General features: G+C 39.0%; 1 protein-coding gene and 1 long non-coding RNA gene across 6 annotated transcripts; one reads left to right on the top strand and one right to left on the bottom strand.

The window, feature by feature from the left end:
- Nucleotides 1–25,660: 25,660 nt before the first annotated feature.
- Nucleotides 25,661–47,504, bottom strand: LOC116582999. Its single transcript, XR_004282580.1, has 3 exons — nt 47,441–47,504; nt 37,576–37,586; nt 25,661–25,671 (listed from the first exon to the last, which is right to left on the bottom strand). It is a non-coding gene; the product is annotated as an uncharacterized LOC116582999 (long non-coding RNA).
- Nucleotides 47,505–77,100: 29,596 nt separating this feature from the next.
- On the top strand, nt 77,101–199,619 carry PCDH19 (protocadherin 19). Of its 5 annotated transcripts, XM_032330896.1 has the most exons (6): nt 77,101–79,275; nt 82,035–82,175; nt 82,896–83,223; nt 137,795–137,853; nt 146,022–146,194; nt 197,330–199,619. In XM_032330896.1, exons 1-6 carry the CDS (start codon nt 77,129–77,131, stop codon nt 197,917–197,919), a joined length of 3,438 nt encoding a protein of 1,145 aa, XP_032186787.1. In that variant the 5' UTR covers nt 77,101–77,128; the 3' UTR covers nt 197,920–199,619. The 5 variants fall into 5 exon arrangements, with proteins under 5 accessions (XP_032186787.1, XP_032186783.1, XP_032186784.1 ...); XM_032330892.1 differs by lacking the exon at nt 82,035–82,175 and having other exon boundaries at nt 146,025–146,194; XM_032330893.1 differs by lacking the exon at nt 82,035–82,175.
- Nucleotides 199,620–288,358: the final 88,739 nt, after the last annotated feature.

Below are 288,358 nucleotides of genomic sequence, written 5' to 3'. Positions count from 1 at the left end.
CAACTCCAGCCATGAAGATGATAGCAACTGCCATTTATTGATCACTTACTATAGTGAGGCACAGGGCAAAATGTTCACCCATGTGTATTTTTACACATAGTATCTAATTGCACTCTCACAATAATCTCAGGAAATAGGTATGATTACTATCTCCATTTAATATATGGAGTAAGCTACCCGAAGTCATATAGCTAGGAAATGGTAGAGCCAAGATTCAAACATAGACTCCAAAAGCCATAACCTTAGACATAGCATTAGCATAATGAAATGTAGAGACTAGCATTGGGCTGCCACATTTTAAGTCAGTACCACTTCCTGGTTGTGTATCCTTGGGCAGATAACTTAACTGCTCATCGTTTTCCCATCAGTAAAGTGAAGATGTTCTTTCCCTTCTCTGGGACTCAGTGTCCTTACCTGTGACATGTATAGAGTAGATGAGCACCATAGTTCTCAGAGTTTGACTTCTGAACTAGGAGCATCAATATCATTAAGAAGCTTATTCAAAATGATGATTGTGCTGAATCTGAAACTTTAGTCTGGGGCCCAGAAATTTGTGTTTCGGTGAGTCTTCCAGGTGATTCTGATACATGCCAAGGTTTAAGATCTGCTGATCTAGATGATCTCAAAATTTTCTTCTAGTTCTGTCCTTCTGACTTCTAACATCAATGTTACTTGTTACTCTTTCTTCTTGTTAGGTGTCCACCCACTAGAGAAGACATTGCTTTACCCTGAAGAAGCTCTCACTGTCAGACTGGTGTTGGTGGTGTTGGGGAAGGGGCATAGAGATGCCTTGAGGAATGCTCTTATTGATGGGGGAAAACACACCATTTTAGTGTCTTGGGAAGCCCTGATGGTAGGGCTTCAGTTAGGTCTGCCTCTTTGCCTCAGACTGTGCTAGTGATAGGAGAGGGGATAGAGATTAAAGCCAAATCCTTCGCCTGAGGTGGGAGTTGGTATGAGCTACAGCAGCTGCCAGGGTGGCTGGGCTAGAGATATGGCACGAGGTTCAGGCCCTTACAGAATTAAACTGTGGGACATGGTTAGGAGACCGTGTTTTCAACATTTCTTCTGACTTTCCTGGGCTTCTTACTGCCTTTGCTCTCCTCCCCAACCCCCAAACTCTAGGTGGCCTGAGCATTCTGACTTCCAATGTCAGTGAGGCAGAATTTGTCAGAACAGGGCCAGGACCTCAGAAGAAACAACAGGTAATTTGGAATAGTTAAAGGGCAGCTTTTAACTAAAAACATGCCTTTGTATTATATGGCAGTGGATAAAGTCCTCATTATCACCTCAACACAGCTAAGGGATAATATTCGGTAATTATGTGAAAGGTCTTTGACAAGCTTTAGAAATAGAGGATATTATTATTATGAAGAACACTGAATTGGATTCTTGGGCAAACCATAGTTTTCCAATAAAGCCAATACAGGGGTTTAGAAATGTCTACATAGTGTGCTTCTAGGGGTGTCATTTAACATCTTAGCGCAAATTTATTTGTCAGATAAGTAGCTGTTACCTTGGCAATTCAAGCATGGAATTGGGATAGGAAAGTTTTGCCTGGATGCTGGGGGTGAGGGCAGGAATCCTAGAGGGAATTGCAGGGATTAAGTGATATACCATGTACAAAGTACCTGGCATGGAAAAAGTACTTAATAAAATAAATCAAAGTAGGAATGTTTGGAATAGTTGGGAGGATGGGATACTGTCTAGGGAGAGCAGTTTGGAGGAAGACAGGAGCACTGATCAAGTGGTGGCCTGGGGAATATTGGAAAGGAGGGGAAATAAGAATGGGGTACAAAGGGGAAAGGAGGGAACAAGTCAATTTGGCTGACTTGTTGAGGACTGTAAGGGCTATTCAAAAGTCCTTGGCGTCCTCAGGCTGAAAGGCCTAGGAAGGCAATTAAAAAAGGACAGGTTTGCTTTGCAGCTGAGAGGGTTATTTTAAATCTTTTGAATTTTACTCTAAGCCACCTTTAAAATGTCGATGCCACACAGGTCAGTAACCTGTTGGCATGAGAAATTACACTGTTTTCTCTGGAGCCTCCTGACAGAATAATAATATATTATAGCAAAATCAAGAGAATTAACATGAATCATGCAGCTTCCTTCTTAAAAGTTGTGCTTAGCTGTCTTAATGAAGCCAATTTTCAGGCCAATGCTTCCCTCAGATGGAACAAAACACTGGTTGAAATCGGATCAGGAGTCTGTCACTAACTGTGTAACTTTGGGAACTCACATGGCCATTCCAGGTGTATCTTCCTTCCTTAAATACCAAATGGCTTCTAAGATCCTGTTTTGGATTTTCAAATCTTTGGTTCTCAGTAAGCTTGCATGCTTCCTCCTTCCTCCACACCATGGCTCACAGCTCCTCTAGCTGCTTTCAGACGGTGAGGGAATGATATAAAGTTTGCATACAGACAGTAATCATGAATGCATAAAAAGCAAGACAGGCCCTAAACACCAGTTGTCATTATCATCAAACCCTGTCACATCCCAGGGAAATAGAGCGAAGACTCCAGGAAGAAATTATGTCCTGATTCTAGATACCAAAATGTCACATTGTGTTGGCCAATTCCTGCAGATGTTGTCAAGCAAGAGGCATCATGAGACATTAAAAATTCTCTTTGTGAGCTTAGACTGCCAAACATCAGACTTGCCTCTCTTCAGTTACAAACTGGGCTGCAGGCTGGTCCCTTCCTTTTTCCCTTCAACTCTCTGATGTAGGCTGAGGCCAAGGGCAGGGATCCTTGGCCCACTGGCAGTCCTTCATCTGGCTCATTCACAGGACTCTTCCAGAAATGTCTCTACAAAAGTTACAGCCACAACACAGTGGTTTGTTCTCTGTAGGCTGCCTGCATGGCAAATGCGATTTAAAGGAACCCTTCAAATGATTGCTAGGACTTTGTCTGGGAAACTGTACAAAGCTGGTTTAATTGGGAATGCATACTTTGAAGAGTTTTAAATTCACTTTATGTTTGTTCTGTTTCTACCTCTCTTCGTCTTTTCTCCATCAGCCCCAACTGTTTTAACTCAGTAGTAGTTCTCTCCCTCCTTTGTGACTCTGGTGTCCTCTCTGGCTCTCTCCTTGTCCTCCTGAGCCACCATCCCAGCCGCAAGGCACTTGGAAAGAGACCAATGTGTATAGGATATGCTTCTTTATGCCCTGCCTTTTTTCTATGCCCACCAGCCTATCCAGAGCTCCCACTTCTGCCTCTCCCTTCGGTTTCATTTTATATATCTTTGGGATTCTGGATCCACATGATTTATATGAAAGCCATTTTAGCTTAGAGGAAGAACAGAGTTCACAGTGTCACATTTCTGAATAAATTGTGATTGGGCTGATAAGCCTGAAATAGGCTGGCAGGAAAAGGGCCTTTGAATGTGTTTTCCTCTACCTGGAGTGTCTTTCCTAGCCTTCTAAACCTAGCTGACCACTATATCTAGTATTTCTGCAAAGCTCAGCTCAGATTTTACCTTTTCTGTGAAGGTTTCATTGAACCCTGCTTTACTGGTCTTGTCCCCCCTCTTATACACCTCTAACAACAGCTAACATTTATTAAGTAGCTCTTATGTGCCAGGCATTTACATGTTTTAACTCATGTAATCCTCATAATCATTTTTTAAGATAGGTATCATTTTGCTGATAAAGAAACTGAGGCATTGGCTTAAACAACTTGTCAAAAGCAACAAAGAAAGTGGCAGAACTAGAATTCAAACCCAGGCCTCTGGTCTCCAAAGCCTTTACTTTACTATCTCTCCCTTCCCTAGTATAGCTAATGTAGCATTTATTGCTACTAGTATAGCTATCTGGTTACTTGTCTATAACCACAACTAGACTGAAAATTCTGTGCAAGGCAGGGGCGGTGTTTCATTCATTTCCATGTCCCCAGAACCTGGCACAGTGTTTGATGCAAAATAGATGTTCAGTAACTGTTGAATGAATGAATAAACAAATTTTGCTCAAAGAGAAAGCACAAAACTTTTAGAATTAGAAAACTTGGATTTGTATCCTGGCCCTGCCTAGCTGTGTGATCCTGGGAGTTATACAATTTTCTTGAGTCTTAGTTTCTTCTTTTGTGCAGTAAAAATAAGAGATACTTCAAAGTCTTATCTTGATCATTGAATAAAATTATGTTTTGAAAGTACCTATAACAGTAAAAGCACTCAATACATGGTTTCATTCATTCATTCATTGATCCATCCATTCATTCACTCAGCAATTGTTGTTGTACAACTGATATGTGGCAAACACTACAATATTTGTTGGGTATACACAGTGAAGAAAACAAAGTTCTCACCTTGTGTAGTTATATTCTAGTGTTGAAGAGGAATGAAATAAAGGAATAAACAAGTTAAAAATATGTATATAACATTTATACAGTGAATAAATAGAGTAACTGGAAGGCTGTTTGATATAGAAGGGATAGTCCAGAGAGGCATCTGAAGACTGCTGCTGATGTTGAGGCTTGAAAGATGAGGAGGAGCTAGTCCTGTGAAGAGCCAAGGATGGCTATTCTAGGATGAAGGAGAATATAAGTGCCTTGAGTTTAGAGAAAGAGATGAAATTATTCAAAGAAGAGAAAGGTGGGTAAGATGGTTGGCATCTAGAGAGTGAGGAGCAGAGAGGTAGAAAATGAGGTTGGACAGACAGGCACAGACAGATCCTTAAAGGTCTTGCTGTCCCTGTTGAGGATTTTGGATTAATCCAAATGCAATGGGATGCTTATAACTAGGTTGTAAGTGAAGGAGTGGCTTAGTGTGATTTATATTTTTAACAGCCCACTTTGGCTGTTGTGTGGCATGTAGATTAGCATCCTATTGAAGTAGTTTAGGTCAAAAGTTCCAGTACTGGAACTAGCGTGGTAGCAGTGGAAATGGAGAGGAATGGTCATATTTGAGATATCTTCCAGAGGTAGGACCATTATAACTGGCTAACGGATTGGATATTAGGACAATGAAAATGGAGGAATTAAGGATGATTCCTATCTTTGGATTTGAACAACTGGGTAGATGGTGACATAGGAATGTCTGGGAAAGGAGCACATTTGGGGGGAAAAACAAGAGTTATACTTTAGCCATGTTATGAACTGAATGTTTGTATCCTTTCAAATTTATACATTGAAGCATTAGTTGCCAATATGATGGTATTTGGAGTTAGGGACTTTGGGAGGTGATTAACTTTAGCTGAAGTCATCAGGGTGGGGCCTAAGAAAAGGAAGAGAGGCCAGAGCTCTCTTTCATGCTCTTTTTCTCTGCCATGTGAGAACACAGTGAGGAGGCAGCCAACTGCAAGCTAGGAAGAAAATCTTTGCCAGGAGCAGAATCTGCTGGCATCTTAATCTTAAACTTCCCAGTATGCGGATTTCTCCAGAACTGTGAGATATAAGTGTTGTTTAAACCATCAGTCTATAGTATTTTGTTATAGCAGCCTGAGCTAAGACACATGTTAAATTTAAAATGCCTACTATATATCAGAAGAAATATCAAATACAAAGACTTATGAGTTCGGATGTCATAGGAGAGGTCAGAGTTGTGGGATATGAATTTAAGAGTCATTTGCCTTGTATAGTATTTAAGATAATGAGAATGGGTGAGATTACTGAAGGAAGAGTATAGATAAGGACAATAACAAATAATAGTAATGGTGATAATGATAATAACAAATATGTGTATAGGGTTTATTATGTTTTAGAAACTATTCTAAGTGTTTTATATACATATATATATGTGTATACACACACACACACACACACACACACACACACATATATATATATATATATATGATCATTTGATCTTTAAAACACCATGAAATAGGTGCTGTGATTATTTCTACTTTGCAGATGAAGATGGATTAGGCCAATTGCATAATTTCATACTAAGTAATAACAGATAGGATTCAAAACCAGGAAGTTTAGCTTCCAAGTCCATTGTCTTAACTACTATGCTATTATTTTCTCTCAAAAGAAGAGAACCAGAAGTCGCACCAGGGCTCAATCACATTTAGAGGGTAGGGAGAGGAGTACCCAGTGAAGGAGACTGATGAAGAATAACTAGAGAGTATGGTGTCAAAGAAGAGAAGAGAAAGAAGGTTATCAACAAGAAGGAAGTGTTAAACCATGTTAAATATTTTTGAGCAGTTCAGAAGAGAATAGAGAAGTTTCCACTGGATTTGTCAATATAGAAGTCACTGGTGCCCCGAAAAGAGCTATTCCTTCCTTATTTATTTTCCACTTTCTGAAAGATTCCCCTATTCAGTTACCACTCTCTTTGTCAACATTTATGATACCCTTTAATACTGTTACTGACCTCTAGCCATGAATTTCATCTGCCACTAGGTATGTGCAATCGGAACATTTCATTTCCTATGGGATGATTCTAAGTGATGTTTTATATTCAGACTTTTATCCCACTGTCTTATTTTGGGGTGAAATGGTCTATTTCCTTGATTTTTTTGTTTAATTTCTTCTGGAGATATTTTCCCATGTCATCAAAAGAATTACATAAAAGACTCTCTCCTTAGTCCTACTGTTCCCACTTGCTCAGCTAGTTCACTCAGAGTGAAAAAGGGGACAAGATTCCTGGCTGTTTCTGAATGGCAAACTGAGAGCTGTGTCACTAGGCAATTCTGTTGTATAGCACTCCCTCCCACTGTTCCTATGCTTGAGTAATCAAGGGACAGTATCTGAAGGCTAAATCTCCCTCCAGCAAGGATAATGATTCCTGCTAGGCAGTTCAGAGTAAGGACAGGTCACATGACCAGTGCCTCTAATTCGCCTCTTGGCGGGCTCTAGTCTAGATTTCTTATTTAGGGCACAATGGTACTTACATAGGGTGTGATTCATTTCTGCTGGTGTGTCTGAACACATCTGAATACATCAAAAGGAAACATTTCCAGATGGAGTCCTCTTGAACACTGCTGCCTGGGGAGGGTGAGCAATGCCACACCTCAGCCTCAACAGGACAAAGCACTTGGAGAGAGAGCTTCCCCTTGCTCTCTGATGAGAAAAAGCAGTGCCCTAAATAGGATGTCATAAACCTGTGATTTCTCCCTCAAGCTCGGGAGAGCAGATGGCAGAAGAACAGCAGGGGATTGACAAATGCTTATCACTACTTTGCATTAACTTTCTCAAAACATGTCAACACTGGCCTTCCCTGGAGCTCTCAGTCAAGGCATTGTTTTAAAAGGGAGCATTCATGAAGTTAAGTTCCTCAGTGAGTAAGTGCCCCATTGCCATTCCACACAGATTTGGAGCTCTTAGGGGTCAACAAGTCAAGGCACTTAGCTTTCCCTCACAAAAAATATCTTCTTCCTGTAGAAATGATTCATCCTAAGTAGTTACCCCAAAGCACTGAGATATTTAATTTTCTTTGTACTTTGTTTAATTTTCTTTGTACTTCTTTGATCCTTCAGAATCATGGAAAACCCAGAGCATAGATGGAGGAAGGATTATCATTGGTGTTAAATATGCCAGAGAAAAAGAACGGATTATAGGAGAACCTATGATCCTAGAATAGTAGAACTGACTTACCGCCTAGTGGGAGGGTCAAGAGGATGGGAAAGGAGAGATTGTAAAAGCAACTTGAAAAAGGGAAATTGAAATGGTGAGAGGAAATGTGGGACAAAAGTACCTTCTAGGATAAGAGATGAGGCAGAGGGAAGATGGCCTGTGAGATGATGTAGGCCCACATGATTAAGAACAAGTAAGACACTTTCTTCCACCATCCCTCCTATAGATCTAAAGATGGACAAGGAGAGATCTTCTGTAATTTTATTCCACCCACAACTTAAAGCAAAGGAGTGCATGAAGGGAACAGAAAGGAAGGAGAAGGAGCCTTGCCATTAGATCAGAAATAGAAACATCTGAAACTTTCCACTGGAAAAACTTGGCAAGATCAGACCCTCGTGGGACCTTAAAGGAATCTCAGTTTAACTCTTATTGGCCTACATAGTGCAAGGGTGTGGTGTGCTTGGAAGAGCTTGTAGTCCCGGGAGAGAAACGTGACCATGAAAAGTTTCCTATGTGGGAGTTTAAGATGAAATATTCCTTTTTGTAAACTACTTCAGACTGGCTGGAAACTTGTGATCACAGTGAAACCTGTCTCGAGGTCTGCTCTTCACCTCTACCAAGTCCCACCCTGTCAATGATGACTTTACCTTCTTTTGAGTTTCCAGGGAGAATATCTTTTTAAGGCCAAGCAATCAATTTTTATGGGCATCTGCCTGGAATTTAAGTTTAGAGTTAGATTCTTTACAATAAGGACAGTATATTGGCCGAAGTTAGACCCAAATCATCACCAATAGATTAGCCAATGTAACAGTTTCAGACGGATAAACACAAGGAGTAATCGACCATGATTTTCCAGAACTCCATCAGTGGGTCTGAGCCTCACCCAAAAGGAAGTAGGAGATGAAATACTGCTGGAAAATTTTGTCTGGGACCCGGCGGCTTTGTGCCTGCAAAATTAGTCAAGCCTCAAAATTTGCTCTAGACAGAAAAGTAGAAACCCAAGGAGTAGGATTTCAGGGGTCACATTCCTAAAAATATATCACTTCTCCCACCTACTGGCAGATGAGTAAAAATATTTTAGAAGGTGACAGAGCCTTTCGTTTCATAATCCAATCTTCTCAACAGAGGCCATGGCCACAGTTACACAGTTACACCTTTTTGAGAGCAGATTTTCTTAGTAGAAAGGACAGAGTCCAAGAGTTTTGCCTGCTTGAAAGTAAGAGTGGTGGGCACTGGCAGGGTGAGAAAGGGAAGTCTGGAAATGTGGAAGCCAAATTACTGACTTTACAGTTTTGCTAAGGATGACTAGCCCTTTTCAAGTGGGAATTTTAGGAGAATTCATCCCAAGGTGATGGCAAGATTCTTCTTCAAGTAGCTAATGCTTTCAGTTATTTGACATGTCATTACTGTGCCTTTGGAAAGTACTAAAAGGACCTCAGATATTTTACGTGCAAGTTATAATAACACTTCTGACTTAGCAGTTCTTTGAATTTCCCCGCAAGCTTCATGAACCCTAGAATATTTTTCTTCTTTCAAAAATGCCAATTTCTGATTAGTCTGTTTTGATCAGATGTTCTTTTTTCAAATTATTGTATTACTTCAAATAACCCATAGCTTATTCCCCCAAAATCAACCTATTTGGGGTAATTGCTAGTAGGGACATAGCTAGAGTTCTGCACAGAAACACTTTCTATTAAAGAGACATCTTTGCCTTTCCTTTGAGGGGGGTAAGAATTATAGAAAAGGATAGCTGATCTCCAGCTCCAGGATCTAGCGCACGCTGGATCTCTTGGGCTGCCATCCGAGCTCCTCCTCAGCCTCAACAGAGAAGATTTACTGTTGCAGCTGGCCAGTGCCCTTGCTTTGCAGCAGAACAGCAGTCACACAATGAATATGCAAACCAGAAAGATATCTGAAGTTCCTTTTCTTGTTCAAGTAGATATCACAGACACCTCTATTATTATCTTTCCAGCTTGTTTCATGCAAGAAGGTTTTGTCAATTTTCATTTCAGATGAGCTGGGATGTACCAATACCAGAGGTAGAGGAAGAACAGATGGTTGGTCAGAGTTCACATGGGTTCAGGGAAAATTAGGGTGTGTTTGCAGCATTTTACACTGTATGGAGTGCTTGTGTGGAGGAACATATGTTGCCAGGAGTGAGACTTATGTACTCTTTTCCAAGTAAAACACTCTTCGTCTATTGCGCATCCTGCTAATGGCCAGCGGTGCAAAAGAATATGCCAATGACAAAGTCCCATCACCAGCTCCCAGAGGACACTTAGCAATCCTGCATCATCTCTTTTATTAACTTTTAAACAGCCCTGAGCTGTTAGCTGAACTGTAGTAGTAAGAAGAAAAGGAGATAGATGAAAATGACTGGGTTACTCAAAAGACAGTTTGTACAGTATTTAATTCATCACCGGCAATGCTTCTCCCTGTCCTTTGAGTAATCCTTCCATTAACCTGATAGAGTGATTGGTTCAAGAATAAACTGAGTTGGAGAATGAACTCAAAACATTTTAGATTGTAGGCCATGACATAGCTGACCCAGAAAAATCTCATACACAGTTGAGGCATAAATTGTAGTGTAATAAACACTAGAAAGTGTAAATATTTGAAGATAAGGTATTAGATTATAAATTACATGTCATGGGGGTGCCTGGGTGGCTCAGTGGATTAAAGCCTCTGCCTTTGGCTCAGGTCGTGATCCCAGCGTCCTGGGATTGAGCCCCACATAGGGCTCTCTGCTCAGCAGGGAGCCTGATTCCCCCTCTCTCTGTGCCTGCCTCTCTGCCTACTTGTGATCTCTTGTCTGTCAAATAAATAAGTAAAAAATCTTTAAAAAAAAGATTTTTTTCCTGTGATGAGAAATTTTAAGATCTAATCTCTTAGCAACTTGCAAATATACAGCACAGTATTGTTAACTATAGTCACTGTAGTGTACATTACATCTCCATTACTTATTTATTTTATAACTGGAAGTTTATAATTTTTGACCACCTTTACCCATTTCTTCCACCACCGCCACCCTATTCGTGTCCCCCAACCCCTGCCTCTGGCAATAACAAATCTGGTCTCTATTTCTATGAATTTTTTTTATATTCCACATATGGTAGGAGATTGGAAGGAAGAATAGAAAAGCCAGGGCATTGAGGATCTGTTTCCTTCTTGCCTCTGTATCTTATCTTTGATAATAGCCGCATCCCTTTAAAAATTTAACCCCTTTCAGGTGGCCTTTCTTTCACACTTCCACTTTTCTCATTGAAATAATCTCGAGCTACTTCTGACCTTTTCCTAGATCCTGCCATGAATGTGATGATCAGAGTCACTGCAGGAAAGAGATAGAATTCTCAAATGGTTCAGCTAGGGAGATAGTTTAATGATGAGACTATTTACAGAATTATGGGTGGAGTTAAGGAACCTGCAAAGGGTAGTGAGACACCAAAGTGTAGCAACAGCAGGAAACTGTTACTATTGATAGGCCTGAAAGCACAGAGAAAGAATGGTAACTAGAACCAGGTGAGATCAGTAACTTTGAGAGGGGGCTTCCAGATAAGATCATCACAGGTAGAAAAACATAAACATTATTAATCCATATGTCTGGGTAGAGGAGAGAGTTGGAGAAGAATAAGTAGCTTGACCTTACTCTCATTCTACCCTCAGATGTCCTGCCATTTCCTCCCATTTTCAAAACCTAACTGAAAACTGGAAATCACAGAAGCACAGGTGATACAGTCTATGTAGGTCACCCTCCCACAATGCTGCTGGGAAGATAGGAGATAGATGTGGAGAGACAGATGGAGATTATCAAGCAAAATGGGTTACTATATACATTTAATGTTCTTGTTAAGTCTGAGGTTTGTTCCTTTGAAATTAACTCATTTTTCTGCTTTGATGCTTATGGGATTTCTTTTTCTTGAAAATTAAAAACTTTGCTAAGTCTTTGCTAAGTTTAGAAGTGAGGATCTCTCAAATACAGGAAACTTTCAATACTTGACTTGAATTATTTTTTTTTAGTTCAGCCTAATTGGCAGTTAGATAGACATATCAAGATGCATAGAGTTTTAGAGTACTTTTTAGAATTAGAACATAAACTGGAGGTGTGGCCAGAGATCCAGGAGCTGGATAGTCTGTGGTAGAAAAATGTCTCTCTACTGTCTGGTATAATGATAGCAATTGTAAACATGTTTGAACACTTAAGGGCCAAGAACTTGGGTAATTGTTTTTGTTTTGTTTTGTATTGGCTTATTTAATGCTCATAAAACCCTCAGGAAGTAGGCATTATTATTTTCTTATTTCACAGGTTGAGCAACTGTTTTTCAGGAATCTAATTTATTCAAGGTCCAACAGATGGGAAGTGATAAACAACATCAAGTTGCTGATCTTCTCAAAGTAGTATTTCTGCTACTTAAAGGTGGTCTCAATATATAGCAATTCCCATTCCTAAGCAAAATAGTTGAATTTGACTGGATCCATCTTTGAGAAGAAGTGTTAAGAGTGGAAGTAAACTATATTGTGGAACTCTCTGATTCAGGATAGCCCTCATTATGTTATTGGAGGGCAGTATAGTGGTTAATAGCATAGGCTTTTTAAATCAGACTGATCTAATTCAGAAATTTGGCTTTGCTACTTATTAGTTCTCTAAACTTGGGAAAGTTGCTTAATCTTTTTGCCCCTGAATTTTCTTGTATGTAAAATTGTGGTTTTACATAGTGTTGCTTTGCAGATTAAAGGAGTGCTCATATTTAATAAGCATTTAAGAATTATTGTTATTAATTCTGTATGGCTGTGATGATCCAGGATAAACCAGTGTGGGAATAGAATTGAAATCTTTAACATTTGAATGTCGCTGCAACAGCAGGGAACCAGATACATTTTTTTCCCCTAAGGAGGATGATTACTGGAATAATCTGGAAGGAAAAACTAGATATAATTTACTGGGATCCTTCTAGTTCAGAACAACTGTTAACTTTTTTGATGTCATGAGAATCCATTAGATGGGCAAAATATGACTCAGACATTTCAGCTCTGGGTTCAGAAAATCCATTTCTCAAGGTTAACCTAACGAACTACTTGAGACAGGGACATATTTAAAGAATTTTTGATATGGTATGATTTTTGAATTTGATATGAAGAACTTATCCAAGTGAAGAGTGATGACATAGAGGTCAATCTTATTTATTACTATAGATACAAAAAGCCCCAAGTAAAATATTAATAAACTAAATGTAGTAGTGTATTAAAAAAAAGAAAGCATTGTTATTAGTAGACTTAACTATGGGAAGGGAAGAATGGTTCAACATTGCAATATCTATAAATGTAATTCACAATATTAACATATTAAAGGAGAGAAAACATGATAATTGCAATAGGTGTTTTAAAAAAAGCCTTAGATCAAATTCAATACTCATTCTACATTTAAAAAAAATAACATGATGGAAAGAAATTTCCTTAACTTTCAAATAGGGTGTCTACTAAAAATATATAGCACATATGATACTTAATGATCAAATATTAGACACATTCTCATTAAAGTCAGGAAGAACCCAGAGATGCTTGCTTTCACCTCTACTAATCAATGTTACTCTGGAGAACTTAGCCAATACAATTTGGAGAAAAAAGAGAAGGAAGAGGTGGGGGAGAGGTGAAAATAAAGATAATTAGGAAGTATTAATATTAGAAAGAATGGAAAAGTCAGTCATTAATTGCTGATAATAAGATCACATATTTAGAAAAATCCATGAGAATCAACGGGCAAACTATAAGAGTTTAGCACAGTAGCTAGATATAATATCAATATACAAATGTCACTATCTTTCCAGTAAAAACCAATTAGAAAATGTCATAGATAAAGTGTCTAATGCACATTAGCAATAAGACTAAAATAACACAGATTAACCTAGTAAAATATGGAATAATTCTATACAGTAATATTTATTAAAGATTATTAAATTACATAGTAACATATAAATAAATGGGGAAGAATTGGAAGGTGCAGAATTTTAGATGTAAATATTCTCCAAATTAATGCAGAATTTCAAAAGGATATTAGAAAAAACTTGAATGAAATTCTTTTGGAAAAGAAAATGAGTGATGACTGTACCTCCCTACTTGATATTAAAATACTGTATAAATTTATAATAATCAAAACAATGTGGATGTAGTTTAAGAATGCAATAACAGGGGTGCCTGGGTGGCACAGTGGGTTAAGCCTCTGCCTTTGGCTCAGGTCGTGATCTCAGGGTCCCGGGATCGAGCCCCGAGTTGGGCTCTCTGCTTAGCGGGGAGCCTGCTTCCCCCTCTCTCTCTCTGCCTGCTTCTCTGCCTACTTGTGATCTCTCTCTCTCTGTCAAATAAATAAATAAAATCTTAAAAAAAAGAAAGCAATAACAGACTAATAGAATTCCAAAATATCCTGTATTTTAAAATTGGAATTTAGCATGTGATAAAATGTGACATTTAAAATAAGGGGAACATGATGGACTCTTTAGTAAAAGATTTTTTGGGACAAAAATAATAATCTTTTTTTAAAAAAAATATTTTATTTATTTATTTGACAGAGAGAGAAATCACAAGCAGACAGAGAGGCAGGCAGAGAGCGGGGAACCAGGCTCCCTGCTGAGCAGAGAGCCTGGTGCAGGGCTCCATACCAGGACCCTGAAGTCATGAACTGAGCCGAAGGCAGAGGCTTAATCCACTGAGCCACCCAGGTGTCCACAAAACAAAGCTTTTATGAGCAAAATACTAAAGTTAACCTAAAAACCACAGTGGAAAACGGACAAATTTAAAAACATAAAATAAATTAAAAATGAAAAAGTAAAAAGAAAACAAAACAAAAACCTCTGAACATCTCAACAACAACAAGACAATAATAATAAAATCTCACTGAAATCTAGGTCTCAAACCCATGGCTCATACATTAAAAGTACTTTCCTGCACAGAATTTCAAATAATTTTTTGGAATGTTACTTTAAATACTTTTTGTAGAATGTTAATACTTCTAGGTGGTCACTGTTGCTTTGTTCCTTAATGTCTTACACTTGGTAAGCATCATACAATTACACTACCTTCCTGGCTTTGTAATTGTTTCAGTTTGTGACCTGTGAAACAAAATGAAAAGAAAAAGAAAAAGAAAACACTGGAGAAAAAAAAAAAGACTGGAAAAAAATTTACAATATATGTAAAAGACAACTGATTAATACCCATAATATACCAACTGGTATACAAATCAGTAAGTAAACAAATCGTTAGGAAATGAACAAGGTTATGAATAGGCAGTTCAATGAAGAAATACTAATGGCCAAAAAGCATATGAAGAGATATTCTTTCTCACTGGTAATAAGGATAATGAAAAATGGAACAAAAATCAGATTTTCTTTGCTCATTATGTTGGCAAAAAATTAAAAAGATTGATAATGTGTAGTGTGATTAGGGTGTGGGAAACTGATACTCTCACACACTATTGGTGGGATCCATATGGCCATTCTGTTAGATAATTTAGCACTTACATATCAAACTTTAAAATGCAAATATACTTTGATGCAGCAAATTCACTTATAAAAATGCTTGCGGGGCACCTGGGTGGCTCAGTGGTTTAAGCCTCTGCCTTCAGCTCAGGTCATGATCTCAGGGTCCTGGGATCAAGTCCCACATCGGGCTCTCTGCTCGGCAAGGAGCCTGCTTCCTCCTCTCTGTCTCTCTGCCTGCCCCTCTGCCTACTTATGATCTCTCTCTGTCAAATAAATTAAAAAAAACATCTTAAAAAATAAAAAAAAATGCTTGCACATCTGTACAAGGAGACTTATACAAGGATGTTTATAGTTTTAAAGGACTGTAAACTATCTAATGGTCCATCTGTAGTGGAAAGATTAAATAAATTATGGTACCTCCTTGCTATGAACTACTATTGTGCAGCTGTAAACAAAATGGAACAGACCTATCTGTACTGACATAGAGGGATCACCAAAGCATATTTCAAGATGAAAGAAATAGGTAGCATAAAAATGTATATAGTATGATCCAATTTTGTGAAAAAAAAATCCAAAATTCTGTGCATGTGTTTGCACATGCATAGGAAAAATTCTGGGAGGATATACACAGTGCTGTTAGCACTGAGGTTATCTCTGGGGGAGTGATATAGAATGGAGAGTGCTGGTGAAAACAGGCTTTTATTTTTACTTTATATACTTCTGTATGGTTAACATTCTGAAAATTTTTATTGAGACATAGTTTGTGAACATTTTATGATGAGAATGCATTCTATTTTTGGGTTACCTGAGTAATTAAAAATATTTTCAAAAAGAGTAAAGGTAAAGGAATGTATTTGAAAGCTTTTCATATTCCTTTCCATTGGGACATGAGAAAGTACAGATGGAAGATTCGGGAAGTAGAGGAAGTGAAAGTAAGACAAAGTGAGATCACTCTAATTCTACTTTGGCACCATATATTTTTAAAACACCAATGGTACTTCAATTCAGTAGTTTGTTTAGGATCATTTATCAGCCAGAGTTCAATCAGGAGTGCAGTTCTATAGTATAAGAAACTAATGGTAATAATTAGAACTAAAAAAAAAAAAATTAAAAGGAATTAAACTGCTTACAATTGTGGGAGGAACATATTGCCAGAGAGAAATAAAGGTTCAAAAAGAATAGTTCAAAGATCACTCTAAAGGCCACTAATCAGTTCCAGTGCAGGTGCAAGAGTTGGAACTTGGAGGGAAATCTGAAAGGTAGACATGTCAGGCTGTGAGAGTTGGGCTGTGAAGGGGGATGATGCAGAAGACTGTGGAAGGTTGTTGGTTTTGTTTGGTTATACTGTCTAGGTGAGGTTGCAGTGAAGCATCTGGTGGTGAGCCTTGTATAGGGAAGAAAAACTGGAGATGGAGCAGGAAAACATGAGGACAAATTGGAACCTACTTATACCTCTGTTTCTTACTGCTTCTAAACAAAGATGACATTTGTAGTGTAATGGCTATTGCTTTACTTCTGTCTCTGAAATCTCTCACAATCTCACTTTTTGCCCACTCTAAGCAAACACTATCCAAGGAAAAGGATTCTAGGAAATATATCCAAGTTGACAAGAGAACAAACTACCATAGACTTTATTCAATAATCACTAAAAGATAATAGGGGCATTACATCAACTGAAAGAAGGACTGTGTATTCATACTTGTGTTGGATCAGAAAGATGTCTCTATTTTGTAGCCCTCTTTGAATTGGTCCATGCTGTAAAGCCCTTTTGGTTTTGCTTTGTGAATATATGGGCTGCAGGGTTGTTTCCAGAGGTCCAAGTTTAGCAGGAAGTGATCCATATTAATAATTCACTCATGTCATTCAGTCAGTGAATATTTATCAGATACCTAATATGCAGTTGGTGCTGTGCTGGTATTGGGGATATAGAGTGAGCAAAACTAGATATGGTCTGCTTCTGTATAGTTCCCATCCATGTGGCTGAATCACAAACATGTGGGTGTACAGGTGCAAGATATAAAAATTATAAGTTTGGTAAATGTTATTATGAATGAGTGTATTTTGGTGGGATAAAGAGGAGATTTAACTGGTCAAGGAAGATTTGAGCTACAATTGAATAGCAAGTAAGAGTTAAATAGGTGATAGACAATGCTGGTGGTCACAGTGGGGAATAAAGTTCAGAGTGTATGTAATTTTCTATGCAAGAGAAGGCATGGATATTCACTGAACAGAAGCTGAGAATGAAGAGAAACTGGGAGATTTTTTCTTTTTTTTTTCTTTTTTTTTTTTTTTAAAGTAGGCTCCATGCCCAGCATGGAACCCAATGTGGGGCTTGAACTCATGACCCTGAGATCAAAAACTGAGCTGAAATCAAGAATAGAGACACTTAACTGACTGAGCCACCCAGGTACCCGCTGAGGAGAAAGTGGAAGATTTTGATGGCCAATGACTGCAGTTCTGTGGGAAGTGGTACTCAATGGGTTTCTAGGCTTCCCATTCACTTGGCAGATAGTTTGGTTGGATTTGCAGCAGCTTTTTAGAACAGGAATAAACTGGAGGTTAGAGACTCCTATCTACAGTTCCATGGGAACTTAGAATGTCTCCCTCTCCTGTAATTGGGGTTGAAATGTAGGTCAAACCCCAATCATTTCTACAATTTCAAGCAGACCAAGCAGTTTCAGTGGGTGTCATGTAGCTGCCTCCTTGGTGGAACACATTCAAAGTGTATGTTAGCAAAGCTTCTTTTTAAATATTAACTTGAGGAGGTGTTAGGTTGCAGGTAGAGCAGGGTCCCCAGCTGCATCCTTAACTTGACACACAAATCTGCAGGTCCTTGACTCTGTGTGGGTGAGAGGGGGTCAGAGAAATCATGGGCTCTACGTAAGATCCTTTAAACCCTCAGTCTCTGATGGGGAGTCTGGATGAGGTATAGATTGGGATCCATGGTGCAAGGACAGGAGTGGAGTTGCCAAAACCAAAAATATGAACAGAGCTAAAAATTGTGCACAAAAGTCAAGTTTCCAGAGCTAGGAGGGGAGTAGTCTGGAGGGTCACCAAATGCTCATAGCCAGGTATGCAGTTCTGTGCACAGATACAGGGACCAGGGGCCTATGTGGTGATAGTATCAGAAATAGAGGCTAAGGATAGTAGTAGTGATGGTGGTGGGCGTGTCTGTGACACTTGTCTAGAAATACAGATGTTGTCTGCTAGGTGTTTTTTCTTCACTGATGGGAATATCAGGTGTTTATGGAATATCCTCTTAGAAATATCTTTGCAACTCCATGTGTGTCTGCAAACCCTTTGTTGGTTGTTGGTGTATGAAGAGATAAGGAACTTGAACTAGACTGCAATCAACTATTTTACTGTGCATACTTTTATTTAGTTCAACTGATTTTTTTTAATAGAAAGACTTTCTCAAGGAAGGAAGTGGTATGTTTATATGTGTGCTTCTGGACAAGCTCCTTATCTTATAGCTGACTAGCATTTTGAATCACTCCAGCAATAACTCTGGGCTAGAGCAAAATCTAGGAGTCATCAATATATTTAGTATTTGAAAGTATGAAGTAGATAAGACTTCCCAGGGAGCATACAAAAAATGTGAATACAGCCAAGAACAAGACCCAGAAGGATATTAATATTTTTTATTGTTCATTTATTGAACATATACTGTGCTAAGCACTCTACATGCATTACTTCATTCAATCTTTATGAGAACCCCAGAAAGTAAGGTAAGTATGATAATTCCTATTAAATATAGGAGTAAACTAAGGTTTATGGTTACTAATATTCTGTACCCAATGTCAATGTATGTGGGTTTCTCCACACCACCAAGCAATTCTGTGACACCAGCTGGGTGTCCTACAAATCAGCTCAGTTCTGACCCTATCTACCTGGAGATAGCATCAGATCAGGTTAAGAGCCCAGTCCCACAAGACTTCCCCCTTACCACATTCAGATGCCAATTGAAAGTGCCAATTGTCACCTGTGCTTCTAAACCACTGACTATAGATTGGAGACTCCAATGGCCAAGGGCTCTCCTTGGGCTTGATTAATTTGCTAGGGCTTCTCATAGAACACAGAGGAACATTTTACTTACTAGATTATTGCCAATTTATTATAAAAGTCTATAACTCAGGAATAGCCAGATAGAAGGTATGGGGAGGGGGCATGGAGCTTCCATACCTTCTCCCAGCCCACCACTCTTTTAGTACTTTCATATGTCCATCAACCCAGAACTTTTAACCTGTCCTTTTGGTTTTTTATGGAGGTTTGATTACATAGGCATGATTGATGAAATCACTGGCCATTGGTGATTGATTCAACCTCATCCCCACCCCTCCCCAAAGGTCAGAGGAGTGGAACTGAAATTTACACCTCTAATCACATGGTTGGTTCTCCTGGCAACCAGCCCCCTTCCTTAGGTATGGTCCAAAAGTCACCTTGTTAATGTAGCAAATGACACCTTTATTGGTCTTATCACTTAGGAAATTCCAAGGATTTTAGGAGCTCTGTGTCAGAAACAGAACAAATACCAATTCTGTATTTCTTTTTTTTTAAGATTTTTAAAATTTATTTCTTTGACAGATAGAGATCACAGGTAGGCAGAGAGAGAGAGAGAGAGAGAGAGAGGAAGCAGGTTCCCTGCTGAGCAGAGAGCCCAATGTGGGGCTCGATCCCAGGACCCTGGGACCATGACCTGAGCCGAAGGCAGAGGCTTTAAACCACTGAGCCACCCAGGTGCCCCCAATTCTGTATTTCTTATTTTAAATCACAGTTTCACAATTACAGAGTCAGGAAGTGGCAGGACTGGGAGTCTAACCCACGCTCTCTGATTCTAGAACCTACACTCCTAATTGCTAGAACCTACCAGGAAGCTGGCTGGAATGAGAGACCTCCCCAGAGCCTTTTATTAGCAGCAGTTTATGAGAGGGAAGGTGTTTGGGGGTAGAATCAGATGGAGGTCCAAAATGGTTCCCCGGATCAAGGTCTGAAAACAACAAAAAGGGAGTTGAAATGAGCTCATGGGAGTTAGTGTCTGGGCAGCCACCAGTTCCTAATACTTGAAGTGGGCTATTTAGTTTGTTTGATGAGGTGGGTTTGTTGCACAAATTCTCTTGATTTGTTATTATGTATTATGTGACTGAATAAGGATACCTCATTTAGAATGGAGCTGGTAGGCCAGAAGGGAAAACTCTCATGCTTCACTGAGACAGGGAAACTAAAGGGACACCATGAAATACTCCTTTCTTTGCTCCTTTTCCTGTTTCTGCTGCTAGTACCTACATGCATGCCTCAAGCACACATTATAGGACAGATGATGTATGTCCTCCTTACAGAAGTGAAGGACTTAATGATCTCTATGGAGTCTCCCAGCACAATAGATAATATCTAAAGGAGTCACCAGGTGGTGTCATCATTTTCCAAGATCACTGACTCAGCAAGACCCCTGGCCCAAGGACATAAGTGACTTATGGAGAAACTCATCTTTGTTTCTAGGTTACTGAGAAGAAGTGTGCACTGACCATCATCTTTAATAAAAACCCCAGGGCCCAAGCAAAGAAGCAAACTCCCTCTTCTTTCCTGAGCCTCCTAGATGCTCTGTCCACATCTACACTCTCTATGTCTTCAATTGTAATTCCTCTGTTATTCCTGAATAAACCCATTTTGCTGGTAAAATAGCCAGCTGATTTACTTTTAAGCTTAGCATTATGATGCATGGTGCCTGGCAGAGTGCCCTGCCTTAAAGGGCCAGAAGTGGAACAGATGGTTATTGGATGCTGGAAATATTTTGGTCATGTCAGACTGGCTTGGTTGGAATGTTGCAAGATCATCCACTTGTGATAGGACTGGGAAGAGAGTTTCTAAGACCTGGGAAGAGCTGAGAACCTGAGCTAGGGGAGACCTGAGCTTTCTCCAGCTTCAGAGTATCTTTGTTCTGTAAATGGACTGAGAAAGATTTGGGCCCTATGAAATAGGAATCAGTGGGCAGGCTCATTAGGTGTTTGGGCTTCTGAAAGAGAATAAACTGCACCTTTCTGCTATCTCAGCAAGCAAGAGGGAATGAGATGAGGAAAAAGCTGTCATAGAAGCCACATGCCTGGGGCGCCAGGGTGGTTCAGTGGGTTAAAGCCTCTGCCTTTGGCTCAGGTCATGATCTCAGGGTCCTGGGATCAAGCCCAGCATCAGGCTCTCTGCTCAGCGGGGAGCCTGCTTCCTCCTCTCTCTGCCTGCCTCTCTGCCTACTTGTGATCTCTGTCTGTCAAATAAATAAATAAAATATTTTAAAAAAAAGAAGCCACATGCCTTCCTGTGAGCCTAGAACAATAGGCAGCAAACCTGACTTTCTTCAAAGAGAAGAAACTGCCTTAATTTGCAACTAGTGACTGGTTCAAAGTGAATAAAACTCATCTCTATTTACTTCACACTTGTAAAACTACATGATGCTGTATTACAGAGTGATTTTCTCTCATTACTCTTCACATGCTGTACCCCACTAGATACTTTATTATTATAGCATTATGCCTAGAATAGTGCCTAGCACATTGTAGGTCTTCAATAAGTATCTGTTGAATGAATGAAGAAACAGAGAAATGGATCTTAGAGGAAGGAGGACATAGAGATACTTATGAGAAACAAAGAATAGTTAGAAACACAGAATTGCACTAAACTATTTTGTCTCAAATCCCATCTCTGCCATTTATTCACTATGTGATCTTGGGCAAGTTGTTTAACTTGTGCCTTAAATTCCTAATCTGGAAATTGGGGGAAAATTAGTATCTATTTCATAGGGTTTTTTGTAAGATTGAATCATCTTGTAGGTGTAAAACACTTAGAATAGTGTGCCCAACACATAATAAAAGCAATATAAATATTTGCTGTAATAACTATTATTATTTTGAAAAGGTTAGTACAGGAAATACTGAGTACATGGAAGGAGACAGGTTAACATTCTCCAAGTAGTTTCTATATTGCAGGAAATATGTTCCATGAATTACTTGTACTACTTTTTTGATTCTTCACTATAACTTTGTGAGCTCAGTAGCATTATTATCATGTTAAAGATGAGGACACTGCGGGGCACCTGGGTGGCTCAGTGGGTTAAAGCCTCTGCCTTCGGCTCAGGTCATGATCTCAGGGTCCTGGGATCAAGCCCCACATCGGGCTCTCTGCTCTGCGGGGAGCCTGCTTCCTCCTCTCTCTCTGCCTGCCTCTCTGCCTACTTGTGATCTCTCTCTGTCAAATAAATAAATAAAATCTTTAAAAAAAAAAAAAAAAGATGAGGACACTGCATCCCAAGTCAGGCAAAGCTGAAACTGAAACCTTGTACTGTGTCCAAACTCTTCCCACTTTAGAGTACTAACTACAAGCTCCAGATCATAACAAAGGGCTACATCTGTTTTTATTTATAATTTTATTGTCAGCTGCTAGCAAATAGTGGGTACTCAAAAATGGTTCATGGATTTGAATGAATGTTAGAGAAATAAATGCTTTGAAGAGCAGCAGAAAGGGAAATTCTAACTAAAAACTGGGGAAGAAACTAGGAAAGCTGTGGAGGCTGCTGGTCAGAAGTAGGACCAGAGCAGACCAGAGTGGGCAATCAGAAACTTTCCACACTGTAATGAATACAGCTCTTGGCTGTTACAGTGCCCATAGGGAGCCACTTTGAGTTCTTGATCTGTGGCTAGAGATTACAATTATTTTTTTTAAAAAAAGAAAAATATAAATATGCAAAATACATTGTCATTGTAAAAATACGCACAAGAAGATTCAAGAGAAATGGCAGAGTAGGAGGATCCTATGCTCACCTCATCCCACAGACACAACTATATAACACATCAGTGTAAATAACCCAAGAAAACAACCCAAAGACTGGCAGAACAAACTCCATAACTAAAGGTAGATAAGAGGCCACATAGAAGAAGTTATGAAGGGTGGAGATACAGTTTGGGAGAAAAATGGACTGTACCCAACTGAGATCAGGAGGGAGCTGGGGGTGTGGTGAAGGTCAAGAAATAGACTATCACATAGGCAGCCTTCTCAGGGAAGACAAATCCCCATAATATTTGGCTTTGAAAGTTCTTACAAGCACCGCGATTTAAAGCCTGGAATTTAAAAAAATCAGCAGGCTCAGCTCCTAGAGAGCCAAGAGAGTGTTAGGAAGCTGAGTCTTCACCCTTAAAAAGAGATCATGACAAACAGTGCAGATGCAGCATAGACGCAGCAGATTGAAAATGCCTAGGGCACACTGGAGGGAGAGTTATTTGCTCACCTCAAAGCAGGGCCCAGAGAGGCAAGAATCACGGGGAGATGCCACCAGGAACAAAGGAGCTGGCAGGTGCCATTTCCCTCCCAGAATCCCCAGCATAAATACATGGTCACCTGTGGGAACCAACTGGGACAGTTCTGACACTTGCTACCTAACTTGTTTGCACCAAGTCCTGCCCCACATACTTCAGTGGATCCACACTTTTTAGTCATGCTTGCCTTAGTCTCAGCACTGCAGGTCCCCTCCTCCAGGAGACTGGCATGTACTCTGCCAACACCTTGTCTCCCAACCCAAGGCCTCAATTCTGGCAGTGGGGGTGGGGTGTCAGGTCTCATTTTGCAAGCAGAACAGGGCACATATTATTAAAATGAGCCCCACCTGGCCAGGGACCAAACACTGCCCACAAGAGACAAAGAGCCTTTCCAGGTATCTGGATTGAAGGAAAAAGTGGCCAGGACACAACAGCAAAACACATATAACCCATATAGGAGACACTCCCTGAAGCACCAGGTCCTGGAGAATAGGAGACACTGCACTGCTGGGCACTACACGACCTTTCCTTCGTAAGGCCATTACCTTCAAGAGCCAGAGAGGTAGCTGACTTTCCTAATACACAGAAACAGACACAGAGAGTTAAGCAAAATGAGAAGACTAAGAAATATATCCCAAATAAAAAAAAAAAGAGGATAAAATCACAGCAAGAGAACTAAGTAAATCAGAGAGATAAGTAATATGTCTGATAGAAAATTTAAAATAATGATCACAAAGATGCTTACTGGACTGGATAAAAAAGTGGAAGACAGTAGTGAGACCCTAACCACAGAGAATAAAAGAACCAATTAGATATGAAGAACATAATATTAAAATTAAAAATTCACTAGATGGAATAAATAGTAGGCTAGAAGGATCAGAAGATCAACTCAATGACCTGAAGGACAGAATAATGGAAAGTAATCAAACTTAGTAGGTGAGAGGGAAAAAAATTATGCAAAATGAGAATAAACCTTGGGAACTCAGGGACTCCATCAAGTGTAATAACATTCACATTATAGGGATCCCAGAAGAAGAAGAAGAGAGAAAAGGGGGCAGGAAATTTATTAAATAAATAATAACTGACAACATTCCTAATCTTGGGAAGGAAACAGATATCCATATCCAGTAGGCACAGATATCCCCCAACAAAATCAACCCAAGGAGGTCCACACCAAGACACACACTAATTAAAATCTCAAAAAGTGGAGATAAAGAAAAAAAATTTAAAAGCATCAAGAGAAAAGAAGACAGTTACATACAAGGGAAATCCCATAAGGTCATCAGGGGATATTTTAGCAGAAACTTTGCAGGCCAAAAGGTAGTGGCATGATATATTCAAAGTGCTGAAAGGTAAAAATCTGCAGCCAAAAGTACTCTATCCAGCAAGGTTATCATTCAGAATAGAAGGAGAGATAAAAAGTTTCTCAGATTAAAAAAAAATCAACAAAAACTAAAGGAGTTTATGACCAGTAACCCTACAAACAATACTACAGAGGACTCTGAGTGGAAAGGAAAGAACACAAGTGAGAGTATGAAAAGTAAGAAACACAAAAGCAATAAAAATAAGTATTTCTGTAAAAATCAGTCAAGGGATTCACAAAATAAAATGATGTAAAATATGGCATCATTTACCTAAAACTTCTGTGGGAGGGAGAGGAACAAAGAATAGGTTCAAACTTATTTGACCATCAGGTTAATATAAACGGCTATATGCAGAAATGTTAGGTACAAAACTAATGGTAACCACAAATCAAAAACCAGTAATAGATGCAAAGAATAAAGAGAGTGGAATCCAGGTATATCACTGAAGAAAGCCAACAAACAATAAAAGAGAGCAAGAGAAGAAAGGATTAGAGAAACACTACAAAAGCAACCACAAAACAAGTAACAAAATGTCAATAAATTCATATCAGTCAATAATTGCTTTGACTGTAAATGGACTAAAAATGAAAGAGTGGATGAAAAAATAAGAAAAAATAAGACTCATCTATATGCTGACTGCAAGAGATTCATTTTAAACCGAAAAACATATGCAGATTCAAAGTGGGGAGATAGAGACAATTATCATGCAAATAGATATCAAAGAATGCTGGGGTAGCAATACTTATGTTGGTCAAAATAGTCTTTAAAGCAAAGACTGTAATAAGAGATAAGAAGGACACTATATATAATTATAAAGGGGACAATCAAATAAGAATTATAACAATTGTAAATATTTATGCACCCAAAAAAGGGAGCACCCAAATAGATGAAAAATTTAATAACAAACATAAAGGTACTAATCAATAATAATACAATAATACTAGGGGACTTTATCACACCATTAGGTCAATGGGCAGATCATCCAAACAGAAAATCAATAAGAAACAGAGGCTTTGAATGTCACACTGGACTAGTTCGATTTAATAGATATATACAGAGAGCATTCCATCCTAAAACAATAGAATACACATTGTCTTCAAATGCACATGGAACATTCTCCAGAAGAGATGACATATTAGGCCACAAAATAAGTCTCAACTAATTGAAAGAGAACAAAGTCATAGAGTGCATCTTTTCTGACTACAATGTTATTAAACTAGAAATCAATCACAAGAAAACATCTGGAAAGACCAAAAATACATGGAGGCTAAATAAAATGCTATTAAACAATGAATGAGTCAACTAAGAAATTTTTTAAAATTACATGTAAACAAACGAAAATGAAAACACAACAGTCCAAAACTTTTGGGATACAGCAAAAGTGGTTCTGAGAGGGAAGTTTATGGCAATACAGACTTACCTCAAAGGGGAAGAAAAATCTCAAATGGACAATTTAACCTTACACCTAAAGGAACTAGAAAAAGTAGGACAAAAAAACCCAAAACCAGCAGAAGGAAGGCAATAATATAGAATAGAGCAAAAATACATGATATAATAGAAACTAAAAAAAAATTTTAAAAAATTAAAAAAAAATAAAAGAACAGATCAATGAAACCAAGAGCTGGTTCTTTGAAGAGATACAAAAAAATTGATAAACCTCTAACCAGATTCACTTAGAAAAAAAAAGAGTAGTTAAAGAAACAAAATCACTAATGCAAGAGGAGAAATAACAAATAACAACCAATACTGAAGAAATAAAAAGGATTCTAAGAGAATATTATGCAAAATTATATGCCAACAAATTGAACAACCTAGAAGAAATGGATAAATTCCTAGAAAAATACAAATTTCTGAAACCGAAGCAGGAAGAAATAGAAAATTTGAACAGACTGGTTACCAGTAATGAAACGAAATCAGTAATTAAAACACTCTCAACAAAGAAAAGTCAAAAACCATAGGCTTCACAGGTGAATTTTACCAAACATTTAAAGAAGAGTTAATACTCTTCTCAAACTATTGCAAAAAATAGAAAAGGAAAGAAAACTTCCAAATTCTTTCTAGGAGACCAGTATCACCCTGATACCAAAACCAAATAAAGACACCACAAAAAAGAGAACTACACACCAATATCACCGATGAACATAAATGCAAAAATCTGCAACAAAATACTAGCAAACTGAATTCAATAATACATTAAAAATCATTCTCCACAATCAAGTTGGATTTATTTCTGGGTTGCCACGGTGGTATTATATTTACAAGTCAATCAACGTGATATAGCATGGAGCCTGCTTCTCCCTCTCGCTCTGCCAATGGAAGCAAGAATATGAAATGGGAAAAAGATACTCTCTCTAACAAATGATTTTGGGAAAACTGGACAGCTGTGTGAAAAGAATGAAACTGGACCACCTTCTTATACCATACACAAAAATAAACTCAAAATGGATCGAAGACCTTAATGTGAGACCTGGAACTATAAAAATCCTAGAAGAGAGCACAAGCAGTAATTTTTCTGATATTGGCCGTAACTATATTTTTTCTAGATATATCTCCTGAGACAAGGGAAATAAAGGCAAAAATAAACTACGGGGACTACATCAAGATAAAAACCTCTTCACAGTAAAGGAAACAAGAAAACCAGAAGGCAACCAGTGGAATGGGAGAAGATATTTGCAAATGACATAACCGATAAAGTGTTAGTATCCACAGTGTATTAAGAACTGATATAACTCAACCCCCAAAGAAGAGCTAATCCAAGTAAAAAATGGGCAGAAGATATGAACAGATTTTTTTCTCTAAGGAAGACATACAGATGGCCAACAGACACATGAAAAGATGCTCAACATCACTCATCATCAGGGAAGTGCAAATCAAAACTACAATGAGGTATCACCTCATACCTGTCAGAATGGCTAAAATCAAAAACACAAGAAATGACAATTATTAGCAAGGACGTGGAGAAAAAAGAATGCTTGTGTACTGGTGGTGGGAATGCAAACTGATGCAGCCATTGTGGAAAACAGTATGAAGTTTCCTCAAAAAGTTAAAGAACTACCCTAGGATCCAGGAATTGCACCACTAGGTATTTACTCCCATAATACAAAAACACTAATTCATAGGGATATATGTAGCCATATGTTTATTGCACTATTATTCACAATATCCAAATTATGAAAACAGCCCAAGTGTCTACCAATTGATGAATGGATAAAGAAGTGATGTATATATACAATGGAATATTTTTTAGCTCTAAAAAATGATATCTTGTCATTTGCAACCATATGGATGGAGCTAGAGAGTTTAATGCTAACTGAAATAAGTCAGAGAAAGAAATATACCCTATGATTTCACTCATATGTGGAATTTAAGAAACAAAGCAAATGAACAAGGGGAAAAAAAAGAGAGAGACAAACCAAGAAACAGACTCTTAATTATGGAAAACAAACTGATGGTTACCTGAGGGGAGGTGGGTGAAATAGGTGATAGGGATTAAGGAGTATATGTACCATGATGAACATCCAGTAATGTACAGAACTGTTGAATCACTGTATTGTATACCTGAAACTACTATAACACTGTATGTTAAGTATACTAGAAGTAAAATAAGAAAAAAACTCACACAGTAAAGACAAAGTGAAAATTCTTTGACCATCCATTAACCATTAGTTTGATGTGCATCCTCTTAGAAATTTTTCTATGACTTTCATTACATATGCAGAAACATAAATAAGTTTGGTTTTGTGGGGTTTTTCCACATAAATAATATCCTACTGTATGCATTGCTGGAGAACTGGCTTCTTTTTCATTCAACAATTTGTTAACATTGTTTTTCTGTGTTAGTCTAGAGAGATCTATCTCATTTTAAAGGGTTGCTCAGTATTCTATGTTGTTTGGATAAACCATAGTTGATATAAATGCTTCTCTTTTTCTTTCCTTATTTTCCTTTCTTTTTTCTTTTTCTTTCTTTGCCTGTCTTCTTCTCTCTTTGTCTCTCTTTTACTCCTTCCTTCCTACCTACCTTCCTTCCCTTTTCTCTTTCTCTTTCTTCTTCCTTCCCTCCCTCCCTTCTTTCTTTCTTTCCTTCCTTCCTTCCTTCCTTCCTTCCTTCCTTCCTTCCTTTCTTTCTTTCTTTCTTTCTTTCTTTCTTTCTTTCTTTCTTTCTCTCCCTATCTCTCTCTTTCTCTCTCCCTTTATTCTCTCCTTCCTTTCTCTCCCCCACCCCTCTTTTCTTTCTTCATTATAAGCAGTTCTAAACTGAACAAACTTGCAAATTCCTGTTTCTGCTCATGTGCAAGATTTTTCTCTGAATAGAGATTTGAAAATGGAATTTTTTAGCTGAAGAATATTTTCATTTCAGATTTAGTAGATAACTGCCAAGTTACGTAATTAGAGTTAATACAAAGAGATACAAAAAATTGGTGCTCTCTGAACTCTTTGGTCTCTCTACTATTGAATTTTTTTTTTGCCTTTTTCTGTATTGTTTTTCCTTAGCTTCTCTCTGAAGTCACTTTTCAAAATTAAACCCTATCTCAGCAAAGGTAGGAAGAAAAATTGCTCAGCTTACACCAATCTCCGGGAAACTGAAGGCACAGGAGGTGGCCCTAGGGACTGTATGATAACTGCGCAGTCCTGACTGCCTGGGCTCTGCTTGGGAGAGGGTTTGTGAGACCTAACAATGGGATTTGTTTGGGGAGAGTCAAATGTCTGCAGTATTTGTCTCTTCCAGCTTAGAATGTATCTACATACACCTTTTTTTGGAGGTCTTGGAGAACCCTTCACTATGGGTAATCCTTTATCATCCAACCCCCAAATCAAGAAAAAGGGAACCTATACATTTTACAGAGAATCGAGACATTGTGAAGAACTTGTACCATCTTCAACCCTAAAACCTGCCCACAGGGTTTCTTCAAGACTTCTCCACAGATCTCTATTTATTCCTTTTTTTTGCTGCAAATTATACTTGTATTTTCTAGAACTTTGGCAGTCAAAATTATAATAATAATAAGTAATACATAATTTATAATTCATTGGTGGTATTTTTCTGTTAGAATTTTAAACAGCTTTATAGCAATTTTTATTTCTAGTATTTTTATTTGCATATACCTGACTACATTACCATACTTACCATTCATATATCTCTTAGTGTTTGCAAAGCACTTTCACACCCAACATTTCATTTACTATTTGCAGCAACCACTACTGTCATTCATTTTATAGAAAATGAGGCTCAGGGAAGGTAAGTTAACTTGCAGAAGGTCCCATAACGTGTGAGTGACAGAGCCATACTTAAACTCAGATCTACCTAGATCTATTTTCCTTGGCCATTATATTACAATATATGGTCCTCCTTTATGAGTTAATTTGATTTTTTTGGCCTGGGAGTATAAATGTAATTTTAGTTATCTCCTTTTGATCCTCTAAAGATGAAGCAACTGAGGCTTGCATCTTGAATTTCCTAAGCATGATAAACAAATTTTTGGTGAATAAGAGAAACAAATGGAAGGCAAAGAGTTTCTGGTAGCTTGGTACCTGGATTTTGAAGGGAAGACTCCTCAGGTGTGACTGAGAAGACTGAGCTACTGTCTAGTAGCACAGTCTGCCACTCACATTGCTGTCAGCATACAAACAGTGCTGCTGGGCAATGCTGCACTGTCATTTGTTGAGGCCGGCTCTGGAGGTGGGTGCTGCCTGACTTTCTTGCTCAGAAGGCCTCCCTTTTGAACGGTGGTGGCACACTTGGTGGGGCTGCTGCCTGTGTCTTTGCCACTCAGAATAATGTCAAACTGAGGCTAAACCCTAGAGTGTCCCTAAAGTCTTCTTCTCTACATTTATAATACGTGTAAGTAATATTTACCAAGTTCTTGCTACATTCTAGGTACTGTAGTAAAATTATTACACTTATTAATTCATGTAATCTTCACAATAGCCCTACAAGGTAAGGATTATTACTATCAAATCCATTTTATAGATAAAGATGAGGATTCTCAGAAATGTGAAGTAATGCTGAAATTCACAGAGCTAGTGTGTGGCAGAGTTGGGACAAAATTCCAAGTCCATCTGATTTTAAGGCTTACACTCCTAACAACCTTTGTAAGCTTCTTTAAAAGCTCCCCCCTCATTTAAACAACTCCTGAAAGGACAATCAAACTATGACACAAAAGCTAAAATGGAATAGTAACAGTGACTCTTTGGCATGAATGTTATCTTTTTGGCCATGTACAAATAGCTTCCCAGTATGGATTATAATATTAATTTTGGATTAACCTCAATTTGTGTCCAAATCTCAGTTCTGTATCTTCTCTCTCCCTTGCTTCCTTTAGCTGTAAAATTAGGATAAAAATAATAGCTACCTTTTTAGTGTGGTTGTGAAATATAAATGAGTTAATACATGGAAAGCATTTAGAATTCTCCCTGGCCCATAGCCAGAGCTCTGTGAGAAAGCTTTGTTAAGAAGATACGAGAGAAATCTAGATATTTTGTTTCCTTAGGTGAAGACGAGTCTTATCTAGGTCAAAGGGAGCAGTGGAAATGGCAAAACTTTTTGTCTCCTAGAAAAAGAACTGTTACTCACTTGTGTCTATTGAAGCAACATGGGGTGTATCTGCAGCTATGGCTTGTCAGTTATGGCCTGGAGCAGATTTATGGACCAATTATGTTTGTCCTCAGGCACTCTGTACTTCAAACTCTCTTCTCCCCATGCCTCATCTACACCTGTGCCTGTGAGGGAACCAAATATCCCTTACTTTCACTGAGGAATCTGACTAGAAAATTTCCTCCATGCAGTTGCTTCCATTTGAACTGAGCCCTAGATGTTCAGTCTAAACTCCTGGTGGTATTTCAGGCATTAATCCCTGGGTGCAAAAGGATTATTTGAACCTCAGGGCTTCCAGGTACCTCTAAAACCATAGCAAATGTTCAGTAAGTTGATTCTTTCTTTACTCCAGGCCTGTACACGGTGCAGAGTGGACACACGTATGAGATCCCCAAGGGCCCCTTCTTCTTGAATAATAAAAAGAGATTTTTCCCTCTTGCTCGTAGCTGTGCTTCAGGGAGGTCAGGGTTTGGAAACCCAGCCTAATCCATATTATCAGACTGTCAAGAGAATGGGATTACACTTGGCTTTGTAATTGTTTTCTTTTATTAACTTTTTAGTGAAAATTTTCCCTTCATTGTAATTAGACCTAGTGATTAGAATCTCTAGAGTTTGCTGTTTAAGTACCAGCAAGTGTTAAAGTGTTTAGGATTGTGAAGAAAGCTGCAGTTTGAGTTGTTTGTGGAAAGGGAAGGTTTAGGCAGGCCCTCAGCCTCTAGGGCTGTTGATTTAGAACAGGCATTAGGTTCCCAGAGAGACTTGGGAGAAAAGGTGTTTATAGGGGCCATTAATGAATCCATAGGGGAGACTGAATTATTTCTCCAATAATGTGGTCCATTTATTTTCAAGATCATTTGTGAGTTCCTTATATCTTCTACTTTGTGGTGGAAAGAAAAGAAAAGGTATATTTCTGCTCTTTGGATTTTGGAAAATTTTGCCCTGAGGAAGACAGAAAGGCTCCAAAATACAGTAGGACTCTAGATATGGAAATGCCTTTAAAGACAAGTACTAATTAATATATAAGGAGCTCTTAGAGATTCATAAGAAAAATATGAACATCACAATAGACAAAAGACAAAGGGAATGGACAGTTTACACACACATGCACATACACACACGCAAAGAGAGAAAATAATAAAGAAATAAACATGGCCAATAGTCATAATTTGAAGAACAATGAACTCAAATACTCTAATGATACCTAACACATTGACAACAATTAAAAAATTAAAAACAAATTGTCATAGCCAGCATTGGACAGTTTAATGGAGAAAAAGTTCTAGAGGAGTTATAAATTGATCTGACCTTTCTGAAGGGCAATTTGAGAATACATAACAAAAACTTTAATATATGCATATCTTTCACTGTTAGGTATTTATCTTAAGGAAATAATTAAGAATCTGCAAAAAGATTAAGCTACAAAAACAGTTGCAGAAGCAAAAATTGGAAGCAACTAAATATCTAAAAATTGGAAACTGGTTAAATGAATTATGGTGTAGGCATAGAATAGAAAATTACGTAGCTCTCTCAAATCAAGTTTTTGAAATGAGAAAATGCTCATGATATCATATTAAAAAAAGAAAGGAAGATACAAAGCTGTAGATATAGAATGTGATCCCAATTTCATGAACGTATATTAAAAGACAAGAGTAAAATATACTTAAATGTGAACAATGATTATCTCCGGGTGGTGGGATGACAGATAATCTTTACTTTCTTCTTTTTAAGCTTTTATGTCTTTTCCAAATTTCATACAGTGAGTATGTGCTACTTTTATAATTAGAAAAAATGAGAACAACACAGAAACAGTATTTAAAAAAAGACATTTAAGCTTGTCTCTGAAAGCTAATCTTTGATTTAATTTTTTCTCTTCAAATTTAAAGAGAGTCATTTCCTTTTGGAAATGAGGAAAAACATTTTAACTGGTAGGAAAAATTATATAAAGGCAATTTTTTTTCTGAGGTATGTGGGAAATATCCCAAGATAAAAGTATTCCAGTGGAGTGTATGTATTCCAGACTGACCCTTCTTTGAAAGGCTTTACGTTACTTTTAAAAACTGCTTTATTGAGATGTAATTCACATGCCATAAAATTTACCCATTTAAAGGGTACAATTCAGTGTTTTCTTAGGATATTGGCAGGATTATATAGCCATGACCATCTAATTCCCAAACATTTGTATCACCCTAAGAAGAAAACTTAACACCTATTAGCAGTCACTCTCCTTCCTTCTTCCCCCCAACTGGCAACCACCAATCTACTTTCAGTCTTTACAAATTTGCCTAATGTGCATATTTTGTATAAGTGGAATCACACAATATGTAGGTTTTCATGAGATCTCATTTAGCATAATGTTTTCAAGTTTCATCCATGTTTTAGCATGCATCAGTACGTTGTTCCTTTTATAGCTGAATACTATGTAATTTTATGGCAATACCTGCCAGCTTTTGTTTATCCACTCATCAATTAATAAACATTTGAGTTCGTTTTCAGTTTTTGGCTCTTATGAGTAATGCTGCTGTGTACATTTGTATATAAGGTTTTGCATAAAAATATGTTTCCATTTCTCTTGGGTAGATAACTAGGTGTGAAATTGCTGCATCTTATGGTAACTCTATGTTTAAACTTTTGAGGAACTATCAAACTATTTTCCAAAGCAGCTGCACCATTTAGTATTCCAATGTGTTACCTCCCATCCAACAATTCTTACACATGCCCTAAGAAATACATTCAAAGATGATCGTATGTGATAGCATGCACTAAGCAACCAAATATCCATAAATGAGGGATCAGTTAAATCAATAATGGTACATTTAGATTATGAAATACTATGTAGCCACTAAAAAGGATAAGGTTAGATAGATAGATAGATATTCTTACTAGAAAAGATACCCAATATGTATTAAGTTGAAAAAACAAGTTGTAATATGGTATTATTGACTTGTGTAAAATTCAATTATTACACATGTACTTATATGTGTATAGAAACTTTCTGGAAGTATACTGAGAAATTTGTTAACAGTAGTTATTGCTGGAGAGTGGGACTGGGTATGTTGGTAGTGATGTGAAGTGTGGTGTGGAAAAGAACTTACTTTTCAACTTAAGGCCAACTTAAGGCCACTTCTGTACATTAAAATTTCAAATAGTGTGTATTATTTTATAAAAAGAAGAAAGTCTGCAATAGTAAAATTTAGTGTTTTCATTGGAAGAGATGGTTCCTGCAAGTGCACTGGGGAGGAAGTGTATACTTAGTAGTCCCAATAGCAGTTGATTATAAGGCAAAACCTCCCCATATCAGTAGCCCAGAGTTATTTAATCTCTTATAGGATATTAGGCCAATGTTTAGGAACTAATCCTTTTTGTTTTTCCTGTTACATCCAGATGCATAAATTTATGTTATTATGAGACGTATTTCCAGGCAAAATTTATGCCATAAACATTTCAGTAAAAGCAGAGCCCTCAAAATTAAAGTAGGAAAGATTGAGGAGACAACATTGGGATACATTGGTTGGTGACCATTTTTTTTTTTTTTTTGTAAATTGCATTTTATAAAAAGAGGCAGAACAATTTGTTGTATGACAAAAACTTAGAAATTTCTAAAGCCATTTCTGGGTTAGAAAATAATCACTTGAACAATGCTAGACCATGGGACAATACACAGAATTTGATCATTTAAAATGAGCCAGCTGTTGACAGAAAACACAGATTTCTGTTTTTTAGAAGTCGTTGCATTAAAATCCCCTTGGTGTGAACCCCTGTGATGGGAGAGGGTAGGCACTAGTGCTTGGAGTAGTTGCCCATTCTTTTAATTGGAAAAAGTGGGTGGCCTTGGCTCTCAAATTAAGAGAGCCACATGAGATCTACAGCTTGGTGTCACAGGTACAGTAAGGATGAAACTTGCTCTGTTAAATATCCTTTACAATGGATTGCCTTCATTAATTCCTTTCATTTTTGTTTACACTTCCTTTTCAATTCAATTATGAGAAAATCGAGTACTGATGGGTGTGTCAGGTATTATGTTAATCTTTGTGGTGGATACAGTTATGAAGGAAACCAGGTTCCCATCCCAAAGGAACTCATTTTGGGGGTATTTACAGCTAATTTATTAAAGTTTGCCTTTTTAAAAAATTTGCCTTTTTTATTTTAATTCATATTTTATATGCACAAAAGTTGTTATGTATTTGTTGAGCTTCTAAAGGCTTAAGATACAAATGGAACACTAATTAAGTGGTCTAATTCGTGCCACGTATAAACTGTTGAATTCACCTGGGAAGTGGTCCAATGCAGAGCTGAAGCATGTATTGTTACATTGTAGGCAAGAAATTTAAATCTGTGTTCCTCTGTCTCTGGCTTTCCTATGGTAAGACCTGGAATCCTTCGTACCTTAGAAGAGCTGTGTTTCAATAAGGTCTAAACATGAAGTTTTATTATGGAGATCCTATAATCCATTGGCTTCTTTTTTTTTAATATAAATTATTTTTTAATTTATTTATTTTCAGCATAACAGTATCATTATTTTTTCACCACACCCAGTGCTCCATGCAATCCATGCTCTCTATAATACCCACCACCTGGTACCCCGACTTCCCACCCCCCCACCACTTCAAACCCCTCAAATTGTTTTTCAGAGTCCTTAGTCTCTCATGATTCACCTCCCCTTCCAATTTATCCCAATCCCCCCCTTCTCTCTAACTCCCCATGTCCTCCATGCTTTATGTTATGCTCCACAAATAAGTGAAACCATATGATAATTGACTCTCTCTGCTTGACTTATTTCACTCAGCATAATCTCTTCCAGTCCTGTGCATGTTGCTACAAAAGTTAGGTATTCGTCCTTTCTGATGGAGGCATAATACTCCATAGTGTATATGGACTACATCTTCCTTATCCATTCATCCGCTGAAGGGCATCTTGGTTCTTTCCACAGTTTAGCGACCGTGGCCATTGCTGCTATAAACATTGGGGTACAGATGGCCCTTCTTTTCACTACATCTGTATCTTTGGGGTAAATACCCAGGAGTGCAATGGCAGGGTCATAGGGAAGTTCTATTTTTAATTTCTTGAGGAATCTCCACACTCTTCTCCAAAGAGGCTGCACCAACTTGCATTCCCACCAACAGTGTAAGAGGGTTCCCCTTTCTCCACATCCCCTCCAACACATGTTGTTTCCTGTAATCCATTGACTTCTTATAGAAAAGAAGAAGAAGAAGAAGAAGAAGAAGAAGAAGAAGAAGAAGAAGAAGAAGAAGAAGAAGAAGAAAGAAAGAAAGAAAGAAAGAAAGAAAGAAAGAAAGAAAAGAAATATGTGCATTTTGACTGAAAAAAAATGGCCTTCATCTCTAATATTACAAAAATTAAATAAACCTATACCAAGGATTACTATTCCTCCCACACCATGTTGGTGCTTCTACTAGCTCTGCCTAAAATCAATTTTGTTTTATAAACAGCAACAATAGCAACAGTGACAAGCCCACTGGTAAAAGTTACTTACAGCCAAGAAGAGCACTAGTGCTTTTCTACCCTCCTTTACTTCATACACTATTCCTGCTGTAGGAGTACCAATTCCTAAAACTTTAACACATATGCTGTTTTTCACCAGCTTTGAACATCTTCAGCATTTCTAAATATATATCCAAGATGATTCTATTATTATTTCTGGCACCTTTCACATCACTTGAATTTACAGGCCTCTTTTCAGTTGTTTTCTGGTGACACCTGTACAGTTAATTACAGTATTCTTGAGCGAGAGAAACTAACAGCATCCATGGGGTGGGACTGCAGTGTCCCTTCCTTATTTGGCAGTGGTTTCTCAGTTGCAGTTTCTGCTGGGAGAGGGTTCCACATTCTATAGCTAATACTGTTAACAAGCTGCTTTATGAGGAGCTGCAAATGTAGCACCTCCAGGCCATGATTTTTAAATTGCATAGTTCAAGAGACTTAAAGATGGATTTGGCCATTATACAAGGTGTTTGGTTTGCTGGGGGACATAGCCAGTTTAAATCAAAATGGAAGAATTACTCTAGGTGAGCACATTTGACTTGTAACTCTTAGAAAGTAACAATGGCAGCAAGTCTCTGGATCTTGTGTATCTTACAGAAGTAATTTTGGGTTAAGAGTCTTGGCCAATAGCAACATGATTTCTGGTAATCAAATCTGTATGAAATTTGGTGGGGGAAGGGAATGTTGAAAAGGGAAACAATTTTCCTGCCAAGAATTGCTGTGACACTTCTTAGGTATATAAACTTGAGTAAATTACCTGTCCCCTCTAAGCTCCAGTTTCCTTTTTGTACAGGGAAGATAATAATCCCTATCTTGTAGATAAGACTGGGAAACTGAAAGGACCCCATGAAAAACTTTTTTGTTGTTGTTACCTCTATTCTTGCTAGCCTTATGCATATCTTATAGAACAGATAATGTACTTCTCCTTGTCAAGGAGTTAATGACTTCTTTGGACTCTTCCAGCACAATAGATAACATTTAAAGAGTAACCAGGTAAGATTGCTGTGAATGTTTTCCTAACCCACTGACTCCAGACACCTTGACGCCAAGATCCCTGCCTTAAGTGACTTTGGAATACACCCAAATACTTACTTGCCTGTGCTTTAACCAGTTCCTGGATGCCCAAGAAGACATGCACACCAGGTCACTGTCTTCCAAATAAAAACTCCAAACCCCAAAGACAAGTCTCACTCTTTGTTCTTTTTTGAGTCTCCCAGATGTTCTGTCTGTATCTGCATTAATTCTATGCCTTCAATAAACTCTTTCACTTTCTCTTGGCTCATGTTAGATTTCTATACTGCACAAAGCCAAGGATCCTCCTGTCAGGTCCTGTGGAACCCACTCTGGGTCTTCAGACCCAGACAGCCTGCATTAGTATCACTTTCACTGATAGCTGTTCAACCATCTCTATGTGTTTTTCCTTATAAATTTTTTATAGTGGGACACCATATTCTAAGCAAGAAAAGGAGGTTTGAAGCCTTAATATTTGCTGTTCCCTTTGTCTAGAATGCAATCCTTTGATCCTCCCTCCTATGCCTGTGAAATAACCATGAAGAAAATGAAACTATAGTTTCTTTCCTAATCCTTATTTCACTTTCTTTAAAAAAAAATCATTTTCATTGCTTTTCTTAGGAAGATTTCCTTTAAATCCCAAGCTTCTTAACTTGTCACTCAATGGTCTCTATAATCTCCCCACAACAACTTACCTTTGTACATTTCCAGCTTCTGTTTCCCACTAACTTCCTGCAGACTGAACTCACCTCTGTTTCTGGGACAAGGCATGTTCACTCCTCCATTCACCCTTTCCTGATGCCATCCATCCTGCCCTCTTGGCTGCCCTTTCCTTATTCAAATGCTCCCAATTCCTCAAGGAGGAGCTCAAGTGCATGCCCATCTGATGTTTTACTGATCTATCCTAGCTCAGAGTAATTGCTCTATATTTTGAATTTCTGGTTTTTGTGTTCAGACCTATTCATGTTATAAATCCTTGTAAAGCTTATTGTTTCACTGCCATGCATTGTTATTACATTTACTATGCAGATATGTTTTGAGCATATTCTATGTTCCTGACCTTGTTCAAGGAACTGAGGATACATGAGTGAGCAAAGAGAGGCAAATTGCTGTGCTTAAGGGGAAATATTCTAGTAGGTGGAGATTAACAGATAATTATAAAAGAATAAATGAAATAATTTTAGGTAGTGTCGAGTACCATGAAAAAAATAAAACAGTGAAATAAGGGATCTCCATAGTTATTACTGTAGGCATGGGGGTATCTAGGGAAAGAGCATTTCAGGCAGAGGAAATAGCCAGTGTTAAGGCTCCAAGCCTCCTGTTTTTGATTAGAGTATGGGGTCTTACTAGTAAAGGGGTTAAAAGGAAAAATACACAGAGAAGGCCACCTAGGTATCTGGCTGTTGGAATAGCTGAACTTTATTTGCAGTGATTACTGCACACATTCCTTCTTTTATTTGCTTTATAAATTGCAAAATGCTAGGCAACAGGTTTCCAAAACATTCCACTTGATTATCATAATAACCCTTCAATTTCGGTAAGTTAGGTCTTATTATCCACCCCCCTTTTTTTTTAAATGAGAAAACTGAGAGGTTAGATGACTTACTGACAATTGTATATTTAACATGTTTGTTGGGTGTGTTTCATTTTCCCCACCATAACAGAAACACCTGAAGTCAGGGATCTTAAAGGGAAGGTAATGAAAAGATCTCTGGAGGCAACCAGATGAGAGTTCCAGTCCTGGCTCTGCCTTTTACTAGCTATGGAGTCTTGGGCAAGTTATTTTACCCTGTGTGCCTCAGTTTCCTTCTTTGTAAATTAGGGATAAGAATACCTCATGGGGTTGTGCAGAATGGAAAAGGTAATGCAGGGAAAGCCACTAGCATAGCATTTGGCACATTAATAAATGATCCCACCTGTTATTATCATTACAATGAATGTAATAGACAATGGTAAAATAGTAGTGTTTCCTAAGATCATAGTTCTCAGGAAGCTCTCTGTTCCATTTACATTACATGTATGGTACCATTAACTATTGACTGACATTTTCCTCTGAACCTAATACAACTTTTATACATCAGTACATACCAGATCAATTAAGTTGTAGTGATTTGGCGTGAGTGATGAAAAAGAATCTGTAAAAGCATTTATCACAGAGCTTGGTATATAGTTGTTCTTTTATTAGTGGTTGCTATTATTACATAAGCCATCATTTTTATATTCCTAGGTTGCCTAGCACTGTGATGAGTGCACAGGTGTTCAAATAATATCAAGTGAGTGAATTAATAAATTAATTTAAAGTACAAAATGGCTTTGTTTAGTTGCAGCTAAAACAGAGACAAATAAGTTAAAACTAGACTTTGTCTATTGTTTCCTTGTGTTCTCACTGTGGTTTTGACTAACCCAAGAGGATAAAGCATGCCTCCCTTTCCTTTTTGTCCCACTCCCACTCTCAATTCCATTGGTCACTGTGGTTAGTTCAGTTTTTTTTTTTTTTGTACAAAGTGAGCAATTGATAACTACATGTTGAATGTATTACCAGTTAACATTGTCTAGAAGCTCATTTATTTTTAAAAAGATTTTATTTATTTATTTATTTGCAAGAGAAAGAGTATAAGTGACAGGGTATGGGGAGGAGTAGAGGGAGAGGGACAGGCAGACTCTGTGCTGAGGGAGAAGCTTATTTCTAATTGATCAAATTCCACAGCATCTCAATGACTCACACCTGCATTACTGTCATTGTTTGAAGGGAAAACGGAGTCTGAGGGTTCTGGAAATCTGATGATGGGTCTTCATGATTTGGGTGTAAATTCAATACCTGACATATAGCAGGTACTCAACACAAAGTTATTGAAAAAAATGAGTGACTATTAAATTAATACATCTTTCTCTCTTGTCACTAGATGCTAAGTCCAAGATTTTCATTTCTTTGTATTTCCAGTGCTTAGAGCCAAGGCATTGCTTAGGGGCTCCCTTGGGCAATGGCATCCTAGTTGAATGCCATTAGGCAAGTCTCGCAACAGAAGCAATTTGGCCTTTAGGTCATCTGATGCCTTATTTTCCAATGACTGTTCTGCCCAAGGCAGTAAGAAACAATCTGCTCAGCCTTGGTTGAGTGGGTTTTTATGCCTGTGATGCAGCCTACTAGACATCCAGCTGGGTGGGGCCACACTTCCATCTCCAGAGACAGTAGGCTCTGAAAGTGTGCTGTCATTGAAATGGAGATCTTTCTTGAACCAGCAGTGGAACCTGGTCAACCCCATTAGGTCTGCAGTTTGAGAACTATAAATAGAACTTGGGTCCCTCCATCTAAAAGAAAAGTAGCCATTTGTTGTCAGAATAACCATGTGCTAGTGGCCTGAGTAAGGAGGAGGCAATTCTGTTTAAGGATGTTATGCATGATTTAAAGGGTTTTCTATTGCTTATAATAGGTTTTCATTTTTTGCTGATTAAATTTATTTACTTACAAAGCTGGTGTGCAAGTTCCTGGTTGGGAGGGTGTGTGTGTGTGTGTGTGTGTGACCTTTTTAACTTTATAGCACTTTAATGCAAATGAAAATTTGAGTGTGGGGGAGAAAGCAAAACCAACCTAACAACAATGAAATCATTTTCTAAATATGTTTACAATCAAATATCTCTCTCAATAATTTGATTTGTAGGAAATAGCAGAGTGCAGCCATTTATACAGAAGCTTTTCAATAATTCATCCTCATCTCATTGATGTTCAGGACTTTGACTATGTTGGTAAGTGAAATAGGTGCTCTGGCATGGTGGAGAGATTCATTTGAGCCCTGAAATGTACCCACTGTTTGACCTGCCCATCTAATGTTGCATTGTCCCTGGGACTAAAGGCTTTTCAACCTTATGAGATACCTGCAATTCCTCTTTCCAAGGTACTGAGGATATGTGGAAATTGTGGTTTTTCCTCATTTAATTTTTTGGGGGAATTTATATTTGTTTAATAGTTATTAAGCTACCCAAATAATTAAACCTCTTCAGGAACTTTTGGAAAATTAATACTCTCAAGTATTAGCTTTTGGGAATCTGGGAATATAGGAAAGAGTGGGAAGTAGCAATTCAGGGTCTTCTACTGGTGAAAAGATAAGCCTCTCACAGATCCACTGCACTTGAATACATAGGGAGTAAAGAGCCCAGGAGGCATTTGAACTCTCCAAGCTTGAGCTAGCTTCAAAAATAGTCTTTGCCCTGGGAACTTAAATTCTTGTGGTGAGGCCGCATAGAGTGTCTATAATATGGACTCTCTCTGGTTTTTGCGGGGGGAGGGGAAATCCTTATCAAGCTAGTTCCTGTTTTTCTCCTGGAGAATGGAGAAGGAGGTGGTAGGATAGAGCGAGGGAGTAGGTGAGGAGAAAATGACATGGCACACCCAGTCATCTCAGTTAGCATCCCTGAGTCTATAGGCAATAGTGTGCTGAGGCTTTGGCACTGAAAGAAGCCAGACAGTGATTACCTCCTTTGTAATAATAGACAGGAAACATGGAGTTTGCTATTGTGCTGCTGCTGCTGCCTGCTCTGAAACTTTGTGAAACCATTGATCTGACTTCAATGAACCATAATATTATTGATTTGGTGTCAGATCACTGGTAGGCACTTGAGTGACAGCTTGAGTGGATGTGATGTTACTTTTAAATTGTCCTTTTGTTTGCTTTCTAGTTGTCAAAATCTCTTGATAGAATGTGTGCTGCCAAATGCCTGTACAGTCCTTATTAAAGTTCAAGTACCAAGAGCATGTGCTGCATCATTAAACAAAATGGATGGCTCTTGGCCAAATTCTCTTCATAAAAAATGTATAATATTTGGTTATCCTGGTTTTCTCTGACTAGCTCAGAAAGGTACAGGATTGTACCCTCTTAAGTCAGAGAGGGTCAAAGCAAGTCATCCTTCACACCTGCCTACCTCCAATCTTATTCATAGCTGGAATTCATGCCATCTCAGCCACATTCTTGGCTGTGCCAGTACTGAGAAAAGGTTTTACTAGGCATGAAAACCCAGCAGGTTCAAAGTATCTTAGGCAATCACAAAGGAAGTGGGGAAAGAATCAGTGGAATTTCTTTGACACATTTTCTCCAGGTTATAGTTCCAAACCAGGACTCATATAGGCACAATATGTGAAGTAGTGCCCCAGTAAGAATATGAGGTGGGAAAAATAGAGACGTGTGAATTTGTGGAGAACATTCCTTGGTCAATTTCAACATGTCATTATTTGTATTTAATGGTTACATATTGAGCACCTGCTAGATGCCAGGCATGTTGCTTAGTGCTAGAGATACATTAGTGAACCAGAATGACAAAACATAGGTTAAGAAGGAGAGAGAAACAGAATAGGTATAATGAAGAATCCTAGATGCAATTATAGAAAAATGGAGGCAGTGTGGTGGAAAGGACATGGGCTTTGAGTCTAGTAGCTCCACCACTGAATTTAAATGAGCTGTTTGCTATTGAACGAATTACTTCTTTCCTTTGAGCCTTAGTTTCCTCCTCTGTAAAATGGTGAAAATAATAGTTGGAACTGTTGCCAGAATTAAATAGGAATAAATATGCATGTAGAGTTCTGGCCCTGGGTTTGACATTACTAGGTACTTAATTGCAGTGAGAAGGAGGAATGGAATAGTGGTGGTGGAGGAAAACACAGTGACAAGTATACGAAGGCTCATGGGAAAAGGTGGGAGGTTCATGGCTGGTTTAGAAACTGTTGCAATGGGGTGTGTAGATGGCTCAGTCAGTTAAGTGTCTGACTCTTGATTTTGGCAGGGGTCATGATCTGAAGGTCCTTTTATCGAGCCCCTGTCAGGCTCTGTGCTCAGTAGGGAGTCTGCTTATCCTTCTCCCTCCTCTTCTCCCCTCACTCTCTCTCTCTCCCTGAAGTGAATGAATAAAATCTTTAAAAGAGAGAGAGAGAGAGAGAGAGACACTGTTGCAGTAACACAAGTGAGAAATTATGATGTCCGAGACTAGAATGGTGGCAATGGGAATGGAGAGGAAGGGACAAATGCTTACAGTATAAAGGTTGACTGGATGGAGATAAATGTAAGGAAGATGCTAATCTCCGTGTTTTTAGCAATGATAATTGGATAGAAAATGATTCTCTTTATGGAATAGAGAATAAAAGAAGAGGGGATTTGAGATAAATGAAATATGAAATGTCTGTGGGACATCCACGTGTGTATGAAATGTCCTGTAAATATGTCATTAAGTACATAAGTGGAGAGGTCAGGTCCGGAGATCCAGATTTGGAAATTTTACATAGATTGAAACTTCAGCTATGAGATATTCATGAAGAGAGTATGAAGTGATAAGGGAAGAGAATCAGGGACAGATTCATGGGGAACAATTTGGTAGCCTCCTTCTCCTATGTGGAATACCCTTCCTACTTTTCCAGAGAGGGTTTTATGGGGGTCTTTATGCCTTTTGAGATTTTTTCTTTTGTGTATCTGATTTATCAATCTCCCACAAAAGGAACAGGGAGCTCGCACTTAATTACATCTGTTTTGTTGTTGTTTTAGCAGATGGGAATAGAGAAGTGTAGGGAACTATCATGAAATTGTCACAGTCACCCACCTAGCACCAAACTCAGGACACTTCTTGTCCACCTGCCCATGTCATTTCCTTCTTTCCAATCCTTTTTGAAATGTTGTCCAGTCCTTTAAGTCTAGAGATAGCATCCTGAATTACTCATGCCTTGATCTCCTCATCTATAATGACATGGGTTATTATTTAGGGCTGTTTGTGTTGGAAGGAAGGCAAAAGTTGGGGAATTGGAAGTTCTATTTTGAACATGAATTACCACTATAGACAGAAAAAATAAAAAGAAGTCTGTGGGAGATGATAACACTCTGCAGTTGGGAAACAAAGAAAGAGGACTTGAAGATAGTAGAGTTAAGAGAAGCGGACATGTTGTAAAAGACACAGGAAAATACTGTTCATAGAACTCAGCATGAAGTAAGAATGCCAGAAGTCAAGAGTTGAAAGTGGAGGAGGCTGTGAGTACATGTGTGCATGGCAAGAAGCTTGTTTATTTCCCCTTCAGTTTATTCAGTTTGTTAATGAAGGCCCAGCAGCAGGAGATATGCAGTCCATTTAGGACTGATGAGGACTCTTAATCTAGGATTTACCTATACTTGCTGGAGGTGAAAGCCCCTGGTACTAAATTATTTCAAGTGAATGCAGGGATCTAGTCCTCTGGCTGGGCCAAGTCTTTGAATTAATGCTTCAGCGCCTGACAGTGGAAGTAAAATCCTGAACTGGATTTCCATATTTGTCTAATATAGACTCAGAGAAGAGCCCAGGATGAAGATAGAAGCTTCTGTTTGTTTAAGGAGGCATGCAGAATTTCAAGGAGCTTCGTTTCCATGAATCAGTGGCTGAAATGTGACCCTTAATCACACTGTGAGCTTGAGTATGCTTTGCACTGGCTAGTGTCGGAGGGGAACTTTAACCTCTTTGCCATTAACCTATAGAGAAATCATGCCTTACTGCTCTGGTACTTTTTTCCATCGTCCCCAGTGAATCAAGAACAGCAACAGGAGGTTAAATACTGGTTGATGAGATTGTTTGCTTGGTTTCTCTCCTAATCTCAATGCGGGAGCAGGTGCCTGTTTGGCAGCTCTGGAGTCCCCAACCCACAGCCTCTCCATAGGGTCTTTCTGCTTGGCAGACCTGATATGGCCTGATAAACAAGGTTCACCAGCTAGCATCTGCTCTTTGGAAACTAGTCTGAGAGTCTCCCCTCAGTATCCCAACTAACTTGCTGCAGACAGATAGGAAGCTTCTGGTAGGATCTATGGGTAAGGGTTTATGTATATAGAAAGAATCATTTAGCCCCAGACCCCCAGATTCTGAAGCTCATACCTTCCTCCTTAAATCTTTTTAACAATACTCTCATTGTTCACATGGTAAACAATTTCTTTACCAAGTGCTTCAGTCCTGACCAGATTAACACCTAGTAGCTCTAAGTGCTGAAATGCTCTTGATTTTCCCCATATGTAATTCAAATGTGAAAAATACCGAACTATAAAATAAGTGTAGAAAGTCTAAAAGTCTTCTGATTTTGGCATAATGACTATTTTGTCATTATATAAATAGCCAACATAATAATCTTTTTGAAATTTGGGGTAAATTCAGATAATCTGGTAGTGGCTCCAGGCTGACTCTATCAGAATCAGGGTGGATAGGCTACTCCTGCAAGAGAACACTTGAAGTCTATATGTAGATGATGTGGAAATGTTGGGGTTCGGAGCTGATGGCCAAGAAAGAATTCTTGAGACATCTTTGGTGTAAGAAAGGTGGCTTTATTAAAGCATGGAGATAGGTCCCGTGGGCAGAAAGGACTGCAATGGGGTTGTAAGAAATGGCTGATTATACACTTTGGAGGTGGGGGATGTAAATACAAAGAGAAATTTCCAAAATGACTTTCATATACTAAGGAAGACTCACAGGATCCTGGAGGCCTAGCTATTGTCAAGCTAAGGATGTTTTTCCCTCTAGCAAAGCATTAACATTAAGACAGTTGGGAGTTTCCTGGAGGAATGTTATATTCTGCCTGCCTCAGGTATTTGTCAATGGGCTGCAGGTTATAAGGAAATTTAATTTTATCTACATTTCCTTCTGCCTTTGTTTCCCACAGAATTCCTGCTGAACAATGTTGACCCTTTAATCTTTAAGGCTGCTAAGGGTGGAAGGTTTCCTCTCTTGTGACTTTTTCCTGCTGAATAGGGGTAAAAAGATGTCCCTATTGTTGGGTCGCGGGGGCTCTGGGAGTGCAGGAGGAACAATATAAATGACCTCCGGGGGGGCCCCCATCTTCCAGCCTCCTCCCACCCCCTTTCCTTAAGCCTTGACTCTCCTGCCCAAAGGATGTATGCCCAGGTCACATCTCCACAGGTAACCTGATACCTATGCAGGAAACAGAAGTATCATGACCCCCTACCCCATACCTTCCGATCACCAAATACACTACCATATATGGATGTGAGCCCATGCTCTGCCTTGGCCGGATAAAAGACCCCCACCAACTCCCTCCCAGTGCGACTTCCCCGACTCAGATTTCCAGAGTCGCGGAACCTCGCTCAAGGGTGCCCACCCTCCTCCCGGCACAACTTTCCTGGCTTCCCTTCTCCTGAGCCCTGAAACTTCACCAGAGAGTGTCTTTAATAAATCTTGCCTGGTGCCTACCTCACCTGGTGTCATGTTTATCTAGCCTATAAAACCTTACGCCTATGATGTAGGAAATGAAAGCAGAAGAAAAATTTTTAAATTTCCTCACTACTTACAGCCCATTGACAAGTCCTTGAAACAGGCAGAGTGACATTCCCCTGGGGACTCAACTGCCTGGATACTGACACTTTGCTAAGGGCAAAGGCAATCTTAGCTTGATCCCCAGGATCCCATAAGTCTACTTTAACGTATGAAAATTCCTTCAGAAACTCCTTTTATCTCTACCTTCCCAAGATACATGTTGGCAATCATCCCCCAAGTATATGACCCACCAACATACGTCCAAAAGGCTCATTGAGTACAGGGACAGGTGGGGCTAGGTAGGGAAAGATAGGTAGAGGACTATGTGATCAGGCTCACAGAAATCTCAGAAATGCCGAGGCGTAACAAAACCAGAGATAAGAGGAAAAACCAGACCACCCTGCGCTGAGTGTCAGAGGTGGGGTCTATTTATGGCAGTCACACTGTGACCAATAAAGAATAACCAGACCCCAAAGAAGAAGTAAGACATTAAAGATGTTATCACCTTGCTCAAACCAAGATGTCACAAGAATGTTAAGGCCACGAGATCCCTGGTCAGTTCTGAATAAAAGACTATTGGTGGAAGCCCACATTGGCAACCCTTTGGGGACCATGTCCGTGAGAGTCATTCTTCCACTCTGTAAGTCAAGAACCTTGCTCTTCTGCTTCATCTACCTATGGGTCAACACTGGTCAGTTGGGTAACTTATATATAGTATATAGGAGTTACCAAAGGCATAGGCAGCCAATCCCACATATATGAACCTCCTTGAGCATAAGGGATCGTCTGTCAGCTGGAAGTTATGGCAGTGAAGGAGTCTTGGCACCAGGCAGGGAGACAGTAGAAAAGACAACAAAATAAGGTTAATATTAAAATGAGAAAGTGAAACCCAATAAAGACAGCCTTTGATAGTTGCCTAAAATCTTTTTCCAGTCTAAGAGTTTAACCAACCCCTAAAGGAAAGAGAGTTCATTTAAAGCATCAATTTAAGTATATATATATACATATATATATATATGCAATCTTGTTACATTTTTGTGATATCTGTAATATATACACAACATTCTGTGTTTATGCTTGCACATTTCTACCTTGTACAGTTAAAATATCTAATGCCATTTTGAGAGTTATTTAAAGCCTTAATGGTATAGTGAGTGGTGGTAGCCATCACAGACTCTATTTTGATTAGTAAGCAATCAAGTGTAATAAGAGGCATCTGTATGGAAACAAAAGAAAAAATGTAAGTTAATGATTAGAGCAAATTATAAACCCAGTGTCTGAGTCTCAGGTGCTTGCCAGTGAGATTTTTAGATGTCAGGCTTGAAGCATCCTCAGATGGAGTGGGAACATGCAGCGGGAATCAGATGGGTTTTTCTGGTTTGTAATTCAAATGTCTCTGGTGATCTTTGTGAATGGCCTATTTTAAGAAGGAATTATCAGCTAAGATAGGTGAACAGAAAACAAAGAGAGAATATATAAACTTCATTGTTGTTTGAAGAGGAATTTGAGATCTTCTACAGATTCACAGGATTAAGAAGGCATGTTATTTGCTCATTGGTTTCCTGTGAAGGAGGTACAGGTTTTATTCTAGATATATGAGCCCATGAAGAGTACCCCTCTAATTTTATTGTAATGGGAGTATATAATATGACCTGATATGGACCTTACCATTTTGGACTTAAGTCCCCTGCTGTCTTTGATTTCCAGTCTTTTAAATAAACTCTGTCTCCAGGATTTACATGGGGTGAACTTTCAGTTATAGTTAAATCAGTTTTTGGAGTATGTGATCATTATACTCATTAAGTAACTTGTGAATTAAACCAGCCTTGAGTGAATAATTTATTAGAGTACTATAGTTTATCTATTGATAGGTCTATAGTGAAAAAAGGCTTTTCATATGCAATTGTTGGAGGAATCCTTCCCATTTTCCAGTTGTTCAAATAATCATATGCCTATAAGTTCCTTTTATTATCACCAAGAATAATAAGCAAAAAGATAATCTATACATGAGCTATTTCTCTGAAGTTTACCTCAAGTTTTCCAGCATCACTTTTTAGGGCTTTTAGGAAAAAGGCAGTTTAATTTTTTAATGACTGAGTCAAGAGAGTGGAAGATGACTGGAAACCTTGGTTGGAGAGCCACAGCCAAATATTTGAGGAAACCAGAAAAATTCAGGATCTAGTCTAATTTATAATAAATAGGACTAAAATTTAACATCTACAAAGATGTGTTATTGAAACATTTTATCTCTGTAATAATCCTAATTTTTAATCAGAGATAGCCAAATAAAGACTAATTCATTTGAAAAACAAGTCCAGTTTTAACAAACTTGGCCTAATTGTTTATGTAAGCTCAGCAAGAATAGTCATTGATTACATAGATCTTTTAAAATCTGCCTTGCAGGAAATTCTTATAAAGAATCTCAACTGAAATTTTATTAGCCTCTTTAGGCCAGAAACCAAGCTAAGTACTTCCCATCATACATGCCTGCAAAACCTGTAAATTTTGGTGAATTCCACTTCTTGAGGTCCCCCCAAATATCCTGAGGTTCCTTTACCTGCCAGGCTGTGACATTCTTTAGTCACCTGATAAGGCTGCTGGGAACTCTATAAGCAAGGTACCATGCCAACATTTCCAAGGGCTTTAAGACTCCATGTTTTGTAAAGCAGCCTCTGTTCCTTAAAGCTGTTTGGTCATATCTGAGTCTATGCATGTCTTTCTCAAATATGACATTCCAGTCAAAGCCTTGGTAAAACAACAAATGTTTCCAATGGTGTCATGTTACAAGGAGAACAGATTCTTATTGAACTTATACAAAGAACTGTGATCACCACGAAAGAACACTCACTGATAGTTTTTTGAATTTCAGAGAATTCAGGTAGAAAGAAAATTTAAACACTTCAGTTTTTTCACAGAAAAATATTTTATCCTACTTCTGCATATCATGGATATCTCAAAAGAAAATTTCCTTAATCTGGAAGAACAAACATTAGGGAACCAGCAATGTTTCAAACAAGAGTCACAAAAAATAATTTTCCTCAGTTTGTCTGGAAATTTTTACCAAATTTAAAAATATCAAAAACCCAGGTCACCTGGGTGACTCAATCAGTTAAGCATCTGCCTTTGGCTCAGGTCATGATCCCAGGGTTCTGGGATCAAGCCCTGCATCAGGCTCAGGCTCTCTGCTCAGCAGGTGAGCCTGTTTCTCTCTCTCCCTCTGCCTGCTACGCTTCCCGCTTGTACTCTCTTACGCTGTCAGATAAATAAAATCGTTAAAAAACCCCCAAACCTCAGAAAGTCTTAAAGCACATGCCTAAATAGGATTACAGATCATTTCATAACTTAATTATTTACTTAACCAAAGTGGCAATAGGAGATTCCAAAGGCAAATATGCAGAGTTATATAGTTGTTGGAAATCTTAGCTCCTTTAACATTGAGATTTACATAATCAAAGACCTGATAAAGGCAAAACATAAGTTTTGGTTTTCTAGGCAGACAAGAGAGAAAATAGATTGTTTATATTTTCTTCTCAAGAGCAGATCAATAATCCAAGAAAACATTGTCTTTTGAATAGGAGGAGAAAAGCAGAATTTCAGTCTTATGCCAGTGTACTTTTAAAATCCATTCACTTCAACTTAGTCCTGACCACATATAAAATTCCTTTCCAAAGATTTTCCTTGATAAACCTTCTACAACTTTCTTTTGCATTCAGATTTTCCCCCAAGACTTTTATTTTCAAACAACCAATTTCATTAGGACAAAATTACTTTTGACAAAAATGTATTCCCATTCCTTATACCTTTCTTACATATCTCCTACTTTTCCACATATAGAGTTGCTTCCCCTATTTCCATCAGTCTTAATTACATTTAGCAGAATTTTAACTCTTGAAACGATAGTCTCCAGTGAAAACTAAGTAGTTAGTGAACTGTTATAACAGATTTCTTTAGATGGCTAATTTATTAATACATTTCATAGTTTTAAACTCATGTTTTTTCATAGTACAATCTTTTAGTAAAGCACAAAATGTGGGTACCAGCAGACTGATGTATCCTTAGTTTTTTGTGATAAGAAGCCCAAAACAAAAATCTATGTTCAGTAATCAGTGCTTTAGTATTTTATCTCATTTGAAAAAGGCCTAGATGTACAATGAATTCAATCTCATTTATCATTCCAAGCAAACCTTTAAAGTTTTAGGTTACCAAATATTTTGAAAGCTATCTTAATAATTACCCATGACAACTTTGAGACCAACAAAATTAACCACAATTTTAAATCTTCTCTTTGCTGACAAATTGCAACAGAGAAAACACGAGCTTTTTTGACCTTCAGCAAACCTAGATAGAATAAAAGTTTTATATTTAATTCTAATAACTCTAAATACATGTCTTTCTTAATTAAACCAACCAACTTAAATTAGTTTAAATACTAAGCTATGTTGCACTTGGGTCCACTTAAAGTGGGTCCCAGAAGATGAGAAATGAGTGGAAGTGAGGGACAGAAGGTTTATTTGAACAAATTATAGCTGAGAACTTCCTGAATCTAGGAAAGGCAACAGGCATTCAAGTCCAGGAGGCACAAAGACCCCCCTCAAAATCAATAAAAATAGGTCAACACCTCGACATATAAAAGAGAAGCTTGCAAATTTCAAAGATAAAGACAAAATCCTGAAAGCATCTCAGAACAAGAGGTCGTGGCAGCAGATTTGTCCACAGAGACCTGGTAGGCCAGAAAGGACTGGTGTGATATATTCAATGTACTAAATGGGAAAAACATGCAGCCAAGAATACTTTATGGAGCAAAGATGTCATTCAGAATAGAAGGAGAGAGAGTTTCAATGACAAACAAAAACTAAAGGAGTCTATGAACTAAACAAGTCTTGTGAGAAATATTAAAGGGAATACTTTGTGTGAAGAGAGAGCCCCAAAATAAAAAAGACTAGAGAGGAATAGAGATAATGTACAGGAACAGCAACTTTACAGGTTAAACAGCGACTTTACAGGTTGAAATATCTTCCAATAATTACTCTAATTGTAAATGAACTAAATGCTCCAATCAAAAGACATGGGGTATCAGAATAGATAAAAAAAAAGACCCTTGATATACTGCTTAAAAGAGACTCATTTTAGACACAAAGACACCTCTAGATTGAAAGTGAGTGTGTGAAGAACAATTTTTCATGCCAATGGACATCAAAAGAAAGCTGGAATAGCCATCCTTATATCAGACAACCTGGATTTTAAACCAAAGATTGTAATAAGAGATGATGAAGGACACTATATCATAATAAAAGAGTCTATCCGACAAGAAGATCTAACAATTGTAAATATTTATGTCCCTAACTTGGAAGCAGCTAATTATATAAACCAATTAATAAAAAAATTAAAGAAACAAGTTGATAATAAAATAATTGTAGGGGACTTTAACACCCCACTCACAGCAATAAGAAGACCACCTAAGCAGAAGATCAACAAGGACAAAGGGCTTTGAATGACACACTGGATCAGAGGGACTTCACAGATATATTCAGAGCATTTCATCCTAAAGCAGCAGCATACACATTCTTCTCAAGTGTCCATGGAACATTCTCCAGAACAGATCACATACTGGGTCGCAAATCAGGTCTCAGCTGGTACAAAAAGATTGAGACAATAGCATGCATATTTTCAGATCACAATGTTTTAAAACGTAACATCAACTACATTAAAAAATGTGGAAGGACCACAAATATATGGAGGTTAAAGAGCATCCTACTAAAGAATAAACCAGCCAATCAGGAAATTAAAGAAGAATGAAAAAAATACATGAAAGCAAGTGAAAATGAAAACACGACAATTCAGAACATTTGAGATGCAACAAAGGCAGTCCTAAGAGGGAAGTATATAGTAATACAGGCCTTTCCCAAGAAACAAGAAAGGTCTCAAGTACACAACCTAACCTTATACTTAAAAGAACTAAAAAAAGAACAGCAAATAAAGTCTAAATCCAGCATAATAAGAGAAATAATAAAGATTAGAGTAGAAATCAATGATACAGAAATTTTTAAAAAAGTAGAACAGATCAGCAAAACCAGGATCTGGTTCTTTGAAAGAGTTAATAAGATCGATAAGCCCCTAACCAGACTTATTACAAAAAAAAAAGAGAGAGAGAGAGAGAGAGAGAAAGGACCCAAATGAATAAAATCATGAATGAAACAGAAAAGATCACAACCAACACTGAGGAAATACAAACAATTACGAGAAAATTATGAGCAATTATATTGCCAAAAAATTGGCAATCTGGAAGAAATGAATGCATTCCTAGAATTATATAAACTACTAAAACTGAAACAGGAAAAAAGTAGAAAACCTGAACAGATCCATAACCAGTAATAACAGTAATTAAAAATTTCCCAACAAACTGGAGTCCAGGGCTGGATGCCCTCCCAACAGAATTCTACCAAACATTTAAAGAAGAATTAATACCTCTTCTTCTGAAGCTGTTTAAAAAAAAATAGAAATGTAAGGAAAACTTCCCAATTAATTCTGAGGCCAGCATTACCTTGATCCCCAAACCAGACAAGGACCCCACTAAAAAAGGAGAATTACAGACCAATATCCCTGATGAACATGGATGCAAAAATTCTCACCAAGATACTAGCTTATAAGATACCACAGTACAGGTGTGCCTGGGTGGCTCAGTGGGTTAAGCCTCTGCCTTCAGCTCAGGTCATGATCCCAGGGTCCTGGGATCGAGCCCCACATCGGGCTCTTTGCTCAGCAGGGAGCCTGCTTCCTCCTCTCTCTCTCTCTGCCTGCCTCTCTGCCTACTTGTGATCTCTGCCTGTCAAATAAATAAATGAATAAAATCTTAAAAAAAAAGATACCACAGTATAGTGAAAGAATTATTCACTATGACCAAGTGGGGTTTATTCCTGGGCTGTAAGTGTGGTTCAACCTCTGCAAATCAATGTGATACACCACATTAATAAAAGAGAGGAGGAGAACCATATGATCCTCTCAATTCATGCAGAAAAAACATTTGATAATATACAAGCTGCTTTGTTGATAAAAACTCTGCCACATAGGTATAGAAGGAACATAACTCAATATCATAAAAACCATTTACAAGAAACCCACAGCAAATATCATTCTCAATGGGGAAAAACTGAGAACATTTCCCCTAAGGTCAGGAGCACAACATGGATGACCACTCTCACCGCTGTTGTTCAACATAGTAGGAGTCCCAGCCTCAGCAACAGACAACAAAAAGAAATGAAATGCATCCAAATCAGCAAAGAAGTCAAGCTTTCACTCTTTGCAGATGACATGATTATCTACGTAGAAAACCTGAAAGACTCCAGCAAAAAATAGCTAGAACTGATACAGGAATTCAGCACAGTGGCTGTATATAAAATCAATGTGCAGAAGTCAATTGTATTTCTTTACATTAACAATGAAGCAGAAGAAAGAGAAATCAAGGAATCGATTCCATTGATAATTGCACTGAAAACCATAAAATACCTAGGAATAAACCTAACCGAAGAGGTAAAGGATCTGTACTCTGAAAACTATAGAACACTTATGAAAGTAACTGAGGAAGATAAAAAGAAATGGGAAAACATTCCATGCTCATGGATTGGAAGAACAAATATTATTTAACTGTCTATGCTACCTAGAGCAATCTACACATTCAATGTAATCCCTATCAAAATACCATCAACATTTTTCACAGAGCTGGAACAAATAATCCTAAAATTTGTATGGAACCAGAAAAGATCCAAATAGCCAAAAGAATGTTGAATAAGAAAACCCAAACTAGTGGCATCACAATTCCAGACTTTAAGTTATATTACAAAGCTTTAATCCCCAAGACAATATGGTACTGGCACAAGAAGAGAACCCAGAAATTGACCTTCAACTCTGTGGTCAAATAATCTTTGACAAAGCAGGAAAGAATACCCAATGTGTAAAAGACAATTTTTTTTTAAAAAAATGGTGTTGGGAAAATTAGACAGTCACATGCAGAAGAATGAAACTGGACCACTTTCTCACACCACACACAAAAATAACCTCAAAATGGATGAAAGACCTAAATGTGAGACAGGAATCCATAAGAATCCTGGAATAGAACACAAGCAGCAACGTCTTTGACCTCAGCTGCAGCAAGTTTATGCTAGACAAGTCTCCAAAGCAAGAGAAACAAAAGCAAAAATAAATTATTGAGCTTTCATCAAGATAAAAACTTTTGCACAACAAAGGAGATAATCAATAAAACCAAAAGGCAGCCTATGGAATGGGAGAAGATATTTTCAAATGTCTTATCAGATCTAAAGGGCAGTATCTAAAATCTATAAAGAACTTATCAAACTCAACAACCCCCCCCAAAAATAAATCCATCCAAGAAATTGGCAGAAGACATAAACAGACATTTCTCAAAAAAAGACATACAAATGGCCAACAGATAAAAGAAAAAGTGCTCAATACCACTCAGCATCAGAGAAATACAAATGAAAACCACAATGAGAATACCACTGCATACCAGTCAGAATGGCTAAAACTAACAACTCAGGAAACAACAGATGCTGGTAAAGATGCAGAGAAAGGGGAACTTTATTACACTTTCATCCTAAATTTGGTGTGACTGCAAACTGGTACACTCACTCTCGGAAACCATATGGAGGTTCCTCAAAAATTAAAAATAGAGCTATCCTGTGACCCAGCAATTGCACTAGTAGGTATTTATCCAAAGGATACAAACATAGTGATTCAAAGGGGCACAGTTGCACCCCAATGTTTTATATCAGCAGTGTCCTCAATAGCCAAAATATGGAAAGAGCCCAGATATCCATCAACAGATGAATGGATAAAGAAGATGGAGTGTGTATATGTGTGTGTATATGGAATATTACTCTGTCAAAAAGAATGAAATCTTGCCATTTGCAATGATGTGGATAGAATTAGAAGGTGTTATGCCAAGTGAGATAAGTCTGTCCAAGAAAGATAAATACCATATGATTTCACTCATATGTGGAATTTACAAAACAAAACAGATGATCATAGGGGAAGGGAAGGAAAAATAAAATAAGATGAAAAGAGAGAGGGAGGTAAATCATAAGAGACCCTGAACTATAGGTAACAAACTGAGGGCTGCTGGAGGGGAGGGGGGTGTGGGAATGGGGTTAATTGGGTGATGGACATTAAGGAGGGCAGTCAATGTAATAAGCTCTGGATGTTATATACAACTGATGAATCACTGAATTCTGAAACCTCTGAAACTAATAATACAGTATGTTAATTAAATTGATTTTAAATAAAAAGTTTAAAGGCAAAAATAAAATGTTTCATTAAAGAAAAAAGAAAACAATCATGGTCTAAGTGACAATTCAATATATGAAGTCTTTACAGCCATCTTCTCAAGGAAATGGTCCCTGTTTGGGTTTTAATTCAATTGGATACTGGTTTTGGCTGGCTCCAATGGAGGTCTTGCAGCCAGAAGTGACTAGACCAGGGGTATGAATGGGATCACATTAGACCAGTGAGGAGGAAACCTCACACAGGAGTCTTAAGATTGGTAGCCATGACAGTCACTTAGGTGGCTGTCCTGTGCTCAACACACTTTGTGTAAGGACAGGAATAAGGAGAGGGCATCAAGTTTCTGGGTCTTATTACCATTCCAGCCATGGTACTAACTTCTGGCCAAAATGCGGGCTTACTCCTCCCCATGGAGTAGCCACAGATTAAAGGATTGTGGCCTGCCATATAAAAAGTGTTGCAATAAGACTGTACTCCTTGAAAAGCCCCTGAAATGAAAGTAAAGGAAGAGAAGAGGAATTACTCATCAAGTTTGCACTGAGGCTCAGAGTCCAGATGAAAAGACACAAAGCCCCATGTAAGATGCTAAAATGATGTGGAAATGTTGAGATTCAGAGCTGATGGCCAAGAAGGAATTCTTGAGATGACTTTGGTTAAAAAAAAAAAAAAAGTGGTTCTATTAAAGCATGGGGACAGGACCTGTGGGCAAAAAGGACTATACTGGGGTTGTGAGAAATGGCTGATTATATACTTGAGTTGGGGGAGGCAAACACAAAAGGGAAGTTTCCCAAAAGACTTTCATATACTAAGGAAGGCTCACAGGATTCTGGAGGCCTAGATATTGTCAAGCTGATGAAGTCCCAGAACCTAAGTCAGGTTCGGTGGAGTGAGGAGGTTCGGAGCCGATGACTAAAGAAAGAATTCTTAAGACGTCGTTGGTGCAAAAGGTGATTTATTAAAGCACGGGGACAGGGCCCGTGGGCAGGCAGAGATGCGGCTGCCCCGGGTTGTGAAGGTGGGCATGGTATATACCCCACGGTTGGGTAGGTGAGGACAAAGGGGTGTTCAGAAGGGCTATTGGGGCAAAGAATACTATCAGGATATTGAAGGCTTAGTTGCTATCAAGTAAAGACAATTGGAAGTCTGGTGGAATGTTCCATTCCTGCTATCAAGCATCCTTGTTAATAAGATTTAGGTTTAGAAGAAATTTAACTTTATTTACTTTTCCTTCTACTTCCACCTCCTTCGGTTTTTATGGAGGGGAGGGTAACATTAGGCTTGAGGAACTGAGTTCTGTGTCTTTGGAAATTGGGCTATTGATAAGGTAACTTCTTTGTTGTAATCTCAAGGAAATTTGCAAACCAAGGGAGACTCCTGTCTTGCAGGACTGCGATCTCAGCAAGTTAACTCTTTATCATTTTATGGCAGTCAGGGGTGCCTGAGGAATGCTACACACATGGAGGGGAACAGATGAAGGGGGGGGTGCAAGGCGCCAGCTTTTGCTTTGTCCTCAGCCAGCCTCCTGCTCCCTCATCAAAGCTAAGGCTGTTTTTCCCTCTAGCAAAGGATTAGGATAGTTGGGAGTTTCCTGGAGGAATGTTATACTCTGCTTGCCTCATGTATTTGTCAATGGGCTGCAGGTTATAAGGAAATTTAATCTACATTTCCTTCTGCATTTGTTCCCCACATCACAGAGATTTCATATTCCAATGCTCACAACTTCCTTCCCCAACTCATTTTAGAGACTGTTCCCAAGAAATATGTCTTTGTAAGGTGCTTTGGACTGATCCTAGTGAGCCTATGTCATCACTCAAATAGGTTGTGCTTCTATTTAGGAAAGTATCAAAGAAATCTCAATTGCACAGACTAATCCAGATCTGAGCCACGTGATTCTTTCTTAATGCTCGATTAGAAAAAAATCAATCTGGTTAATCAAATATGAGGATCATTCTGGCAATCCCCCAAATCTTCAAATTCACATCTTTCCTTGAATGCATGGCTTGACACCAGCTGTTGTTTGCGGGAACTTCTACCAGAATTTTTGCTTGGCTGCCCAATTTTCATATGAAACAATTCTTCCTTTCCTTTGAGCAAAGCTATTACTGAGGTAGGTGTAGGTGGTGTGGGCTGAAAGAAAGGATGGATTTTCTCAGTTCTGCAGTGTGGCAGAACAATCCATCATTAAGCACACAGATGGCCCAAGGGAAACAACTCAAAAGATTAGCCCAAAGGGGTATTCCTTGATTTGTTCTCTGTGTTGTTTTTCTTTTCTTTCATTTTAGTTGTGACAAAAGTATTTCTAATGGGAGATACACCTTTTTCCACAGGAGCACATGGAACACTGACAACCAACTTTGATGAACCAAGTAGAGAGATATAAAAGCCTCTAGCAGAAGGAAATTATAATCAAGAACATTCTGTTTATTCAACTTAACCTTAAAGTTCATTGTTGATTAGCCCTAAATAATGATAAACCTATTGGTATACTTCCACTTATGTAGGATTTGAAGAAATTGAACAGGGCTCACTGTACTCTGTGTTCAGTTGCTAAACAAGTCTTGAATACATACAGAAGTACTTGAAGTAGCCCGAGACTGATCTCCTTTCTCTGGCCTTGGATTTATGCCTGTGCTAGGGAGAACAAGGGCTGGAGGTGTTTGGATGAATTCTTATTCTGGAAAACACTTCAAAGTCTTTGTTTCACTCACTGTGGCTCAATAAGCTTATTTCTATGTAAAGTACAGCACATTTTATTTTTCAAAAGTGATTACCTCTGAAGCATCTATTATTTATATTAAATAATGCAATGTATATGTTGGATAGGTTTATAGAAACCCAAACTATAGTTTTGTAACATGCAATATTTTGCTTCCTTACAACTTTTCTTCTTGCAGGGAGCAACCAATCAGAAATATTATTAGTGAATGTGACTTGCATTTTGGAATGGGGGGAAAAAAACCTACTTTTTTTCCAAAAAAAGTATTTTTTCCAGACTGGTTCTGGAATCATAAATGTGGATCTGTAATTCCACAATATTTCCCCAAAAGGATAGGGGGTATAGGGGATTTGGGGAATAGGGATAAAGGATAGGGATTATAGTTGTGTGATAGATATGGCCAGAGAATGATCACAGATTTACTGATAAGAAAACTGGGCTGGTTAAGTGACATTCCTAGGTGGGTGGGTTGAATATTGCTCCTGCAAATTAATTTCCACCTAAAACCTGTGAATATGGCCTTATTTGGAAACAGGTTCTTCTCAAATGTAATCAAGTTAAAATGAAGCCATACTGAATTAGGGTGTGCCCTAAATCCAATGATTGGTGTCCTTATAAGGAGAGGGAGTTTTGGTGACAGAGACATAGAGACCATAGGGAAGAAGACCATGTGATGGCAGGCAAAGTTTGGAGTCAGGCAGCTATAAGTCAAAAACTCAAAGAACCAGAAGGCAGAAGAGAAGCATGGAAGAGATTCTTCCATAGAGCCTTCAGAGAGAGCATGGTTTTGCCAGCACCTTGATTTTAGACTTCTAGCCTCCTGGACTATGAAAAAATAAATTTCCGTTGTTCACAGTCTCCAGTCTGTGGTAATTTGTTACAATAGCCCTACGAAACTAAACTATGAGTTGCATAGGTAGGAAGTAGTAGATCCATGGACAGGGTTTGGCTTTTTTGAACTCTGGTGAAGTTTTTGGTTTTTTCCAAGACATCTCAGTGCTTCCCTATGAGTACCTCTTCTCCATCCACTCTCACTGTCCTCAGTAAAAGTAAGTTAGGGAAATCATTATCTTTGGGATTTATGGCATTTTGTGTTTTAGGGTATTCTAATTATAAGGATGTAGGTGACACATTTGAGTTTTGAGGACAGCCGTGTAAAAATCCCATTGCTGTCCAGAGACAAAACTTGCTATACTGGGCAATTCATGTCATGTGGAGAATATATTTCTCCTTTCTGATTTCTCCCACTGAGACTATCTCAAAACAGAGCAGTAATGAGCACTCTCTATCCCTGCTGGTAACCTATGATACAATTATGATAATGATAATGATAAACATTTATTAAGCACCCACAGTGTAAGGTGCTACTTGTTCAAAATGCGTGAAAGACCTGGTCCCCACTATCACAGTGTTCGCCATAGTACCGTAGTATCGGCACAGTGTGGGAGTTGATATTTTGTGGTCAGTTAATGCTTTGAACTGATGAGCTTAGAAAACAGACCACAATCCCTCATGCTTCTGGATTTCTTTTATGGGTTCTCCTGCTGTCTCATGTTCTTATAAGTACACTGTGGTTGGAGACCATAAAAATGAGACTCTGGAAAATTTGTAATTTCCATAATCATCAAAATACTTTGAGTCCACTTTTCTCACGAATTTACTGATGAGGAAACAGGTGATGACAGATGAAGTGACATTCCCAGGAGTAGTGGGTTGAGTAGTATTTCCTTCCTCAAATTCATGTCTACCTGAAACCTGTGAATGTGACCTTATTTGGAGATAAGATCTTGGCAGATATAGTCAAGTTACGATGAGATTATTAGTTATGTTGCTTTGGTTTTTGATCTGAATAAAAGGAGCTTTCATAGGTCTTTCTGCTTCTAGATTTCCTTGCTATGGCTCCTTTAAGCTAGCAGTAGTTCTGTTCTAGGAAAGAGCTGATGATGGTCTCAGAACCATATATCTTAGAGATGGAAAAGACCCCAAGATATCATGGTGTGCCACCTGCTTTAGGGTGACTTAGCAGTCACAGTTCCATTTTATAGATGAAATAATCAATAATAATTTCAATGGGTTGATAAAAGTAATACTTTTGATTAGTAGGAGATAAAATCCAACATTTTTTAGTAATTCCTTTGTATCAGGCATTGTGCTAAGAATTTTATGTGCATAATCTCATTTAATTTATACAACTACCTTATAAGGTAGGTATCATTATTATCCTATTTTAAAGAAGAGAAAACTTAGACACAGAATGATTAAGTAAGCTTTTCAAGGCAGTAGTGTTAATATCAAAATCATGTATCAGCATCTATGTAGCATAGATACCATTGTGACCCAAGAAAGTCTGATTCCAGAGCCTAAGCATTTAAACACCACATTATACTGTTTAATGGTTAGAGTAAGAATCAAGTTCTCTTGCTTTAGAGATTTAGTGAAGTGACTCCCAATCATTGTGCAAGATATAGGAATCTATATATACTCCAGGCATTATCTGTAGACTAAAAAATAATGCAACCATCTAACATTTTAAAATGAATATTGGTTTTGTTTGGGTAAGTTGTGAATTCATTAAAAGCATTATTGAATTGAGTGGTTTCTTGTCACGATTCATGTGATTCAATCAGTGACTACTAAAAGAACAACCTTCTTTTGTGGAAGTCTAAAACATTTGATCTGGAAAAGAGTCCTTATATTTATGGAGAACATTATGAACCACAGGTAGAGTAAAAAGAGAGCTCAATTTGGAATCAGACAAATCTCGGTTTGAGTCTTGTTTTCTGCTTACTTCCTAGCTGAGTGAACTTGGGCAAGTCCCTTAATTATCTTGGCTTCAGTTTCCTCATTTGTAAAATGATATTCTATAACTTATCTCAAAATATTGTTGGTGATCTCAGATGCAACACTTTACATGAAAGTATTTTAAAAAATAATAGAGTTCTGTAGGAATATGGGAATACAGGGTAAACATTATTATTACTCTGTGATGCTCAAGGAATCAGGTTTAGTCCTGAATACTACCTTATTTCAATTTTACCCACAGTCATTCTGTATAGTCTTTTTTTTTTTTGAAATAGAATTGCTGATTGAAAGGACGTGTTTATTTTTATTTTTTCTTATTAAGACATTTTATTTTATTTTATTTTATTTTATTTTATTTTATGAAGGAAATTCTCTCTCTCTCTTGTCACTACCATGATGATAAGCTAGGGAACAAGTCAATTTCCAAGAAAATAATATTCATTCCTGATATGAGTTATCTTTACTTTCTAGTCATGCCTAGAATAGTACATCCTTTGTGAGATAAAGATTTAGGGTGGTGAAGAGGAAAAGAAGATGTTATGCCAGCTCTTCTGTGGGTCACTATGAGTAGGTCACAGTCATTCTGAGAGACCCTAAACCAATTTTTTTTTAGGCTAAGAACTAGGAATGGAGGAATGGAGTCCAGCCAAAGAGATGAAGAACTCTTTCTGTTTCTCCCATGTTTCTCCTTTCCCAGCTTTCTAATCAATACCAGAGGCATTATTTATTGAAGCAGACGTCCAGAAGAACAAAGTACATCCATCCGTAGCCTTTTTGAGTGACATGAAAACACTGTTGGGCCTACTTAGTAAATGCCATTATGAAGTGGCCAGCCAAGGTACTCCTGTCAACAAATCCAAGAACCTTGGAGTTGGGTCTGGTGATATCAGAGCTTGAAGGAACCTCACTGATAGACCTGCATATATTTTAGTATGACTTGGTCACTGCTATGACTTTCCATCTCCCCTTTGATCTTAGTCATTTGTAACTGCTGAGCTGCTCCAAGGTTTTGCATGAAAAGTTTAGCCTAAGCTTCTGGAGCTAGAGCTGTGCTGCCACCACATGGAATTGTGGGGGATTTCAATAGCACTTGTCAACCTTCCTTCTAACAGCCAGTCATCCACAGACAGGTGTTGAATTCTGTCTGAAAAAAGTCCTCTTCTCTGGAAGGTTTCTAATACTTTGGGAGGTACTTGATTATGGAAGGGAGTTTGGTTTCTGAACTGTCGAATGAAATTTACAAGACTGACAGTAATGAATTTTTAAACAAACATCTTATATGCTTTACCAACCACAACTATCCATTATGATTAATAAAATGGTACATTAGTAATCTAGGTCTGACCAGTGCTAGGGCATGATTAATCTTGTGGCCCAACTGTACTACAACTCTTTTTGCTAACCTCTTGCCTGAAAACATATAGGTCTCAAGAGAGACTTAGGGCTTCTTGTCAATTACACTAGGAGCACACAGTTAGTGCTTTATAAGACCTTGGAAGTATGGGGAAACTTGTTGGCTGCTCTATTCTTCTATTAACCTAAACGGAGAGTCTTGACACTCATGTCCTTGGTTCCAGACATTGCTGTCTGAGTACCACCATAGTCCATCCTTAGCAGACTTCAGCTGTGAGTCTTGGCAGACGATAAAGATAAGCTTAAGTGCTTGGTGTGCTGCATTCTTTATGGTAAAGGAAAGAGTAGGGGTTACCTTTTTACAGACCTAAAGCAATCATGTGGTAGCATCAACAGAGCTGTCATTTGCTGGGTCCACTCTCAATGAGGCTTGCTTTATGTTCACATAGAAGAGGTTGGTTATTTGCATTGATCATCTGATTGCTCTTAGACACATTTAATTTCCATCATGCCAAGGCAAGTCCCAAAGAGAAATGTCATAGGCTTGGAACACACCACACTTCTGGTGCAGTCATGAGATCTGACAGAGGTAGAAATTGTGGAAGTACACAGGAGAGTTCCAGGACCTTCTGTCCTAAAGAGCATGCAAACCATAGCAATACATGGTTTTACAGATACACTGACAGTGTCGCAGAATTAATCATTTCTTTTTCTACTACTAGATCTTATACTAACCTCTACCTCCTGATCTTTTCCTTATACTGTGTAATCTTTTGACAAAGCTCTTACTGCTTTTACTGAAACTTTTCTGGTCTAATTGCTAGCAAATATCTTGAAGAAAATCAGGTTTGCTCAACAGACCATCTCTTGGTGTTTAGTGAATTCTTACCAATGTAGACTGCCTTAGATGGTCTTTAGATCTCAAATTAAATGTTACTTTCTCAGAGAGGCCTTTTCTGATTATCTGTTCTAAAGTCAGTTTCTCCAACCTCTTTGGTACAATAGTTAAGAAGATATGCTCTAGAGGTAGACAAAGCCATTCCTGGTTCCTTTGTTACCCAAGTTACTTAGCCTCTCTGTGTCTCAGTTCCCTCATAAAATAGGCATAATAATAGTACATACTTCAGAGGGTTGTTATGATTAGTTATGGTGCATAAAGCATTTAGAACAGTGCCTGACTATCATCATCATTATTTTAGCCCATGTTTGTGTCTTTCGTGCCACTTATTTTGTTTTTTTTAAAGATTTTATTTATTTGCCAGGGAGAGAGAGAGAATACACACAAGCAGGCAGAGAGGCAGGCAGAGGCAGTGAGAAAAGCAGGCTCCTTGCCGAGCAAGGAGCCCGATGCAGGACTCCATCCCAGGACTCTGGGATCATGACCTGAGCCGAAGGTAGCCACCCAACCAACTGAGCCTCCCAGGCGTCCCCATGCCACTTATTTTTACTTGAAATTGTCGTAGATGTCCGTTTGTCTTTTTTTTTTTCAGTCTCTCCCTCACTGTTACAAAATTTTCATGAAGGCAGAAACCGTGTTTGTGTATGTCTTGCTCATTCTCCTTTCCCCAGCACTTAGCACACAGTAGGAACTCAATAAACACTTACCAAGTAAATGAATGATAATTTAAGAAAAATTTCCTAACCTCAAATATCTCTTTCCTCCAAGTTCCTATAACAATAAAATCTCCTTCAACAAAAAAGATTCTCAGATCTTCATCAATGGAATATTTTATTTCAGGGAACATTTGTTACAAACAAAATGTCAGGGCAACACATTCTGAATAGTCTTTTGTGTCAGTCTTTTCCTTTTCACTGTTGCCTTTGCTTTCTCCAGGTACTTGCAACTAGATCTACTAATAGGACCCACCTCTAGGTCCAGGCCCAGAGCCTACGGAAATCATCCCAAACATAACTAAGGTAAAGTGATTGAGGGTTTAGTGTAGGGTATGATAATTATGAGGGTACAAACACATTAAATTACTTAACTGTGTTGTGTGAACTGTAAAAACCTTTACCCTGGCATGAAAATGAAATGTGTTAGAGATGTATCCTGGGTGACTGTGTCCAGCTCTTATTCACTCTACCCTCTGTCACAAACAGATAAACCTCTATCTAACAAACTCCACTTATGCTTGTTATCTGGAATCTTCTTCAGGTATATCCTGCCTTATTCTTTCCTGAAACATTTTGGAACTCCATGAATTCCCTGGACACAATCCAAGGAAAACACTCAATCACATCCAACATTCCATTATTGATACCAGCCTCCTCTGATTTCCATTACCTCGGGTCTCAGTGTTGCTGCCCATTCTCAGCAACTCTAAGTCCTGAACTCACTCTGTTTATATAATTCTGGTATATGTTGTACTGGAATTGGATTTGTGTAAAAATTAGAGGAAGGTAGAGGAAGCTATCCTAATATGTCATTTCCAAGTAAACCACAAATTATAAAAATGTGATTTAGTTATTAATCTGTTCAAAAAACTTTGATGACACCACTGAACTCCAGCATAAAATTCTAAATATTTGTTCTAGTAACCAAGGCTTTGCACCATAGTATCTACCTACATTTCAACATTGACTGCCATTACTCCACTATACAAAGCTTTTGTGAGATCTAAGGGTAGAGGCTTTCTCTTTGTTACTAGCAGCCTGGCACTTTGAATTGTTATCTGGCACATTGCGGTGTTCAGTAAATGTAAGAGGTAAAAATCACTGAGTTCTTTGTATTAAACATGTACAACATAAAGTGCTTTAAGATATCAACTCACTTTATAGGTATCATCTTAGGTAATTCTCCAACTTTATGAAATAGATATTATATTAATTTGTCCAAGTTCAATCAACAAGGATAATGGTAAAACCAGGTCTTGAACCCAGATCCATTTAGCGTCAGAGCTTATGCCATTAAAAACTACACCACATGGGGGCGCCTGGGTGGCTCAGGTCATGGTCCCAGGGTCCTGGGATTGAGCCCCGCATCGGGCTCTCTGCCTGCCTCTCTGCCTACTTGTGATCTCTCTCTCTGTCAAATAGGTAAATAAAATCTTACAAAAAAAAAAAAAAGAAAGAAAACTTCACCACATCATTTCAATGTTGTTTGTAGAATAAATACTCAAGCCAAACTACAAGAGTAGTATTGTTTCCCTAAAGCAATGAAGTCAATGCAGTTTATGTGCCTCTACAAACACCCTTTCTCTCACCTGAAAGACTTGCCCACAGCTTTTAGGTGCTCAGTCATCCTTTGGACTTAGTTTATACTAGTGACGAGCACTGCTTCTCTCATACCTGATAAGTGCTTCCTTGTATTTGTAGTTCTCCGTTTATATCCGCAACTAGACTCTAAGCCTGGGAGGGCAAAATTCACATCTTAACACTGCTATTGAGTCTCAGTCTCAAGTATCAAGTGTAGGCCTTTAGATCCATTAAGTAATATTTCCTGAGGGTGATGGCTTAAATGGGGACAAAAAATAAACCAAAGTTAGGTTCATTTCTAATTACAATTGGTAAGAAACCTACATTACATAAGTGTGTATTAAAACATAAAACCCTTTCATGTGCAAATATTAGTTACTGGGATGAGAAATCGAAGGAGCAAGGAAGAAATAGTCATCATCATAACCGTCATCCTTACAAGTAAATTTGCTTCCGAGGTTGAATTATCTTGTTATGTCTGCCATCTATTTCAGACTGATCTATTGGAAGTTCCAGAAATCAGAAATTAGTTGCCTAGACTGGATATAGTTATCTTGCATCTATGGAGTAATTTACATTTATAAAACTGTTTTATGATAATTATAATGTTCACTGGAGATCAAACAAGACTGAACAGGAAACCTGGGAGGAACTTCAGAGACATCCTCATGACCAGGAACTGCCTCTGGTAGGAAATCTTTGGTTAAATTCTATGTAGATTTCTTTTTCTCAAGAGAGGATCAGATTTCATTGAGCTCCATGTTCCAAAGCTGTTCATAAACACTGCTGTTCTGGATCTGTGACAGCTATTTATTTCTCATGGAAAAGGGAACTAAATTAAGCATCTTTATTTTACTCTCCTTGGCTAGAAAAGTATAATTCTATATTGGAATGGATTAATGGTCCACTAAGTAATATTTAGAGCCCTGAGTTATAAAGGAAGGGAGGCCCATGTGTGAATCTTCTGTAATGTACAAGATGTAAAATTCAGAGTTGTGAATTCTCTTCTGACTCTTGTAGGTGATTACCTTTGCTAGGATTTTGATCTGGTGGTTTCATAGACCATGAGATCAAGTATGGTGCTCTATTAAATATATATATATATATATATATATATATATATATATATATATGAAATGACATAATTATCTATTCTCTTCACATTGGGAAGAGGGGTCTATAGAAGATGTCTTCATATACACTGACATTAAAGAAAGACTATCTAATTCCCCCGCCCTCCCAATAGCCCTGATCTCTGCTCTGGAGCATGCAATTTGATTACCTTGCTAGTGTTCATTTATATTGCTGGACTAACAAAATTATTAATAGCTATAAAATTATTCAGGTCCTTAAAGATGTGCAGTCACTATGCTTCTTTCAATGGTCTCTCATAGCAGCAAATTCTAGGCTGATTAAAATTGGTCATCAATTTTCATTTTAAATATGTTTCCGTTGATTTACTTAAGCTCACTCTTGCTCTCCTGAAATGGCATCAAGCATCAGAAGGGCTTTACTGTCTCTCCCACCACATCCTCCATGGCTGGAAGAAAGAAGGCCCAGCTTTTCTTATTTCTCATCTTTGGGCTGAGTCTGTCTTTTTCACTTTACCTTTTCTTTCTGAATGACCCTGCTCTTGACCCGAAGCATGCAATCTGAGAGCTGGATGGGAGTGGAGTGTGGGGAGGATGTTCTGGAGCTCAGCAGATCCCAAGAGCACAATGGCTTACCACCCCTCCTGTGATTGTTGCCAAAATGCCTTCCTGTTTTCAAAAGTGTCTTGTCCCCTGCTCCTTTGTTTTGCTTTGCTAGGAGACTGCAGTTCTGATTTTGCTAGGAACCAAATCTGCTGTTTCAAGGAAATGCAGCTGTTTGCTTTGGTGGGTGGCTTGAAAGAGAGAATTTTTCTACCCTCTCTCCCCAACCTCCTTCCCACCCCACCCTCATGTGAACTCTGCTGGCTGGCTCATCATCTCACAAAGCATTGATTTCAGAAGCTGACTATTTGCTTTTGATTGTTTGGCTGGGGCTGCAATGAAATCATTGATGGATCTCATTTTGAGCTATCATCCTCTCTACTCTTTTTGGTCAGCCTTCCAGAACTGATTGCCTGCTCCCCCAAATGAAACTGCACAGTCAGACAGCGAGGCTTTCTTAAGTTCCACCTTTTCCCAGGTCAGAGAACACACAGAGCTACATGGGCCTCAAGCTGGGCCTGCTCCTCTCTAAGACTGTTAGTTCTCTTACGGACCCATCATTAGCCACCAGACTTAATTTGATCACTGCTGCCTAGGCTGTTACCCCCGAGCAGATATTTCTTGGTACCGATGTCGCTGCACTTTGTGATCTTTTCTAACAGAGACCAATGAGACTCAGCCCAGCTGGTGTCTTCTGTGATACAGGACACTCTCTTTTCCTACTCTTCCTAATTCCCAGCTTTTGGGAGAAAGGTCATTGGTTCTCTATGGCTATTCTGGCTCCAGCTGCAGGCAACAAGACACAAATTAATATGCTTTTAACTCCCCATGTCCACTGATAGACACTGATAGGCAAACTGTTGGACCCCAAATCCGGATGCTTTCCCAGGTGGCAAGCCATTGTTTCCTTCTCATTCAAAAAAGGTGCATAACTTCTCTGCTGCTAAAATGATTTTTCTGTCACTTCTGCTTTATCTGTCCCCTTTGTGATGCTCTCTCTGCCTGCTTTTGGGATTTCCCTCTTTCGGTTTACTCTCCACTGCCCCAGGGCCTGTCAACCTGAACAAATAGTATGCATTATGCTGTTAGTGGCATACGTGACATGCCTTTGATTCTTACACTGCTAGCCCAGGTAATGTAACTGTGTCTGTCAAACTGGCAGTTCTTCATGTTTATTAGTTTTGTCTCTTTTTAAAGTTGACATTAACCAACTAGTAAGTTTCCTAGTTCAGTGAAAGATCAGAGCAGCTGGAACTCCCAGGGAGCTACACATGGCCTCTCCTGAGTTATGGGAGAAGTTTTAGAGGAACCAAGAATAAGCTTAGGGCTAGCTTGGTTACCTAGAACTAAAGAGTATACAATAGGTATGGTGTCCTCACTGAGATCATCTTTGGCCTAAGATAGCTAGAGAAGCCCAGGAAATTGGGTCCTCAGATTGACTTTGTGTTCCTCCTCTTACTGGTTCTTTGGCTATTATTGTCTATTCGAATTTAAAGGCAACAAGGTGTTAGAGCACAGAGTTCATACACTCCCTCCAGCTCCATCACCATATATCTCTAAGTCTTGAGAAATCTGGTTTGTTTTTACAGTCCTGTGGACATCTCCAAAAAGAACTCAGCTTCCAGTAAGACAGATAACAACATAGATTTTTTTTTCCAATTTGGAAAGCTGATCTTCAAGACCTATACAGTAGGGCTGATATTTGGGTCAGAGGTCTGTCAGCACCTGCAGAAATCCCTTCCTTCCAGTGATACTTATGCCTCTTTTTCTGCCTGTTTTGCTTCAACCATTCCAGAAATAGCAGAAGAGACTGTGAGAGAAGTCTAGTCTGAGAGTCAAAAGCCAAGCCCCTGTCTGGAGCTCTAAACTTAGGGAGTTACACATGGTACAGGGTTCCTAGGACCTACCTACTAGGTTGCAGCTAGAGTTTGGGGGTAACAGTGCAAAAAATTTGGCTTGCCCGGGCGCCTGGGTGGCTCAGTGGGTTAAGCCTCTGTTTCGGCTCAGGTCATTATCTCAGGGTCCTGGGATCGAGTCCCGCGTCGGGCTCTCTGCTTGGCAGGGAGCCTGCTTTCTCCTCTCTCTCTCTGCCTGCCTATCTACCTACTTGTGATCTCTATCTGTCAAATAAATAAATAAAATCTTTAAAAAAAATTTGGCTTGCCCTAAACGAGGGCATCCCTAGTCTGTATATTTCTAATTCTCTTTCTCTCTCTTTTTTAGCAATCAGTTCATATTTCAATTGTTTTTTGAGGTCCCTTATTTGGTGAGAGGTTTTCTTCCCCAAGTTGTCAAGAAGTCTTTTTACTCTAGGGGTATGTGTGGAATGTCATTCTTACCCAACTCCTTGGGATGAGAGAGGCAGCAGTGGGAAGGCTGGGCACAATCTAATCAGAGTGCTTTGAAGGGAGAACTTTCTGTCTTCAAAGGTGGTGGTGGGGAACAATAACAGTTGGTATGAGTTTGCACCTAGGAAGATAGTGTTTGGGATCCACTTGGAGAGAATTCACATGAAAAGGTTGAGGCAATAATGCTGTGAGTCCAAATGGTGCTGTCAAAACATCACAAGTAATCACTGCAGGGTAGTACAGAAGGTGTTAGAGAGTGGTGTCATTTATTGAAATGTCTGCTGATTGAGCTTTTGCTAATTAAATAGTCCCCATGATGTGTGTTTATTTAGGGACAGTTACAAGTTTTGCAGCAGTGGGGGTTTAGCCCTGTGGGAAGTGCCTTTTCGAGACAGGAGGTAAGCATGGAGGGGGCTTGGACATAATTGTTCAGGGATGCTAGCCTTGTCAACATGGGAAGACTGGGAGTGATTAATAGCTTTCTGTCCCCTTTTCACCACTGTTCCTCATGTCTCTTGTGTTTCTTGGAAAAGGCAGGCGAATGGGCTGTGGTGGCAAACAATTTTAGCACTTAAGGAGTACTTTCTCTTTGTTTTTCTGCCACAGCTCTCAGGATGTTACTGTTATCCTCTGTGCAGGGTGGGAGTGGGCTTGGGAGGAAGAGGGAAGAAAAAGTGTAAGAGACCTCAAAGACTTTCTTGGCCCCCTTCCCTAGTTTTCATGGTATTTCGGAAGGGTCAGAAATAGCATCCAGGATGGTGGGAATTGCACCCCACTCTTGCCCTGCATGTCTACATCCCTGACTGATGCTTTTAATACCTTTCTTTGTGACACCTGGGACAGTGTGTGTATGTGTGTGGTGTAGTAGGGTGGGGGGACTAACTAGAAATTGGGCAATCATTTTGGGTAGAAGGGAACAGAATTTTAAGAAGCCACCAACATGATATACCTCATTCTATTTCCTCTTCTAGAAAAATCCATAGTACATGGAATTATATGCTGCTATTAAATTAATCAACTGAAATTTAAAACTTTACAAGGGCAAGGACCACTTAAAAAAATTCTCAGACCCTAACACAATGCTGGGCACACAGCCAGCATTTGTTGATTTCACAAGGGAAGTGGTTAAGTTTTGTGTAGTGAGGTCATCTTGGCAAATCATTGAACTAATCTGAAGCTCTGCTTCCACATCTGCAAAGTCTCTTTACCTCCCAGAGATATTGTAAAGATTAAATAAGATGATCACTTTAATAAGGACACTTTCCAGTTTTGTGCTGTTTCATCCACTGTCATTCTTGATTTTCTCTACTCTAGGCATTATAACCCAAGTAAGGAGACCAGATATGCAGGCTGGAAAAAGCTTGACTTTGGTTATTATTTTTTTAATAAAGCTTTTCTTCCTAAGAGAACTTCATCAGGCATCTGGTCAAATTGGTTGGGTAGACAATGGGATGCCCATGAGATGCAATGAAAGCCAAGCTAGGAGATAATCCACATTTTTGCAGCAAAGGCAAAGGGATGGGATGAGGGGTTGGGGGAGACAGAGAAAATGTAGTAATTTGAAGGTTAATCTCTTTGTAGCTTGAAGCAAACATTTAAAAAACACATCTCAGAAAGCTCCCTTAAACTTGTCAGTGCTACAGTCTTCATATCTTGGTACCTTAATACTTACCATAATTTTTACCTTTTTGAACAAAACCTTTTACCCTATCCTTACCAATATCAGAACAATAAGAATTATCTTCACATACTGGCTCAATTTAAATGTAAGGATATACCCATTTTGGTCTTCTTCCATTGCCCTTAAGCACTGTTTCAGTGGTGTGGCTGAAATTTTAAAGATAAAAAAAGTCTTACTAGTTTTGACTCTGGCCTCAGTGATACAGAGAGCTGGCCCAGGCTGCACAGCCCTGTAGTTTGTATCTAGCACCCCAGTATATCTCAGCAAAAGTTGGAGCAAAAATACTGAGGACGGTCACTAGATGTCCCTCTTGTGTCTCTAAAGAGGCTGAGGAGGCGGGGCTCCCTTAAGGATTGAAGTAAAGCTAGGACTGAGAGAACTTTCTTTTTGTTTTTACTATCCTCATCCAGAACAGCTCCCCCCGCAATGGTTTTATTAAGTTAATTAATAAATTCCTGATCGTGAAGGTGTTTTCTGCCACTCGTTTAGTTAATAGCATTGTTGGAGTATAATGATCAAGTGTGCCAAGTAGGGGGAAAAAAAAACAACCCACAATCTGGGAGCAAAGGGTGTTAGGATTATCTGTAGCAATAGACTGGGAGGATGGAAGAGCTAATTTTTGGAGGGGAGGTATAACTATCACTTTGAGCTTGGGGGTGATGTGAAAGAAGGAAAGCAAAGACACACTCTTCTGCCTTCCTCAGAGCCTGGCTTCCATAAAAGTGGTTTAGTATAGCTAGAAGTACTTGGGGTGCTCTGCTTGGAAAGGAGGAGCACCTCCGGTGTGAACAGTGAGCTGGAAGCAGGGAAACTGATGTCATATCCTTAGAGAAGAGCTCTTTGTCTTTGCAAATGCAGAACATGTCTTTACAATGTGATTGCAATTACAAAGGTAATGACATTGTACGTGAATTGAATTCTCCTATTTATCTTTAAAAGACAGCAGAATATAGACATTCTATTAGCACTCCCCAAGGTAAGAGGTCCGCAGCCTTCTTATCTTATTGTGTGCATCTTTACAGATGCCACGGCAATGTTAATCATTTCACCTGAGTAATTCTTCCATTTCTCGTTACCTAGGGGATTGTTAATGGCTGAGACTACCTCTCAGACTCTTTGCTCCCGCTCAATCAAGCCGTGGAGGCGCCAGTTTACTTTTATTGATCAGCGGGTTCCTGACAGCCTTCACCACAAGGAAGCAGCATCATCCTTTTTTAACTTAAAGGGGAACAGATCGCCTTAGAGTTTACAGCTAAAAGCTTCTAAGCATAGCATGCAAACATTTTAGCATGCTGCTAATTGTTCTGTTTAAATAGTCCAAGCAATATTTTAGAAAGCTGCCAAATGCGGAACTCACATCCCTTGATCAGATAGCAAACCCATTTCAAATGCCTTTCTAGGCCTTTTTAATTAGACTAAGATGCACTTCATTCCCACTCTACTTGCTGACATCAAAGGTAAATAACTGTGATAAATCAAATGCAGCCCATCTCTTTGCAGAGCTCTGAGAGGCGCCCACGCTGCCTGCCATGTTTTCATTCTCCTCCACTACTTGCCCATTTTTGCAGAAAACCGGAGGGCTGCTGGGTTCCCTTGAGCCATAACTATGCTGTCCACATCTAAATGACCAAAATCAAATGATACTTATTGAAGATGCCCCAATTTTCTCCTTTGCTGTTTTGGCTTGAATTGCATCATAATTCGAAAGAGTGAAGGGATCCCAGCGCCCTCCCCTTGGTTTCAGATGCACGTTCATGGGGTTGTAATATCACTCCTGAAATAATTCCTTTTCTAAGGACGAAGCTGTCTTCTCCTTCACCCCCACCAAAGTAAAGGCTGCTAAACTAGCTCCTCTTGGAAGGAGAAATAATGTATTTTTTAAACGAAGCTCTGTTGCTTTCTGCAAGAAGGTGGCATTTTTTGAGAAAACCTATTGTGTTTCCAAATGCCATTTCCCCTTTCCTTGTTTAATGTTTTTAAAAAGCAAAAGTGAGTCTCATTTTAGGCCCACAAGCTTGGACCAATGTCGCTGTGGCTAATTATGAGTTTGCTCACCCAAGACTCCCAAATATCCGAGACGACTCACTCAGAAGGTAGGTTTACTCTTCCAAGTATTGTGAATTCAGGAGCCGGTCCCCGCCACCCCCAATCTACGATGGAAAAAAAAAAAAACCACACAAAAACACCCACAAAAAACAAACAAAAAAACCAACTTGTTCAGCGGGGTGTTTTTGATTCTTCCTGCTGCTGACCTTAATTAAGAGCCACAGAACATAGCAGGGAAGACTCCCCCTCTGTCCTCAGGGCGCCTTAGTCCGGAGGCAAGCTGAATTTGATGTCAGCCCCAGCCACGCCAGCCTCCCGCTTCCCAGCACTGGCACAGGCCGCAGCTGTCACCACCACCGCCTGAGAGGAGCTGGCAGTCCCCTGAGACTGAGACCCCGCGGGAAGGCTAGGGTGCCCCCACACAAGGGCGCCAGCTCCAGCTGCCGGCCACCTACGGGGACTGCGCGCCTGCCTCGAAGCTCCCGCAGGGCTGGGGGCTCTCCCGGCATGGCGCGGCACCGCGGCGTCCGCTCCACCCGCTCTTCTCCAGCGAACAGTTTATTTATAGGAAGCTAAATTCTCCAACAGGGTGGGGTGAGGGGCTACGCAATTTGTCCAGCCCTCTCCGCGATTCAATCCCTGCGACACGGACCCCATCTGACCAAGAAGGAACAGATAAGAGCGAACCGAACCGGGCCAAAGGCCCTTCTCTGAGAGAATAAGTGCAGCGTTCGCCGGAGAAGGAGGGATGGAGGTGACTGTCCGGGAGGATGGCTGCCGCGGTTCTCAGCTGAGGTGAAGACTCACCGGCCAAGAGCCGGACGAATGACCACCTCGGGGGCGCTTTCTCCTTTCCTTTTTCCTTCCAGTACCCGAGAAGGAGAGGAGAGGAAGGTAGAGAAGCTGACAGACAAAACCCAGGGTGAAGAGACAAAGAGGGAGGGGGAGGAGGGGTGAAGAGAAAGAATATGAATATGAATATGTGATGAACACATCGAGAGAATCACATCCCCATCTTTTCTGCAGTCTACAAACATGAGAGGCGCGCGATTCCCGTGGATGCTCAGCCTCATCGCCAGCACACTCCCTCTCCACTCCACCGAGTCCTCTTGCCCCCGCCTGTCCTGCCCGCCAGGCCTCCTCACGCTCCCGCCCCGGCTCCACTGACCGGGGTACCACTCGCTCTCAGCAGTGTGTAAGTTTCCGGCTGGCCCCGCCCCGCCCCGCCCCCGCGCCTTGGCCCCGCCCCAAGCCCGGAGCCCGCTCGCGGCGCGCTGATTGGCCAGCGCCTGGCGTAGCCCGGCTCGGCGGCTCCGGCTCTCTCCAGACTCCACCGCCAGTAGTTTGCGGCATCGGGAGGAGCAGCAGCAGCAATAGCGGCGGTGGAGGGCTCAGGGGGAGACCGACCAGCGGGCGCGGACGGCAGCAAAGCTCCAGCACACCATGCCGGAGTTGCCCAGAGGGCAGTGGCACTCGCGTCCCTAGCCTGGCGCAGGCCCTTGGCGCGTTGCGCTCGGCGGCATTCCAGCTGAGCGCATTCATCGGCGATTCGAAACCTCCCACCCCTGCACACTCACACTCCACACTCACACTCCCCGCACCACACACTCATTCTTCCTCTCTCACACATTCACACACAGCCTGACAGCAAGCGAGCAAGACAGACCTCCCGAGTGCATGAGCATCCGGGAGGGAGGGAGCCCAAACGCAGCGCGGCCAGCGCCTTGCTGGGAGGATGGAATCAAGACGCTCCGGCAAGTAAACTTTGGCGGCGACATAACTGTCGACCGTGGCAGCTGCTGAGGAGGACCTTAGCGACATTCGACTGAGCTAGGAGGATTTCTACCCACGGCGGCGGCGGCGGCGGCGGCGGCGGCACGGCAGCGGCGGCCCTCAGAGCGACATCCCAGCCTAGACCAAGGGAGGAGGTGAAGCCCCGGGTACCCGCGGCAGCGGCCCCACCTTTCCTGGCCGGTACTGTTGTCGCTTTCCCTCCCCTCTTCCCCATTCCCCGCCCCCCACCCCGGGCCATTGGAAAGAACTGGACTTTGATAAATCGCCATCGCCCCGTTTTCGCAAACTTGACGTGGAGGCTTGGGCTGCGTTGGTAACTTTGATTTCCAAGACACAAACACCCGCAGTCCAGCTGCTCTGAGGAGGGGACTCCGCGCCCACCTCCAATCCTGGGCAGACGCACCCCCCAAGCCTTCGGAAGCCAACCTTGGCGCGAGGGAGCGTGCTCTTGTCTCAGCAGCCTCCCTGTCTCCCCTCCCCCTTCCTCCGCGGCCACCGGCAGCCATCCGGCTCAGCTGGATACCCGGGAGCCTGCGGCGTTTGACAGCAACTCAGAGTCCCACCTTTGATCATCATTTCTCCCCAACAGACCTTGAAAAGGCCAGCGTGGCCCCCCCCGGACCTCGGAGGGCGCGTTCCAGGCGGGTTCTCTCTCTGCAGTGAGCCAGGAGAGCTGGGGGGAGGTCCTTGCGCATGCCAGGTGCACAGACAAGGCGTTCGCCAGCCCCAGTACCGGCGCGCTGCGGCGGGCCGGGCAGTGCCTGAGAGGCTGCATCCCCACGGCCCTCTGGGTCTTCGCCCCAAGTGCGGTCCAGACTCAGCCTTCCGTCAACCAGGCAGCTCAGACGGCGTCCAACCCGCAGCCCTGCGCTGCTGCGGCCAGTCGTGCCTGGCTAACTTTGAAGGGGGAAAACTGAGTAGCCGGGCTGGAGGGAGGGGGCTCGGGGCCACGCGGCTCTCCCTTGGCCCCCTGGAACCCCCGGGCCCCCCGCCAACCTCCTCCGAGTCTGCTGCAACCTCAGCATTGGAGCCGGCGCGGGTCCCTTCCCCGCGCCGCCGGGCCGCCCTGGGCGGGACTCCTCCCGCGGCCTCCGGGGCCCCGGGGCGCGCGCAACAGGCGGCCCGAGTCAGCGGGAAGCTGGAGCGCCGGCGGCGTCGGCCTCGGAGGGGTGTGGAGAGGCGAGGCCAGGCAGAGCCCCGCGCAGCCATGGAGTCGCTCCTGCTGCCGGTGCTGCTGCTGTTGGCAGTACTGTGGACGCAGGCAGCTGCCCTCATTAACCTCAAATACTCGGTAGAAGAGGAGCAGCGCGCCGGGACGGTGATCGCCAATGTGGCCAAGGACGCGCGCGAGGCGGGCTTTGCTCTGGATCCACGGCAGGCCTCTGCCTTCCGTGTGGTGTCCAACTCAGCTCCGCACCTGGTAGACATTAATCCCAGTTCGGGCCTGCTTGTCACCAAGCAGAAGATTGACCGCGACCTGCTGTGCCGCCAGAGCCCCAAGTGCATCATCTCGCTGGAGGTCATGTCCAGCTCAATGGAGATATGCGTGATTAAGGTGGAGATCAAGGACCTGAACGACAATGCGCCCAGCTTCCCAGCGGCACAGATCGAGCTGGAGATCTCCGAGGCAGCTAGTCCCGGCACGCGCATCCCGCTGGACAGCGCCTATGACCCGGACTCAGGCAGCTTCGGCGTGCAGACATACGAGCTCACGCCTAATGAGCTGTTTGGCCTGGAGATCAAGACGCGCGGCGATGGCTCACGGTTTGCGGAACTTGTGGTGGAGAAAAGTCTGGATCGCGAGACACAGTCGCATTACAGCTTTCGTATCACCGCACTCGACGGCGGCGACCCACCGCATCTGGGCACTGTTGGCCTCAGCATCAAGGTGACCGATTCCAATGACAACAACCCAGTGTTTGGCGAGTCCACCTATGCAGTGAGCGTGCCAGAAAATTCACCTCCCAATACACCTGTCATCCGCCTCAATGCCAGCGACCCAGACGAAGGCACCAATGGCCAGGTGGTCTACTCCTTCTATGGCTATGTCAATGACCGCACACGTGAGCTCTTCCAGATTGACCCACACAGTGGCCTGGTCACAGTCACCGGTGCCCTAGACTACGAAGAGGGTCACGTGTACGAACTGGACGTGCAGGCCAAGGACCTGGGGCCCAACTCCATCCCAGCACACTGCAAGGTGACCGTCAGCGTTCTCGATACCAATGACAACCCGCCGGTCATCAACTTGCTGTCAGTGAACAGTGAGCTGGTGGAGGTAAGCGAGAGCGCCCCCCCGGGCTACGTGATTGCACTGGTGCGGGTGTCTGATCGGGACTCTGGCCTTAATGGGCGTGTGCAATGCCGTTTGCTGGGCAACGTGCCCTTTCGGCTGCAGGAGTATGAGAGCTTCTCCACTATCCTAGTGGACGGACGGTTGGACCGCGAGCAGCATGACCAGTACAACCTCACGATCCAGGCGCGCGACGGCGGTGTGCCCATGCTGCAGAGTGCCAAATCCTTTACAGTTCGCATAACAGACGAGAATGACAACCACCCGCACTTTTCCAAGCCTTACTACCAGGTCATTGTGCAGGAGAACAACACACCTGGCGCCTACCTGCTTTCCGTGTCCGCCCGAGACCCCGACCTGGGTCTCAATGGCAGTGTCTCCTACCAGATTGTGCCGTCGCAGGTGCGGGACATGCCAGTCTTCACCTATGTCTCCATCAACCCCAACTCGGGCGACATCTACGCGCTTCGATCCTTCAACCACGAGCAGACCAAGGCATTCGAATTCAAGGTCCTGGCCAAGGATGGCGGCCTGCCTTCGCTGCAGAGCAACGCCACGGTTCGGGTCATCATCCTCGACGTCAATGATAATACCCCGGTCATTACTGCCCCACCCTTAATCAATGGCACTGCGGAAGTCTACATCCCCCGCAACTCTGGCATAGGGTATCTGGTGACCGTGGTCAAAGCGGACGACTACGACGAGGGTGAGAATGGCCGTGTCACCTATGACATGACCGAGGGTGACCGGGGCTTCTTTGAAATAGATCAGGTCAATGGCGAAGTCAGAACCACTCGCACCTTTGGCGAGAGCTCAAAGGCTTCTTATGAGCTTATTGTGGTGGCCCACGACCACGGCAAGACGTCTCTCTCCGCCTCTGCACTAGTCCTAATCTACCTGTCCCCTGCTCTTGACGCCCAAGAGTCAATGGGCTCGGTGAACTTGTCCCTGATTTTCATTATCGCCCTGGGCTCCATTGCCGGCATCCTCTTTGTCACTATGATCTTTGTAGCAATCAAGTGCAAGCGAGACAACAAAGAGATCCGGACCTACAACTGCAGGTAGAGCCAACTTTTTATCTTTCCTTTGTCTTGGGTGAATAAGTTGTATCTGTGTCTCTGTGTGAAAATCCCATTGCTTTTGTTTCCTATTTAAATGCATGCTGTGTACACACTGCGCTTGTTTTTGAAGGGGGGAAAGTTTGTGGCAGTCCAAGTTGATCAATTCTTTTGATCTGACAATTTGCTGGAAGACAATCATTCACTGTTTGAGTGGTGGATTCTGTCACATAATGATGATGAGCAGGAAAGCAATTATCATTTTAAAATTTGTGCAGCTGTCTCCATGAAGTTATGGCAGGAAAAAAATGAGAGAGAGAGAGAGAGAGAGAGAGAGAGAGAGAAAATCAATTTTCAGCAGAACCACCAACACCCAAGACCCACAACTTGATTTCAGGGACACAGTGCTTTGGGGACAGATACTGAAAGGAGAGGGAGTGCTGGTACTCGCCCAGTCTTGTAGGTAAACTGAAGAGAGCCTGTGAGTGGGTGTCTAAGGTAGGAAACAGTTGAGGGAAGAGAAAACGGGAATGTGTGGGAACGCAGGTGATTAGTATTTTTTTTTTTTTAAGTGCGTTCTTGGCTTGTTTTCATCCATTACCCAAACATCTGGTTATATAAGGTGAAATTCTACCGGTCATTCATATTTTCACATATCTAGTTGATTGATGAGGTAGAGACCAAACATCTCAATGAGGGATAGGACTTCACCTCCCAGATGTTGCAGTAAAAATAGCAATCTTCTGGAGCTGATGGTATTTTTCTGTAATGTGGGATTCAGCTGTGGCATTAAGATCTGGTCCCTACCAGTGGATGTCACTAGGGGCTATTGTGTTACAGTTTCTCCTGGAGTATATGCAGGGTGCATGTGTATGTGGGGAGGGGTGGCGGGATGAGAATAGAAACGCAGAAACTGGAAATGACAAGAAGTATTCTTTTTAAAAAAATTCCTGATAAACACACTCTTGTTGAAGCCCTTCCTTACAATCAGCCAGAACAAATAAGACTAAGTATTTCTGGAGTCCAAGTTAGGATAAATACATGTAATTATTTCCAGCAGTGTCTCATTGAAACAGTTGGAAAAAAAAAAAAAAAGAAGTTGTTTCTTTAGTTTGCTGAAATTGAATGATGCTGCGGTTTCCAACCAAGGTGTGTGTGGTGTGTGCTTTCAACACACCTACACATCCAGCGTGTCTTTTGTGCCATCTGTGCTTGCATGTTAATCAGTCAAAATATGTTCCTGTAGGTCCAGTTTGTATTTGACACCATCTGAAATGCACACTTCTGTGAATCAGAGCCCCCTGAATATGTAACAGCCATGCAATTATTGTTTCCCTTTTACTATTCTCTGCGTTACACAAGTTAGTAGACAAATGCTAACCACACATGAATATCAATCAGGTGCCATAAAAGAGCAGCTGCAATGCCTCATAAATGCTTTAATCCTGTTACTAGTGAAATGGCCATGACTTTTCTTTCCTTCAGCTCTGAGTCAATTCAGATGGGAGAAATGGAAATTAATATTGCCCTTACCTTTGAAACCTGTGACTGCCAGTGGCGATTTTTATAGGAGAAAAATGGGGGGGTCTGTAAAATTTTATTTATATAGAGATAATGATAGGGTGGACTCTTTTTAAGCCATTTCCGTAGTGTAAAGTAAATGTGTAAGACCCTTTTCTTGATGAAAAAGAAATCATCTTGAAATAAAGATAGTGAAGGCTTTGCCACTTCTTGGTGATACATGACTAGAAGTGAGAGCTCTTTCTGAGAGCTTGCCAGGGAGATCATTAAACAGGGAAGAGAGCATTTGAAATTAAAAAAAAAATAGAAAAGAAAAAAAAAGAAAATCTTAGTGCTCTCCAACTTCACTCACATGTGTATTTTGTAAAGAGCTCTGTTCCCCATGATGGTTTGGGATTAATAAAGTACAGTTTAATGAAATAATTGGTCAATACAGAAAGGGCTGCTCAGTGAATGCCTCAGCCAAGTAATTGGACGGGGCATTGCCAAACTTATCCATCATGGGTAAACAAAATCATTAAAACTTCCCATTGATTCTATAAACAGATTAGAGAAGAAAATAAGCCCTAGTCCTGGGGTCTTTGGGATTTTATCTGCTCTTAAGCTCCAGTAGCATCAGCTGCATGTATGCCTGAACACAGCGAAAGGGCGAGGGGAATGTAACTGCTCAGCCCTAGGAACATCCCTGGGATAGAGTAAGAATTTGCCTCGGGAAATATGCAATCTCCCTGTACGCTTAGACCTTTTAGAAAGCCTATCTTTTCATGTATTAGACAAGAGGTTTTCTTTTCTCAGCCCCTCCTGAGCCTCTTCCTCAAATGCATTCATTTATGAGACTTGTGAGGTGATCTGCAATTGCTGCTGAATTCAGCTCTCTTTTTGTATTCAGACAATTAGCTTTGTTGATCAGGAAGACAGTCACAGTCTTTCCCTTGTAAAGATCAACCTGTATTATTTATTAACCCTATTGTTTTGCTGATTATTGCCCAGAAATTGAATTTTCCAACAATAAGGTGAATCATTATGTACAAAGGAATAAATGACTTTTAGAATCTAGCTACAATTCAATGTATTTCTTTTGACAAGTCTCTTAATGCTTGGTGTCTTTGGTGCACGTTGCTGGGTCTGTGTCAGTGTTAATTAAATTGAGCTCTTTATGTTCCAGTTGCAGCACAGCTGCTTGTAGGTGCACCTGAATGGAGAAGGATGCTGAATGCACTAACCTTTAAATTCCTTTGCAGTAATTGTTTAACCATCACTTGTCTCCTGGGCTATTTTATAAAAGGACAAAACAGCAAGTGTCCGCATTGCATCTCGGTTTCTCCCAATAGCAAGGAGCAAGACAAAAAGGCAGAGGAGAAAGTGAGCCTAAGGGGAAAGAGGTAAAAAGCACTTCCCCTCATTCAAATGGGTTTGGCTCTCCACTTTCTCCAGGAGAGGAGGGGGTAGGGTAGGGAGTGGAAGGGGGAGAGGGGTAGGGCAGGGGGAAGGAGGGTGTGGAGTAGAGAAGCTGAGGTTACATCAAAGGGTGGGGTTTGATCTAACCCACCGCAAAACTGATCAGGTCAAAGAGATATCTGACTGAGGGTGTTTGCTACATGGCAAATGCCTGGAGGAACTGGAAAGGAGATTATTTTTTAATTCCTTCTGTCGCCTCTTCTTTTAAATTAATACTTGCTTCTTATTTCACCCAGAGGTTCCTTTGGGTTCCAGGGAAGCTCCAGACTTGACCATTTTCATGCTTTCTTTCCCATAGGCTCAATTTTCCCTGTCCTCCCCACTCTTGCTAAGTAGCCACTGGCAATGAGAAATTGCACATCCAGAGTATAGAAACATTTTGGGGGGGGGTGGAGGAATGGGAGGTTTGTATGTTTTATATGAAAACTCTATGGCCCTTAGCTTGTTTTCACATGTACAAAGCACAGGAGAAACCTGATGATGTAATGCACCAGAATAAGAAGCTGGAGCAGAGAAGGGGTGCAATCCTCTGGGGTGCTTAATATTTATTAACCAACGCATGGTTTGGGAGAGCATTAGCAATACACGTTTCCTTTTTCTTCCTTTTTTTTTTTTTTTTTTTTTTTTTTTTTTTGGTCACGTAGAATCGCCGAGTACTCCTATGGGCATCAAAAGAAATCAAGCAAGAAGAAAAAAATCAGTAAGAATGACATCCGTCTGGTACCCCGGGATGTGGAGGAGACAGACAAGATGAACGTTGTCAGTTGCTCCTCCCTGACTTCCTCCCTCAACTATTTCGACTACCACCAGCAGACACTGCCCCTGGGCTGCCGTCGCTCAGAGAGCACTTTCCTGAATGTGGAAAACCAGAATACCCGCAATACCAGTGCCAACCACATCTACCATCACTCTTTCAACAGCCAGGGCCCCCAGCAGCCAGACTTGATCATCAACGGTGTGCCTCTGCCTGAGGTGAGTGCAGCTAAGGGGTTCTAAGAGGTCCTCCTGGCTGGCTCTCTTTCCCATGTTGCTCCCCCAGACCCGCTTAGGCCTCTAGGCTGCAGAATTCCCCTGCAGGGGTGGGGAGGACTTCTTTGCATAAGCCCATTTCTGTAGTCAATGTTTGCCAGCAGGGTCTCTTGGGGCAAAGGATAGCCCAACATATTGGGTCTTTGTAGGGGTGGATTTAAGGGTGGGAGCTCAAGGGCTTTGTACCTTGGAAGTCTCTGTATGGCGTTCTGGCATAATATGAATTTGCTCCACCTGTTGCAAATGCGGTATGCTTGCCAGCCAGCTGTACCAGTGTTCCAGTTAAAGTGGCTGAGAAAGAGTGGATCGACAAGCAGTGTTAAAGATGGGTGAACCCTAGAATGCTCAGGGGCCAATTCTCCAGTGCAAGAGTGATTCAGCTTCCTGAAGCCCCCTTTTTCTTTTTCTTTGGCCATATATGTGCTTTCCCAAGAATATGGGTGGGCTGGTTAAAGGGATGCAAACAAAAAAATTTAAAAAACCACGTTGCCATTTCTTGGTAGTTCTTTTGGTTTGGTGATATTTGACAAACAAGGAGGTGGAAACTGTCACTAATAACAAACTTTTCAGAAATTAACTATGATCTGAGTTGGCTCTGTTTCCCTTTACCAGGTATGAAGGTTTTCAAATGGAAGCTTTTTTTTTTTTTTTTTTTTTAACACTGTGTGGTCTGATGTTTGCTGGCTCTTGAACAATTTCAGGGTAGTAGGGTGATAACATGGATGATGGTGGGTGGGTGGGTGGAAAGCTGAAGGTAACAGTTCTTAAGTTAGTTTCGAGTTTCCATGAATTGCTTAAGTTCCTCTTTGGTTGGAAATTTGATGCACTGGGAGGCATATGCCCTCTTCCAGGCCACTAATGAAAGGAATACTGTAGATTTGAAAGGCATTTCCACAGGTTTTGAAGCACGTGCCCAATCATTGTCTCCTTTGAGCCTTGCAATAGTTATCTTGATAGATTACCCTTCAGTAGATGAAACAGAGTCCAGAGATGGTAAGGGAGTTGTTCAGACTCACAGAGTAGGACATGGGAGACACATAGAGAGAGGAGTGGGGTGGGGGGGGGAGAGGAAGAGGGAAGTGCAGAGGCAGAGAAAGAAAGGGAGGAGAGACTAGATCACAGGGCTCTATAACTTTCTGCCAAGTGCTGTTTCAGTGCCACCTTCCTGCCTTGGAAATAATTCAGACTGACCTACCTAGGCTATGATGCATATAAAATGGTCTCATAGTATTTGTATCAATTTCAGAGGGCAATTGAATCAATTGCTTTCCCTAGTTTCCTGAAAAATCATTCTCACCATAAGTAATTGGACCAAACAACAGTGCTTTTAATGAGAAATTGATGATCTTCAGCTAGCAACAAAAGCACCAGTATTTTCAATCTATTAATCTATATATAAGGATTTATTGAAAATCGAATATCATGCCACAGAAGCACTGTTACAATTATGGATATCAGTATATACTACTAGGAACTAGATCATAGACTTTTTGGAGGACTACTTGTGGACTACTAAGAGTTTAGCCACGGAAAGGAAGAGGTAGTGCTATGTGGTGGAATCAAGTAGACCATGATTTTGAATCTGTGGGACACCTCTTGGTATGGAATCCTTCTGAGTCTCTGTTTCCTCATCTACAAAATGGGCACATCTACCATGCAAGGTCAGTCCAAGAAATAGTATGGCATTGTGTAATGTAAAGGGTATGACACATACGTGTTCCCTGAATCATAGATCTCCTCACTAGACAATAATTGGAGAATCATTTATAATGACCTGCACACCTGAGTGTGACCCCATAGACACTGTAACTAAAGAGGAATTTAAGTTGGTTTTGTATAGGTAACACCTACAAAGTGGTGTGCTTGGAGTATTCATATTGGATGTTAAACAATGGAGGTAGAAGATGGCAACGTTGTGGGTTCAAGTGCTGACTGCTCTTGTTTTTGGAGATAGACAAAATAATCATCATCTGAGGATGTGGTGATTATTTCTGTGATCAATTCAAGGCACTAGAGAAATGTGAGCCCCAGTGCTTATGAGATACTTACAGTGGGCAAGAGACATATGACTGTGTGTGTCTTCATGGTTTATCAAAGATCTTGGTGTTCTTTTTGATTCTCTTATAGGCAGAATGAAATAAAATATTGCTTCAATTATTTAGAAAATCCATTGAAAGTCTGAATTCTGATCTTCTCCCCAACTCACAAAGCCACATGCTCTCCTTATTTAACTAAATCACAGAGCTATGTAGTGTCTAGGGCTAGTCAAGGGCCAAGGCAGTGTGTCCTAGACATAGTGAGACCAAGTGTGTATTTCTAATATGCAGTCCTGTAGAGTTCAACTGAGAAACCCATTCAGAAATAGGAGGCCATTTTAACTTGCAAATGTCACAAAGTTATGCATGGGGAAAATGATACTTCTCCTTTTCTTTCCATATCAGAAGTCCCTGAATGAGGACTAGGTAGAATACTTAGGTACAGTGAAATCTATAGAAGAACAAGAATGGTTGATTCATACCTTCAGCTATATTCATTGAAGGTCTACTTTTTTTCTGCTCTAGGCTTTGGTGTTACAGAAATTAAAAAGATCTTCTGTCGTCTCAAGGAATGTACATTCTAACAGGGGAGACAAGCAAACAAATAGGTGATTTGCAGGAATGATTTATGCTGCTGTTGCATTCAATAGGATATTCTCCTTTCCTAGGATAGTAATATCCTGATATATTTCCTACCTTCTCTTTATATTTTCCTATTAATTAATTAATCCATCCAAGAAACCACCATTTATTAAGAAGTTATAACAGAGTGGTAAGTGCTATGATGTGATAAAAATGAGATTCTATGGAGACTCCTGTATTAAATCTTATGTTACTTACATTTTTCTTTACATTATTTCATCAAATCATTCTTTTATCTGTTCATTAACCCCAATAGCATTTGTCACACATTTAGAATGTGCTAGATACTGCACTACTTGACCAAGATCCAAAAATAAAACACTTGATCCTTGACCCTAGGGAGTTTACAAGGAGGCAGACAAGTAAACAGGTCAATTCAATTCAGGATAACTTTTCTTTTCTGAGCATATGTTACATTATTACTCTCCAGATTGAGACCAAAGCACTGCACATTATGTTTCTCTGCTGGGTTACCTTGTGACAAACCCACTCCCTCCCTTATCTGCAGAGTCAGTTACAGGGCTTTACAGTGGCTCCATAAAGGAGTGGGGAACTTCTTCCCTTGGAACACTCCATTATACCTTATCACCATGGCATTAGATATCAGTAAGCATTATTAGAGAATCCAATGTGCTCAGCTGTGTGGCAGGTACCATGGGGATCCCAAATAAATATGAGATGCAGCAGCAGCCCACGGAGAGTTCAGTCTGGTTGGGGAGCTAAGATCACCCAGTGATTTCCCTGCAAGTAATATAAGAGAGTTTCTAACCACATGTTACTTTGTAGACTTCGTAGTGCTCCCCTTCTGCTTCTTTCTTGGCAACCCTGCTATCATTTATATGTAGCCTTAACTGTTGAGCTCCTAAGGTTTGGTGCTGCTTGCAAAAGTGTAGGTCTCTTCTGCATCAGTGTGCAAACCTAGCCACATCTGAATATTGTTGGCCCTAGAAACCAAAGGGAGTGTGATGTTCAATGCAGTTAAGTAGGTAAGGTAAAGGGAAAGGAGTCTAGGGAATTGGAACTCAGCCTTTAGTATCACAGAGACTGTCATGCCTAGAATAACATATCATTATTTGCAGATCTGATGTTGGTCCGGAAATTGGCTATGTGGATTTTGTGGTTTTGTACACAGATTTGGCGAGGAAAAGTGGAGGATGTCTTTGCTGTTTACAGAAGATTTCTGTAGAATTAATGAAGTCAGGTATCCCTTAAATATTTTAAATTGAAGGGTGAGAGTTGCATTTCTTGGCATCCTGGTATATTTAGTCTGTAGATTTAGTATATGCATGAGTGAATGTATGTGTGGTGGGAGGAGAGTGAAAGGAGGGAAAAGAGATTGAAAAGGAAGGGGAATTGAGAAGAGAGCATAATAATAGGTTTTCCAGTTTGCTAAGATTTTTCTAAAAATATTTCAACATTTTTAGAGTCTCCTTATTATGGCAAATACTTTTTCTTCCAATCTTATGAAATGGAGGCATGCCTACTGGGCCCCCCTGGATGCTGGAAAGTGTTATTCATTTGTACATCAGCATCTCTGCTTTACCCTTTTTGTCACCCAAGCTGTGGTCATTGCTGTAGGAAGATGAAATTCATTTCTTCTACTGCTATTGGAGACGTGGGTGGGACCTCTTCCAGCTTTTACGAGAGGTCAAATGGCTTAGACACCCAGTCTCTTTGGTGAGGCATTTTAAAGTTTTAGTTTTCTAATGTTGAATGATTCTGAGCTGATACTCCGAGGGAATCATAGTGGTCAAAACTTCCCGAATTTTATATTTAGATTTAGATATTAGATTTAGGATTTAGATTTTGGTTTCAAACTCAATCTTGAGTTCTCTCTATTTTTCTACCTTTTGTTAGCAAACTGTGGCATCTTCAGTATGAGACATTCTAAGGCTGTGTGTGCTCTGCTATGGGGCTGAGTGGCAGAAGAGTTTGCAGACTAGGAATGTACGTGGCAAACCAAACTGAATGCTTCCAGTTATCTTACAGGAAGTCCCTATGCATGTTATCTTAGTGCAAATAATGAAACTGAAACATCAGTTAGGATTTGAAGAAAGATAGGAAGAAAGAAACAGCTCAACACGCTTTGGTCCCTAAAACAGAATTTTAAAGCTAGGGATTTGCAGGGATTTGAGTGAAACCGTGGGTTAAGGAAATAGAAAAGCAGCCCCAAACCTATCAGATGTCAGTTTCAGAAATCACTAGGAAATTGATATGTATGATGAGGCTGGTTTGAATAGCAAGGAAATGACACTGCCTCCAATGAAAACAAACCAACAAACAGTTAAGTGAGCGTTTTTGATTTTATTTTTCTTTTACTTTTCTTGTTATGACAGCATTTTGGAACTACCTAAGTCTTATCCCTAAGAGTCAAAAGTAACCCTCAGGCATCAGAAGGAGGCAATGGGAACAGTGCAACCCGCCTCTTTTCAGGTGCATGCCCTCCACTTTTCTCTAAAAATCAAAGGCTCCACTTCTACTAGGAGACATTCTAGGGCCACCCATTGCCTACATTGTATCTTATTGGGCCATTCACATCTAGGGGAGGCAGTGTGTTTCCCAGTAGGGATTGGGTTGCAAGATGTGTTCCAGAATAAACTGTTCCTCTGTCGTCTCCATGCAACTGCCGCAGAACTGAGTTAGTTTACATTAGTATTTGCTAATTTATTATTATCATTCCTTATTGGCAATTAACTGGTTACCTTAGAGATCACCTCTCTCCCCATACACCTTCACTAAAGTTGATCTCAGCCAGAGCGCTTGCTAATGATCCTGAGATTTCTCTCCCTGGGGGATTGGAGGCAGGACATTTTCCACAGAGTGCTCTGAGGCTTTGGAATTCTTCTTATTAGAGGACCACTTATTTGGGGGTCCTGGTGGCCCTACCTGGTTTTTCTTTGATTGTCCATCAGACTTACAAGGTGGGAGGAGCTGCAGACCTCACCTTCCCTATCCTTGCCCTAGTCTTGGTTGTGGTTTTGGTATTTTGCACCCAGAGGCTGAAGCTAGGGGTGTGGGGAATTGCTTGTTAGGAATTAGAGAGCTAAGAAAAGGATGAATCCACCTCGTGGCAAAGCTGGAGTCTTTGAATTATGGCGCTGCAGAGGATCTGAGGCAGCTGCTTGGAGTTTCAGATATTGACCCCTCTGCTTGTGTATCTCAGCTTTCAGGACTTAGGGGAGACCAAGCTTGGCTGGATCGAGTGTCTCAGATGTGGGTAAATGAAGCCATTTGTACAAGAGGCCTGTGTGTGAGAGGCAGGAGGCTGGCTCAGGAGCGGCCATTTTCTCCTACTGAGAGGAGGCTTAATTTCTTGATGTGTGACTGGCTGGCCTTTAATGTGAGCCTCATTTACTTCGAACAATTGAGCGGCTTGAAGTGAAAGTCCCAGAGGATCAGTTGTTTGTAGAGGGAAATGCTCTTCAAGTTACATTTCCTTCTTGGCTGTTGTGTAGTTACGAGTGGTTTTTGTGTGGGTTGCGTGCTGAGGGTAACTCTGCTTCCAGTGGGTGTACCCAGGCTGCGAGCGCCTCCCTGTGTCACCCCAGGGAACGGTATGGAAAGTACTGCAGCTTCCTGGAGCACCGCTCTGCCAGTCAGGAACTGGGGCTCCTATGCAGATATCTCATTTGTTATATCATTCAGCATTTTGCTTAAAAAATATTGGCTGGGACCACACAGCTCCACAGCATCCCTGGAAAATATGTGAGAAGGAACCAGTATTTACACTCAATAATCATGAAAATGGAGTTACAGAGCGGACAGATGGCTCAACGAGGCAACTAACATTTGGGGCCAAACCAGACTCCATTTTGCTTGATAGCAGTTCCTCTGGTACAGCTTCAAAGTGCTTTCTGTTCCAGAACTGAAAATATGATTGGGTGACACAAGAGGACCTGTGGATATACCTTTAAACCGTCATTGTGTTCCTGAAAAGCCTTGCTGTAAGTGAGTGTTTTGTAAATTCGACCCTGTATTAACCGCAGTGATGGCATTCCATATTTACCAAAAACCTGTGGTGGATTTGTTCGTAAAAGAAAGAGCCCCACATAATGTGAATAAACAACTCCTGACCAATGTCCTTTGTTAAGTCTGGATTTTTCACATGTCTTGTTTTTCTTAAAGTGAGATTCCTCACATGGGCGAGATTTACAAAACCTTTGAAAGGTGGGCCAATTCATTATTCTCTTGAATTCTCATTGGTTGGCTTTCCTGGTTGAAGTTCACTTACTTAAAAAAGATGTAATTATGTAATATTTAAAATACACGGAGTCCAGAGAAGGCAGGTACATGTCACCTGGATTTAACAAATGCCACATTTCATATTTGTTCTAAAAAAAAAAAATTAATGGTTACAGCTGCCCCCTTCCCATCCTCTTCATCTTCCCCCACTCTTTGAAAGTCTGTGGCTGGAAGCACTGAAGCCTATTGGGAATGTGTTTGGTGCTTTTTGTTTTAGCCTCCTGAGCTTACTTCTGAAAGACATGGCTCTCACTTTGCTGCTCCAGGTTCTAAATGCTCCCCAAGTCAATAAGCAGTTCTCGGATTCAGTAGAGCCTGGGAATTACTTTGCAAAATGAAAGGGCTCTCTTCTACTTCCTTTGAAGTCAGCTTTTAGGGAGTTAGAGTGTTACTTTTCAGAAAGAAAAAAAGAGAGTGAGAGTTAGACGGATGGACAGACAGACAGGTGTTGGCATAGCTATCTTGAGTTTCCAGCAGACCGTTGCTGATCGAAGGAGGCGAGAAGCTTGATGGGAATTCTGCATTCTCCTTGAGCTCCGTGTTCATGGACGAGCACCAGGCCTTCTTCATGTCAGATGTTTAAGCACGGCCTTGATGTGTGTAGGTTTGGATGCTCCATTAAATCTCTGAGTGCCAGGGTGACCAGTTTTCAGCTTTTCCCAGTGGGCCCCATCTGGCTGCTGTTCCGTGGCAAGCTGCTCTCCCTCACTGCCACAAGCACTGGCCTTGGTGGTCTCTGCTTTCTGGATTATTTTCATTTCTAAATCTGATTTCCAGAGCATGAAGGGCACCTCTTCTCAGATTGTGTAGTTTGCTCTTCTCAACAAAATGGATTCTCTGTGTAAGCTGGCAGGAAGATAAATTCAATCCAAAGGCCAGATTCCTCTCCCTTTAGAGGAGTGTGTATGTGCGTGTGTGTGTGATAGAGAGAGAGAGAGAGAGAGAGAGAGAGAGAGAATGATATGCTTCTCTCACCTGCTTATTCTGCCTCTGTGGTGATGGGGCCTTTATGGGCTGGGCTGGCCTGATTATACACATGTCTATGAGCTTAGCGCTCAGAGTCCTGCTCTCCACCCTTTGACACTCTGCTGGTTAACTTCCTGAGGAAAAGCTTCTAAGTCTAGTCACAATAGGATGTTCTTCTCCCACATGTGAGGCCGGGGCACCCCAATTTGATATAGCCCAGGAACAGAGTTCCTGGGAAATATTTTTAATGGAGAGTTCTGAGTAGGAAGCAGCCAAATAATCATTGCTATGTGTGCAACCCAACTTAAGAAAACTTTATAGGGAATTTCAGCTCCTTGGAAATTGTTTTCTGAGGCTCAGTTCCTCTTTTTGTGCCTTTTGGACATAATTCTGTTTCAAATTCTCCTCTAACCCTTTAATTCACTTGGCTTGAGGAAATCCTATTTGGGCTGCTGATGCATCCAGGTATTTAGCTATAAAACTATATCTTTTCTAGGTGAGATGTATGAGCAAGGATCAGTCTGCATTCAGGGGGATTGATTTAACCTTTAAGCAACTTTTTTTTTTTTTACAACTAAAGATGTCTATGATCTAGCATTCATATTTGAAACTTGACATGTTTGAGGGATGCAGGACTCTGAAAGTGCAGGTCTGAGCAGAGGCATCTGGCTATAGGTAATGGTGAATGGCTTATTGGAAGACTGTTTTCTTCCTCTTTGCTGCCAGGCACCGTGGCCTATGGTGAGGACACAGGCACACAGCACTCCGAAGGTTGGCATTGACTCTGATCTTGCCATACTGGTCATTTCTTTTACTAGTGCATTTCTGTTTGCTCAAGTATAGACTCTCAAGTGATGGGGTATGCTAATGGTAATGTTTGTTCCTTAATGCTTAGGGGAGAAAACATGATGGCATTAGCGTTAAATCAAAGTTTTTTCCAGGGGACTTTGCCTGATTAAAATTGCAAGACAATTTATGATAGTTATGGCTCTTTAGTAACAATCTCAAATACCACATAAGAAACACCAATTTTCTGTATGGTTTCTGAGCTTGCTACTGGGGTATATGTCCTTATGTCTCCAGGTCACTCTTTGAATTTTGCCTCTACTGAGGAATTTTATTTTCAAGTTGGAAAAATACATGTGTCTTGTTGCAGTAAAAAAATACAATAAGGAAAATGTCTGAAATGGAAAAATGTTAAACTGTCTTTGCACAAAGTATACTTAAATTTTAACTGTCTTTGCACAAGATATACTTTGTAGAGTGATCTGGCAGGTCAAAACTTTATAAAACTAGTAAGCCATAATACCATGGCACTGGGCATTGTTGGAATGGCATCAGGGGACTTAGTCTTTGCACTTCTGATCATCTGGAAGAGATCATGGGAGGTGGAGAAAAACCCGCACCTGCCAAGGTTTGTGGCTGTGCACAGTGCCATATTTGGAGGTATTGGGAATCCAAGAATGTGTGACATTTACATTACCTTGCTCTCCTCACCCTCTGAGTCTAGCAAACTCCATCAGGACAGTTATCTCTAATGTGTGAGCCACCCCAAGTCACTGTATTCCCAAAGATAACAATTGAGAACTGTAATTCTGGGATCAGGGAGGAGGTCACTAGCAAAACCAATGACACAGAATTAAAGACCTCGTAAAAGAAGAGCTTTAGTTCATTGAAATCTATTGTCACTAAGGAAACCACTCCAAGACATTGAGAGTTCTGAAAAATACAAACAAATGCCAAACTATATCAACCCTGGAACAATTACATGAGGCGATTGGGTCAGGGTATCTTCAAGTTCTTTTGCAGCTCTGACTGTAATTTTGTGAATTTTATAGGATTGGTTTGAAAGGCTTCCTGTAGCTGAGTGCATTCAGGTTTGAGCCCATGTGACCACAACAGCTGCTCCGTAGGTGGTATTGAGGTAAGGGACTGATCTATGACAGGTGATGAAATAGGTACCAGCCTTTAGCTTTTACAGGAGGGCAACATATTCTGTGTCTAATGTAGGTTGTATGTCAAAACTCAGTAGCCTCAACAACAACAACAACTCAGTAGCCTCCCCATTCAAATAGGTTTTCTTTTAAATGAGGGCAACATATTCTGGGTCTAATGTAGTTTGTAGTCAAAACTCAGTAGCCTCCCCATTCAAACAGGTTTTCTTGTCCAATGTTAAGTTCTGTCATAAAGGTAACAGTGAGTATACTAACCTTGCTTCAGTTGGTTGGTGTTTGCTGTAGGTACGTGTAGCAGATACACCCTTCTTGCCTGGTAAGCTAGACCCCTCAGAAGAACACAAATTCACTTAAATATAAATTGTGTTGATTATCTTGCTACCTAAAATTTCATAGAGCTGGAAGTCACCGAGATCTCCTTTTTAAGTTAGGCATTCTTGAGGACTGTTTCGTATATCATGATAAATTATCTAACCTTTCATACTGTAGAAGGCCAGCATTATGGAAATAAGCAGCTTTTTATTCCATTCTAAGGTTAATCTAACCGAATTATGCAACTTTTAATGCAATTGCTTGAAGCTTCCACTTTGAAAGTTTTCTCATTTTAATACCTCACACGCAATAAATATTTTAGCTACTATTCATGCTTAACAATAAATTTCACTGATCATCATTCTCTGGCATGAGGGGCAGTTAGTTCACCACGGCTTTGCTCGTTTGCTGTTTGCTAAAGATAATCACCAATGAGCCAGAATTCAGTAAAAACATGTATTTTTGTTGTCATTATTTTTAATTTCAGGCCATGGGAGGTTCACTAAGCCCTACAGAATCTATAGATGTAGGGCACATGAGGGTTTTGCTTCTGAGCCAAAAGCGAGGTAGATTTTCTTTTAAAGTAGATTTGATTCCAGAATTATTAAACCATTAAACTCAATGCATGTTGGAACCTGGCGGATGGCATTGAGCAGGATTTGGGGCACTATCTGTAACAAAGCAATCTATTTTTTGCAGGGAGTAAACTGCTATTTCAGGGGCAGGGGAGGTCAGCTGGGGAGTCCTTGGGAAGGTGTTTTACTTTTGGGCCCCCTAAAGAATATTTTTCAGGGGCTCCTTGAAGGCAGGGACCAATGCTATACAATTCCTTTTGGATAGTATCAGGCATTATTAAGTTTTGTTACTTAGTAGTTTCTATAGTGCTTGTTATGCCCTGACCTTGCAGGGTATTCATTTATTCTAGGTGAATCCTGCCCCTCTGGTTATGATGATTTGCCCTCAGACTTTAGTGAATGGACTTTCTGTTTAGTAGTTAGGCTCTTCTAAAAAATATATATTTTGGCTTGAAAACATTCACCCATTCATCCATCTACCAATTATTTGTAGATCATCCTTTACTGACCAGCTCCATGCTCAGCTCTGAGGGATAGAGAAAGTATAAGGTACCAACCCTCATAGCTTGTGTTATTACTGAGAAGACAAGATGAGAGGTTAAATAGATTTAAAAAAATGGAGAAAGTAAGGATTATTTACTAAATGGTGCTCTGGGATTATATTATTGGAAAAAATAGGTTTTTATTTCTCACTGTATGACAACATAAATTCCACATATTAAAGAGTTAAAATTTTAAGATGAAAAAGCAAATAATAAAACCAGTTGTAAAGGACTTCAGACACATAGAAGCAATGAAATGAACACAAAGAAAAAGACCAGCAGCTCTCTATGGTGAGTGCTCTGAAATGTGTGAGCCTGACGATTCACAGACTTATACCTCTGGGGCAAATAATACATTATAGGTTAATAAAAATAATTAATAAAAAATTTAGAAACGTCTGATAAGCTAAACTAAAAATAAACTCTAAGCTGGGGAAATATTTTAAATGTATATAGCAAAGAACATGTATTTATTAATTCTATAAATATTTATATAGTACTTAACTATGTGCTAGTCAGTATTCAAGGTGCTGGGGATATGAGAGTGAACAAAACAAAGTCCCCGACTTTGTTATGCACACAGACAAACAAGAAACAAATAAATATATAATATGTTAGGTGATGATATGGAGAAAAATAAAGAAGGGTAAAGTTATATGTTCTGCCAGGAATGAGAGCTCTCTAGAAAGGTCAGGGAAGACATCTTGGATAAGGGGACATTTAAGCAATGGCTTTAATATATAAAGAGTCTTACAAATCAATAAATAAGACAAATACCACAATATAAAAATTATGCAAAAGACACAAATAAATAATTCATAAAGAGGCTCTACAAATTACCAGTAGATACAAAAATATTTCAATCTTAGTAATTTAACAGTAACAATGGAATGCCATTATTAATTTTGAACTACAAACATTATATGTACCTATTAAAAAGTCTAACAATATAGGAACATATAAAATAGAAGCTAAAGTCTCCACAACTCTCTCCTTACTAATATGTTACCTTAGGGGAACCACCGACAGCAATTTGATATGCAAGGTGTCTTATTTGTACTTACAGAATTAGGAAAAATTTAAAAATATGCTAAGCATTGGCAAGGGTATGGTTCTCATATATCGCTCCATGTAGTATAATTGATAGAACTGAAATCCGACATAATCTTTCTTGGGGACTGTTTGTCAATACATGTTAAAATCCCTGAGATATCTAATTTCTTCTTCTGGATGTTATCATAAGGAAATTATTTTAAATTTGCCTAGAAATTCATGTTCAGGGGTGTTAAATTCAGTATAATTTATAGAACTGAAATACTAAAAATATGCTTAATATCATCAGTAGGTGAATGTCTAAATACATTATGATATGTACATTGCTAGAATACTATGAAGACATTAAAATAACACTTTGAGAAATATTTAATGATGCAAGAAAACACTCTTTATATAACATACATTAATTGAAAGAAATCAACAAATGAAAGTGTGTATAGAATGATTCCAATCATTTAAAAATACATATGCATAGAAAAAAATACTGGAAGGAAAATTACCAAAGCATTAATAGTTATCACAGGTTGCAGGAAATCAGGCAATTTTTACTTTTGAAATATACTTTTCTAATTTCCCAAATTTTCTATATTGAACTTGCAGTATTTTTGAGATCAGAAAAGCAATTACTTAAAAGAGATAACTACTATACTGTACAATAAATATTAAGGACCAAAAAGGTCACACAAAATTATGAATTATTCTGAGGCAGGACATATCATTTATGTTCTTTATTTTCATTTTCAATCAGATAACACCTTTAAAATTTTTCTTATTTTTCCTTTTTTGGAGGTCTCTGTCAGATGAAGTTTCACATTAAAAAATAATCCTTTTCTTTACAATTCATGTTTTAAATACGAGAAATAATATTATGAAAAATGTTTTTTCCTTCTTCACTTTTCTTGCCCATATGTATACTCTTGTGAAAGTAGATTTATCTCACCAGTGTTAGACATCTGGTTCACAAATTTCATTTTTAGAATGTGAGATTTTATAATAGTAACATTAAACAGTAATCTGTACAGAGTTTTAATACTATGAAAATGATACAGGCTTTGTCTAAGAGTCACTTTTAGCAAAATATATTTTTTCAGTGTCCTTTTTAGGACTAAGTAGCCAGTTTGAGGGAGAACATTTTTAATACTTCTCAATATTTGATTTCATATTTGGGCTTTTAGAATCTGAGGCATACAATAGCCCCCAACAATTTGGAACAAAAAAAGGAGGGAGTTAATGAGTTGGCTGTCGCTGAGATGCTCAAAATTTCAAATCCAGCCTTGCCTAAATGCGCTGTTTTTTTTTACGCAAAATAGAATGAATTTTATCTTTTTAAAAATTCATTCATTCATTCATTCATTTTCTTTTTTTTTGCCTTTTAATGCTTTTTTTTAATGAATTCGACCTTTTAAGAAAGTCACATTAATTTGATTGACTCCCATTAGTAGTCTAACTTTGTACAGCATAAATACATTTTAAAAAGGCATCCTTTGAGACACCTCTTTAATTGATGGCTGCATAAACTTCTCATATAGTAAGTACTGCACTTAAATGCAAAATGTTTATTCAGTGGCCCATGTAGATAACAGAAATATTTAGATATTGTAAAGAAAATTCTTATTAAAAAACAAACAAACAGATGCTTCACCCCCCTGCATACCTAATAGAAGAGAATGTCATCTGTACAATGTCATCTTGATTGTAGGTGAAGTGTTTGCCTGCTATAGGAAAACATCTGCGGCCTAATTCTGTAGTCTGTCTCTTGGATAAATAAAGGGAGACCATGGCCTTTGGTAGAGTTTTATTTCTTATAGGTGTAATCATTTAACTAAATGAGTTTCAGTTCAAATTACATGTTTTTTGTTTTGTTTTGTTTTTTTAAATTAATTTATTTATTTTCAGAAAAAACAGTATTCATTATTTTTTCACCACACCCAGTGCTCCATGCAATCCGTGCCCTCTATAATACGCACCACCTGGTACCCCGACCTCTCACCCCCCCGCCACACAGATTGTTTTTCAGAGTCCATAGTCTCTCATGATTCACCTCCCCTTCCAATTTACCCCAACTCCCTTCTCCTCTGTAACACCCCTTGTCCTCCATGCTATTTGTTATGCTCCACAAATAAGTGAAACCATATGATAATTGACTGTCTGCTTGACTTATTTCACTCAGCATAATCTCTTCCAGTCCCATCCATGTTGCTACAAAAGTTGGGTATTCGTCCTTCTGATGGAGGCATAATACTCCATAGTGTATATGGACCACATCTTCCTTATCCATTCGTCTGTTGAAGGGCAATTGCACTCCTGGGTATTTACCCCAAAGATACAGATGTCGTGAAAAGAAGGGCCATCTGTTCCCTCAATGTTTATAGCAGCAATGGCCACGGTCGCCAAACTATGGAAAGAACCAAGATGCCCAAATTACATGTTTTTTGTGTTATAACATGGACTATTTGATAAAAATAAATATCTGCTGCTTTTGTGTGTTTGTGGGAGCACAGGAAGAAGGGGCTAAAAAGTAAGGGAAATGAAGGAAAACACTGCTACCTTCTTTCCAACTTTCCTCCTTTCTATCTTAGTTTTTTAATGTAAAAGTCCTCATATAAAGAAATATTGAGGATGCTTAAAACTTGGTTATGAAGCAAGAATCTTAAGAAAAGATTCACATTGTCCCTTTGTATATAGCTTACAGATGACATTGTTTGTATTAGGAAAGAATTTTCAGGAAATTAAAATATTTAATTGATTTTAAGCCAGAATTTGAAAGAAGTTAGTGTGATGAAGCAGAGTGTTCTGGCTGAAGAAAAGTAAAATGTAATTCTATGCAAATTCATATCACCGCTTAAGTGAGTATAAAACTCCAGAAGGTGGTAAGGAGATTGAAAACAAGGAATTTTGCTTATTGAAAATCAATATTGGCAGCTGACAGTCAGTGGGGTTTGGTACTGGCTCTGAGGAAGGCCCCACTAAACACATGCTGCTGCATGGGATGTATGTGAAGGTCTGATTCTGAACTTGCTTATGGGCCCTGCACAGGCCTAAAGACCTTGGAGTTCTCCCCACCCTCCACTCTCCATGGCTGCTGTTGCTTAGGACCAGAGAACAGAATTGATGTTGTGGCTGAGATGTTCTTGTTTACTAGTGCCATTATGAGGGAGACTGAGCCACCTAGGGAGAGGCAGATACCCAAAAGCCCCCTGCAACAAATGATAATCTCAATGGGTTGGCATGTTTGAAGACACATTTGTAAATGTCCTGACTGTGGGAATGTGGTATTCTATCTGACTTTTACTTTACAGTTATTAAGAAACCTGTTGCTCTATGGGTCAAAAGTAAGTTGGGTCCTATTATCTTTTATTATTGCTTTTATTGGTTACTTATTATAAAATAAATTTGTTTCCATTGTGAAAAAATGGAAAAGTACAGAAATATTTGAAGAAGTTGGAAAATAATCCATAATTCTACTGCTCAGGGGCAACTACCATTAGCTTTCTTGTATGTAACTGGCATGAAATAAATGCCCAATAAAAGTTATTGTATTAATTAAAAAAATCATATTTTTACTCTTTTAAGGGTATTTTAGTTGGGATGATTCTGTTTTTTTCCCCATCTTAACAGCTGTATCATAAGAAAATATTTCTAAGCAAGCTGTTTTTTTGGTGGTTAAATTGTATTCTGTTTCATGGATAAAATTTATTTTATTCAATCTCTAGTGTTTACCTTTTAAATTCTAATTCTTTAGATTTTGTTCTATTGTAATATCCTGTGATATCCTTATAAATAAATCTTATTGTGATCTCTGATTGTTTCCTTAGAATAAATTCCCTAGGGGTGATATTATTTTATCTGAAGGCTTACATGTTTTAAGACTTCTGATATATATGTCCTCAAAAAAGTACCAATGTGCAATTCTACCAACAGTATGTAAGAGCCCATTTCACTGTACTCAGAAAGCATTATTATAATGCAGATATAGTCTGGTGAAGTCATAAGGAAGCAGGCACTCTCATATATTGTTCATGGATGTATAAATTGGTACCCAGTCCCATAGAGGGAAATTAAATTATGTCCTTAAAAACTGCAAAAGCATATACCCTTTGACCCAGGAATTCCATTTTTAGGGTATTCATCCTATAGATATGCTTGACCATGTACAGAATGATGTAAATACAATGTTATTCATTGATGTATTATTTGAAATGGCAAAAATAGAAACAATATATATGTTATTTTTAAAAATGAATATAATGTTTTGGAGTGCCTGGGTGGCTCAATCGGTTAAGTGTCTGCCTTGGGTTAGGTCATGATCCTGGGATCCTGGGATCAAGCCTGGTGTCAGACTCCCTGCTCAGTGGGAGCCTGCTTCTACCTCTTCCTCACTCCTGCTCTCTCTCACTATCTCTGTCTCTGTCTCTCAAATAAATAAAATCTTAAATAAATAAATAAAATGACTATAATATTTTTAAAAATGAATGTTTTACCTATTGGTATGGAAGACTCTCTATATTTTTAACTAAACAAAAGGAAGATTCAGAAAAATATGTAGGCATAGTGTTGCCTGGGTGAGAAAGGGGATAAAAGAGAATATATGTTTTATTGGTTTATATATGCATGAAATTGTATGAAAAGATAAGCAGGAATGCATACCTGTTGGGAAAGTAGCAAATGAGAGGATAGGGAACAGGAGTGAGAGAGAGAATTGTTAGTTCCATAGATGAAAATGGATTATCTAATTTTAGTTTAAACTTGTGTTCAAAGACATTTTTTTCAGGGTGTTGTATGAGTTTTAATTCAGTTTATGCTTATTTTTTTACTTAGAGTGTTTTGCAAGAAATCATTATACACAAAAATTTAAGAATTGTATGTATGTATATATACATATATTTTTTTAAATAATACATGAATTTTATTTTTTTTTTCATTTTTTTTTAATATTTACCAATCTCACATTTTTTCCACTCTTTATGAACTTTTTTATTATGTTTTTAATTCCTTAGGAATTTATTTTGGTATATGATTAGAAATGACAATGTAAAAAATATTTTTCTACATGGTTAATTGGCTGACTTTGTACCATTTATTGTTTATTTCTCTTCTTCACTGCTTTCTGATGCTGCTTTTTATTTATTTATTTATTTATTTATTTATTTATTTAGAAGGAGGCAGAGAGAGAGAGCCCGCACACACATGCACGCACACATGTACATGAGTTGGGGGAGGTGCACAGGGAGAGGGGAGAGGAATCTCAAGCAGACTCCAAGCTGAGCCTGGAGCCGGACATAGGGTTTGGTCCCAAACCCGGGGATCATGACCTGAGCCGGAGGCAGATGACTGAGCCGCTCAGGCACCCCACACCCCATTTTTTTGTTTTTGTTTTGTTTTAAAGATTTTATTTATTTATTTGACAGAAAGAAAGTACAAGCAGGGGGAGTGGCAGGGAAAGGGAGAAGCAGTCTCCCGCTGAGCAGAGAGAGGAATGTGGGGCTTGATCCCAGGACCCTGGGATAATAACCTGAGCTGAAGGCAGATACTTAACTGACTGAGCCCCCAGGTGCCCCCTACTCCCAGTTTTTTGTTTTTGTTTTTGTTTTTGTTTGTTTGTTTTAAAGGTTTTATTTATTTATTTGACAGAGAGAGGAAGTTACAAGTAGGCAGAGAGCCAGGCAGAGGGGGTGGGGGGAAGGAGGCTCCCCGCCAAACAGAGAGCCTGATGTGGGCCTCCATCCCAGCACCCTGGGATCATGACCTGAGCTGAAAGCAGAGGCTTAACCCACTGAGCCACCCAGGCGCCCTGTTTGTTTGTTTTTTAAGTAGGCTCCATTCCAAGCATGGAGTCCAATGTGGGGCTCAAACTCAGGACCTTGAGATCAAGACCTTAGCTGAGATCAAGAATCAGATGCTTAACAGACTGAGCCACCCAGGCTACCCCTCTGGTGCTTCTTAAAAACATAATATGTAAGTTTTTATATACACTAGGATATACTCTTTTTCTTAGCGACTCTTTAATTTTATATTTAAATTCAATTTAATTCACATATAGTGTATTATTAGTGTTAGGGGTAGACTGTCGTGATTTATCAGTTGCATTTAATACTCAGTGCTCATTTCATTGAGGGTCCTTCTTAATGCCCATGACCCAGTTACCCCATCCCTACAGCCACTTTCCCTCCAGCAACCCTCAGTTTGTTCCCTAGAGTTAAGAGTCTCTATGGTTTGCTTCCCTCTCTTTTTATCTTATTTTATTTTTCCTTCCCTTCCCCTTGCTCATCTGTTTTGCTTCTTAAATTCCACATAGGAGTAAAATCACATGGTATTTGTCTTTCTCTGACTGACTTCTTTCTCTTAGCACAATACCCTCTAGTTCCACCCACATCGTTGCAAATGACAAGATGTCATTCTTTTTGATGGCTGAGCTGTTTATTTTTTCCTACTGATCTGTTTGCCTACTTTTGTACCAATATCACACTGATTAATCATTGATGATATAATGGATTTTAAAGGTGGTAGGGTTAGTTTCTCCTCATTCTTTGTCTTTTCACAACAAGTTTTTCTGTATTCTTTTAGATAAATTTTGGAATCATGTTAAGTTTTAAACACATTGGGTATTTTTTTTTTTTTAAGTAGGCTCCACACCCAGCACGGAGCCCAATGCAGGGCTTGAATTCACAACCCCGAGATCATGACCTGAGTTGTGATCAAGAGTCAGATGCTTCACTGACTGAGCAACCCAAGCCCCCCACCCCCCACAAATGTTGGGATTTTGACTGGAGATATGTCAAACTGATACATAAATTTAGGAAGGATTGACATGCATATAATATTTAGTCTTTTCATCTAGGAGCATGACATCTTTCCATTTAGTCCCATTTCATTCTAATGTCTTCAGTAAATTTCTATAGTTCTCCTTACAGTTCTTGTTAACCTTATTTCCAGCCATTTTATGGTTTTGCTGTTATTTTGATTGGGCTCTTTTTTTCCACTACATTTTCTAACTGGATAATGCTGGTAGAATATGTAGGAGAGCTCTTAGCATTTGCAACTATATTTTGAAAGTAGCTCTTCTTGTTTTTTTAGACATGGTTTTCACTTGTGTGGCTAGGCAAAAAAAAAAAAAAAAGGCAAGATGTGGACTTACACAACTGGGCTTAGAAAGGACATCCTGGTAAGAACTTAGATTCTGGATGCAGACTGTCTTTTAGAAATCTAAGTATACTGTCTTTAGCCGAGTGCATTTAGGGCAGTTATTCTCTGTGCCCTAGCTTCCTCATTTAAAAATGAGAATAACAGTACCTACCTCATAGATGTTTGTGAAGATTCGATGTGAGTATTAAAGTGCCTAACACAAAATAAGCCATAAGTAGATATTAAGTAGCTGTTATTATTATCATCCCTTTATGCCAAGGAAGACATAGAATTTGTACTCTTAATCCAAATGGAGGCAATCAGATTCTTGTCTCCCTTAATGTGCTATAGAGGGCAACTCAATCCAACTTTGAAATTAAGGAAAATTTCCATTTGCTTCTATTTAATTATTACACATAAATTCCATGCCAGCACACTTTTTTGCTTTTAGTTATCTAAAGTCCCTTTACATGACAGTGTCTGTTCTTTTTCTTAGTGGTTCCTTCAAGGTTTCTCATTGTTCTTTACTATGATACTTATCAGTAGTTCGGTTATGAAGTTGGAGGAGGTCCTACATGAATCAGAGTTAGTTAGATGTGCTGGCAGGGGAGCAAAAAGCCCTTCTCTGATGTTATCCCTTTGTGTTTTCTTTCTAGAGTCAGTGGATATCAATTTAGGCCTTAATCTGGCATTTTTCAACCTTTCTCCTTCGTGACTCTGTGCTGGGCATCTCCATTAGCTGGGAAGCTCTGGAGATGGCAATTTCATGGACCACTAGCTTAGGGTTGTGACCTGCACTTTAATAAATATTGCCCCAAGCCTTTCTTCTCCTGTGACCTGCTGCTTCTGCAGACCTGGGCTTTGTTTCAGGGCCACTGCTTTTTCTCCTTTCTTTCGTGCAAGTGACTTACAGATGCATTTTAAATAGCCGATTCATGGCGAGGAACTTTGGAGCTCAGGTTCCCAGGACTGTGCTCTGTCTCAGACACGCCTGCCTCCCACCCAGGAAACCAGTTCTTGGTGTCTCTTACCTAGAGATATTTTACCCTCTTTTTTTTTTTTTCTTTTCAATTTTGGGATGACATATAGTGGCCTAGGGCAAAGGCTTCAATTTCACTTTTTGCTCTTGGGGACCAATTTATACTGTTGGGGGTTTTAGGGCACTGCCAGGAGGCTGGTGAGAGGCGGTAAGAGAAAACAAAAACTTGGTTCTCTGTTATAATATTTAACTTGAATAAAATGTGTGAACCCTGGCAAATTGGTCTCACTGTAAGCGAATCGTTACTGCCAACAAAATAATAGGTAACTGGGTGCCACTATTTCCTAATCAGGTTTGTTTTTTTAAGTGACTAGATATTGTTCCCTGTAGAGTTAGCAGTTGAGTAGCAATCACTCTGTGTTCATTTAAGTACAAGCTGATCCCCCCTCCTGCTTTTAGCTTATAAAGTTGTAATCCATGTGCGTACAATTAAAAATGATACCCAAATGCAGCCCAGGGTTTCCTTTGAATTTGTAGCAGCTTTTGTGCTTTTGTGTGGAGGGAAAGTTGTTGCTCTGCTAGAAACCACAGACCCAGAGTAAACCTCAGCTGAGCTGTAGCTATTTTGGAAGACAAGTTTCTGGTTGCTTGTGTGTAATTGCCCATATTACATCATCCTAACCATTGTGAAATGTGCAAAATACGAAGCTTATTTAATGATTCATTTCAGGTGGACAGCTCCTTTGAAAGTAATTTTAGAAGGGTTCCCTGCATGAAACAGATTCCCTGCTTTGTTCTTGCTTTCTTGTTCAGGTTGAGGGTAATTCAGTGATTGATAACAATGTAGCAGAGAGAAGTATGTCATAATACATTGAGCCTCATAAGCTTGACAGTCTGCCTAAAACCTTCCATGGATTGTAGTTTCTCTTGGTGCAAGTGAGGAACAAGGGGAGAAAATTTCTCTCCACGTGAAATCAAATCAGCATTAACCGCCAATGAAATTTAATTTCTCTGTCACTGAGCAGAAAAAAAAAAAAAAAAAAAGAAAAAAAAAAAATAAAAATCTATTTTCAATGACCACAAGAAGCTTGGCTGCATATCACTCACTGGTCTTAGCCAGTCCCAGTTTGCCAGATTTTGCTGTCTTTTGTGAAGGTAGCTGTATGCCATACAGAAGACTTTAAAAAAAGTCTCTGTTGTTAGATTGCATTAATCCATCTTTAATTCAGATACGTGAAATTCCACTAAGCTAAGACCCCTTTTGGCATTTGCAGACTAGGTAGTAGGTCATGTTTACTCACATATTAGTAGAAAGAGGAATTTTAAAATAACATTTATCTTTGGCCATGGACCTTATATATTGCACACAGACTGAAGTTTGGTAAAAAGGCCTTATAGATAATATTTCAAAGTAAAAAAAAGAGATTGTTTAGAATCTGAAAGGTCAGACATGGATCAAATAATTCTGGGCCCTTTTATTGCTGAATAATGGACTTTGTAAATGCCATATGTGACTATTAGATCAAATGAAAATACATAGAGTTCAATATTAATTGGTTCAGTATCAGCTGATGGCCTGCTTGCAGAATATAATGAAATTATGTTATCAATATAATGTTTTATCAACTCCTTAGTTTGCAAAATTAAATAAACATAGCATAAGCACTTGCTGTGTAAGTTGTAGGAGAGAACAGGGCTTTGATTTGGAATTTGAAAAGAGAATTAGAGGTGATTGAAGCAGAAAGCAGGCTCTGACATAAGATTTTTGCCAGCATTTCTTTTTTTCCTTTTTTTTTTTTTTTAGATTTTATTTATTTGACAGACAGAGATCACAAGTAGGCAGAGAGGCAGGCAGAGAGAGAGAGAGGAGGAAGCAGGCTCCCCGCTGAGCAGAGAGCCCGATGCGGGACTCGATCCCAGGACCCTGAGATCATGACCTGAGCCGAATGCAGCGGCTTAACCCACCGAGCCACCCAGGTGCCCCCCAAAATGCTTTCTTAAAGCTTCTGCCAATATTAGGAAATCCTTTTGTTGAATAGTTTAACTTGTTTTGGTATGGATATTCACTTATTTCATTATATACTTTTTCTTTTCCGTGTCTTCTTGGTGTATTACTCTAGATACAGGTTAAATAGTGGTAAGCAGAACTGACATAGTCCCTGACTTCATGGAGTGGGGAGACAAAACCCTAATATAAAATTATAGTCTTGTGAAAGAAATGGTCATCTTATCATGCAAGGGACAAATGGGGAACTTGATCTAGTCTAGGGGATTATGGAAGTCATATCTGAGTGCACACTTGGAGGGTGAGCATGAGTTAGTGATGCAAAAAGCTGTGGGGTAGGTACTGGGTCAGAGCTGAGGAGTACCACATGTGAAACCCTGCAGTGGGGAAGAACTTTAGTGGAGCCACAGAGAGAGGACCAGTGGAATCAGAGCAGATGGGCAAGTGGAAAAATCTTCCATGGTGGGGATGGTGAGGCATGGATCTGAAATTAAACCATTGATCTAATCTCAGGGAGATTTTCCTCCGTCCCCCAGGGGGTTTGAATCTGAGGGCTGAAGTCCTGAACCTAGCCATTGGTTAGAAAAGTGGAAGGGGCTGGGACAGGTAGGGGTAATAGTTCACAGAGTCTGCTGTGAATCCCATGGGAAGCAAATTCGTTTCAGAAAAGCAGCCACGGAAAGAACTGATTTCAAAGGAAAGAAAGAAGCAGCCTGCATCCAGCTTCAGACGGATGGTTTGTGGCTCAAGTCCATGCTTACATGCACACACAGGATAGTGGTGGTAAGCAGAGGAGCTCTCTCAGAGGGTGTTTGTGGTGCAGGCCCAGCGTAACTAGTCACATTCACAGTGTGGAGTCAGTAGTTTCAAGGCGGTATTTATGATATTATCGTCTTTCTTGGCTGCTTTTGATAGAGAGGAAGACAAGGAGTTTTTCCTCTTCCCGATGCCTCTGAAGAAACAGACAGCAGGCCCCACCGAAGAAAGGACTCATTCCTTCCCTATTTCCTGCTTCCAATCTCTGCTGCTTTTTCCCTCTTCCCTTTCTGCTCCATTTTCTTTTTCTGTGAAGTTCTGCCTGATCGTCACCAGAGGGAGCACAGATGCACCAAAATCCAGCCTTTATTCCTCTGGCCACAGAAATTTCATTGTCTTTCTTTTCATCCTCACATTCCTGAAAGACAGGGATGCATCTTGGCCTTTGTAATATTTCTATCAAGGGCAACCATTCCCCACCTATTTTTAAAAGGTGAGCAAAAGCTACTGTCCAGATGAAAAAGAGAAATAGATTGTGTTCCTGAGATCTGGGAGGAAAGTGTGTGTGTGTGTGTGTGTGTGTGTGTGTGTGTGTGTGTGTGTGTGAGAGAGAGAGAGAGAGAGAGAGATAGAGAGAGAGAGAACTATATATAGAGAGACTGTGATAGAGCAGAGTTGCTAGCACCCGCGTGACTTGTTCGGGAAGGACTCGTTTTGCCAATAGCAAGGTAGGCAGTCTGGGCTCCTCTTTTTTGCTTTCCCTGGGCTGTTGTTCTCATAGCAGCTGCCCTGCTTCTTGACATGTCCTAATAATGAGAATGATGTGGCCAGGGGGAGATTCATCTTCTTCCCCAATCTGACTTCTTTATTGAATTTGCTCCTTGCTGAAGTCCAAGGAGGATTGTTTCCTCTTAACTGTGCGCTCTCTTCACTCTGCCCAAGGTCAGAGAATCCAGCTGTGGCCTGTCTACCTCCCACATCACTGGCCATACAGAGCAATCCGCATGTCTGTGACAGTTCTATGCCTGATGTGTGAGGGGCAGATGAGCGCTAGTTTAGGCTCTTCCAAAGATGTCTTGGCATGGCAGTGCCGATGAAAGTGGAGACTTGTTTGTGTCAGTGACATAAGAAAAGACAACCAGGACCCAGCTGCAGGGAGTGAGGAGGTGTGCTGTTTGGTGTATGGTCTTCTGATGAAGGCCCACATACTTCACATTTGTCTGCCCCTAATGCCAATCTCCTTCTGATGTCTTAACCTGACTTTTGTTCTGGTTTGTGCAAAGAATTCTGGTGCCACAAAGAACTGCTTGGCTGGTGGTAGTTATCCTGCTAGCATGTTAATACAGATACAAGGCGCTTTCTAACTAACTGGCCTCATAATAACTACACAGGAAGACCAGGCCGGGTTTAGCATATTCTGCCTGTTGTAAAGCATCAGGCACTGTTAAAGCTCCTCATAAATACTAGTGATGGTTTTAAAAGGCCATTTTTCATGTAAAATTCCTTACTGTTAGCAGGTTTGGAAAAGAGCTGTATTGAAGAACAGGTTTTGTAGAAAGCAGAATGATTTCCCAGTAAAATGCTTTCTAGCTTTCCCCTGGGGCTCTGGGGAGCCCCAGAGCCCCAGAGATCCACATGGGTAGATTGCATGTTAACTGGCAAACCCAGTAGCCATGTTCTTACTTTCCATGCCAGCAAAGTGCTAATACTCAGCACAAAGGACATTTAACACAGTAATTGTTTCTGATGGAGCAAGTGGAGCTGCCAGCGTGCTGTCTCTTGGATGGCTTCTTTATGATGGGAACAAGCTTGGGAGTCAGGCCCAGGCCACTCCTTGGTCTGTGTGATACAAAGGAACAACTTAAAAAAAGTGTTTGTATAGCCGAGGTCACTCCTGCCCTTTCTCAATAGACTTGTAGTCCTGGGCTGAATGCTTATCTGGCTTGGTTTTGTGTCTTTAGAACAAAGGAAGCTTCCAGTGACCAGTCTGGTTAATCACCACTGCTTATTCCCTCTTCCCTACTATTTTGTATTAGGTTTCCCTCTACTCCAGTACATTGGATTTCCAATCACATCAAACCCTATTAGGCTGCTTTCCATTCATAGCAGATTGGAGTCCCTTACACCTCACTGCCTAGCAGGATTTTCTTCTCCACAATGTGTAGAGTATTAAGTTCCCTTACATGGGTTGCTGCTTGTTAAGTTGTGTTTGGTGCTGCGTAGTATTGAATTCTGTTTCTCGTCAGCAGTCACCAGCTTGTTAATTACACACTTGCAGATTCGCTTCTTCTGCACATTCTGTAATGTACAGCTCTCCACACTTCAGTGCTTTGGACAGCCATATCTGCTCACAGGTTTGGTTCCATTCTGCTGTGTGTTACTGAGCACCTGCCTGTACCCCAGAGTCTGTGCTAGATACTGCAGGGCTTACAGAAGTGAGTGGGGGATAATGCTTGCCCTCAAGGAGTTTATATCGACTGGGGTGGGGATAGGGAAGGCAGTGTCTATGAGGAACCATGTGCGTGAAGGCTAAGTGTTGGTTATACTGCCTTCCTAGTAATGGTTTATTTGGCATATTTAAAACACCTTTGTAGATAGATTTTATGAAGAAAAAAAAAATAAAACACCTTCGAAGGCATCTTGTTTATTATAACCACTTGTAACTTGGTTATAAGTGCTTGGTTAGAAGTATAAGTTGGTTATAAGTTGGTTACTTATAACCAGCCATTATTATCACCACTCTGTTCTGCAATGAAAAAAAGCATTAGGAAGCACAATCATGTGGAAAGTGGACATTTTACCGGTTCGACTAAAGGTATTGGAAGAATTCTGATAAAACTCTGGTGTCTTTTAATACATTCAGTCCTGCTTTCATATGTACCTAGCATAATATTAGAAATCATGTGATTCTAAGAGATACCCATCAAGCATGGATAAAGTAATAAAAATTCATATGTACCCTAGACTGTAACGTTCATGATACAAACAGACTAGGGCCTAGCTCTATTTTTTTTTCTTATGACACCAAAATATTGTGCAATTTTACTCCTCCTGGGAGAGAAGGGAGCCAAAAGTAATGCAAAGGAGTGTGAGTCATGGCTTCCCACAAGCGACAGAAGGGCATTACCAGTTGTGATCTTAATGCTCAAGAATCTCAACTTGGTGGTAGAATCACAGTCTTGTGTCTCACACTAGTGTAAATATTGCCTAACTTCTTCTTCGCAGAGCTTCTCATTCCTTGAACACTTACCATGCGACAGGCAGTGTTCCAGGTGATTTATTGTAGCATCTCAGTAATTGCTCACCATAAGCGAACCTTCTCTATTTGCTGTCATAAAAAAAAAGAATCCAAGTTTATTGGCAACAAAGGGATGTGTTTTGTATCTCTTCCTGCCAGCTCAACCAGAGTGCTTCGTTAATGCCAAATTTCTAATTGGCTGTGAACAGTACTTATAGCATAGTCTGAAGCTTGGAGTGACAAATAGTCATCTCAAAAGAAATGTAGTTTAGAAAAAGGACCTAGGTAATAAACGAAGTTATTTGATACAGGATTTAAATAAACACCAAGAATTTGGTTTAAGGCCTTTTTTTCTTCAACACCAAAATATTGTGCCATTTTCCTTAAATTCCTGGAAGGGGAGAGAACCAAAATTAAGCCCAAAAAGAAAGAAGGGACAGACTGGTGCTTTTGCAATTTACACAGTCTTTTCTAAGTAGTCAAATATACAATATTTCTAGAACCCAGAGTAACAATGCCTGTATTTCCTATTCTCATTGTGTAAGGAGATTTTACTGGTATAGAACTGTGGAGCAACATTCAGAACTCATTTTTCAAAAGTGTGTTACTATTCTGACATGTGGACCATAACACTGCTGCATTAGAATAATGAAACATCGGTCTTTCACTGAGATGCCCTGCCTACTTACTTGCCCAAGGTCATCACCAGTTGCCAGGGGGCTGTTTCTCTTCTGAAGTTTGTTCTTATTGCATAGGGCTTAACATGCACGTCTGGATACAGACTTATTACTCCTTAGCATTGTCCCCTACTATGTGTAATGCAGCATCCTCCTATCCTCACAAAGATTCTTGCCAGAGTATAGTATTTTCATAACTCAGCTATTCCATATTTCATCTTCTTTCGAATCCAAGACTTGTCATAGCTTATGGATTATAGTTTTAGAGAAATAGTCAATTACAATGAACCCTGTTATTCCTTACATGTCTTATTTCATAGTACAGTTTCCACTTTTCCCCTGTTGCTCATTTGTAGCTGTAAAGACTACAGATCAGTCACTTCCTCAAATCTAGCTACCCTCTTTCACATTAATAGCATAATGGTGAACATTCGGTACATTGTCTGTGACTCACATAATCACTATGCAAAATGCATCATTCATAAATTGTTTAGTGCGACCTTTTGCACAGTAGCACTGATTATTATTATCACAGAAGCCCAGTAAACTAGACTGGTAATTATCAGGGATTTATTTGAATGGACAGCTAAGCTATTCTTGGCAAGTTAGTCAAAGCAGTTGTCATGACAGCTATACAAATATGTCTTATGAATTGGGTTAATTAGGGTAATTAATAACTGTTATTTGGGCCCCTTTCCCCAAGGTATTGCCTAAGCAGTATCAAAAGGGGAGAGGTGAAGTTTAAAAAAAAAAGTTTGCTTCCCTCTTCTAAAAAGGCTACTTTTTAAACCAGTGCAAGCTACCCAACCTCCAAAGGTGGCTTTTATGGGGTCTTTGCCTACTTGTGAGGGTTTCAGAGTCAGTGAGCACAAGCCACACTGAAAAAAATATAGTTAAAAAGAAGAGCTAAGTAATTTCCTAAAGCTGCTGATTTCTTTTTAGTCACCTGCCAGTGCTCCTGAGGGACCATCCCCCGGCTTTGTCTTTTGGCAGAGTCTTGCTTTGTTTTTGCTCATCTACAACTTTCTTGCCTTGCACTCTAGCCTGCTCATTGTATTGGTTTTCTTTTCTTATTTTTCTCTCACAAGGAATTTCTGAGTTTTCCTCACCCAGGGTTTCTGCTCCTCTGAGGTTTTCTGAGCTTTAATTCTGTTTGAGGACCTTTTTTCTTTTTTTTTTAAAATGCCTTGGGGACCATCTAACATTGCCTGGTGGGGTAGTATTGCTCTCTTTTTTTTTTTAAGAAAGAAAAAAGGGGCTAGCTTTGAAGAGCTCTTTTGCTTTCTCTTTCTTAAAAAAAAAAAAAAAGTAAAGGTTAAAAGTCCAAGTTACTTCACTGTGCATTGCAGTGTACTAAGATGTTTTCTTTCTTTTTTTTTTTTTTCTTTCTGCTGGGATAAAATTCTTTTTTTAAATTAACACATAATGTATTATTTGAAGGTGTTTTCTTTATTATAGTGCAGAGAAAGGGAGAGGCTAAAATGAAACTGGTTTTCTTTAATGAGATCATCTTTTAAGAGAATACCATCATTCATACAAAGAATTCCAATATTTTCATAATGGCTTTGAGTACCAAATCAATTTTTCCCTGTTTCTTCCATAAAACAGGGGAGGTGATAGAAAGAGGGTAGGGGACTGAGGATGTTAGTTGGACTCTGAATTTATGTCAGTTCTTGGGCTCAGTGCTTTTCATGTATTAGCTAACTTAATCCTCACAACAGCCCTATGAGAATGGAAACAGTATTATCCCAGTTCTATAGATGAGGAAAGTAAAGTATGTAAATGTTAAGTAATTTCCCCAAGGTCACACAGAATCAGGATGTGAACCTAAGTCTCTCTGAGCCAGAGTCTTTCTTCTGTACCATCTAGCACAGAATTTCCCAGAAGAGTGCTAGGCTTCTAGTACTTTACAAATTCCAGATACCTTGTTCACACCCCAAAGGCCCATTGACTAGAAATACCCATTCTTTCTTGTTTCTCTGCCTCTTTGGCAACTGAGAATTCTGTCAGGGGCTAGCATTCTGGCTGACCCATAATATTTAAGTTTGGGGACAATTCTGGTAAAAAGCATTCAGTAGAGGACTGTAGGCTAATACCTTAGAAATGTCCATAGAACTTTCTTCCCTTGTCACAGTGAAGTGTCATGATCAGGAAAAAGCAGCTTTCTTCTCTGTTTTACATGAAGTTGCTTGTTAGGAAAGAAAGGCTTTGTGCTGTCTGAAGTGGCTTGGTTATATTTTGAGGCTACACAGGACACATGGGAGATGGAGGTGGTTGGGGTCTTCTGGGTATCCCTGTCCTAGTATAACAGGACCAAGTCCTGATATCTACTTAGGCTACTTTAGGCCCATTTTTTTTCTAGTATGCCCTTGTACAGTTTAGGATGAGTATTATACTTGTGGTATTTAGTTTTTGTGTGTGTGTAGTTTACCTAGTCCATAACAAAAAAAAAATTCATTCAGTCAACAAATAGGTACTGAATACCCACTTCATTTCAGGGATTGTTTTCATGGTTCCAGGAAGAGTAGTGAACAAGACAGACAGAAATTTCTAATGTCATGGAATTAACGTTCTAGTAGGGGGAGAGAAATAATGAAAAAAATTAGTGAAACATATGGTATTTTGGAAGATAAGTGTTGTAGAGAAAAATAAGGCAGCAAAGGAGGGTTGTGAGTACTGGAAAAATTTTGCAAGTTTAAGTAGGATGGTTAGGTAAGGCTTCAGTGAGATCTAATTACATTCCTTATCATTTCACACACAGACTCTTCTCCAGCCAGGCTGATAGTTCATTCATTCATTAGTGCCTACCCTACCTACCTTTGTATCATACTAGGCACAGAATATGCATTTAAGAACAAAACAGCCGGGGCGCCTGGGTGGCTCAGTGGGTTAAGCCGCTGCCTTCAGCTCAGGTCATGATCTCAGGGTCCTGGGATCGAGCCCCGCATCGGGCTCTCTGCTCAGCAGGGAGCCTGCTTCCTCCTCTCTCTGTGCCTGCCTCTCTGCCTGCTTGTCATCTCTCTCTGTCAAATAAATAAATAAATAAAATCTTTAAAAAAAAAAAAAAAAAAAAAAGAACAAAACAGCCATTGCTCAAATCCTTATGGAGCCCAGAGTATAGTGAAGGGACAGAAAAAAAATATTAACACAGATAATAAAAATATTAACACAGAAAAAAATATTAACACAGATAATGACTTGCAATCATGATAAGTGTGGTGAAAAGCAGTACAAGGTATAATATGTACCATGCATAGAGGACAATGCACACATACTAATCCTAGCAGAAGAAAAGCCACAGAGGAAAGCCCTGAACAAAATTTATTTTACTTTTTAAATTTTTAAAAAGATTTAATTTATTTCTTTGGCAGAGAGAGATAGAGAGAGAGAGAGAAAGCAAGCAGCAGGAGCAGCAGGCAGAGGGAGAGAGAGAAGCAGACTCCCTTGAGAGCAGGGAGCCTGATGGGGGGCTTGATGCCAGGACCCGGGGATCATGACCTGAGCCAAAGTCAGATGCTTTACTGACTGAGCCACCCAGGTGTCCTGACCCCTGAACAAAATTGTCTCATTGGTTTATACTGGGAAGAACCATGACAACATGATTACAAAACAAGTCTCGTTTGGTTGGGGTTGTGCCTAGGGATCCATGAATTTGTGATTTCAAATATTTGATTGCCATAATTGCATATAGATACCTTTAGCTCCAGCCCAGCTAATTACTGGCAGTTGATTTTTAAACACACAGACATATATAGCTCTATTTTCTGGGAAAACAAATAAATGACTGTTTGATGTAGTAAATTGTAGGCCTGCTAGAAAACTGACTTAAAAGGAGGGAAAGCATTAATGAAGATAATGGCTGATTTTTAGAGCAGAGTGCCTATTTGTTTGTTCTCCTTTCATTGTGCCTCCAAAGCTTCAAAACCCCCTAAAATGAGAGATTGCAGGATAAAAGGCATCCTTTTTATTTTTAAACCATGGAGAGCAAAGTATTTTAATGAGGAAATATATTATATTACTCTCCTATAAACCCAGGGCTAATAGCCTGGAACTGGTACTTTGGGTCCCTAAAATGTCCAACAAGACAAGCCAATTACAGATTCTGAAACATTTTTATTTTTAGTTTCTTGGAATAGTGATTCATTCTCTGCTATGGTACATTAACTGGGAAACAAGTTGAAATGAGAGTTTCCGCATCTTTAGAATAATTGACTATATTTACCAAACTCTTAATAGAGGCAGAGAGGTTGGTGAGGGGAGGGATAGAAGAGCAAAAGATTAGGTAAGGGGAAAGTGCCTCCAAGAAGGCATGACTTCCAATAAAATCATGACTTTCAAATTGACATCTGTGGAATACAGTTTAGCGTCACCTTATTTTTCCCTTTCAGTTTATTCTTCAAGTAGACAATAGTTTGGCTATTTATGCTGATTTCTGCCTTTATGTATGCTATGGTGTTACTTTGGAGGGCAGGAATAATTGTTTACAAACAAAGAGTGCCATAGGTCCTGCTGTGGTATTCTCCATATCAGGATCTCTAACAGTTCCCAGTTGTCCTCTGTATCTGGGTACACTGGTAATGCTGTTGGCAGGCCTGTTTGCTTTCCTTTTAGGTGGAGTTTCTTTTGTTTTGGGCTCTACTTGCCTATCTGATGGTCTTTTTGGAACTTCCAACCCAGTGCCAATCTGAAGCGGAGCTGGTAATGCCAAAAGGAAGGAAACTTTGGGAAGGATAGAAATGTAATGAGGGAAGAAAGTTGAAGTTAAATGAACTGCTAAAGCAAATATAGTCTTAAGCCTCCTTAATGAAGTATAGTTCCCTGATTACAGGATGCATTAACCCCTCTGAACTCTCTGCTGCTTGGATACATCTGGAGTATTAAATTCATTTCTGCCTTATTTCAAGTAGGACACTGACAGACTAGAGTAAGCTTCAAAGAAGGTTAAGAAATGGGTAAAGGACCAGGAGACTACATCACTTTTGGAACAACGTTTGTATTGCTTAATTCTGATGGAGCCAAAAAGTCACTTGCAGGAAGCCAGCATTATCACTGGGCTGCGCTGGGCAAATGTGTTGAAATGAAGAGACTAAAATGAAAACATCACAAAAGCTGAAAACATTCTTCTTCTTTTTCATGTTTGGATTGTGAGTTAGTTTGAGTAAAACTATGCAGGCATACCCTGGAGGTATGGCACCTTACGTTGCCGACCATCCCAGTAAAGCAAATAGCACAAGAAAGTGAATCAAATGAATTTTTCTGTTTTCCTAGTGCATATAAAAGTTATGTTTTCCATTATACTGTAATCTGTGAAGTGTGTAATCATATTAGGTATAAAAATGTATATACCTCAATTAAAAATACTTCATTGCTAAAAAATGCTAATCATCATCTGACCTTTCAGTGAGTCATACATTTTTTTGCTGGTCAAAGGTCTTGCCTCCATATTGATGGCTGTGGACTGATCAGGGTGGTGATTCCTCAAGGTTAGGGTGGCTGTGGCAATTTCTTAAAACATTACAACAAGGGAGTTTGCCACATTAATTGACTTGTCCTTTCACAAATGATTTCTCTGTAGCATGTGATGCTGTTTGATGCATTTTACCCACAGTAGAACCTCTTTCAAAATTGCATCACTTCTCTCAAACTCTGCTGCTGCTTTACCTACTAAGTTTATGTTGTATTTTAAGTCTTCTGTTGTCCTTTCAACAATCTTTATAGCGTCTTTACCAGGAGTAGATTCCATCTCAAGAAACCACTTTCTTTGCTTATTCATAAGCGGCAACTCTCCTAATCCATAAAAAAGCAAGTTTTGTCATGAGATTGCAGCAGTTCAGTCCCATCTTCAGGTACTACCTCTAATTCTCATTCTCTTGCTATTTCTACTGCATCTGTAGTTACTTTCTTCACTGAAGTCTTGAACCTCCCCAAAGCCATCCATGAGGGCTGGAATGAACTTCTTCAAATCGTCTGTTAATGTTGATATTTTGATCTATTCCCATGAATCATGAATGTTCTTAATGACATTAAGAATGGTGAATCCTTTCCAGAACATTTTCAGTTTACATCGCCTGGATCCATCAGAGGAATCGCTCACTGTCTGTGGCAGCTATAACCTTACAAAATATATTTCTTAAATAATAGGATTTGAAAGTTGAAATGAATCCTTGATCCATGCGCTGCAGAATGGATGTTGTGTTAGCAGGCATGAAAACCTCATGAATCTCATTATACATCTCCATTAGAGCTCTTGGGTGACTAGATGCATTGTCAATGAGCAGTAATATTTTGGAAGGAATCTCTTTTTCTGAGCAGTAGGTCTCAACAATAGGCTTCAGATATTCAGTAAACCATATTGTAATCAGGTGTGCTGCCATCCAGGCTTTGTTGTCCCATTGACAGAGCACAGACAGAGTAGATCTGGCATATTTCATAAGGACCTTAGGATTTTCAGAATGGTAAATGAGCACTGGCTTAACCTTAAAGTCATCAGCTGTATTGGGCGCCAACAAGTGGGTCACCTAAGCTTGAAGCTTTGAAGCCAGGCACTGACTTGTCTCTAGCTATGAAAGTCTTGGGTGGCATCTTCTTCTAATAGAAGGCTATTTTGTCTACATTGAAAATCTATTGTTTAGTGGAGCCATCTTCATGAATTATCTTAGCTAGATCTTTTGGAGAATTTACTGCAGCATCTACATCAACACTCACTGCTTCACTTTGCATTTTTATGTTATGGAAAAAACTTCTTCCCTTCAACCTCAAGAACCAACCTCTGCTAGCTTAAAACTCTCTTCTGTAGCTTCCTCACCTCTCCTAGCCTTCATAGAAGTGAAGAGACTTAGGGCCTTGCACTGGTTTAGGCTTTGGCTTAAGAGAATGTTGTGGCTGGGTTGAGCTATCCAGACCACTAAAATTTTCTCTGTTTCAGTGATAAGGGTCTTCTACTTTCTTATTATTTGTGTGTTCACTAGAATAGCACTTTCAGTTTCCTTGGCTAAATGACATAAGAGGCTAAGCTTTCAGCCTATCTCAGATTTTTATGTGTCTTCCTTACTAAACCTAATCATTTCTTGGTTTTGATTTGAAGCGAGAGACATGTGACTCTTCCTTTCACTTGAACACTTGAAGACCATTGCAGGGTTATTAATTGGTCTAATTTCAGTTTTGTTGTGTCTCAGGAAATAGGGAGGCCTGAGGAGAGGGAGAGAGATGGGGAAACATCAGGTTGGTGGAGCAGTCAGAACACACACATGTATCAGTTAAGTTTGCTATCTTATATGGGTGCAGTTCATGGTGTCCTAGAACAATTACAATAGTAATATCCGAGATCACTGAACAACCATAACAAATACAATAATAATAAAAAAGTTTGAAGTACTGTGAGAATTTATCAAAATGTAACACAGAGACATTCAGTTACCGAATGCTGTTGTAAAAATGGCACTGATAGACTAGCTTGATACAGGTTTGCCACAAACTTTCAATTCATAGAAACCGTAGTGTCTGCGAAGGGTAATAAAGTGAAGAATAATGAAAAGAGGTATGCCTGTATACTGTTTGAACCCAGGACCAGCTAATTATTTGACCAGTACAAGAGCTTTCATATACACAGCATGGAAATTCAATTCTCAGGTGTAAGGCCAAAACCTGATAGATCATTAGGTGGTCAGGGACATTTCCTTTCCCCTTCTAGAATGCTCTGTATTTAATCTTCTCATCATTAATGAACAGATAATCACCACTGCCGAAGGCAGGGTTGTAGAAAGGATGGATGGATAACTACTGTGCTGTCTTCCATCTCCTTGACTCCCTTTGCAGCTTTGCAGTGGTGTGCTTTTAGTGGAGTTGGAAGGAGTTGATATCTTCAAAAAACCTTGGATATGGCTTGTTTTCCTCCTAGGAATATTGAAAAGGTGAACATGTGGTAGGAAATTTTGAGATTTTCCTGGCATATAGACTCCTTTTCCAAAAAAAGCACTTCTAGTAACAATAAGCCCGAATGACAGAAGAAATATTAACTTAGGAAAATAAAATTTCAGTAGGCAAATTTTATGACATGATTGACTGCCATTGTACCCTCATTAATTTTAGAACGCAGGGAGAGGTCATTCATACCTTTATTTATTCTCTATCTTCTCTTGCCTTATTCATTTATAATTTCAAGCATAGTGAAGAAAACTTTGTGAGGCAAGAGATAAAAGTCGTCTTTGTTTACACAGAAACACGATGTGTACATTGTTGGCTCAGGTCTTGCAGTAGACAGTAAGCGTCTGGCTTCAGAGTCATCCATGCCCTGTTATGCAGGAAGAGAAGACACAGAAACATTGTTCTCAGAGCAGAGATGATGTTTCTGAGCAAGTCAAGATTTCACTTGTTTCTTCTCGTGACCTTCCCTCACCTTGGGCTCTGGATGGGATCAAGCTTCCAGGGATGGCTTGGAGTTAGTTGGAAAGTGATGGGGAGGGACTAGGCAGCTCCTGGAAGGCAGGATGACTGCCCAAGAACTTTCAGCTGCTGGAGAAAAAGCAAGGTGTCAGGTAATCAGAAGAAGAATGGAACAAGCCTAAAATCCACATCTTCAGACTCCATAAAAAGAGAGTGCTTGCTTTGCTCCCTACCAAGCACATACATTTTATGGTGATCTCTTTTTGTAGGGCTGAGAGTAAGTAGGTCTGATGTGCTGAGGAAAATGAAGGTCTCCACCTACAGGCTGCTGCCGGAAAGAGCTGTATCTTCCTTTTCTGCTTCTGACAAGTGGACTAGGGGAAGTTCTAAGAGGCTATACAAGCTAGGGTCGGACTTGCTCAGGATTCATCTTTATGCAAAGGCTGCAAAAGGAATTTGGAAATCATGAACATCTGACCACTGGAGAAAACCTTTACCGGCTCAAAAATCAGTCTCTGTGGTTTAATTAGCTACCCATCCGGACATTGATTTTTCTAGCACTTGTGCTGAATGTAACTTGTCTTCCAAACTTTACAGAAGAACCAACCCAAATCCAGCTGGATTTGTGGCTGTAGGGAAGTTGCTTGATTTTATTAAGCATGGCTTATGCTCTCTCTCTCTCCCTTGACACTCATACATAACTTGCAAAATCAAGAATTAGAGCTAGAGAGAACCAAACTCTTCCCGGCAAACAAATGTTATCTTCCATTTCTTCCAGTTCCATCTCTCGCTTAGATCTTATGTGTCTGAAGGCAGTTCTGACTGTGTTACCCCAAGAGACCTTCTAGGTTGCTCTCTCACCTATGCTCCACATGTATATACATTATACACATTATGTGAATACATTATCCACATTATAATTGTGCCTTCACTTACTCGTCCCCAACACTAGAAATGTGAGCTCCTTGAGGGCAGGACTAGAAATCTAATTCATCTCCATATCCCTATCATCTGTCTACCCTAGGGCCTGGCATATAGTCGTAACGGTATTTGTTGAATTGAATTGAATTAGATTATTTTGGCCCTGAGCTGTGCTAGCTTCCATTTGTTCAGCAATAGTCAGCCATGGACAGCCAGGGAGCATGAGGCGAATCTTATCAATTGTGGGGAAGGTTCTGAATGATCTCTTTTTGCTTTATATTCTAACCCTTCTATTGCTCCCATTTACCAGCTTCCACTACTGGTTGCCTACAGTTTGTGCAAGGAAAGGTCTTAAACATAGTGCAGGGTTTTCCGTGACTTTTATGCCTTTTGACCTGGGACTGATGACTTTGTCATTTTACTCAGCCTTTATTTTACTTTATTTTTTTAAATTTATTTTTTATTTTCAGCATAACAGTATTCATTATTTTTGCACCACACCCAGTGCTCCATGCAATCCGTGCCCTCTATAATACCCACCACCTGGTACCCTGACCTCCCACCCCCTGCCCCTTCAAAACCCTCAGATTGTTTTTCAGAGTCCATAGTCTCTCATGGTTCACCTCCCCTTCCAATTTCCCCCAACTCCCTTCTCCTCTCTAACACCCCATGTCCTCCATGCTATTTGTTATGCTCCACAAATAAGTGAAACCATATGATAATTGACTCTCTCTGCTTGACTTATTTCACTCAGCATAATCTCTTCCAGTCCCATCCATGTTGCTACAGAAGTTGGGTATTCGTCCTTTCTGATGGAGGCATAATACTCCATAGTGTATATGGACCACATCTTCCTTATCCATTCGTCCATCGAAGGGCATCTTGGTTCTTTCCACAGTTTGGCGACCGTGACCATTGCTGCTATAAACATTGGGGTACAGATGGCCCCTCTTTTCACTACATCGGTATCTTTGGGGTAAATACCCAGGAGTGCAATGGCAGGGTCATAGGGAAGTTCTATTTTTAATTTCTTGAGGAATCTGCACACTGTTCTCTAAAGTGACTGCACCAACTTGCATTCCCACCAACAGTGGAAGAGGGTTCTTCTTTCTCCACATCCTCTCCAACACATGTTGTTTCCTGTCTTGCTAATTTTGGCCATTCTAACTGGTGTAAGGTGATATCTCAGTGTAGTTTTAATTTGAATCTCCCTAATGGCTAGTGATGATGAACATTTTTTCATGTGTTGATAGCCATTTATTGGAGAAGTGTCTGTCCATATCTTCTGCCCATTTTTTGATATGATTATCTATTTTGTGTGTGTTGAGTTTGAGGAGTTCATTATAGATCCTGGATATCAACCTTTTGTCTGTACTGTCATTTGCATATATCTTCTCCCATTCCGTGGGTTGCCTCTTTGTTTTCTTGACTGTTTCCTTGGCTGTGCAGAAGCTTTTGATCTTGATGAAGTCCCAAAAGTTCATCTTGGCTTTTGTTTCCTTTGTCTTTGGAGACATATCTTGAAAGAAGTTGCTGTGGCTGATATCGAAGAGATTACAGCCTATGTTCTCCTCTAGGATTCTGATGGATTCCTGTCTCACATTGAGGTCTTTTATCCATTTTGAGTTTATCTTTGTGTACGGTGTAAGAGAATGGTCGAGTTTCATTCTTCTACATATAGCTGTCCAGTTTTCCCAGCACCATTTATTGAAGAGACTGTCTTTTTTCTACTGTATATTTTTTACTGTTTTGTCGAAGATTATTTGACCATAGAATTGAGGGTCCATATCTGGGCTCTCTACTCTGTTCCACTGGTCTATGTGTTTGTTTTTATGCCAGTACCATGCTGTCTTGGTGATCACAGCTTTGTAGTAAAGCTTGAAATCAGGTAACGTGATGCCCCCAGCTTTATTTTTGTTTTTCAACATTTCCTTAGTGATTCGGGGTCTCTTCTAATTCCATACAAATTTTAGGATTAATTGCTCCAGCTCTTTGAAGAATACCGGTGGAATTTTGATCGGAATAGCATTAAAAATGTAGATTGCTCTAGGCAATATAGACATTTTAACAATGTTTATTCTTCCAATCCAAGAGCATGGAATGGTCTTCCATCTTTTTGTGTCTTCTTCAATTTCTTTCATGAGTGTTCTGTAGTTCCTTGAGTACAGATCCTTTACCTCTTTGGTTAGGTTTATTCCCAGGTATCTTATGGTTCTTGGTGCTACAGTAAATGGAATCGATTCTCTAATTTGCCTTTCTGTATTTTCATTGTTAGTGTATAAGAAAGCCACTGATTTCTGTACATTGACTTTGTATCCTGTCACGTTACTGAATTGCTGTATGAGTTCTAGTAGTTTGGGGGTGGAGTCTTTTGGGTTTTCCATATAAAGAATCATGTCATCTGTGAAGAGAGAGAGTTTGACTTCTTCATTACCAATTTGGATACTTTTTATTTCTCTTTGTTGTCTGATTGCTGTTGCTAGGACTTCTAATATATGTTTAACGAGAGTGGTGAGAGTGGACATCCTTGTCGTGTTCCTGATCTCAACGGCAAGGCTGCAAGCTTTTTCCTATTGAGGATGATATTTGCTGTGGGTCTTTCATAGATAGATTTCATGAAGTTCAGGAATGTTCCCTCTATCCCTATACTTTGAAGCGTTTTAATCAGGAACGGATGCTGGATTTTGTCAAATGCTTTTTCTGCATCAATTGAGAGGACCATGTGGTTCTTCTCTCTTCTCTTATTAATTTGTTCTATCACATTGATTGATTTGCAAATGTTGAACCATCCTTGTTGCCCAGGGATGAATCCTACCTGGTCATGTTGGATAATCTTTTTAATGTGCTGTTGGATCCTGTTTGCTAGGATCTTGTTGAGAATCTTAGCATCCATATTCATCAGTGATATTGGTCTGAAATTCTCCTTTCTGGTAGGGTCTTTGCCTGGTTTGGGGATCAGGGTAATGCTGGCTTCATAGAAAGAGTCTGGAAGTTTTCCTTCTCTTCAATTTTTTGAAACAGCTTCAGGACAGTAGGTGTTATTTCTTCTTTGAAAGTTTGGTAGAATTCCCCAGGGAATCTGTCAGGTCCTGGGCTCTTGTTTTTTGATCACTGCTTCAATCTCATTACTAGATATCAGTCTATTCAGGTTGTCAATTTTGTCCTGGTTCAATTTTGGGACTTTATAGTTTTCCAGGAATGCATCCATTTCATCTAGGTTGCTTAGCTTATTGGCATTAACTGTTGATAATAACTTCTGATTATTGTTTCTACTTCCTTGGTGTTCGTTGTGATCTCTCCCTTTTCATTCATAATTTTATTAATTTGGGCTTTCTGTCTTTTCTTTTGCATTAGTGTGGCCAATGGTTTATCGATCTTATTGATTCTTTCAAAAAACCAGCTTCTAGTTTCATTGATACGTTCTGCTGTATCTCTGGTTTCTACCTCATTGATCTCTGCTCTAATCTTGATTAATTCCCTTCTTATGTGTGGAGTTGGTTTGATTTGTTGTTGATTCTCCAGTTCTTTAAGGTGTAGAGACAGCTGGTGTATTCTGGATTTTTCATTTTTTTTGAGGGAGGCTTGGATGGCTATGTATTTCCCCCTTAGGACTGCCTTAGCTGTATCTTATAGGTTTTGGACCGAAGTGTCTTCATTTTCGTTGGTTTCCATGAATTGTTTAAGTTCTTCTTTGACTCCTGTTGATCCAAGCATTCTTAAGCAAGGTGGTCTTTAGTTACCAGGTGTTTGAGTTCCTTCTGAACTTTTCCTTGTGATTGAGCTCCAGTTTCAAAGCATTGTGATCTGAGAATATGCAGGGAATAATCTCAGTCTTTTGGTATTGGTTGAGTCCTGATTTGTGACCCAGTATGTGGTCTATTCTTGTGAAGGTTCCATGTGCACTTGAAAAGAATGATTATTCTGTCCCACTGTTTAAATTCTTGAGAAATGTTGGAACAAATACAAGTCTAGGAAACACAGGAGACTTTTTAAAAAGAGCTTTGCCAATCTTGCATTTCTGATTCAGTCTATCAAAGGGACAAGTGAGCTCTTCCTAACTCGTAGGCATGTCTAACATCTGCTGTTATGCAATTAACAAACAGTGGGTGAGCACCTGCTGTGTGTCAGGAACAGCGACAGGAACTGAAGACTTGGAAACTAAAGATGTGGTCCTTACCCTGAAAGAGTTCCTACCTAGTTGTTGTGATAAATAGGCAATACGATATGTTAACATGATATGATAGAGATAAGTGTAGTCCTTATATTTCCTTTGGTCGCTGAGTGCCTCACATTTCAGAACTGCAGAGTCCTAAGTCACAGGCCAACAGTCTTGCTCTAAGGCAGCACTGCCCAATAGAACTTTATGTAATGATAGAAGTCTATATATCTGTGCTGTCTGATACAGTAGCCATTAGCCAGATTTGCCTATTGAGCACTTGAAATGTGGCTACTGTAATCAAGGAACTACATTTTTTAAATTTTGTTTTTGTAAACTGGAATTTAAATAGCTACATGTGTTGATCCTATTGGACAGCATGGCTGTAAGGAATGGTAGAATGGGCCCACAGTCAGGCTCCAAGGCAGTCCTGAGTTGAAATCTCTCTTGTTCTGGATCTTAGAAAGCCCTAGTCAAGCTGTCCCCATCCTTTAACTCTGTTTTTCTATCTATGTACTACACTAGGCTTTGGATGGCTCATTTCTACTGACAGCTCTGAATTATGCATGATAAAGTGCTTTACTTAACCCTGGGGTAAGTTTTTTTTTTTTTTTTCCTTCCTTTCTCTCTCTCTCTCTCTTTTAAAGAAAAGAGATTCTGTGACAGTTCAGTCATAACAGAGGAAGGAAATGGTGTGAAGGAAAACTAGTTTATAAAGGCTTTTAAAATGTCTACAATTTTGATTTTTACATAATTTCAGATCGTATGAGGTCAATTCAACTCTCTTTAAGCTGAGTTTTCTCTGTCTCTCTTACACACAGACAGACACACATACATGCAGACACACACACACATATTCCAGGTAAGGTGTCTGCTGCAGGACATTGGGCTCCTTCTATTCCTATTGAATCAGTAATTTAAAAAGTTGGGTCTATATTTTTTTTTCTCTTATGCCAAAACCAAGAATGTCCACTGCATTATTTATTTTTCTGGTATAACAGATAGGAGAATGAGCTAAAATGTCCTAGTAGGGAACTCCAGAAAGAAAACTCTTCATAATGTTGAATGGGAGCTTAGTTGGAAATAGAAATAAATATGCAAGGTAGATCCAGTTTATGACCTGATAATCAGAAGACCTGTCATTTGTCTAGTAATACAGTCTTAGAAAGTACCTGCACATATATTATTTTACTTGATCCTAAAAATAAGTCTGTAAGATAGTTAGGACAGATGTTATTTCCATTTTATAGATTAGGAAATTGAGGCAAGGTTCAGTGATTTCTGCAAGGTCGCAGAACTGGTAAGAACTTTTTTTTCTTTTTCTTTTAGTGTTCAATGATTCATTAGTTGCCTGTAACACCCAGTGCTCATCCCAACAAGGGCCCTCCTTAATACCCAACAACTGGTTATCCTCTTCACACTCCCCTTCTCCTCCGTAACTCTCAGTTTGGTTCCTGGAGTCCAGAATCTCTCATGGTTTGTCTCCCTCTCTGATTTCTTCCCATTCAGTTTTCCCTCCTTTCCCCTTGGTAAGGACTTTTTCTATTTTTACTTTGAGGGCTCTGTGTTTTGAGGCTTTCTACGGATTTTCTTTGAATATTCTGTGAACTTTTCTAACCTTATAACCATCTGCAGTGGTTTGATTACATATATTTTGAAATGATGACCAAAGTAGGTTCAGCTAGCAACCATCTTCTCATATAGATACAATAAAAAGAAAAGAAAGGAAAAAAGAAAAAAAATTTTTCTACTTGTGATGAAAACTCATAGGATTTACTCTCTGACTTTCCTGTATATCCTACAGCAGTGTTACCCATCTGTAGTTATCGTATTGCACATCACATTCCTCGTACTTACTTATCTTATACCTGGAAGTTTATACCTTTTGAATACTTTCCTCCAGTTTCCCCTTCCCCACCTTCTGCCTCTGGTAACCTCATGTCTTTATTTCTGTGTATTTGGTGTTGTGTTTTTTAATTCCATATATAAGGAGATAATACAGTATTTGTCCTTCCCTGACTTATTTCACTGAGCATAATGCCTTCCAGGTCCAGTCATGTTGTCACAGAGGATACGATTTCCTTGGTTTTTAATGGCTGAATAATATTCCAGTGTGTGTGTGTGTGTGTGTGTGTGTGTGTGTGTGTAAAACAACTTCTTTATCTGTTTATTCATTGGTGGGCACTTAGGTTGTTTCCATGTCTTGGCTTTTGTAAATAATGCTGCTGTGAACATGGGGGTGCAGGGATCTTTTCAAGCTAGTTTTCATTACCTTTGGATATATTCCCAGGAGTAGAATTGTTGTTGTTGTTTTTTTTTAGTTTTTTTTTTTTTTTTTTCAACTTTTTGTTTGTTTTTTTTTTTTTTTAATTAATTTTTTATTTTTTTATAAACATATATTATTATCCCCAGGGGTACAGGTCTGTGAATCACCAGGTTTACACACTTCACAGCACTCACCAAAGCACATACCCTCCCCAATGTCCATAACCCCACCCCCTTCTCCCAAACCCCCTCCCCCCAGCAACCCTCAGTTTGTTTTGTGAGATTAAGAGTCACTTATGGTTTGTCTCCCTCCCAATCCCATCTTGTTTCATTTATTCTTCTCCCACCCACTTAAGCCCCCATGTTGCATCACCACTTCCTCATATCAGGGAGATCATATGATAGTTGTCTTTCTCTGCTTGACTTATTTCACTAAGCATGATACGCTCTAGTTCCATCCATGTTGTCGCAAATGGCAAGATTTCATTTCTTTTGATGGCTGCATAGTATTCCATTGTGTATATATACCACATCTTCTTGATCCATTCATCTGTTGATGGACATCTAGGTTCTTTCCATAGTTTGGCTATGAATTGTTTGTTTTTATGGTAGTTCTATTTTTAATTTTTCTGAGGATCCTCCATATTGTTTTCCATAGTGGGTATGTATTAATTTACAATCCCATGAACAGTGCACAGGGATTCCCTTTTCTCTACATCCGTGCTGGCATTTGCTATCTCTTGACTTTTCCATGATGGACATTCTAACAGACATGAGGTGGTATCTTACTATGGTTTTAACTTGCATTTCCCTAAGGACTAGTGACGTTGAGTATCTTTTCATGTACCTGTTGGTCTTCCATATATTTTCTTTGGAGAAATGTCTATTCAAGTCTGTTGCCCATGTTTTATTTGTATTATTTGTAGTTTTGTTATTGAGTTGTATGAGTTCTGTATCTATTTGGGATATTAACCTCGTCAGATATATGGCTTGTAAACATTTCTCCTACTCCATGTTTCTTTTCACTTTTTTTTTTCTTTGCTGTGCAAAAGCTTTTTAGCTTGTTTTGGTCATACTTTTCTTTCTTTCTTCTTTTTTTTTTTTAAAGATTTACTTATTTATTTGAGTTGGGGGCAGAGACAGAGAGAATCTCAAGCAGACTCTCTGCTGAGCATGGGGCTGATGTAGGGCTTGATCTCACAACCCCCAAGATCATGACCTGAGCTGAAACGAAGATTCGGAGGCCCAACCCAGTGAGCCACCCAAGCGCCCCGAGTCCCACTTGTTTTTTATTTTGTTGCTTGTGCTTTAGATGTCATATCCAAAAAATCATTTCCAAGACACATATCAAGGAGATTTGTTTCTATGTTTTCTTCTAGGAGTTTCATAGTTTCAAGTCTCATATTTAAGCATGTTATTAATTTTAAGTTAATTTTTGTGAGTGGTATAAGATATAGGTCCAGTGTCATTTTTCTACATGTGAATATTTAATTATCCCAACACCATTTATTGAAAATAATGATGTTGACCTTATATACTTGTCTTTGATTCTGAGCTCTCAATCCTGTTCTATTGGTTATTTCTCTGTTTTCCTGCAAGTATCATACTGTTTTGATGACTATAGCTTCATAGCGTACATTGAAATCGGGACATATGATGCCTCCCGCTTTGTTCTTCTTTCTCAGGACTTCTTTGGCTCTTTGGGTCTTCTGTGGTTCCATAAAAATTTTAAGAGTTTTTTCCCTGCTTCTGTAAAAAATGTCATTGGATTCCTGATAGGGATTGCATTGAATCTCCCCTCATTATTTATTAGTCTTCCTGCAAGAGGTAATTGCTGTAGTTGTGTTCGCCACCCTGGAATCTGTCATGTTCAAACAGATGAGGTTATTTTTCTCCTTTCAGATAGTATACCCAGTTAGCCAGTCCTAATTACTCCCATTTCACTGCATTTTCTAGTGGCCCTAGTGCTGTGAGTGAAGGATATGGAGTGAAACGTCTTGAATTCTAGTTGTAAATGTGACACGGCTTCTTACTAGTAGAGGGCAAATATCTTCACTTGTTCTGTCCTGCTGTTAGTGGAGCTAATAATATTTATTTAACTCCTAATCGTAGCAGGAGGATTAACTAGTTAATGTTGGTTAAGGGGCAAAGAAGGAAGGAAGGAAGGAAAGAAGACAGGAAGGAAGAAAGGAGGGAAGGAAGGAAGGAAAACAAAAGAAATGACAAGTTTTGTGTATTGTGTCCTTTTCCAAACACTAATTCTTTTTTCAGGATGGTATTAATAGTGGCATTTGCTCTACTGTAGTCATTAAGCACCTCATGGATGTCTTGCTACTCAGATGAGAAGCAAAATTCTTCAGTTCTGTGTCATTAAGGTGTGCAGAAAATGTACCTACTTTCAGCCCCAGTTTTCAACTTGGGTGTCTATTTTCTGCCCATCTAAAAATATTGGTTTCCCTTATTCATTTCCCTTACGGCTTCTCTAAGGTTTAGTAATTTTTCTCTCTCCCGAAACCCTTTTTATTTACTGTTACCTGTGCAAAATGACTACTTTGATTCAGCTGTGGGAGAAACCTATCCCTTTTTTACAACAGCTTGTTAAACATTCTGGAATACTTTGTGATCTAAAGTTCCATATAAATGCAAGATGTTTCAGTAATTGTTCTGTTCGTGCATTGCATAACCACATTACAGATTTCTCATACTCTGACAATTTCAAGCTGCTGATAATATTAGCCACTTTGTGAGGTATAATTATGGCTTTACTGTGCATGGTTGCCAGCACTCTTCTGTCAGATAGTAGCCTTTTGATTAATCTCTGTTTTCAGATCAGGTCAAATTCTAACCTGCCCTTAGCTCACACCCTGCATAAAATGAGAAAGTATATTAAGATTTGGGAGGACAGGTAGGGGCTTATAGAGAATGAGTAAACACTTTCATTACTTTCTTGAATCCTCTTCCTATTGCTTCTCATTTATTGTTCATAAAGCGATGTTAAAGTTTGAGCATTCTTTCCTCCGACACTGATTTGCTGCAATGCCTGTTGAAGGTGCTAGAAAATGGAGACTACTGTGGCTTTCCTTCTGTGGTCAGGGCCCTTTATTTAAACTACAGACATAATTAGAGGGTTGCCAATGTTAGGCAACCATGGAGTCTGGTTCTGAGAAATATTTATTGTGCCTCATTAAATTCAAAATTAGTGCTTAAAAGATCAGAAATAAATAATCTGTTTACATTTTTTTGTGACAGTAAATATAAGCAGATGCTGTGTATGCACATATCTGACCCTACACATTCCACCAAACTGAGATATGCCCCTGTTTGCTGTGGCAGTAATTGAAATAGTGGCACCAAAAGAGAACTGTGGAGAATTTCATTGACCACAAACAAGAAAATTGTCTATTGTATTGTATCTAATTAGAAAACATCAAGCTAACACATTCACTATTTCTAAGACTGTATATTACTTGACTGTTTTTGGTCAGCATGATTACATGTTACAAGCTCGTGCATCAGGCTGGTACCAGGGAAATGAGTTTAGTATATGATATGCCAAAGGCTGTTACTCCTTCAATCTTAAATAAGCAACTGGGTTTTAAGTGATGTATAATATAAATAATGAGATTGGGGTTGGAGTTGGATTTGGGAGGTGTTGTTTTGGGCCACAGGCACAGGGCCACCCATTGTTTTCTCCCCAAACATTTTAAGTCTTTTCAGCCGACAAGGCTCCTCAATAGAAATTATACTCTGCGGGAAGTTAGGGCTCCATAGCGGCTAAATAACAGAGACTTGAAGCACTGATAAGCTAGAATCTAGCAGAAAGGAATAGACCAGTTCAGCTTCTGAGAGTGTGCTGGGTCTTCCCTAAGCCAGAAGGGGTCAAACATTGGCTGTATTCAGGAGAGGGCATATGTGAATCCCTGGGCCATTTCTTGTGGGAAGTCTTGTATTTGTTTCTTATTGTCAGTTGGGCCAGGTTTATCAAGTCATAGTTTCTGAAATTGGAGCTACCCCATAAAGTCATCACTAGTCATGTTAGGTTACCTTGTAAAGATGGTTGCCAGTGCCTCAAAAGGACAGTTGAAGTAGTCACCAAGGTCTAGGGATGAAAAGTGGCTTGTTCCTGGATCCCTTGGACTCTGTGACTAGGCTCTCCAGATGGGACTGGAGAACTGCCCTCAGTTAGCATGTGCCAAATTTATCTTTGTCTAACTGCTAGACTATACTCTCCTGATTCACTCATGGAAAGGAACTGAGAAAGTCATGCTGAGGAAGACAGATGTAAAGCAGACTAATCACTTCCTTGATGTTACCACCGTGTGTTTGTTCTCTGTCTCAGTAGTTGGTAATGCCAAGAACAGTGCTCCTGGGAATTTTTCTTGCTGTCCTTGTTTTTGTGGCTTGTTCTAGCTGACTCAGTATTTAACATGGCTGTAGCACTTAACCTGTAGTGTTTGTTTTCTTGGCTCTTTAAAAGGGGAATAACAGTTGGCACCTGCTTGTAAAGTACTTTGATATTTGGGGATGAAAGGCACTCTGTGCCTGCAAAATAGCTTTAATATGTTGTAGTTACATAGTTGGGGATGGTGATTGGACTCCAGGGTTCTGCTGGCAAATGTGATTGATAGCTCTTTGCTTCTCAGGGTGAATTTTGTTTATGTGGGATGAGATAGCATGGCTCACATGATTGGATTCTTCTTATTTACTCATAAGATATTTTTACTCATACTGAGGTCTTGTTGGTTTTGCATTTGTGCATAGACTAGGCATCAACTGGTTCCTGAAAGCTTTTTACAAGCAGATACTACTTTATAGTGCACTACACCGCACAGAACACTTAGAAAAAGATCCTAGAGCCTTATTTGGAAGGCTTTGCTCATCTATTTAATGGTATGGTGCTTAGCCTGGTCCTCCAGCAGGCTTTTGCCTCTGAATTGCATGGATGCCTGCAGAAAGCTGCTGTGTTTCTCAAGAAGGTCTTTGTAGTAAAACTGGCAACTGGGTTGCTCTTCTAAAGGCACAACTTTGGCCCAGTCAACAATGAAGGCGGAGAAAAGCACTTTCCCTAGGCTGTGTTTGTCATCTCTGGGTAGTGTGACCACATTGATGGGGCTAGTGAAATTTGGGAGTGAATGATGAAAGACTACTAAGAGGGGAACTCTTTCAGCTTGACTTGTTGGATGTTAGTTAACCACATGGCCTTTGTTTCCCTGTAGATAGCCCTGTTTTGAAAGCCACTGGAATCCTAGAATTCTCTTTCACATGTAGAAAAGTAGCTGCCACACTGTCAATCTGTGACTCAGAGGGCTGCAATCTGGCAGAGCCTTATCTCCTTACAGAAGTTTTATCTGCTTTGGTTTGGAAACACTATCTTGTGTCACTGTTGCTATTCCCAGAGATGTGGCAGGACTGATGGATTTAGATGGGTAGAAAGCACCAAAGTGTGTCAGCTTATCCCTGGCAGTTATATCCAGACTATTGTATATTTATAAGGTAATGGTTGGGAGTGAGGACAGAGAACAAATTGTAACTACAGAAGGCAGCGTGGAGAATGGATGCTTTCTGAAGAAACAGGACCACTTGGCCTAATAGAATTGGTCATCTGCTTTCATTGTGATAAGTAGCCTCATTATTAACCTCTTCAAGTTCTTCTTTATTCATTCACCAAGGCATTTTATGAATAGTGGCTAAGGGTCTAGCATTGTGGCAGTGAGGACTGAAAAGAGAGCGTCCAGCCCAGCTGGAGGATGAACTGACATACTACACGTGAAATAATCATAGAATGTATGGAAACACATTGCACAGTGCTGAGAAAATGCTAAGTAATGTGGCATGACCAGTGATGTAGATATATTAAAAGCGAGGTACATTAGATATGGGAGAATTAGAGGACTGATATTGGATGACCACTCAACTAAAGATTTAATTTAGATTTAAGGCTGAATCCATCAAGAAACCCCCCTGTAAAGAGTTCCTGAAACCTTTGGGAAGAGAAGTGCTGTAATGAAAACGGGGGGAGGAAGATTACCCACATAGCATTTTGCAGAATGGGCTGGAGTAAAAAGCAAACACAGATGAGGAAACAGTGGCACAAGGCGAGGAAGGCTGTGGAAATGGAGCTAAAGGAACAGATACATGCACTCCTTTGAAAAACCTTAAGAATTTTATAACCCATTTGATAGGAGAGAGAGGTTGCCTTTATTTATGATGCGAGTTTGTATGTGTAAGAAATATAAAGGCCAGATCGTCCTCTGTGAGTCACCTTCTCTCATCAAGCCATTATGGTGTTATTTAGCTCTATGAAGTAGCAATGTGATTCCCCAAATTGTACTCTAGCAGCCTGTGTATAAGTATATGTGTGTATCTGCAAAAGAGTATGTGCCACTCTTTCTTTGTGTGTGTAGGGTGTGTGTGTGTGTATGTATTTTTTATTTTTTAATTTTTGTTGTCCGAATGGCTGACATTTTAACCATCCCTGATAAGAAGTCCATTAGTTTGTGACCTCCTTGCAGGTGCAGCCTATGTCTTTTTTTTTGATTTCTTTCATCTGCAGGGGTTGGTGCATGTTTATTAAATGGGTGAATGAATGAATGAGAGCCTTTTGTTTTAGAGTCCTAGAATTTTTGCAGCTTAAAGGGAACACTGACATCATTTGGGTTATTCTCTTCATTTTATAGATAGCTAAATTAAGGCCTGAAGAGGGATAAGGTGATTTATTCAAGGCCATCAGTGAGTCAGTGACAAACATGGGGAGGGAATCCAGGTTATCCCACTATACTATATTGCTCACTGTAGTCAAAATGGATTTTTTTGACTATGCATGAGCGAGAGAGAGAGAGAGAGAGAGAGGAAGGGAGGGATGGAAGAGGGGAAGGAGGGAGGAGAGAGAGAGAGAGAATGAATGAATGAATGAGTGAATGGATGAATGAGAATTAGGCCTGAGATGTGTGTAGGCAAAATTCCTGGGAGCTTACTTGGTTTGTTTTCCATTTCAGGGTAAATATGGGCTATGGGCTTTCTAGTGATGGCAGCTTTAGGGATGGTGCCTTTTATTCCATCTTCACTAATTCCTGCTTCAGCTGCTGCTGTCTGAATGGATGAGTCTTTGAATATACATTCTAGCTGGAGGCATGCTGGCTTTATTTTTATATAGAATTTATGTTTTCATTTTTATGTGTTGGAGATAGGAAGTAGGAAAAAGCCATTTGTCAATTCATTTTCTAAAAATGCCTTTGTGAAGAGTTGTCATTTGAACATCTAAAACAGAAACTGGTTTTAGAAAAGATTATGGGTCTTTTCATCATTGATCCATAAGTACAATTATCATTAATAGACATCAGCAGTTAAAAAAAGGACAGGGGTTTTAAAATCACTTTACTGTGCATCTGATTTGTAATTCTAGTTTTCCTGTTTGTATTGCTAAAATGATTAAGAGTTAAAAATTAAAACAAAATAATTAGATAGCAGATTTCAATTTAGGTATTTTTCATTTTGATGGTACTTTTAAAGTATATTTTAAAAAGGCTGTTCATTTTCAAATGAAAACCTTAAGGTTTGACTATTCTCTGCTTTAATCTCAGTGTCTGCAACCTTTTGTAACTTTGTGTAGTGATTGGGGATTTGTGCTATGAGCAAATATTCTAGTCCTGGGTATCTGCATTTATTGGTTTTTTTCTCCTTAGGGTTGAAGTCTCTCCTGGTGATAAATGTGGTGCTGAGAGAGTCACAGTCACTCTTCCAGAGGCTAGGGTAAAATTCAGTGAACTGTAAAAGTAATGCAAAATGACAATTAAAGTAGGACATTCGGGTACCTTGGGGGCCTGACAAAATGGAAGAATTGGACTTGTGATGTGCCAGACTTATTAGCATAGAGACATAATAGCATACCACCTACCCAGAAGTCTTGTTGGAAACCTCACATATCCAGAAGGGAGCTCAGAATAGGAAGTAGTAGTCAAAGAAGGCTCCAAAGCAGGTAAAAAACCAAAAAACAAGAACCAAAACATTACACAAAAGTCTCTGTATTAAAGATCACTTAATTTCCCTCTTAGAACAACAACATTTCAGCTCTCTGCCCAGACCTTACCTCTTATTTTCCAGACAAACAAAGTTTCTAAGAACACAGTAGAGTAGAAGGATCAAACTTGAAATGGAAGAGGAGCTTTTTTTGATACATTGATAGCACTGGGAAATAATAATCCTGAGTGTTTCATAGCAAGGTGGTGAAGGACCATATGTTAAAAATTAAAGGCAAGAACTCAAAAACCAGAGCTCTTTGGGGTCAGTGAGTGTACCGGCAAAGCCGGCGTGGTACAGTGATTTATGTTTAGAAGGGCGCGCCTAAGTAACCAATAAACAAGGCAGAATGGGTAGGATTTTAAATCAAAGTTTTGGTCCTTGCAGAGGAAAGCCTTAAGCTATCTAAAAAAAAATTCCCAGCTATCCAGAAGTACTTATTCTTCAGGTTTTCAGAGAATCAAGGTGTTATTAAACCTAAGCCAAGTGAGAAAAGTCTGTTCTCAATGATTTCCTAGGATAAACACTTCTAATTAAAGAAAGGATTTGGGAGAAATATACTAAATGGTGGGAAAGTGACTCTTATTTTCCATTCCGTTGCGAATGGAAATAAAAGTTTGCTCTAGACCCATTTTTTAATGTCAAAATTTGTTTTTTTCAGAAGCAAATGTTGTTCTTGTCTCTTTACTGTGTTCCTGCGTTAACTTGGCTGTCTCTTTAGAGATGGGGACATTTCCTAATGAAATTAATGTGACATTTAAAGAAAATTTTCCCTCTCAAATGTTTCATGTTATTTGCCATTTAGAATACTTAGAGAGGGGATTGGAATAATGTCAAGCAAATTTTGATTAAATAAGGCTAACCAGGAGCCAATATTTTCATGCAAAAAAAGAAAAGCTCCTTTATTACTTCTTTAAAAAGTGTATTTCTGCCCTGGTGTTTTAGCCTGTATTGAGATGACCTTGACAAATAATCTGACAGAAGAGATGCTGTCCTCTAAAGAGCTGGGCTTGCATTAGAAAACAGCACACAGAAAACATGCAGTCAAAGCCTGCCTGTGGTTGGTCCTTTGCTCAGGACAGTTCTCTCCGGATGTAAGTGAGGAGTACCTGTGAAGCTTTAAGAAACACCAATGCCGGGGCTCTACACCAGGCCAATTACCTCAGTATCTCCTGAAGTGGGACCTCGGCAATAGTATTTTTAAAAACCCCCAAGTTCCCTAGTTGATCCTAATGTGCATTAGGGTTGAGAACCACTAGCTTAAGACATGCAAACTATTCATTAAGAAAAGATTATTTCTTTCTTCAGGGTGGTCTTAGTCTCATTCTTTGCTTCATTTGAAGTGTGGAAAAAATGTAACCTTTCAATGCACAAAAGTTGGGTTTGAGCACATACCTCGAATCAATATGAGCAAGAACAGTTGACATCAATACACACAGACCCATAATAGGCTCTCTATGGCCAATTAGCTCAGTTGTTTGGAATGTAGTATTAATGGGGTCAGAATAGTGTATGCTATCAATTAGAATAATTGTTTCATAGGTTGTTTCCATAACTACAATCAAGTGGCCTCACAAAGAGACCTGAGACCGATTACAAAAATAAAAAGACAATAGATGACTCAACAGAGCCCCATCCACTATGGGAAAATTGGTTCTAGAAATCTGCCTCACGACTAGTGCTTCATGTTCTGTAGAAAGCAGGGGATAAGGTTTCCCACCATTTCCACCAAGAGTCATGATAAATTCAGTTGAACTTCCCATTTGGATTCATGTTCTTTTTTCCCCTATTTTATATGGGAAGAAAGTGAGGCATGCGAAAATTAGGTAATTTACCCAAGGCTGTCTAGTGGAACTAGTCATTGAACTCCTGAGTACTTAATTTCCTGTTTTAATTGGACAGCCTGCTTTTTGGCAGGTGGAGACTTCCATTATTTAAGTATATTAAATATATATTTTATCAACTATCATAAAAGAGCATACTTACCCAGCACATTTTTTGCCTATTATGTTGGTATAATAAATTAATTCCAGAAATGTTTGTTGGTTGACTGACTGATGGATTACCTCTTCCAGCAATGCTTCCAGCATTGTATTCCCAATGCAGCTTCAAGTTGGCCTCTTCTTCCTGTAATTGTATTTGCAAAAATTTCAGCATGCATTTTCTTATGAATGAATTAGAAATGAACTGACCCTTCTGATTTTTTATTCTCCCAATCCATTCCTTCCAACAGAACCAAAAATCACTTGTGGTTTACATTAAAGGGGATTTTTGTCCTCTAGATAGAAGCAGTGTGAGTGGATATTACAGAGTCCATCTTCAAATGAGGAGCAAGTAGTGGGCATGAGCTTGCCTAAGTAAGTACGAGACAATGGTGGGATTTAGTTTTCTTCATAATACTCTCTCCTCTTTTCTCCCACCTACCCACCACTGCCATCCCCACCTCCTCTAGATACTCAGGGTCCCTACCCTGACTGTTAGCTGTTTGGTGCCCATCTGGTGGTTGGATTTGCTATCACCTATCCTGTTTTCTTTTCTACCAAACTCTTGAGTTCCTTGAAACCAATAGCCGCATCTAAGAGCCCCTCACAGTTAATGTCTGACAGGTAGTCACCTGAAAGCAACCTGTTCTTTTGTTAGCTAGATAGCTATTGTGTTTCCTTTTTTAGGCACTTTTAGTTGAAGTGACTTCAGGAGGGCCCCAGGGAATTGTGAGTACGGTGGGGATGTCTGGTAGGCTAGCAGGAGGATGGAGATGCATTTGGGCATTTTCCAGTATCTACAGTGGTTCAGTGAGAGTAGTACTTTAGTGTTGGGGATAAGATTAATTTTACCAGGACTTGCAATTACTTCAACATCTACGTTTACCTGCATTCCCCCCTTCTAAGGCTGCCCCCTTTGGGTGCTCCTAAACGTTTTCTCATTTCTTTCATCTGGCAGGTGTTCTGCATTTGCTTTTGTAAAGCTGTTTCTCTTGCAGTCCTGCTGTAATCAGATTAGGCAGTAGTGTTTTAATGTTAGGAGCTGAGACAGGGTTTGCTTGCAGACTTCATGTTTCACATGAAAGACTTTGGTACCCCCTGTGGACTGCCCTTCACCGGGTTTCAGGCATAATACTTGTTTGCCTTTATATCTGTGATAAAACTAAGGCCTTCCTGCATAACCAGTGCTGAGCAAAATGTCTTAAAACAAAGGGAAGTGCAGAGTTTAAATCCACAGGAGGGGATTACCTTGCCTGCATTTCCATAGCTATGGAATAAATATTTTAACATGTTAATTATCTGCTACTAATAAAAATACCTTTGAACTTCCAGTCAATTTGATGGGCACAGAATTATATCCACTGGGAATGGGAAACAATTAGTATCTGTAAAGATTGTGGGTCATGCTGTATCTTCCTCTAAGTGCTTGCATGGTCAGTAGCCATCCATATTCTAGGGGATGTTTATGTCAATTTCATATTGGTTTGCAGGTGAGGGCTGCCTCAGCAGAGCCCCCAGGGCTCTAAGGAGCTAGCAGGCATTCCTCAGGCTGTTACCCGACTATGGCCTTGGTTTCTGATTCATTCATTGCTTCTCACCAGGCAGAAAAATTCCCCCTAAGTAGGACAGTTTGGCTCTTTTCATGAACTGTCTATGTGACATTTTTAATCTTTTTTTTTCCTATTGCAGACTGAAAACTATTCCTTTGATTCCAACTACGTGAACAGCCGAGCCCATTTAATTAAAAGGTATGTTGGTTTGCTTGCCTATTTCTACAACCAAGCTTCATTTAATATAAAAAGCAGACCAGATTAAACCTTTTAAATGATGCCCTTTTTTAAAAGATTTTTAAAAATTTATTTGAGAGAGAGAAAGAGAGAGAGACAGAGAGAGACTCTCAGCAGACTTCCTGCTGAGCAGGGTGGCTGACTTTGGGGCTGGATCTTATGACCCCAAGACCATGAGTGGAGCCAAAACTAAGGAGTCGGGTGCTTAACTGGCTGAGCCACCCAGGTGCCCCATGATGCCTTTGTTTTGGGATTTTACAACGAATGCCCATCTGCTTATTGTAAGAGATTTGAAAAATTCAGAAAAACATTTAAAAAAATCACTGATAATTCCATTATGCCAAAATAATCACTGTTGGCATTTTACCATATTCCTTTACATCAAAAGGTATGCATAAACACAAATTAAAAAAAAACTGGGGTTGTAGTAAAATACGGTTTTATATGATGATTTTGAAATCTAATATTAGAAAACAGATACTTTCAAAATCATGTTCATATAAAAATTCTTGTTGCTCTGCACTTAAATTAAGAGAGGCCTTAAAGCAGTTTCTCATGTGGAACTTTCAATGAATTTCAAGATTGCGGTTGTTCCATCAACACTGGAATCATCTTAAAGCTATGTTAATGGCAGAGTAACTAATTTCTTATATTTAAGAATTTTGTAGATGAGGGAGGAAAAGAATCTTTGCATGAATTCCATATTTCTTAAAATATTTGGAAGTGTTTCAAATACAGCATTCAAAATTAGGGTATGTGTGATTGGTTCGTCATAACTCAGTTATCCATGGAGCTGCAGAGTATGGAGCTGAAGACTGCCAAGGAAGTTTCCATGTGTGGTGCACCAAGGTTCAGGGATCCCACTAAGGAGGGAGAACTAAACAAAATGGAGAATTTATTGTGCTGAAAAACCAGGACTGACTATTCAGTTGATGCCTTTATTATTGCTTCATGCAGATATGCTCTTGAATGGTCCAGGGGTTATTTGCGACTAAAATTAAACTCTGAGCGTGTTTGTTAAAATAATATAAATAAAATAGAGAGGCAAGCAGGGTACGTTAGAGCTACAGTAGAGAAGATGTGAAAATGCTATTATTTTGCCGGCTCTGATCCCATAAATTTATATCACCAGATGAATAGGATTTGAAGAATGAACTGGCTTGTTGAACAAGCCACTTTAATTAATATTTAATTTAATTCATGATGTGCAGTAACCCCTGAAAACATGCTAGGTTTATCTATATTGGTCTGGAATGCTTGTGACCTTAAGTGATGATCGTTAATTATGGTTAATTAAAATGAATAGCCCAGCATTACCTGTCATAGCACAGTTTGGAATTTTTTCTGAGGATTTGGGAGGACTCCATTTTGAATATTTCCTTAGCTCACAGAATAAACTCAAAGGTAAGGAATTCAAAATTGTCTGACTGATTTGTTTTCATAGGAAAACAGCCCCTCTTTATGTGCACTGATTAGAGTAACTTCACAGCCAGGTTCTGTTTTTGGAACCTTGAGGGCTTTGAAAAACCGCAAAGGCCTTGGAATTTATGGGATCCATTGAGTTTAGACAAAGCACAATACCTGGAAAGATACAGGAGGTCTTGTGTGCTATGCTTTTCTGGGGACTAAGGTTTTTAAAATGTAAAATGTGTGGAAAATGTTAAGAGAGAGTGGTAACACCAGGTGATAAAAACCCTGCAAACTGTGTTCAAATAGCTCCCAGTAATGTTTGAAAGGGCTTTCACTGTATGTAGTTTCTTGAGGATCCATTTACACACATGGAAAAATCTCGCAGCCAGGAAATTCTGAATCTTGTTATCAGTTTTAATTTTACTATCAAATCCTGTCACTTTTTTAAAAAAGATCTTATTTATTTATCTGAGAGAGAGAGAGAGAGAGAGAGAGTAGGAGCATAAGCAGGGGGAATGGCAGAGGGAGAAGTAGATTCCCTGCTAAGCAGGGAGCAGGAAGGGAAGAAATGGGGCTGGATCTCAGGACCCCAAGTTCATGACCTGAGCCAAAGGCAGATGCTTAACGGACTGAGTCACCAAGGTGCCCTTCAAGTCCTGTTTCTTTGAATCCAATTTCAGGAGAGTTTTGAGAACTTCTTTTCCTATCCATTTTTTCTTTTCCTCTCTTCACTTCCAACTTATCCACGGATGCTTCTTGGACCCTTCTTTTTGGCATTCTCCAGCAGTCATTACCTGTCTTGTCCAGACAGTTTACACCCAGGCTTCTTTTTCTCTCTAGCTCGGGTAAGCCAACAGAAAGACAGAGAGCAAGGGGGTTTCCCTAAGCACAAATCAAAGCTGAGAAGGATAAAGTGTGGATCTTGAAGGGAAAGGGAAGATAGATGGCACATCATCTTTGCACCATGGAATCTGGTGTTATATTTCCATGTTTTCGTTTGTTTTCAGAACATCACCTAAAACCTGCAGGTGTACCCAAGGTTTATGTCAGGATTCCAGATTAACAAACCGAGACAGTTCAGAATTTTTTTTCTGGATGTGCTTCCTTCCTGCTCTGTTTGTTTCCTTGGTATCTTCTCAGCGCAAGGAAAGCCGGCAGTTGCACTTTGCTCCGGCTGCAACACTCTCTTTCCTCATGCTTGGTTTCTGTGCTGCTGTTTGAGATCTACACCTGTAGTGCTTCTGGAGCAATGACAAGCAGGGCATGAGGCTGGAGCACAAAGAAAATAAAGCAGGAAATGAACAAGATAGCATAGCAGTGTGGTGAGGAAAATGAACCTCGACTCCTAAAGCATACAGATTGCTTTCCTTTTCCACCCAGATTGTTCTGGGGGTTTTGCCACACCTGGTATCATGCTTTGTCTATAACAAGGGCTGGTACGTGTTTCTTGAATGAATGGATGAACGAAGTTGAAGAAAATCTCAGCATTTTTTCCAACGAGAGCGAGCACTAAAGTTCCCTGTGAACAGCAATTTCTGGGGCTCCTGGGTGGCTCTGGCATTAAGCGTCTGCCTTTGGCTCAGGTCATGGCCCCAGGTTCTGGGATCCAGCCCCACACTGGGCTCCCCGCTCAGCCGAGAATCTGCTTCTCTCTCTCCCACTCCCCTTGCTTGTGTTCCCTCTCTCACTATCTCTCTCTGTCAAATAAATAAATAAAATCTTTAAAAAAAAACCCAGCAATTTCTGACCTTTGATGTGCATTAGAATCACGTGGGAAGCTTGTTAAATGCAGTCTTTAGCTCCATCCCTAGAGAATCTCCAGTTTTCATAGGTTCCCAAGGCGATTGTGATGAGGGAGGAGATCCGGGAACCACTGAAGAATCATCCTTATATTCTCTAAATATAGTTACAATACTCTTTACTTTTACTTCCTTCTCATTATTACTCTTAGATGGCATTCCTTGGGTATGTGGTGTCATCTACTAGGAAGATATGACCTGTTTCCTTTCAGATTATTCTAGCTTTTGGAAAGATTTCCAATATTTTAAAGGATAAATACAGGCCAGAATTAGAATAAGGATTATTCATGAAGCATTTTGTGTATAACTCTTATGTTCAGAGTCTTGCTCTGGGTGTTTTCAAACAAATCTATCGCTTTGTTGGCCACCAGCATGGTCATAGAAACATTTGCATTTACAATACCATTGCAAATGGGTACCCCTAATTTATTGTCCCACAAAAGTTGGTTTACAAGTTTTTCATTTCCCAAGAGGTACACAGGTAATAAAACAAGTGAAATCAGCATTTTTTTTATGCCTAAGATAAATGTTATTTGTTTTGGGTGAGTAGCCATTTACCAGGCTGTTTCACAATTTGCAACATCTTGCTCACTGGGTCTTAAACTTTCCCCAAATCCATTGATTAAGTCACTAAATGTCCTTACAAGACTAGAGTAAGTGGTACTTAGTTCATCACATAGACAAACTGATCTTTAAGTGGGTTAACTATTCCAGGGTTTGTAGGAGGAGAGTTAGATCTCTTACTTTCTTTTTTTTTTTTTTTTTTAAGAGAATACGTAGCTATCACTTTGGGAGTCTTTTAAAAAAATTTTACTAAGTTTTTAATTTCAATCCCAGTATAATTAACATACAGTGTTATATTAGTTTCAAGTGTACAATAAAGTGATTCAGCAATACTATACACTACTCAGTGCTCATCGTTAAGTGTACTCTTAATCCCCATCACCTATTTCACCCATCCCCCCCACCTCCTTTCTGGTAACTGTCAGATTGTTCTCTGTAGCTAAGAGTCTTTTTCTTGGCTCGCTTCTCTCTCCCTCTCTCTCTTTCTTTGTTTTGTTTTTTTAAATTCCACATGTGAGTGAAATCGTATGGTGTTCAACTTTCTCTGACTGACCAGTTTCGCTTAGCATTATACTCTCTAGCTCCATCCATGTTGTTGAAGGTGGCAGGATTTCATTCTTTTCGTGGCTGAATAATGTTCCCTCATATATATACCACCTCTTCTTCTTTTTTTCCATTTTATTTTATTTTATTTCTTTTTAGTGTTCCAAAATTCATTGTTTATGCACCACACTATACCACCTCTTTTTTATCCATTCAACTACTGATGGATTGTTAGGCTGCTTCCAGAACTTGGCTATAATAAATAATGCTGCAATAAACATAGGGGTACATATAGCCTTTCAAATTAGTGTTTTTGTATTTTGGGGGTAAATATGCAGGATTGGGATTACTGGATGGTAGGTTTGTTGTATTTTTAATTTTTTAAGGAAACGCCATATTATTTTCCACAGTGGCTGCACCAGTTTGCATTTCTACCAGCAGTGCATGAGGGTTCCTTTTTCTCCACATTCTAAGTAACACTTGTTATTTCTTGTGTTTCTGATTTTAGCCAAGAATACCTTTTACACTTATACTACCAGTTCCAAGTAGCCAATCCTTCACTATTTTATTATGTCTCTCATTTCTACCTAAAAAACAAAATCTCTGAGATAGTTTGTAATATTCGGATGTATAAAAATGGATGATCAAACTTTAAAAAAGCAGATCTAAACCAATTGGGTGAACATAAATAGTGATCCTTGACATTCAAATCACAGCAATTAATATTATATTTATTGTGAGGGTTTTGAGAAGCCAAGACAAAATGGTAAGTACACCATAGTTCTCATTTTTCAATAACAGAAGGACACACATTTGACAGAATTTCTTTTCCTGTTCCTGAAATCTAGAAGCAATTAACATAGTGAACAGTGTCTGACTATAGTTTATGGAAGATAGAGAAACATTATTTAACTACAGATTTCCTGTATCAATCCTAGAAAAACACCACAGACATAATATTTAATTATAACTCAATGAAGACATTACCATATGGCGTAATGATCATATTAAACAATAACCATTTTTTGAGCTTTTGTATTTACCCAGTACTTCATGTAGGGTATCTTGCTGAGTCCTCAAAATGGCCTTGCAAAGAAGGTTTTAGCAAATGCATTTTACAGACAAGGAAACTGAGGCTCAAAGACATTAGCTATCAGGCCCAAGGTCCAATCAATGAGGTGGCACAGTATGGATTGTCACTTGTTCTAATGACAGCACTCTTTCCACCATAGTCTGGAAATCCAGCATGCCGCAGGAATAGAGTTTTAAAGAACCTAAAGCAGTGGTTTTCAACCGAGGATGATTTGGCGATATATGGAGACCTTTTGGGTTATAATTTCTGGGAGAAGCACTACTAGCATCTAATGAATAGAGGCCGGGGATGCTGCTGTACATTCTACAATGTGCGGGATGGTCTCTGACAACAACAAATTATGTAGCCCAAAATGTCAATAGTGCCAAGGTTGAGAAGCCTTGGTCTAAGGGATGGCAAATTGCATTGTTCTCATATTCCTCTTTAACATATGTCTCAAGCCTATTTTGGCAACTGCTGAAATGCACTCAATTCAGGGTTGATGTCTCTGGCTTAGAGCAACAATTTTGTGTTGTAGATTGAAGAAATTTTCATGTGCTCCAGGTACCAGAAATGCAGGTCAAAAAATTAATTTTGTTTTCAAAGTATACAAACCAGGTATGTCATTTCCTTTCTTCTGAAATTCAGGAGTCCATGTGGGAAGGACCAAATACTATTTTTTCTAAAAGACAAACTTTGAATCTGTTCAAGCTCTGGCATTAGTTTTACAGGACACCACCACATCTGTGCTGTAAAGCTAGAAATGGCTACACACTCTAAAGCCTGCATTTCCAATTGGTCTTCTTGACCATAAAAGAATTTTAAGATGATTGGTTTTTTAATAGAACTACATGCTGGTGGGTCCACAGGGCTGAGGAGCTGCATGACATAATTTGGAGGAGCTGAGTGAGTTGGCTTATTGAACGATTTTAGTTTTAATACAGGTGATGCTCAGTGATCCTTTCTGAAAATAATTAGCAAACAGGTCAATGCTTTACTCTCTCCTGCTCTTCATTTTCTTATAATTATGGCTTTCCAGTTAGTGCCCTTTTGATCCTTTCTTTTTCATATTCAGAGCAGCAAGAATTCTACATCTAGGTTGGTCATATGTTAAAAATCTGCAGTGATTCTTATTGACCAATGTGGTGAGTGACAGTGTTTCTACTGTGTCCATGGCATAGCTCTTCATCATGTGTACTGAATGTTCTTACCGAGGACTCAAAGAGCCAGGCCTGTGGATGTGCAAGGTTGAGCACATCAAACAAGTTTGCACTATTCTCTCCACAGGCTCCCTTTTCACAGGTATTGTAGGTCCGTTGGGACGTGTCCTAATACACAAGCATGACTCTCCGTTGTTGAGACAACACATTTTCTTGAGTCTGTCTTTGCTGCTTCCTCACTGATTGGGGAATGGATTCATCATTCACTAGGTATTTCAGATTCATAATTTATGGATTATGTTGCACATCTGTTGCATACTGTTGCACATCTGTGGATTCTGTCAGGACATACAACGTATTAGAAATAGCAGGTGGGGCCTCTATGGATGTACCTTAGGTATTATCCTCTATTTTTTTTTCAAGGTTCTTGGATTGTATGTTTAGGGCATTGTATGGTGGATTGACTTAATAAATAAAAAAAAAAAAATTGGCCCATAAACTCCTCAGCTGCAAGTTTTCATATTCTTAGCATAACTGCACCCACAGTTTTATTAGAACTCACTCTCTTGTTCTCACTTTTGTCTTACTGTGCATGCATTGAGGCTTCTCTTCTCAGTTCCTTCCTCTCCTTGTTTTCTTTGAAACTGTCTCTCTGACTTTCTCAGTTAAAACTGACCTGAGTTCTCTGATCCCGATAATCCTTTCTATTTTAATTGCATTACCTCAATTTCTTCCACTTCAATTGCAGGGGATTAGTAGACATCTTTGGAAAAGCAGTATACATAGTGGTTAAGGGTCCAGGCTCTGGAGCCAGACTGCTTGGGTTTGGTCTTAGATCTGTTGCATTTTTATCAGCTGTATGACCTTGGGTGAGTTACGTAACTTCTGTGTGCTTCTGTTTTTCTCATCTGTAAGTGGGAATATTTGTGGTACCTTTCTATTACATAGTTGTGGTGATTAAAAAAAGTTAATTCATGTCAAGCACTTAGAATAGTGCCTTATGTATAGTAATTGCTCAGTAAACATTAGCTATTATTTTACTTTAATTATATAAGAAGAGGGAAAACCTTATGAAATGGTGATATTATTTGCAGGTTGTTGTTTCAGATTTTACCTTCTTCCACCGTGCCTGTAGTAATGTTGAAGATAATGGAATGAAAGTATTAGCTACATCAACATCCAATAGTGGGAACCTCTCTGCAGCATTAAGTTCCATTATCTTTATTTTTTTTTAGATTTATTTACTTATTTACTTACTTGAGAGAGAGGCAGAGGGATAGGGAGAGAGAGAATCCCAAGCAAATTCCCTACTGAGCACGGAGCCTGATGTGATGCGGGGCTCGATTTCACAACCCGTAAGATCATGACCTGAGCCGAAATCACAAGTTGGACAGTCAATCAACTGAACCACCCAGATGTCCCAAGTTCCATTATCTCTAAACAGAAATTCCTCTTCTTTCTACTCTTTTGGGCAATCTAGTCACTGTTGACCTCACCAGAGAGCTGACATCATCCTGGCTCTGAAAGATTTTAAAAATTAGATGATCACAGTTGTTAATTCTCATTCTTTCTTCAACCCAGCAGCTCTACCTTCAAGGACTTAGAAGGCAACAGCCTGAAGGATAGTGGTCATGAAGAGAGCGACCAGACTGACAGTGAGCATGATGTCCAGCGGAGCCTGTATTGTGATACTGCTGTCAACGACGTGCTGAACACCAGCGTGACCTCCATGGGATCTCAGATGCCTGACCATGGTAAGAGCTGGTTGGATGTAAGTCACAGCCATAGATCACAGAGAACCCAGAATGTTTGTAGGTACACTATACTGCTTTTCTGTAATGAGTGTGTGGTCAAGGCGGGCACTGTGCTCATGCTGAAGAGCATCTAGAGTTGTGAGATGTCCTGACACCAGACCAGATTCTTCTTTATCCTCCCTAGTGGATCTAGCCTAGTGGATCCCCTAGGTTTGTATAATGTTCAGGCATTTTAAAAGCTGACTACATGTACATATTGCATACATTCTCTCCAATAATAACTGCACTGAGCACATAGAAAATGAACAGATGCCTTCTCACCAGGAGTAAATGCCTCTTTCTGCTTTAGTACATGAAATTTAACTGATCAGTCGAGTTGTGCAGAACATAGCACTAATGAGACCAAAGGGGTGGGTTTTATTTCCGTATTAAACTAGTTAACTTTACTCAGAGAGAGACTCTGTTCTCTGACCACAGATTGTATGCCCTTTACTGAAGAGAGAAAGTACCAAACTTCCAATTTTGTCTGTGGGGCTGCTATGCCAAATCCCTCTAGCCTCCATACACATGCCTGCCATTGATCATAGGAGAGACCGGTGTAAGAAAACATGGCTGACTCCAAGCAACATTCTGGGCATATGAAAAACACCTCAAAACAAAGCTCAGGACTGGCTTTCTCATATATGAAGACGAGTCTGTTTTTGTGAATGCAGCCACACATGCTTTAGCAAGAGGAGCTATTTAAAACCATGCTGGGCATAAACCAGGGTATAAAAACATTAGCAGAGTTCTGCTAAGGCAGAGTGTTCAGATGGACTTGGGCACAAATGTCATTTTCAATGTTTTATTGATGCAAACATGCTGGGAAAACAGCCTGTCTTTTTCAATTAAGAACTATGAATTCAGCTCGGTGTTTAGGCTCAGTGAAGCTTCAGAATGCGTGGCTATGTCTTGAGAGAAGCTAGACGCAAGCTCAGCTGGAAGCCCCACTGCTAAAAGACTTAAAGAGGAGAAAACAAAATACGGTGATTATGTGCTGGTCTTCAGCTGTTTCATTTCACTGTAAACATCATTAAATGCTTTTGTTTTGGTCTTATAAATGAATCCAAAGGGGGAAAAATTGCACAATTCAAAAAAGGAAATGTTTTTCATGGAAAAAAGTTTGTCGTTGTAGATTCTGTTAAACGGCCCCAAATCCATCCCCTCCCCAGATGGCTCAAGTGTCAAAGTCTATAATATATAGAGGTCATTACTAATTGTGCATTGCTTTCTTCCCTAACTGGCAAGTGGTGACATCCATGGAGATAATATACTTTCTGGGCAACCTTACTAAGACTAAAGATGAGAAAACTGGACATTTATATAACTGAAACAGAGACTCTTTAATTCTCAGAGGATTAGTAGTGGGTCACAGGGTACAGACCGGTATGTATCACTTACTAGCCTTGTATCTCAAAAAAGTGCTTTTTCATTTATATCAGAAAGGGTTTTAATTAGATGTTTTTAAAAATGAAGTGAATCCAGGAAAGGAAATGGTCATAATTGATTCTCACTTTATGCCTGGCTAGAATAGCTCTGTTTTAATTTTTGTCGCATTTTTCTAGAAAACAGTATCAGTGGACTATGCTTAATTTTTCTGAGGGAGTGTTTCTTACAAATGGGATGTGTTGTGTGTGTGTGTGTGTGTGTGTGTGTATATATATATATATATATATATACACATATACATATATACATATATCATGTAGATTGTATAATAATGAGAGTTTTCTAAAGTAAACATGTGGCATTATTCCAAGACTCTCCTACATAGAAGGTGATGATTACACACATGCATGTACACACAGACACTTTTTGCTGTTCCATTTTTGCAACACTTTCATATTTTTTTCTCAGTATTCAGTTTGCACATATATATCTTAATTTTTTTTCCATCATTCCAGCAGTGGCTAAATCTTAAGCCAACCCTTGAGTTTGCTTTCTTTCACTTTCGTTTGGCTGAGTCATTAACCTTTGGGTACAGACGGAATTCAAGTCATGCTTACATCTCAGGCTCTACCTTATGAGTTCCCAGTACTTATGAGGTTTTGGTAATAGTATTTAACTGTTATATCCCAAATAAGCTCTAGGCTGGGCACGTAAATTGTGTCACCTCAGTTATTGCTACCTCAAACAACAGCAACAATTTCAATAATTAACATTTTATAGGATTTTACTATCTCAAACTAGGATTCACATAGTACTTCTCATTTTATCCTGAGGCAGAGTAGTTGAAAGACAATCACTGAGCCAATTAACCACATAGACCTGATCTCGTAACCATTCTAACAAGAATAGTTCTAGGTATATTAATTCCAGGGCAATATGGTACTGTTTCTTCTGGGGACTACCAATTTGGAAAGGTCACGAGGGAAAATGGAATCTTCTCTGGACTCAGACCTGCACTGAAAGTCTCAAAGAGTCTTTGAGGGGGAGAAAGATAGTCCCTGGTGTCTTTGGTTCATTGATGCTGTGATGGGCATCTCAAACCCAAGTGCCCTTCTTTTGGCTTACCTTGGATTTCATGTCTGTAGATTTCTGTGTTTTCTAACTTGGATATTAGCACAGCATTTTTCTTTGCATGTATAGAGACCCATGATTGATAAGGAATATTAGGATTTTCAAAATAGAGATAATTTTATGCATCTGTTAATTTTTTCCTTGAGCAGGAATGGGTTGTTCAGTGAGCTAATATTACTGTGTTGCCAGCATTGAGGAAAAGGTATAAATTATATTTGCTCCCCACTTTCCCAGACACCTGGGTCCTGTGCTTCTAAACACTGCCGAAGTTTCTTTGGGTTTTGTTCTCCTAACTGCTACAGCAGAAGAATGCTTAGTGTGAATGTTAAAGGTACTTCATGACTTTCAGAGTAAAGTCCCAAATCCCTTAATTTTCAGCAGCCCATCTTTGAGAACAGTCCTCTAGGGATGGAACCCAGAATCAGGTATATTCCACCAAAGAAGAACAATGTCTGGAAGGCTTTTGCACCCAAAGGGCAAAGCCAGGGGTTTAGCCACTTGTGTCTGGATTGTGTTTTGACTGCACCAACCTCACAGTAATGAGCTGGGTCAGGGTGGAGGTAAGAAGGAACGACAGGAATCTGCTTTCCAGATTATTATCAATCCTAGTATCACTCAACTTGCCTAAGTCTAGGTCACTTGGTTAATGAACTGGTTGAGCTGAATTTCCTTGTTGCCAGGTGATTGAATTACACATTCATTTATCATTTGAGTGCCCTTGAATTAATATGTCTCAGCTTGTCCCCAGTAATTCAGCTCTTATTGTCATGGCTTCCCAGAAAAGAAGGTGATGGAGAATTCTTTATCCTGCACTTTCTATTTACATATAGCACTTTTTGGAATGTTATCTCTCTGTAGCTCTCAGAGTGCCTTGAGAACAAGGAAGTGTTGTCATTCAGCATATTTTACTGCCTGATTTGTTCTTGAGGTGATTTGGTGCTGAGCTTAAATCCTTTAACCAATGCCTTTTCTTCCCGAATTTGCCTTATTTGGTAAAATTACCAACTTCTGGCAAGGCCAAGAATTTTGCCTAATGCGACTGCAGCAGACAGTCTCCAAGAAGAGTAACTGACCATTAGAGAGGTAGAGGTGCCTGAGATTCATGGTTTTTTTTGCATAGTTAGGGGTATCACTGGGTTTGAATCTCTTCCTCTCAGTTATTTCTGGGTTGAGTAGTGCTGGGGTTAATAGCTTCCTTCTCTTCCATGCGTCTTTGCATGACCATTTGTCATGACTTGGATATACCATTATGTTTACTTAAATATGTAGTCCTTTTGGGAATCATGTCCTAGAACTATACATTCTAGTCCCAAGCTCAACTAATTTGTTTCAAATCATACTCATTGTTTCTTACTTTATGATTTTAAATATTGATTATAAATTCATCAACTGAAAAGATGACTCTAATTGCACTAATGTGGATCTAGTTTGGAGTTCACGACAACACTGAATTGGTTTGCCTCCCATGCTAATTGATACTACATGGAAACAACATACAGAAACTCAAAATAACAGCTATTTGCTTTTGTATACAAATACATCCAAACACGATGTAATGATTGCTTTATTTCTGGAAATACAAATCCTTTTGGATTTTACTAAACTTGTTTATTTGGTAGTTTATGACCTGAATATCATTTAACACGTTTGTTGTGTAAAACATGGATCTAAAGAACTTGATCTGTGCCTAATACAACTGCTATTACAAATTAACCATGAAAATATTCTGTAGGTTTCACGCTATGCATATTCTGGTTTCAATCACAGGTATATTAAGATGTTTCCACTTCCAACAGTCTATCAGCAATGTGTAATTTTATTTCCTCTAGACTTTTAATGAAATTGTGATTTAGTGACTGAACATCCTTTGCTTATCCTCTTACCTATCCCCCTGACTCACCTATCATCTCACTAAATTTCCAAACACTCATTTCAATTAGTCTCTTGGCAAAACAGGGTGTTCTCAATGGAGAATATTTTGTGACATTGCAAAGCAGTGTGCTGCTGGTCTCCAGAAATGGTAGCATGGACCAGATGTTCATAGAGGAATCGAAAATTCCATTTTATCAGAATAGCATTTGCTGTCAAAAACTTTTATCTTTACTTCAACAAAGAGGTTGATTAGATCCCCCTGGACCTGAATTAGCATCTTTGAAGCTAGATATACTGTTTTGCAATTCATGTGGTTCGTTATCCCCTGGTTGCTCACATAGAATCTTTTAAAAATGTCTTCAGCCTCATGCATATATATACACGGTGAAATGTTTAATTACTTGAACAATGGAATGTATATGCATATAGCAAATCTATGTATGTGATGTTCAGCTGTTTTCATCTATCTCAGGTATACAGTATTCTAATGCCAGGTAGGAACAATCCATGAGTAGATATGTATCTTTCACCTGTTCATTCAAACAATAATTTTGAGTGCTCACTGTGTGCCTGTCTCTGGGAATTGAATGTGTCAGTTACTGTTATTATTGACTGTGAAAGTTCTCATCTCTTTAGCTTTGCTTATCATCTGGGGTTTACTGAATTGACCAAGGTCAGCTCAATGATGAAATGAATAACTCTTTATGATTTTAGAAATCATTATAAGAATAGAGCCTGGTACTATTAAAAACCTTATTAACGTTGTGTCAACAAGGTGAAAGAAACAATAAAAGAAGACTTATAATCAAGATCTTATTTTTAATAAGAATATCATGGAAGACTCTTCCTTGATGCCCTAATTTGAACAATGTCACAGAAGTAATCATTTTGTTTTTAAACCTATCAGCTCTGAGGCCGAACTTCTTGCTTACTTTTAGTTAATTTCATTATAATACGATAGGTTTAATCTCTGACATGTCCAGTTACCTTGTTGGTTTAGAGGCACTCAGTGGTACTCAATGCTCGGTCTTCCTTTTCCTCTGATGTCCAGGAACTTTTATCCAGTCTCAGTCTCAGCAGTGGCTGGGCAGGTGGGAATACAGGGACAGGTGGGTGATTTGTTTATTTCAACTACATTGCTGCACCAGATAATTGGACTCCTTTCAAAGCGTTATTTACATTTTACTGGCAAGACAGTTGCTGGAATAAAAAGTTGTCCTTAACTAATGGAAACATCCATGCTGTTAGCAGTTGTTTGCTACCATTATTTTGGCATGGGCCTTTTGGTCAGAGAATTCTTTTAGGACAGTTGTCTTCATCTGCTTTGAAATAGAAACACCATGCCCCCCACTTTTAAAAGAAAAATAAGATGTTTTCCTGATCCACTTGGAGCTTTTAGTTGTCTCATATTCGATGTCTATTTTAAAAATTGATTTTAATTACCTGTGGAAACGGATTCATTATTCATCAAGAAAATAGATGTCAGGGGCTTTCTTGACTAGTTGACACTAAGAATTTCTATATTTTTAAGCACTTAGAAAGCACTGGAGGATGGAAATTATATAAAGGGAGCACCCTGGATAATTAAGAATTTTATTCTCTAGGAGTTTATGAACCAGTAGCACAAATAGTCTGGTATGGAATAGACCGCATAGAATCAGTGAAGAAATTAATCAAGATTATTTGAACTGGAAAGCAAAATACATTTCAAAGGACGCTGATGTAATGGAATCCCCTTGGTAGAATAGTGGAAGGCAGGCCCTGATATAGTAAGCTAAATAAAATTAGACTGTATTTGGGTGATTTGCTAGGTGAAGGTTTGCCAATTGCTTTATGATAAAGCAAGTTCCATAGGCCATGATAATTAGGGACACTGTCAATAGGATAACAGATGAGAAGCAAATCAAGTTGTTTTATAGGGCTAGATCATATGGGTTGCTTTGCATACTCAAAAAAGTCCATTGAAATGTCAAGATCCTCATCTTTTTTGGGTCTTTCTATTTAACGACATTTCTGTCCTATTATAAGGTGGTTAAGAACCAAAAACTCCATCAGGATGGGAAAACATAAATCTAAATTTGTCATTTACATATTTATGAAGTTGTTTTTCTGTTTGTTTTCCCTGAACCCCTTTATTATAAAATAAATATAGGGAATTGAGTCTAGTCATAATTTAAAAAGCAATTTCAAGAATACCAAAATCATTTGTCATTCCTTTACTGTATGGGCAAAATACTCGTGAGATGGTTTTCCTCTTTTATGGATACTTTTTGTCATCCAGAGTCATGTCTTAGCCTCAGGTATTTTTGGTCTCTGTCTTTACCAGATGGGTGATTGCCTGTTTACTTTGGGCCAAGGAAAGGCAATTTCACACATCTACTTTAGAATTGTGGCTTTTTGACAAGCAAGTCTTTTCAATTTCTTTTCCTCCATGGCTTATCCCCAGAAAATCCCCAAACGTGGAAAAATCAATGAGATCCAGACTGGAAAATGTTTGAGCTGGCCCTTAGAGCCATCATTAAAGTTGTTTTTTTAGAGACTTACACACAGCTCAAGGTGGGCAGACAAAGCCGATTCTTTTGCAACTGGGCAGAATGCAGTCCCATGAACCAGTTATTCTGCCATGCAGGGAGAATGCAAACCAGTTATCTATCGCTGGGCCAAAGAGATGATCAGTGAGATAAGAGTCTCTAGAATTGTTTTGGAGCAAACCCTTTGGGGTTGGACACTTGTGTGCAAGTGACAAAGCTAGGAGGGTGTTGTGGGATTTTAGGTTTTGTGGTGAACCTTGAACTTCTTCACTCAAAAATATGCAGGTCTAAGAATTATCATTGGAGGAATTTGTGAGATGGTGTGTCACAGAAATAATTTGAAAGGCACGGACTCCAGAAGTGGCCAAAGGAGTTTATCAGAAAACAAGCTCTTTGTGGCTGAATTTATTAAAAGTTTTGTCTCATCGAGGTAGCCTCATGAGAGACATTTGTCTTGTGAGGAATCCTGGTAATCAGAAATAATAGTTCTACTTCATTATTCTTTGCAATAGTATAGACAACAAACTTGCAGGCTGTTAAATCTGAGATAATAGATACCATTTTATCATGTTAGTTCTTTTATTTATTTATTTTTATTTATTTGAGAGAGAGAGAGAGTGTGCATGTGTGTGGAGGGAGGGGCAGAGGAAAAGAGCAGAGAGAATTTCAAGCAGGCTTCCCACTGACCAGATAGCCAGATGCTGGCTTGATGCAGGGCTCCATGCAAGGCTAGATCTCACAACCCTGAGATCATAACCAGAACCAAAATCAAGAGTCAGTTGCTTAACTTACTAAGCAGGCTCAGGTGCCCCCTAAGTTAGTTCTTTTAAACCTTAGTAATAGCCACTTTAACGGCAAATGAGGCACTTCAGGTTCCTGTTTTAGTTTAACAAAAAGATTTTCAGTTTGGTGTAAGTTAGAACCTTAAACATACATTCATTCATCTTCTCCTATCCCAGTTAGCTAAGGCTTAGGTTCTTTCTAATTCATGGTCTAGTGCCTAGTGATGCAGGAGTGCCACTGTAACCTGCTTTAAATAAAAGCATAACTTGTTACCTTGCCCTTTTAAATAGATATCTGTAAACAAACACTGCTGTAATCACCTGGAGAAATTTGGTAGCCTTAGTTGATTCCAGCAAGGCAGCTTTCCAGCCATGAGTTTGCAACTTTAAAGCCAGTGCCAGAGATATGTTTTCCAATTTGTATGAGGCAGCTTTCTTCACTTCTAAGTTCATATAGACTCTCCTTTCTATCCTTAGCTTGGAGAATAATAGATTTTTGACTACTTGCTTTCTTTCCTCCTCTTGGAGTTTCCAACCTGTGTGAATAATAGGATATTCCCCCTTTTAATACATGGATAAGTGGGAAAAGAGGAATAGTATAGGTTCCAAGATATTTAGACTGGTCACACTGTTCCAAGGCATCAACATCTGCTGTTTTTAATCATTAAAGAGGCTGTCAGTTGTTCTGAGCATCCAAAAGAACGGTTTTGATTTTAATTTAATTTAAAAATCAGCTTATTGAAGAAGAAATGCCTTCAGCACGTAAGAGTCAGCTTGCCCACTGTTGATAAACCACAGCAAGTCAGATGCAGAAGTTGACCCACCATTCATATGCAAATATATACCATTTTAAAACTTGGGGAACTATTATTTTTATCACTAACTAGAAAATCTAGTCCTTTTATTATTTTTTTAGTTTTTAATTCCAGTTAGTTAACATATGGTACTATGCTAAGTTTCAGGTTCAGCAGTTCCATACATGACCCTGTACTCATCAGGATGGAGCACTCCTTAATTCCTATCTCCTATTTAACCCATTCCCCCACCCACCTCCCCTCTGCTAATGATTAGATTGTTCTCTGTAATTATAATTCTGGCTCTTTCTTTGACTCTCCCTCTCCCATTATTTTCCTTTGTTTATTTCTTCAATTCCACATATGAGTGAAATCATACAGTATTTGTCTTTCTCTGACTTACTTCGCCTAGCCGAATACTCTCCTGATCCATCCATATGGCAAGATTTCATTCTTTTTTATGGCTGAATAATAATCCCGTGTGTGTGTATACTACCTCTTCTTTATCTATTCACCAATCAGCGGACACTTGGGCTGCTTCTGTATCTTAGCTAATGCTACTATAAACATAGGGGTGCAGGTATCCCATTGAATTAGAATTTTTGTATTCTTTGGGTAAATAACCAATAGTGCAATTGCTGGAACATCAGGTGGTTTTGTTTTTGACTTTTTGAGGAACCTCAATACTGTTTTCCAGAGTGGCTGCACCAGTTTGCATTCCCACCAATAGTAGTGCAAGAGGGTCCCATTCTCTCCACCCTTGCCAACACTTGTTGTTTCTTGTGTTTTTTATTTGAGTCATTCTGACATGTGTGATGTGATATTGCATTTAGTTTTGATTTGCATTTCCCTGATGATAAGTGATGCTGAGCATCTTTTCATGTGTCTCTTGGCAATCTGGATGTCTTCTTCGGAGAACTGTCTGTACATATCTTCTGCCATTTTTAATTGGGTTGTTTTTGGGCTGTTGAGATTTTGTAAGTTTGAGAGACCGAGAGAGAGAGAGAGAGAGCAAGCACATGGGCAGGGGCAGAGGAAGAGGGAGGGAGAATCTTAAGCAGACTTTGGCTGAACATGGAACCCAACATGGGGCTTGATCTCACCTTGAGACCTGAGCAGAAACCAAGAGTCTGATGCAGAACAAACTGCACCACCCAGGTGCCCCTCATATTTAGGTCTTTAATCCATTTTGAATTTATTTCTGTGTATGGTATAAGACAATGGTCCAGTTTTCCTAACACCATTTGTTGAGGAGGCTGGCATTTTCCCACTGGATATTCTTTCCTTCCTTTTTGAAGATCAATTGACCATATAATTGTGGCATTATTTCTGGATTTTTTATTTTTTTAATTTAAATTCAATTAACCAACATACAGTATGTCCTTAGTTTCAGATGTAGAGTTCAGTAAATCATCATTTGCATATAATACCCAGTGCTTATCACATCATGTGTCCTCCTTAATGCCCATCACTCAGTTACCCCATCCCTTCACCTATCTCCCCTCCAGCACCCCTCAGTTTGTTTCCTATAGTTAAGACTCTTCTAGATTTTCTGTTCTCTTCTATTGATCTATGTGTCTGTTTTGTGCCAATACCATACTGTTTTGATTACTGCGGCTTAGTAATAAAACTTATGGTCTGAAATTATGATGTCTCCAGCCTTGTTCTTCATTTTGAAGATTGCTTTTACTATGCAGGGTCTTTTGTAGTTCCACACAAATTTTGGGATTGTTTGTTCCAGTTCTGTGAAAAATGCTCTTGGTGTTTTTGGCAGGGATTACAGTAACCATGTAGATTGCTTTAGGCAGTATAGACATTTTAACAATATTTATTCTTCCAGTCCATGAGCATGGAATGTCTTTCCATATCTTTGTGTCTCCTTCAGTTTCTTTCATTAGTGTCTAATTTTCAGAGTATAGGTCTTTCATCTCTTTGGTTAGGTTTATTCCTTAGGTGTCTTATTATTTTGGTGCAATTGTAAATGGGATTGTTTTAATTTCTCTTTCTACTGCTTCATTATTGGTATATAGAAATGCTATAGATTTCTGTACATTGATTTTGTATCCTATGACTTTGCTGAATTTGTTTATCAGTTCTAGCAGTTTTTGGTGGTCTTTGGGTTTTCTATATATAATAGCATGTCCTCTGAAAATAGTGAAAATTTTACTTCTTCATTGCTGATTCAGGTGCCTTTTATTATTATTATTATTATTATTAGTTGTTGTTGTTGTTGTCTGAGTGCTGTGGCATAGGACTTCCAGTACTTTGTTGAATAAAAGTAGTGAGAGTGGATACTTGTTGTTCTTATTCCTAGGAGAAAAACTCTTGTTTTTTTCCCCATTAAGGATGATGTTAGCTGTGACTTTTTAAGATAAGGCCTTTAATATGTTATGGTGTGTTCCTTCTAAACCTCTTTTGTTGAGGGTTTTTATCATGAATGGATGTTTTACTTTGTCAAATGCTTTTTCTGCATATATTGAAATGATCATATGGTTCTTATTCTTCCTCTTATTTATGTGATGTATGACTTTGATTTGTGAATATCGAACCACCCTTGCATCCCAGGAATAAATCCCATTTGATCATGGTGTATGATTTTTTTAATGTATTGTTGAATTCAGTTTGCTCATATTTTATTGAGGATTTTTGCATCTATGTTCATCAGTGATATTGATCTGTATTTCTCCTTTTTCAGTGGTATCTTAATCTGGTTTTGGTATCAGAGTAATGCTGGCTTCCTAGAATGAATTTGGAAGTTTTCCTGCCTTTTCTATTTTTTCAAATTTGGTTGAGAAGAATAGGTATTAACTCTTCTTTAAATGTTTGGTAGAATTCACCTGTGAAGCCATCTGGTCCTGGACTTTTGTTTGTTGGGAGATTTTTGATTACTGACTCAGTATCTTTGCTGGTTATCTGTCTTTTCAATTTTTAAAATTTCCTTCTGTTTCAGTTTTGGTAGTTTATATCTTTCTAGGAATTTGTCCATTTCTTCTTGTTTTCCAATCTGCTGACATATTGTTTATCATAATATTCTCTTATGATTGTATTTCTGTGGTGTTGGTTGTTAGTTCTCTCTTACTTGTGATTTTGTTTGGGTCCTTTTGCTTTTTTTCTGTATAGGTTTATCAATTTTATTTATGTTTTCAAAGATCCATCTCCTGGTTTCATTGATCCATTCTATTGTTTGTTTAGATTCTTTTTAAAATATTTATTTATTTATTTTTGAGAGAGAGAGAGAGAGAGAGAGAGAGTGGATGGAGGAGCAGAGGGAAAGGGAGAGGGGAGAGAATCTCAAGCAGACTTCCTGCTGACCACGGAGCCCAATGCTGGGCTCGAGCTTATGACCCTGAGATCATGACCTGAGCTGAAATCAAGAATTGGATGCTTAACCAACTGAGCCATACAGGCATCCCATGTTTTTATTTTTGTTTTGTTTTGTTTTTTAGATTCTATATCATTTATTTCTGCTCTAAACTTTATTATTTCTTTCCTTCTGCTTGTTTTAGGTTTTATTTGTTCTTCTTTTCCTAGATACTTTAAGTGCAAGGTTAGGTTGTTTATTTGAAATTTTTCTTGAGTTAGGCCTGTATTGCTATAAACTTCCCCCTTAGAACTGTTTTTCTTAGAACTGCATCCCAGAGGTTTTGGACTATTGTGTTTTCATTTTTGTTTCCATGAACTTTTTAATTTCTTCTTTGATTTCCTGTTTGACCCATTCATTTTTTAGTAGCATGTTGTTTGGTTAAACAACCATGTATTTGTGGTCTTTACAGATTTTTTTTCTTGTGTTGACTTGTAGTTTCATAGCATCGTGGTCAGAAAATATGTACTACCATGATTTCAATTTTCTTGAATTTGTTGAGGTTTGTTTTGTGGGCTAATATGTAATCTTTTTTAAAGACTATTGCATGTTCAGTGCACTTGAAAAGATTGTGTATTCTGCTGTTTTAAGATGCAGTGTTCTGAATATATAAGTTAAACGCATGCATTCCTGTGTGTCATTCAAAGCCATTGTTTCCTGTTGATATTCTGTTTAGATGATCTGTCCATTGATTTTGGTGGGGTGTTAAAGTCCCCTAGTATTATTGTGTTATTATCAGTTAGCTTTTTTTTATGTTTGTTATTAACTGTTTTATGTATTTAAATGTTCCTAAGTTGGGTGCATAAATATTTACAATTGTTATATCTCCCTGTTGGATTGTTCCCTTTGTTATTATGTTGTTTTCTTTGGGTCTTGTTACAGTCTTTGTTTAAAGTCTATTTTGTTAGTTAGAAGTTTTGCTACTCCAGCTTTCATTTCACCTGCATTTGCATGTTAAATGTTTCTCTATCCCATCACTGTTAATCTGCAGATGTCTTTAGATGTAAAATAGATCTCTTTCAAAGCATGAGAGACTGTGGACTCTGAGAAACATACTGAGGGTTTTAGAGGGGAGAGGCATAGGGGGATGGGTGAGCCTGGTGGTAGGTATTATGGAGGGCACTTATTGCATGGAGCAATGGGTGTGGTACATAAACAATGAATCTTGGAACACTGAAAAAAAAATAAAGTAGTATTTAATGGAGTAATACTTGGGTATAAAAAAATAAAAAATAAAATGGGTCTCTTGTAGGCAGCATATAGAGTCTTTTTTTTAATCCATTCTGATATCCTGTGTCTTTTTTTCTTTCTCCAGATTTTTATTTAAATTTGGTTAACATAGAATGTAGTATTAGTTGCAGATGTAGAATTTAGTGATTCATTAGTTACATACAATACCCTATGTGCATCACAACAAATGCCCTGCTTAATCGCCATCACCTATTTAACCCATCCCCATGCTCCCCTCCTCTCCAGTAACCCTCAGTTCATTCTCCGTAGTTAAGAGTCTATTTCTTGGTTTGCCTCTCTCCCCTGCCCCACATGTTCATTTGTTTTGTTTCTTAATTTCACATATGAGTGAATTGATATGGTGTCTGTCTTTCTCTGACTGGCTTGTTTTGCTAGTGTAATACTTTCTAGCTCCTTTTATGTTGTTGCAAATGGCAAGATTTCATTCTTTTTTATGGGTAATAGTCCACTGTCTTCTGCATGGAGCATTTAGTCCATTTACATTCAAAGTAGTCATTGATATGTATTTATTGCTATCTTATTATTTGTTTTGTCATTGTTTTTGAAGATTTTCTCTGATTCTTTCATGTTTTGCTGATTTTATTTAGTGATATATTTGGATTTTTTTCTCTTTATTCTTTGCATGTATATTACTGGTTTTGATATATGGCTACCATGAGGTATATAACCTCTTATATAGCAATCTTTATTAAGTTTATGGTCATTTAAGTTTGAACCCATTCTCGTCTCCCACATTTTCTCCCACATTTTAGGTGTATGTTATTATATTTTTTAACCTTTGTTGTGAGTTCCTTGACAGGTTTTTTGCAGGATTATTCATTTTCACTGTGTGTTGGTTACTTGTGTACTGTCACTTTTGGTCTCTTCTTTCCATTCAACATGGCCCTTTAAAAGGTTTCTTGCAGAGTTGGTTTAGTGGCCATGAACTCCTTTAGTTTTTGTGTCTGGGAAAGTGTTTAATTCTCCTTCTTTTCTGAATGATAGTCTTGTCAGATAGGATATTTTTGGCTGAAGATTTTTCCCATTCAGCTCTTTGAATAAATCATGACAGTCCCTTCTGGCTTATAAAATTTCTATTGAAAAATATCCTGCTAGCTTTATGGGTTATCCCTTTTAAGTTAGTGACTTTTTTTGTCTTGCTGCTTTTAGGATTTTTTCTTTATCACTCTATTTTGGAAATTTAATTACATTATGTCCTTGTGTCACTCTTATTGACTTTGATGTTTGTCCTCTGTGTCTCTTGAATCAGGATATCTGTTTCCTTCCCCAGATTAGGAAAGTTTTTGGTTATTTCTTCAAATAAATTTTCTGTCCCCCTTCCTCTCTCTTCTTCCTTTGGGACTTCTATAATATGAATGTTATTATATTTGATGGAGTCATAGATTTCTCTAAGTGTGTTCCTGTTTTGCATAATTCTTTTTCCTTTCTTTTGTTCAGCTTGATTACTTTCCATTACTCTGTCTTCTAGGTCACTAATTCATTCCTCTGCTTCTTCCATCCTGCTGGTCATTCCATCAAGTGTCTTTCTCCTTTCATTTATTATACCCTTTATCTCTACTATGTTATTTGTTATCTCTGTGTTAAGTGCCTTAATCATGTCTTCCAGTCTTCTGAAGTCCAGTGAGTATCCTTATTGTCACTGATTTAAATTCTCTATCAAAAATATTACTTATATCTGTTTCACATAGATCTCTGGCTGTGGCCTTGTCCTCTTCTTTCATTTGGGATAAATATCTCTGTCTCCTCATTTTCTCTGCCTCTCTCTATTTCTCTGTGTTAAGAAAGTCAGCTGGGTCTTCTCTTAAAAATAGTGATTTTATGAAGAAGAGGTCCTGGAATGCTTGCAGTGTGGTATCCGTTTTTCACCAGAACATGGTACTTCAGGAGAGTGTCTTATGTGTGTTGATTATGCCCTGCTGTTGTGTCTGAGTCACTTTTCATTTCTGTGCAGCTACCTGCACTGACTCTCTGTCTGCTGTGGTGTGGGCTTGCTCTCTGTGGTGTTAGTGGGACCCAAGCAGGCTAGCTCTGATGGGGCGTGCCTGCCAGGGAACTTGGGAGCAGGGTGGTGGTGTTAGAAAAATGTGCCCTGGGCCAGTAGTTCTATGCCAGATCCTCTGAAGTGTTCTGGTTGCTGGGGGCAACCAGCCAGGGGTATGAGGCTAGGTGCAGCGTGCAACACTGGCTGGGGGCATGCTGCTGGGTGCAGTGTGGTGGTTTGTCCTGGTGCAGTGGCTGGGGGTGGGTGTGTGGAGCATGGCTGCAGCTGTACACCTGGTGACTGTGCCCAAAGTGTGAAGCATGGGACGCTTGACTTGGAATGGTGCAAGATAGCACCTATGGACACCTCACTGGGAGTGGCATGAGGCAGCTGCTGGGGATATGTGACTGGGTGAGATACACAAGGGTGTCTTGGGTATAAGAGCTAAGTGTGGCACTGTGGATGTGTATGGTATTTGGTGGCAGCTGTGCACCAGGCAGCTGGTGGGGTGCCTGCTCAACTTTCACAAAATTTGCCCTGAGCCCAGGGCTGAGGCCAGAAGGATTGGAGTGGGCAAGTCCTCAGGAGAACTTGTGCATGTGGCACACTGCTAGATGGTTAGTTAGAAAGTGTCTGTGTAGTCCTGCCTCTGGCATGTGTCTCTATGCTTATGCTCTGGAGTGGGGAGGAAAATGACTCCTGCTAGCTCCCTTGTGTCCAAAGTCCCCCAAGATGTTAAGAAATCAGAATGAACAGATCTGTCTCTTGTTGCCCTGGTGTTGTGTAAACTGAAGTTTTTGTGTTGCCCCTCTATGCTGCTCAGGCTGCTCTTTCTTTAAGGGTGGTGACTGGCTATCACTGGTTCTCTGGGCTCCCCAGTGTTGAGTCGGCTGAGCTTTAAAGCTCCAGTTTAGAAGCCCCACTGGTTTTACAAGCTCATGTATTCCTATTCAGCCCCTCTGGTTTTTAAAGCTGTGTGTTATGGGGATTAGTCTTTGTGAACTCCCTGGTATAAGGGCGAGTTTCTAGGCTCTCTCTGAGCGTGCAGCTCTCCCCGTCCTGTGGGCAGCCTCTCTCTATCTGTCCTTACTAACCTTCCAGATGCAGCTTCTTCTCTATATTTAATTGTAGAGTTTGTTCTTCTGCCAGTGTTCAGATTGTGTCCAGTTTATTGACTTGGATGTGGATGATACTTGTTGAAAACATTGGATGGGGTGAGCTCAGTGTCCTCCTACTCCACCATCTTCCCAAACTCTCAAAATTTAGTCCTAATTCAAAGGGCCATTTTATTCCAGAGACATGCTACATATAAATATCTGTTCCTTTTTTTTTCTGGAAGAAAAACAGATGCACCAAAGGTTTAAAGATTTTATTAATGAAAAAATGCAAATCAATGACTAAGTCAAGAGTAAATACTAAAGTGCAAATTCTTTTGCTTGACTCACTGACTATCAAACTGCACATTTTAGAAGTTGAGTGATTATCTGTGAGTGACCCATGAAGTCTGGGTTTTCCTACACTGGAGAATTTTTGCTGAATGGCAAAATAAGCATTCAAAAGTACAGTGTCTATGCACAACATGGATTGTTAAGACCTGGAGCAAGAACTTTGTGCCAACGATCAATTTAGAAGATATCATTGTGCCTCTCAGAGCTTCACTAAACCCTTTAAGATTTATAATTGATGTGAACTGAAGTTGGAGGCAAAGACAAACTTCCTCCTTTGATTATAGAAAACATTATTTTACTGTTAGACCCAGTTAGCTGTAGGATAGGTGTATTGAATCACATTAGCCTTCTGCTAACATAGCAAGTGAGTGCTTCTTGAATTCAGATGATGATCAATCTATGCAACTAAAGAGTCTTCAAACACATTTTGCTGCTGGAGTTGGCACCAAGAAACCACCATTCCAAACTAACCATCTCTTAATAATCTTTTGGTGTTTCCTTTGTGATGCTAATTAGAGACCCATAAAAGTATCTGCTTTGGATCTTTGGTTTAAAATACAATTTTCAAAGAGATACAATCCACTTTAAGGCTTCCATTAGTATGGTGTTTCTCCTCATGAGGGAAAACGACTGATTTGGCATTGAAGTTTGTGTGATTAATCCATAGTGTTCCAGTAATTTAAATGCCAGAAAAAGTTGCTTCAGTAGTTGGTGTAATTTATTATGCTCTCCAGATTCCAGTGGTACTGAAGTGGGTGGCAGATGTTTCTATCAGCATTGTATGTCCACAGTCTGAAGGTACCCATTCCCAGCCTGTAGCCTTGCCTTCCAGACTGCTTATCTGCCTTTTGCTTTGGATTTAATTCCTCTTGATTGCCTGAGGGGGTTAGGCCTGTGTTTTGCTTCCTTTCTGCAAGATGATGAGCCAAGAAATGAGCGTTGTACTGTTGGATGAAGGAAAAGGAAGTCTTCTATATTGTATAAGAGCTGTTTAGCTCAAAATGATAGCTTATCAAATGGGCCCATTCAACATTCAAACTATTACATTTGCATGGTAAAGATGAAGGGCAAGCATTTCTTGCTGCTGTAGTACCACATTCCCATTCCATCTCTGATAGGTTTCATACCCAGAAATAAGTGCATCACTGAGCAAAGAACATTGTGACATAAGTGTTGAGTGTTGAATGCCTATCTTCATCCTGTGCTTTTGTTTCTCTATCTACACACCTTTAAGTGCCTCATTTCTCTTTCATTTGTCTTAAATAAAAATTACCTACAACAAATGACTTATACGATTCTTGTGGACAGAATCTCTGGATGAGGAATTGACTGTATATTAAATAAGTGAGATTTGCAACATTAGACATTGTTTTCTTTGATTCAGAATAGGATACTTCTTCCGGATGCTTAATATTAATTATCTAGGATCTTTTAGAGTTTAAGATACCAATACCAGAAATGTAGGCACAGAACCCAATATTCTACTTATAGCATTACTTAGAGCCCTTTTGGTATCTTAAGTTTTCACTGTCTTCAATATAAAAAGTTTAAAGTGCTGAAATGTCCCCCAAATTATTGTAGCAGGAGTTCTTGTTATAATGTTATAATATATTATTTATTCCTTATAGCAATTCTGAGAGGGAGACAAGCATAGAATTCCAAAAAGTTAACAGAGGAATGATAGCCATTTAAGTTGAGACTCAAAGTCAGAATCTTAACTGATTGACAAAGAAAGAGGAAATGGAAATGAGGAGTAATGAGAGAAGTAAGATACAAATATCTGGGGTTGCAACTAAGTTTGGCAGGGACATGAAGGGCATAATCTGGACTTCCCTTAATATGTACTAGCTAATCTTTTTATGTACTGAGTCTTCTAATTGTCACGAGAATCTTCCAGATAGATGATACACCATCAATTCAGGCTCTAAATAATGTGAGCAAGTCATATTGAGTCAGCACAACTGCTTCTACTCTATTCTCTTCTCAAGATTGACTTCATTAGTCTGCCTGTAAATCCAAAGGCAAGAACAGCATCATGGTGGCTAAGAGTTGAGATTCTGGAATAAGATAAATCCAAGTTCTATTCATATCTTTGCCACTTAATAACCATTGACCTTAGTCAAGTTACTTACTATTTTTCTTGAATCTTCAATATTCTTATCTGCAAAATGGGAATAAAAAAGAAATTGCTGGGGCACCTAGGTGGCTCAGTGGCTTAGGCCTCTGCCTTCAGCTCGGGTCATGATCTCAGGGTCCTGGGATTGAGCCCTTCATCGGGCTCTCTGCTCAGCCGGGAGCCTGCTTCCCCCTTTTTCTCTGCCTGCCACTCTGCCTGCTTGTTCTCTCTCTCTCTCTCTCTCTCTCTCTGTGTGTGTTTGTGTGTCAAATAAATAAATAAAATCTTTTTTAAAAAAGAAATTGCTTCTCAGGGTGGTTGTGAGATGATCCAAGTAAGCTACTTAGTATACTTCCTGGTCCATAGTAAGTGCTCAAAAAATAGAAAGGGCTGTTATTACAGAGATTCAGTTAATGAAATATCCTCCTCCTTGCATAATTTCAGGGACACCACCATCCAAAACCTCATCTCTTTGCTGCTGTCTGTGATCCCTTTAATATAGGGTTAGGCATTTCATTTTACAATAACAGTTCAAACTTCAAGCAACCCTTGGGAAGAGGGAATGAATTTGTTCAAATTTACACTAAGTTGTTAAATGACTATTGCTAGATTGTTTCTAAATTTGGAATTTGGCATACATGGGGGGATGGTTTCTAGAATATTGAACATTTAGAGTCTCGGGGTGGGGAGGAAGCACAGAAAAAGGGTGCTAAGAGTGACAACCTTCTGAGTTTGCCCAGAGCTATCAATGTCCAAAGTAACACTGAGTAATTGTTACTTGATTTACTCACTATCAAATGTCTAGATGCTGAAAAGCTGCCTTCACTATCAAATCATTTTTCTGAATTAGCCCAGATTCTGGTTTGAGGAATTATAGAATGTCTATCAAAGGTTTTTATGAAACTTGGAAAAGAGGTTTGTGTTAATCGACATTACAAAATGTACACTCTTAAGCACCTGTGGTGAGGCAAGCAAAGCTATAATCCTTTCTGGTGACATTGACTCTGCTTTGCTCTCCCTATGTAAAAATGTACATGCCCCAACCCCAGAGTCCTGATCCTTCTTCCCTGCTCTCCCTTTATTGCTTCACGGCTCTTAAATGGCTAATGGGTGCAGATAACATTTTGATTCTTTTTTTTTTTTTTTTTTGGCTCCTATCTCATGCCCAGACTTTCATTAAGAAATAAATGAGGACATACATTTTTCATTTCTAGTTTTCCTTTAAAAAAGTCACCCTTCAAAGGATCCTTCCTTTTCTTTTTTTTTTTTTTTCCAAATGGACTGAAAAACGCACAGCTCCTACCTGAAGTGTTATATCTCCTTGTCATATGAATGAGCTCACAGTAGATCCATGGAGACAGTGTCATCTGAGTAATGGTAGGAATTTATGTGTCTTTGGATTTCTGCCTCCTTTTGTAGTGGAAAAATGAATTTGTTAATGATAAAAAAAATCTCAACCGAGGTCTCTTATAAAATCCTTTCTATATAAATGCCAGGAGAAAGCTACTCAAATATATAGCTGATAAATGAATTTATTTTTTTTACTCTTGGCTTGCTTAGAGCTGGTTGTCTTATATTAATATGTCACATGACTCATCTTCACTGGTTATAGTATGATGAATTTAGGTGGCAGACTGTGGTTTTGTGGCATAAAATATTTTGGCTGGTAAAGGACCTTATGATGTGTTTGTGTTTGCCAATAAATGGAGACAGAGAAAGGGAAAGGGAGAAAGACAGTGGGAGGAAAAGAGTGGAAGGAGGACCAAAGGGAGAGGGAGAAGGGGGGTTCAAACACAGAGAGAACTGTGTGGAATTAGGAATAGTCAAAAAGAACTTATAACATAGGGACAGGCACTGTTGTTGAAAAAGATTCTGAAAAAGTTTCATAGCTTGAACATAACATTACACGATCAATGTAACTGGAAGTGCATAATTTTTGACTTCCTTAAAATCCAAATCTATGTGCTATATGCAAAATGCTAAAAAGATAATTATAGCCCTAATATAATGCCATGCTGCCCAGGGAAAACTAAGAATTATAGTTTTCACTCTATTATTTATTCATCACAGAGCCCCAGATAAGTCACTAAACTCTCAAAATCCCAATTCTTATATTCATAGATGGGCTGATGAGCAGTGTTGCAATAATGTTGCTGGGATTAAAAATCAAAGTGATATTTATATTTGCATAATACCTTTTGTTAGTACAATATTATCATAAATCAGATAGTTTTTTAAATTATTATTTCTGTGTCCTTCTGCTTGCTGGCCTGTTGATCTGAGCACTTTCACTTTCAGCACAATCTAGTTTAGCAGAAAGAGAGCACTGACCTGAGAGTCAGGGGCTTTCAGTTCTCATCATATTACACAAATTAATAGTTGTCTGGTTGTACACATATTTCTTGTCCTGTCTAATGTCTGGGTTTCTCATCTGTAGGATGGAGGATTCTGGTAGTACCTACATTACAGAGTGGTTGTAAGGATTAAATGAGATCACACATATAACGCATAGAAAAGTGCCTTTTCTATAGTAGACAGTCAAAGAATGATAGTGATAGGTGAGGCTGATGAAGTCATTCTTCTTCTTGATTTATTGTCCTTGTTCACTTGTCCATATCACTTTCTCCTTTAAAATCTTGCACAAAATTGAAGTTTTATAAGAAAAAAGTCTTTCTTGACTATCAGTTTGTCCTGATTTGTATTTTACTCGCCACCTCTTCAACACCTATATACACAGTTTATATCACATTAATTAGCTTTTTGCTTATTTTTAATGTAAAATGAGGTGGTTGATAATTGTTAAGATCCTTCAATTTCTAAGCTCTTTTTTTCCCTGCATTTTCGGTTCTGGGCCCAATTTTTTCAGATTCCTGAGCACATGGCCATTTGCCAGTGGATCCATAATGAGTGCCATACTCAAGTTAACAGATGGTGTGGTGTGCTTGCTTTGAGGGGTAATTGCTCTTTCATCTTAATTTCCTCCCTTTGGCATTCCTTTCTTGGAAGCTGCTCAATGGTAATGTCATGAAGCATGGGGTGAAAATCAAAGTGAAGTCTATTTCAGAAAAAAAAGTACAGTTAAAAACTAAAGACCAGTGGGGGCCCCTGGGTGGCTCAGTGGATTAAAGCCTCTGCCTTCGGCTCGGGTCATGATCCCAGGGTCCTGGGATCGAGCCCCATATTGGGTTCTCTGCTCAGCAGGGAGCCTGCTTCCTCCTCTCTCTCTCTCTGCCTGCCTCTCTGCCTACTTGTGATCTCTGTCAAATAAACAAATAAATAAAATCTTAAAAAAAAAACAAACTAAAGACCAGTGAAGTACTACCAAGGGAGGGACTTTTCACCCTAGTATTAGGGGCCAAATAAGTCAAAGGGTACAATGGACTTATATTATTTGTTCATTCCTCTTTTTCTAAGCAAGGTGGCTATTCCTAGTTGTTAACTGTCTCCATTTTCTGTAAACAAAATTTAAGACTCCTCCTTCTCCTAACATGTGATATCTTTAGATGTCTAAGTCTAACACTTTAAGCCAAATCTTGCATTCTTTCCTCTATGGGGTCAGTTGCAAACTGCTACCTTTAGTACAGACTTTTGTTTATCTTTTCTTCCCCATCCCTCTCCCTCCACACACTTTCTTCTTTGATGTTTCTTATGTAGCTCTTTCTCCAGCCCTCCTCCTTTTAAGTTCAGCCTTACTCTATCCTCTTTCCTTCTAGGGATAACTTCTCTTCCATCATTTTTATGAAAAATGGAGATTTTTCAATGGCATTAAATAAGAATTTTTTGGTTGTAGTAGCTCAGCATTCCCTTGTGGAAGATTTTTATGGCTTCTTTTTATTTGGCACCGTTTTCTTCTTTATCACTTTTTCCCCTCTTCCCTCACAGCTCATAACACACTACTATGAGTGGAGAAGACCTTCAGTGAACAAATCTTGATCAGTTCATTGCTGTGAACACTACCAAACAACAGATGCCATCTGCCAATGTTGGATCCTCAGGGCAGTACTCATCCACCCCATTTTACAAATTCCAAAGGTGAAATTATTTACTCTTAAGACACGGCAAGGATTAAAGAGAGTTTGTGTTTCCTGGCTTTGTTATATTAGTCCAGGGCATTGTTCTATTTTTCCATTTGAAATCTCAAAGCCTACTGGACTAGCAGGAAGTTCTGAAAGGACTACCTCCTCCAGTTCTAAAAGGACTACCTCCTCCAGTTTAGAAAGAATGTTGCTTAGGGAAACTGCAGCAGAGTATAGCAGTGAAGGCAGAAAGATCAGGGAGTCAGAAGCATTACTGTGAGATAGAAGGAAATAACTGGTGTGCCTAACTAGCCCAGGAGGCATGTTTGATAATACCCAGGAGGGTCTACAGTGGTGCTACCTGTATAGATACTGGCCTTTCACTTTGTTTCTTACATTTTACTCTTTGAGTTGGTCTGCTGTGTTTTCTGTGTCACTGGCAATTCTGTTGACCACAACACTTCAGTTGAATCACAGCTTGAGTGTTCTTGAAGTTTCATTCCCTCTAACTTTGCTGGATTCTTGCTTATGTGAGAGTTTAAAATTCTTTCTTTCAAAAAGTACCTGATGAAATTCAAGTCTTTCACTTCTGTTCCCCTTGTCATTTCCTCTAATCTGGACTTTTATGGATTGAATGTTTTTATTATAATAAACGCTAAAAGTTTTGTCAGATGACCCAGTCATTCTAGATTTCCTTGTTCTTTGTGGTACTGTATGAGCATTTTAGGGATGGTCATTTCTCAAAGATGATCTAAAAAATATCTCCATATTATTAAAACACCCTGTGATCACTCTTTACTTTCCAATAGGTATTGAAAAAATTCTTATTTTTTCCCCCTTTTAACTGGGGTTTTTGTTGCATAGGCAAGGAAAATCCTGATTCAGGTATCTGGATTCAGGTCCTGAATCTGTTACTAACTCCATTTGTGATCTTGAGCAACTAACTTTCTCTCCTTGGGCCCCAGGTTTCTTATTGTAAGTGAAGAATTTGGACCGGGTTGATTTTTTTTTTTAATTTTATTTATTTATTTCACAGAGAGAGATCACAAGTAGGCAGAGGCAGGCAGAGAGAGAGAGAGAAGGAAGCAAGCTCCCTGCTGAGCAGAGAGCCCGATGTGGGGCATGATTCCAGGACCCTGGGATCATGCCCTGAGGGGAAGGCAGAGGCTTAACCCATTGAGTCACGCAGGCGCCCCGGGGTTGATTTTTATATAGGGGCTAATTATTGCTGATAGTTTAGGACTCTTTATTTTTCATTTAGTATGAAAAGATTATTGGGGAAGTAGAAGGGATTTTGGCTGGATTTTCCTCTGTATTTCTAAAGACCAGAATGGGAAATCTTAGTCATGGGGTTGTAAAAATCATTCCATCATAGTTAGGGAAATTAACATGAAACAGTGGTGAAGGTAGCTTGTGTAAAACATTCTGAATTTCTTTTTCTTCTTTGACTTTTGTTTGCATGTGTTTAGCTTAACTCTGCTTTTAAGTGTGTGTATTTTTGTGGAAATGGTCCTCTTTTCCTTTTACGCCTGCTTCATGTTCTCATCTTCCCTCTCCCTTACTGAATCATTCATTTCTGAATAGTTTGCAATTTTCAACTTAATTAGGTCTTTCCCCTAAGTGAAGAACACAGCTGTTTCTTCTCTAATGCTTTGGCAGCTGCCTCTGCCTTTCCCAAAATGGAATCATTAGCTCTTTCCTTCAGTTTCTTAGTTGGTCATTAGTTCAGGACTACTAGCCCATCTCCTGGTGCTAGAACTCTCAAATCTCATGGCCAGAGTTACTCTCATTGCCTTTGGTGTCTTTCAATCTTTTGGGGGTTTAATTCTTATGAGAAGAGATCTAGCAGTCCTTCAGAGTTCTGCTTGCCTCATTATCTCTGGTGATTCCATTGTTCAGCTTTTTGAGGTGCTGAATCATCTACGGGAAGAACCTAGCCTGATGTTGCTGATGTGGTTTTTTTAGAGAAAGAGAGGATAAGAAGATCCCAAGTGTACTTTGTCCCTGAATTAGATGACCCCTATTTGTTCACTTCACAGATTTTGCACTACAATTTCTAAGAAGCATTCTTGCCCATTGGTCTTTTTGTCTTACTTTTATGTGCCCGTGTTTCAGAAAGTGATTGCTATTTTTCTCTAGATGCTCTGACTTTATCTGCCCCTCTGGCCTTTAATTTTATGATTACTCACATCAATGGTTAATTGTCAGGATTTGCACGTATCATACCTTGCCCTAACATCTAAGCTATCAAGTCAGCTTCTGTGCTCTACTCCAACTCCCTTCTCACATTATGCTCCCTGTTAATCAACCAAAAGCCTTCTGTATTGTCAGTTTAGCAGTGTTGTTACAAATGTGTTTGATGAAGCCTGGTTTTGCTTCCCCACCCCAAGTGCCTCATTCAATTTAATTCTTCATACTTAACCTATTAGGTATCTTGTCAGTATTTCCTTTCTGAGGTCTAGATTTTAAATTTGAGTGCGTTCTGTGTGTGTGGTTATTTTTCTTAAGTGGTGAGATCTGTTGCAGCAGAGTCAGAATTAGCTTTGTATCTAAGAGGAAAGCAAGCACAGAGAGAAAGAACATTGCTCACATTCTCAGAAGGAATATTCAAGGGTGAGCCCTTGGCAAAATTGTGTCAACCGTGTGACCATATCTATCTGCCTGCATCTTCCCCTCCATTTGAGAGCACAGGCACCCAGTGCTCCTCTTGGGTTTTCTTAGTTTCTGTCACCATTAGCCTTTCTACTCGGGGCCCTGCATTCTTAGGCTTTCTTTGCTTGTTTTTTGCTTCCAACATATAAACTTACCTGTTCCATGTTCCATTTCCCCAAGGTCCTAATTATTTCAAGGGACCTGTGAAACTCACTGGTCTTCCTTTGCAAATAGCATTTAATATCTTTTTTTTATTGAAGTATAGTTGACATTCACTATTACATTAGTTTCAGGTGTACAGAGTAGTGAATTGACAATTCTATACATTATGTTATGCTCACAATGGTAAGTGTAGTTACCATCCATACCATATGATGTTATTATAATATTATTATCTATATTCCTATGCTGTACTTTTCATCTCCATCATTTATTTTATAACTGAAAGTTTGTGCCTCTTAATCCTCTCCAGTTATTTAATGTAATGATAATACAAAGAAAAAAATCAGTGGTAGCATTTGGGTCACCAAGGCAGCCCTGATGAGGGTGATATCTTTAACATGGAGTCTCTCCTAGCATCCCTTCCTTGATATCCCACCATAGTTGGCTTACATGGTCTAAGAATAATGCCAGCTTGGACTCCCATCTATTCCCAAAAAGTCAGAGCTTCCTGATTAATAACAATATTTAATATGTAGTGAGTTCTTCCTTTGTGCCAGGAACTCTTTAGCTTGGTTTACATGCATCCCCACTTTATTTTTCTTATCATGTGATTGTTGGCTGAAATCTGGGTTCATTTCATGTCTTTTCCTCCTTCTGTAAATTAGAAATCATTGGAACATTACAAATAATCATTTTAAATTTTCAAAAAGGTACCCCCCCCCAAAATAAACCATCCTAACACCCCCAGGAGGTCAGTGTTATTATTCCTATCTTACAGATGGAAAAAATAAAAACAAACCAAGGCACAGAGAGTAACTTTAAGTAACTTCCATACAGTAGGGCTATAAAATGGTAGAACTGGGACTTAAACCAGACAATCCTGCTCCAGATCACATAGTCTTAGACCCTATGCTACACTGCCTCTGGAAGAGAGATGGTGCATTTTCCAAAAGTGCACTTCGCTGAGAAGAGCTGGATTCAGACTTGCTGCAGGGTATAAGTAAGCTCTTTTGACAAGGAGCAGATTATGTCTTGAGTTGCCCCAGTAGAGGTGACTTATGTATATGTCATTTTTTCTTAAGAGAAGCTTGCCTTCAGATATAGTGCTGCAACAGAAAGGTTTGCCTTAGCTTTTCTGCCCCCCATCCCGGCAATTAGCAGTGTTAAAAGATTTTCTTCACCAGTCCCTATGGTGTTAGGGCCTCATGGTTGTCAAATGCCTAGGACCAAGCTGACACTCTATTTTCCCCTACCTTTGGAGCTGGGGATGAGCTATGGGGAGGTCTCTTCTTCGTGTTGGTGAGCAGGAACACAGCAAACTCACAGTGGGGGCTCTATGAAGGGGAGAGAAGACTCACCCATACTCTCAAGGGTGAGAATGGTCAGAAACCCTGCCTCAGTGAGGTAGTGCCAACCTTTTCGTTATAAGCAGTTTTTCCATGTAGTTGTAGAATGAATTGTTTTCTGAGGTGGATGGTTGTATTCCCTGTTATTACTGCTTTTCCTACTGGACTTAGATTTTATTGGCTGCTGCTTACTTACTAGCAGACAGAAATCTTAACCCCGTGGGCTGCTGCAGCCATGGTAATGAATACTCTGCTCAGGAAGGGAGCTTTCTTTTTCTTTCCCAGTAGCTGTTATCCCAACACTGGGAATTTAGTACATTCACTTATTCATTTATAAACAGATTTAAATCCAGAATGAAACAGGGAGCAGTTATAACCAGTCTGTGCTTTGCATGGTTTTCAAGGTCTGCAAAGCTCCAGCTGTGTAAACATGATTGAAGAACTTAGGTATTGTGTAATGGAGGCTTGTAGTTTGGGATAGGCCCATCAAGGCTGGGCTGGAGCCAGACATTCTTCTACCTACTCCAGTCCACACCCTGTGTGTGGCTTGCTCAGCTCCTAGAGTCAAAAGTGAAAATGGGCAGCTGGTGTTAATTATACTGTCTCATAGCTTCTTAGCAGTAGGGGATGAGAAGTAGGTTAGGGTTAGGACACTCTAAAGCCTATCCTCCAATATGCTCCAGTTATGGTGCTAGGAAACAAACAAAGGGAAGGCATTGGACAAAATAAGAAAGCCCAAAATATTAAATATGACAATAAAAAATAAAATACCTATTAAAAATAGAGCTGCATTTATATTTAGTTTGATTCTTTCTGGAATCAAGAGCAGAAGCAAGAGCAGAGAAATACCATGTTCAGAAAGTACCAGTTTGTTCTGATATCTGGACTCAGCTTTGTCATTGAGATTCATTTACATCAGGACTAGCTCAAGAATGCTAAAGACTTTTACTATATAAGTGCAACTATTGTGGAAGAAAATGTGGTTTCTCCATCACAAATACAAATATTATGGATCATCCAATTCACAGAGTCTGGGTTCTGTCTAGTAATTGTTCTGTACCTCCAAAGAGGCATATGGGCATGCATATTCCTGAGCTCCAAGGTATAGACTTTCTGATGAAGTAGCAGATTTCTATGCCTTAGATTCTCTAGGTTATTCTTGGGGAAGGTCAGTTATAATTAAAACTAAGGCAGTTAGTTGGCTTTCCACTGGGTGTGAATGCCAGGACATGGTTCTGATCAAGGAAGAAAATAAAACATTATCTTTTAAATGCACTGGGATACTGTTGCATTTGGGGATAAGCCAGTAGGTTAGGTTCAGTCCTAATAGAATTGACTATTGGAAAACTATTTTCCTGAGCAACTCCTTCTTTTTTTTTTAATTTTTTATTTTTTATAAACATATATTTTTATCCCCAGGGGTACAGGTCTGTGAATCACCAGGTTTACACACGTCACAGCACTCAACAAACACATACCCTCCCCAATGTCCATAACCCCACCCCCTTCTCGCAACCCCCCTCCCCCCAGCAACCCTCAGTTTGTTTTGTGAGATTAAGAGTCACTTATGGTTTGTCTCCCTCCCAATCCCATCTTGTTTCATTGATTCTTCTCCTACCCACTTAAGCCCCCATGTTGTATCACCACTTCCTCATATCAGGGAGATCATATGATAGTTGTCTTTCTCTGCTTGACTTATTTCGCTAAGCATGATACGCTCTAGTTCCATCCATGTTGTCGCAAATGGCAAGATTTCATTTCTTTGATGGCTGCATAGTATTCCATTGTGTATATATACCACCTCTTCTTGATCCATTCATCTGTTGATGGACATCTAGGTTCTTTCCATAGTTTGGCTATTGTGGACATTGCTGCTATAAACATTCAGGTGCACGTGCCCCTTTGGATCACTACGTTTGTATCTTTAGGGTAAATACCCAATAGTGCAATTGCTGGGTCATAGGGTAGTTCTATTTTCAACATTCTGAGGAACCTCCATGCTGTTTTTCAGAGTGGTTGCACCAGCTTGCATTCCCACCAACAGTGTAGGAGGGTTCCCCTTTCTCCGAATCCTCGCCAGCATCTGTCATTTCCTGACTTGTTGATTTTAGCCATTCTGACTGGTGTGAGGTGATATCTCATTGTGGTTTTGATTTGTATTTCCCTGATGCCGAGTGATATGGAGCACTTTTTCATGTGTCTGTTGGCCATCTGGATGTCTTCTTTGCAGAAATGTCTGTTCATGTCCTCTGCCCATTTCCTGATTGGATTGCTTGTTCTTTGGGTGTTGAGCTTGCTACGTTCTTTATAGATTTTGGACACTAGTCCTTTATCTGATATGTCATTTGCAAATATCTTCTCCCATTCTGTCAGTTGTCTTTTGATTTTGTTAACTGTTTCCTTTGCTGTGCAAAAGCTTTTGATCTTGATGAAATCCCAATAGTTCATTTTTGCCCTTGCTTCCCTTGCCTTTGGCGATGTTCCTAGGAAGATGTTGCTGTGGCTGAGGTTGAAGAGGTTGCTGCCTGTGTTCTCCTCAAGGATTTTGATGGATTCCTTTCGCACATTGAGGTCCTTCATCCATTTTCAGTCTATTTTCGTGTGTGGTATAAGGAAATGGTCCAATTTCATTTTTCTGCATGGGGCTGTCCAATTTTCCCAACACCATATATTGAAGAGGCTGTCTTTTTTCCATTGGACATTCTTTCCTGCTTTATCGAAGATTAGTTGACCATAGAGTTGAGGGTCTATTTCTGGGCTCTCTATTCTGTTCCATTGATCTATGTGTCTGTTTTTGTGCCAGTACCATGATGTCTTGATGATGATAGCTTTGTAATAGAGCTTGAAGTCAGGAATTGTGATGCCACCAACTTTGGCTTTCTTTTTCAATATCCCTTTGGCTATTCGAGGTCTTTTCTGGTTCCATATAAATTTTAGAATTATTTGTTCCATTTCTTTGAAAAAGATGGATGGTACTTTGATAGGAATTGCATTAAATGTGTAGATTGCTGGAGGAGTCAAGATGGCGGAGAAGTAGCAGGCTGAGACTACTTCAGCTACCAGGAGATCAGCTAGATAGCTTATCTAAAGATTGCAAACACCAGCAAATCCATCGGCAGATTGAAGAGAAGAAGAACAGCAATTCTGGAAACAGAAAAACAACCACTTTCTGAAAGGTAGGACTGGCGGAGAAGTGAATCCAAAGCGACGGGAAGACAGACCCCGGGGGGAGGGGCCAGCTCCCGGCAAGCAGCGGAGCAACGGAGCACAAAAGCAGGACTTTTAAAAGTCTGTTCCACTGAGGGACATCGCTCCAGAGGCTAAACCGGGGCGAAGCCCACGCGGGGTCAGCGTGGCCTCAGGTCCCGCAGGGTCACAGAAGGATCGAGGGTGTCTGAGTGTCGCAGAGCTTGCGGTATTGGAACGGGAAAGCCGACTACAGAGACAGAGCCGACAGTGAGCTCGCAGCTCGGTGTTACCTTGAACTGGTCACAGGCTCTGTGAGCTCGGAGCGCGGCTGGAGGTCAGGCAGACGGGAGTAACTGGGCGCTGTTCTCTGAGGGCGCACTGAGGAGTGGGGCCCTGGGCTTTCGACTCCTCTGGGCCGGAGACCAGGAGGCCGCCATTTGTATTCCCGTCCTCTGGAACTCTACGGAAAGCGCTCAGGGAACAAAAGCTCCTGAAAGCAAACCCGAGCGGATTACTCAGCCCAGCCCCTGGTAAGGGCGGTGCAATTCCACCTGGGGCAAAGACACTTGAGAATCACTACACCAGGCCCCTCCCCCAGAAGATCAACAAGAAACCCAGCCAAGACCAAGTTCACCTACCAAGGAGTGCGGTTTCAATACCAAGGAGAGCAGCAGAATTGCCGAGGAGGAGAAAGCAAAGCACGGAACTCATGGCTTTCTCCCTGTGAATTTTTTTAGTCTTGCAGTTAATTTAATTTTTTTCTTTTTCGTTTTTGTTTTTTTTTTCTCGCCTTCTGGTAAAATTCTTTTTTAACTTTTACCCTTTTCTTTTTTAATGTTTTTTAACTAGTTTATCTAATATATATATTTTTTCTTTTTTATATTTTTATTTATTCGTTTTCTTTTTTTTTAAATTCTTTTCATTTCTTTTCTTTTTTTCTTTTTTTTTCTTTCTTCCTTTTTAAACCTCTTTTTATCCCCTTTCTCCACCCTTACGATTTGGGATCTCTTCTGATTTGGTTAAAGCATATTTTCCTGGGGTTGTTGCCACCCTTTTAGTATTTTACTAGCTCCTTCATATACTCTGATCTGGACAAAATGACAAGACGGAAAAATTCACCAACAAAAAATGAAAAAGAGGCAGTACCGAAGGCTAGGGACCTAATCAATACAGACATTGGTAATATGTCATATCTAGAGTTCAGAATGACAATTCTCAAGGTTCTAGCCGGGCTTGAAAAAGGCATGGAAGATATTAGAGAAACCATCTCGGGAGATATAAAAGCCCTTTCTGGAGAAATAAAAGAACTAAAATCTAACCAAGTTGAAATCAAAAAAGCTATTAATGAGGTGCAATCAAAAATGGAGGCTCTCACTGCTAGGATAAATGAGGCAGAAGAAAGATTTAGTGATATAGTAGACCAAATGACAGAGAATAAAGAAGCTGAGCAAAAGAGGGACAAACAGCTACTGGCCCACGAGGGGAGAATTCGAGAGATAAGTGACACCATAAGACGAAACAACATTAGAATAATTGGGATTCCAGAAGAAGAAGAAAGAGAGAGGGGAGCAGAAGGTATACTGGAGAGAATTATTGGAGAGAATTTCCCCAATATGGCAAAGGGAACGAGCATCAAAATTCAGGAGGTTCAGAGAATGCCCCTCAAAATCAATAAGAATAGGCCCACACTGCGTCACCTAATAGTAAAATTTACAAGTCGCAGTGGCAAAGAGAAAATCCTGAAAGCAGCCCGGGAAAAAAGTCTGTAACATACAATGGTAAAAATATTAGATTAGCAGCTGACTTATCCACAGAGACCTGGAAGGCCAGAAAGAGCTGGCATGATATTTTCAAAACACTAAATGAGAAAAACATGCATCCAAGAATACTATATCCAGTTAGGCTATCATTGAAAATAGAAGGAGAGATTAAAAGCTTCCAGGACAAACAAAAACTGAAAGAATTTGCCAACACCAAACCAGCTCTACAGGAAATATTGAAAGGGGTCCTCTAAGCAAAAAGAGAGCCTACAAGTGGTAGATCAGAAAGGAACAGAGACCATATACAGTAACAGTCACCTTACAGGCAATACAATGGCACTAAATTCATATCTCTCAATAGTTACCCTGAATGTTAATGGGCTAAATGCCCCTGTCAAAAGACACAGTGTATCAGAATGGATTAAAAAAACAAAACCCATCTATATGTTGCCTCCAAGAAACTCATTTTAAGCCCGAAGACACCTCCAGATTTAAAGTGAGGGGGTGGAAAACAATTTACCATGCTAATGGACATCAGAAGAAAGCAGGAGTGGCAATCCTTATATCAGATCAATTAGATTTTAAGCCAAAGACTATAATAAGAGATGAGGAAGGACACTATATCGTACTCAAAGGGTCTGTCCGACAAGAAGATCTAACAATCTTAAATATCTATGCCCCCAACGTGGGAGCATCCAACTACATAAACCAATTAATAACAAAATCAAAGAAACACATCAACAATAATACAATAATAGTAGGGGACTTTAACACTCCCCTCACTGAAATGGACAGATCATCCAAGCAAAAGATCAGCAAGGAAATAAAGGCCTTAAACGACACACTAGACCAGATGGACATCACAGATATATTCAGAACCTTTCATCCCAAAGCAACAGAATACACATTCTTTTCGAGTGCACACGGAACATTCTCCAGAATAGATCACATCCTCGGTCCTAAATCAGGACTCCATCGGTATCAAAAGATTGGGATCATTCCCTGCATATTTTCAGACCACAATGCTCTAAAGCTAGAACTCAACCACAAAAGGAAGTTTGGAAAGTACCCAAATACATGGAGACTAAACAGCATCCTTCTAAAGAATGAATGGGTCAACCGGGAAATTAAAGAATTGAAAAAAATCATGGAAACAAATGATAATGAAAATACAACGGTTCAAAATCTGTGGGACACAACAAAGGCAGTCCTGAGAGGAAAATATATAGCGGTACAAGCCTTTCTCAAGAAACATGAAAGGTCTCAGGTACACAACCTAACCCTACACCTAAAGGAGCTGGAGAAAGAAAAAGAAAGAAACCCTAAGCCCAGCAGGAGAAGAGAAATCATAAAGATCAGAGCAGAAATCAATGAAATAGAAACCAAAAAACAAAACAATAGAACAAATCAACGAAACTAGGAGCTGGTTCTTTGAAAGAATTAATAAAATTGATAAACCCCTGGCCCGACTTATCAAAAAGAAAAGAGAAAGGACCCAAATAAATAAAATCATGAATGAAAGAGGAGAGATCACAACTAACACCAAAGAAATACAAACTATTATAAGAACATACTATGAGCAACTCTACGCCAATAAATTTGACAATCTGGAAGAAATGGATGCATTCCTAGAAACATTTAAACTACCACAACTGAACCAGGAAGAAATAGAAAGCCGCAACAGACCCATAACCAGTAAGGAGATTGAAACAGTCATTAAAAATCTCCAAACAAACAAAAGCCCAGGGCCAGACGGCTTCCCGGGGGAATTCTACCAAACATTTAAAGAAGAACTAATTCCTATTCTCCTGAAACTGTTCCAAAAAATAGCAATGGAAGGAAAACTTCCAAACTCATTTTATGAGGTCAGCATCACCTTGATCCCAAAACCAGACAAGGATCCCATCAAAAAAGAGAGCTATAGACCAATATCCTTGATGAACACAGATGCGAAAATACTCAACAAAATACTAGCCAATAGGATTCAACAGTACATTAAAAGGATTATTCACCACGACCAAGTGGGATTTATTCCAGGGCTGCAAGGTTGGTTCAACATCCGCAAATCATCAATGTGATACAACACATCAATAAAAGAAAGAACAAGAACCATATGATACTCTCAATAGATGCTGAAAAAGCATTTGACAAAGTACAGCATCCCTTCCTGATCAAAACTTTTCAAAGTGTAGGGATAGAGGGCACATACCTCAATATCATCAAAGCCATCTATGAAAAACCCACTGCAAATATCATTCTCAATGGAGAAAAACTGAAAGCTTTTCCGCTCTGGTCAGGAACACATTTTCACATATTTATTCTTCCAATCCATGAGCATGGAACATTTTTTTATTTCTTTGTGTCTTCCTCAATTTCTTTCATGAGTTCTTTATAGTTTTCTGACTATAGATTCTGTGCCTCTTTGGTTAGGTTTATTCCTAGGTATCTTATGGTTTGGGGTGCAATTGTAAATGGGATGGACTCCTTAATTTCTCTTTCTTCTGTCTTGTTGTTGGTGTAGAGAAATGCAACTGATTTCTGTGCATTGATTGTATATCCTGACACTTTACTGGATTTTCTCTTTACAGGATTTTCTCTTTGTCACTGAGACTTGTAAATTTTACTATTAGGTGACGGGGTGTGGGCCTATTCTTACTGATTTTGTGGGGCATTCTCTGAACCTCCTGAATTTTGATGTTCGTTCCCTTTGCCATATTGGGGAAATTCTCTCCAATAATTCTCTCCAGTATACCTTCTGCTCCCCTCTCTCTTTCTTCTTCTTCTGGAATCCCAATTATTCTAATGTTGTTTCCTCTTATGGTGTCACTTATCTCTCGAATTCTCCCCTCGTGGGCCAGTAGATTTTTGTCCCTCTTTTGCTCAGCTTCTTTATTCTCTGTCACTTGGTCTTCTATATCACTAATTCTTTCTTCTTCCTCATTTATCCTAGCAGTGAGAGCCTCCATTTTTGATTGCACCTCATTAATAGCTTTTTGATTTCAAGTTGGTTATATTTTAGTTCTTTTATTTCTCCAGAAAGGGCTTTTATATCTCCCGAGATGGTTTCTCTAATATCTTCCATGCCTTTTTCGAGCCCAGCTAGAACCTTGAGAATTGTCATTCTGAACTCTAGATATGACATATTACCAATGTCTGTATTGATTAGGTCCCTAGCCTTCGGTACTGCCTCTTGTTCTTTTTTTTTGTGGTGTATTTTTCCGCCTTGTCATTTTGGCCAGATAAGAATATATAAAGGAGCTAGTAAAATACTAAAAGGGTGGCAACAACCCCAGGAAAATATGCTTTAACCAAATCAGAAGAGATCCCAAATCGTGAGGGGGGAGAAAGGGGATTAAAAGAGTTTCAAAAAGAAAGAAAGAAAAAAAAGAAAAAAAGAAAAGAAAAGAATTCAAAAAAAAGAAAGCGAATAAAGAAAAATATAAAAAAGAAAAATATATATATATTAGATAAACTAGTTAAAAAACATTAAAAAAGAAAAGGGTAAAAGTTAAAAAAAATTTTGGCAGAAGAAGAGAAAAAAAATGAAAATGAAAAAAAATCAAATTAACTGTAAGACTTAAAAAATCACAGGGAGAAAGACACGAGTTCCGTGCTTTGCTTTCTCCTCCTCAGGAATTCTGCTGCTCTCCTTGGTATTGAAACCGCACTCCTTGGTAGGTGAACTTGGTCTTGGCTGGGTTTCTTGTTGATCTTCTGGGGGAGGGGCCTGGTGTAGTGATTCTCAAGTGTCTTTGCCCCAGGCGGAATTGCACCGCCCTTACCAGGGGCTGGGCTGAGTAATCCGCTCGGGTTTGCTTTCAGGAGCTTTTGTTCCCTGAGCGCTTTCCGTAGAGTTCCAGAGGACGGGAATACAAATGGCGGTCTTCTGGTCTCTGGGTCCGGAGGAGCCGAGAGCCCGGGGCCCCACTCCTCAGTGTGCCCTCAGAGAACAGCGCCCAGTTACTCCCGTCTGCCTGACCTCCGGCCGTGCTCCGAACTCACCAAGCCTGCGACCGGTTCAAGGTAACACCGAGCTGTGAGCTTACTGTCCGCTCTGTCTCTGTAGCCGGCTTTCCCGTTCCTATACCCGCAAGCTCTGTGACACTCAGACACCCCCGATCCTTCTGTGACCCTGCGGGACCTGAGGCCTCGCTGACCCCACGTGGGCTTCGCCCCAGTTTAGCCTCTGGAGCGATGTCCCTCTGCGGAACAGACTTTTAAAAGTCCTGATTTTGTGCTCTGTTGCTCCGCCGCTTGCTGGGAGCCGGCCCCTCCCCCCAGGGTCTATCTTCCCGTCGCTTTGGATTCACTTCTCCGCCGGTCCTACCTTTCAGAAAGTGGTTGTTTTTCTGTTTCCAGAATTGCTGTTCTCTTCGATCTGCCGATGGACTTGCAGGTGTTTGCAATCTTTAGATAAGCTATCTAGCTGATCTCCTGGTAGCTGAAGTAGTCTCAGCCTGCTACTTCTCCGCCATCTTGACTCCTCCCTGAGCTACTCCTTTTTAAAGCAGTGTCTCTGAGACACAATATCCTTTTGCAGAATAGAAAGCCTCTGGTTTGGGAAGAAAAGCTGGTGTGGTAGAGTACTGAGTTTGGAGCATATGGGAAGTGTTCAAGAATAGGATGGGGAGGAAAATCAATAAATTACCTTTCAGTGCAATATTGGGATGTCAGGTAAGCAAGACACTTGCTATAGAGTTCTAGGCCGTGATATAAACACATACATTCCTTTGTTCTGGGAATCTGAAGTTGTGGGAATCTGAAGAGACATAAAGGGGCCTCTATACTAGCAGCGGGGCATATGGGAACCCCTATGTCTTCCATCACATCTAACCAGGGAGCAGGCAGGCCTTTCAGTACGGTCCATGTGGCATGCCTGGAACTCAAGACTAGGATGCCTATTAGTGCTATGCTGAATGCTGTAACTGTAACATGTGCAGAGCATCCTATAACACTAAGATTCTGGCTTCTTGTCCAATTCGTTAGGCATGAACCCTGTGGGTGCCATGATAGCACTGGAAACATGATAGCACTGGAATTCCTGCAATTGAAAAGGGAACACATTTGTCTTCGACTTCATCTACAATCACTTACACTTAAGCTATTGATAGTTGATTGGGATCTGTAGACTGCTGGGCTTGTGCCATGGGACTTCTAAGCATATTTGATGGATGGAACAGACAGGGAGGCTATAGATTTTGGCAAGCTCTAGTTCCCATTAGTCACTATGACTGTATCTGACACTAGAGATTCCAGTTCACCAAGATGAAGCTTACTTCTCTAGGCTTTGGCTGATGGCCCAATGATATTAACGTGAAGAACAGGAGAGGAACAGTGTTCCATTAGACTATGAATTTCCAGTGAGCAAATCCTTCAGTAGTTTACTGAATACCCCGTTGGTTTTTTGGGGGCAGACATAAAATTCATGGCAACTTCTTTAGAATTTGAGGGAATTGCAAGTTTTTAATTTTTATTTTCTAATAAAAATTAACCATTTACCCTCCTAATAGGGAAATGTGGTCTCTTTATTATAGGGTGTGCAGACCATGTTTGTAGTTGTACAGTTAATATTCCTCTCCAAGTTTTTCTTGTAAGGGGTGCTGGTAAAATACCTTGCTGAGGACATTCCAGAAGGAGACACAGCTGTTTCTCATATTTGGAGCCCCCCACCCCGAATTATTAGGCTTATTCTGAAGGTTCCTTGGTGGGAAGGAGGAAATGTCCCAGAGAACAGATTTTTTCCATATTGGTGGATTTTCTGTCAGACTCGGTGGCTGCTCTTGTTTCTGATTGCCTCCCTGTAGCTTCCCTGGAGTTGTGAGTTTCTAGGCAGAAAGATTTGATGTGACGAGGAAAGGCTACAAAGGTGGAGGAAGAGAGTCTGAACTGAATGGTTAAGACAAGGCTATTTTGGGCATGGCAGAAATAAGCTGAATCCTGTGGAATGGAGAAAAGGGAAAGGAGATGAGGAAAGAGGAATACGAATTAATTCATGAGAGCACTTCTTATTTATAGGTGGGAATAAAAGGTCCATTGAACTCCAGGGAAACCTTCCTTTATGCAGTGCCTGGGACTATGTTGAAATGTTGTAAAGGCAATTCCATCTTAAATGCACTGGGGGAGCTGACAACCTACAGTTTGTGGATTACACTTACACTATCTAGTGCATAATAATTTGCTTTTCCCCAACCCTGGACAGTATTCAGGGTGTGGTCAGGAGAAAGTAAATTGAACAGATGGAAGATTTCCTCTCAAGAGAGTTCAAGGGTGGTTGGGAGAAGGGGGGTGGGGTTATGGACATTGGGGAGGGTATGTGCTTTGGTGAGTGTTGTGAAGTGTGTAAACCTGGTGATTCACAGACCTGTATCCCTGGGGATAAAAATATATGTTTATAAAAAAGATTATTTAAAAAAAAAAAGAGTTCAAGGGCTTCCTTAAACAAAGGCAAGATGTAAGCGACCCCTTTCATACTCCAAACAACCTTTCAGAGAACTACCTAGGAAATTCTCTGGCTTCCTCACAATTCCCAAGTAATTTCTGAAACATTTAGATACTCTGATTAGTTTTGTTTTTTAAAATAAAAGTTGGTTTATGTATGCTAAAAAAAATCATCTGGACAATCTGTGTCTATTTGGGTGGTGCAGAAGAAAGGTGAACTTTTGTATCAATCTTTATTCCTTCTATAAACACAGATGACCAGAAGGGAAGGCTGTTATTTATGGTAATGCAGACCAGAAAAAAGGCTATTATTTTCAGTCTGTTGAACAATACAAAAATGCTTCTCAAGCACTGTGTTCAGATGTTTCTTTTTATTAGCCGTCACACAAGGAATTAGACTCATTTCAAACAGTTCATTTTCCCACTCTTGTTCCTGTAAAATCATTACTCATGAGTGGTTTCTTTGTTGAAATACTGCTGACGTCCCATATTGGAATGGATAACAGGGCGTTGAACATATAAACTTTTCAGTTTGCATGAACTCTGGAAGAAGGGGGACAGAGATTCCCCAGGAGAATAAAATCATTTGTCAGTGTCCTTGTTTGTTAGTTACTGTCCTTTATAAGCATCTTATCCAGAAAGCTGTCAGCATTGCAATTCTGTGTTTTGTGTGTGTGTGTGTGTGTGTGTGTGTGTGTGTGTGCGCACGCGCACACGCGCGCACGCGTGTGTGTGATTAATAACAGGAGAGAGCTCTTTGAATGTCAGCAGGAGATTTAAAATATAATTCTGCATCTGCCCTGCTCTTTTCTCCTTTCCAATTTTTTTCTACCCCTTGCCTCCAATCCAAGACCATTAGGATAAATAAAGGAGTTGTGCCATGTCTTAATACATGAGCAGATGATGATCCTTAGCTCTTCAGCTAGGCACCGTTTGCATTTTGCCAAAGCTGATTATTTTATCTGCAGTTTTAATAACAAGCCAAATCATTTTCTGTTCACTAACCGATAGAAGCAAATAAAAAGATTGCAGAGTGGAATTGAGAGGATAAGAAAGCTCTAGGGCCAAAGAAGTCTTTTTCTTTAATTAATAAGTTCAGTTTACTCTTAGAATATTTCTATGCTAGAATCCAACTTCTTATATTAAACGAGTCTGCACCCTTCCCCTCTGTAACTGCCAGATCGGAATCTCAGAAAACAGAAATCATGCAGGCTTGAATGAAGCTTTAAATTCTCTACTCTCAGTCCTTTCTTGTTTTCTGAACATAGAACTAGATTTCTCAGGGCTTCTCTAACCACAGCATGACATTCCTTCATTAGGTACATGTTTTGCAGACCCAGTCATGAAAGATTGGCGTTTTATCCAACAAAGGGCAAATGCAATATAATGGAGTTCAGGAGATGTAACGTTTTGGAAAAACAGATTATCCCAAGGCTGTAAAGATACATGATCTGTACTAAAAGGGCAGAGCATTTAAGTTTTACCAGACTAGTTTTAATAATCTTTTGATTTGTTCCATGGATTTTCTTGCAACTTTATTGAGAAATAATTGACATATAATCCTCCATTGTTTTAACCTGTGAATGGAAATGAGTATTCAGGATGATGAGGACTGGTGGTGGTATGTGCACATGCATGTGTATGAATGTGTGTGTGTGTGTGCAGCGTGCGCACATGTGTGTGTGATCTGTTTTTGTGCTTTAATCTAGGCTCACTATGCGTCAGTATGTGCACAGATTTTACTAGACCTGTATCAGAGTGTCTTAACCCCTGTCATCTCAACCAAAAAGCCTTCTGCTACTCTTATTATTCAGAGTTTGAGCCACCTCAGAAAAAGCCCTCACAGCTGTGGCCCAAAGAGATTCCCAGAGTTCTTTGATGTTTCAGATGGAGCAACCATTTTTTCTTTCAATGGAGAGTTGGACAAGCTAAGGGCCAGGGGGTCAAACATTAACTGTCATGGGCTAAAGGTGTAAAGGACTTTTTCTTCCTAATAAGAGCAGCAGAACAAGCATAGGATGCCTTCAAATGATCAAGCTTCCTCAAAGAATAGATTAACTGGTTTCACTTCTGAATTTGTCTAATTGCTTTTGCGGCAGCACCCTGAAAAATGGAACTTGCTTTCTAGTAGTATGATTAAATGGACACTTGGAAAAAGAATAATTATGAGTATTTCTAAGGAAAAGAGCAAAATAATAAAACTGAGCATTGTCCATGAAAGATGGATAATGACAAGTAAACATAGAAGGTGGTGTCTGATCCCATCAATTTTGGTATTCATTATTCATAGTTATTATTCATAAATTTGAGCACAAATGTTAGGCCTGCACCTCAATGACACATTTGCATTTTATTTTAAGTTGATTTCTACCTGGTTTTGCAAACAAGGATTTAATGGTTTTTCTTGTCTTTCAGTCTCCCTCTGTTGCTATAGCTTGTCTTTCTCATATACTGACTTCTTTCCATTTCACACTATCTCAATCATCTGTCTCATTCCCTTATCCAAGATTCATTCATTCCTTTCCTCCCCCACTTCCTCCCTCCCTCCCTCTAAAGTTCTAGAAGAAAAGATTTCTAACACATAAAAGTGATATTCAAATAGATTCCCCCTAGGCAATCAATTTACTTTTAATTTGTCTGAAACTAAGCTTTTCTTTGTTGCAATGAGGAAGGATTGAAACTGCTGTAAAATTTATTAGCTTCCAGGAAGATATTTGAAATGAAATTTTTTTTAATGATTGTGCTGTTTGCTGTACCCAGAAGCGGTGTCATAGCAATTACAGTATTCCAGATGGTTGCTGAAGTTACACTGAAACATCAAGATAATGTTAGACTTTTCTATGAGGCTTTTGTTGGTAACAAATAGTCCAACGTAGGTAGTTAATAGATATTAATCTTTCTGATACTTGTGTGTGCCTCCAGTGACTATTTCTGGTGACTTCTACCTAGCTGATGTCATAATGTACACTATCCTTTTTTTTTTTAAAGATTTTATTTATTTATTTGACAGACAGAGATCAGAAGTAGGCAGAGAGGCAGACAGAGAGAGAGGAGGAAGCAGGCTCCCTGATGAGCAGAGAGCCTGATGCAGGGCTTGATCCCAGGACCCTGAGAGCATGACCTGAGCCGAAGGCAGAGGCTTAACCCACTGAGCCACTGAGGCGCCCCGACTATCCTTTTGAATCATTGCAAGAGACAGTGATTGGTTTACTGAGAACTTTATTTTTCAAATGTGAAAGAAATGATTGGAGAATTACTAATGTTGCTTCTTAGCTTCCCCACCCAGTAATAAGAACATTTTGGCAGTCAAAAATCTTCAAAGAATTTAAAAATTTCTGCTGCAACATTTTTTTTGTCTTATGTATGGTATTGCCTGTTTTACAAAACTGAATGTCCTGGGACTTGACTGAAGGAAGCGTCAGTTCCTGTTAAGAGGAACACCAGCTTTTTTTTCCCCCTCCAACATTAAATTTTCATTAAAAAAGGAAAGTTTTTTTTTTCTCTCCTGGCTAACATACCCTGTTTCTCTCGCTTTCTATACTAGTCTTATTTGTGCCATCCTCACTACATATTCTGTCTAATCCCCTGAAGCTCATGACCAACATAAAAGTGACTTTTTTTCTCAAACTAAAGATGTATTAGCAATTTCCTTATTTTCCAGGAAAGAGTAAAACCAAGTTGGCAGTGACTTTAATTCAGCGCCACCTGTAAGGATCATCTGAAGGTTCTGTCTTGCCAGCAGCATAAACTACCTGTAGAATGTGTGAAATGGTCTGACTATTTTTAATCTACACAAAATCAAACAACTGGTTTGAACTCTTCACAGAAGTGACTAGGTGTTATAGGTGTCTGACAGATACAGGCTAAGGGATTTAATTCTGTGGACATTGTAGAATGAAACCTTAAAATATGGTTCCACTTTGCTCAGAGTTTCAGTATTTCTGTGTTCCTCCTTTGGGGGACAAGTTCATTGCCCTTCTGTGACACCTCATATTTGACTTGTAAACATGCCTTTTCATAGTTTCTAAGCACCCAGATGAAGTCCAGCACTTTGTAAGATAATTTTCTTTACCATAGAAGCCAAAATACAAACATTCCGGTTTAGTCAATTTCTGCTTGTCTCAGTCACTGTGAACACCTCTTCTTTCTTAGTCTCAGTTTTCCAGGCAGCCTTCTGCTTCATTTCCTTGCTCCCCATGCATCAGTACAAATGATTTATACTTATATACATCTTGAAATCTCTTATTTATGGGTTGAATTGAATTGAGTGCTAGTACAAAAATGAAAACTCCAGGGACTATTGTGATTGCCCAAACTGCAACTTAGATTATATGATTGACTGTACATGTCACACTATCGTCTATCATAAATACTCAATTCTCAAGCATTCAACTTCAATATGTTTTAACTTTGTCTCTTTGACACCAGCTCAGCACTGAAGATTCCATTGAAGATAATTTAGTTGCTTTGGGCTTTGAATTCTGAAAGGGGCATCTTTTCAATCTATTTTCATGTTGTACCGGGAGTGAGTGAATTTCAGGTGCACAGACTGTGAATGAGGAGAGAGGCTTATGTGCCATTTGGCATCACAGAGGTCAAGTGTTAGGTGGTACTTGCTAATTGATGCTGGTCTGTCAAATGGTCTAGAACAAGATTGGGGTCCATCAGTTTTTTTCAACCATCCTCTCCACCCTAAGCTAAAACTCAACTTTACAGATTCCTGCTGTTTAATGGGTTAGCTATCCTGAAAATGCCAAGCTATGCTAATCGGGGCTGCCCTTTTTCTTTGCCTATCTGCTGTTTTTTGACATCTCTTTGTCGGCCTCAGGAAACTTGTGCCTACACCCTATCCCCCTCCATGCCCTTCCTAGGTATCTCTACCTCTAGACATTTGTAGCCTTTATTATTCCACAAAACTCTCCTAACCTGGGTCCCCTTCACACATATTTTTGCTGTATCACCAAAGAAAGTCTAATGATCTCAGTTTTGTAATGGATTCTCTTATTTTAACAGAGACCTTTAATGCTTGTACCTGGCTGAATGAAAAATGTGGGAATTTCTCTCTCTGTTACAAGGGCTGGCTTTTGGATATCTCTCCTTTGGCATCCATCAAATAATACTACATAGGTGTTCTGAGTATCATCACGGTTCTGGCATCTTACTCCTTCTACCTGTTGTCTGTCAGACCATAGTGCTGTGAGAAGGGCTGCTAACAAGTCGGATGCTAGGGAACAGAAGAAGAAAAAGGAAGTATTAGGGAGGAACCAAAATGTCAGAAAATTCTGAAAGAAAGAGAAGAAGGGAGTGAAAAAGAGACAAGGCATTGTAGTGTAATTTGTGATTTACTTATTACACTAGAGCGACTGCTGGTTATCTTGGTGTCATTGGTTCATGAATCTCTAGGAATATCTCAGCCTTCACTGATGTGTCCTTGAATATTTTATAGATGGAACCCCAACTTTTCTTGCCAAAACTTTGGATCCTTTAGGAAGTGAGTGTAAACTCCTTTCAGAATTACAGCCTGGGAGTACTCTGGGAAGTTGTCATTTTGCAAAGTCCTAAGCTCTTATTGAACTTTTGTTAGTTTCTCTAAACACCCCAAAGAAGCCCAGTCCTTAATATGTCAATCAGATCAAAACCAAGACAGAATGTTTAAAGCCTGGATAATATTTCCAGCTCCTCTCTCTTCCTCCCTTCCTCTCTTCCCTTCCTTCTTCCTTCCTTTCTTCTTTCCTCCTTCCCTGTCTTCATTCCTTCATCCCTTCTTTCCTTCCCCTCCTTCCTCTTTCACTGAGCCCATTGCTACTCTCCTTGCCCTGTTAAGTTACAGATGTTCTTTCCCTTGACTTTGCAGGCCTTAAAATGCTTTTAAGAACTCTTTCCAGGATAATTATTTCTTTTGGTAATTCCTGGGATATTTGGGGCATTAATTTTGCCATCCATATTTTAATTAGTTTTGCCAGAAAGAGTCAGCATCTGCAGTTGGTCTCAAAGGCTCACTATAAGGTCCCATTTTTGGTTTCAATTTTATAGGAATTAGCAGCAGTTGTGTTTGATGCCAAGAAAACAATGCTTGATATTTGAATAACACATTCATTTAATAAAATAGTTGTTTCTGCTTATTGCATTGTTAACTTATTAGAGTACAGGCCTATTAACTGTTGTTAAAATTGAAAACTCCGAAGCACATGACAAATATAGTTTCAACTGCACATCAAAGCATGGTACATTTCTTTAAGACCTGCATATAGTATTTAGGAAACCACTGAAGTGGCTAAGATGACACTTGACTTTAATATTTCTTAAATGCTACATTTACTTTATTATTTGTGACACAACCATCCAGTTTTCTTTGTAGGTTTTCTTGGTGTTTCTACTAAATAGAATAGTAATTTCCACTTTTAGGAGTTGTATCAGTGGCACAGTATCTGGTGTGCTGACTAAAGTTTTTTTTTATTGCTATCACTCATATACCTTTTTTTATCCAATCGCATTAAACTGTTACTGAGTGCCTGCTCTATGCTGGACACATTGCTAGCTTCTTTGGGTATGGGAGGGAACAAAATAAATATAATCTTTGTTCATTTAGAGTTTATAAGCTAACATTGAATATAAATATTAGATAACTATAATGAGTGTTATAAAAGGAAGTGGTGGTCTCTCTAAGGGATCAGGGATTCCCTGAGAAAGTTAAATTTAAACGGAGACTTCAGGGATAATGTATCAGTTATAAATAGTGTTCAACTGCTAGTAATAAAGACTCTCCTCTCCCACTAAAGAAAATGAATTGATGGCCTAACCAAGAGAGAGGCTTATTTTTCCTCTTATATGAAAGAAGTTCAGGTCTAGTGAGGTGGGTCTATAATATATTTGGTATCCCAGAGCTCTTCCACCTTTCTATTCTGCTATCCATAGGTATGTGGCTTCCATCCTCAGGGTTGCTTCATGGTGGTAAGATGGATACTATAGATCCGGCCATCATGTCTCCATTCCAGGCAGGACAAAGCAGGAAGGAATAAGGACAAAAGGGCCTCTCCAGCTACATCACCCCCCTCCTCCTATTAAGAAGTTTTCTTGACATCCTGCCTTCAAAACATTGGTCCAATCTTAGTTAAATGGCCACGCCTTTTGACAAGGGAGGCCAGGAAATCCAGTGTTTTAGCTGGCACATTGCCAATCCCTACCAATAAGTGGTTCTATTTCTAAATATTAAATATAGATACAGATATTTGGGTGCAGTTCATTATGTGTGCTCCAGATGATTAAGAGGTAGGTATATTTAATATAAGAGTATTATATAATATAAATATAAAGGGGGATATTTCCTAGCAGTTATGTTTTCTTGATTAGGCACACATGAGAAATTTTGACAACACTTAACCTGTTCATAATTGGTGCTACCATCCCCTCCATTATATCTTACAAAAATTGCTTTTGTTGTAGATTATTTTGCTCAGGGGGTGATGTAGATTAAGCTAAGTGGATGCATGTGAGTATAATCCAGGAAGCTTTCCTGATTTACATATCACTTGCTTATAGGTTATGTTACTGCTGCTACTTAGAAGTAATTAACTACTTGAGTTCTTAGGAACTGGAACTCACTTTAACTTTCCCTTTCTGCCTCATTGACTGCAGATCACTTTTGAGGAGGTAGCCCATAGCTCTTGTTAACTGTTACCTTGAACTTTTCTATGCTAGTTTTTTGTCTCTGATCATTGATATCTTTGAGTTAAATACATCCAAACTCTGAATCACAATAAAGACCTGCAGCATTATTGAACACATCCATTGTGGCTGGACATCTATACAAACCCAACAGAGCTTCTTAGCTCTTCTATTCCACCAGGACTTAGAGAGTTTTAGCAAAGCCTAAGATGGCGTTTTCATCATTTTCTTCTTTTACTTTGGTTGGGACCATGCATAGGCTCCTTCTGGTGTGGAAGCACATTGTTTGCCTACATCTGAAGAGATCGTGGTTTTATGAGGAGGGTAGAAATTGCTGCAAAAAGATTTGCTAATATTTGCACAAAATAACATATTCTTTCCTTTTTCTATTTGAATTACTTCCCTATCCATCATGTCTTAATCATTGTTGTATCTTATGCCTTTTATTTGAGGCAAAATAAAAAAAAAATTTTAAGATTTTGTTTATATATTTGGGAGAGAACAAAAGCAAGAGAGATCACAGAGGGAGAGGCAGACTCCTGCTGAACAGAGAGCCTGATGCAGGGCTTGATCCCAGATCCCTGGGCCAAAGGCAAATGCCTAACCAACTGAGCCACACAGGCACCCTTAAGATATAATTTTTTTTTTTTTTTTGCCAGAGGTTCTAGGTTTCTGTCACCAAGGTCACTAAGGACAGATTGTGACCAACTACATATTACCACCTAGACTGAAGTGATAGTATGTATTTTTTTCTCTGTATTTTGAATTTTGGTCTAAACCTGATAAAAAAAATGGCTTTGAGATTTGTGTGTTCCTCTTCCGAACTTACATGTTTTACCTATTTATTTTTGTAAACCTTAGGGACAAGTTCAGAATCAGGGAAGACCAATTTGCAAACTCATTATTCACCCCTAATTATTTATACATTTGAATTAAAGACATCTGCCTTCATTTATCTGTACCTGACAATGTGTTTGAATTTCCACAACTATATGTGGATTTTAGAGGTTTACATTTTGCTTTTTGTAGGCTCTGATAAAGATGTAACAAGGTATAGAGTCATAAATAGACACATAAGAGGAATCTTAGCAGAGAATTAGTGAATTATTAGCTGACCTCTGTTTTAGCTGAAGCCTACATCTTGACAGTTAATTTTTTTGACAACTATTTTTCATGATACAAAATGGTTCCTCTCTACTCTCATACCTCCATCCCTAGCCCTAGCACTACATGATGGCAGGCACATAACCTCTACCAGTCCTATGCTATTCCAGAAGTAGTTTATTTGCTTTTTCACATCTGGTCTGACTTCATTGCTATTCTTAAGGGGCTTTGTATTGTGACTTTCTCACTTTTAATATGCAATTTCCTTACTAAACTGAAGTTTTGGCTTTTGAAAAAGTAATATACCTGCAATACATTTGTGAATGTAGTTTACCTTTGGCTGGAAAGACATTCTTCCTGCCTATCTATATTCAACATGTTCTCTTTCATATTTCACATTGCTATAAACACTAAAGCCAGGTTAGATTTTTGTTTTAAATTCAATTAGCAAACATAGAGTACATCATTAGTTTCAGATGTAGTGTTCAATAATTTATTAGTTGCATATAACACCCAATACTCATCACATTGAACTGACACCAATGTCTTCGAGTGTTGTTTGATACTAAAAATGATAAACAGCAAGTCACTGCTCTTAGTAAGGATTTAAAGAAATAAAAGATATCAGATCTAAGCCAGGCATGAAACACTGTGAGGAAATGAGTCTCTTAGATTCAAGTCTTTGGCTGCTTTGAGGTAAGAGCAGTGAACATATAAGTTCACATACTTAATCCAAAAAATACTTATTTTTTTAATCCTATATAGGGCTGGAATAGGCTTAGTGATATTGATGTGTAGGCTTATGATCACAGTCCTGGGGATGCTGAGTGAGTTTACCCTTTCCTCGTCCTGGGTTTGGGGGGTAATTTATCCATTTAGGCAGTGGGTAAGTTGAAAGTGAGTACTGTCTTTGCAGAGAAGTTTCTAAGACTGAGTTCTCTGCTCTGTTCTGCCTAGATTCATAAGATCTTATAGGTGTCTGTCTCTGGATTCTCTCCTCTCCTTCTGTGTGTGGTGGGGGTCCAGGTCTTCCCATGCTGTTCATTTGAAGCAGTCTAATATGGGAAAGAGCACTGTACTTGCATTCACTATAACACATGGATGGCATTCTCCTACTGAAATGTGTTAAAAAAAAAAAAACCCTGCATCTCCAAATTGGAAGGTCAGCTACTTGATACTAAAAACTCAAATGAGAGCTATATATTGAGCTCATTGGGATGATTCTGCTAGATTATAATTCCCCACAGTTCTACTTTAGGTGTGTGACTAAGTGTGTGACTCAGTCTGAAGGTCAGCTGGGATTTCCTCTTAATAGCTGGTCAAATGTCCAGGTTCCAAGGTTCAGAGACTAAGTCCTTCATGACTTGGTGCTATAAATTAGGAACAAAAGGAGAGGGATCTCATAGTCTTCTGGACATTTTTTTTTCTTTTTTTTTTTTAAAGATTTTATTTATTTTATTTGACAGAGAGAGAGATCACAAGTAGGCAGAGGGGCAGGCAGAGACAGAGGGGGAAGCAGGCTCCCTGCTGAGCAGAGGGCCCGATGCGGGGCTCAATCCCAGGACACTGAGATCATGACCTGAGCCGAAGGCAGCGGCTTTAATCCACTGAGCCACCCAGGTGCCCCCATTTTTTTTTCTTTTTGCTGGCTTCCAGGACCCTCTTAATCAGATTTGTAGAAATAGAAGTTAGTTATTAAACTATTTCCCAATTTACACCTCCTTAATCTTTACCTCAGAACAAATACACTAATTCTTTAGAGCTATTACTCGGAAAGTTATGATATGGACTTCAGAGGAGATGGAGAAGAAAGAACAAAACATCTTTTTTGGAAACCCTGAACATGTGAATTCTGTCCTACTGGAGGGATCTTGGGTGCTTCCTGGGAAAACAGTGGATTTGGATGAAACTGATTGTGGGTGGATCATCTGTACTCTCCCACTGATGTTGGACTCTATACAAAGCAAATGTTTCCTAAGTACGTTCCAGCATGTTTTCCTTACTTTCATATTTTCTGTCTCCTGGACATACACATTTGGAATGATGATAGGTATCAGAGGGCAGCTCTGAGAGAGTTTGCTGGGAAGAGGCAGAGAAAAGGCTTTGACAACTCTTTTTTTTGTAGAGGTGGTCATGCAACCCTAATGTGGAACTATGCTGAAATTCACAGAAGCATTGCCCTATCTATGTAGAAGGCACTTATCTTTCTGGTGAAAATGCTTATTTGTTATTTGGCTTCATATCTACAAAATTCTGGGTGTTTTATTCTCCACCACTAAAAAGGAGCATAATATGGCCATCTTAAAGATCAATTGGCAAGTTGTGTCCCAGTACACTGAAAGGGTCTTAACTTTGATTGGCTTTTCAGTAATTTAAACTATGTCAAAGGCTGTTCCCAGAGTTGTGTTGAAATCTGGACTCAGCCAGGATTAGGCCTTGACATCTAGTGGCTTCCAATGCCTTTTCTCCAACTGGTGAGGTATACATCCAATTCAACCATTGTTTCTTGAGCCTCCCCTCATATGTGCCCCTTTACCAAAATAACTTCTGATAGATGAGGCAGAACATTGCCTCTTTGCTATGTCATTTACTATTTAAAAATAAGAAGCAAACAAAGAAATACAAGTATATAAGGAAGGTATGTTATATATAGACTATTATCAGGCAAAACCCTGAATTTCAGACTTCTTCCCCCAGCAAAAAAGCAATCACAGAATATATTTTCAACGTGTTTTGGCATGCTTTTTTTTTTTTCCAGTCTTTTCTTGTCTCCCCACCTCCTTGGATCCTGCCCTAAGGTTTTCTGTAAATGTTAAACTGCTCATATTTTGATGCTCTATATAATGTGATGAAAATTTTGATTAGGTCATCCTCACACAAGAATGTAATATAAATAAAATTGGATCTGGAAGATGAACAATTTTCCAGTGGACAAGCAGAAATTAACCCTGGGCCCATGCCTTGATGAAAGCCATGTACAAAGCCTCTCCAAGAGTCAAATTAAAGCCTTAACTCTAAATGAACCTGATTTGAGAAGAGGAAAAAGTCTCAGCAATAATTATGAATTTCAACTGCTGAGATCTTCTATAATAGAATTAAAGTAATCCATGAAAGATTTCTTTAAGAAATATGATCCTAATGGGGCACCTGGGTGGCTCAGTGGGTTAAGCCTCTGTCTTCGGCTCAGGTCATGATCCCAGGGTCCCGGGATTGAGTCCCGCTTCAGGCTCTCTGCTCAGCGGGGAGCCTGCTTCCCCCTCTCTCTGCTTGCCTCTCTGCTTACTTGTGATCTCTCTCTGTCAAAATAAATAAACAAAATCTTTAAAAAAAAAAAAGAAATATGACCCTAACAAAACTACAGATAAGGAAAATAAGGAGGGATGGCTAGTTGAGTATAATTAAATGATGCTCAGCCTATGAGTGAGGTGTGCATAGGGTCAATCAAAGCTTATGGGTCAGATGGAAGGAAAAGATCTCAGTATATGCCTTCTAATGGGAAATCAAGTCATGTAAATAACTTAGTGAGAAGATTGGCTGGTGGAACTGATGGCCAAAAAGAAGTGAAGTGATTGGGTTTTCAAAGAAAGCGCAATACCAATCTAAAATTAAGCATGTCGTATCACTAACAAGTAGGGTGGAAACACGGTTGGCAGGGCTGTTGCTCAAAAGTATGGCCAAGTTCTCAGATACATTGACTGTTGAATTTCCGCTCTGCCTCTACTCCCTCTTCTGCTGGAACCAGTTTCAAATGCAGCTGACTTTTAGCAGGAGTTGTTGATAAAAATGCTGACTCTCAGCACCTTGACACTCAGGATTAATCTTTTTGAAAATACATTTTTTTCATCATAATGTGTTTCCTTTTAGGTTTTTAGTTTTGTCAGCAGTGAGAACAACAAAAATAATAATAAAAGAAAGGAGTATACAGGGCAAGATCTACGGCCTTTTAAAAATCCAATTCTTTACACCTGTCCCAAAAGGCAATAAAGGACTATCTAAAAGTGCCATTTCCCAAAAGGACCCATGGGTACCTAAGAAACCAGAACACTGGGGAGTAACAATGATTCCTGGGAAAAGCTGATGTAATCGACATTTTATTTTCTCCAAACAGATCAGAATGAAGGATTTCATTGCAGGGAAGAATGTCGGATTCTTGGCCACTCTGACAGGTGCTGGATGCCCCGGAATCCCATGCCCACCCGCTCCAAGTCCCCTGAGCACATGAGGAATGTCATCGCACTGTCCATTGAAGCTACTGCTGCTGATATTGAGGCTTATGACGACTGTGGCCCCACCAAGCGGACTTTTGCAACCTTCGGAAAAGATGTCAATGACCCCCCGGCTGAGGAGAGGCCTGCCTTGAAAGGCAGGAGAACTGTCGATGTGACCATCTGCAGCCCCAAGGTCAGCGGTGCTATCCGGGAGGCGGGCAATGGCTGTGAAGCTATTAGCCCTGTCACCTCCCCCCTGCACCTCAAGAGCCCTCTGCCCACCAAGCCCTCGGCGTCTTACACCGTTGCCCTGGCACCCCCGGCCCATGATCTGGAGCAGTATATCAACAATGGCCCATCTCGTCCCTCTGAAGCTGAACCCCGTGGAGCTGACAACGAGAAAGTCATGTATGAGGTCAACACCACTCTGAAGGAGGGTCCTGACAAAGGGTCTCCTGGTGTGAAGCGTCTGAAGGATATCGTTCTCTAAAGCAGTCTCGGGGAAGAAGAGGGAGAAACCATGCTGGTTATCGAGGAAGCAGGAGCTGATTGTTTTGATTGCTCACCAATGGTTGGTTCTTGAGTGGTTGTTATTTCAGAGCTTTCCCTAAATATATTGTTTATAAGTGACTGTTATTCTGTGACAATCCCTCTTGTTTCAACAAGCAGCAGGGGTGTTCAGTTGAAGCAAATTAGCTTTGGCTTGGGTTGTTCATGGGGCCTTGATGTTGGGGAAACAGAGACAAATTCAGTTGTGAAAAGTATTATGTATGAAGTGTTTGAATTTATATATTTTTCTATGTCAAAATTATAATATAAATTACCATTGTCTGTGGAGGATTACATTTAAAAACAACAACAAAAACAAAAAAAAGAGAAAGCTCTGGACATCTTTAATAAGCTTGCCACTGTTTTATAGTGTAGACAAGTTAATGGTCATTTATTGTGTACTATTCATTGATTCAGTGATGTGAAATTGAGCCCCCAAAAGGTTGTTTCTGAAGCTTGAGTACTTTCCAATGCCACTACTTTGCTGTGGACACCCCTGCTTTAAGAACCCTTTTGCTAGCTGTGCTATTGTTGTATTTGATATTGCAAATTGCTATGTGTGTGGTGATAGCAAAAGGCTTTTAGAAGTTGGTTTTTTTTTTCTTAAAAAAATAAACTATAGACAAAAACAAAGTGCAAAAAACTGAGATGGCCAGTGAATGAGCGACACCACACATATAGATTGAAAACTTGGAAGATACTCACTCATGGAGGATACCCATGTACTGGTTACTCACCACCTTGCAGAGTATTTCTCCTGCCTTTCAGTCTTCTGCCCTTATCAGTGATAGATCATTACAGAAAGTCATTTTTGGATATTCTGCTGTCTAATTTGCAGTTGTCAGAACTACTGTGCTGAAAGTTTTATGGCATCATTCTTTAAAATTTTCAGGCCCTGAATGGGAAAGTTGCTCCTGAAGTTATCAGTTTCCAGGCTTAGAAATTCCCTGTCTCCAATCATCTAAAACTCAAAAAGACTGAATCTATTTTGAGATCTAAATTAGCATCTTTTCCGACACACACTTCCTGATTCAATGTTTCCCAGCCACAATTTGAATTAGACTGCAAAGCATGTTGGGGGCTGGAATTGAGAACTCCATGTTGCTCTGTATTGTTGGATAATAAATAGGAATAGAGTAAGCAGTACAAAGTGTACATTTAGGAAAAGATAGGTGACCAGTAATAGCATCACTAATCCAATTATTGTGCCTTCTAAATGGAGACACTTGGACACTTGAACTCATCTTTTTATGACTAATACTTCTTTTTAAAATTAAAAATGTGAACAGGAAACTATTGAAAATCCTTTAGATTTAGCTTACTCTTTGCTGTAGGCTAAGAATACACCTTTTATTACTAACAAGTTTGTTACTCACATTCTTTTTTTGTTTAACATTTCTCCAACTCCCCCATTTAGTTTTTATTAATATTTAGTAGCCAACATAGTATTCTTGCAGCCTTAGAGTTCATTATTTAAAACTAAACAGATATGTCACATTTGCTCTGCCTTAGTCTTAAAGAAGTTGTTTCTAGAGCAACAAGTGTGGTTCTGTTCTCATTTGTTTCATTTTTTGAAATTCAAGAGTACCCAGAAAAAAGGCTTAGAGGTAAGAGCATGAAAATGCAAAAAAAAAAAAAAAAGGATTTATTTTCTTAAGTTTAGTTGAATAAGTGAGCTCTTTTAAATGTTTTCGTTACTTTTGTCTGAGTTCTTGGCTTTATACATTACTAGGAATATTTTCCTTTATGGGAGGGAGGGTTTTGAGGGAGGCTGGTAGGTAAGGCAGTAGGGATGGGGTTAGGTAGGAGAGAATATTTCTGAAAAAGTACCTATAATGAAGCTATAAATTCATCCTTCTTTCTTATTCTGTGCTGAATACTACCTCATGCAAAATACTGGTGTGGCTGAAAATACCCCTTGAGACTGATATAATTAGAGATTAATTACCATAACGCTCATTTCATTAGCTCTCATATACTTTTTTCCCTCTCTGATTCATTTCATTTTAGCAGATTTTGAATTAGGTATATATTTGTGTTTTCAAGTGACTATTTGATAAACACATTAAAATTATTTTTTTCCTATAAGTTATGATGGGTGCCTATAGAATTTAGACTGTTCTTCACCTGATCCATCCTGATACTGTGTTGTTAGCTACCATACCAAGGTCACTTTCGAGTTAGATTTGACAGTTTTTGTACAGGTGTATTTCCTACTATGCTCAGAGAGAATGAGGGAGCTGAGAAGATTGTGGCAAGTGGGAATGTTAAATATTATATAGCTGTTGAGCCAGAGAGGGCACTGGCTGCCATGTCTCTTACCAGCCAGGCTGAAAATGGTTAGAGTAGCAGTGGTATTGATTTTGATATTTTCCCCCATTTTTTTCAGAACTCAGTTTCAAGCTACAGACCAATCGCCCCCCCTTTTTCTTTTTATCAAAATACTTTTTTTCTCAGTGGGAAGTCAGAGATTTTTTGGGGGGGCTCCTAAACCCTTTATTGAGCATGTTCAGAGAATTCCCCTCTAAGGAAAGTATCTTTTTTTCCCTCTTTCTACAACTGTCTGATGTATACACACTCCCAGAAGCACAAGTGCATCCTAGGAGGGCCTTGTAAGCTAGTTTTATAGACAAGATATGCTGCAAGCAGGAATTCTGTGCAAGGATCCTAGATTTCCTTTTGGCTCATGTTTTTCCCTTCTTTTCAAGATGAAAAGCCACATAATGTCAGAGAACCAAATATTCTTCCTTTTCCCCCTCTCTAAACATGTTACACATTTCAATGTAAGGGGGCAGTTTCAGTTCCTAAATTCTAGGGAGTTCTATTCCATCTATTCTGATGTCCCTTTTGGGAAGGAGTTGGTGTTGAGGCATGACTTGCTTTTCTAAACAGCTGCATTGGGCACATCCTTGGACAGGTAAACTTCTTCATGCAATATAAAGGCTTTAGTTTGCATTGATTGCTTTTTTCCAAATACGGGAATATGCTATATACAAAGAATAGGAAGAAGAAGAGAGCCACGCTGTGTGGAATCTCTTTTTTTTCTGTTCTATTGACTGATCTTTGGCCCTGTTCAGAATGAAACTCTCTTTGATCCTCTTAAAGCCAGTAGAGTAAATTGTGGTCCACCTCATTGTCCAAATAGGTAATAGGCCAAGGGATCCTGCAGTTCTTAAAAGGCAGTTGTTCTTGAAGTATAGTCTTTGAATCAGCAGCAACCACATCACACGAGAACTTCTCAGAATTGATAATTCTCTGCTCTCACCCAGACCAACTGAAGCAAAAGTGCTGGCGTGAGGCCTAGTAATTCATATGGATCAGATGGCCTCTAAAGGTTGAGGGCTTGTTAAAACACAGGTTGATGGACCCCACAATTTGAGTTTCAGTGGGCCTGGGGTAGATCCTGGGTCTTTGCCTGGTTAAAAATTCCAAGGTGATTCTCCTACTGATGATCCAGGAACCCCACTTTGAGTATCACTGCTCCAGAGTAAACCTGCCTAATAGAGCTAATTGCATGTAAGCTGCCCATTTAAGCTCATTTGTTGACATGGTGATCCGCTGATCATGAATCAAAACTGTTAAGGGGTATACAATGTAGAACTATGAAAATTAGCAACACCCAGTGTATCATCCTGATAGTGTTCCTTCAGTATACAACTGACTGTATGATGGGAATTCAATTGAACTTTTCATATTGTTCTTTTGTATCATTAACAAGCAAGAGAAAAGTGGTCCACTTGAGGCAGCAAGGACAAAGGGCAGTTTGGGGAGAGGCAGGGGGTTTAGGGGATAGCTCAATTGGGCATCCATGGTGGGAAAAGGATTATTATTGTACATAATAGGAGTTCTAGTTGGAATTCCAAATTTAGTCTATGGGGATCATTTTGATGTTGAATGTTCCCCAAAGCATCCTGACAAGTCTGGTCCACTTGGCTCTTTACCCAGGGTAATAAGACCCTAATTGATTTTGGAAACCTGGCATACATGAGCTTAAGAAGTCCATTGTATACAGTCCTAGTGTTTGCCTTCTCAGTAAAATTACATTTAAGGATGTCATTTCATGAGTCAAATTGTATCTGCTGACGCTGAAGTGTATTGAGATGTTGTTCTTTAGTTTAAGTATGTAACCAAGTAATATTCAAAGGGGATGTGTTGGGGGTGGGGCTGGGACTGGGTGGCTTTATATTGATAATGAAATATTCCAGAGCAAAACACATTGTCTTAATGAAGTTGTTGCAGCTCTCTTTGTTTTCTTGTGAGGCTGGAATTGGCCTGTGGGTCACTTGTGCAAAAGTGAGTTAATTTCACATAGAACTCATATTGCTTTTGTAAAACAAAAAAAATCAACCACCTTGTCTGAAATGTATATTGCAAAGCGCTCTTGGTAAAGAACAACCCACGAAAACCTGATCTTGATTGGAAAGCACTGTAGGTCATTAGGGAAAACTGATGATGCTGATTGTTGCTCCAGCTGTGTTGGCAATTAAAGATGACCTTGTTACTAACTGAAAGTTGCTGTCAACCTTAGCAAACAAACCAGCTAACTCCATTACAACACTGGTTAAGTAGATTTTTACTGGCACTGGATGGCGTTCAGCTGAGAAAGGCTAGGATACAAACTTTAATGACCAAGATCCAGACTAGCTCAAGCTAGATGTTCAGCAACAAATACCTCCTTGTGCTATTTGAATGCTAAGGTATTGGTTGCAAAAGGCTTATGCCTTCGCTCCTCTAGTGAGGGGAATGAGCCTGATGACACTATTACTGTTTACCTGTCAAACCAGGGTGGAAATTTAGAGGGATGCAAGTGCAGTATGTTTCATTAAGCAGTCTCTGTTGCTGACTATATGAAGATGAAATCGTTGTATATGCTGATCTGTATGTTATGTACATTTTCACAGTGATTGAATCATTGTAAAAAGAAAAAAAGACAAAAAAGAATCACCACTGTCTATTTTATGAAAATGATAAAGCAGCTTTATTAAATTATTACAGTTATGTTTTAAATGGTGTTATCTGCCACATTGTTTCCTTTTATCTGGTGGTTCTCTGTTTCCCCCTTAAATGTGTTTTCTCTGCTTCAAAAATTTAATGCATTTTAGTATTAAAGGCTATTATGGAAAATGTTGAGTGTTGGGTGAAATGTGTCTTAGAGAGCATTGGCTGGCTCCAGGATGGATTAACTATTAGGCCAAGGAGGTAACCAGCCCATGGCGGGGTCACTGCTGTTCAGGCCCAGAGGGTTCCTCTTCCCTTTTCCACTTCACACTGTTGCCAACTCTCCAACTGAGGGGATTCTTCCTTTGACTAGTCTCCAGTCATTTCCTGAGTGCCTCCCCTCCTTCCCATCCCAGTTAATACCATTTTCTGAGGAGAGAGACCCATTCATATCTAGAATGGTAAAGAATTTTCTGGGTGGTACTTTAAACAAGAGCACTAAAACTATTCCTTAAGAATAACCATTTTAGGCCAATTTCACAGTGGGACTTCTTTGAAGAATTAATTTAAAAAAGGTGAGAAGTAGTAGAAACTGACAGCAGGAGAAAAGAGAGTTTGAAACAAAGATGACCTGGCTGCCCCTTTGATGCCTTCGGGTTTGAACATGAAGCAACAGGCTCTGACTTTGCACATAACGAGGCTGCAGTATAAATCCAGATAATCTTTCTTTATCCAAACTGTTGTTCTCTGGGACTTAGCACTTGGACTGTAAGTATTCATTCTGGCTGCAACTGGCAGGGGAAAAAATCCCAGTAGAGTAAAAAGGGGGCATGACAGAACAGTTCCAAAGAGTGCCTTTAGTGGTTAAAGACCAACTTGCTTCAGCATGACCTAGTCTCTCTAGACTATTAAAAAAATGATCTCAAGGAAATCCACTCTTGCCCTGGATCTCCAGCTTCCTGTTACCTCTACCCACCTGTATTAAATTGAATGTGCATCTCATCCCCCAGCATGAGCCCTAAAGCCATAGCAATAGCCAGATTCTTTTTTTTTTTAAGATTTTATTCATTTATTTGGCAGACAGAAATCACAAGTAGGCAGAGAGAGAGAGGAGGAAGTAGGCTCCCCGCCGAGCAGAGAGCCCGATGCGGGGCTCGATCCCAGAACCCTGGGATCATGACCCAAGCTGAAGGCAGGAGCCTTAACCCACTGAGCCACCCAGGCGCCCCACAATAGCCAGATTCTTGACGCTGCAGTTTAACAGGTTACATCAGAATGCGAGCACAGACCTGCTGGGACAAATGAAATCACATATGCAGATGTAAATACAGATGTTCACACAGACTCACAGATGTTCATAAAGGTGTATTGGAAGGAGGCTGATGGGTCACTAGCTTGGAGGCCATGAAGTCATAGGAAGCCATTATGAGTGCTTATTTGTTAGCCCACACCAAAAGTGCAAGGAAAAGAAGTATCTCTTACCCTCTTCTATTTACCTTTTCTTTCTTTTTTTTTTTTGCCTCAAAAAGGAATGGAAATTCCTCCTTAAAATAATATCCTTCAGGGAATGAGCAAGAAAAAGAAATCAGTTGTCACATGATGAAGGGCATTCATACATGGAACACAAGTACATTCAAGGTCATGGACAGCTACTGTACCTCTGCCAAAAGTGGGATAGTTACCAGATTAGAGTCATAACCTCAAAGCTATTCAAGTTTATAGAACAAAACAAGGCAAATGATTAAAATAATACACTTCTTCATTTTGGTAACAAAGTACTTGTGACTCATCTCAGATGTCATTGATTTTTGCTGTGTGTGGGGTCAAGAAACCATGGTGGGAAACTTCTAAGAGGGAAGCTTCTAATAAGAGGTGACAGCTGCTCTAAGGATAGATAGGACTACCTATTTTCATTATTTTGGTTTTGGGGTATAGATATGCCACCATTTGTAAGGGGATGGGACCCTTAACCTGTGAAACAAAATTGTCCTGAATGGGACTGGAGAGGTGTTCTCTTAGAGTTTTAAGTCCTAACCTTACTTTATGTAAGTAGGTCAGGGTTACTTGCATGTTTCGCACATTCGTCATGTGCTTCTTTTGATGTGGAGGAGGATGACTGAGAAGTGATGTAAGATTCTCTTAATGACATGCAATTATTGGCTTGCTGGCTCTAACCCTACCTCATTCTCTCAATGATCAGTGTGTTGGGGAGTCAGTCCACAGAGCCCTGTTGGAAACCTCTGCTGTTTCTGCCCAAAGGTGAGGGAGAAACTGTGGCAATGGCCCCAGCATTTCCCTACTTTCCTTCTCTCTGTGTGTCAGTGTCTTGACTTCCCCCCAGGTGCCCAAAGCCTTAAATTTTCCTTAGATGTCCAGGTTTTCCAATATGCTCCCTTTTCCCCAACCAGAGTTTTCTCTTTTCTTGTGATTTTCTCCCCCACTTCCTTTTCCACTCTAGATTACCTCTAAAATGTAGCCACATCCCATTTTTCTAGAGTTCTTTTCTCTGCTGGGTTCAAGGAAGCCAGAATTTTATGTGCCAGACACTTTAGAAATATCATCTCATTTTATCATCACCGTAACCTTACATAGTAGATGATGATTATCTCCATTTTATATACACATAAATTGAGCCTCAGAGAGTTTAGGGGACTTGCCCAAGGTTACATAGCTACTAAGCAGCAGAGTTAGGACTCAAAACCATGTCTGTCTACTTAGAAATTATTACTCTTTTCAACTACTCTTAAGAGATAAGTAACCAACCTGATATGTTCTTCCTTACTAGAATATTAATAATAGGATGCTAATGTCTTAAAACATACTGACATTTTAACTGAGATCTTTGAGAACCCAATGTCATGGTCCAAAGAAGTGATTGTAGCAGTGGGACTTTTAAGCCAGAGGGCTTTTGATCAGCCTCATAGGCACCTTGCTACTCTCCCTATACCCAGTGTCTGCCTTTCAAGTTGCATTAGTCATGCATGACAGGACTATGGCTCCTTTTAGAGTCTGTGCACTCTAGCTAGTCAACAGCCCTTGAAATGAAGGTCTGGTAACCCTATATTCATCAGTCCCTCTGGGTTTCAAGCAATCTGTCTAGGCTGGATTCATGTGTGTTACAGGTCAGCATAGCTGGAGTCAATCCCAATATATGTTCACAATAGGCTCTGGTGACTTTTTAGATCCAGGAAGTTGGTTGAGAACAAGGGAGGATGAGGGCTATAAAGCAGGGTGATAGTGGTCATGGGGAGGAGAGGCATATCTGAAAAAGAAATTGAAACCCCAGTCTTTCACAGGAGAGATATCAAGGAGTTAAAAAATTGCTGGGAAAATTGGCTGAATCAGTTGTGAGCACTTGGCTGCCAGAGGCCTAGGAATTGGTTCGTGTGCCTGCCTCATAGCTTAGGTATAATTGAAGAAGTGTTGATAGGCTCCCAAAGACCCTTTATCTGGTTCTTCCCAGTCAGCAAGGGCCCTGACAGAGAGCTAAGCCTGGAAGTGCGGTCAGACAAGGGAAAAAATGGGAAGGGAGGAATGATTTCAATTACACGCATAAAGTCTTTGGTAATGAATTCATCAACTTCCTCAAAGGAGGTCTTGAGATAAAGAATTTAAAGATAAACCCATTTTGATATTCCTGTTGAAGTGTTCTTGTCCAGTTTGTCTTGGTGGCATAGCACTTTCTCAGTCTGGGATGTAGTTTTCAGGATTTTGGATGTCAGAAGTGAGTAACATGCAATGCTAAGCACTGAGATGCTTTGCCAACACTCTTCTAGCCTTTTTTTTTTTTTTAGCAGAAAAAATATGGAGTTTCAGAGACTGAGACAGAAGTATTTTATATCCCCAAATTAACACACTGGAGCTTTTCAGAAAATGTCTAATAAACTCTCCTCATTCCCACTGCCACCACTGTTGTCTGGGCCATAGCATCCCTCATCTGGATGACTGAAATAGTCTCCTAATTTATCTCCTTTCATCTACCCTGCCTCTTTATTGCATTCTTCACACTGCAGCCAGAAGAATCTTACTAAAATATGATGCTGGTGAAATTACAACTCTGCTTTAAACCTCTCAGTGATTTCTCTCAAGATGAAGTCCAAACTCATTAACATGGACTAAGGTGTTTTTCAGTTTTTTGGATGGCTCCCTATAGTAAAGAATTCATTTTCAAAAGATTTTATTTATTTATTTGAGAGAGAGAGAACATGAGCAGGGGGAGAGGCAGAGGGAGAAGTAGACTCCTTGCTGAGCAGGGAGCCTGGTGTGGCATGACCTGAACTGAAAGCAGATGTTTCACCAACTGAGCCACCCAGGCACCCCTAAAGAATGCATTTTGCATTGAGGAAGTGGTGATGCAACATGGGGGCTTAAGTGGGTAGAAGAATAAATGAAACAAGATGGGAATGGGAGGGAGACAAACGGGGGTGTCTGAGACATAAGTGACTCTTAATCTCACAAAACAAACTGAGGGTTGCTGGGGGGAGGGGGTTTGGGAGAAGGGGGTGGGATTATTGACATTGGGGAGGGTAGGTGCTTTGGTGAGTGCTGTGAAGTGTGTAAACCTGGTGATTCACAGACCTGTACCCCTGGGGATAAAAATATATGTTTATAAAAAAAATAAAAAAATTAATTAAAAAAAATATATGTTTATTAAAAAAATGAAAAAAAAGAATGCATTTTGCATCATGACTTAGTATCACACATGTATAACTGAAACAAATATTTCACAAACAATACTCATCTTTGTAACCTGCAGTGAACTTTTGAGATTTTCTATTCACATCTGTATGCCAATGGTCAGCAAACTTTTCCTGTAAAGGGCCAGATGGTATATATTTTAGGTTTTGTAAACCACAGAGTCTCTGTCACAACTGTTAAACTTTACCAATTCAGTCGTGTACACAAATAGTTTCATTTATAATTCCTAGGACTTTGTGAATCCTCCAAAGATGCCCCTGGTTTTCAGATGCAAAGCACCCCACACTCTGTTCCAGGTAGAAAGCACTCTAACTAGAGACATTTTGTTATCACACAGTCTTACCTACAGGTCCAGATCCTGAGCAGCTCCACACCATTGTCCCCTTTATATGTCACACTTAATGTTTTTCTTATATTTCTTCTCCTTGAAGTATTTATGAATGAGGTATTTATCTAATCTTGATTAGCAGGCAATGAGAATAATTTTCATGATCATTGGAGAGAGGGAAAAAAATCCAATGAGTCACAAAACGAGTTCTATCCCTTTTCTCTCTTTCTTTCTCGATATATATATAATGTTCACATGTATGTATGTAAATAAGTAGGTACATACATATATATGAGAAGTAAGGCACAGTTTAACATAAATTCAATCTCTATCCCAACTTCACAAAATGAATCTTTACAAAGAATGCAGGTTCAAGGGAGAAAGAGGTACCCTTGTTTCAGAGCACAATAGTTTGAGTTTTTAGATTATACGGCCTACAGACCTTATGCATTTTGAAGGAGAATGCTGAGGTTCAAATCTTACAGCTAGCTGTGTAGTTGTTTCTTTATACAGTTTCTTTCCTGACTTCTCATTCTTGTGTTTACCATGGGTATTTAAGGGGCTTAAGTGGGTAGGAGAAGAATAAATGAAACAAGATGGGATTGGGAGGGAGACAAACCATAAGTGACTCTTAATCTCACAAAACAAACTGAGGGTTGCTGGGGGGAGGGGGTTTGGGAGAAGGGGGTGGGATTATGGACATTGAGGAGGGTATGTGCTTTGGTGAGTGCTGTGAAGTGTGTAAACCTGGTGATTCACAGACCTGTACCCCTGGGGATAAAAATATATGTTTATAAAAAATAAAAAATTAATTAAAAAGAAAAAAAAAAAGAAAGAAATTGGGCCAATTATTTTCCTCTTTAGCCTGCCTCTATCTTTCGCCTATCTTCAAGCATTAATCCATATCTGAGCTTCCTAAGAATTCTAGCTGTGTCCAACTGCCTTCTACACTGAGAAGTAGAAGGCAGTATCATTCATATATAATGTATCATAACTCTACCTCTACAACCCTGAGCCCATTGCACATGGCCTGAGCTTTGAGGGGTCTGGGAAAAGCATCACTTCTGAATGCTTGCTGAATATAAAACTTTTTGAAGAATGGATTGACAGTAGATTGGACACTGGGGAGATTAAGTAGAAAACTCTTGTCATAATCTAGGCACAAGGTATGAGGACCTTAATTAGGATAGTGTCAGTAGTAGTAGAAAGAAAACTTGACAGTTCTGATTATGTGATTAGAGGTAAAAGGGCAAGAATGAAAAGAGTTGGTAAATGGAAGAATTTATAATGTTCTGATTAGAAGAAGGTGGTCATATAATATAATTTTCTACCTAATTCCTCAACCTGCAGCCCTACCAACACACACACACACACACCCCTCTGTGGTTTCTAATGCATTTTTTCATTCAACAAGTATTAAATGAGCACTTACTACATGATAGGCAGTCTGCTCGGTACTAGGGATATAAGAGTGAAAAAAATAGACAAAATCTCTGCTCTCATAGAGTTTATACTCTGTGGGTACCATAGACAATAAATAAGATAAATGAGTACAATACATATTTTGTCAGCTTGTGATAAACATTAAGGAAAGGAAAACAATCAGGCAGAAAAGGGGGATTGTAAGTATCTAGGGGAGTTACTGAAACTTTAGTTAGCCATGGAAGTTCTCACTAAGAAAGTAATTTTTGAGTAAGACCTAAGGAAACTGAATTAGTAGTCATGTGGGTATCTAGTCCTGAGAGAGGAAGAAGGCATATCTAGGTTTTGAGCAGAGTAGTAATCTGACTAAAAATTTAACAGTATCACTCTGACCAATGCACTACAGAAGGTCAAAGGCAGAAGAAGCAGGAAGACTGGTTAAGAAGCTACTACAGTAATGCAGGCTAGAGAAAATGGTGGCTTGAACTGGGGTGATGGCCATGAAGAGGGTAAGACGTGATCCAAGCTGGATACATTCTTTACTGCCTCTTCATAGCCAAAAGTGGGAATATCATTATCAAAAGAAAAGAAACACTGGAGAGTGGCAAGAACAACTATAAAATGTTAGGGAGGCATGAGGTCCTGGTGAGTAAGACAGAATAGGACCACATGGGAGAGAGAAGGCAGGCAATTAGAATGTTTGAAATCAGTTTTCAGTATCAGGGTGGACGATACAGGCATGTTCCATGCCTTTAACAATGTTGATCTCTTGCAGCACTTTGAAATAATCAACTTGTTCTTTTTTATATGTATAAATTAGGGAGATAATTGTTCTTCTACAAGCTAAATGAGGCAAAAGGAAATTCTAATTGGTCCTGGGAAAAGTAATTAATGGGTCAGAACAGGTCTATCCATTTTTTTTTTTTTTTGAGGAGTACTCCCTGCATGAATGGACTATAGGCAAACGTCCTCTCTTTTCTGCTCCCTGATCAAGTGTGGTATGCTAATTCTGGGGTTCGGGACCATCTAAGCAACTTAGAATTCCTTCCTATTGGCAGAAGGCTGGAAACAGAGTAAGGAGTATCTGCAAATTGGGCCTTGAGGTTTTTTATTATGAAAATTTTCAAACATACATAGTAGTTGAGAGAATAGTGTAATAAATGTAATGTCCCCATCATCCAGCTTTAAAAATTATCAGTACACTTGGGCTTGGAATTTCATAGAAAATGAAGGGAAATGTGAAACCTGGGTTAAACTTTGTCTTTTGGAATTTTGACATTTTGATCTCTCTGCAATCAGAAGGCTCAGCATATGATTAGGTCCAGAAATCATATGCTATTGAAATCAAATCCTATTTCTGGTCCAGAAATAGGAAGCATCTCCAGGTTTTGCAGACTGAAGAACATCTGAAGGGAGAGAGGGGAAGGAAGATAACTTTGAAAATTGGAAAAATTCTACAGAGGAAAAGTAGAAGACTCCGAGATTTTGGTGGAACACAACCCTCCAGAGGTTATAGTGTTGGCATATTACAGTTAACTTCTTTCTCCCTGAAGTTTTCAGCTTTGTTTATTCATTCTACTTGGGGCTTTTCCTCTTTTCCTTCTGATAAAACACTAATTCACTTTTATATTTTAGCACTGAGATCTGTGGGAAAATTGTACATTTTGCCAATAGCTCCTTTTCAGTTACTGTTTTTTATACAGTGCATTTTGTAGTGCATTGACGTTTTGAAGTTCAAGCACTAGGTTTCTTGAAAGATGGACAGTCTTTACTGTAGTGTTTCCCCATAGAATAAATCTCAAACTTAACTTTGCACCACTTTCACTACTATTATCCATGATTGTGTTAGGGGAAAAAATTTGTGTATTTATGTGTGTGTGTGTGCGCACGTGCATGGGGAAGGGTGCTTAGGAGTTTCTGGGATGGGGTGAGAGAGAAGAGGATGTACTTAAAAATGTTTCCACTCTTTTGGTCAGCAGTTGTTGCCAAAAAAGGATCATACTTACAAAGACTGGTATAATTTTGTGTAGAAAATAGGTATTTTGGCACAAAGAACTCTCTGGTAAGGTTTTATCAGGGAAGGTCATGTTCATTTGCCATGGATTGTGGTAGTTGTGTGGAGGACTAGTCTGGACACTAGAACCTCCACCCAGGTGGAGCTTGAGTAGATCATATGGTAATTTTGTTTTTCGCTTGCTTAGTTTCAGATGGCAGGTCAAATATTTGGCCTGGATCAATCCCTCTTGAGGTCTGCAAAGGCAGCTGAAGATGTTTTAAATCTCTCCCAGCACTTTGTCAGGGAACTGCACCTGGCTTTGATAAACCATGGAGTAATGTGATCAAACAGCAACCTCAGTCAGAAGGCAGTGAGAACAAGAAGGCTTTTCTTCCCAGGACAGCATAAGAGAATTGTAGGTTTGGAAACTGCAGGTTCCTAATGACAGTAGCACTTCTGAGAGAGGCTTTCCCTGTCTGTCCTAACTGAAGTTTCAGTAACCCGCTAGATATTTACTATCCCCTTAGCATTTATTACAATCCGACACAATATACAGATGTTTCCCAGCAATGTGACACAAGTAAGAAAGCTTTGCTGAGACTGAGGCTTTCATTTTTTCATCTGACAGCTCAGGCCCAACCCAAAGGAGGTGAGATTCAAAGACATTTCCAAAAAATAGATCTGCTATGCAGATTGGCCCTATTTGACATTCCTAGGTACAGTTGGCCATATGGGGATCAACTTCTCACATAGGGCCTTATGAATGGCATATCATAGAGTGGCAGAGCTTAAATAGTATTAGCCACAGTTTGTTGAGCATTTAGTATGTGCCAGGCCCATCAAAGTGAAATATATATATATTGCTATTTAGTCCATCCCACATGACAACAAGATAGTTGCTATTATCAGTATTCACATTTTGTAGATGAGAAAATGGAGGCTTGTAAAGCCTTTACTTGATTCAGGTTCAAACATCCAAAAAAGTACCAGAAATGGGCTTTCAAAACCAGCAGCCTTATCTGAAAACCCATGGTTTTAGCCAGCATGTTATGTTTGATTTCTGAGGTGAAAGAGACTTTAGTGGTCATTGAACTCCCTAATTTGACAAATGAGGCGGGGGAAACACACACAGGGAAGGGAATTGACTGGGCTGTAAGATCCACAAATACACGAGGGCAGAGATCATAACTATTTTGCTTACCACTGTAGACCCCAGTGCCAATTTCAGGCCCCACTACCAATTTCAGGATCAAGCCTATAATGCTGAATGGATAGACAATAAATTAGCAAAATGGAAGGCTTGAATCATGGATCTATGAGATCTCTTACATGCCTGACATTCTGTTTCCTTTGAGCCTCAGATACTTAATTGCTAAAGGTATATACACAACATTCTATGTAGTGAGGGAGGCCATGGGCATGAAAAATCAAATTTCAGTAGCTTTACAGTTCCTCATGATGGAGGGCTGGTACAGACTAGAGGGACAACATTCATTTATTCATTCTACAAACAGTTTTTGAGATCCTAACCTGTGCTAAGCACTGCAGTAGGTTCCAATGGCACAGATGTAAATGAGAGCTAATTTTCATGTATCTGTACAGGGTATGTTCTAAGGCTTTATGTATAACCAGCATATTTGTAATGTGTATATATATATTTATATATATATAAAATTATATGTATGTGTAATTAGCATATTTGTATTGAACACTTCTTGCATGCCAGGTATGTTCTGGGATGCATAATTGAACATAATTAAACAAAACAGACAAAAATTCATGTCCTCATGGAATTTATACTCTAATCTTCATGACACATTTATGAGGTTGAGTCTATCTTTAGGCCCATTTTATAGATGAGGAAGCTGAGACAGAGAGAGATAATTAACCTGTTCAAGATCTCACTGGCACAGCCAGGCTTAGGCTAAGGGAGTATGGTTCTTTTTTTTTTTTTTCTTTTCTTTCTTTTTTTTTCCCAAAGAGTTTATTTATTTATTTGACAGACAGAGATCACAAGTAGGCAGAGAGGCAGGCAGAGGTGGGGGGGGTGGGAAGCAGGCTCCCTGCCAAGCAGAGAGCCTGATGCAGGGCTCCATCCCAGGACCCTGAGATCGTGACCAGAGCCCGAAGGCAGAGACTTAACCCACTGAGCCACTCAGGCACCCCGGGAGTATGGTTCTTAAGACTACTTCTAGCTATTTCTATTGTCTTTCAAAAAGGAAGAAGAGTCTTTGCACTCAAGTGGCTGATGGGCTATCTGGGGAGACTAGGCAAGAAAATTAACTGTATAACAAAAATAGCAGTAGCTAACCCTTATTGAGGGCTTACTCTGTTCCAGTCTTTGTGTTAAGAATTTGACATAGTTCCTTTCATTTCATTCTCCTAATGACCTAAAGGGTAAATAACATTATGATCCCCATTTTACAGATGAAACGGTTGTAGACTTTCCATATCCTTAACTGCTGTAATGTAGGGTTCTCCAAATAAGTGTTTAAAATACATTATCCAAATACAAGAGCACAGTCCAACTTACAGAGTAATAAAGTTGTAACCTCTCCACCCCAAGCCTTTGTTTTTACTTACTTTCAAACCACTAATGCTGTATTTTGGCCTTTGGTAACTTGTCCCTACTGTAGGAGCTACCTGCTTTGCCATGACAGTCTTCTCTGAAAGTCCACTTCAGTTAGCTGCTCAGTTTCTGAGATATTTCTGGCCTGATGTCTCTAGAAGTTCTGTCAGATTTTACTGGAGCTGGAGTCTGCTGTTGTAACAGTATTTTTAGGGAATTAAAAGAAATGGGACTGTGTCCCTCCAAGAATGTAGTGAATAAACTTGTTATCTTTAGAGTCTTATGGCCTAGAGTTCAAATCCAGTCTACTATCTCTTTCTAGCTTGGCAAGTTACTTAAACTTTCTGCTTAAAACCTTTGTATTCTAGCACTTAAAGAAAATTCTAGAAGCTTTAAGAGGAGGGCAAAGTCTATATTTAAAAAAGGACTAGGAGAGCTACTTATTTTTTTTCAGTGCTGTGTGTGAGTATGTGTGTGTGCATGCACGCACGCATGTAGCATGAACGTGAAAGTACAGACCCAATCTCATGGTCTCCAATTCCCCAGCCCAAGTGGCTACAAAATAAAGAAGTATTCTTCCCATTCATTCAGCCATCCTTTATGATTTTCCCTTTAGAAAGTGCCATATAATAGAATCACACATAAAACTATATTTCATATCTATCCTCATAATGAGTTCACTTTTGACCACATTTGTTAAAATGAATATCAAATAATGATTTTCCACTTATTATCAAATGTTAGCCAACTTTATATCCACCTCTAGTTATCATGTAACAGTTGAACATTAATATTTATTACTAGATGTTAGCAATTTTACAGAGCTTTGCTTCAAATGTTTGGTGCCTCACAATCTGTTGGCACAGAAAGTGTAACAAAGCAAATGACAGGAGAGCAGATGATAATGGAGTCTGATGGTTCATTTTTAAAAGGGAAACCTATTTCCAGAGAGAACATCTGTTCTTAATGTGGAGTGTAGAGCCATAGCTGGAGCTGCTATACTTTTAGCAGATGATAGTAGTGTGGACTGGAAATCCACAGAGCATGGGAGACTGAAGTTTGTCACCTCCCCAGTTTGCTTCCTAGATAGTTCCTTGTCTAGTAGTCTTGAACCTGAAAATGCCAAATGCACATTGTCTTCTGAGTAAAAAGACCTTCCCATGTCTCAATTTCAATATTACTCTTGTTGAGAGACTCATGGTTCAGATAGTTACATGTTTCCTTCTACTGTATACATGGGAAAATCGCAGTCCATTTGTCTGTAGATGCATTTGCGAGAATTGAATGATAAAGTCATGGCTATCACATATGGAAAGAATCTATCAAGACAATTAACTTTCCCCTAACCATAGCAGGATTGGTCCCTCGATAATCAATCTGGCCTTTGTCCAGTTTCACATTAAAGAAAAAGCATTTGCAATATTCCCTTTCACATTAGACTGTTAGCCTCCTGATTGTAATATGTTTTCTTTATTCCCTCTCCCCACCTTTTCTTGGTCAATAGTTCTCTTAAGATAATGAGATCTATTCTGTGTTGTTACTCAAAGATCTAAAAGTAAAACATAGGTAGTTGCATTCTGAAGGTTACATTTAATGGAATATATTTATATTTTGAAAATGACAGTTAAAATGTAATTTGGAAACTCTAAAACTCTGTGCCAAAGTGTCATTCCTATCTCTACCAGGAAAGGACAATATATTTAATATATTTGACTTAGTACCTATGGCTGATGGGCTATTGGACACTAGAAATATATAGAGGGATAGATTGAGATAAGAGAGGCTAGTAATTCACTCTCACTTATCAAATGATATTTCATTCAGAGTTATGAATATGCCATAATAAACACAGTGCTATGATTTGTAGCTGAGCATCAATAAAAGAAGATGAATATGAGTGGTGAAAAAATAAGCAATAACTAGAAGAGTTCCAAAAATTACTATAAGTAAAGACTTTTCATCACATAGCCTTCTGTGTCTCTGGGAAGAAGATATTTTTAACTCTTATTTTATTACTTTATTTTATTAAGATATAATGTATTATTTGCTTTAGGGGTTCAGGTCTGTGAATCATCAGTCTTACACAATTCACAGCACTCACCATAGCACATACTGTCTACTCCCCAAGGTTCATAACCCAGTCAACCTATCCCTCCCCAACCTCTCAGCAACCCTCAGTTTGTTTCCTGAGATTAAGAGTCTCTTATGGTTTGTCTCCCTTCCCGGTCACATCTTATTTCATTTTTTTCCCTCCCTTCCCCTCATGACCCCCCATCTGGCTTCTCAAATTTCTCATATCAGAGAGATCATATGATAACTTATGACATATGATAACTTATCAAATGATAACTGATTGACTTATTTCACTTAGCATAATATCCCCCAGTTCTATCCACATCATTGCAAATGGCAAGATTTCATTTTTGATGGCTGGATAGTATTCTCTTGTATATATATACCACATCTTCTTTATCCATTCATATGTTGATGGACATCTAGGTTCTTTCCATAGTTTGGTTATTGTCCATAACTATTTTCCATAGTTTGGTTATTTGGACATTGCTGCTATAAACATTTGGGTTTGTGTGCCCTTTCAGATCACTTTGTATCTTTATGGTAAATACAGAGTAGTGCGATTGCTGGGTCGTAGGGTAGCTCTATTTTCAACTTTTTGAGGAACCTCCATGCTGTTTTCCAGAGTGGCTGCACCAGCTTGCATTCCCACACTCCCACAGTGTAGGAGGGTTCCCCTTTCTCTGCATCCTTGCCAACATCTGTTGTTTACCAACTTGTTGATTTTAGCCATTCTGACTAGTGTGAGGTGGTATCTTACTGTGGTTTTGATTTGTATTTCCCTGATGCTGAGTGATTTTGAGCACTTTGTCATGTGTCTGTTGGCCATCTGGATGTCTTCTTTGCAGAAATGTCTGTTCATGTCTTCTGCCCATTTCTTGATTGGATTCTTTGTTCTTTGGGTGTTGAGTTTGACAAGTTCTTTCTAGATTTTGGATACTAACCCTTTATCTGATAATGTTATTTGCAATTATCTTATCCCATTCTGTCAGTTGTGTTTTGGTTTTGTTGACTGTTTTCTTTGCTGTGCAAAAGCTTTTGATCTTGATGAAGTCCCAATAGTTCATTTTTGCCCTTGATTTCTTGCTTTTGATGATATTTCTAGGAAGAAGTTGTGGCTGAGGTCAAAGAGGTTGCTGCCTGTGTTCTCCTCAAGGATTTTGATAGAGTCTTGTCTCACACTGAGGTCTTTCATCCATTTTGAGTCTATTTTTGTGTGTCGTATAAGGAAATGGTCCAGTTTCATTTTTCTGCATGTGGCTGTCCAATTTTCCCAAAACCATTTGTTGAAGAGACTGTCTTTTTTCCATTGGACATTTTTTCCTCCTTTGTCAAAGATTAGTTGACCATACAGTTGAGGGTCCATTTCTGGGCTCTCTATTCTGTACCACTGATCTATGGGTCTGTTTTTGTGCCAGTACCATACTGTCTTGATGAGGACAGCTTTGTAATAGAACTTGAAGTCTGGAATTGTGATGCCACCAACTTTAGTTTTCTTTTTCAACATTCCTCTGGCTATTTGGGGTCTTTTCTGGTTCCATATGAATTTTAGGATTATTTGTTCCATTTCTTTGGGAAAAAAATGATGGTATTTTGATAGGGATTGCATTATATGTGTAGATTGCTTTAGGTAGCATAGATATTTTCACAATATTTGTTCTTCCAATCCATGAGCATGGTATGTTTTTCCATTTCTTTGTGTCTTCCTCAATTTCTTCCATGACTACTCTATAGTTTTATGAGTACAGATTCTTTTCTTCTTTGGTTAAGTTTATTTCTAGGTATCTTATGGTTTTGGGTGCAATTGTAAATGGGATTGACTCCTTAATTTCTCTTTCTTCTGTCTTTCTGTTGGTGTATAAAAATGCAACTGATTTCTGTGCATTGATTTATATCCTGACACTTTACTGAATTCCTGTACAAATTCTAGCAATTTTGGAGAGGACTCTTTTGCGTTTTCCACATAAAGTATCATATCATCTGCAAAGAGTGAGAGTTCGACTTCTTTGCCAATTCAGATGCCTTTTATTTCTTTTTGTTGTCTGCTTGCTGAGGCTACGACTTCTAATATTATGTTGAATAGCAGTGGTGATAGTGGACAGTACTGCCATGTTCCTGACCTTAGGGGAAAAGCTCTCAGTTTTTTCCAATTGAGAATGATATTCCTAGTGGGTTTTTCATAGATGGCTTTGATGATATTGTGTTATGTACCCTCTATCCCTACACTGTGAAGAGTTTTGATCAAGAAAGGATGCCATACTTTGTCAAATGCTTTTTTAGCATCTATTGAGAGTATCAGATGGTTCTTGTTCTTTCTTTTATTAATGTATTGAATTGCATTGATTGAATTATGGATATTGTACCAATCTTGCAGACCAGGAGTAAATCCCACTTGGTGGTCCTGAATAATCCTTTTAATGAACTGTTGGATCCTATGGCTAGTACTTGGGTAAGAATTTTTGAATCCATGTTCATCAAGGGTATTGGTCTGTAATTCTCTTTTTTTGATGGGGTCTTTGTCTGGTTTTGGGATCAAGGTAATGCTGGTCTCACAAAGTGAGTTTGGAAATTTCCCTTCCATTTCTATGTTTTGGAGTAGTTTCAGGAGAATAGGTATTAATTCTTATTTAAATGTTTGGTAGAATTCCCCTGGGGAGCTGTCTGGCCCTGGGCCCTTGTTTCTTGGAGAATTTTGATAACTGCTTCAATCACCTTACTGGTTATGGGTCTGTTCAGATTTCCTATTTTTTCTGGTTCAGTTTTGATAGTTTATATGTCTCTAGGAATGCATCCATTTCTTCCATATTGTAAAATTTACTGGTGTATACTTGCTCATAATATGTTCTTCTAATTGTTTGTATTTCTTTGGTGTTGGTTGTGATCTCTCCTCTTTCATTCATGATTTTATTAATTTGGGTCATTTCTCTTCTTTTTGATAAGTCTTGCCAGGGATTTATCAATCTTATTAATTCTTTCAAAGAACCAGATCCTAGTTTTGTTGATTTGTTCTACTCTTTTTTTGGTTTCTATTTCATTGATTCTGCTCTGATCTTTATTATTTCTCTTCTATTGCTAGATTTAGACTTTCTTTTTTCTTTCTTTCTTCCTTCCTCTCTCTTTCTTTCTTTCTTTCTTTCTTTCTAGTCCCCTACAATTTTTGTGTTATTGTCTATGTGTTCCTTTGATTTCATTATTAATTGGTTTTTATAATTGGCTGATCCCATGTTAGGGGCATAGATATTTTAAATTTTTAGGTCTCCTTGTTGGACAGACCCTTTAAGTATTATATAATATCCTTCCTCATCTCTTATTATAGTTTGGTTTAAAATCTAATTTGTCTGATATAAAGATTGCCACCCCAGGTTTCTTTTGATGTCTATTAGCATGGTAAATGTTTTTCCACCCCCTCACGTTAAATCTGGAGGTATCTTTGGGTTTAAAATGAGTCTCTTGAAGACAGAATATTGTTGGGTCTTGGTTTTTTTTTTTTTTTTCCCATTCTGATACCCTGTGTCTTTTGATAGGGGCATTTAGTCCATTTACATTCAGGGTAACTATTGAAAGATATGAATTTAGTGGCATTGTATTATCTGTAAGGTGACTGTTGCTGTATATTGTCTCTCTTCCTTCCTGGTATGTCACTTTTAGGCTGTCTCTTTGCTTAGAGGACCCTTTTCAGTATTTCCTGTAGGGCTGGTTTGGTGTTTGCAAGTTCTTTTAGTTTTTGTTTGTCCTGGAAGCTTTTTATCTCTCTGTTTTCAATAACAGACTAGCTGAATATAGTATTCTTGGCTGTGTATTTTTCTCATTTAGTGCTCTGAATATATCATGCCAGTCATTTCTGGCCTGCCAGGTCTGTGTGGATAGGTCTGCTGCCAAACTAAGATTTCTACTATTGTATGTTGCAGTCCTCTTCTCCCAAGCTGCTTTCGGGTTTTTCTCTTTGTTACTGAGACTTGTAAGTTTTAGTATTAGATGACAGGGTGTTGACCCATTTTTATTGATTTTTGAGGGGAGTTCTCTGTGCCTTCTGGATTTTGATGCTTGTTCCCTTTGCCATATTAGGGAAATTCTGTGCTATAATTTTGTTCCAATATACCTTCTGCCCCTCTCTCTCTTTCTTTTTCTTCTGGGATCCCAATTATTCTAATATTGTTTCATCTTATGGTATCCCTTATCTATCTCTCAAATTCTTCCCTCATGGTCCAGTAGTTGTTTATCTCTCTTTTTCTCATCTTCTTTATTCTCCATCATTTGGTCTTTTATCACTAATTCTCTCTTCTGTCTCATTTATCCTAGAAGTAAGAGTCTCCATTTTTTATTATACCTCATTTATAGCTTTTTAAATTTCAACTGGATTAGATTTTAGATATTTTATTTCTCCAAAAAGGGATTTTATTTCTCCAGAAATGGATTATCTAGTATAATCCATGCTTTTCTGGAGCCCAGCTAACACCTTGATAATCTTCATTCCAAACTCTAGTTCTGACATCTTACTAATGGCTGTATTGATTTGGTCCCTAGCCATTGGTATGGCCTCTTTTTTTTTTTTTTTTTGAGGTGAGTTTTTCTGCTTTGTCCTTTATCCAGATAAGGATAGATGAATGAGAGAACAAATACTAAAAGGGTAGCAATGATCCCAGAAATATATACACTAACCAATCAGAAGAGACCTGAGACGAGGGGGAGAAGAAAGGAGAAAAAAGTTACATCTATCTATCTATCTAACTATATATATGTATGAATTTATTATTATTAGACTGGTGAATAGAACATAGCCACACAGTTGGTTTTGGATGTATTTTGGTCTGTTAGAAGAAACTGCCTCCCAAAATTTCAGAGAAAGAAAAGCTTATATATATACAAAAATAAGGGTAAACATGATAAAGTGTTGGAATATGTCTATAAATATAAAAACTACAAGAGATTCTAAAAAAGGAATTGATAAGAAGTTGGTTGAAAAAAGAATGAATGTGATCAGGCTGGAGACTAGAAAAAGCAATGTGATAGATTTAGGGTATATTTTGATCTGTTAGAAGAAATTGTATTTCAAAATTTTACAGAAAGAAAAACTTATATGTTACAAAAAATGATGTTAAATGCAATGAAGGGTTAGAATATGAATATAGCAATGAATATTTAAAAAGATTTTAAAAAACATATTGATAAGATAAAATTGTTTAAAAAGGTTAAAATAGGAAAGAGGAAACATTTAAAAAATAGAATAAGAAAAAAATATAATTAGAAAAAATTAACTTTGAAAGATTGAAGAATCATGGGAAAAGAGCCATGAATTCTAGGTGTTGCTTTCCCCTAGGCCAGGAGTTCCACAGTTCTCACTGATCGGTGAACTTGGTTTGGCTGGATATTCTTGCTGATCTTCAATAGGAGGGGCCTGTTGCAGAGATTCTCAAATGTCTTTGCCCAAGGCAGAATTTCCCCACCCTTACCAGGGGCCAGGCTAAGCAATCTGCTTCAGTTCACTCTCGGGAGCTTTTGTTCCCTGAACACTTTCTGTACAGCTTTGGAGGACAGGAATGAAAATGGCGGCCTCCCAATCTCTGGCCCCATAGGATCCAAGAGCTCAGGGCTCCACTCCTCAGTGCACCCTCTGAGAAAAGCAGTCAGTCCCTCCCATCTCCCTGGTCTTTCTATCTACACTCTGAGCTCACCTGGCCTGTGATGGAACTTTTCTATCTCTGTTTCACAGCCCCGTTTGAAGTCTCCAAACCCAGCAGATTCCTGCAGCATATTCCTGCATCACTCCTCCCGGAGGAGGAAGGAGGGGGTCTCTCCGGATCTGCCAACTGTGTCATCCCTGCTCGAGGATTAGTGGTCCAAATGTGCCTTGGATCGCTGTTTAAGGTAATCCTGAGTTGAGAGTCCCCTCCTTGACTCCATCTCTGTAGCTGGCTTCCCTGCTCTGATACCTGGGATCTCTGCCACACTCAGACACCCCTGGTCTTTTTGTGACCCCTTGGGTCCAGAGACCACACTGTCCCAGCGAGGGCTCTATCCACCACTACTCCCCCCCACTCCGCTTAGCCTCTTTTTTTTTTTTAAAGATTTTTTTATTTATTTGTTTGACAGAGATCACAGGTAGGCAGAGAGGGGGTGGGGAGAGGAGGAAGCAAGTTCCCTGCTGAGCAGAGAGCCCGATGTGGGGCTTGATCCCAGGACCCTGGGACCATGACCTGAGCAGAAGGCAGAGGCTTTAACCCACTTATCCTCTTGAGTGACATCTCTCAGTGGAGCAGAGTTCCAATTTTGTACTCCACTGCTCTACTAGGGAGGGGGACTCCCCTCCTCTCCCCCCACCATCTACTTTCCCGGATATATCGCCCCAGATTCACTTCTCTGCACCTTCCAGAAAGTGGTTGCTTTTCTGTTCCTAGAATTGCTGCTCTTCTTATCTTTGATCTCCTGTTGAGTTTATAGGTGTTCAGAGTGGTTTGATAACTATCTAGCTGAATTCCTGGGACCTGATAATATTTAGGTTTTCTACTCCTTCTCCTCCCCCTCTAACTCTTTAATTTTTAAACAATAAAAATCAAAACAAAAGCATTGACAATAATACTACATACACATTGCACCTTAAGTATTCGTAAACCCTCTTGGCCCCAAAAATCACTCCCTATTTAATAACACTTTATATTATTTAACAAAATCTTGATTGTCTACCTATTCTGTGGAAAGCACTGTGCTAGGTGCTATGAAAAGAACAAAAGGGTATATCATTATCTCTTTGACATGTAAAATAACAATGTTCAGAGCCCTGTCCAATATGCTTTCTTCCCCACAACCTCTTTATATTTTGTATTTTTAACAATCAATACACAAGTGACAGTCTGCAGTATCAAGGCAGACTAAAGAGGCTGCTTTTCAGCAAGCTGATTTCAAACTAAAGAGACAAGTAATGGTGCACAATTTATGGAGCCCTAAGGGCTCTGTGAATCTAACTCATCCTATAGGACTAAGGACTAGAAGATCTCAGAAGTGCAATGTGTGTGTGAGTTTACAGATGCATAATAACCAGGTATCAGATCTGGGTTTGAGGTAAGACAGAATACCATAGTGTTTGCTGTATTTGTCAGGTGTATATAGTTACATATCCTAGTGCTCTAATCATCTGGATGTTTGACTTTCTTTACTTCGACTTGGTATATGATCTTTTAGTAATGTGTGGTTGCTCAAAAATATTTAGATATAAATTTTGGAATATTGAAGCATTTTGGCAATTTGCCTGTGTGTGCCTTAACATTTTTTAAAATAGAAAGTATCAATTTCTTTGAAGGGTTCTTTTCACTCATTTTTGACATTTCTGATTCTAAACAAAACAAAAGATCCAACCTGCCTTGTACTGGACGTACTTTAAAACTGGCCCTGGGATTTTCCCTTTCTTCTGTAGAATTGTTTTTGGTGAAGCAATGAGAAATCAATCAACAATGGCTAGGGAAAAAGCCAGTGGTAAGAGTAGGAAGACAAATCCTAGCTTTCTTATTAGAAGTTAAGAATGGTGGTATTCATCAGTAAAAGAGCTAACATTTACAGGTATGTCCTGTGAGCCAGGTTTTGCTTTAATTATTTTACATGAATTTTCTCACCATAACTCTGTGGTTTAGGTTAGTTGAGGCAACTGAGGTAAAGTGATTAAATTAATTTGCCCACCATCTCACAGTCTTAAGTGGCAAAGCTCAGTGTTACACTCAAATAGTCTGGTTTCCGAATCCAAGAGAGTAACCACTAGTGTCCCACCACTGAGACAGATGTGAGAGTGGTGTGACCTGGTAACTGGCATTAAAAAAAATCTCCCTGGGGATTCTGATGAGCTTCCTGGGTTTAGAAATTCTGTTTGAAAGCAATCTGGCCTTACTTCTTTGAAAAAGAGCCAATACTCAGGTCTGAGAAAAAAAGAGAGGCAGACAGTAGAGATGCTCATGAGTCATAGGATGATAAATACCCTCCATAAGGTCAAAATGATTCCCATCGCCTCCCAGTGAGGGAAGCAGACACTTTGCATATGAAATGCACTGTTTATTTTCTTGCAGTGATTTCAGTTACAATTAAGTGTTTCACATCAGACAAGGAATTAATAACAAATGATCTCCTCCCTCAGTGGTGCAGTAACAAATATGTAGTAATTTGAAGGCTGGGAAGAAAATTATTACTCCCAAAGATGCAATAAATATGATATGTTTAGAGAGTCCTTTGATGAAATGAACACTGAAGGTGCTGCTAGCAGTACTTCTGCTTATGAAAAAAAGTACTGTAAAAAGAAAAAAAGCAGCATTTAAAAATGCTGTCTGATCTGTCAACATTCTGTTAACATGTAATACCTTAAGGACACAACTTAGAAGTAAAATCTTCAGTGAAGCAAAAACTCATTCTTCTTCACATCACAGGAGAGGAAACTAGAAAGCAGAACAACCAGGCATAAAATTTTGCCGTTTAAATCAACTTAGCAAGATAGGCTGCTTCTGCCTCTTCTCTTTCTTTGTTTGGTCTCTGAAAAGGGCAATGGCCAAATGTTGTGATTTTCTTCAGCAAGGTACCCTAATGCCTGCCCCTAAGACCCATTTCCAGTCTATTATCTTAGCACTTATTCTGGGAGATCTGATATTTTTCCTCTCTCTGCTAGGCTCCCTGTTTCAAGGACTCCAAGGAAAGCAGTCTCTATATTCAGTTGACTCTGGCCCTGATCTAAGGCATTAGCAGAAATGAGAAAGAAGTCCAAGGCCAGGACTAGCTCCTACTGCCAGTGTCCTGTCCCTGGGGACAGTCCAAGTTTAGGTCTCTTCAAAGAGCCTTGCTTGCTTAATGCTTGCCACAACCAGCCTTTCTCTTGTGGATCATAGTAGGTAGGGCACTGCAGTGGAAGGCAGCAACCCCCCCATGTTGGAATTGGGCTTTCACCTTGTATTTAAGAATTTTTTTGAAATACATATAAAGACACACAAGAAGTTGCAAAAATGAGCAAGGAGCTTCATGCATTATTCACTCCTTCTCTAAAGTTATCATCTTGCAAATCTATAGGTATAGTATTAAAACCATGAAATTGACATTGGTATGATCCACAGAGCTTATTCACTTGATCTTAGCCAAAAGGCCGAGAAGCGATCCACAGAGCTTATTCAGATTTCACAATTATAGTTATACCCATTTGTGTGTGCTGGTGTATGTATGTGTGTGTGTGTGTGTGCATGTGTATGTAGTTTTATATAATCTTATCATGTGTATCTGTCTTGATTGCTGTAGCTACATCATAGGCCTTAACAGCAGGAAGAGTGATTTCTTTCCCACTTTTTTTAAGAAAAAATTTTTTGCTTGTATTTTTTCCTCCTTTTTCTCATTCCATTCCAGAGTGACTCATCAGCAAATTTTCCTACCCCCAAATTGGCTATGGCTAAGAGTTCATGCTATCTAGTCTGAATAGAGCTAGTGCATTCTGGAAGTGGACAGAGGAACCAATTTCCTTGGGAGGATATCCAGGTACATGGTTTAGATTTTTCCTTGGGGAAGAGAATGAGGGAATTGGAAGATTTATTTGGTTTGCTTTACTACTAGAAATGCAATCCCAAACATCTCATCCCAGCTGTATCACCTAGAAAAGTTGTCTGATTTTTCTTTCCTCTGTGTTTCTTTCAGTTATGAGGAAACTGAAAAACACAGGAGTTAAACCATTGGCCTAATTGAAAAAACAAATCAGAGCAAAACAAAACACCTTTAACTTTCTAATATAGTCAAGTGAAAATTTGAGGAAAAATTATATCCTGATGATGTGGTATAATTTGGGGTATATACCAAGTTGTTCTTAATTTTTAATGTTTCTCCCCAACTGGTAGTATATCAATACTCATATACTACTTCATATCTTTAGCATAAGCTTTTAAGTCCCTATAACATGCAGGTATCCATGGGAGGGCTGATTCTTTTAGCACTTTTTGATAATTTACATCTTAGTATGAGTCTGAGTCTGTGTATTTCATCTTTTCTTGAGACTAGATTTTTGTGGGGTAAAACCTGTGACGATGCTGGGTACTAAAAGTTTGAGAATGCCAGAGAAGGGCCCAGAATGGAGGGGTTGATGGCTTGAGGACAAACTTTGTTCTGATTATAGTATTTTCTGAAGCAAATTTTGCCTCAGACTCTCAGATTTCTGACCCAACTATGTAAATCATCCTCCTCTTTTACTTAGATAGTTACCATTATAAAACCAAAACCAAAACCAAAACCCAGATCTATCTTTGTTCTTCGTATTTTCTATGTTCTATTAAGCATTTGGTTATTCTCAGATTGTTTGAGGAAGTTTGAAATGGGACACTTGGAAGACTGCCATATATGTGAAAGGAAAGACCCCACTTAATACATCTAAACCAGTTGAATTCTATTTTAATTCAATCTAATTATATGTGGTTCAATTCAGTTCAATTCAATTCAATTTGATTTAATTCAACATTTATTGCATGTTGAGCAAATGCCAGGCACTTAACTCTGGTGATGAATGTGTATGTTAAACCAATACAGAATCATTTCTGCCAAATGGTATTGATACCCAAGCCAGTCACTCACTTTTACCAGGACACGAAGTGGCATTAAAAAAAAAAAATAAAGACAAAAGGCAGTTAGGTTAAGAACTGATGAAAAAGGGATTTCTGAATGGAACTTACATCTCTGAATCAAACTGAGATGTGCTTCCTGGAGTATGAGTCCATGATTTCCTGGCTTTACCTTGTCTGACATGTCAGCAATAGATCAGAGGGCTGCTGAGAGGAAGAGTGGGCTGGGACATAATAGTCCAACCAAGATAGTATGATAGTGGTACATTCAGCCTCAGAGCAACCATCTATTACTGGGATTTATTCCTGAAAATTGTTGTGGGTTGATGCCTCCATTACAAGCCTTACACTCTTTATTTCAGTGAGCTGCATAACAGGATTCACATTATGTTTTAAAAGAGATACAAGCTTGTGCTGACTTTATGTCAAGCTGGGTAAGTGCAAATGGGTTTGAATCTTAAAACACCTTCAGTTGCTCCTTCTGTCATGTTGATCTATTGTGGTGCCTCGCTAACACAACAGTGGCCTTGCTTCAGAAAATGATGCTGGCTAGTTTTTGGATCCAATTAAACCTTTGAAGCTGAGAAGGGAATCTACATCAAGAAGAAGTGAATTTCTACATCATATACAAAACAGCTTCAAGTTGTTTCTCAGGCTGGCTCAGAAGTGAATATCTGCCCCATGTAGAGACTTTTCAGGCAAAGTAATCTCCTTAATGCAAGAAAGTCATGTAGCTGAGCCTGGATAAATGGCCACTGTGACAATCCTGGCTAGTAGGCATCTAAAACTTTTTACGGAACTGCAAGGTATTTCTCGTGCTGTGCAGGCAGAACCTGTGTGGTATGTGTGGGGTGTCCAGGTCCCTTTCCTGGCCCTCAAAGCACAGGTTATCACCTGAGAGAATCACTCATGGGGAAGCTGCACATCTTCCTCCCTCCCCCAACTCTCCTGACATACAGTGGTGAGCCAGTAAGGTCAGTGTATCAATTTTGGGACGTGCCATTAACAACTGCGTGAGTGTGAGGGAGGTGAGGTGAGAGGCAAGCGTGAGAAATATGTCAGATCTTGATGTACAAAGACTTATAGGTTGTCCTGCACTCCCTGTAAAATGAGAGGGCTTTTAGTGGTAAGGAAAGTTAAAAACAGGCATGATTACTGATTTAACTGCCTATTAAGCAAGATCTTTTAAGTTGAGGTTTCCAAATCAGGTCCTTCTTTCTTGTTTAATAAGCTGCTTATAGGTAATGTTTATGAATTGAAGAGGCAGTGGGAAAATACTTTACTTCTTGCCCACCTCAGATGTAGCTTAGTCAGTAACTGGAATGTTTGGGGGGAAGGGAGCAGACATGGAGGCAGGAAACACTGTGGGAAGGAGAACCTCAGGCCAACTATTTGTAAAATCAAATCACATTACTTAGGAGCCATCCTAAACTTCTGAGGCTTTTCTAGGTCATTGTTTTTGCCTCCTCCTCACTTCTGGGGATTGCTTCCAGGACAGGGATAAAGGAAGTGTGAATTAGTAAGATCTGTAACATGTCAGCATCACTGGTCAAAAGGGTCAGTGGGAACACACAAAAAAAATGTTTAGTTTTCTTGGTAATCAAAGAAGTGAAAGAACATTAAGAATCTCCCCCATTAAAATAGTAAAGGAGGGGAAGGGAAATAATAGAGCTAAAAAATATATGATGAAACAGAAACATTCAAATGGTGCTGGTGGTTGTAGAAGTTGGTACAACTCTTTTAGAAGATAATTTGCCAGAGTTTATATCTTTTGATGTGATAGTTTAACTTCTGGGAATCTATATAACTTAAGTGAATTATATTAATTAGGTGAAGCTTTAAGCACAGATATGCTCATTGTTACTTATTTCAGTCAAGTGGAAGACACAACCAAAGTGTATGACAGTGTGGGAATATATTTAAGTACATTGTGGCATATCCACAATGACTGCACTAGGTAGTTGTTTAAAAATGTGCTTACAAGGTGCCTGTGTGTCTCAGACAGTTAGGTGACCAACTCTTCATCTTGATTTCTGCTCAGGTCATGCATGATCTCAGGGTTGTGGGATGGATCCCCACAACGGGCTCCATGCTGGGCGTGGAGCCTGCTCAAGATTCTCCCTCTGCCTCTGCCCACCTCTCTCCCTCTGCCCTTCCCCCCTCATACTCTCTAAAAATGTGCTTACAAGGAGCTTTTAATAACATGGGAAAATACTTATAATATGGCCAGATAAAAGAGCATACAAACCTTTATATAGAGAGTGAACACAACCACATTTAAAAATATGTAATTAAATGCACAGTAGAGCGGCGCCTGGGTGGCTCAGTGGGTTAAAGCCTCTGCCTTCAGCTCAGGTCATGATCCCAGGGTCCTGGGATCGAGCCCCACATCGGGCTCTCTGCTCAGCAGGGAGCCTGCTTCCTCCTTCTCGCTCTCTGCCTGCCTCTCAGCCTACTTGTAATCTCTGCCTGTCAAAATAAATAAATAAAAATCTTTTAAATGCACAGTAGAAAGGATGGAAGGAAATGCAACTGAATCCTTAACAAGGGTTGAATTTGGGTGGTAGAGCTATGATTGGTTTTCCTGATTTTTATTTTTATTTTTGCATTTTTTCAAATTTTCTACACTGAACATGTACTATTGTTATAATCAGGAAAGAATTTTATTCAAAAAATATTCAGTGAGGGTCTGGGTGGGAATTGAAAATATTGACAAAGATGAATTTAGGAGATTATCCAAGAGTTCTATTTAGCTGTATTCTTTCTATTTTTGTTTACCTCAGAGAGTTGAAAAGTAGTTATATTTAAGTCTCAGGCTATGCAGCCCTGCACAGCTCATTTTACACATTCTTCTGACTCTGTAAATGACATTGTCTTAGGCCCTACTTGGGAAAAAAATACTGTTAGCTATCTTTTATTGAATGCTTACTATGTACTGGGTATTAAGCTAAACTCTCAGCATTTATTATTTCACTTAATCTTCACAAAAACCCTATGAGGTAGGTTATGTTATTTTTTAAAAAAATATTTATATATTTGAGAGAAAGAGAGAGAACGTGAGTGGGGACAGGAGGGGCAGAGGGAGAGGGAAAAGCAGGCTCCCCACTGAGCAGGGACCCCGATGCAGGACTCCAGCCCTGGACCCCATGATCATGACCTGAGAAGAAGGTAGATGCCTAACTGACTGAGCCACCCAGGTGCCCAGGTTATGCTAGTATTATGATACCAATTTTATAGAAATCAAAATTAAGGCTTAGAGAAATTAAGTAACAATCTAAAACACACTGCATTAAAAACCAATGATGTGGGGCACCTGGGTGGCTCAGTGGGTTAAAGCCTCTGCCTTCGGCTCAGGTCATGACCCGGGGTCCTGGGATCGAGCCCCACATTGGGCTCTCTGCTCAACAAGGAGCCTGCTTCCACCTAACTCTCTCCCTCTCTGCCCCCCTCTCTGCCTACTTGTGATCTCTGCCTTTCAAATAAATAAACAAAATCTTTTAAAAAAATGCTTCAGGGGTGCATGGGTGTCTCAGTTGGTTAAACATTCAACTCTTGATTTTGGCTCAGATTTGGGGCTGTAGGAACAAGTCCAGAGTGGGACTCCATGCTCAATACAGTGTCTCCTTGAGATTCTCTCTCTCCCTCCCTCTTTGCCCCTCCTCCTCCTCACTCTTTCAAAATAAATAAATAAAATCTTTTAAAAAATATTCCGGGTTGGACATTTTTGCCTGAAAGTACCAGAAAACTCTACTAACAGTTTAAGCTACAAGGCCAATATAGTTTTATTTATAGTAAAACCTGCAAAACTAGATTATTCCTGGGGTGTTTCAGCAGCTATACGATTCCTGGGGCCTGGGTAGCCATCTCTGGGATTTTTTTGGTCTCTCTTCAGAGTTTCAGGATGGCTGAAGAAGTATTAATGCATCATGTGAGCATTGTGTCTTCACATGTAAGTGCTTTAGGCAGGGAGAAACGGGAGGTGCTCTATTTTTGCAGGTTTTTCTTTTTACTATGGAGAAAAATCTTTCACAAAAACCTCTATATGAGGGGTGCCTGGGTGGTTCAATCACTAAATTTCTGCGTTTGGCTCAGGTCATGATCCCAGTGTCCTGGGATAGAGTCTGGCACCATGCTCCCTGCTTGGTGGGAAGCTTGCTTCTCCTTCTTCCACTCCCACTGCTTGTGTTCCCTCTCTTGCTGTCTCTGTCTCTGTCAATTAAATAAATAAAATCTTTTAAAAAAGTTCATTTTTGGAGGACAGTTCTCCAATAGTCACTTGCATTTCAGCATGTCTTATGAGTAGAGACCATGACTGCCTTTGTTTTGGACTATTTTTTCAAGAATGTTTGTGTAGTAGATAGGCTTGGAAGAAAGAGATGTCTTCTCACAGGGCAAAGAGCAGGACTGCTTACTGCCTATTATAAAAGATTTGTGCTTCCTAAACTCATGATTCCTTTCTTATAACCTAATGTACTAAGTACACAGTGGTCATGTATCTTTGTATCAACTGTGGGAACTGGGGATAGGAGGACAGGCTGAAGAAAATGCTGATACTCTGGTCAGTAATACTGCTGTGAGTGAAAAAGTCTTGTCTCTGACTCAAGATTTGTGCATCTTCTGCCAGCTTCAATAATACTGGCAGGTTAATCTGTTAGCTAGTAAGTAGAGTAAAATCTAGACCCTTCACAGTTCTTGACAGTCTCATTGGTTAGGATATTTTTCATATGGCTACCCAGCTGTGAGGAACCAAAGATAGAGGTTGTATGGCAAAGGAAAATGGAATTATCATATTTGGCTTAGATAAGTTAAAATTCATTCCCTGGTGCTTGGCACATTGCTCCTCCAACCAAGCTTTCTTTTGGCAAGAAGTGGGGGAAATGGTTATTGAGTAGGCAACCAACAGTGTTTGTCACAAAAATGACTGTCATAAAGGGATAATGTGACATGTACTTTAAGGCAATGAAACTAGAGACAGTAGCTACAAAAGAAAAAAGAAAAGATATTTTGTTTGAGAGCTTGGAATTAGAGAAAGCTTCATAAAGGAGGTAATGATTTGTATGTCCAATGAAAGATAGAATTTTTATAGATTTTGATGAGAATGGCCAGGCTGGTAAGAAAATATTCCAAGCATGGGAATAGCATCAGTCAAGGTATACTCTGAAGAAAACACATGGCATATTCAGGGAGAAGTAAAGATTAATTAATTTGTACTGTAAAGTCCATTCATCTAAGTATTCTACAGAGTAAAGATGGAATACTGTGGTTTAAACGAAATCTGTGAATTTGGAAAAATCATTTAGTCATTGTCTCTCAGCAGTGTCACATGCAAGATGAGACTGTTTTTTAATTTGTAGAATCATGGCAAATAATACAGATAGTGGCTCTGAAGTTACATGGAGGCAAATGGCCAAAAAAGTATCATTACTATGATTTATGCAATTAAAAGGACGAATAAGGGGCACCTGGGTGGCTAAGTCAGTTAGGTGCCTACCATCGGCTCAGGTCATGATCCTGGAGTCCCAAGACTGAGCCCTGAATCATCAGGGAATCTGCTTTCCCTCAGCCCCTCCCCCTGCTTATGCTCTCTCTCTCATGTTCCCTGTCTCAAATAAAATAAAATAAAATAAAATAAAATAAAAATAAAAGGGCAAATCAGTTGAGAAATATCATTAAATAGCTTATTTTATAGAAGTTCCCATCCTGTAGAAAGCAGCAAGATACATATGAGGAACCAGAAGCCTGGCTTTGAGGCCTAATTTATTCCCTCTTGATTTATTTTCTTCACTTACAGAACAATGGCTATGAATTAAGAGTTTTCAGTCTGATATTTTATATATTTCTAGATTAGGATAATTATCCCTAGTCACATACAAAGAATGTGTTTTTTATTACCTCTACTTCTTCCTACTTAGCACACATACATATCACATGCTAGCAGTATGATGCATAGACATACTAAGACATGCACTTTGATATTACTAAATAATTTTTTTAAGATATTATTTATTTATTTGGCAGACAGAGATCACAAATAGGCAGAGAGGCAGGTGTGGCAGGGCGGGGCAGGGGGAAGCAGGCTCCCTGCTGAGCAGAGAGCCCAATGTGGGGCTTGATCCCAGGATCCTGAGATCATGACCTGAGCCGAAGGCAGAGGCTTGACCCACTGAGCCACTCAGGTCCCCCTAAATAAATATTTTTGTGTCAAACTCATGTTGAAGCTCTGCATCCCTTATGGAGTTTATTTTTAGTTTACCCTTTGTATCTATCTAATCATTCTGTAGAAGGTGAGGTCAAGATGACTCTTAGTTTTAATTTACTCATTTATGTATTTATTTTTATTTGAATATAGTTTACACACAATGTTACATTAGTTTCAATTGTACAACATAGTGATTCAACAAGTTATACATAATATGCTATGCTGACCACAACTATAGCTACCTTCTAGCACCATACAACACTATTAAAATACCATTGACTATATTTCCTATACTGTAACTTTTATTCTCATGATTTATTTATTGCATAACTAAAAGTTTGTATCTCCCACTCCCTATCAAACATTTTGACCATCTCCTTACCCTCTTAGTTTTAGAACGGGCATTTTAATATACGTTGGGTTCGTTCCTTATCCTATGAATTCCATTAGAGTGGAAGCTTAGTTCTAGACTTCCCTATCTGCTATTTTTAATGCCCTATTAAATGCATTATCAATTTGTGTGACCTGTGACGGCTCCATAACTCAGCTCACAGAGGAATTAGGGTGAGACCAACCTCATGCAAAATCTCCAAGTCATCAGCTTTCAGGTTTCATTTTGGAGCTTCCTTTGTCATATCCCTCAAAAACCTGTCACTATGGAGTGTTCCTTTAGTGCAAAAGGGCAGGAAGGAGCTCAGCCTGTTTGGAGTCTGTCATTCTTTATGCATGCATTTGTGATAGATAGAAAATGGCAGTAGGCAAGGAATCTTGCTCTGAGAGCATAGAAATGAGGCCTGTGAGAAATTCATTCAGTACAGAAGTCAGATGCAGTGGGGATTCTTATGTCTTGGTGGTTACTGCACTCTGGTTCTCTTGAAAGCCTAACAACCTCAACAATTAGCATTGCCACTCATGGCACTGTCTGAGCTCCCACTGTGTGCACACCACTCTTATAGCCACAGGTGAGGGAGAAGAACAGGATGCATGATTACAAGGAGCTTGCTATGAACTTGGGGAATATTTTGCATAACAAATGACTTATAGTAACATCTGCAAAACAGTATACAAATTAATGTAAATTAATACAACACAACTAGAATAAGGATGAAACATGGAAACCCAGAATTAAGAGGTGATCGTGATCATAGTGAAGAAGGGGTATTATAGAGGGCACGGATTGCATGGAGCACGGGGTGTGGTGCAAAAATAATGAATACTGTTATGCTGGAAATTTAAAAAAAAAAATTCAAAAAAAAAAAAAAAGAAGGGTTAATAAGAAAAGGCTTCCCAGACGAGAGTTTTAAATAGAATTTTGAATGAAGGAGGCCCCTAACACATACACATAGTCTTCCTGGCACCATTCTTTCATGCAATAAGTATTTGGCATCTGTTGTAGCATGGCACTATGCAGGATTGGGGGGGATACATGCAAGTATAAAGCTCAACCTCTGCCTTTCCTCAGGAACTTCCAATCTGATAAGGAGGTTCACTTCTCCCCCACTACTGAAGTTTCCTTCTACGTGAAGTGACATCCCATTAACATCACACTCTGGCCTGTCTCTGCTCCCCCATTCCATCCTCTCTTGAGGAAAAGGTATAACTATTTGATTAGTGAGTTTGAGAGAAGGTGTTGGGCAGGTATAGCTCAGCAATACTTTACTTGAGATCCTTGTAGCTTATGTCTTTTGAGATACATTTCAGCCTACTCCTGCATGCCTTAAGTAATATATGTGGAGGTCCCCACATGGGAGGACTGCTGACTTCTAGTGCCATTTGTGACAGAGAGTTAAGTCTATCTAGTTCTGTTTTTCAGATTTAGGAAGGTCACATAAGCTATGTCCTTGACTCTAGATTTCAGCAGGAAAAAAAAAGTGATATTTTAGTTTCTATCATCTGAATTCTTTATCTAGAAGGCAGTTGACTCAGAAGTCAAAGGAGTACTATTTATTTGGCCTAGTTATTCCAATCCATCAAAGTATAATAAGAAGTATGAAACAAGTCTATATATAATAAGGAGAAAAGGTGAATGTGATAAGCACTGTCAATGTGGCTTGGACCCTTTAAGATTTCTCTCTTAACTCTGCAGAACCTGTCACCAATATATAGTCTCTACAGAATTGGTTGCAGGGTGGCCACTTTTCACTTGCTTTCAACTGTCTCTTCACTTTCTGATTGTTGACTTTCAACTTCTCCCATTTCTAGTTCTGACCTCTCTCCTGAGTCTGACTTGTATATTCTGTTGCCTACTTGACATCTCCATTTGGATGTTACACAACTTATTCCAACTTTAAGTGACCAAAATTGAAGCCATGAGTCTGCAGAACTCCACCTCAACCTGTACCTCTCCCAGTTTTCCTCATCTCAGTAAATGGCACCATTATCCATCCAGGTGCTCAAGTGAAAGATCTTTGTGTGGTCTATATTTGTTTGGTGGTTTGATCATGCCTGTATCTTTGGTATCATCTTTTTCCTTTTTTTCTGTACTATAATAACTACTATGCCTCTCTGGGTATCAGGCACATAGTGGGCACTCAATAGATATTTGTTAAGTAAGTATATTTTATTAATTATACCTGATTAAAGCCTTTTCAACTTAATGCAGCAGTTTGTTTGTCTTTGGACCTTTGTTTCTTTCTGCTTGAATTCTAGCATCATCTTGCCCTTCTCTAACCAAGACTAAAATGTGTTTTTGTCCTAGAACAGTGCATATAAATTACTTAGAAAATTCAGAGGAGGGGACTAGGATGGGAGAATTATGGAAAGTTCATGGAGGAAGAATAATTTGAACTGGGCCTTGAAAGCAGGATTTTGGTGTGTGGTGAAATAGAGGAAAGGTAATAAGACATTACTAGTGAAGAAATTCACTAAGGGAAAGATGTAGAGAGAGTTAGAGAAGCTCTAAGTATTTTGGGAACACAGCCAATAGACTGATCTGTGAACAGGTATATTGGAAGCTACAATTAGAAAGGTAAGCTACAGCCAGTTTGTGGAGAGAAAAAAGTACCTAAAATTCATCTAGGAAGCATGAATCTGCTTGGTAAAACTATACAATATGATCTCTTCACTAAAACTGTTAAACTATAGAGAGTATGAAATTAAAGTCTAGTCCATTAGGTTATGACCAATTTTCCTGTGAGATGAGCATGGCTGAATCTTGGAGAATTTCAGAGTAATATGCTACTTCTGGCAATATTAATATTTCTTGTAGAATTCTTGACATCCTGACCATTCTCTTGGATTTGCTGTGAAACTCTGCAAGTGCAATTATTCTCCTTGTCATCTCACAAAAACACGTTTCAGGTTCATCCATTCTGTGGACACTCCAATTTTCCCCTGGATTCTAAGGGCAAATTTTGGCCTAAGACATTAGAAATGCAGTGTTGGGGGGTGTACTTTTCAGTTAAAGAGACTCCACTGGCCTCAGCATCAGGGAATAACTAGTGTGTAATGTAGAGCAGTGTGAGAAATTGTTCAATTTCAGGGAGAACAAGCATTGAAGAGAAAATGGATCCATTTTCCCAGTTCCACACTTGAATACATTTGTGCTGGCTGCTTGCTTTTGCGAATTGGAGGCCACCCAGCAAGTTGCTGTTTTTAGCAGTGATTATTTCACCAGACTCATTTACATCTCTATTTTTGTGGAAATGCTTTCTCTTTGAGGTGGGCTTCCCTGGGACTGGGGATGTTCCTCAGACTACTGGATGTGGGCATGTATATGAGTGCAAGGAAGGAATGTCTTCCTCATTTCAGCCTGACTTGGAAGGACTAAAGAGCTGCCTTCTTTGATGGGAAGAGTTATCATATGAGCAAGTGAGTAGACAGTCTTTGGAGCTTCAGAAGATAGATCTCGGACTAACTGGCAGAAGTTCCGAAGAGGCAGACTTTGATTTAGCATAGGAGCTTTGTTGCAATCAGCTGCTCAGAAAGGATGAACTGCCTAGTCAGTTAATGACTTTTGTGTTGAAATGATGAGTAGAGAAAATTCCTGCCTTGGGTTGTGGGAAGTAGGATAACCTCAAAGAGGTCTTTCCAAGCTCTGTTCATCTGTGAATCCTACTGCCTGTATATAAAATTCTACCCATGTTCTAAGATCAAGCCCTAATCTCATCTTTTGCACAAGGCCTTCTGTAGCACTTGTCCATTCTCCGTACTTGACACCACTTATTTGTGGCCTTATGTTGTTAGCCCCAGGTGTCAAAAATAGCTGTCTCCAGATACATAGAACACAAACTCCTCTATATATAAGAGTCTTCTGTAACTTTAAACCCATTTCTGAATTTTACCCTAAGCTTGCTCCCTACCCCATCTGTTTGGCAGTCTAGGATGGGGTGAAAGCCAGAGAAGTGATGAGGATGTAGACATCACATATTATGTGTTTTGCATTTACCTTGTTCAAGAGCCTGTCCTAAGCCTCACTGAACAAAGTACATTAGTGAAGAAAATAGAAAAATATCCTTGCCCTTATGGAGCTTACATGTATATCAAATGCCAGCACATAGGAAGAACTCAATATATACTAACTTCCTTCTTAAGTCTCCTTTGCTAGTATGACATCAAAGAAGTAACATTTATTGAACATCTACTGTGTGCTGTGTGCTTACACATGTGATCTTATTCAATCCTTGAAACAACCCCCAGAAGTAGATTTTCTCTTCTATACTCTTACATCAGAAAAACTGAGATTAAATATTTTATCCATGACCAAATTATAAGTAGCACAAGCATAAGTCAAACAAAAGTTTGTCTAATTTCAGACTCATGCTTGTGCATTAGGTTGCTTCCAAGAAGCATGTTTCTTGTTTATTTTATGGGTGGTAACTTTCTACATAGCAGAAGATCATCTTTTGTAATACTAAATTATGGTCTCTAAACACATGATCCTCATATTTCAGTATGTGTAAGCATCACATTGGAAGCTTGATAAAAATGAAGATATCAGAATTCAAACTTTAACAAGGACCTACCTGCAAATAGCTTCGATATCCATAAGCCACGGAGCATACCTTTAAGGACATCAGGTCTTTTACAGTTGTAACACTTTGTGTTTCTATGAGATTTTGACTAGTTTCAATTTTGTTGTTTATAATGTGTGAGCGAACTTTTGAGATTCATTAGCAGTCAGCGTAGTCATTATAATCAACTCTGCCACCACCTTCAACGCCATCAGATATAGTTGTTACCCATTTGTAAACCACTTTATGGAAATTTTGTTCTTCTTGGGGAATACATGTGCAAGGGATAGCCTTTTGTCTTCTGCTGGTGCTTCCTAGCTGGTTGGCTAGCCCATACAAAATCAACAAAACCAAGCAGTTCAAGGGTGGGCTTTATAAAGCCATTAAAGTCAATTAGTGATTTGTTTTTAGATCATATACCTTGAAATAATCAGTATTATGGATTTGGACTACTCAGACCCACTGAAGGCCTGGTTTTTCCCACTCAATGAATTTACTTTTTATAACTGCGATGCCACCCCCAACTACCTTTTGAAAATGTTGCCTTTAATGGATCCACTGTTGACAAGAGAAAGGTTGTGCTTTGGGGCTTAACTGCTGAACATTTTGTTTTGAGAATAGGGTTGATTGGGTGCTGGCAATGGACAATATAGGATTTCAATAGCTGCGTCTTAGAATTTACATGCTTTTCCACTCAACAACATTATAAGAGGTTAGAGTGTCTCTCACGTTGTGTTAGCATGGTTCTGGGCCCTCAATATACATTTGGCTGATATTCGTAATAATTGCTAACATTTATGGGTTATTGACCATATGTCAGCCACTATAGTAAATGTTTCACATGCCAAACACCTTGTTCAATTCTCCTAACAATCCTTGTCTGTACTTTTGTGGTCTTCATTTTATAAATGAGGAAACCGGCTGGAACTTAGAGGGCTTAAGCAATTCAAGTGTACACAGCTAGGAAGTGGTAGAGCTGGAATTTAGATCCAGTCTAATGGCAAAGCTTTCGCTTCTGTTTTCAGTCTGTGTATTCGATACTTTATAAAAATGAAAAGGCAATATCTTAGAGGTGCTTGAACATTTGGATGAGATTAAGGGTTAACCTGTAAAGTTAAGCTGGAAGAGAAAGTGATTCAATCATGTTTGAATTTTGCAAAACATATTTTTTGCTAGTATATGTCTGTTTTCCTTTCTTTCTTTTTTATATTAAGAAGTCTTTTCTATTATGTCTGTGCACTTAGTAAATAGCTAATGACAATGGCTGCCACCTGTATTCCTCAAAAATGGATTGAAACTTAGAATGCCATTACAATTAATGTGCATGAAAATGAACATTTTCAAATTAACACAGAGTATTACAGTGCAGAATGTAACGTGGCAACATTTTCAGCATAGAAGTAAGCATGGACTAATTAAGCATCACTGCTCCCCACTGATGAGTCTGCAGCCACACAGCTACTTTGTTCCTTCTCTCTATATGGGAGTTATCTCTAAAAGCAGCCAGAGGAAACATTGCTCAGTGCTTACTTAACTCTCAGTCTTCACTACTTCTCTCCTCATTGCTTCCCTGTACTTATGTTGTGGAGCCCTATTCCTTTTGAATTTCTTATATTGCTATTATTTGGATTATCTAGTCTTATTTTCATTTTAAAAATAATCCTGTTCATGTAAAAATTCAAACTGAAGAAAAAGCAAAAGATGAAAAGTAAAATCCTCCTCCTTTCCTATCTCTTCTCTATAGTAGCTAGTAGTCACTTAAGTTTCCCATATAACCTTCTAGAAACTTTGTATGCATATACAATATTTATGCACATACACAAAACTACATATAACTTTTACCAGTGTTTGTATTGTCATAGTATTTCTCAACCTGATGGGTAGAAAAAATGATATCTTATTGTTTCATTTTGCATTTCTTTAATTACAAGTGAGGTTGAATATGAATTTGTATATTTATTGGTGATTTGGATTTTTATTTTGTGAACTGTTCATTTTCTATTTTTTTCTTATTAAATTTTAATAGCTCTTTGAATATGAAAGAAAATGGCCTTTTTCCTGTAACATACACAGCAAATATTTGTTTATAGCTTATCATTTATCTTCTGGTAATTTTTTTTGCATATAGAATATTTTAAGTTTTATGTAGCCAAATTTGTTAAATATTTTCTTGAAAGTTCCCAAGTTTTACATCTTCATTTGAAAATTCTTTCGCATTCCAGTGTTATTTTAAAATTCCCTTTGTGCTTTATCTCTTTTTTAAAAAGTAAATTTTAAAATTTTATTTTAAAAGTAATATTGAGGGATTGGCTGGAATTAGATACCAAGAGAACCCTCCTTGAGGATTCCTACAAAAAGTAGATAAATTATAACAAGTCTTCTATTAAATATATAACTTAGCTCAAGGGAAGGAAAGCACATTGTTAGGGTTCAGAAACAGAGAGGTAAAAGCAGAGAAGTAAACTTTCTGCTTTTAAACTTTCTTTTTTATGTATTTTATGATATGCCCTAGAGAGAGGTACAGAGAATGTATCAGGCCTAGTAGTCTAAAGATTTGTGTTTTAACACCTATATGAGGATAAGAGATAAAACCTTGGGTCAGTGCAAACTGCCTTTTATATAAAACCAGGAAGCCAAAGAGCTATAATCTAAATGAAATGATTGTACCTGCAATAATACAGAGAAATAACAAGGAAGCCTATCATTGTCTTGGATCTGAATGAGGAAAAAGTCCTTCCTGAAAATTTGCAATAATAGATCATATTTCCCATAGATTTAAAGTTTGTACTTACACTACTTGCAGGGTTTAGGAACTCTCAAGTCAAGTATTTAACATAAAATTAGTTCTCAATAATGAATTTGAAGAGTTAATATTGTTAAATTGTCCATATTACTCAAAGCAATCTACAAATTCAGTGTAACCCCTATCAAAATGTCAATAGCATTTTTCACAAAACTGGAATAAGTAATTCTAAAATTTGTGTGGAACACACATATTCAAGACATTCTTTCATTATTATCCGTACCACTGGATCAGTACTATATGATTGGAAAGGAAATTCACAGCCTCCAGTATTTCTCTGGAGAGGGAAAGAATTAGCACATGTCTAAACTTCAAATTTTCCAAGGGAGCCCAGAGGACTTTCTTGTTTTGCCTGTCTCAAAGCACTGACAGGACCTGGCATACTCTACACACCTGGGGTCCAGTGAGAACAAAGATGGTAGTTTGAACTAGTATATGAAATCAGTTGCCATAGCCTCTCCTCCTGATCTGCACAGAGTAAGTGGGTGAAAAATCTCCAGATCCTGGTTTCTCCTGGAGAACTGAAAAAGTTGAAACACATGACCAAAGTTTTAGCTTTTCCAGGGGCTTTCCAAGTAACTGATTTCTGCCTTGCCTGTCTCAGAGGGCTGATAGGACCTGGCATGCTCTAGATATATGGGGACTACTAGTACAAAGATGGTAATTTGGACTAGTACAAAGAGGCTCCCAATTGGTGGTAGGATTATTTGGGGTGTGTGTGTGTGTGTGTGTGTGTGTGTGTGTGTGTTGCTGCAGTAACAAACTCATAAATTTAGTGACTTAGTAACTTAATAAAAACCTGATATGTTAAAGTTCTTTAACTTAAAGAACTTAAAGTTCTTTAACCTGTTATGTTAAAGTTAGGTCAGAAGTCTGAAATGAGTCTCATTGGGCTAAGAATAAGGTGTCAACAGGATTGTTGTTCCTACCTAGATATTGTAGGAAAGAATCCATTTCCTTGCTTTTCCCAGCTTTTAGATGCTGCCTGCTCATGATCCCCTTCCTCCATCTTCCAAGAGAGCAAGGTCTCATCCCTCTGACAAATCTTCTGTGGTCATGTCTACATGAGAACTCATGTTATTTAATTGGACTCAACCATATATAATTCAGGATAATCTCCCCATATTTTGTTGCTTAATCACATGTTTTAATCACATGTACAAAGTTCATTTGTCACATAAAGTAACATATTCACAGGTGCTAGCATTTAGGAGGTGGACATTTTGGGAGGCCATTATTCTGCCTACCACTATACATTATATATATATATATATATATAGATATCTATATATATATAGATACAGATATATAGGTTATATATATAGATATCTATATATATATCTATATCTGTATATATAACCTATATATCTGAATCTATTTATCCCCACATTTCTTATATACATAAACATTTCTTTTTTGCATTTTCTTTTTTGAATTTAATGATAGCTCATGAACTTTTTTTATAATTTCAAATATACTTGAAAGCATATTTTTTAAAATTTATTTTTATTTTTTCTAAACATATAATATATATTTTCCCCAGGGGTACAGGTCTGTGAATCGTGAGGTGTACACACTTTACAGAACTCACCAAAGCACATACCCTCCCCACTGTCCATAACCCCACCCCCCTTCTTCCAACCCCCCTCCCCCCAGCAACCCTCAGTTTGTTTTGTGAGATTAAGAGTCACTTATGGTTTGTCTCCCTCCCAATCCCATCTTGTTTCATTGATTCTTCTCCTACCCACTTAAGCCCCCATGTTGTATCACCACTTCCTCATATCAGGGAGATCATATGATAGTTGTCTTTCTCTGCTTGACTTATTTCGCTAAGCATGATACGCTCTAGTTCCATCCATGTTGTCGCAAATGGCAAGATTTCATTTCTTTGATGGCTGCATAGTATTCCATTGTGTATATATACCACCTCTTCTTGATCCATTCATCTGTTGATGGACATCTAGGTTCTTTCCATAGTTTGGCTATTGTGGACATTGCTGCTATAAACATTCGGGTGCACGTGCCCCTTTGGATCACTGCGTTTGTATCTTTAGGGTAAATACCCAGTAGTGCAATTGCTGGGTCATAGGGTAGTTCTATTTTCAACATTTTGAGGAACCTCCATGCTGTTTTCCGGAGTGATTACACCAGCTTGCATTCCCACCAACAGTATAGGAGGGTTCCCCTTTCTCCGCATCCTCGCCATCATCTGTCATTTCCTGACTTGATAATTTTAGCCATTCTGACTGGTGTGAGGTGATATCTCATTGTGGTTTTGATTTGTATTTCCCTGATGCCGAGTGATGTGGAGCACTTTTTCATGTGTCTGTTGGCCATCTGGATGTCTTCTTTGCAGAAATGTCTGTTCATGTCTTCTGCCCATTTCTTGATTGGATTCTTTGTTCTTTGGGTGTTGAGTTTGCTAAGCTCTTTATAGATTTTGGACACTAGCCCTTTATCTGATATGTCATTTGAAAATATCTTATCCCATTCTGTCAGTTGTCTTTTGATTTTTTTAACTGTTTCCCTTGCTGTGCAAAAGCTTTTGGTCTTGATAAAATCCCAATAGTTCATTTTTGCCCTTGCTTCCCTTGCCTTTGGTGATGTTCCTAGGAAGATGTTGCTGCGGCTGAGGTCGTAGAGGTTGCTGCCTGTGTTCTCCTCAAGGATTTTGAGGATTCCTTTTTCACACTGAGGTCCTTCATCCATTTTGAGTCTATTTTCATATGCGGTATAAGGAAATGGTCCAATTTAATTTTTCTGCATGTGGCCGTCCAATTTCCCCAACACCATTTATTGAAGAGGCTCTCTTTTTTCCATTGGATATTCTTTCCTACTTTGTCGAAGATTAGTTGACCATAGAATTGAGAATCTATTTCTGGGCTCTCTATTCTGTTCCATTGATCTATATGTCTGTTTTTGTGCCAGTACCATGATGACTTGATGATGACAGCTTTGTAATAGAGCTTGAAGACAGGAATTGTGATGCCACCAACTTTGGCTTTCTTTTTCAATATTCCTTTGGCTATTCGAGGTCTTTTCTGGTTCCATATAAATTTTAGGATTATTTGTTCCATTTCGTTGAAAAAATGGAAGGTATTTTGATAGGAATTGCATTAAATGTGTAGATTGCTTTAGGTAGCATAGACATTTTCACAATATTTATTCTTCCAATCCAGAAGCATGGAACATTTTTCCATTTCTTTGTGTCTTCCTTAATTTCGTTCATGAGTACTTTATAGTTTTCTGAGTATAGATTCTTGACCTCTTTGGTTAGGTTTATTCCTAGGTATCTTATAGTTTTGGGTGCAATTGTAAATGGGATTGACTCCTTAATTTCTCTTTCTTCTGTCTTGTTGTTGGTGTAGAGAAATGCAACTGATTTCTGTGCATTGATTTTATATCCTGACACTTTACTGAATTCCTGTACAAGTTCTAGCAGTTTTGGAGTGGAATCTTTTGGGTTTTCCACATATAGTATCATATCATCTGCGAAGAGTGATAGTTTGACTTCTTCTTTGCCAATTTGGATGCCTTTAATTTCCTTTTGTTGTCTGATTGCTGAGGCTATGAGTTCTAGTACTATGTTGAATAGCAGTGGTGATAATGGACATCCCTGCCGTGTTCCTGATCTTAGTGGAAAAGCTTTCAGTTTTTCTCCATTGAGAATGATATTTGTGGTGGGTTTTTCATAGATGGCCTTGATAATATTGAGGTATGAGATATTTGTGGTGGGTTTTTCATAGATGGCCTTGATAATATTGAGGTATGTGCCCTCTATCCCTACACTTTGAAGAATTTTGATCAGGAAGGGATGCTGTACTTTGTCAAATGCTTTTTCAGCATCTATTGAGAGTATCACATGGTTCTTGTTCTTTCTTTTATTACTGTGTTGTATCACATTGATTGATTTGCAGATGTTGAACCAACCTTGCAGCCCTGGAATAAATCCCACTTGGTGGTGGTGAATGATTTTTTAATGTACTGTTGAATCCTATTAGCAAGCATTTTGGTGAGAATTTTCACATCTGTGTTCATCAAGGATATTGGTCTATAGTTCTCTTTTTTGATGGGATCCTTGTCTGGTTTTGGGATCAAGGTGATGCTGGCCTCATAAAATGAGTTTGGAAGTTTTCCTTCCATTTCTATTTTTTGGAACAGTTTCAGGAGAATAGGAATTAGTTCTTCTTTAAATGTTTGGTAGAATTCCCCCGGGAAGCCGTCTGGCCCTGGGCTTTTGTTTGTTTGGAGATTTTTAATGACTGTTTCAATCTCCTTACTGGTTATGGGTCTGTTCCGGCTTTCTATTTCTTCCTGGTTCAGTTGTGGTAGTTTATATGTCTCTAGGAATGCATCCATTTCTTCTAGATTGTCGAATTTGTTGGCGTAGAGTTGCTCATAGTATGTTCTTATAATTGTCTGTATTACTTTGGTCTTAGTTGTGATCTCTCCTCTTTCATTCATGATTTTATTTATTTGGGTCCTTTCTCTTTTCTTTTTCATAAGTCTGACCAGGGGTTTATCAATCTTCTTAATTCTTTCAAAGAACCAGCTCCTAGTTTCGTTGATTTGTTCTATTGTTTTTTTGGTTTCTATTTCATTGGTTTCTGCTCTGATCTTTATGATTTCTCTTCTCCTGCTGGGTTTAGGGTTTCTTTCTTGTTCTTTCTCCAGCTCCTTTAAGTATAGGGTTAGGTTGTGTACCTGAGACCTTTCTTGTTTCTTGAGAAAGGCTTGTACCACTATATATTTTCCTCTCAGGACTGCCTTTGTTGTGTCCCACAGATTTTGAACCATTGTGTTTTCATTATCATTTGTTTCCATGAATTTTTTCAATTCTTCTTTAATTTCCTGGTTGACACATTCACTCTTTATAAGGATGCTGTTTAGTGTCCATGTATTTGGGTTCTTTCCAAATTTCCTCTTGTGATTGAGTTCTAGCTTCAGAGCATTGTGGTCTGAAAATATGCAGGGAATGATCCCAATCTTTTGATACAGGTTGAGGCCTGATTTAGGACTGAGGATGTGATCTATTCTGGAGACTGTTCCATGTGCACTAGAGAAGAATGTGTATTCTGCTGTTTTGGGATGAAATGTTCTGAATATATCTGTGATGTCCATCTGGTCCAGTGTGTCATTTAAAGCCTTTATTTCCTTTTTGATCTTTTGTTGGATGATCTGTCCATTTCGGTGAGGGGAGTGTTAAAGTACCCTGTTATTATTGTATTATTGTTGATGTGTTTCTTTGATTATTTATTAATTGGTTTATATAGTTGCCTGCTCCCACGTTAGGGGCATAGATTTTTAAAATTGTTAGATCTTCTTGTTGGACAGATCCTTTGATTATGATATAGTGTCCTTCCTCATCTCTTATTATAGTCTTTCGCTTAAAATCTAATTGATATGATATAAGGATTGCCACTCTTGCTTTCTTCTGATGTCCATTAGCATGGTAAATTCTTTTCCACCCCCTCACTTTAAATCTGGAGGTGTTTTCAGGTTTAAAATGAGTTTCTTGGAGGCAACATATAGATGGGTTTTGTGTTTTTTATCCATTCTGATACCCAGTGTCTTTTGATTGGGGCATTTAGCCCATTAACATTCAGGGTAACTATTGAGAGATATGCATTTAGTGCCATTGCATTGGCTGTAAGGTGACTGTTACTGTATATTGTCTCTGTTCCTTTCTGATCTACTACTTTTTAGGCTTTCTCTTTGCTTAGAGGACCCCTTTCAATATTTCCTGTAGAGCTGGTTTGGTGTTTGCAAATTCTTTCAGTTTTTGTTTGTCCTGGAAGCTTTTAATCTCTCCTTCTATTTTCAATGATAGCCTAGCTGGATCTAGTATTCTTGGCTGCATGTTTTTCTCGTTTAGTGCTCTGACTATATCATGCCAGCTCTTTCTGGCCTGCCAGGTCTCTGTGGATAAGTCTGTTGCTAATCTAATATTTTTACCATTGTATGTTACTGACTTCTTTTCCTGGGCTGCTTTCAGGATTTTCTCTTTGTCACTAAGACTTGTAAATTTTCCTATTAGGTGATGGGGTGTGGACCTATTCTTATTGATTTTGAGGGGGGTTCTCTGCACCTCCGGGATTTTGATGCTTGTTCCCTTTGCCATATTGGGGGAATTCTCTCCAATAATTCTCTCCAGTATACCTTCTGCTCCACTCTCTCTTCTTCTTCTGGAATCCCGGTTATTCTAATGTTATTTCGTCTTATGATGTCACTTATCTCTCGAATTCTCCCCTCATGGTCCAGTAGCTGTTTGTCCCTCTTTTGCTCAGCTTCTTTATTCTCTGTCATTTGGTCTTCTATATCACTAATTCGTTCTTCTGCCTCATTTATCCTAGCAGTGAGAGCCTCCATTTTTTATTGCACCTCATTAATAACTTTTTAAATTTCAATTGGTTAGATTTTAGTTCTTTTATTTCTCCAGAAAGGGCTTTTATATCTCCTGAGAGGGTTTCTCTAATATCTTCCATGCCTTTTTCGAGCCTGGCTAGAACCTTGAGAATCGTCATTCTGAACTCTAGATCTGACATATTACCAATGTCTGTATTGATTAGGTCCCTAGCCTTCGATACTGCTTTTTGTTCTTTTTTTTTGTGGTGAATTTTTCCACCTTGTCATTTTGTCCAGATAAGAGTATATGAAGGAGCAAGTGAAATACTCAAAGGGTGGCAAAAACCCCAGGAAAATATGCTTTAACCAAATCAGAAGAGATCCCAAATCGTGAGGGGGGGAGAAAGGGGATAAAAAGAGGTTCAGAAAGAAAAAAAAAAGAAAGAAAGAATCAATTAAAAAAAGAAAATGAAATAAGAAAAATATAAAAAAGAAAAATATATATATATATTAGGTAAAATAGTTAAAAAATGTTAAAAAAGAAAAGGGTAAAAGTTAAAAAAAATTTAGCAGAAGTGAAAAAAAATTGAAAAAGAAAAAAAAATTAAATTAACTGCAAGTCTAAAGAATCATGAGGATAAAGCCATGATTTCTGTGCTTTGCTTTCTCCTATTCTGGAGTTCCGCTGCTCTCCTTGTTATTGAAACTGCACTCCTTGGTTGGTGATCGTGGTCCTGGCTGGATTTCTTGTTGAACTTCTGGAGGAGGGGTCTGTTGTAGTGATTCTCAAGTGTCTTTGCCCCAGGTGGAATTGCACCGCCCTTACCAGGGGCTGGGATGAGTAATCAGCTCAGGTTGGCTTTCGGGAGCTTTTGTTCCCTGAGCGCTTTCTGTAGAGTTCCGGAGGATGGGAATGAAAATGGCGGCCTCCCAGTCTCCTGCCCAGAGGAGCGAGAGCTTGGTGCCCCACTCCTCAGTGCGCCCTCAGAGAATAGCAGCCAATTACTCCCTTCTCCCTGGCCTCTGTCTGCCCTCCAAGCTCATCGATCCTGCGACCGGTTCAAGGTAACACCGAGCTGAGAGATCACTCCTCAGTTCTGTCTCTGTAGCCGGCTTCACCGTTCTAATACCTCTGCAACACTCAGATACCCCCGATCCTTCTGTGACCTTGCGGGACCTGGGTCCATGCTGAGCCCGCGTGGGTTTCACCCCGGTTTAGCCTCTGGAGCAATGTCTCTCAGCGGAACAGACTTTTAAAAGTCCCAATTTTGTGCTCCGTTGCTCTGCCGCTTGCCGGGAGCCGACCCCTCCCCCCGCAGTCTATCTTCCCATCGTTTTGGATTCACTTCTCCGCCGGTCCTACCTTTCAGAAAGTGGTTGATTTTCTGCTTCCAGAATTGCTGTTCTTCTTCTCTTCGATCTCTGGTTGGATTTAGGTGTTTGCAATCTTTAGATAAGCTATCTAGCTGATCTCCTGCTACCTGAAGTAGTCTCAGCCTGCTACTTCTCTTCCACCTTGACTCCTCCAGCCGAAAGCACACTTTCTAATGACTATGTAGTACTTAATTATATGGATTATAATATCTTACTCAATTCCTTTATTTTAACATTAATATTATTGTCATATCCACTTCTGCAAGAATATCCCTTTTATATATACCTATGGGTCTGTCATTATTTCTTCCAAAATTATTTGATCAAATCTGCCAAATGTCTCACTCATCTTGAATCCTAATACTTATTTTCAAGCCACTTTCTTGAAAGTATTTATCAATATGTATTCTCACCAATTTGAATGAGCATATCCATTTCCCCAACCCTTTACTAATACATTATACTATTTAAAAACAAACAAAAATATTTATCAGTTTTTTATGTGATACTTCCAGTCTTTCTATTGTCAACAGCTATTTTTAGAAATTTGCTCAGGACTTATGCAACTATATGTTGTCATTGGCCTTGTCCAAAAATTCATTAAAACAGAACCACAACTCCCAAAGAACGGAAACTGTTTTTTTGGCCTTGGAGGAGTCAACCAATTTATACCAAGTGCTTTCTGTGAAATATACTAGACAGATTTCTCACCTCTTTTTTCCTTGTCTCAACAAATTACAAGATATTTGCAAATAAGAAGGTAGGACTTTATGAAGTTTGTTATATTTGACAATTCTTCAATGAAGGATCATTCAGATTTGGACAGAAAAAGCTTTCTGCTTAAAATATTGATATGGACCTATATTACATTTTGGGATAGGTATTCTTTTTTTTTTTAAAGATTTTATTTATTTATTTGACAGAGAGAGATCACAAGTAGGCAGAGAGGCAGCAGGGAGAGAGAGGAGGAGGAAGCAGGCTCCCTGCTGAGCAGAGAGCCTGATGTGGGACTCGATCCCAGGACCCTGAGATCATGACCTGAGCCAAAGGCAGCAGCTTAACCCACTGAGCCACCCAGGCGCCCCCTGGGATAAGTATTCTTGGATTAAAAAAAAATAAAAGCAGCATATTGAGAAATGTGTATTCAGAAGGATGGGGTAATGTAATGAATATTTACTTAGAATTTATGTGTTAGGATTCTAGTAGGAAACACAGATGGTGCACTCAAAGGACAACTGAAGAGATACCGATGAAGGGAGAATTTACAGAGGTGTGAACAGGATTATGGGAGCCAACAGGGGATGGTGAAGTGCCCTGAGACTAACAACAGTAAGAGGTGGTCACCACCCTAGACTTGAAAGGACACAGGGAGAAAATGGTGCTGCTGTAATCTGGAAAGTGGATCCATAATGAGAGAGCCATGTGATGAGAACTGCCAAATCACAGCCTGACAGAGAAGGAGTGGGTGGAATAAATAACCTGACCTTTCTCTCCTCCTATCTTATTTCTTGCCAGTGCTGCTCATTGGTTGGACTTAGTTCAAAGCCCAAGGGGAAAGGAGCCCAGCTGATGTAGTCAATAGAATTTTTCTGCTTGAGGCCCAGAGTGGAACACAGAGAGAAGAGAATGACAATGGAAGCACAAATAGAAAATAACCACCAAAGTGTATATACCAGACGTTTTATAAATGTTAGCAGATTTAAGCTTTACAATAGCCTTGTGAGTTACATTTTATCTGCTCCCTCCTTATTTTATTTTATTTATTTTTTAAAAAGATTTTATTTATTTATATGACAGAGAGATCACAAGTAGGTAGAGAGGCAGGCAGAGAGAGAGGGAAGCAGGCTCCCCACTGAGCAGAGAGCCTGATGAGGGGCTCGATCCTAGGACGCTGAGATCATAACCTGAGCTGAAGGCAGAGGCTTAACCCACTGAGCCATGCAGGCACCCCTCCCTCCTTATTTTAAAAGTGAGGGATGTGATGCTCAGAAAGGTTAATACCTAAGGTAACACAATTATATGGTAAAATTAGGATTCAAACCCAGGTCTGTCTAACATAAAATCTTATGGCTTCAGTCTACTATGAAACACACATCTTTATTTAGGACCTTTATGTGCCAGATATAGAGCTATGTTCTGTAAGGAATACAAGGACTAAAAGTCCCTTCTGTCTAAGAAGTTAAATTGTTATTCTTTATGTGCATTATCTCATTTAATCTTTTTAACAACTTTATGAAGCAGAACTATTATCATCACCATTAAACAATTATTTAACAAATAAAATTATTATAAGATATAATTTTGTGCCTTTTATTCCATTCAGTAATCTTCCTTGGAGATGGAGTCTTAGCATTTCATATATATCTACTTTATTCTTTTAATGATTGCATAACAGATGATTTGATAGATACATCATTTATTTAATCACTCCCTATTAAAGGACATTTGAGTTGTTCCGGTTTTGTGCTGGTATAAATAATACATCAGTGAACAGTCAATGTACATTTCTCTTGGCATACGTTTGTGGATATATACTTAGGTTAAACTCTCAGTGGAATTGCTGAATCAAAGAGTAGGAACAGCTACATTTTTGATGAATTTTGCTAAATTGTTCTCCAAGTAATTTGTACCACATTTCCTCCAATGGAGTGTAAAAGGCCTTTACTTCTACATGACATATGGGGAAACTAAGGCTCAAAGAGGTTATGTAAATCACTCAACGTCACAAAGTAGTAAATAGCAGATGTGGTTTTGCACACATATCTGTTTAACTCCTAGTGCTCTTATTTCTCCAGACTACTTTGTACATAACAGCAAAGAGAGATTGTTTAGTTGTATTTTAAGTTCATTTACTGATTGTAACCTTTAATAATGTGGTTGTTTCCATCTGATTTTCTCTTCTGTATCATGTGGTCTAGAAGAGGACTAATCAAACTGTGGTCTATTGTTAAAATTTGGCCCATCACCTATTTTTATTTGACTTGCAAACTAAAAATGGTTTTTGCATTTAAAAATGATTGGAAAAAATAAAAGAATACTATCTGTGATGCATGAAATATCATAAAATTCAAATTTCATGGTCCATAAATAAATTTTTATTGGACCACAGCCATCCATGACGATTCATTTATATATTGTACAATGAGGCCACTCACTGAGTAGTAGTGACAGAGTTGAGTAGTAGTGACAGAGGTTGAATGAAATACAAATCCTAAAATATTTGCTATCTGGTTTTTCCCAGAAAAAGTTTGTTGGCACTTGGTTTAAATCTACAGAATCAGGGCACTGGGGTGGCTCAGTGGGTTAAGCCTCTGCCTTCCACTCAGGTCATGATCTCAGGGTCCTGGGATTGAGCCCCACGTTGGGCTCTCTGCTCAGTGGGGAGCCTGCTTCCTCCTCTCTCTCTGCCTGCCTCTCTGCCTACTTGTGATCTTTCTCTGTCAGATAAATAAATAAAATCTTTAAAAAAAATAAATCTACAGAATCAGTCGTCTAACAAATAAGTACTTATTCTTTATGAAACAGAACTCAGGGAACAACTTATTTGTATAATTTTCAAATTTATTTTCATTTGTTCAACCCCCTTTTCAAGTGAAATATTACCTAACCCCAGTAGTAATAAAGATAAAAGCAAAACTTCTTGATAGATGTCATGATAGGGATAGGTGTCTAAAAGTCTCAGATGACTGGCTTTCCTGTTGGTCTTTCCTTTTGCCTTGTCTCTTGGCAGTTCCCAAGGAATTCATAGCTCTATAGGCATATGAAATCCAAGGTCTTTGTGGAATGTCATTTGAAATTTACTGATATATTCATCCATTTACTTTTATAGAGAACAATAAAGACCCAGAAAAATTAAGTAACTTATCCAAAATAATCCAGTGGCATAACTGAAACTATCACCCACCTATCTGGATTTGAGTGTATATGGGGCAGGGTGGTTCTAATGTCCATACAAGTAAAATTTATAAAAACAAGGTCAGCTTTCTCTGTGGATGAAGTTTCTTCTGACGAATTTTTTTTTCCTTTTCAAATTTTTATTTAACTTCTAGTTAGTTAACATATAGTGTAGTATTAGTTTCAGGAGTAAAATTTAGTGATTCATCACTTTCATATAACAATGCTCATCATAACAAGTGCACTTCTAAAAACAAACAAAACAAAAAAACCCCAAAAAACAAATAAAAAACCCACCTGGTACCCTGACCTCCTAACCCCCGCCCCTTCAAAACACTCAGATTGTTTTTCAGAGTCCATAGTCTCTCATGGTTCACCTCCCCTTCCAATTTCCCCCATCAAAATCCTAGAGGAGAACATAGGCAGTAATCTCTTCCATATCAGCCACAGCAACTCCTTTCAAGATATGTCTCCAAAGGCAAAGGAAACAAAAGCGAAGATGAACTTTTGAGACTTCATCAAAATCAAAAGCTTCTGCACAGCAAAGGCAACAGTCAAGAAAACAAAGAGGCAACCCACGGAATGGGAGAAGATATTTGCAAATGACAGTACAGACAAAAGGCTGATGTCCAGGATCTGTAATGAACTCCTCAAACTCAACACACACAAAATAGACAATCATATCAAAAAAAATGGGCAGAAGATATGGACAGACACTTCTCCAATGAAGACGTACAAATAACTATCAGACACATGAAAAAATGTTCATCATCACTAGCCATCAGGGAGATTCAAATTAAAAATCTTGCCATTTGCGACAACATGGATGGAACTAGAGCGTATCATGCTTAGCGAAATAAGTCAAGCAGAGAAAGACAACTATCATATGATCTCCCTGATATGAGGAAGTGGTGATGCAACATGGGGGCTTAAGTGGGTAGGAGAAGAATCAATGAAACAAGATGGGATTGGGAGGGAGACAAACCATAAGTGACTCTTAATCTCACAAAACAAACTGAGGGTTGCTGGGGGGAGGGGGGTTGGGAGAAGGGGGTGGGGTTATGGACATTGGGGAGGGTATGTGCTTTGGTGAGTGCTGTGAAGTGTGTAAACCTGGTGATTCACAGACCTGTACTCCTGGGGATAAAAATATATGTTTATAAAAAATAAAAATTAAAAAAAAAAACTACATTGAGATATCACCTTACACCAGTTAGAATGGCCAAAATTAGCAAGACAGGAAACAACATGTGTTGGAGGGGATGTGGAGAAAGGGGAACCCTCTTACACTGTTGGTGCGAATGCAAGTTGGTGCAGCCTCTTTGGAGAACAGTGTGGAGATTCCTCAAGAAATTTAAAAATAGAACTTCCCTATGACCCTGCCATTGTACTCCTGGGTATTTACCCCAAAGATACAGGTGTAGTGAAAAGAAGGGCCATCTGTACCCCAATGTTTATAGCAGCAATAGCCACGGTCGCCAAACTGTGGAAAGAAACAAGATGCCCTTCAACGGACGAATGGATAAGGAAGATGTGGTCCATATACACTATGGAGTATTATGCCTCCATCAGAAAGGATGAATACCCAACTTTTGTAGCAACATGGACAGGACTGGAAGAGATTATGCTGAGTGAAATAAGTCAAGCAGAGAGAGTCAATTATCATATGGTTTCACTTATTATATTGTTTATTTCTGTTTTAGTCTTTATTATTCCCCTTCTTCTGCTGCATTTAGGCTTTATTCATTATTCCTTTTCTAACTGTTATAGACATAAGGTTAGGTTGTGTATTTGAGACTTTTCTTACTTCTTGAGGTAAGCCTGTTTTGCAATATACTTCCCCCTTGGCACTGCCTTTGCTATATCCCAAAGGTTTTGGACTGTCATGTATTCATTTTTCATATGCTTCCATGTATTTTATTTTTAATTTCTTCTTAAATTCCTAGTTAAGCCATTCATTCCTTAGTAGGCTATTCTTTAATCTCCATGTGTTTGTGGTCTTTCCAGATTTTTTCTTGGGGTTGACTTCAAGTTTCATAGCACTGTGGTCTGAAAATATGTATGGTATGATCTCCATCTTTTTGTATTTGTTGAGGTCTGATTATGACCCAGTATGTGATCTGTTCTGGAGAATGTTCCATGTGCACTCAAAAAGAATGTGTATTTTGCTGCTATAGGATGAAATTCTCTGAATATATCTGTGAAGTCCATCTGGTTTAGTGTGTCATTCAAAGTCATTATTTCCTTTTTGATTTTCTGCTTAGATGATCTATTGCTCTAAGTGTGGTATTAAAATCCCCTACTATTGTATTGTTGTCAATGAATTTCTTTATGTTTGTTGTTAAATGATTTATATATTTGGGTGCTTTTAAGTTGGGGGCATAAATACTTAACAACTGTTAGATCTTTATGATGGATAGACTCCTTAATTATGATATAATGCCCTTTTTCATGTCTTGTTACAGTCTTTGGTTTAAAATCTGGTTTGTCTGTGGTACCTGGGTAGTATAATCTGTTAATCATCTGACTCTCCATTTCAGCTCAGGTTGTGATATTGAGGTTGTGAGATTGAGATCTGTGTTGAACTCCACACTCAGCTTGAAGTCTGCTTGAAACTCTTTCTCCCTCTCCCTCTTCCCATCTGTCTCATGCTCTCTCTCTATCTCTCCCTCTCAAATAAATAAATAAATCTTTTAAATAATAAAAAATAAAATCCAGTTTGTCTGATGTAAGTATGGCTACTCCAGCCCTTTTTTTTGGTTTCCATTATCATGATAGATGGTTCTCCATCCCCTTACTTTCAATCTGCATGTGTCTTTAGGTCTAAAGTGTGTCTCTTGTAAGCAATATATTGATAAGTCTTGTTTTTCTGTCCAATCTGATACCCATGTCTTTTGATTGGACCATATAGTCCATATACTTTCAGAGTGATTATTGATATGAATTTAGTGTCATTGTATTGCCTGTAAAGTTGGTGTTATTGGTGATGTTCTCTTTTCTTTCTAGTATTTGTTGCTTTTGGTCTTTTTTCCCCACTCAAAGAGTCCCCTTTAATATTTCTTGTAGGGCTGATTTAGTGGTCACAAACTCCGTTGGTTTTTATTTGTCTGGGAAACTCTATCTCTCCTTCTGTTCTTAATGACAGCCTTGCTGGACAAAGTATTCCTGGCTGCATATTTTTCCCATTGAGCATGTTGAACATATCATGCTACTATTTTCTGGCCTAAGTTTCTCTGGAAAGTTCTGAGAACCTAATCTGTCTTCCTTTGTAGCTTAAGATCTTTTTTTTTTTTTCCCTTGGTGCTTTCAAGGTTTTTTCCTATCTATGTATTTTGTGAGTTTGAGTAAGATATGTCTTGGTGTTGGCTGGCTTTTGTTGAATTTGATAGGAGTTCTCTGTGCTTCTTGGATTTTGATGTCTGTTTCCTTTCCCACATTAGGTAAGTTTTCCTCTATCATTTGCTCAGGTAAACCTTCTACCCCTTTTTTTTTTCCTCTTTTCTCCTGGGACACCTATGATTCAAATGTTATTATACTTTAAGGAGTCACTGAAGTCCCTAAGTCTACATTCATGATCCAATACCTTTCTTTTCCGTTTCATTATTTTCCATAATTTTATCTTCCATAACACTCATTCATTCCTCTGCTTGTCCATCCTTGTTGTCATTGCATCCAGTTAGTTTTGCATCTCAATTATAGCACTGTTTACTTTGGCCTGACTAGTTTTGAGTTCTTTTATCTTTGAAGTAAGGGATTCTCTAGTGTGTTCTATGCTTTTCTCAAGCCCAGCTAATATCCTTATGATTGTTGTTTTAAAATTCTGGTTCAGACATCTTACTAATATCTGTATTGATTAAATCCCTGGTGGTTACTTCTTCCTGTTCTTTCTTTTGGGGTGAATTCCTCTGTCTTGTTAGTTTGTCTAGGTATCTGTTTTTTTGTGTGTGATTGTCAGGAAAGTCTCTTATATCCCTGCTCCTGAGATTAATGGCTGTTTCGAGAAGAGTACTGAACTGTCTTGGGCCTGGTGTTTCAGGAGGTTTTCAGAGTATGTATTTTGCTATTGTGTTTTCGTTGCTCCTTCCCTCAGGTAAGTCCTCTGCAGACTATCTCCTTTCCTGCAGTGGGGGGGTATTCAGACCTTGTCCACCATATGACACACCTAGTTTTAACTAGGTGTGTTTTGGTTTTCTTGTTAAAAGAACTTAGACCGAACCAAACCAAACAAAAACACCAAAGAAGCTAGATCTTATTTCTGCTAGAGCTGAAGCTTTGTAGCACTCTATGATCAGTAGAAGACTTGGTGCATGTGAGGGTTTTGTGCTGATCTTCTGGGAGAGGAGTCTGCTGCACTGATTATCAGGCAGACTTGTTTTAATGGAAATGCACCTGCAAGGTACAGGGAGGCAGGACTTGGTGTAAGTGGCTCCAGCCTCGGGGGTGGGGGCAGTGCTGTGTTGCTCACTGAAGTCTGTCAGTGCTGATGGGTGGGGGAGGAAGGAATGATGTCCCCTGCTCTCTTTCCCTGGGAGTGGCGAATTCCCACCTGCCACTCTTCAGAAAGCCCTTACAGAAGAGCAAGAAATCACCCCTTTTGTGTCCCCAGCTTCTGTTATAGGTTTGCCTTCACCCTGTTTGTGTCTGAGCTGTCTGCCTGCCAGGTGGCATAGTACTCTTGTGTTTTGTCCTAAGTGTGTGTCTGGGTTTCAAAAATTCAAATTTTAGGGACCTGAGCTGACCTTCTGTGGGAGGATTTTGCTGCACTGTGTCTGAGGTTGGTTTGTTCCAGAAAAGTGGTTGCATGACCACATAGTGGTTCGGAGTTTATGACAAACCACAGCAAAAAACTGGTACCAAGCTTTGCTTCCCTCAGCCAGTGTCTTTGTTCCTATGCTAATGAACAGGCATCACATTGGCATGACCCGTTCTTTTGTCCCTGGAGAGGTGTGCCACCTCTTCCAAATGCATTCTAAGCAGGGGAACTGTTTCTCCCTCTGAGACCGAGGGGATCCTCAGACCATGCTGCCGGCTTCCAGGCCATTTGCACTCCTTCCCCACTGGAGCACTGTTAAACCCACCAGCCATGACCCCCAGGGATGGCGTGGATTTTCTAAAACTTCAGATTTGAGCTCTGCTGCTTATAAAAACCAGTGGTGGTCAGCCCCTCTCCTTTTCTCAGGCAGTGATTTTGGGGAAGGGTTTTTCTTGTGCATTCCCCTGCATGCTGCTTCCTCTCTCTCTCTCTCTCTCTCTCTCTCTCTCTATCACACACACACACACACACACACACACACACACACACACACACACACACATTTTCTCTCTTGCTCCTTTCTCCATGATCAAGGCTCCCTCACCTCCATAGCAACCGGAATTCCTTTTAGGCCCCAAACAACTCTTCACAGCCCCTACTTTCCACCATGTGACCATTTTTAACCTGTAGATATGCAGCTTGTTCTCTTAGTCCTCAGATCATTTTCATGGGCAATCAGAATGATTTGATATTTATCTAGCTGTGTTTGAGGAATGATATAAGCTTAGGGTCCCCCCACTTCTACACCATCTTAACTCCTAGCCTCTTCTGGCCAAAGTTAACATAGACTGTCTATACTGGAAGTGTAGTTATCTAGTTCAAAGCTTCCATTTTTTCCATTGAAATGACAATATGGGAGTAAAGTAACTTTCTCAATCAAGTTGAACCAGTGAGTTGCCAAAAAAGCTAGAATTTTGCTTTCTTTTTAGAGACATTTACCTTAAACCAGGCTGCCCCCTATTTCACTACAGGTATGTTTACTTTTGAAGGTAAGTTGTCCACTAAAAACCTCTTTTAAAATATGCAGAAGTAGAAGGTAATATATTAACATTTAGTTTTTCAGAAATTAACAAGTCTTTAGCATCTTTGGCATAGCATCAAGTGACTGGGTGAGAGTCTGGCTAGAAGGGAAGAATTAGGTGGTTAAAGTTAGCCGGGAGATGGTCTTACTTGTAAGGTTATAATCTATGAATATTTAAGCCAGCTCTTACTTACTTGGAAATAGCTACCCAGGCTTCTAATTAGCCAGACCACACCTCCGTTTTGCTGCTTACCTTCTGGGTATTTTTCTTACTTTTCTAGCTGCTCAATGTATGACAAAAGCATTGGTGAGAGGGATTATAATAATTAGCTCAATACATGTCTTGTGACCATCTGTAGATATATATTTTCTCCATTAGTTTGGTCACTGAATAAAGGGCCATTTAGTGTTTTGCTGAGGAGACAACATGCTATAAGGATAATTTAAATATTTTCTTTGACAATAATCCTTTTTGCAGCATAAAATTGAGTATATTTACTGGGTGTACAGATGTAGGTACATTTTTCTATATCCTGAGTTGTGTTCACTTTGAACAACATGATTCCTTGATATTAACAAGCAGGGTAATTTCTTCTCCTTAACTGTTGGGATTCCCTGATTTTACTGTTCAAGAATTGTATTGCTTCCAGATCTTCTGAAACAAGCCTAGAAATGTTGCCACGTGGCTGTTTTTTGGTAAAGTGACCTTTGCTGGCATGGTAGATACTTTGATCTACTTGACTGACAAGTTTCTTTTTTGAGGAAGTTAAAAAGGTTACTTAAGAAAAAGGCTACTGCATGACTAGATGGTAGGCTCTCAACTTAAATTTTTACTGGATATATGCTGAAAGAGAGGTGTTATAAAAGCTGCATTGTGGATCCATTGGACTTTTCAGTTTCTTATAAGAAGGGCTGGAAGGGTCCATCCTTCAACTCAAGCAATCAGGTTGGCCTGAAAGTCTTGGTTAATGGCTATACAATAAGAACAACTTGTATTTTGGTATAAGTTAGCTAATTATCAGTGAAGTGAGCTGTTTCGTGGAGGGGGGGTTCCTGCAGGAGAAAAAATGCTCTCATTGTCTTGCAATCACTGGATCTTCAAAGGAAAGTTATTTTTTCTATTATATGCTCTTGGTAATATGATAATATCGTCAAATTGTTTACATGCTTTTATTCTTTGCTGTGACAGTTGCCTTTCTTAATCAGTAGTTTTATATAATTAAAAACATTATAAGCCTTAAATTGGAGATACAATCAGACAGACTTGAGCTCTCTTTGGAGAACACCTGGCTATCTTTGAACAGTCACCTGACTTCTGAGTCAAGCAGTAGCCCCCAACTTGGCTGTACTCTGTCTAAAATCAGACTCTTATGGGCTTTAATTAGTCACCAATGTCTGTAATTATATTCACTCTCTGAATTAACTAAAGTGATCAGACATTCTAGTTTGCCTGGGGACAATTATAGTTTATACCTGCTGTCCTAGTGTAATTATTAATTGCTGCCAATTTTACCCTAAAAGAAATCATGGAACACTACATCAAAAGCTAATGATGTACTGTATGGTGACTAACATAACATAACATAATAAAATAAAAAAGTAAACAACAAAATATATGGTTATCCTGTGTGCTGGCTGCTATTCTATGGTTCCACCTTGTAACAAAATACCCTGTTGATTCTGGTTATCCTTTCCTTCACTGTATGGCAGAAGGGAACAAAAAATGACAAGCTGACAGGTTGCAGTCACTGGTGAGAAACTCTACTATTCACTAGCTTTTAGGATAATCTTCACTGCCTCAGAACAGGGTAATTCATGGAAGCTCTTTCTTTTCTAATATTGTTCCAACATGAAGTGCAACTTCGGTTTTAAAGGCTCTGCATTCGGGTGCCTGGGTGGCTCAGTGGGTTAAAGCCTCTGCCTTTGGCTCGGGTCATGATCCCGGGGTCCTGGGATAGAGCCCCACATTGGGCTCTCTGCTCAGCAGGGAGCCTGCTTCCCCCGCCCCTGCCTGCCTCTCTGCCTACTTGTGATTTCTGTCAAATAAATAAATAAATAAATAAATAATCTTAAAAAAAAAGGCTCTGCATTAAGGAGACTCCTGATCATTTTAAATGTCTTTGAAAGATGATATCAGAGTCCTTTTCCTGCCTATTTTACTCCCAGTACTACCTCATTTCAAATTTCTCCAACTTTCTAGAAATTCTCTTCAGGAGAACTGTTCTCAAAAACAACAAAACTAGGCTTGATTTGTCTCCAGTACAGCCAGAAAATCTTGACCTGGAGCTGTGTTTTTAAAGATGTGCTATGTCATACACACACACACACACACACACACACACACACAGACAAACCAAAAAAATACACACACTAAAATCTCATTTTCTTTTGGGCCTCCAAGAGTAAACTAGGATATTTTTATAAAAACCATTTTAAGTCAGGATAATATAGACTTCTCCTGTGTTAGTAATACCGATTTTTTTATTTTATGCAATACATTTGATGCCAATCATCTGTTTTCCTCAGGTAGTAAGCTTAGCTTACAAAGAATAGCTCCAAATAAGCTCCAAACAGAGGAAGTGTAGAAAAGGTTTCTGAAAAGCACCAACTTCTGCACCTCTGGGAGGTAGTGGCATCACTGTGGATTAAAAGGGACCTGTGAATGACGGAAGTGAGGGCAGCTTGGGTAGACTCTTTAACTTTGTACCAAGAAAGGTAATTCTTCCTAGGATTTACCTTGGTTAGGACTAGTTAGAGCCAGATAATTTAAAAGCATTTAGACTTTGTAACATAATTTAGATGACAATATAGATGAAGCCACCATCTCCACCTCATTTTGATAAGGGAATTTCTGATATTTTTGCCTGCTATCCAAAAGGCGAATAAAAAGACAAATCAACAAGAGTGGAGGAAGGTTGACAAGCAGTAGAAAGTTGTGGACTGAGTCTTATGAAAAAAAAAAATTCTTACCTTTCTTGATGTTTAAGGCAGATATTTAAAGGAGATATGGGGGCAGTGATGTTTAAGGCAGATATTCCTGGCATCCTAAAATCTCTTGGATAGATGGAATATGAAGTTCTTATCTGTCCTCTCTCTGTGTCTCTCTCCCTCCCCCTTCTCTCATCTCTTACTCCATTTTTTTTCTCCCTCTCTCTCAATGTAACATCAGCCATAGTTGAATCCTCGAATTCTGGAAGTGAACAACATTTGGATATTATCGATTGACGTTTACTGGGATTTGGATTGAGGGCATAAAAGTACTCAATACAGTGGATCTTAAAACAAAGTTTTGGATGTGGCTCTAGAGAGATGGCAAAACTTGGGCAAGAAAGGGTTATAGGGTGCATAATCCTAGTAATTTTGGAGTTTGAAGGGATTTCAAGATAGATACCATCTAACTGATTTTTGATTGTAATATACCAATAATATTTAAAAAATCAAAACATGAGATCTAAGATAGTTTTATTAATGTTGAATTTTCCAAATAGAGACATTATTAAAGAAAAATATTACCATTTCTATTATCACCAGATAATGAAATAATGACCTTTTGTGGTCCTATAGCAGTAAGTCCATAAGTTCAGAATTTTAAAAACTGAGTAAATTTATCTTAATGAAAAACTTACTTCATTGTCTTTATCTCATTTTTGTTCAGGAATGACTGATAAATATTTTGTCACTGACTGATATCTTTCTTGGACTACTATTTGGGAATAGTTGCGTTAGTCTGACTATATTCATTTTATAGTTGAATAAATGGAGGCCCAGAGAGGGAAGGTAATTTGCTTAGGGTCCCACAACTGGTTAGTGATAAAGGTGAGCCTAGAATATGGATCTTATAAGTTCAGTTCATGATTCTCCATAGTCCTAGCATTGAACATGAAGTGAGAAAGATTTTTTTATGGGAAAGTCTATATATTATGACAGAATTTTAAATAAAACATGATTTTTTTTCTTACAGCAGATGCTATTGCAAACTCTAGCTTAATAAATTTGTTATGTAGTTAGTGCTATGCTTATCTGTATAAAGGGATGAATATGATTTGAGATATACAGCTGGTTGCATTGATTTAATTTATTCTTCCATTATCCAGTTGACTTTATAAGAGTAAGTGGAGGGAGAAGTTAAGTACAAAGAATGGTTTCCTAGGTCATAAGGTTGTGAAAATTGTTTAAATTTTATTAGTGTCTAAATATGAAATGTTGCCAGGGAGTTTAGGACAATTTTTTTAGCACAAAATTTTTTGTGAAGAGGCTGTCTCTTCACACCACTTTAAATATTTGTGTTGCTTTAGGGTCAGTCAGTGAATCCAGTTGCTACATGGACCCTCAAATGCACAATTTTACATTGCATAACAAGCGACTCCATATGTGCCACCTTTATCTAGGAAAATCATGAAGAGGAGGATGTGAAGGGGCACACATTCTCACTTTATTATCAGTATTCATACCACAACCAATAGATCACTGGGAACTCAGTGCTGTCAGCTACCCAGTTGTCAAACCCAAGACTGGATTATATGGCCAACTATGTACACCTAGTTACAGATTAAAAAGTGACTGGGCTCAGAAGTAGAGGTGAACTGGGGGAGGCATTTTTTTTCAGAGTAATCTGTTGCCTATGTGAGAGTATGTGAAGGATTCCAGAAAGGGTTCAGTATCCCCAAGTAATGGTAATCCCATCCCTTGTGGCTCATTCCTTTGGGATAAGAAAGTATTTGTTCCTTATCAGTGGGTAGTTACTAGAGAAGGAAGGGAAAAAGGCACTGTATCAACTTCTAGCACTTTAGTCTAGATTTTGTTCACAGACTTTTCAGGAAATAGTTGTGCAGAAGCCAGCTGTAAAAAATAAATTACTGAAGAAAGAGGAAGTGGAGGGAGGCTCAAAGGGGGCTGTTTGGAGAGAAGAAGGCTGTGGGTGCTGTAATGGCTCTCCTCATCATCATAGGGATAGGAGTAAAGAATTGGGAGCTTGGTTAATGGTTATGAGTGGTTATGAGGTTAGTGGTTCTGAAGGAGCTTGGTTAGTGGTTATAGAGCAATTCTTTAAAAGACAGGCTACAATCTGAGGGGTTTGAAGTGGCGGGGGTGTGGGAGGTTGGGGTACCAGGTGATGGGTATTATAGAGGGCACAGATTGCATGGAGCACTGGGTGTGGTGAAAAAATAATGATACTGTTATGCTGAAAATAAATAAATGGGAAAAAAAAGACAGGCTACAATGGCTATATAGGTACCACTCATTTTCTATTACCAAATGGTTTCCATTACCTCAAAAGTCTTTTAGGAGGTTCACTGTGCTCACTTATATGTACGAGCAGGGAGAGGAATAGGGCTTCAGAAAAGGTTGACCTTGGAATAAGGATGAAACATGGGTGGTATAAGGAGTAATGCTGATATTGATAGCAATAGAAATCTGTCAAAGAGTTATTCAACCATTTATTCATAGGCAGTGGGTTAAATGGTACCTGGTGCTTTATAGTTTATGAAATACTCCTACACCTTACAGTTTATCATATACTATTTCATTTAATTTCTACCCCATATAGTATCTAAGGCAGGCATTATTATTCTTATCCTACAGATGAGAAAACAGATATTACTTAATTTCAAATGAATTGTCCAAGGCCAAAAGGCTAATATGTGACTGAACTGAGTCTAGAATGCAGGTATTCTCAATCCAAATCCTGTGTTTTCCCAGTAAATGTTGTTAACATTCAGTTTTCTGAAGCCTTAATATTTTTACAATTCAAGGATTCATTTACTCACTATTTGACAGTATACTTTGCATAAAATTGTACGTATAGAATCCACCCTCACAAAGGTCTTACATAAATACTGTCTGAGGAAATGAAGAGTAATAGCCAGAGGAACAGGATAAGCTAGATGCCTAGGAATTTAGAGAAGGACATAAAAGCATAGCATCTGCACAACCTGGAGGCATTACTCACAATATCTCCTCCAACAACTGATTCTAAAAAATAATTTGCACTTTCTATCCTTGAGAATGTATATCCAGTTTCTGTTTAAATTTTTCCAGTGATGGGGTTGAGGGTTAAGCAGGGGACTCTACCATGTATATGAGATAGGCATGGTGGATTGTGTGTGTATTAGATTCATTGGTGGAATGTCTTCAAATTGCATATACCCCACACCACTCCTTAGGTCTTTTTCCTTTCTTTCTGGGCAGAGATGTTATGTTACTTGACCCCAAACTTTCTGTTCTCAGTACAAATGTTCCCAGGCCCTTCAGCTACTTACCATATATTATGTTTCTGTACTCTTACCATATATGTCTGTACTCTTTCACCACTCCAGTTAATTTATTCTTAACTTAATCTAGTTTGTAAATGTTTCTTTTAAAATTTTGAAAACTAATACCACAGATGTGGTTGGAGTGGAACAGGGTATGATGGGACCGTTGTTTTTGTGAACTGGACAAAATACCTCTCTTAGTGTACCTTCAGATTGCAGTACTTTAGAAGTCACATCCCACTGCTGGCGCATATTGATCTTGAGGCCAACTAAAATCCCAAGGTCTATGTCACATAAACTGCTGTCAGAACTGTCAGAACCAGTGTCTCCCTATCCTATACTTGTGAAATTGATATTTTGAACCCAAATACTGGATTTAACACATATTCCAGTTAAAATGAGTCTTTTTGGTTTAGACATTTTATTCTGGTTTATTGAGATCATTTTGAATCCTGATTAGGTTACCCATCCTATTGACTGTTCCTTCTAAGCTTTGTGTAATACTCATATTTTACAGTTTGCCTTTTGTATTCATTTGGGTTGGTATAAAGCTTTCTGTTTAAGGGGATAGCGGGGATTAAAGAAGGCTTCATGGAGGAAGTAGATTTTTTGTTAGGGTCCTGGTGGGGATTCCCTTATGCTCAATGGACATGAGATTTTCCTAATTGGGAGAAAGCCTCAAATGAGAGCTGTTTTTTCATTCATGCATTCATTGACTGAATATTTACTGAGCTCCCATCATATCCTCAACATGGTCTAATTCTGCTGGGGATGTGAAAGTCATGGTAACTGCTCTTAGAAAGCATATAGTATAGTTGGCTAACTAAGATCTAGCTTAGAACTGGTACACTATGTAGCCAGAGAAGACTACATTTACAAATCATAAGTTTACTCTTTTTGCGTCTATAGGAGTTCAAATACAGTTATTTTCAATTTGATTCAACAAATACTTATTTACTAGGCATTGTGCTAGGTACTGAGATACAGTGGTGAAAAAGAAACATGTTATCTCTATTTTATTGAGCTTATAGTTTAATACAAGTGATTAAGCAAAGAAATAAACAATTATTATCAATGTGATAGGAAACATTCTTTGACACGGATAGTGCATGATGTTCAAATCACATGTAGCAGTATCAACCAGCCACGACTTGTGGAGAAAGGGTGGTCAGGGAAAGCTTTTTGGCAGAATCACATTTTAGATGAGAAAAATGATTTTTTAAATCATTTTTAAAATGATTATTTATTTATTTATTTGAGAGAAAGAGAGAGATCACAAGCAGGGGGAATGGTTAGAGGGAGAAGCAGACTCCCTGCTGAGCAAGGAACCTGGGGACTTGGTTCCAGGACCCTGGGATCATGACTGGAGCCGAAGGCAGATGCTTAACTGACTGAGCCACAGAGGGACACAGGAAAGATGATTAAGAGCAAAACAAGTGAAGTAGCGGGGTAAGAATATTCTAGGCAGAGGGAATAGCTGTGAGGTCTTGGAAATATGAAAGAGTACAGAACATTGTAACAACTGGAAGATGTTCTTTGGGCTGGAGCAGAGTGAGGGGGTGGGGATTGCTGTTAAGGAAATTTGGTCTGCCTTGGTTTAGGGTACTAACTTGTCACATGACACCCCCTCTTTATTTCTAAGGGGATTTTATGGAAGGCAGATTGCTACTTAAACACTGTTTAACAGCTTTGAAGGGGTGATATCATAAAATGACTTACTGTTTCCTAAAGACTTACTGTCTGGTTGCAGCTGTAGTAAAATTAGAGAAATCCTTCACTTTTTCAAGTACTTTTTCTTCTAGTGTTTACTTTAACAGGTGAGATATTTTTAAAACATATTTTTATAAATTGGCTGTTTGACTCAATCTTGCTAAGCTGTTTGACCCTGGGGATGAAGCTCATCCTTTATAAGCACTGCTTCTGCTTACCTTATTGAAATAAAAGATGCAATTGCTTTATGGCAAAAAATAAGTTTTTTTGTGATTAAAAATAAATAATAGGTATGACTGTGCATTACAGGCACACTAAATATTTCAATGTGGGGACTAGGAACTCGGGTTTTCATACAGTATGAGGTAAGTTAATCGAACCATTTGATTCTTTGCAAAGTGTTTTAAAAGGGAGCAGATTTTCATAAAAACAAAGCTAATGTGAAGGAGACTTTTTAAAAAATTTAAAAGATGTTATTTATTTATTTGACAGAGATCACAAGCAGGCAGAGAGGCAGACAGAGAGAGAGGGGGAAGCAGGCTTCCTGCTGAGCAGAGAGCCCAATGCGGGGCTCGATCCCAGGACCCTGGAATCATGACCTGATCTGAAGGCAGAGGCTTTAACCCACTGAGGCACCCAGGCACCCTATGAAGGAGACTTTAAAAACCTGTTTGAGGTATGACCCAGTAAAGAGGTTCTCAGGCATCATGGCTAAAATAAAGGATTCTGGAGTTTGGATAGATGCTTAAAGCAGTTGAATTGAAGGGCTGACTAGGTGAATTTGGTTATTTTTGGAGAAGAATCTTATGTTCAGTTAAAAAATCTGAGACTTATTTTTCTCCCCTGGCACGGCACATTTGAAGGTCTTAATACAGCTGTTAAGTCTTATACCTGGAACATAGGTTATGGCTACACCTTGTGTCTTATAGTTGGAGCAAAGCTTGTGGGTGCTAGGGAGTAGTTGCATTTTTGCTAGAATGCCAAGTCAGGCTTACCTCTAAATGGAGGATAGAGAATTTCTCTATACATGAAAATATTAAATAATACTCTAACAATGATAATGAAGATTCATTGAACACTTAGTATATGCCAAACACTATGCCAGATAATTTACATGTATGATCTCTTTTAGTTCACCCTATAGTTTTATGAAGTATTTACTGACATTATTACCCTCATTTTACAAGTGAGAAAACCAGGATCCCACAACTAGCAGTGTTAGAAGTGGGGTTTTTCTGGGTCTTTCCGGTGCTAAGCTCCTGTTGGTAATCATTATGTTGTCCTTTCACCACCAAATCCCAGAGGAAGGGATTCTTGAGATGGTGTGTAACCTTCTTTTAGTCAATAGGTCAGTAATACTGCTGAAAGTTGTCACTTCCCTTCTCAACCTCTTACGTAGCCGAGAGGCAGCACTTGACATTGGAAAGGGCATACATAGATTTTGCATTCACACAGACCTGGTCTAATCCTTCCTGTACAATTTAACGTGAGCATAAATAAGTGACTTAACCTCCCTGTCAGTTGCCAAATCTATAAAGGAAAGGTCATGATGTCTACTTGCAAGGCTGTTTTAAGGATTAAATGCAACAAGACAAGCAAAATGTATAACAGAGTCTTTTGGGTCACAGGTACCCAATAATGGTGGCTGTTTCAGTAATTAGAAGTGGTCCATTTAGATTATTGAGTTGTCAGATGTTCTGGAGATGGGTACTTAATATCTTTATTCAGAGCCAAGTGAATAAAAAACAGCAACTGTATGTAGCTCTTCAAGCAGGTCCTATTCAATGTGGCTTCTAATCTCTCCAACCTCTAACTGCTACATCCAATAGATTAGCCTTAATGTAAGTAATAGAAGTTAATATTCCTAAATTGTGGTATTAACCTAAACTCAATTAAAGCCCCATATTGCATTACTGCACTCCTTCACACATTTGTGATTGCACACCACTCAAATAGATGCTGGTTTTCATGGTATTGTTTCAAAGCAGCACATTTCATACATGGAAATCCAACTGCAGTGCAGAGGGAGACATGGTGAGAAGTTACTTGTAGGTTCAGAAAAAACAGAATATCCTTAATTTATACCCCATTCATAATACACAACCATTTGTTCAGCAAAAAGCTCTGCTGCATTTAGACTGTAAAATATTTGCTGGAAATCTGAACTACAGAAAAAGCTGAATTCAGTTTCTTTGAATTCAGTAGCAGCAAAGCCACTTATTGTCACTCTTTCGTCTGGGAAAGTAAATCCTGAGTACAGTGCATTTCCCACATAGTCAGAGTTTGTTGGTTATTTATGTTTCAGTGTTGAATTTTCATCCCCCTACTTTTTATCGAAAGCAATTATGAAGCCACAATTATGAAAATAATGAGTACACAAATACGTGGTTCAACATGTCTGCACTATGATTCTTCAGCCGATTCAAATAAAGCTCTAGGGTTAATTTCTTTACATGTAATTTGCAATTTGTCCTCTTTGGCCCCATATATGCTAAGAGTCAGTATTGTTACACAGCCCTGCTTTCCATGTCCTCTGAGGTTTGAATATGATGAATAAAACAAAAGAATGAGGAAAAAAACCGAAGGTTTTTTGGAATTGTTTGGAAAATATCACCAAGTCAAGAATATTCAGAAAGGAGGATGAGGGAAGTTTCATTTCTACCAACCAACAAAAGGACTTGGGAAGTTCTAAAATTATCCTCAGCCATTGAAATTAGTCCCAAAGAACAGGACATGTTCTATTTCTCAGTAGAATTATATGCCAGGAAGCATAAAATCCAACAACAAACAAAGAACAGTTAGGAGACTTGAAGGAGATAATACATTTGAACACCCACCATAGTGACTGATCAGACACACACTCAATGGAAGTTAAAAATCTGATTGAGAACTTTGTATTGGCACAGCATTATGCTAAAGGGCTATCAAGAAATTTAGGGTATAGTCTTAGACCTTATGATGAGCTTTATCTTATCATAAACTGGGTGATACCGGACCCACAGATGAAAAAACCAGCAATATGAGACAGTGTAGGTAAGTGTTAAATGATGGATGCAAACAATGAGGAAGTAAACTAGCATTTGAGGAGCATTTACTGTGCCATTGATTCCTCATAACAATCATAAGATTGTTATGCTATCATTATTTCCAACTTACTGATGAGTAAACTGAAGTTCAGAGCAGTAGAGTAATTCTGACGTAGTCACACCGGTAGTAAGTGACATATCTGGGATTTCTCCCCCTGCTCCAAGTTCTATATTCTTCCGTGGTGTGTATTATACTTTTTCTTATGGTCAACAAAAGTATATCCCTCTTGATCACACATTATTTGCTAGACTCCTTATTAAATACTGTACATATAGCATATCATTACAATGTAGAGGTTAAGTTCATGGACTCCCTAGATTTAATTCTTCTCTCCACTCATCAGCTATGTGATCTTAATCTCTCTGTGCCTCAGAAGCAAGTGAATTAATACATGCAACACACTTATAAAAGATTTTGGCATATTGTAAGTCAAATATAAGTGATGATTGTTATTATTTTTGTTATTTAATACTTTTAAATCTTTATGAAGTAGGGACTATGGTTATGTTCACTTTACAGATGAGGGAACTGAGCCTTAGAGCGAAGAAATGGCTTTTCCAAAGTTACCTGGGTGGTAAATTCTGGGTGGTAAATTCTGGTGTTCAAGTATAAGCTTGTTGACTCTAAACATTTTTTTTCCTTCACTATGGCACATTACTTTCCTAAGTGCTATAGCTGCTCAAGAGAGGGAGATATCTATATGAGCTGAAGGCTTCATTAAGGATGTTGGACTAGAGGTTGAAAAAGAGTAATGAGAAAAAGATTCTGTGTAGGAAGCTTGGATAAAGAAGGAAGGATAGTGTGTGTTGAGGGGAGGAGGAGAGAGGACCAAACATTTCTCCTTCTAGAAGACTTTTAGAGAATGAGGGAATTCAGTCCTGCTATTAGTGACAGGAAAGCAAGTGCAGGCCTGTTCAAAGGAGCCTGTCCTACAGCCCAGTCACAAGAAGGCCCTGAGGGCAGGAAGCAGACTACACCTTCGCAAGAAAAATAAATCTGAGGAAAGCTGTAAATGAATCTCAGGGTAATCTCCTACAACGGCATGCCTAGAATCATAAGCCTGTTTACAACAGCCTTGTCTACCTGCAGGTGGCTCAAGGCCTCTACAGACGGTCATATGGCAGAAGAATTTCCAGAGGAGAAACTAGCACTTGAATACCAAATTAGGAAGAAAAGAATCCAATTGCTTAATTGAAAATTTATAAAAATATGTACAATTATAAGTGCATTACATTGTGCGGCACAAACCCCCCACTGTAGAATGATTTAACTGCTGTTTGCTTCCTACTCTGCCTAACTGACTCTCCTGGGGGCCATTGCTTTAGTAGTTTGGCTATCTCAGCTGCCACTGTGCCTCCTCATTTTCCTCTATTCCTGAGTTTTAAGAGGTGTGACTTGGGAAGCCAACCATCTCTTTTGCAAAGTCTGGCAGTTTGCCTATGTAGCTGGTAAGAGCTGCTGATTTATGTCTGGGAGTCTGTTTAACTGGGGTTTCTGCCTGCCTGAAGCTTCTAGTGGTAATAGCCCTACTAATTAACTCTGTTATTCTTTACTCTTCACTCTTTGAGCTTCCTTTGAAACTCTCCCAACTTTGGATGACTCCAACTTTTAGAGAAACATTTTCCTTTCACTTAAACAATTTCACTTAAACTCCATCCAGTCCTTCAAGTCTCGCATCAGCACCTGTGCCTGCATGTATTTTGTAGTGAGTCCCGGTGTTCCAGTAGAGAATTTTTTTGATGTATCACAATTACACAGGATATAGCTAAAGGACTCTGTGGCAATCTACTGGGAACATTTCACTGGTTCAGGAGCTTAGAAATAGACTTAATTTACTCTGCCTAAACAAAGTGTACCTGTGCCCACTGACTCTTAAAAGGATAGTCTGCTGAGCAATGGGATTCTGAATTAAAAAATCCTTGAGCAACTGTCTTTTTTCCACTGTATATTTTTTCCTGTTTTGTCGAAGATTAATTGACCATAGAGTTGAGGGTCCATATCTGGGCTCTCTACTCTGTTCCACTGGTCTATGTGTCTGTTTTTATGCCAGTACCATGCTGTCTTGGTGATCACAGCTTTGTAATAAAGCTTGAAATCAGGTAATGTGATGCCCCCAGTTTTATTTTTGTTTTTCAACATTTCCTTAACGATTCAAACTCAACACACACGAAACAGGCAAACATATCAAAAAATGGGCAGAAGATATGAACAGACACTTCTCCAATCAAGATATACAAATGGCTATCAGACACATGAAAAATGTTCACCATCACTAGCCATCAGGGAGATTCAAATTAAAACCACATTGAGATATCACCTTACACCAGTTAGAATGGCCAAAATTAGCAAGACAGGAAACAACATGTGTTGGAGAAGATGTGGAGAAAGGGGAACCCTCTTCCACTGTTGGTGGGAATGCAAGTTGGTGCAGCCTCTTTGGAGAACAGTGTGGAGATTCCTCAAGAAATTAAAAATAGAACTTCCCTATGACCCTGCCATTGCACTCCTGGGTATTTACCCCAAAGATACAGATGTAGTGAAAAGAAGGGCCATCTGTACCCTAATGTTTATAGCAGCAATGGCCACGGTCGCCAGACTATGGAAAGAACCAAGATGCCTTTCAATGGACGAATGGATAAGGAAGATGTGGTCCATATACACTATGGAGTATTATGCCTCCATCAGAAAGGATGAATACCCAACTTTTGTAGCAACATGGACGGGACTTGAAGAGATTATGCTGAGTGAAATAAGTCAAGCAGAGAGAGTCAATTATCATATGGTTTCACTTACTTGTGGAGCATAACAAATATCATGGAGGACAAGGGGTGTTAGAGAGGAGAAGGGAGTTGGGGTAAATTGGAAGGGGAGGTGAATCATGAGAGACTGTGGACTCTGAAAAACAATCTGAGGGGTTTGAAGAGGCGGGGGTGTGAGAGGTTGGGGTACCAGGTGGTGGGTATTATAGAGGGCACGGATTGCATGGAGCACTGAGTGTGGTGAAAAAATAATGAATACTGTTTTTCTGAAAATAAACAAATCAATTTAATAAAAAAGGGGGGATATATTTATTCTTTTTTTTAAATATACCTTGTTCCAAAGTGTGGAGGATTTAAAGGTGTACTTGAAGTTAACTTAATCAGATGTTCAATAAAACTATGAAATAAAAAAAAAATCCTTGAGCAAAAGGGAAGAGTCCTGGATGGCTTTGCAAACAAAATGCCTTCCTACACCTGTGAGATGCTGTTAAGAGCTGGTTTGATACAGATTTATAGAGATTTATACCATATCATTCTCAGGCATGATTTCCTGATTATTGGAGTTTTTAATCATTTATATATGCAATAAGTGCTGTTATAACTTCAGAGTGCTCTAGGCTGACATGGAAGAAAGCAAATAAACTTTCATGTAAGTTATTCTAGAATACTTTCCCATGAGTTTTGGTCAATGAGTGGATGAAGTAAGATAATTCTATTGTAACAAAATGATCAAGGGAATCCTGGAGGTTTTGTTGCCTTGCTGGGATCTTGGTAACATAGTTAAATTAAGCAAAATGGATTTCCAAGTAGATAAGCCTCGTATTTCTCTGATTCATTAAGACTCAATACTTGTGCCATACTTGCATTCTTTTTTTAAAAAGATTTTACTTATTTGACAGACAGATCACAAGTAGTCAGAGAAGCAGGCAGAGAGAGAGGGAGAAGCAGACTCCCCATTGAGCGGGGAGCCTGATGCAGGGCTCAATCCCAGGACCCTGAGATCATAATCTGAACTGAAGGGAGAGGCTTTAACCCACTGAACCACCCAGGTGCCCCCACACTTGCATTCTTTTAATCTGGCTCTCGTCACTCCCACTAGGTGTTTGGAACACAAACTAAGAAATATCAGGCCCCTTTCAGTGATTTGTTCTCCTTACTTTACCATCTATTGTCCAGAATCATCAACATATTTGCCAAAGCTCATGCAAGGTTCACATACTCTTATAAAGTCACAGCTCCTCTATTGGTCTCCATTCACTATTTAAAAAAATGTCAGTGATGTCCACTGATACTATTATGCTATACTCTGAGGGACAAAGAAACCTTGGTTATTACCTTCAAGTATAATGAGCAAAACAGAAGCTATTGGGAGGATTGTTGGGTACCTGTGAGCATATCTGTTAGGGCTTTATTTTGGAGACTGTGGTTTTTCAGAGCACTAGACACATCCATTTGATTTTTAAAAAATCCTATTTATGGTCAGCGGCCTGGATGTATGAATAGAGAAGGTAAGCAGTTAGGCTGATTAAAGGCTAACGATTTTCAAGACAATTTTGGTAGAATTGCCCAAGGAGACAGTAGATTTGAAGATATTGGTGAAAGAGTATTTCAAGATTAGATCACAAAATTGAAGCTAGGGAGGGAAGAAAGTGAAATGGACCAATAGACTGAAAATGGAAGGCACACAGGCTTGGAGAACTCAATGAAAATAAACAAAAGAAGTGAGCGTAATGGAGTAAATTTAACAATTACAAAGTGGTGCTCAAAGAAAGAGCTATTGGCTTTTAAGATTTATGAAATGGAGCAGTTTTGGTGGGAGATGAAGTCCAATGTGTGGCCCTGGGAGTGGGTTTTTAAAATGGGATGGGGACGAAATTCCTAGTAATAAAAGAAGTCTAAGAACCTCATGCAGCAGTGTTGGGCTTGCACCATGATTAAGACACATAAGTTAATGACTGGAGTTGAAGTAGAAAGACAAACTGAGTGTTGTGCCAAAGACCTTGGAGAATGTGGGTAAGTGGTCTAGGGGTTACGAGAAGACAGTGGTGAAGAAAGAGAAAAATATATATATATTGCGGTATAGTTGCGATACTAACGTGTATAGAGAATGCTGGAATGGAGTGTCAACGCTAGAGGTTTCTGTGTAACCAGCCATAGCTAAAGGTTTTTTTCTTCTTCTCTAAGAGGGAAACTTGTTTTTGTCTGTCCCAGAATTTTTTTCTTTTTTTCTTTTTTTTTTCTTATTCCTTCTATTATTACTTAGATAAGAAGTTAGAAAGTTAGGGTAATTAATTGTTAAAATGTTTTTGCCACTTTAATGCCCAGAACAGAAACTTCTAAATTAAGCAATTGTGAGGTAGGGAAATTATTTGGTGGGTTGCAAGAGCCTCCTTGGAAAAACACTAGGTTTGATGTTCATGCTATAAACCAAAACAATCATTATCCTTGCAATTATCAATGTAGAATGTAAGATTAGAGTAATTTACAATAGTTCCTCATCTGGTCCTATGGGATAGGGGAGTTCAATCATTCCTATTTGCAAAGGAAGGAATAGACAATGGTTCTGTGGTGAGATTTAAAACAAACTTATTGTTTTAGTTCCCTTTAATTGGCTATCACTTTCTAATTGGCTGATGATGTACAGTCCACTCAAAACTCCCAAGAGGATTCCCAGGAATCCAGGCTGCACAGTAACAATAAATGATAATTTGAATAACCTTGTTTCTCAGCTAAGGGGAGTTACGGGGCCAACTCTATAGGATTGTTACGTGGGCCTTTTTCTATTACTTCTAGTTAAGAACATTGAAATATTTATACCATCAGTGATTTTGATCATTAAAGCTCAATTGACATATTGTTTGCATTTGGTTCTTTACTTATTTAATCCAAGGATACTGTGCACTTAGATGCTTGGATGATAAACATTTATATTTGTTGTATATAAAATGAAATGATATTATTCCTTTTGTGTTTATCACCTTCAAACGTATCATGTTCCTTCCTTTGTTGAATTATCAACATTGTCTTATGCTATCAAAGAAAAAAATTCACATCTAGAGTTCACTCTGGATTTTACAGTTAGTCATGGACTTGGGCACTGGCAGGATCAAGCTATTTTGGAAGAACAGTATCCTGGACAATTACTCCAATACTGACACGTGTATAGACAATGCTGGAATGGCGTGTCAACGCTAGAGGTTTCTGTGTAACCAGCTATAGCTAAAGGTTTTTTTCTTCTCTAAGAGGGAAGCTTGTTTTTGCCTGGTTCCCAGAATTCTTTTCTTTTTTTTTCTTTTCTTCCTTCTATTATTCCTTAGATAAGTAAAACCACATACTTAAAATATATAATCATCTCATTTGTAGGCAATTGACTCAGACTCAAAGTTGTTGTGAATGAATAGGTATTTTTAAAAAGACCCTAAGCTTGCTCTGAGATAGAGGATTTTGGTTTTGGTACAGGCCATCTTTAGAGCAAATGCTGTCTAGTTTTGGTGTTCTTTATAGTGCTTGGCTGAATGAGACTATGGTTTCTCCTCATTGTATTTTTTTCTATTGATATAAATTGCTAGAGTTTAGGCTTTGCCTGCATTCAGGCACTATATATTTCCATTTGCGAGGTGCATCTGAGGACTCTGGTATTTTGGTGAACTTTGGAGTTAAAGGGAGCCAACAAATTCCATTAAATTATTTCTTAGTTGGTTCCTCTTCCATTCTCTCCCAGTCAGTACCCAGGGAGTTTGTAGGATTGTTCCTGATTTTATTCTTTTTTTTTTCCCTCTTCAATAAGTTGCAGGACTCCCTCAGGTGCCCTCTAAGGGTTTTACTTTCTGGTTTCCTCAGTGAATTCTCAGATGAGACTGCAACAGATATCCACAGAAGCCTTCAGATAGGGGAAGACGATGTGCCTCTTCACACCTCTCTGTAGTTTTGCCCTTGCACATGGATACTTCTTGAATAACCATGCCCCATGGGTTCTTACATTGGCCCCATAAAACTAGATATCATTATTAATAGCATGTTTACCCCCACCCCATTTTTTTTAGAAAGTTACATACAAATTGTTGTTGCCACCTCCTTCTCGGGATCTTGAGTGAGCACTAGAGAAAATAATTTAGATATTGGTTCCTCTGGAATTTGATCTGAGAGATGCACTCATGTATAGTAATACACTACCCCTTTACTGGCCTTCCAGGAGGATGATAAATGTGCCAAATGGAGAATAACATTGGAGAATCTTGTGTTGTTTATACTCAGAGGTGTTTGCTAGGTTATCTTGGTGCACATTTGATAGGCTGGAGCTTTTGTTATAAAGTTCAGTTCAGGGAGGGCAGAGACATCATGAAATACCTAGGTGTGCTGGGGGCCTTAGGGAATGATGGGCTGAATCAGTGTTTGCTTTTTACATTTAATCCTGTTATGATCATGAGATTTAATTTTTTTGTATTTGGGTTGGTAGCTTGGACTCTTTACCAACATCAGAACAACATCAGTCTGTTGCAGACTCTTTACCAACAACAGCAGACAATGTCATGTGCAGTATGCTGAATTTGAGTCAGCCTACACTTCTAGGTCAAGTTTCTATAGTATTGTCTTCTATGCCTTTTGACCCTTCAGAAATAGCTATTTACTGTTTTGTTTACTATGTCTTTATTGTCCTTAGATCTGTCCCCATACTCATATATATCCCCATTTTATCAGGTGTCCAGGGAATTTAACTTTTCTCCTATAACACCTTTAAACACTCTTCTCCTCAAATTACTCTTCTTGATTAAAAAAATACAAAATATTTTAAATGTAATGATAATTTTATTTATTTTTTATTTTTATTTTTATAAAGATTTTTATTTATTTGCTAGAGAGAGAGAGAGAGAGAGAGAGAGAGATACAGAGTGGAAGCACAGGCAGACAGAGTGGCAGGCTAGAGGCAGAGGGAGAAGCAGGCTCCCTGCTGAGCAAGGAGCCGGATGTGGGACTCAATCCTAGGACGCTGGGATCATGACCTGAGCCGAAGGCAGCCGCTTAACCAACTGAGCCACCCAGGCGTCCCTGTAATGATAATTTTAAACAAAAATATTTACTTTGACAAATTGATGTTCTGCTCAAACACATTGCTAAATTTGTAGGTTGGACAATCTTATGAAAAGCTATAAAATTGAATGTACTCTTTTTTTCCCTCTACCTTTTTTTGTTTTTGATTATATTTTTTCCCCTTTGCTCTCTTTCTTTTCCCTCTTCCTGCCCCCTACTCTCCCTTTCTTAAAAGTTTTTAGCTGGATCTTTTACATGTATTTTTTTGTTCTTCTTGTTGTGAAAAGATTAAATTTGCTTGACCAGGTCAAGCTTTAGTTGTGAAGCTAAAGATAAATGGATCTCTTTTATCTGCATTCTTCCACTAATGTTTCTCTATCTAGAAGTCTTTATTACTCATTCTAAATGTCCGTTAGTTTACACTGGTGGTTTCTTGGTATTCTCTTATTTTGACACCTTCTTCATGAGGAAATATTGATTACACCACTGCTCTCTCCTCAGAGCCCTTATGTGTCCTCTCTGCATTTCTTTACTTTCTTCTTCTGTTCTGTTCTGTTCTGTTCTGTTCTCTTCTCCTCTCCTCTCCTCTCCTCTTCTCCCCTTCTCTCCCCTCCCCTTCTCCCTTTTCTTCTTGTCTCATTTCTTCTCTTCCTTTTCTTTCATTTTTCTTCCTGCAGTACCTGAATAGTACACCAAATCTAATAATTAAGAGAATTTTATGCTTTATTCATGTTTTCAATCTTTTCCCCTGAATTGCTATCAAAATCTAGATTCTTTCCAACTAAACACTAGATTTCAAATGACTTTAGTCTTAAGGAAATAATCAGCCTCTAAAAGGAAGCACCCACCAAACTTCTATATTTTATAGATTAATTTTGCTATAGCTGATGTTTTATGTATATAGATGTGAGTTTGCACTGAAGCGATATCTACTTTCAACATTAAAAATAAACATAATGAAAAAAAATGTAATGAGCAGAAAAAAATCCTCCAGTTATAATCTAATTGATAGTCTAATGATTTTTAAGCATGTTTTGACTTCTGAGGGGTTGGTTTTTTAATATGTCTGGCTTGACAATAAGAGATAGAATATCTCATAATGAGATAGAAGAGCCTTGGGGAGAAGAGTGCAGGTTTCTGGGTCACCATAAGTCTAGGTTTGAATCTGAACTCATCACCTTTCTAGTTGTGCAGTCTTGTGTAAGTGAGTTAATAATTGTCTCTGAGACAGTTTCCCAATCTGTAAAATGGATATTAATGTAGTACTCATCTTATAGGGTTGAGAATTATATAGGTGAATATATATAACTATTTATATGTGGCACATATATACTTGATGGATGTTAGATATCATGTTTATGATAACTTCATAGATTCCTCATGGAAATAATAATACATTATGATGCGCCTAAAATGTACTGAAATTTGTAATTGAAACTATAATTCAGATTTCAGTGGAGTGTGTCTTTCTTGTGACTGTGATAATACAATTCTCAGATGGATGGCTGATTGCCTGTGTAACAGATTTTTTCCATTTGAAGCTTCTTACTTTTTGATCTTGAGCTTATTAACTCAGTATGGTTTCCAGATGCAAATCTCTAACCTAAATCTCTCTTAGACTCTGTTAACTTTTTAGGGTAAGAAGAACCTTCTCCCCATTCCATCTTTCTTGTATGTATGTGGAAGACCTAGCATTGACAATTAAAGCAAGTGATTGCTTTAAGAAGACTGAAGAGCTTAACAGTATCCATCAGTGCTTCTGACTTTGTAGTACAGTCAACATTTTCTCATTATGATGCATTTTCTAAAAATTTTAATCAGATTTGGATCAGAATAATCATCACTGTGGGATACACAGTAGTGTATTGAGGAAGCACCTACTATGATGGTCTGGATTAGCTTTTTGCTTTGAGATTCTTGAGGTGATAAAACTCTAGGCAGCCTTTAGGCAATGACCCTATACCCTTCAGGTATTAAAGCCACAGGAGTCTTATCTTACAAGTACCTCTGTTGGGAAGAGCAATTCTTTTCCTGTTGAGAAGGTTTTTGTTTTTTTTCCTTTTTTTTCCTTTCTTTTTTTAAAAATTTTTTTATTTTTTATTTTTTATAAACATATATTTTTATCCCCAGGGGTACAGGTCTGTGAATCACCAGGTTTACACACTACCTGTTGAGAAGTTGTTTATGAAAGTTTAGATTTGTTGGTCACAAAGGATGTTAGTGGACAAATGAGAAGGGATTTCTTAGTTAGAATTCCAGGTGACTCTTATTTCTTCTGGTTAAAAATAGCACTCCCATGTCCTTGATTCTTTGGAGAGGTTTGTATCTATCTCCTCTCAATCTCTCTCTGTCTCTGTTTCTCACTCTCCTTCCCTCATATGTTGTACCATGGTGGTTCTCAAATTTCAATATGCATAGATCTGAAGAGGGGCCTGAAATTCTGTGTTTCTAAAAAGAACCCAGTTTATTCTGGTGTTGCTGCTCAGTGGACAATACTTTGGTTAGTAATGGTGTAATAGATGTTGGTGGTGACCCATCCATGTTTCTTGACACTCATTTCTATGCATTGGAGGTTGCTTACTACTAACAACTTTGACTCTGTCTGAGATTTCATTTTTGGGGTTTTTTTTTTTTTTGCCTGTGGGAGCACTTATTCTGTATGCAGGGTACGCCTGAAATGTCAGAAAATTAATGGTCCTAGAAGCAATACTTAACCAAAGTCTGATGGGAATTTTGTGGACAAATATTCCAGTTTCCTTTTCTTTCAGTTAGGGTAAATTTCTTCAGAGTTCCACATAAAGATTGAGCTCTTATTATCATTATTTATTGTCTTCTTTCCCTTCCTCACCTCACTTCTCCATTTATCTATGGCTGTTTTTTTGTGGTCAGCTTCCCCCAAAATTTACTGCATTTGAATTTTATCTCAGGATATGCTCCGGAGGGAACTCAAACCCTAGGACTTTAGGGGTTTGAGTAATTTTGAAAATATATACATTTTTTATTTTGTTACCTTAGCTATTTGAGAGATACATCCTTTAACTTGACTGATGGTCTTTAGGTTTGACTTTCAAGTATCTGAAGGAAAGTCTCTATACTAAGAACATAAGGAATCTTTGAGTTGGAGTCTACTGGTCCTATCAGTTCCATAGAAACACACTAATACTGGTTTTTAGTACTTGGTATGTAACCTTCAGTCAGATTCATGACATTTGGAGAGAATTGTTTAGAAAGAATGTTTTAATGCAAGGGAATGATTATTTTTATGTATCTAATTTCAGTGTGTTTCATGTCAACAAGGATACTCATGAATTTAATAAATTGCACACATTGGAAAAATCAAATCCTAAATGAGTCTTTAAGGGTAAACCTTGGCCAGCTGGACTGTCACTCACAAAGGTGACTTTTGTACTAAAAATCCCCATTTAAGGCCCAATTTAGTATTAAATAGTCACTAAAGTCACTAACAGTGCAACTGCATAGCATCTTCCTAGAACAGCTTCTTTAGTCTAATGCAAGTTTGATAATTAAACATTAACATTCTGCAGAGGCAGTCTCCCACTTTGCCCATATTTGGAGATCACTGATATTTTATACTGCAGAGGGGTTGGGAGTGATAGAGTACCAAGCTTTGGATGCATAGCCAGACTTATTTTACAAAGGGTTGTCTAAAGAAGTATTCAATGCCCCTTTTGGCCATCGATGCTAATATGCAATAAAATCGTGTGGCCTCCCTAAAATACTGTTTATGGCAAAGCTATAGCTAGGGTTGTAAATGTAAACCTTTAGCTTTCTATAATACTTTTTCTCCTTCAAAGTATATTCTCTTGTATTATCTGATATAAAATGCCTTATATTTTAGATAGATAATTCAAAATTCATTGAATATTGAAGTTCACAAGAAATAAATGGTCATTTTGAAACTGTATCTAGCCCCCTCCCATTCTATCACACTAAGTTGAGGTCTCAGGATAGCAAAATCAATGAGGCATCAAGGACAAAGTAAAAGATCATGCTTAAACTTTGGTTTAGATCTCTCTTGTGGCTGTCATTCATCTGATTTTACACAAATCAGGTTTACTAAAGCCTAGTAACTTTAATGAAAGCCTATCCCTAAACCTACCCCTATCCTCTAGCTCTCAACCTCTGTGTGATTCTGTAATTTCTATACAGGAAGAGCTAAGGAACAATTATCTATCAGCTCTGGGTCTACATGTCTTACCTTAAAACTGTGTTTAGCAGTATACTCTTTTTATTTAGGTTGTACGTATATCAATTTAAAAAATTTCCAAGTATCCTAAAGGCATTTTTATTCAAACAATATAAGGTTTTCTTCTTCTTTTTTTTTTTTTCTAATTTTGTTTAGAGTGCCTTGGGAAATGACTTGCCCAAGCCATTCTTTGGTGTAACATCATGGGGAACTTCAAAACCTTAATTAGTTTGCCAGAAGTTGCTTTGTATTATAGCTCCTTGTGTGGATGGACAAGGTTGTTAATCCCTTGATTTCTGCTTCCTGTGAAACCTGCTACTATTGCTCTTTGTTGAGTGATTGTGTTAACACCCTACGAAGCATTGCATCTCTCCATTCCCCTTTCTCATCAATTTTGGCTTTTTGGTGGAAAAGACCAGTTTCCAAAAGACCATTCAGAGCCCTCCTGTTTCTTGGCTTCTTATGCTGGCCTCCTGTTAAACTTTGATAAAAGCACACACATTTTGGAAAGCCTAAAAAGGAACCTCTTCCACGTCCATGTGCAGGTCTTCCTTACATCACCAACTCCAGAATTTGATGAATATTATATAAATTAAAAGAGAAATATGTTTTTCTTTCACTTCTTAAGACACAATCAACAAGACCTGTTACACAAAGAGAGCTGCTGTCCAATTACCTTGCTGGCTAGGACAGATGCTTGTAATTATTTGCAATACCAATATAGTGCAAATAGACACATTTACAAGTGTATTACAAGTATATTGCAAATAGTACTCTCACTGTAACCAGTGATGGTTAATGAAGAGTTGCAGAATCTTTTTTTTGCAAAATCTTTATACATAAGTCCCAATGATTGGTTTATATGAGAATTATGATTTTAAACTGCTTTCAGTACCAATCACTTATATATGAAGTTAGTACACTGCTGAGTAATGGTGCTTAGGATTTTCCCCACTCTCTTATGTGGGTGAAGGAACAAGATTAAGGAAGGTTCTTAAGATCACATTATTAAAAGGCCAATTTACTGAACACACAGTTGGAGCTTAATAGCTCCTATTTGAAATGCCAGAACTTGCTCTGCAGTTGAGATCCCACTGAATAAATCCTTTTCTTTTGTACCTGTTCCATTACTCAGAGATCCAGATTTGTTGCCAGACACATTTTAATAAGTGTATCTTTACTTTTTAAATAACTACAACAACAACAAAAAAGAAAATATTTCCACAAAAACAACACCAGAGTTATCAGTTTAAAACTTTATCTGTGTGAAAATTAGACATTATTGTGACTATACTTTTCAAATGATTTTGAAAAGGGACAGGGAAGAGAGTGCACTAATAACCACATTTCTTGGTTTCTTCTTGCTTGTATGTCCTTTTCTGGACCCCAGGAGTTAGTGGAGGAATCATAATTTTGCTTTTGTTTAATACCACAATTTTCCGGGCCTTTCCCACAGCTTCCTCAAGTTTGGCATCATATAAAGGAAAGAAGCAACAAATTAGTATGGGATAGATTTGGGAGGGGGAGACTGAGGGAAAAAGCTCCACCGTCCTGGAGTGATAGTACTGAACGATATGTTTGCTGTTTTTTGACAGAATTCACAGATCAGAGCAGGGCTTCAGGAATAGTGACCCTGCATGAGTGTCAGGAAATGTGCGCCGAGTTGATGAGTTACCATGGTTTTATATAACATTATGGATTTTTAAGAATTTGATCATTTTGATGCTCTAAGAATCACACAAACCACTACTACAACAAACAATCCTTTTGCAAAACAAAGACGTTTTTGGCAATAGAAACAGGTGCAACAAGGGCAAGGTTTTTCGGCAACTCCCTCCTTATAGCAGCCAAAGAAACGCATACCTAACCCAAACTTCCTATGTTCCTTTGTACTGTTATGAGAAGGTCTGGTACTGGTTAATAAATAAATGATTAAACTTTAACATTTTCATGGAATATTGTCAGTGGGGCAATGGAGACTCCTCTGTTGCAGAAAGTGAGGTAACAGATTGAAATTCTTTATTTCATATTCAGCATCCCTTCAAAAGAAGAAGAATATATTAAAAACAAAGTCCAGCAATAGAAATGATTATCAAAATGAGAAATATCTGGCAGAGGGAAGATTTAAATAGACTATTTACATTTTTAAGAGAGAGGAGAAAATGGGGGAGACATGAGCAAACATGATTAATAATAGAAGGATAGCAGAATGCACCTTTATTTACACTTCCCTCTATTGTGGGAATAAGAGAATGTTTTGTGAAATTAAACATTAACCATCATGAAAAAAAAAACCCTTCATTTACATATGCCATGTGAAATAAATGAGAACATATATGTTACCTGGCATGTCAACACATTTTTTTTTCCTTTTGATAGGTTTATCTTAGGTAAATTAAATGCCATGAGCAGGTACAGTAACAGGGCTAAACTGACCAGGGCCATTAATCTTCTATCCTCAGGGTGGCCAATTCATCCTTGAGGTGGTCAAACCAAAAAATTTTCCTAGTGGACTCAATCCTTTCTAGGAACATTTCATTTCCCTTAGGAACTTGTAACAGTGGACCCCTGCTATATTTTCTCCTATAGTGTTATCCACAACTTGGAATTACTATACTTTTTACTTGTTCACTATCCATGTTTACTAGACTAAAAGCTCTATGACTTATGAATCATATCATTGAGGTCCACTGCTGATTCCCCAGCATACAGTAGGTTCTTAATAATCATTCACTGAAAATTTGAATGAATAATTGAGTGATCACTACTCATGGTGGTACAAGACTGCCATTGCATTTTATTGCGGTAAAACACAGCCATATTTATCACCTTTTGGGTGCACCGACTCAAAATATCCTGAAATCTTTTAGTAAGAGGCACAAAAAGTACTTAACACCTGCACAAATGCATCTTAGAATTAATAAAGTATAGTGAGGGAGCTGTCATCACACCTCTTACAATCATATTTTCACCTGTCTTGTCTGTCTGTGACTAGAGGCTGGTAGAGAGTATTTACTAATGAAAGAACTCTTCAGCACCAGATTTGTTTTGGACAAGAAATATTTTTAATATCTTTAAAAGAGGCACACATCTGCATTAGTTCATTCAGCTGTAATTCTCTCTTACTGGGCCAGGTTCAATAAACGGGTAATGGGAGATGTTTTTGTCCTTTGAATTTCAATGATTGAACAACCATTTCTATTGTCTCCTTTCCAGTCTTAACAAATATTGTAGCTACAGCCATAATTACTAGATTTTGTTTTTGTTCTGCTGAACCATTTTTATTGAAGAATGCCAAGCACAGGCAAGATTACATACAAACATAGAATTTAAATAAAATAACTCTTGAATTCAGTAGACAAAAGAAAAACATTAATAATGAAAAAATAAGACAGCTACTTTTCCCCTTGGCATTTGTATTTTGCCACTCACACTCTCATGCTAAAATCATGCCAAAGTTATCATTATTTTGCATGTGTTAATATGAGAGTTACTTGATTTCCCAATGAAAGATTTTAATGATTCACTTTCATTCTGTTTCATTACAAGGAAAATTAAGAGCATTTGTTGTACCTGCTCACTCTCATAATTTCCTCCTCCTGCTTTTTATTCCAAATGCCAAAAAGGTGTGCCTACTTATTCTGACATCAGCCGGGATGGGACTGGACCAAATAACATAGTGGCCTCCATTTCTTCCTTTACCTTAGAAGAGTCTAAGATTGTTGTTAGAGATACTCATGGCTTAAAACTTGCTCTCTGTCCTATATACATCCCTTTTCCTGAATCTTCAAGGAGATTCTACTTCTGTAGAATTGGCAGACTGTATGGTAGATAGTAACTATTTATTGGTTGCTTACTGCTGCATAAATTCTTTATGTAATATCTCATTTAAAGGTCACAGTGAACCTATGGGGTAGATAATATACACACACACACACACACACACACACACATACATACATACATACACACACTGTGGTCTAGGGAGGTAAAGTGATTTTTCCAAGGTCACAGTGCATGGTGGAGCAGGTATTAAAATTCAAATTCATTGCCGAAGCTTGTGCACCTCACTACTATTATATACTCTAAGCTGTGGCTTCATATGTCCTAGGAAGTCAATGCCAGAAGTGTGTCTTAGGAACAGGTTCATAAATGGAACTTACAAATATAAATTTTAAATAAAAAGACCTTTTGTCATCACTTCTAGCTGCCTGCCCAGATAGGAATTATTCAGCTGTATAAACATATGGATTTAACTTTTGACTTGGAACTACTTAAGTAATTCACTCAAGAAATTCTCCCCATAGCTTTATAATAGTGTATTCACCAACCACTAAGGTAAAAATCAGGCACAATGTGACTCTTATTGATTAAGCACTCTATACAAGCTGAGACATGGCACAGAATATGGAGTGCTAACATTTATATTTAGATGCCTAAAACAGATGCTCGAGTACACAAATGCCTATTTCAGAGTCCTGTGAGAGACTGTCATTGGACCTGCATGGCTAAAGCTGGAAAAAAATGTGGATAATTTGTTTATGGATTCGTTTGTAGGAAAAATTATGTGGTATCAGGTAGCATGAAGAAATAAAAAGGGCGATGAGGTAAAATCATTTTAGGAAACATATAAAAACACACAAGAAATTTTGATCAATTTTTATAAAACACATTGATACCATCAGGGCATTAAGACATCAAGAAAGGTCAATAAAGGTGTTTAAGTTCAGGAACAGAACAGAAAGCAGAAAGCAGTTCTTGACAGAAGACAGGTAGTCAAGATGACAGAACAAGGGACACCTGGGTGGCTCAGTGGGTTAAGCTCAGGTCATGATCTCAGAGTCCTGGGATCAAGCCCCACATCGGGCTCTCTGCTCAGCAGGGAGCCTGCTTCCTCCTCTCTCTCTGCTTGCCTCTCTCGTACTTGTGATCTCTCTCTGTCAAATAAATAAATAAAATCTTTTAAAAAATGTAAAAAAAAAGATGACAGAACAAAACTGAAAAAAGGAATAGTATCCTCTGAAAGGAGAAAAGAAGACAAGGTAGGAGTGAAAGTTTAAAATTTCCTCAATTTAAGTGGGAAAGGTGGTTTTGAGTTTAATTAATAGCATGTGTATTATACTGTCTTAATGCCTCTGTGGATAGGTAGCAAGATGCTATACCACTGTAAGAACATAGGGTGTGGGGAGGGGAGAAGAATGTGCGATCTAGAAATAGAGACCCTCATATCAAATCCTAGTTCTGTCACTGACTAGCTGTGTGACCTTGGACAAATTACATTTTTATGCCTCATTTTACCAATATGTAAAACAAGAATATCAGTATTATTTACTTCATAGTGTGTGGTTCTAAGAGTTAAAAGAAATAATGCATAGTAATCACTTAACACAGTGTCTAGCGTATACTGAAAGCTTAATAACTTCTATTTTATGTTTTTTAGCATTATGCTGTTTATGTGTCTGTGTCATAGTTAGCCACAGTAGTGTATTTTTATGAGGAATTACTTGAAGGCTGGGCCTGGATGAGTTGCCTATTATTGCAAAACGGCCTTTATATGAACTTTCCTTTGAGCTTTGGTGAATAGGTTTTGTTTGCCAAGAGGACGAGGACAGAACTGACTATGTTTGGAAAAGGCTGTGACTATTAACATGGAGACCTTCAGGTCAGAAAGCCTGGGATTCTTTTGTGGTTGTTTACTTTTTTCAGTACCTCAGAAAATCCCTCCTTGCCTTCCTATCCCCAGCCTTGATCCAAGTCCAGGTTATATTTCCCTTATTACACCTACAAGCATTGAGAAGTGTTTTGAGAAGTGGACAAGGAGACAAGAGCAGCAAGCCAAGCTGAACCTACAAGGCTGGCAGGTAGCCACAATGGCACTGATGACTTCAGCACTAGAGGGAAGTTCCAGTTCTCTCATTATTTGATGGCTTTTTGAAAAATAAAACCCAATCTATCTTGTAACTAACTGAACTCCTTTTAACTGTTTAATTCCATGCTCTGTGAAAATCAAATTCCTTATGGTAAGTTTAATGTTTATTCCAGTTCTTAGTCCTGAAAACAAATAACTTTCTCTGGAGTGGAGGTATAATTCAGAAAATGTGAATAAAAGATTGATCTGGTATGGTGCTAATAAGTCAGCCTGCAGATCTTGATATACCTGGTATTTAGCACATAATGATCAAAATGCATAATATCCAGAGTGGTTTGAACCAGTTGAATGAGAGACTGAAAGCTCAGGGTTAACTGTTCAGTTGTATGGTTGGAGATGATGTTTAAAGCCCAAAGATCCAAATCTTACAGCCTGTTGAGTGCATGTTGTTTTATTTGAATCCAAAGGTATTAGGTTAGCTTGGAGGTTCCTGTGGCCCAGGATGGGGGGTGGTTTGCAGATATGGTCAGACCTCTCTTTTGAGATTTGTTTCCAAGATTCAAATGCCTTTTTTTTTTTTTTTTTTTTTGCATCCCAGCTCACTAAAAAGTGAATTAAACAATGGTTTTCCATTATTATTGACTGGCCACTGAATAGTTGTCAGCAACAACCTGGCAGGGAGGGTTAGGGAAAAAAACATGCAACAATATTTTGCTTTATAAAAAAGCCTCTTCAGCTACTGCATGACATTTGGGAACCATGCCTTTGCATTGTTTAACATGGAGTCTTAATGAAGAGTTAAAAAAATACATTCATGCTTTGTTTTTTCAATAAAGAGTTGATATTGAATTATCTTCTAAACCAAACATGCTTTATTTTTCTAAAATATTTGAAAAGCTTATGAAATAATTTGTGTGGGTGGTTAAAATAACACTGGCAATAACAATAAAAGCCCACATTTATATTAGTGAAAGTCCTACTCTTATACCAGTTTTAGGAAGATAAAATTGCTATGTACCCATGAGTATCCATGAGTTAAAAGTTGGGATAATACTCTACCCATGTGGGTGTAACTATAGACTAGAAGCAGTAAGTGTATTGATGGGGCCGTATGGTACTTTTGGAATGCTGGCTGATTCATGAATCACCTGGTTTCACAACTGCATTTTTCCCAGAAACCAAATTCTTTATATAACTAGCTTGAGTATGTTTTTAATCCTGGAGAAATAATTATTCTCTTAGTATCCTATATATCCATGATACTGGAGTTTTATGCAGTGATAACAAAATATTCTGGAATATATGTGGATTATGGCTTGTCAATGACAAAATGGTGATTATCCAATCTAATATAGGTTTCCCCTGTTACTATCTATGAGAGATACATATTTTCTTATAGCACTAAAATTACCTGATAATATATTATATATTTGCTTATTAGTTCATCATCTTTCTCACTCTCATATGAGGGCAAAGGATCCTGTA

Source organism: Mustela erminea, chromosome X (genome assembly GCF_009829155.1).
Source record: "Mustela erminea isolate mMusErm1 chromosome X, mMusErm1.Pri, whole genome shotgun sequence".
NCBI lineage: Eukaryota > Metazoa > Chordata > Mammalia > Carnivora > Mustelidae > Mustela > Mustela erminea.
The sequence above is the reverse complement of the archived record's forward strand: the minus strand, read 5'-3'. Positions and strand labels throughout refer to the sequence as shown.

Excerpts from the sequence above, each read along its gene's own strand:
- PCDH19 (XM_032330896.1), top strand. The coding sequence starts at position 77,129 with ATGGAGTCGCTCCTGCTGCCGGTGCTGCTGCTGTTGGCAGTACTGTGG. Across the intron at positions 79,276-82,034 it reads ATCCGGACCTACAACTGCAG|TAATTGTTTAACCATCACTT; the intron begins GTAGAGCCAACT and ends ATTCCTTTGCAG. Across the intron at positions 83,224-137,794 it reads ACGGTGTGCCTCTGCCTGAG|ACTGAAAACTATTCCTTTGA; the intron begins GTGAGTGCAGCT and ends TTCCTATTGCAG.